Source organism: Vidua macroura, chromosome 17 (genome assembly GCF_024509145.1).
Source record: "Vidua macroura isolate BioBank_ID:100142 chromosome 17, ASM2450914v1, whole genome shotgun sequence".
Taxonomy (NCBI): Eukaryota; Metazoa; Chordata; class Aves; order Passeriformes; family Viduidae; genus Vidua; species Vidua macroura.
This window is the reverse complement of record NC_071587.1, coordinates 8,478,185-8,756,340: the sequence shown is the minus strand read 5'-3', so window position 1 is coordinate 8,756,340 and position 278,156 is coordinate 8,478,185. Positions and strand designations below refer to the sequence as shown.

Here is a 278,156-nt window from a genome sequence, read left to right as displayed (position 1 = left end):
AACACAAGAGCCTTGCTCCTCTTCCTCCTCCACCTTGCCATTGCCCTCAGAGGAATGCAGGTTCCAGCAGGCTCCTTTGGTCCCCATCCCACACTCTGAGGCACCCCCAGCCCCACTGCAGCCCCCTCCCCTGCCTCTCCACACATTTCCTCCTCCCAGCAGTAGCTGCTCACTCCTTTTGGCCATTGGCTGCTGGTTCCCATCCTGTACATTCCCTTCCATTTAGAGATATTGTCAGTTGAGAATCAGAGCTCAGATGTTTATTATTTCTAATGTAATCCTGAGCCAAAATAGGAGGCAGGGTGTTTAGTCTTTCCCTCGGCTCCCAGTGCTGAAGAATGGCAGCTGAGGCAGCACCCGGCGCTCCCCATTGCGCCGCGCTCCCCACGGACAGATGGCAAACCGTTAACTCTTCCAGCAGCTCCCAGATATTTTTACTGTCTATTGCTTTTTCGCCTCTGTTTATTTTTCAAGCTGAAATAAGCGAAGTGATGGGAAAAAAGAAATCTCCTGCTGAGCATTGCATCAGAGAGCAGATTCCCATAAGGATTAATTTCAGTGGAAACAGCAAGGCCTTCATTTTTTTGGCAGGGTGACACAGCGAGGGCTGAGCCCTGCATCACCTGGCACAGCAAGGCAAAGCTGCTTTCTGTGCTGAGCACCTGTGGACTCTGCTTTGGCCTTTTTAGTAGAGAAAAGGTAAATGTGTCAAGACACCATCAGAAGACCTTGTTGGTTCAGATAATAACTAAAGGTGCTTCAAGCACAGAGCCAAGAAAGCTCCATCCAAACTGTTTGGGGCTTGTTTGAGCCAGTTTGGCACTGCTCAGCCAGGGCATCCTGGGGAAGTGGGTGATTCCAGGCAGGCAGAAGTGACCTGAGCAGCCCATCAGTGCCTGCCCGCACCATGGTGCCCTTCCCTGTCCAGAGATGGAGCACATCCACAGCACCCCTCCAGGCCAGCACTGTGGGAACATTATGGGGGTTTGGGAACTTTAGGGGACTTCCCATTCAGTGCTTTTACTGACTTCTGGGGTGGCACCATGTGATCCAAAGTCAAGTTCTTCAAAACTGGGATTGCATCAGCTGTGCTCTCTGCTGCAAAGCAAACTGCCCAGAGCCCAGCAATACTTCTTAACCCCAGACAGGCCATGGCCATAGGATGAATTCACAGGAAAAACAGAACACCTGACACTGCTTTTGTTGTGCCAGAGATGAAACCCAGTGGAGACAGAGCAAAAGTGAAGAAATCTCAGCTGGGAGGATTTGGGGAATGAAGAAAAAGCACAGCTAGGCAGTGGTGAGATTCTCTTACTATTTCCATCCTTAAATCTTAGGGAAATCAATGAAATCTTCCTGAACAGAACCTTCCCCTGTAAGAAAGGATCACAGCAAGGGGTGTAAGTGTGCCTCTTCTGCAGCCACATTAAAGCCATGCCTCACCTGGATGGCTCAGCTGAGAAGAGCTGCTCTTGTGAGGGCTGCAGAGAGGTCAGGGCATGGCCCGGGGGCTCGGAGGGCTGCAGGATGTGATGCACATCGGCACCAGCGGGAGGAATTCAGGAATGAGCTGCTTTAGGATAAGCTCCTCACATGTCAGCATAAAATTCCTGTTGACATACACCTGCCCCACTCCTGCCAGAAGAGAATGAGGAGCTGCTTTCATCCTTCTGCAGGAGCAGAGATGAGGCTGGAGCCCAGCATCAATAAATGAATGGAAAGCCTTTGCTTTTGAGCAGAAGCACATCGCAGCTTTCTGCTCCTGCCTAAATGAATGTCCAGCTGGCAGGGAAACTGCAGGTACAGGCTCTGCCAACACCTTTCTGGGACACAGCAGCAGCTCTGCCCCAATTCTTTTGTATCTCCTGTGAGACCCAGAGCTGTCCTGCAGCATGTCTGTAGGAACAGCCTCCTCTGCCCACCAAGGGAACCAGACCCAGGAGTGCAGCAAGCTCCTGGCATTCCTTCATGTCATCCACGCCAGTGCAGCTGACAGCTCGGACCCTGAGGCAGAATTCATCCTCCCAGCCTCACTGTGCTCACAGGTGAAGTCTCTACCCCTGCTCACTCCCCTGAAGCAGCCTCCCCTTCCCAATCCCTATTTAGGGACCTGTTTAGGCTTATTTAGCCTCTGGGGTAGCTGCACTCCAACAGCTGCAAGAACAAGCTGAGTGCTTGGAGCCAGGGATGTTTATTGGCACCTGAAATCCCATCCCTTTGCTGGCCCACCCCAGCCTGGGCAGTGCTGGCAGAGGTGCAGCTCAGTGCTGCCAGCAGCCCTTGACAGCCCCGTGTCCCCTGCCCACCCAGCACCCCCAGGGACGGATGGGCAGCCTTGGAGCCACCTCCCCAACAAGAGCCTGGGGAAATCCCTTGCCCTGTCCATCCAGTGCCCCCCTCCCTGCTCAGAAGAGAGTTTTCCCTTTTGTGCCAGTCAATAGGAGCTTGACTGAAATGCAGCAGCCTTGATTGCCCAGCGTTGGTGAGGAGAGCAGCAAAAAAAGCTGCCTGTGAGCCCAAAGCTTGCAATTCAGAAATAAAATGAGGAACTAACAGGAGGACACGGCCCTGGCAGCTGGCAGGGACATGGGTGGGATCAAGAAGAGGCAGAGGGTGGCTGTGGGCAGGAGGACAGCCCAGAGGGGGAAGGGAGGAGAGGCAGGAAAGGTGGGAAGCAATGCCTGAAACAGCATCCCAGTGGATGCAAGCTGGCCCACAGCGAGTGTGTTGAGGCCAAGAAAGGATATTGCAACAAGTGGAGGGGGATGTGATGAAAGAGAAGGTGAGAGTTTTAGCTTTAGGAAAGGCTTAGCAAGGTTATGCAAGCTGTTGAGGTGCCCAGGATGTGAAGACATGGGAGGAGGCGGGAGATGAAGCCAGGACTCAGGTTCTGGCAGCAAAGCAGCATTGTGGTGTTGCTGAGCTCAGGGAATCCCTGAGCTGAAAAGGAGAGGTTAAAAGCTCTGATTTGGCTGTGTTGCTCTTGAAAGGGTGGTGAGACATTCACAAGATGTCGGAGAGCTCCTCTGAGATATGAATTTGGATAGGCAGAGGAGAGCCCAGAGAGGGGCTGCATGCCTGAGTCATCACCATAGAGATGGCATTTGAGTGTAGCTGCAATGAGATTACCCAGAGACACAGCACAGAGCAGGGACACAGCTCTGTGGGCAGACCAGGCTCCCCCAGCAGCAGCCACCGAGGGCAACAGGTGGCCAAAACTGGGAATGCTCCAGGCAAGGCTCAGAGCCAAACAGCCACAGCCCTGCCTCACTCCAGAGGATGACTTGGACCCTCCTCCTCAGAAGTCCATCTCTTTTCTGTGTGCTGTGTGCTCTCCACACAGGAAATCCAGGTCCTCAAACCATCGGACACCAAACCCAAGCACATCAAAGGGGGCAGAGCTGAGCTTCTGAGTCTCAGCTCTACCAAAGAGGGGGAACCACATGCTCACACCCCACAGGAGAGCCACAAGGGCAACAGCCAAGAGATCTCTGGGGTCAGGGGGAGGGGGCACGAGGGGAAGCGCCAAAATGTGCTGCTGTAAAGCTCCAAGCTGTGGTCAGCCCTGGAGAGTGTGACCAGGAGGTGGCAGGCTCAACTCGTCCATGGATGGTGGCTCCTCTGCAGGAGAGCCCGGCCTGGGGGCAAAATCGCTCACAATGTGCTTCTCACCATCAGAAGGAAGCCGGAGAACGGAGAGCTGAAGTGCTGGAGGAAGAGGGCGGGGGGAAAAGAGACAGTTTGAGGTTCTTTGAAAAGCAGTCACAGCTTGGGAGAGATGTTTCTGCCACCAAGGCTGATGCCTGTCAGGGACACAGTGGTGATCAACAGCAGCAGTAGCATGGGGACGATGGCCAGGGCTGTTTCTCTCCACTCCTGTTACAGATAACACACAGGAATCAATGGACAGGGGGGACAAAGCTGCATTTCCAGCTGTCCCTCCCCACCCCCAGCATCCTGGTCCCTGGGAGAGCATTTGAAACATTGCAATCGCTATAATTAGAAGTAACACTCACTTTCCAAGAGGAAACTGTGCAAAAGGTTGATTTCCTCTTTAATGCCATTTCAGATCTGCAGCTCCAGTGGTGAAGAGATTTGCTGAGCAGCAGTCTGGATCACTAAGAAGAATTAAGAGTTTCCTCCAGCTTCCGTGGGGATTACTCGCTCCAGGTGCAAGGTGCCAGGCCCTAAGGGGCAGGGGAGACAGTGCCACTCTGTCCAATCCCTCTGCAAAGAGCAGAGCCCAGAGGCATTTCCATTTTCATCATCTCATCAGTATTATGCATTGCCCCCAAGGCTAATTAACACTGCTGCATACAGCACTGACTTGGGAATGTCAAAGGCTTTGGGAGCTTCGTGGCTGGAGCTTTCAACAGAGCTGCAAGTCACAAGCAGGCTCCTTGTGATTCCATACAAGGAAATATTCACAACATACAACAAAAATAGCCTCCATCACTACACGTTATAATCACATCAGGGAGTCTCCAATCTCTGCAGCAATAAATGACGCCCTCCCTCCTCACCCAGAGCACTCTGCACACACCCATTAACCCTCCCAAAACCTAAGGATGGGCTGCAGAGACTAAGGCACGGACCTCAGGCAGCACAAAAGCGTGTCAGGGAGTCAGCATCAACGCCTGGACTGTAACAAGCTCTTTATCTTCTCCAATAATCTCAGTAACACACGGCAAGTTTAGTTTGCCTTGTCCTTTTCAACCTTTGTGAGACCTTTAGGCCAAAAGAAGCTGCTGCATTTCTCCCCCTTCAGAGTTATTTTTGTGCTGAGCCCAGGAACTTGTGATGGATAAAAGCACCTGCAGAAAGGTCATCAGCCATAGCTCAAAATTATTCAGAGATAAAGAAGCTCCCCTTGGCAGAGTGCTCTGCTGTTTCAATCTCACACTATTGAAAAGGTTTTCCTGGTTTCTAATTTGAACTCATTTGCATTTTGTATCCAGATGTTGATCCTTGCTAAGCCCCATAGAGCTGCCTACTGCTGCACAACTCAAGCACCACAATCAAATCCCTTTGATAAGCTAAAGGCAAAGGGCACTTTGATCTCTCAGAAAGACACCAGAGCAGTTCCTGGAAATGCTCCTTCAGCCATGAGGATGGAGCCTTAAGAATTTCTGCAATTTGATTTCTTGCTCAGATGCCCCAGCCCTTCATATAAATTCACCAAATGAACTCAGATTCTCTTTCCAACCACCACTGACACAAAGGGCATTTCAGTCAGCCCCAAAATGGTTTTCTTAAGACAGAATTAGGCTCAGTTCTTTGATTTCAAAAATATCTTAAAAATAATATTCCTAAACTTTTTCAGACAAGTAACCAGACAGCATTTTTTCCACTCTTTAAATCCAGCCTTAGAAGTGAGATGTGCCATCCCTGAGTCGTTTGTCACCTTTACCCTCCTCTGTACTGCCAGAATTAGATGTTGTGTGTCAGCCCAAGCTGCTGATCCCTCCTGCCTCCCCAAAAAACCTCTGCAGGGATGTGGGTGGGTTCTCTGGAAGCCGTGGCTCCCATACAAGGCAACTGGTCCCTGGCCAATGAAGGGCAGCTGGAAAGGCCTGACCAAGTAAGAGATTGACTTGGCTGAACATCATTTAATTCTCTACAGGGGGGACAAAATATACTCAGGTCACCTAAAAAAAGTGAAATATCATGTCCCACTTGATTCCAAAGAGTGATGTAGCTCCTGTGTCATGCTTGTTCCCATACAAGTAGAGAAGAAACTGGATCTGGTGGTGAGTTGGACGCCTTCCTCCTCCCACTGACTTCAGAGGGAAGAATTCTTTGGATGGATAAACCCCTCCACCAAACCTGCAGGTACCCTCCCCATGCAGCAAGGCTGAACCTCCCATCCAGGCAGGTCCAGGCTGCTCTGCAGCAAGGCTGAGCATCAGAGAAGCTGTGGCTGCCCCATCCCTGGAAATTCCAAGCCCAGGTTGGACAGGTTGGAGCAACCTGGTCTGTTGGAAGGTGTCCCTGCCCAGGCAGGGGGTGGAACGAGTTCAACACAAACCAGAGTGGGATTCTGTGATTCCAGGATCAGCATCAGCCCGTTCCCATTCCCAGTCCCATTCCCATTCCCATTGCTGGGCTGCAGCTGACAGGCAGCCTGCAGGACCCTGGGGAACCTCAGGTCACTCCACACGTGCCTGTGCAGACCTGGCCTCGTTGTGTTTGGAAAGAGAAAGGCCATGGCACGTGTCAGGCAGATTAGAAGGTGACAAATAGATGGACAGGCAGGCAGACTGACTGTCTTTAAATAGCCTTCATACTTTTGCCACAATCTCTGTCTGTGAGGGTTTAAATTGTGACCCTTACTTACAACTTTGAAAGAATTTAAAGTGTTTAAATCCTTGTTAAAAACTAAAGCTTGGCTGCATACTGCACTTTTAATCCAGAGTGAAAGCAGTGCATTTGATTTGAAGGGCTACAGAGCTCTTATGGAAATACCCTGCAAACACTGAGCTCCAGCTAATGACCAGCCTGCTATAGAAATGGTTTGGTGCCAGATACAGATCCTGGCTGAAGTGAGTCCATCGAAACTCCCCCATCCTTCTGAGTGAAGGACCAGATATTGGATGTGGAGTTTGTCCTGTTTTCAGACACCTCACAAGCAGTAAATGAGATATTGAGGGCCCAGATGTTGGCAGGGATATGGGAGAAATCATCCAGCTGCCTCTCAGCCTGGGGAGTGCAGGGAGAGAGCAGCAAGCCCCAGAGCTAAACGCTTCCAGCAGGACCAGCTGCTGCAGCCCCCAAGAAAACCAGCCACACATCCTATGAGCTCTGCTCCCCCACACCCAGGCAGAAGGAGAATGTGTCAAGTGAGGCAGGTTCCCAGATCTTTGGAAAAACCCTTTTGTAGATGATGAAGTCCCAGAGAACCCCTCCAGTTCCTGTTAGTCTTTATTTATCATCCTCTTTAAGACAGACAGGCGGGTTAACTTCCACCCTCCCGTGCTGATCACATCCCGCTGTTTGCAGAACTGCACTGCTCGCAGGCAAGCCCCAAACTTCCCAGCTTCTAGCCCAAATCTGCAGCACGGCCAGAGCACGAGCAGGCCCCACAGCCCAGCAGCTGTGACACTGCTGTCCCCCTGGCCACCGCCTGCACCCGCGCCCTCCGCCGCCTCCGCGAGAGAAAGCTCCATCCTGGCTCCTCCACAACCACTGTGCTCTGACGGGGGATCTAGAGAGGTGGCTCTGCCAAGGAGCGTGAAAAAGGGATGGAACCCACCTCGGAGGAGGGGTGGCACACAGGAACATCCTCACCATGGGATGGAACCCAACCCTTGGAGCAGGGGTGGCACACAGGAACATCCTCACCATGGGATGGGGTCACCATGGGATGGAACCCACCCCGTGGCACACAGGCACATCCTCACCATGGGATGGGGTCACCATGGGATGGAACCCACCCCATGGCACACAGGCACATCCTCACCACGGGGATTTCCCCACCGGAGGAACGCGCTCGCTGCCATATGCGGTGCCTGTTCCCCATCCAGCCTGCAGCTGGATCTCATTGCCAGGGGAAAAGCTTCTGCCTCCTGACTATTCTGTTTATTCTGCTAAAGACCATAATCATTCTGCTGTTTGGGTTTGTTTGGGGTGGGTTTTTTTTAGCAGGCTCCTATTTTTGTGAGCTCATGTGCTGCGCTCCCTCTGCTGGCTGGCTCACTTGGGCTGGGGAGAGGCTCTGGGGAAGGAATCCTGGAATCTGAGAATCTCAGAATGGTTTGGGTTGGAAGGGACCTCATTCCACCCCCTTGCCATGGGAAAAGACACCTTCCACTAGACCAGGTTGCTCCAAGCCCCAGCCAACACAACCTTGAAAACTTCCAAGGATGGGGAAGGGAAAGAACAAAGCCCTGCTCTCACTGCCTGTGAAAAGTAACATCACAAACCCTTCCCAGGCCCTGACTCATTAAATGTGAGTGTTAAGGCCTGAGAGTGGCATTCTTGTGTCAGCTTTACTCCTTATGGCCTGGGCCAGCAGAGTGCTGTCAACAAAGAGAAATGGGTGCTTTGATAAAATTCAGCTGAGCTGGAGAAACTCTCATACAGCAAAGAGACAGGTTGGTACTGCTGATGGTTTAGAGTGGTGTTCAAAGCCCCTCAGCACCAGTAATTACCTCCAGCACAAATCATGAGCAAAAACATGAAAGCAGGTCTTTAGAATCCTGATTACAGAAGACCTCCTGAAGGGCAGGAAACATCTCATGAGGAGAAACAAGGAGATGCTTCCCCAAGGAGTTGTCGCAAGCCCCTCATGCTTCAGAGAGCATTTCTCACATACAGAACAGCTACTGGGAGCCTTGGAGCCATCCTTCCCTTTCTGGAAAGCTGGTGGATGGGATTAAGCCCAGAGTCCTGCAGCATTCACAGTGCTGCTTTCATCATTAGAGGAGCAGAAAAATCTTCTGATGGACATCAGCCTAAGGGCAGGGAGTTTTTCATCAACCCATAGGGTTGATGAAAAGGCAAGACAACCCCCTGTATAGATGCTTTCTTACTAAAACTATTAATAAACATCACACATTGCGTCAATCTCTGAAGGTCAAAGCAATCTTTTTCCCTAGTGGAAGCTTTTAATGGAGGTTTTTGAGCTGCATTTTATACCTAAATGTGCTTCTTTAATGAGTGCAATTTTACATCTGCCCAGGTAAAGCGCCTTGTTGTGCATTTGCTTTTCTTCCATGGTTTTATTACTCCTATTTGGCTGATGGTGCCCAGCCAAAAGAAATGAAAGATGCTGGGAAATAAAAATGGACTTTCTGAAAGTGTTTGTCTTCATAATAAATTTAAACAAAAACAATAACAAAAACAAAAACAAAAAAAAAAAAAAAAAAAACAAAAAAAAAACAAAAAAAAAACAAAAAAAAACAAACAAAAAAAAAAAAAAAACAAAAAAAAAAAAACAAAACAGGCTTATGAAGCAGAATGCTTGAGTACCCATTTACTGAGATTTCACTGCACACCTTTTCCTTACATAAAAAAGCATTTAAACATTAAAAAAAAAGATTATTATTCTGCTAGATAAGCTGTGACATGAAAAGGGAAAACAAGATGTCTGTGGACAGCCTCCGACACCGAGGAGGTGTCTGAAGCAGTGGAGGGGAGTGGTGGAGTGAGGATGGGAGCAGAGAGATAACCCTGACAGAAAATATCCCTCTGGGCTGGGGCAGCAGGGCCCTGCTCCACCCTGTGCTGCGCTGGGCTGGTGTTAGTCCTGTGTTCCTTGATCTCTGATTTCTCCCAAGCCTTCCTGAGAAAAAAAGATTTAAAAGATCATTTAAAACATCTATAGCTGTACAAATATATTTAAGGTTTGTTTCTTCAGCATCCATGGGAAATGTGGTGTTTGAACACAGTCATCTGCTCCTGGAGTTGTTCTCAGCCTGAACCAACAGCTGGGGGGGGTGAGGATCCCTCTGCTGGCTCCAGCAATGTCTCAGTTACAGAGGTTTTCCAGAGGGCTTTGCTGGGTTTTCATTTTTTTGAGTCTTATCATGTTTTATTTAGGAGATGTACTTACTATAAAGGATTTGTGAGCTAGAAAGGGCTTTTTGCTGTCAAGAGCAGCATCACAAAGATTGGTTTTCTGCAGCTCTCATACCTTATTCCCTTTGTGTTATTGGTAATTATGTAAAGTTAAAAGAACCTTAAGAAGAAGATGTAGGAAGAAATAATCTCTGTTCCCCAAACCTACAGTTAGAGAAACAACAGTGAGTGACAGGTGGCAAAAAGATGGAGAGAAGGCTAAAAGAGATCTCTAATTCTATCAGTTTAATGAGTTCTTTCCTTATCAGCTTCAGCCCTTGTCCAGGTCTGCTAAGTGGTTTTTCTTAGCGATAGAATCACTATGAATTAGTGTGTGGCAGCTCCTTTTGTTCCACAGCTGAGCAGATTTTTGAGAGTTCAGTCTCGAAGAGCGGAGCTGTTCCCAGAGCCTGCCTGCTGAAGGGAGCACTCAGAGCAGCTGAGCTCTGCTGAGCATCCACCCTCGTGCAGGGCCAGGCTGGGAGGCCACAGCTCTTCCACCCACCCAGGCAACAGCCAGGGCCCCACGGGCTGCCTGCGAGGAGTTCCCTGCCTGGGACTTCCCTGGGGTCAAAGCCAGCCCTGGCAGCCCCAGTGCTCACACCCAGAGCTGCAACCCACACTGTGGCTGCAGCAATCCAGACTGTCCTGGGAATTATCTTCCACTAACCTAGGGAGCTCTTTTGGGGGAAATCCATCTTTCCTTCGTTTGCAAAGGTGTTTTCCATCTGGGAGAGCAGTGAATGCACTGAAGCAATCCTTGCTCTTTGCCCAAGGAAAGCAGTGGGGGTGGCCTTGGCCCCAGGGCTCTTGGATAACCTCTAGAGGGGTGTAGAGCAAGGATCTCATTTGTCTCCTCTTTACCATCATGGAAACCTGTGTTGTTTCACCTTGGACCACAGGAATAGCAGGAGCTGACCTCCACTTGGGAAACTGGATAAACACTAAACATCAATGTGCAACCTTTTATGGAGTTTAATTCTCACAAAGGCCACTTCCAGCAGCAAAGGGAAAACTTGAAACTAAAAGAGCCAAACAGCAGGTGGATTTTGTTTATTAGGCAAGGTGCTTCTTTCTCCAGGATATTTGGAATTCTGTTGTGTTTTATAAATTGCAGGTTTAAAACGTGACTACATTTATTCCTTCTTGTCTTGTCCAGAATATCTTCTCACTGATGAAAAAGCTGTCCCTTGCTTTGCTACAGAAGTCAGGGGTTGAAGCCATGTTTTGCCTGGAAGACAGAGGCACACAGCACATTTCACATTTCACATTTATGAGGGGAGATAGGACATGTGCCACTGAAGCAGGGACCCTTTGAGCCACACAGCTGAGAGCTGGGGTTTTTCCTTCTGACATGCATCCCTCTGATGCTTAGGTGACAGCAGGAAAATTTATTTCAAGTTTTGTAGCAGGAGCTGACAGAATTGATGCATTACTGTGTTAGGAGATTTAATACACACGAACAGGCACTGCTAAATCTGCACTGGATCTGATTAAATTAAATACTGTGGAGTCAGCCTCCTGAATTTCTGTTCACAAGTAACAAACAGCGTGGAGGTGGGAACCTGCATTTTGTTATAGGCTTGCCAATATAACACTGTAATGAACCATTTATGAGCAAGCCTTATGAATAACTATTTTTCTCTGGGTTTGTATTTAAGGGCTCTGAGAGAAATTTAAGATTTTTCAGCCTCATGCAGCTACTGACCTGAACTCAACTGCTTAAAAGCTGTGTAGATTAGCTGAAAAGAATCTGAGCTACATTGGCTACACAGGAAAACAAGCACAGACTTAGAGTCTGTGCAGAAATACACAGGCACCTTCATTGACAATATGCCAAATAGATTCAGATATAGATATATAGATATATAGATAGATATATAAATATATAGATATAATGTAGATATATAGGTATATAGATATATAAATATATAGGTATGTAGATAGATATATAGATATATAGATATATAGATATATAGATATACAGATATGGATATATACATTCACCAAAACTCTGTCGGTGCACCCCTATGTGTTATTTGTGTGCACAGTTATTTTTAAGCATATTCAAATCTGTGGCAAATGAGTGTCTAGAACAGAAACTGTTTTCATTTGCAGTAGCACATGTGATGGCAGCAGTCACACAAGGCTGTCTGCTGAGAAACCCCCCTGCAGCTCCTGGGGAGCAAAGAGCTCTGCTGCTGCCTTTGAACCTGTGCACCACATCAAGAGGGAAAGGAAAATAACACGCCAAGGACCTCAATAAACACGGATTATCTTGTTTGCTGTAATCATTTCAGAATGGCCAGGGCACTTCCCAGGAGTGAAGTGCTTTGCCCTGTTTCGACAATAACACCCCCTCACACCCTGCCTGCTCCCCACACCAAGTGTCCCGAGTGGAACAGGACTCTCACGAGGTGGGGCCTTCACCAGACAGCTCGGGAAGGCTTCAGAAGTTTCAGTTCCTGAGCAGGTTTTGCAACTCCACAGCAGCGCCCTGGAGCCAGAGGGTTTTTGGGTTTGGGGCTCTCTGGGGTTTGGCTCAGGAGGGGCTCACGGAGCTCCCCGAGCTCTCCATCCCCACGGCTGCTGGGGCACAGCAGCGGCTCGGGGTGGGACTGGCAGGAGCACCAACCCTCCATGAGAATCCAATGGAATCCATGAGAATCCAGTGGAAAATCCAACGGCTGGCATCGCCCTCGCAGCGCTCAGTGTCATCCTCAAAACCACTTCCTTCTCCTCGTCAGCACATCCTGTGTGATTTCCTGTGCTGTTTTGTAAGAGCAGCACAAATGAAAGGATTCCTCATTTATAGAAAGCCTTTCTCTGTCTTTAGCAGCTTTTCTTTCAAATCTACTTACAAAATCCCTCTAAAGCATTTTTCTAGTTTCTTTTCTTTTTTTTTCTTTTCTCCTGGATTTCAGAGTATTTTTTCTTTACAGTCAAAATCCTTTTCCTCACTTTTTGCTGGGTTGGTTTTTTTTTAAATACAATTACTGTCAATATAGAAGCCCCAAGATTCACAATTTCTATTACAAAACATATTTACAGCACAGCAAAGCTTTTAGGTCATGCAGAGGAACCAATTTTTCACTGAAATCACTTACTGATCTTAATAACCACAAACATTGTTGGCTTTATTTCAAATAGAAATTAATTTCCTTTCCATCTTCATCCCAAAATCCACTGTGAAAAGCTAATGTATTCTGAGTCATTTGCAGGCACCATGCACCACTCTCACTGTGGTTGGGATGCCACTCCCTCCCACAGGAACGTAAACTGCTGACTCAAAGACCCAGCTTTAACACCGCTTTGATGGATCCTAAGTTGAGATAAGTTGGAATTTTCTGGCAGTTTTGGCAGAAATTTAACCTTCTATACACTCAATTAGATTATTTTGGTCTCAGTTAAATCACCATCCGCCTTCCATTGCGTGTTATAAACCCTCCAAACACCCTAAACCTTCTTCTTTTCTATTAATACACAAATTAAATCAATTTACCTCCCTGCTAGTCATGTTCATCAGGGCGCAGCTCTAAGGAGAGCCCAGCTGAGGCAAAGGCAGACTGTTTACACTCCACAATATTCCTCTGCTCACAACATGTTATTCTTCATGGCTTGTTGGCTTCTCTGTTCAGAGTCAAACCCATTTACTCAGTCTCTCTTGTTATTAAGAGCATTGCCCATGTAATAATACCAAGGGTCTGTGCAGCACAGACAAATTCAAGGTTTGTTCACACCACGGGGATCGAACACGTTTGTTCCTCCTGACCAGCAGTGTTTCCTGTGATAATAATAGTTTCTGGTTATCACAGACTGCCACATATTTATTACAAATTCCAGTTTCTGAGAACAAAACAAGTGTGCTTCAGGCTGCCCTTCATGTGAAACTCGACAGGTTTGGTTCACATGACGTGGTGAAAACAACCCAGAGTTCATCCATGGGTTTGTACTATTCTCCCTGTGTCTTTCACCTCGCCACATTTCAGCCATAATATCTGTGTTTTATCCACTTTGAGTATAATTTTCACCTGTGGCCACCTTGTTTTCACCTGCAGTCAGCTGTGTTTTACCCTGAGGGCTGGAAGCAGGAGCTGAACTGCAGGGTTTATTCTGGAATACTGCTGAGACTCCAAGGAACCTGTGTCAGGAGCAACAAGCTAAATTCAACAGCAGTTTCTGTTTTACACAGACTGTTTTCAGAAGCTGTTAGCCTCACCCTGCCTGTCTGGGCTTCTCTGCTGTGATGCCACCCTGCCTGTGAGAGCCCTGTGTCTGTGTCACAGTGCTGTGCTCGAGAGCTGTGGTTTCCCAGTGCTGGGGTTCTGGGCAGTGCTCCCCAGCTGCTGTCCCTGCTGCAGGTGTGTGTCAGCAGCAGCCAGGCATGAGCAGAACTCCCCGAGCCCCAGTTTTAATGTGGGTGCTGAGTTTGCAGTCCTTAGTCAGCTAATTACTATTTGTGGCCCCAGTAAAATGAAGATTGTGCTATTTGGGATCTTCCCAGGCCTTTTACAACGATCCCTTGGTTAATGTTTGCGGAAGGTTAGAATATGTATGATACTTGTTTAGCATCATACATGTATAAACTTATATATAAGCTTTTATTTTCTTTTGTTTTGTTTTGGGTTTTTTTGTTGGTTTGTTTGTTTGTTTGTTTGTTTGTTGTTTTTTGGGGGGTTTTTTTTGTTTTTTTTCTTTTTCAGATCCATCAAAGCAGTATCGGGATTTCTTGATCTCCTGAGCAACAGACATCCAGTGGCTCAAACCTTCTCTGTTGTTTTCAGACAGAAGCAAAGCACACACAGGGCAGCATCTCTGTGCTTTTTGTACTTGGCAAGATCATGGCAGCCCCTCGAGGCTTTGACTCATGCCCTCAGCTCACACTGCAGCTGGGATGGCCACTGGCAGCCTCAGCACTGAGCCTGGGATTGAACCACAGTTCCAGGAATGCTGCCTGGCCCAGCTTCCCCACCGCTCTGAACTGGGAGCCGTGCTGACTTGCTCTGCCCAGCACCTGCACACCCAGTTCCTTCCTTAGATTTTGGGTTGGTTTCAATTCCTGCCTTGGAACTGAGGAGGGATATGGATCTCTCATGATGCTGACGTGGTCTGAGCTAGTCAAACAACCCCAGCCATGGCAGACTTTCCCTGTGGTCCCTGAACATTTCCAGTCTTCTTGTTTCATTGTGAGTGAAATTATTCCCTGTTAATTGTGCCTCTGCTGCAGATATTCTGCTTCCACTGGAAAGAGCTTTTCCCAGAACTTAAAAACATTGTTCTTTAACCAACCAGATTGGACTTTGAATCTCATGAGTGGCAGGGACTAAGTACACTGTGCCTGTAATGCCCCATCTGTCTTCTCTGAAGTTGCAGAGTGCACAGCCAGAGGACCTTTGGGCTCATGAAACCTGAACTAAAAATAGTAATTACTGGGAAACAAAGGGGACAACCTGACCCCGCAGCTGGCAGCCTCAGTACAACAGCAGGGATGTGTAATTGCCTGCATATTTCTGAACTACACTTGAGAGCAGCTTCCAGGAGCTTCCAAGGAGAGATCCACACACAGCTCTGACAGGTGGCTCCTCCTTGCAGGAGAGAGGGGTCCTTAGAATCTCCAATCCCCACCCCAAATACAGACTAGGCTGTCTGGGATATTGCAGCTCAGCTATCAGCAAAATACCCCAAGTGGGCCAGACCTGACTCTATTCCCTGACAGCAGAGGATTTAAAGAGAACAGTGAAGCTGTAAATTACCCTGATGAAATAAGAGTGGGTCGCTGTAAGAGTGATGCCCTGTGTGGTGCTAGAAATCCCAGTGTAGATCAGGGTCCTGTATTATTTGGCAGGGAATGGATGTCCTGCAGTTCTTGCAGAGAAAATGGGCATAGCACAAGAAATGACAAAAATCTGAGTTTGTAGGGTTAAAGGACAGATCAGCATCAAAGCCACAAGTGTTGTCCATCTTCTGAGCCCGACAGCAACACCTTTATTCAGTGGCTGAATTAAAGAAGCTATTGACACCCTAAATTAGTACTAATGTCAGTTAACCTCTTCACTCCCTTGGCCAGATGACCTTTGTATTTTATCATGTAACTCATACCAGATAATTCAAAAAACCTCTGTCCTAGCACAAATATCATTCCCCCATCTTCTTCCTCTCTTTTCCACCTTTAAGCTGCTTTGCAATGCATAGCTGCAATAAAGATGACTTCAAGACAGAGAAACTCACACACACAGGGGATTATTGCTAAACCAAAAGTGTCCCTCTGTCTAACACAACCCAAAACAGGGCAATTTATGTGATGCTTGCAGAGCCCACTGCTGAGAAAATGAAAACCTTGCTGGCCTCCCATAGCTTTGTGGTGGAGAACAGTTACTTCCCAAGTCAAGCCTAGAACAGGTAAAGAGCAAAAGAAAGAGGCTGGGGTTGTGGGGCTGCTCAGAGCTGCAGAAGTCCAAAATCTCCTTGAAAGCTGAGACTCTGCTCTCAGGATGTGAGACTAAGTTAACCATCAGAGGAGCTCTCACCAGGGATCCAGCAGTGAGAGGCAGGGCTAATGAATGCAGTGTATCAGATTGGTTCAGTTATTAGGTTGGAATCAGTGCATCAGATTGGTTCAGCCTATCCCAAAATGTCACTTTTCAGATGTTGTCTGCATGATCAGAACCAGGAAGAGCAGAAATAAAAAAGACATTTCATTTCATGTGTTCAAGTTTATCCACTGCTTTCTATGGGGGGACACCCTCTAATCCAACCCACTAAACTGAGGGAAAACATTCCAATGATTATCACAGACATCTGCACGGGGCAAAACCCTCTTGCCTGGCATCAAAGAAGAAAAAGAAATTTGAAATGGAATTTTGTACTGTAATTCTATGGTCCCTTATGCCAGGTTTGAGCACGAGTGGATCAGTTAGGAGGACAAATTCAATCCAGACCGTGCCTGGGCACACAGTGACGTTTCTGTTGGATCAGCCAGAGCTCACAACACAGCGTTTGTGCTGGCTGGATGCCGGCAGCAGGAAGAAAGACAATATCTAATCTGGCATAAAGCCTACCAATACAGACCTCGTGTCATAACTTCTTGAACAATTTTGAATGGGATCAGTGCTTTGGGTTGTGTGGTCTAGGATTTTGTACCCAGGAGCCCCAAAGCCAGGTTTCCTGTTTCGTCCAGCTATGACCATTTTCCGCTGTGCTTGTGTTTCTCCATAACATTTTCTCTTATTATGAGAGACCCCTATCCCATTTGAGTGCTTTCTGTAATTCATGATAGTGCTGTACTCTCTAAAACATATATTGAGGATCTCCCTCACAACAGCCTTTCCCAGCTGCTCCTGCAGATCTGTGTGTGCGTGTAATTGTGTGTGAATTTTGTAAAACAAACATCCCAGCTGTTTGCTCGACGAGGCCAATGGATGCCCACGAGCTGTGACTGCTGGCTGCAGTTCCTCTAATGCTGCTCACTCAGCCATGGGAACTGCCAGTGCTGGCCCCTTGATCCATCTCTGTAATGACCATTTCTGAAGGGACCTTCTTCTCCACTGCAGAGCTCGGGTTGGAGAGGCTGAGCTCGCTCCCATTCCCGGAAGATGCTGTTTTCTAAGAAAACTCACGGAGTGCCAGGCTGTCATTCCCTGAGGAACTTGGAAGAATCTGCTCTCTGAGCTGTTTTACCTGCTGACACTTCTCATCCAGTCAGTTTTACCAGAGTAATCCTCCTAATTTACGGCTACAGGCTGGTGTTTGTGTAGTCTTTGGGAGAAAACTTATACTGGAAAAGTTGCTTATTTTAGAACCCACAGCCTCAAGGAAGATATTTTCCCCTAATCCTAAACTAAATGATATCATACTTGGCTAGTGCTGTAACCATGGTAGTGCAGTTATTTATGACTCTGAAATTAATGCTATAGTTAGCAACATTGGAACAGGGTTTCTTCTATGCTACTGTCCAAGTGCTTTCCTCCCCCAGCCCGAGGCTACACTGGAAAGCAAGACAGAGTGTCTCCAAAGGGTCTTTAATTTGCAGTAAACAATGTCAGCTTTTGCTGATTTCCAAAACTTGGCAACACACAAGTGGATATGTACAAAGATGCGTCTTCTAAGCAAAACAAAGCACTTGGATATGTTTTTATTGATCTTATTTTGTGAGGAGATTTATTTGGGTTTTGTTTGTTTTAGTTCTTAAAGTAAATGTTAATTTCTGTGAAACAACCTGGAACTCCAGTGTGCAGAGCCAGGGCTGGCAGGAGGAGGGAGAACTCAGCTGGACACTGCTCATCAGCTCCAGCATCAGGGAATTGCCACGAGGGCAGAGGAGAGGTCAGCTCTTACGCCTGGGACACTCTGGAAGTCACCTCCTGGAAATTGATAGCCTGTGTGTACAAGATATCTGGGGACCAAACCAACATTATTCCAGCCTGATCCCTCTGCAAACAAATCCCAGAGAAAGCTGGGGAGAATCCAGCAAAGTAGAACAGAGGAAACACAGAAAACCACACAATGCTGAATCCCTCCTGGTCAGAGATCAGGCAGTTCCCTGATTCCACAGTGCAGATCCTTGTCAGGAATACTCGTGGGCATATCCTGAGGGTCAGATGACAGCCTGGGGACCCAGGCACCTCTCTCTGCTCTTGGAGGGGACTCGTGCCAGCAGCAGTAGCTTCTGCATGCCTTACACAGTGCATCACCCCTCCATCAGGGAATGAAGAGAACCATAAAACAAAGCTGCAATAAAAGCACTGAAATAGAAATAGAGAGGGCAAAATGCAAAAGGGAAGAAAAAAAGGAAAGAAAAACAAAGAAAGCAGAGACAGAGCCAAGTATGAAGACATGATGGGATTGGGCTCTGGGATGCAAAGGCAGCCCATCCTCTGATCCACAAGCAGAGGCAGTTTGAGTGAATGAAGCTCAGGTCACAGTGTGAGCAAGTGCCCATCCTCAGTGCCAGCTCTGGGACAGCAGCCTGAGGTAGGGATAGAGCACAGCATTGCTGGACACTTGTGCCACTACCATTTGATGTAAGGGTCTGACTTCATGTCAGCTCTGCTACCTGGATTAACCTTTTTATGCTGCCTCTGAACAGCAGTTAACAGAGCATTCTAATTCTGCTTATGCCAAGAATAAGGAGGATCCCAGTCATTATCCCCCAGTTTAGGATTTTCCAGATACTCTGGCCTTGGGCCCAATCTGATTTACAAGTTGGTGGAAGAAAGTCTCAGAGCCTTCACTGAGAAGTAGATAAGGCATTCTGGGAAAATTTATTGGGTGAGAATGTAGCATTTATTTGGAGTTTCAGTTTTATTTTGGTTTACAGTCTAAACTTCCAATTCCCAGAGCCACAATTCTCCCATTGCCTTCATGGGATTTATAGTGGAGTCACTTGACCGGGTTTTGCTATGTCTAACATGTTTCTTTATTTTTTCCTTTTTAAATTTTTTCTCCTTTTGACCACAGGCAAAGCAAATAAATCATCTGACATTGTGCCAGCAAACTGCCATAGGCACTTGGAGGTTGGAGGAGTTTCTCCTGCCCAATAGAGCATTAAAAAAAAAAAAAAACTGGCTGATAACTTGGACGGGGTTCAGGTATGTTTGTGCACATACCAGCAGTTAAACTTATTTCTTTTACTATCTTATCTGTCCATTTCTGGTTTTAAAGGGGAGGAAGTTTGGCAGGCAAGTTACTCTTGGAATGCACTCAGTAAACCACGGGCAAGAGAAGTGAAGAGCATAAACAGAAATAACCATAGGTACAGCAGCTGGGAGCCTGACTGCTGGCTTCTATTCCTGGCTTTACCCATGACTCAGTTGGTGACCTCAGACAGCCACTTCACCCCTCCATTCTCCAGCTTTCTCACAGCCAAAATCACCCATCCCACAGGTCACCTCCAGACCCTGTGGCTTCCAGATGGGGGGGATTGCAGGAAAAGCCCCATCCTTCTCCCTCGGCCAGCCCCAGGGCCCTCCACCACACAGGACCAGGACGTGGTGCCTCCCTCCCCGAGGGGAGCTGGCAACTTTACCCGAGTGCATTTTGTGAAGGAAAAGCACTATAACAAAATGTTGCTAATTTTAGCGTGACAGCATACAACACATTCCTGCTCCGGACAGAGCTCTGCTATCAGCCAACTTAATTATCCAGTACCTTTGCCCAGTTCCCTCCTTATTAATTGTGCCCAAAGCACTCAGCAAGGCCAATTTGCTGCTTGCTCTCCATTTCTCCTTATGCAAGACCAATTCCTTGACAGCCTGACCGTGAGGCTGCTGCGCTGGGCAGTTTCTGCTCCCCGCCTGTGCTTCCCCCCCAGCAGCTATAAACGTGTCTCTGCACTTGGTTCCTGCCCGCCTGCAGCAGATTCCTGGGATGTCAATGCCAGGCACAGCCCTGCTCTGGGATGAGCAGTCCCAGGGTTGGGGCAGGATGGAGCTCTGCTGCTGCTGCTGCTGCTGCTGTGCCTGCAGGCAGCCCGGAATGTGCCTCTGGAAAAGCAGAGTCTGGTTTTGCAGGAAAGGCTTCTCGGTGGTGCTTGGGAACCTCCTGCACCGGTTGGTCGGAAGGATGCCCCTCCATTCTCAAACCCCCGAGCTCTCCAGGAGGATCGCAGGCAGGAAAGCTGAAAAAAAAACTCAGAGAGCCCACGGACAGCCTTGGCCCCTCTGTGTGCATCGGGAGCGGCAGCCGCACAAAGGCATCCTGGATCTATCTAATTTCTGTATAAAAACAGGAAACTGCCCCTCCCTTCGCCAAAGCAGAGGGGGAGCTGCATGGCTTGCATGTCTCACCGAGAGAAGGGGCGGAGGAAGGAGCAAACAGCTCCCTTCCTCTTCTCCCGGAGCGTGTCAGAAAGAGGATGCATCAGTCAATTTGTTCCTGGGATATTTTTATGTCTGTCCCCAGGACAGGTCTTAGAAAACAGTGAGAAGATTTCAGAGCTCAGACCAGACAGGTTCAGACCTCTCCTAGCACCCATTTCCAGCAGGAGAAGCAGAGTGGGGGATTGGTACAAGCAGCAGGGCAGGGATGTCTCCCCAAAACACCCTGGGAGTTTCAGGTGGGGACTCTGGTTCAAGTTCAGTTTGTGCTTAGGGCAGCTGAACCCCAGTGTCACCTTATCCAAGGGTTGTTAGTGACCTGGAGGAAATGACTCCTCACACACAAGCCTGCCTGGCCTCCCCTCCTCCTCCTCCAGCTCTCACAGCAGGGAAAGCCGAGACTGATTCAAGATTGAGCAAAAATAAACCCTTTCCTTTCAGAAATGGTGCTTCCCACACTGAACCAGGCTTTGTGAGGCAGGGGGAAGGCTCTCACTTCTGACACTTAATTCTACAGTGAGAACATCTTAAGAGCGCAGGGATGTCAAATAATATCTGGCCTCTGCCCCACATCCACTACAGAAAGAAGAGGAGAAAGTGAGAAAATAGCTATATTCCTACTGTCTTTATTCCCCTGGATTGAGGGAAATTTACTGTCATAACTTGAGAACTCACGTATTTTCTCAGAGCACAGCAGCCTGCTCTCCTTTACTCCATCATCTCACCGGGTGTTAGTGATGTAAGATGCCAATATAAATCCTGCAGCTCGACTGCTTGCTCTGGCATCGCAGACAATGCAAATCAGGTTGTAATCAAAGCTTTACCCATTTCAGTGTCAATGAAATCAATGAGAAATAAGGATTGTATGGTGTTAAACCAAAAACCACATTCAAACATCACTGCTCTGCATGTCAAAGTTGGTCTCGGCTTAGCATATAAGTGAGAAACCTCAAAATCATGACCAGCTTTTCCTGACAATGGCTCCTGGACGTTGCTGTGTTAAAAAGGAAATATCAGGGTGATAATTTGTTCACACACTCATAATCATCATTTGCTTTTTCTGCTGTCTTGTAGTCAGCAGGTCATGAACTCTCCGTACCAAATGATTTAGAGATGAAGAAGCAATGGGGAGATGCTCTTCATGCAAGGATAATAAAAAAGGGAGAATGTAGTTCTCGGGGTAGATTATACAGCTGAGAGTATCTTTATCTTCCCCTTTTGGGCAAAGTATTTTCTTTTCATGATAGACACTTGGCTTCTCAAACCTTCCTCTCAAATACAATCTTTTCATCTCTAAGCATCAGCACCACCTTTCCCCTGCAGCCGAAGAGCTGAGACTTCCCGTGGGTTCTCCACACATCTTCAGGAGCTGTTCCACCTGCCTGGGAACTTTTGTACAGGGACCAGACAAAACTGTGCTCATTATTACAGCTGGAAGATCTCCAAAATGTCACTCAATTCCTGTCTGTTACAATCTGCTGCGATAGTTCAAAACATCTGTGACTTTTTAAAATGTGGTCCAGCTTTTTCCACTGTCCATCTTGTAGTGAAGGAAAGGGCACATCTGCCCAGCTCTCCCCTGCCTGACTGAATTTCAGCCAAAAGTAATCAGAGGAGTCCAACCACCTCAGCTTTGTCCTTATTGTCACTACTTCTCTCTGATATACCTCATAATGAGTGTTCAGTCACCTCTCAAACACTGATGAGAGTTTGAGAGAAAGTCTGTAGGTCACTGAGAGGCTCAGGTGACAATTTTAGGGGTAATAGGGATTTTAGTGCCCTCCAAGGCACTATCAGTTTGTGCCACCCAGCAGCAGAGCTGATAATTTGCAGTGACTCCTTCAGGGGCCGCATCTTTACATCACCACAGGCAGGCTTTGGGACCTTTAGCCCCAACCTGGAACGCCAGCATTGACCCTTTTGGCCAAGATTTCTGCTAAGCTCCTTCTCCCTGCCCACCCCCTCCCAGCTTGGCACCAGAAAGCAAACAAACAGCTCTGGGAGCTGCAGAATCTGCAGAGTCTGGCTTTCAGCAGGCTGCTGTCTCTTGGGGACAGACCTGGGTGCCTACGAGGGCACAAACCCTGACTGAAGCTTTTCCCACGGTTTGGGCATCAATCAAATGTCAGCTCCACTGGATACTCCAGTGAATAATAAGGTCTGACAGCATGTGCTGGTTTTTCTCACAGATGCAGCCCTGGCAGGGTCATTCTTTGCCCAGCTGTTTGTAATGGCAGGAACTCAGCTTGCAGTTTTGGATAGAAATGGCCAAAGGGTTAAAAATAATTTGAAGAGAATAATTTGGAAGAACAGGAGTGGGTTGATATACAATGTGATTGCAAAAGCTCTGTTACAATAGGAAATCAAAATAATCAACCCTTTTCCCTCTAAATGGGATAGAATTTAAAGACCAAATTCTGAGCCTGGTAGTGCAAAATCCTCTTTTAAACTTTGCTCTACGACCTCCAGACACACTCCAGAACTTCAAGTTGCTGCTTTATCTTCAAGCTTGAGTACAGGAGAGGCAATCTTGGCACTTCAGGTCCCTGTGGCAAAAACGTGACCCCAACCAGAATGACTCTTGAGTCAGCCTGTGAGCAGCCCTGGGGAGCCACGGAGATATGCAGGTTTGTAGCACACCTGATAGCTGAGGCAGAGATTGGGATTGGAAACGTGTCTCTGACATTCCACAGGTAGCTTTGAGGCCTTAAAAGAGTATAGAGGCTGTAAAGAGTGCACAGGTACTTCTCACAAGGGAATAAAATAGCTGTGATGAGACTGCACAGCTCAAACCAGTATTCTGCCAAGACAGCTCCACCACTGAGATGCACAGGGTGGATTTATGCCCTGGAGCAGGGCTGGTCCCCAGAGCTGCTCTGCTTCCTGCAGCCTCACGTGCCAGCTCTGTGCACACACAAGAGCATCACCTCAGCGTGTCCCCAGCTGCCCTCAGCAGAGGAGCTGCACGTTCAGGGACAGGGTGACCATGACCTTTACAATCTCAGCTCTGACAAGCACTTCCTGCAGGGTGTGCTCAGAGCTGCTTCTCCTCTGCCTCTCACTTGGGCTGTAGAAGCTCAAGGACTGTTGCTTCCTTACAGCCTAGTGCCAGGAGCATCTCTTTTGGTCACTCCAGTCTGAATATGCTCTGCTGCTTGGAAAGCTTTAAAAAGCCCAGATAGCTCCACCCAAAAGCTGGTGGAGGAAAGGCTTTCCTAAAGCAAAACATCTCTGAAGCCTTCATCCATCCAGCTTCATCACCTGCCAGCCTCTCAAGGAACACACAAGCTGGAAACACCCTGGAAGGGATCAGTCCATTCTGCTGCTGCAGCCAGGCTGACACTGCAGAGCACTTTGGAGATGGCATTGAGCAACTGTTGACAGGATTTCTCCAGCAAATTGTACTTTGCAGACCCATTGGGAACCTTGCTGTATCTCAGTTCTGACACAGGCTGGCTCGTCTCAGATATTCATCAAAAGAGGCCTCCTGCTCCTGAGCATCCTGCCTGGAGTTACTGGAGCTCTCCTTGGAAAGGAAAACCAGCTCTGCAGGTGCTGGTGTTGTGCTGTACTCACAGCTCCCTGCAGCCTATGGCAGAGCTCACCTCTGCTCACCCAGCACTGTCTTAGAATCAAGAATCAGAATGAAACAGAATTGTTTGTGTTGGAAAAGCCCTCTAAGATCGTTGAGTTGAACCATTACCCCACAGCTGCCAAGCCCACCACTAAACCATGTCACCAAGTGCCACATCCACAAGGCTTTTAAATCCCTTCAGGGATGGTGACTCCACCCCTGCCCTGGGCAACTTGTCCAATGCGGGACAACCTTTTCTGGAAGAAATTTTCCCTTTTATCCAACCTAAACCTCCCATGGTGCAACTTGAGGCTATTTCCTCTTGTCCTGTTGCATGTCTCCTGGGGGAAGAAATCAACCCCCATCTAGCTACAATCTCCTGTCAGGTAGATGCAGAGAGTGAGAAGGTCCTTCCTGAGCCTCCTTCTCTCCAGACTCGGGCCCTCAGCTCCCTCAAGAGCTCCTTGTGTTCCAGGCCCTTCCACAGCTCCATTCCCTTCTGTGGACACACTCCAGCACCTCAATGTCACCTTGTCAACCAAACACCGGTTTTGAGGTGTGACCTCAGCAGCTCCCAGCACAGGGAGGGCAGTCGCTGTCCCGGTCCTGCTGACCAGGTCTGACCCTACTTAGCAACACCAGCAGAAAATTAGGGGCAACACCGATGGAGTGCCCAGCTCTTGCTATCCGCACTTCCTTCCGAAGCGCCCATCGGGTACCCGAGGAACCGGCAGCGGCCCCCGGGATGGTGCGCGGCTGCCCCGCGCTCCTCGGGCACCGCAGTGTCCGCTCCCCGCTCCGCACAAGCTCCTTCTCCCGGCGATCGGCGGGGACAGGGAGCCGCCAGAGCCCCGCCGAGCGGCCGGGAACCCCCGCCCCACCGAGCCATGGGGACCCCCGAGCCGCCGGGGATGCCCGAACCGCCGGGACCTGCCGAGCTCCCGGGCCCCCCGAGCCGCCGCCGGCCGCGCTCCCGGCGGAGTCGGGCGGCACCTGCGGGCAGGTCCCGCTACTGCAGCGGCGGCCGCGGGGCCGGCACCGCCGGGACGGCTCCGGTGCGGAGCGGCCGCGGGAACGGCCCCGGGGCGCCTGCACGGGGAGCTCCGGGCAGCGCCTCCGCCCCCGGCTGTCACCGCTCAGCACCGACACGGCCCGACCGAGGCTGCCGCTCTCTCCGCCGGTGCCTCCGGGCGCGGCAGGATGCTGCCAGTCGTTCCCCGGGAGCTCTCCAGGCTGCCACGGGGTGGGGGAAAGCAGCTTTCCAGACCCGCAGCAGTGTTCCTGGCTATGGATGGCAGCATTTCCGATTGCTGGAAAAGATGCGAGGCCGAGCTGCTGCACCCTGAGCAGCCAGTGGTGAGAGTCTGGCTGTTCACTGATAGCCCCATTGTGAAGGGCGTTTGGAAGCTCCGAGCATTTCCTCACAATCCACACTTTTGTAAAAAAAAAAAAAAACAAAACGATTCCTCATCATCATCTGAAGGGACAGATGGGATGGAGAATCACAAGAAATCACAAGCCCAAATCATAGAATCCTGGGATGGCATGGATTGGAAGAGACCTTAAAGCTCATCTCACTCCAGCCTCCTGCCATGGGCGGGGACACCTTCCGCTAGACCAGGTTGCTCCAAGCTCTATCCAACCTGGCCTTGAACACTTCCAGGAATGGGGCAAATGTTTGTGGGAATTTCTAGAAATCTCAAACACACACTACAAAGCAGTTCCTGAAGACGTGGGAGCCTTTATGGGCATTTGTGTGCTTCCAGTTAAATGAATTGCTAAAGAAAATCGTGAGGGCTGGTGGCCCGGTCACACAGCAGGAGGGAGCAGCCTGGCAGTCACAACTGCACACTGGAGCTGCTCCAAAGATTTGCACAAGTTGCAGTCAGAGGAAGGACCCTGCTTTATCTGCAGAGGTCCTGGGGAAGGACCCCCCTGGGTGAGAGCTGTGTAGATCCCATTATCATGAGCTGGATGGGTGAAAAGAGGAAAATCCAGAGTGCTGGACAGGGCAGGTTGAAAATGTGGGAGGCACACTGCGTCTGTCTGATCCCCCAGTGCAGAGGCAGAGGGATTCAGCTCAGAGATGCTGCTCACATGGGTGGGGGTCGGGGTGGAGTTTTCACTGCAGGAGTCACATTTGGGGCCTATTTTAAACACGTCCCCCACGTCGCCGAGTGCACGTCTCGAGGATTGAAATAGATGGCGGTTTGATCATTGTCTCTCCCAGGGAAATGATTTTTAATGAGGTTTTAAATAATAAAGTGGGATAATTTCCCTGGTTGGCAAGATCATGAAATTTTTATGCCTCCTTTCTCTCCCAAAGTTTTATCACCCTTTATTTTTAGTGATGTATAAGCCCCGCTTTTGAGGAAAAAAAAAAAAAAAAAAAAGCAGAGAAACCACTGACACAGGGAAAGCCACTCCTGGGCAGGGAGCCTTAGGTAGGAAGCAGTCTGGGGGAAGTTTCACAGACAGCCCTTCCCCATGCCCTGGGGATGGGAGAACACCCCAGAGGGGCAGAGGGGATCCCCAGTGTTGGTGCAGGGTGCCAGTACTGGTGCACGATGCTGGTGCTGGGTGTAAGTACTGGGTGCAGGGTGCTGGTACTGGGAGCCAGTGCTGGGTACGTGATGCTGGTGCTGGGTGCCAATAGTGGGTGCGTGGTACTGGGACTGTACCAGCACTCGGTGCATGGTGCTGGTTATCAATAGTGAGAGCACGATGCTTGTCCTGTGCGCCAATATTTGACACTGGGCGCTGGTGCAGGGTGCGAGTACTGGGTGCAGGGTGCTGGTACTGGGTCCCAGCGCTGGTTCTGTGATGCCGGTGCTGGGCACAGCAGTGGGTGCCTGGTGCTGGCGCAGGGGGCAGGGGGCCGGGGCCGTGGGTGGTGCGGGTGGGTGTCTGTGTGCGCCGTGAGGAAGTGCCAGGGCTGCAATCGCTTTCGGAAGTGGCCGGCGGGGCCGGGCCGGAGCCTGCGCAGTGCCGCCGCCGCCGCTCGGCTCCCGCTGCCGCTCCCTCTCCCTCCGGTGCCCAGCCCGGCGGCAGCGCAGCGGCGGCGGCCGGGGGCGGCGGCGGCGGCGCGGATGCCCGGCCCGTGAGTACCCCCGCGCCCCGGCCAGGGGCTGCCGCGGATGGGGGGGACGCGCGCCCATCGCCCCCTCCCTCGCCCGGTGCCCAGCCCAGCCTCGCTCCCCCGGCGGACCCCGCTTTGCCCACCCTCTCTTCCTCCCCCAGCCCCTCTGCACGCTCCCCCTGCATGGACGCCTGCCCCGGACATCCTCCCTCCTGCACGGCTCCCCCCACACGCGCCGAGCCCCGCGGAGGATGGAGAGCCCTGCCCGTGCCTGTCTGTCTATCCGTGCGTCCGTGTGTCCGGCTGCTGCCTGTCACCGACCCCATGTGCGAGCGCTGGGGCGGGGGGATGCTCCGTGGGGACCGGCTGGCGGGGCGGGGGGACCCCGAGCACCGAGCAGGGAGGGGGAACTCCCCGCCGCATCCCCCCAGGGGAGGGCAGGGCTCCTGCCAGGAGGAGGAGGAGGAGAAGGAGGAGGATGGAGAGGGGGAAGGAGGGGGGCACCCTCCAGCCGCAGGGCCGGCTGCACCGGGGTTTGCCCAGCCCGGGGCGGGGGTTGCAGGGAGGATCCCCCCTCCGGGGGCCTCCCCGGCTCTTCTGCACCCACAGGTGGGTGCCAGGGCGGCGCCGGAGCATCCGCGCAGCGGCTCGGCCGGGCAGAGCTCCCTGCCCGTGCAGCTCCCCGGGCACCGTGCGAAGGGTGCTGAGCCTCGCCAGGGCGGTGGGCAGCCCTGACCCGGCCCGCCGGGGCTCGGGGAGCACCGGGGCTCGGGAAGGTTGCCTGAGGTCAGGGCAGCCTCGAGCTCCGGTCGCCGCGGGGATCTCCAGCAGCGGCACGGCCAAGGGTTGGCTGAGGGACCTGCCTCGGTGGTGTCGAGGACGCGGCTGTCCCCCGAAGGGACGTGACATGCGTCGGTCGCCCAACACGAGCCCATCACGTGGGCGGCGTCGCGGGATGCCGCCACTTGGCTCTGCGACTCCGTGGCCAAGGGATGGAGAGGGCCAGCGTGGCCACTGCACCGTGTGCAGGTCACCGCACCGTGTGCAGGTCACCGCACCGTGCGCGGGTCACCGTGCCATGTGTGGGTCACCGTGCCATGTGCGGGTCACCGTGCCATGTGCGGGTCACCGCGCCATGCGTGGGTCACCATGCCATGTGCGGGTCACCGTGCCATGTGCGGGTCACCGTGCCATGTGTGGGCCGCAGCGCCGTGTGCGGGTCACCGTGCTGTGTGGGTCACGGTGGCATGTACAGGTCACTGTGCCATGTGAGGGTCACCGCGCCGTGTGCGGGTCATGGTGCCGTGTGCAGGTCAAGGTGCCACGTGTGGGTCACTGCATGTCCCCGGGCACCGAGAGGTTCCCTGGGAATCTCCTCTCCCCGTCGCTTCCATGAGGCTCCTCTGGCACGGATCCATGGCCTTATTTAAGAAACTAAACAAAACGTGTTAAGCGAGTGGGAGGGATTCCCCTGCTGCGAGGGGAGTTCGTTCCCCTCTGGATGCATCTCCATTCCCGTCGGTGGAGATGCTCATCCTGTGTCACGCTGGATGAGTGGAGCCGTGGCATTTGCTGGCCTGGTGCACATCGTTTTCTTTGGGAGAACGGTCACCCCAGTGGGCACATATTTCAGAGTATCTCCCAAGGGAGAGCGCCACATCAGACTTCCCTACAAGGATTTTAGCTGCTCCGCGTCAGCCCTGCCCCACAAATGACTCAAGCCACTGATCAAAATACAGTCATGTTCTTCAGCAATTAAACAACCTCCACCTCACAGGACTGTAGTGGAGAAGCAGGAGTTTAGTGACACGAATATATCTCAGTCAGGGTGCAGGCACCCATTTTGATATTATTATTTTAAAAAAAGAAGGAACTGAAGGCAGATAAATAATTCAAATGAAACCCAGAAAGAGTAAGGGAGAAAAATACCTTGGCAGGGTAGCTGGTTCTGAGTCTGCCCAGGTGCTGGAGCAGCCCATCTCGGCCATCTCCTGAAGTGCATCCTCTCCCATCTTGGCTGAGCTTCAGTTCTAGTCTTTGCTTTTAGGCTGGACCTGGCTTTCAGCTGGGCTGATGCGAAGTGAGTGGGTGAGCTCAGTGCTCAGAGCTCTTCCCTGTGAGCAACAGGTCAGGAGTAGCAAAGCAGCCGCTGTGTCACTCCTCGAGCTCTGCATGAGCTTGAGCTGCTGGGGCTTTTCCTCTTTTTTTTTCCCCCAAATTTTTATCCTCTGGATAAAAGAATTTTGGAAAGCTCAGGAGGAGGTAAGAGCCACTCTGCCTTTCCCCCCCCAACTCCTCCTGCTCCTTGCATCAGTTTTGTGCACCAACCCCTGGCCATGCCTGAGCACCCCAAAAAAGAACAGGCAGGGCACAGCAAGGCCAGCAGGCATCCCCACTGCCATGCCAAACTCAGGGCTCAGCAATGTGGGCTCTTGCCTGGAATAACAGCAGGTTCTGAGTGATCTGGTGCCCACGGCCTTCGCCCAAGACTTCCTATTGCTCAGTTCCTTATTCATCTGCACATCCCTCTCTGCATTTCCATTACAGAAGCTGTTCAGAGAGGGGGGGGGGGGATTTAATCCAGCTGTTTTTATACATTATTTCATGGTTGTCACTTATTTTGGGGAGAAGAAAAGATCCTGGACCTTATCAGCAATTTTTTTTTGCATCCCCCCCCATGTGTTACAATCTGGATTTCTCCTGTGGGGAGGACAGGATAGGGAAGTGTCCGACATTTTCCATGGTGTGAGAGGGGAAGGAGCTGAACTCGCAGGGACTCCAAACACCCTGTCACAGACTGGGAAGCAGCTCTGTGGTGTCATCACTGCCCCAGCTCTGGCAGCTCAGGGAACGGGCATCCAGCCCCAGGCATCTCCCTATTCACGGCCCATCCTGCACCAGCACCACTCGAGCCTCCTCCAGCTCATTCCCATCACTGCTGGGCTCAGCCAGCCCGTTTCCTTTCCCAGCTGCCACTCCATGGGTTGCCCCGTGCAGCACAGGGAGGGTGACCTGCAGAAAATCCTGAATCCTCACTGCCGTGGCCATCCGATGGCTGTGATGGTGACTCTGGTAACACCACTGGCCAGCTCTCCCCTCTGCTCCCACGGGTTTCAGGACATCCAGAACTTCTCACAGGGATCAAACAACTTAAATCCAGCTGTGCATGCTCTGCAGGAGCCGTTGGCTGTGCTGGTTCACAAGCCCTGGGGTGAGTTCCCTGTGCAGCTACCCAGCCTTCCTCAGGACCTGGGGCACAGGAGCTGGTGGCTCTGGGGTAAAACTAGTGAAGGCAGAATCCTGGCTCCATCCAGATCCCAAGGACCATGTAAAACAAGGCAGCAACCCCAGAGTTTTGATCAACCTTTCACCCTTCTGCAAAAGCGCTCCCTGGGAGCATGGAGAATTATTTTATTTCTGTTATTTTTGGCTGGAAATCCACTGGGTTCCTTTTTCAGAGTGGACCAGTAACAGAAACCTCCTGCCTGTGATTTTTCCCCTCCCCAGACACTGTGCAGGGCATGGAGGGTGATGCCTCAGCTCATCCCATCATCTCCTCTGGGTCCATGGGACCTCAGTCATTCTGGGTGAGTGTACCAGGAGACACAGGGAGTGCTCTGCCACTCACCCATCCTGCAAAACCTCCTGCCCTTGGCCATTTCGTGAGAGCAAAATTTAACCAGAAGAAGGGTGGAGCAGCAATGAAAACAACAACAAAGTTCTTTGGGGTTCAGCTTCACCATTCATCTTAGACATGGAAAAAAGGGGGTTTCCTGACAGCAGGAAAATGTATGGTCGAGTTTTAGAACAAGCCGCCCTTCCAGTTCTCCAACCACTTGGAACCAGCCTCAGTTGACCTTTTGAGGGCTCTTTGCTCCAGCTGTGGAGACACGCTGGGCTTGGGGGCACAGGTTTACCACACTCCACACTCACTTGTCAGCACTTGCCCACTCTGGAGGCAGAAATGCTGCAAAGCCTCCAGGGCAACAACAGGATGGGCACGGAGCGGAGCTCGTGGCATTCCTGTGCACAGTTGTGGCTCTGGGTGCAGGGGACAGGCTGTGGCTGCACTGACAGCCCACTCCCAGTGCTGGAAGCACTGCTGGTTCAGCCTAAAGGGGCTCAGCAAAAGGGTTTGGGGCAAGGGTTTGGGTTTTCCAGTTGCTCCCCCTCCTGCAGGTTTGAACCCAAGCAGGGCTGTAGCTTCCTCGACAGAAGGCGAATGCCCAAGCAGCGTTCCAGGGCAAAGGGCAGGGGAAGAACAAACAGGTACATATTGGCATTAGTAGGCAGAAAGTTTCAAGGTAGACTGGAAAAAACCCAACAAAAACCAGGGGAAGATGCTGCCTGAGAGCTTGGTGTGGGTTTCATCAGGAAGAGAGAGCTGGCAAAGCAGATTTGGGGCCGCAGAAATGTATTGCTGTGACAGCAGCTTGTGTCCTCTGATGGGACCTGCACCCTGCAGCATCCCAGGGGCTCAGCAAAGGGTGTCACCATGACCTGTCAAATCAGGGTCTCACTGAGGGCCCCTGCAAGGCCCACCCCCACCATCTGAGCCAGAATGCCTGCAATGGGCACCCACCACGGCCAGGGTCCTGCACCCCGGCTGTGCCGTGTCTGGCAGCAGGGGCATGCAGCAGCTGCTCTGCCAGACAGTGTCCCAGGGCCACCTCTGTGGCATGGGGCCACACAGGGTGACAGTGCTTCCTTCCTCCCCACACTGCCAGCTCCTCCCTGGGGTGATGGAGCTGAACCCTGCCATCAATCTTCCCCTTTGGCTGGGCTTTAAATCACCAGGGCAGCTGGATTAAGAGGACACAAAATGCTCACCCTGATCCCTTCTGGTGGCTGGGGCATGACAGAGCCTCACTGCTGCCCTGGCACCATGACCATACCACAGGGGTCACCTGTGACCCTTGGGATTCTCCAGAACTCGGGCAGGGCATTGGGTCACCAGATGCCCCTTTCCCTGGATGTTTGCCTGCAGGATGAGTCCTGGGGGCTCATTCCCAGTCCCTCTGTTCCAATGCAGGACCAAAGTCTGATGTGGGAGGAAGTTTTGCTGGTAGAAGTGACAGCCCGGCTCTGAAAGCTGTAGTCAAGGGACCTGGTGCTGGGGACATGTCCCAACCCTGGTACATGTCCCCACCAGCACAAAGTGACGTCTGCCTGAAGCCAGGCCTCCAAAGGCATCTGTCAGGGCTGGCAGCGTGCAGGCAGCAGCACCCACAGCTGAATAAACCATGGTGGGCACATGCCCCTGGGTCCAGCATTTGGGACGTGCTCCCCTTGTCCCCAGCTGTCCCCATCTGCTGGTGTGGCCCTGGCCTGGCTGGTCCCACCACTGGTTGAGCCAGGCTCAGCCCTGCCCTGACCACATCAATGCCACCTGGGGCCACGCTTTGAGCGGGAAGTGTGGCTGGAGAGCAGGGCCAGACCTGTCCTCAGCGTGGTCACACTCACCTCCTGCCCGTGCCAGCACAGGCTCCCAAACCTCCTCCTGCACCTCCTGGTGCCTCCCATGCAGGGCTCTGCATGCAGCCAGTGGGGTTTGGTCTTGTACTGGGACTGAGGAAAAAATCATCCCTCAGTTGTGTTGGGAGCTCTCAGGGCTGTGCTAAGCCAGCCCTTTGATCCAGCTTTGCCCTGTGATGCAGTGTTCTTCCTTTCCATCCCAGTCCTGCCTTGGTTCTCTGTCTGGTTCCTCATTTCCTTGAAAGATGCCACTCTTCATCCCTCAGATTACCACTGTCCTGTGGTCCCAGGGGCCTGGCAGCTTGCTATGAACAAGGAGCACCCCACCACCTGCCCAGCTCAGCTCTTACCCTGGCCATGCCGGTGCTATATCCCTCCCTTTCCTCTGATCTTCCTTCCCATCAACCACCAGGCTCCTCCATCCGTTTAGCCCCCGCTGGGTATTGATCACTGATCTGTCTGCTCCTTTCCCACCAATCATTACCCAAGGCGGAACAGGCACCTGCCCTAACACCACAATACCTCTAGTACTAGAAACATCATTGTCAGGGCTTGCCTTACTAAATCCCCCAGCTGGGGGGGATGGCATGGGGCTATTTTTATGTTATAAAATATTTAACTCTGTTTCAGTGCAAAAGCTGGGGTCAGGGGAGTGGGTGCTGGCAGTGCTGTGCCTGTCGTGCTGCCCAGCGGTGCCAGGACAGAGCCATGGGTCTGTTCTCATCTTCCCAGCAGGTGCTGGAGAGGTTCATGTGTCCTTTTGGGAGGGCTTATGGTGGGATTTAGCTTGGAGGATGCTCAAGCAGAAGTACACTGGGAGAAGAGGATATGGCTGGTCTGGAGAAGGACCCCAGCATCATCCTCATCTTGGCAGGAGAGGTGCTGTCAGCTCTCGTGGTGTTAAGGACTGGGGAGGCGTTCAGACGCACTGAAGCACCTCACAGTTCCCATCAGCAGGATTTGGCTTTCCAGCCTCTGGGAACGGCAGAGAAATCATGGCAGGGCAGAGGATGTCCCCAAAGGTACCCACTGGCCACCGCTACCTCAGCCACATGTGTGGGCACATCTGCAGCGTTATCAGTGCTGTGGGCTCTTTATCAGTGCCGTGGGCTCGCAGGGCAGCGATGACACGGTAGGGTGCAGCCACATCCTCACCCCAGCAGAGCCCACCCAGCCACTGCCAGGGATCACTGGCACCTCTGTGCTGGTAGGATAGGGGTCAGCCCAGCCCCATCCCGCAGAGCCCAGGGGCTCAAGCCCTCAACCTCTTTAATCTTTTTCTAAAAGATTGCTAAGGGGGCTGGATTGAAAACCGAGTCTAAAAATAACTCCTAAAACTTCCTGTGCTGCTGGCAGGTGGCTGGGACAGGCTGCGGGGGCGGGAGGCAGCTGTGGGGCTCGGCGGCGCTGCCTCAGCTGTTACCGTGGGGTAACCCCGGCAGAGGGGTCCCGGGGGGTGCCAGCCCCCTGCCGCCCACCCCAGCTGCCTGCTGGGCTGCCTCGCCCCTGGTTGCACTCAGTGGCTGGTTCCAGCCAAATTTGGCAGAGATCAGAGGTGCTGGGACCTCCTGGGAAAATGCCAGGGAGGGGGTGGGGAAGCTGCAGGCTGTGCTGAGCCTTATTAGACACTGGAGAATCCAGCGGCACGCGGGCAGCCAGGGCTGCCAAGCTCTCCTTGTGCTGATCCAGCGTGGCTGGTCTAGCAGGTGATGGGTGTTTGCAGCTCCTCCAAGGCATGGAGAGGGCTCAGATCCGGTGCTGCTCCTGGCTGAGGCATCACTGGGCTATGACAGGGACTTGGACAGGGACGGTGTCTCTGTTGTCACTGGGGGTTTGTTTGTTGTCCCCACCCAAATGATCCCTGCAGGGTTCTGTGATGAGCAGTAAAGCTGCTGTCCTGGTTTTGACACATAAAATACGAAGGGAAGGTCTTTTCCTGGGGTGGAGAGTGGCAAGAGGTGGCCAGAGAACAAAAATACTCTCGGTGCCTGTGAGCTGGGGGTGCCGGAGGCCGTGGGAGCGTGGCTGCATCCTGACAGCCCCAGCTCTCGCCCTGCCTTGTAGCAGCAAAGGGAATCCTGGAAAACCATCTGGGGAATAAATGAGGTTCAGGTGCCCAGAGAAGCGGAGCCCGGCTGAGCCCCTGGAGCGCCAGGGGGTGACGGCAGAGGATGGAGCTGCCGAGGCCGGTGGTGGCTTTTGGGTGACGGGAAGGTTTCCATCCGGGTGGCGTGGCGCTGGGGACAGCAGCAGCACAACTGCGCTGGGTTTTGGGTGCCGGGTGTGCGGGCTCGGGAGGAGAGGAGATGATAACTCGGGTCCCGGGGAAGGCGAGGGAAGCGGCGGCGCTGAGCCGGGCGCTGGGATGAGCTGATAACAGGCACGTGGTGCTGCCCCAGGGGAGCGGGGCTGGGTGCCAACATCCCCTCCTCCCTTTCTCCCCTCGCTGCCCTTTTTCACCTGCGGTGAGACCGTGCCACTGAGGGGCAGCCGCCAGCAGAGACCACAAGCGGTGTTGGTCGCTTGTGGGCTGGAGTCTCCTCTGCCCACAGCAGTGCCGAGGGTGAATTTAATCAAAAAAACGGAGGTTGGCAGCTGATTTCCCTCTCTTTCTCTCTCTCTTCTGTTTCTTTTTTTTTTTTTTTTTTTCCTGAAGAGGAAAAAAAAAAAAACAAACAACTTTGTTTGTGAGTCACTCTTGGCCGAGGGAGCAGGGCTGCGCTCTGTGCATCAGGCTGCCGCATCCCACCTCGCACGGACGATGCTGCCGGGAGGCACCGCCGGCGGCTCTGACTCAGCCCACCCTCAGCACAGCCCCTTTCCCGCACTGCCCACCTCGCTGCCGGTGTCTGTGCCCTGCGGGCAGTGCTGGAAGCCCGGGGACATCGGAAGCACAGTGTGGCAGAAAGCACTGTCGCTTTGAAGTGGCCTCGGCTGGTCACCGAGGACCTCGGTGCAACCTGCACGCACCGTGGGGACATATCCTGTCTGTCACTCTCGGCAGAGCCACTTCCTCGGCCACGGGGTTGTTCCAGCACCAGCGTGCCCGGGCTATTTCCGAGAAGCTGCCATCAGTGCCAGTCCTGCCTGGGGAGCCCCATCTCGGTAGCCTTCGTGCTGCCGGATCCAGCCCTCCTGGGAGGCAGGAGGCTGACCTGGCTCAGCCCCTCGATGGGGCAGCTGGCCCCATGATGGAGCAGCAAGGAGAGCGTCTGGGCCGGGCTGGGGCTTTCCCAAAAAAGGCCTGAACTCTTCAGTTGAGTTTGCCACTTCCCTTACCACTCCCTTTCCTGTGAGAGGATGTGTTCAGCCGCTTTTCTTTTCTCTTTCTTTCTTCTTTTCTCCCCCACCTCCCTGCCCGCAGACCGGCGGTCCTGGCGATGCCGCGCACCCCCTGAGCCAGCCGGGGTCACCCTGGCTGGTGCCATGGCCAGGCTGCAGGTATGGACACAGCACAAGAGCTGCTCCCACACCCCCCAGTCCTCCCAGCACCCACGGCACAGGGTCAGTGGGCACATCAGGGGGCAGCACAGGTTGTGCTGGGAGTACCCCTGAACTGAGGTGGGTGCTGATTTGTGCCCCGTGTTGCAGAACGGGGGGAGGTTGCTTTGCCCAGGGTGAGCAGGGCAAAAGGAACTTCATATGCAGGTGTATGGGATGGGGCCAACATCTCAGCAAGGCCTGCTAGAAGGGGAGATTCCCCTTTGAAAGTGATTTTGGGGAGAGCTCGTCTTGTCCGGTTGCATGGAGGGTCCCCACTCCATTTGGCAAGAGGACAGTGTGGTGCCAGACATCATGGGGACATCACAGGCATGTGATGCCACCTGGCACAGCCCAGGGACACCCGGCACATGGGGACTCCCAGACTCATAGGGGCCTTAGGGAGCTCAGGGAGGGTGGCTTCTGGAGCTCTCTTCTCTCTGTGGGGAAATGTCCCCTTTTTGTCATCCTTCCTCTTTCTGCAGCCTCAAGCGCACGCCCTCGCCTTCCCTCTGGCACTTCCCTATCCGCCAGCCCCAGCAGCCCCGTGGGGAGGCCTGGCACTGGGGCAGCTGGTGACAGCCCCACGGCACCCAGCCCCTGCCAGCGTGGGGAGGTGGGGGTGGCAGGGGCATTAAAGGGTACTGGAAATCATTCCTGCAAACCCAGACCATGATGGCAGTGCTTTTCGGTGTCCATCAGAGTGTGCTGGCATTGCCTTTTGGTGCCAATCCAGATATGCTGGCATTGGCTTTTGGTGCCAACCCAGATGTGCTGGCATTGCCTTTTGGTGCCAGCAAGGATCACACCAGCATCACCTCTTGGTGCCATCAGACAAGGTCCCTGTGGTCCCTGTGCAGGCCCACAGTTCCTTTCTCCCTGTTCCCCATGGCACAGCACACTCCTCCAGAATGGCCCTGGGTGTGTCCCACATCACCCAGGGCGGGCAGCGACCTGATCCTGCTCCTGGCCAGGTGCTGAGCGCACCCTCTGGCATGGGAAGGGGATGCTCCTGCCAGGGGATGCCACTCCCTCCTGCTGTGTTGGCTCAGCCACTTGCAGGTCAGCTCTGGCCAACGAGCGAAATACCTGGATGTCCCCGCAGAGCAAAGCCACACACTGTCCCCACATCCCAGTCCCTCAGTCACTCCCAGTCCAACCGTTCCATAGCCCAGGGCTGTGGCAGAGCCAGGCTGAGCTGGGAGGGAGCTGGGTTTTCCCAGTGTTCAGGTTGTCCTGCTCACCCCATTCCCACAGCCTCGCCCCCAGTTCCCGTTGGCGCCGCACCCCCGGCAGTGCTGGGTGCCATGGGATGAGCAATGGAAAGAAGGGTGCTGGGAGTGGAAGGTGGTTTGGGCCAGGGGAGGCAAAGGAAAGGGAAAAAGTGGGGGGTTAAGTGGACCCAAAGGCAGCACGATGCGAGAGAGAGCAGAGCTGCTGCTGAACCGGGTGACAAGGTCACAGCCATCCTGCCAGCACTTGGGGCTATAAATAGGGACAATTGGGAGTGAAACACAGACTCTCTCCTTTTTCGTTCCTGTGGGAGCACTGGGACTGTGGGAGGGTTTGTGAGGGCCCAGGAAAGCACTGCTGGGTGATGGCTGTGCTGGAAAGAGGGTGGGGCTCTACCCCCAGGGTTCATGGAGGGCTCTGGGGACAGCTGTGTCCCCAGCTGCATCCCACAGCCTTGCTCTGTCCCCTTGCTGAGTAACAGCAAAACTCAGACCCGAGACGCTGAGGCCTGGGGCTGCTCAAGGTGGGGATGCTGAGGCTGAGATGTCCAGGGGCTCTCCCTGCCTGCTGCCTCTGCTCCCATTCCTTCCTTCTGGCAGGGGAGGGACCAGGATTGCTGCCCATCACCCTTGGCAAGGCACAGGGAGGTAGAGCCAGCTGTGGCTTGACATAACCACTGCCCATGCTGAGCCCAGCATCTCTCCTACCCAGGAGCATCCCTGCTCCAGGCTGAACCAGTGGTGTTGGCAAGGACAGGCAGGTGGCATGGGACAAGGTTTGTGAAAACTCACCACCACCACCATTTCCTTCCACTCACGTAATGCCGTGGAGCAGCTCCGACTTCCCCATGCCATGCCTGAAGACACCAGGGATTTCAGCCACACTTCCTCATGGCACAGGGCATGGCCGGGGTGTGTAGGGCCAGCATTGAGCCTCTCATCCTGCCAAGCCCCACTGCTGCCTGCAGTGAGCCCCACAGTGTCCCCAAAGTGTGGGATGGGATCCCAGGCAAAGCAGGGGGCTGGCAAAGCATGTCCCAGTGCATATCCTCTTCTACTTTCCTTCTCACTTCCTTTTCTTGCACTTTCTGCCTGCTGCCCTGCCCTCACTTGCACTTGCCCAGGGCTTTCCCCAGCACTAAGCAGCCCCCGGAGCCACTCGAAGCTGGGGATTCTGTGCAGTAACATGGTGCCACTCCTCTCCCTCCCCACAGGCTCCATCCAGGAGGTGGCAGGGACATTAGCCAGGGGGTCTCACAGCTCACCCGCGGGCTGGGAGAGGCTGAGAGCGACAGAACAGCCCCTGAAGCACGACCCAACGCCGTCCACCGTGTATGAGGCTGGGACACAGGTGAGGAGTGACCAGCCGGGGGCCAGGGTGGCAAGCAGGAGCCAAAACTAAATTACAGCAAGTCACTGCACGGGGGCTGCTCCTCTATCTCTGTGTGCTTGCACAAGATGGGGTTTGATCACTGGCAGCTCCCTGACCCTCTCCACCCTCCTGCCTTCCAGTACGCAGGACCCGCGTCCGCAGAGTCACTCCTTCCGATGTCCCGGCATGAGACTTCTCCGACAACGGTGCAACCCGCCAGCAACCACCGCCCCAACGCCTGCTGCTTCTGCTGGTGCTGCTGCTGCAGCTGCTCCTGGTACGTCCCACTGCCCAGCTGGCCCTGGCTCCTGCAGGCTCAGTGAGCATCACCCACCCACCTTGTCACCCCGTAGGCAGGGCAGGTCATAGAGTTCTGGGTGCACTGTGGCTGCTGCTCCTGAGCCAAATCTCTTGGAATACACAGAGCAGAAAGCAGCAGTGGGACTCCCCAGTGCTGCCCTGATGGTCTCCAGGGAAGGATGGCCCCGGTCCATATGAGCCCTCCGGGAAGCTCTGCCTTGGAGCAGTGGGCACAGAGTCCAGCCCTGCCCTCCCAACGCTGCCCAAAGCCAAGGATGGAACCAGCTGCTTGCCTCCATCTGCATCTCCTGTCCTTACTGAGGATCTCCAGCTCCTTATTCTCTGGATAGCCCAGATTTTGGAGAGCCCATCTGCTCTTCCTCCTCAGCATCTGCTTATTCAGAGATTGCTGATGACTCCAGCTTTGCAGCAGCTTTGGTCTTTACAGCCACCAAGAGCTTGGAGGAGTAAAAAACCCTGGAGCTGAGCCCCATGCATCTCCCTGCTAGACACTGCCCTAGGCTTGGTGGCATTTGCTGTGTCTCTCCTTCATCTCTGCAAGAGCCTGAGAGCAGAGATGGAGCAGAAATCCCAGAGATGGGACAGCTGTCCCTCCTGTATCCTGTTCCTGGAGCAAGCAGTGCTGGTTGCTGAGTGGGGCTCAGGCATGGCAGGCAGTGAGCCCTGGGGGTGGCACAGGCAGAGACATGCCCACAGCTTCACCCAGCCCAGCTGCCCACGCTGGGGCAGAGGTTTGCACAGCTCCTGTGCGAGCAGTGAGGGACGGTGTCGCAAGCAGGAAGGGCTGCGGTCACTGCTGGGCACCGGAATTCACGGGCCCAGGGGAAGTTGGCTGATGGCTGCTCTCCACTTGTGCCACCAGCACCCCCAGGGACAAGGGGACACAGGGACAGGGAACACCACATCCCCAAGCCCCAGCACCTTTATCCCACTGTCTGCCTCCAGGCCAGACCGGTGCTGGCACATCACCAATAAACACTTGTTTATTTCTTGGTGATTATTCATGACACAACAGCTCACAATTGTTGTGAACACATCAGCTTCGCCTTGGGCTGATCCAGCACTGACCTCTGCCGGCTGCTGTGACCACTCCGGCTCAGCTCAGTCCTGGCACATGGCCCTGGCACATGGCCCTGGCACACAGCCCGAGTGGTGGAGCAGCCCCTGAGCACAGGGACACGCTCACATGGTGACAGCAAAACTGCATGAGGGAACCAGGGCGCCACCAGGGCAGTGGGTGAGAGGAAGGCATGGGTGGGGGGTGCTGGTGCCCATGGAGGAGATTCAGTGGTCAGGGGTCAAGGTGGGGTCTGCATGTGTCCCCAGTGCCCCTGACTACCTTTCTGTCTCCCTGTTAGGAACGAGGACCGAGAGCGAGCATGGAGGGCATCCCGGGAGACCAAACTGGAGAGCATCCCAAACTGTGAAGCGTGGTGAGTGGAGGGGCAGTGCAGTGGGCTGGGGACAAGCACAGCATGGCACTGGGCCCTCTGCCACTCTCCATGGCAGACAGGACTATGTTGTGCCCTTGGAGTACACAGCAGGCAGAGGGTCAGGACACCAGGGCTCAGGGGTTCCTGGTGTCCAGCCAGCAGCTCATCCCCAGTTCTCACCAAGAAACAGGGAATCTGGAGCCACAGGCTGAATCCTACTGTGATTCTGCTCTCAGGCCCATTGCAAAGGGAAACTGAGGCATGGAAGAATCTCAGCAGATTTCGGACCTCATTCTGCCATTTAAACCCACTGCCAAGAGCATCTTGCAGCCACAGGGAGAGGAGGGGACAGGCCATTCCCGGGAGTTTCAGCACTGAAGTGGAAGCAGTAGCAGTGTCCACTCAGGGAGGAGTGGGATGGGCCAGCTCCCCACTCCAGGAATGCTTGGCACCAAGCACTGACAAGTGTGACACACCCAGCCATGGGGGCTCTGTGCAGTGCCTGGAACAGCTGTGTTAGGGTTAGATGTGCTAATTAGCCATGGATAATGAGTGTACCTGGCCTGCTTGAGCAGGTACTGAGCATTTGCTGGGAAACAGCCTCCCTCCCTCCTCCTCCTCCTCCTCCACCCCCACCCCCACCCCCTTCTCTCCTCTCCCAGCTGAGAGGGGTGATGGACCCATGTGTGTCTCTCTTGGCTCAGAGCTGCCTCTCCACCAAAGGGCTTTTCCTCCTGTTGGGATTTGTGCAGAGCCAGCACCAAAATACATCCCAGTTTGGGAAATCCAGCCCAAAGCAAGGCCATGCTCCAGCCTGGCTGAGCAGAGCCAGGACAGACCCCAGGAGTGACCTCTGAAAGCTCCGCACCACCGGAGCCTGAGCAGGAACAGCCTCGTCATGAGCATGGGGGACACGGTTGGGCACAGTTCCTCTGGGATGGGACCAGGGATGAGCAGGAGGGACACGGTGGGATCCCTGGCTGGCTGTAACACCATCCCCTTGCCTTTCCATGGACCTGTCAGTGCCAAACCCACGCCAGAGGAGGTGCAGGGCTGGGCACAGTCCTTCGACAAGCTGATGAAAAGCCCGGCGGGGCGCAACGTCTTCCGGGAGTTTTTGCGGACTGAGTACAGCGAGGAGAACATGCTCTTCTGGCTGGCATGTGAGGAGCTCAAAACCGAGTGCAACAAGCACACCATCGACGAGAAGGCCAGGATGATCTACGAGGACTACATCTCCATTCTCTCTCCCAAGGAGGTAGGAGGCAGAGCCTTTGAGGGGAGGGCTCAGGCTAAAATGGGGAGGGCTCTTGGGGAGAGAGCTCACTTCCAACTGCTGCCAGAGCCCTATGACAGTTTGGGGATGAGTTTGGCAGGGTAACGGCGGTGGGAAGGGGATATCCAGCCCCCCAAAACCCCCGGGACGCTGCTGGCAGTGGGACCGCGGGCCGGGTTGTGCTGCGGGGCCAAGACCTCACGAGGGCACCAGCGGACCGAGAAAATGCTGCATCCCGACCTGCAGCATCCCCGGAGTGGGGGTACCTAGGGCGGGACCATCCGAACCCACCTCCCTGTGCCCAGCTGGGGTACCCAGAGAGAGCCCCACTCCTCCCTACAACCCTCCCCAACCACCAGGGCATCCAGTGCTGGGATGAAGCACACTGTTGCCTCTCCACATCTGCTGCTGCATTGTTACCCAATTTCCCTTGAGAGGGGGTGCAGGAATGGGTGCTGGGCCGGGGGCTTGTCCTTGGGTGTCCCCCAGCCCCCACTTGCTCTCCGTGCCCCCAGGTGAGCCTGGACTCGCGGGTGCGGGAGGTCATCAACCGGAAGATGCAGGAGCCGTCCTCGCACACCTTCGACGACGCGCAGCTCCAGATCTACACGCTGATGCACAGAGACTCCTATCCCCGCTTCCTGAACTCTGCCATTTACAAATCGCTGCTCCAGACCATCTCCCACTCCTCCTCGGAGTCCTAAGGGCACCCACTAGCCGTGGGGACACCAGTGGGGACATAGTGGTCAGGGGCAGTCGGTGCCTCCTCCCCTCTGCTGCCCACCTTGCCAGACCTCACCAAGTTTTTAGCTTTTTACCTATGAACTGTCACCCCGGTGTCTGGGCCACACTCCAGGACTGTCCCCAGGACACAGCCTGGGCCAGTTCATACTACTGATTCTCTGCCCCATCCCCAGCACTGGCCAGAGGGAGCTGGGGGAGCACAGGACAGCGCCCGGGCCCGGCTCCCCCCACACCCTGTTTGGAAGAGGTCACTTTATCCCATCTCCACCACACCTGGGGACACGGCACGTCCCCGTTTGCCACCTGAGACCCAGTTGGGGACTGGGTTGGGGGTTTTTTGAGGTGGGGGGGAAGTCAACTGTTGTTGGTTTGGGTTTTTGGTTGTTTTTTTTTTTTAATTTTAAATGCTCTTTTGGTTGGCTTTTACTGGGGGACTTGAGGTGTGGGAGGGGGGGTTGACGAGCATCTCTGTACATATAAAAACTTGTCAGGTTTACCTTGTTCCAGCTGTTTGAGGTGGCCCAAAGGGCAGGGGGGTGGTGCTAGAGGCTGGTTTTATTCCCAATAGGGCAGAGGGCAGAGCTCTGAGGTGCTATAAGGGACCATGAGGATGTGCTGGGGGGGTGAGCAGGAGATGTCTTACAGCTGCCTCCCCTGCCAGTCCCCGTGACACATCAGCACTGCTTCAGCCCCAGGACACCACACATGGTCACCCCAAACCCAGAGCATCCTCCATCCTTGGTTCATGGACCTCAGAGAGGGGTTTCACTTGTGCAGGCGTTGTTTGCCCTCCTGCAGAACCCACAGGCACCAGGACGCCTGCATGAGAGAGCTCCCAGCTGGCCCAGACCTGCTGTGCCAGCAGGGAGAAGCCCAGGGGTCTGCCCTGACCCCTGGAGCAGGGACCTGGGCTCCACACAGGATGGGAAGTGTCACAGGGAGGATACTGAATTCCCATGTTTTTGCACAGCACAAGGAATGATTTACTGAAGGCAACAGGATCCAGGATTAAAACATGTCTGTCCCTGCCCTTCACACAGAAACAAAGCCAACAGAGGGTTTTTGCTGCCAGTCTTTGCTTTTCCTGATCCACCACAGCAGTTTCTTATTTATCCATCCCTTCCCCTCCTCTCTTCAACCCTTCCAAAAGAAAAGAAGTGCTTTTTATTGAACATATTTTTTAAACAAACCAATTCTTTCAGCTTTTTTTTTTTTGTTTTTGTTTCCTTCCTTCCTCATGGCATGACTGTGTGGAAATTCATGTCAGTAAATTTAGTTTTCTTTGCCAAGCTGGAAATACAGTTCAAGAAAATGTATTTTTGAGAGAGACCAGCAATGGTTTATTAGGAATGTCGGTATTGTTATTATTGGCAGGTTTTCTCCCAGTCTGCAACCTTACAGCATCCCCACCCTGCACAGGGGAAGTTTTAGTTCTGGGTTTATTCTGTAAGGGAAATACTCTCAAATGTGGCCCCAGCCTGAGGGTTGGAGGCTTAACATCCCTGAAGCTGTTCAAGAGCATGGCAGCAGGTCAGAACCCTTGCACACACTACAGAGGTCTCAGCACAGGAAAGACACCCCCCCCCTTCCACGAGATAATCTAGTTTTTCTCTTGCTCTTACTCCTTTTTAAACACCTTACAAGCAAATTTTTATTTCTGAAACACCTTCTTATGCAGTGTGCTTCCCCTCCCTGGCTCTCCATGGTGTTATCCCAGAAAATGGAACTGTAAAATGACATGGTACTTCTCCCAAACTCCTGCTTGGGACTCTTGGTACCTAATTCAGCATTGTCAGAAGGCTGTACACAAGCTCAGCTCTGCTCCTCACAGGAACACAAGAAGAAAGGCAAGAGGCACTGGTAAAGAGCTGGCTCCCTTTCCCAGCACACGAGCCAGTGCTGTGGTCAGCGTGGGTTTTAGATCCTGAAGCTTTTTCAGCATCACTGCAAGGACACTGCTCCCTCCCAAGCCTGGCTTGAATAATCCCATTCACCACAAGACTCGTGAGGCTTAAAGGAGTTGTCAGCGTCTTTGAATATTTTCCTTCTTGGGAGACTTGGCTGCACCCTGTAAAGTGAAAGCCCTGAGCGAAGGATGCTGGTGGGATCCCTGCCTCCGGAGCAGCACAGCCCTCAAAGGGGCTGGGAGCACGTTTTCCGCTGCTTTCATGTGGCTGCTTACTCCTCTCCAAACATCTCCGAGGTCTCTGCTCAATGTCTGCTGTCTGGCATGCTGGGAAGCCAGTGGAAATACTTGTTTTTCACTCTGGAAGAGGGAAGCGATGCCATGAGAGAAATGCTCCTGCCCTGCCTGTCAGCACAAGAGCTGGAGGGAACAGCACTGCTCCTGGGCAGCCTCAGACCCACAGACCTTGCTGGGGTCCCCTAAATGCTGCATCACCCCAGTTAAAGGCTATGAATAGGAAAGAAGAGGGATTTTGAAGTCTGGCTGAAAGCTGTTGTGAGCTCAGATGGAATTTCCCCACCAGGTTTTAGTTAGCTCCCAGAAGGAGCCTGATTCTGTATCTCTCCTTCACAGGGTCACATCTGCAGATATGGCACCTGGTGCTGGCTTTGCTACAGGATCCTTTCCTTATCTGACCCCTTCCAAGCACCAGCTCTGAGCTCACTTCAAACCTCCTCCACTTCTACAGCTAAGTGCTAACAGCTCCCACCCATCCCTCTAGCCCTTACCTTGTCCAGATCCAAGCCTCTGGAAAAATTCCTGTATTTGCAGCATTTTCCCTCCTCCTGAGCCTTCCAGCAAGCTCCTCTGAAACTCCACGCTGTTTTTGAGCTGTCAAGCTACAAGCAGAACACAAACAGGAAAGTGCCTGGGACTCCCTTTGAACAGTTTGGGGTGGGATTTTCTGTGGCTGGTGTCACCCTGCTTTGAGTCTGTTACAACCTAGGCAGTACATTCTGATCTTTGCAGCAGATGTTGTTGGCATTTAAAGGCTCAAGATGACAAGGAATCAGTGCAAAATCCAGTGAATGCTGCCAAGATGGAAAGTAAGATCTGATCTCTGCCCCAAAAGCTGTTTCCTGTCAACAGTCCTGCCCACCCAGCTGCCCCAGGCCATGGCCCAGTGGTTGATTCCCTGAGGTGACAGAAACAAGCCTTCACACACCAAGGGTGTGTCTGCAAGTCACATCTCACTTTCTGCTGCTCCAGGCATTATTCAGACCTCATCCACCTGGACATGGACCGCCTATCAAGTTCCCATGCTGGAAAAACAAAGTGCTGCACACACAGTTGAAATAAAAGTCAGAAACTGACAAAAATGTTTAATATTAGTTTTGAAGAGAAAGTGACCGTACTCGCTTAGATGAGAAAGTAATGACTGGGTGTGTTTAGTGAGCTCTCCTGCCAACCTGTCAGCCCATGGCTGTGGCTCTCTGCGAGGTCCAGGCCTCCCCGCTGCTGCTCTCAGCGTGACAATGCAAACTCACTGGGACACAAAACACAACTGCCATGGGAGCCGGCGTGTGGAGGCTGCGCTCGGGTCTGCGTTTGGCTGCCGCTCTGGGCCTTGGCACATGTCAGCAGAACTGCAAGAGAAGGGAATTTAAACCCCAATTAGAAACCTCACTGCCAAGGGGAGCTGCAGAAAAAGGTAAGGACCCAGGTGTGGGCTTCTTTCAGAAGCCTGCAAGGGCTTGGGGGTTTTCAGAAGCAGGGACCAAAGGCAGCTCCCATGTGAATCTCTTTCTGTGGCTCTTTGGCAATTTGTAGTGGCATCATTTCTGCTCGCCACGACCAGGAAATTTCTGCTCACCCCTGAGCTCTGTGCACAGCATGAAAGAACCATTTTGAAATCCTGAACATCATCACCACTACCCTCAGAGGGCAGAGGCAGCATGGAAAGCATTGTGAAGCTGGTTGTGGAAGAAGGGATATGAGAAGAGAGCAAGGAATGTAGAAGTGAGACTTGACCCCAGCTGGTCTGCAGGGATGAACCCACCCAGGAGCTCTTGCCTCTGTGCTGGGAGGGAAGATCACTCTCTAGAGCCAGTTAGGGTTTGGCAAGCACCTCTGAGCAGCAGCCAAGTGCCTGCAGCATGGTGGGTGCAGCCACCCCAACACCCCTCAGTGCCAGTAATAGCCCTGGTGCGTTACCTTCCAGCGATTCCCACACTCATTGCACACGACGAAGGTGGTCATGGGCTCATCGGAGCTGCGGGTCTGCACCTGGGGGGGACAGAAGGGAGGTGAGAGCTGAGCATCACACATGGTCCTGTTCCTCTGGCCTCCAGGGATTTATACTGGGCTCACAAAATCAATGAGAGACCGAGGTTTGGGACGGCAAAAGGAGCTTTCCAGTAAAATCAGTCTGGTGGTTGTGTTACACACAGTACACACATACACACATCATGACCCCATTCAGCCTGATATTACCTCAGTGACAAGTTTTGGGACAGCATATTCCCTCCTCATCCAATCTGCTGCCCATTTCTTGTAGGTGACTCTGGAAGTAGACATGCCCACAGCCAATCCCTCCCCAAACTGTCCCCCAGGAAGGGATGTGGCCAGCACTGCCATGACAAACCCCTCAGTCCCAACACAAGAGCATAAAAAAAGCACTCCAGTCATTCCCATTTACAGAGCAGTCCTACATCCTGGCTTCACAGGAACACGCTCCGGGTTACCAGGTTCTGCACAGTTCCAGTCTGGTTTGTGTTTGAGCCATTAAGGAACTCTGATATTTAACCCAGATGTGATTGCTGCCTCTGACTGGCTCTTGCCAGAAACACATACTTTACTAAAAACCAGATTTTCGTGGCATTTGAATACCACAAGGCAGATCTAGACTGAAAACACTGGTACTCTCCACACTAGTCAGGCAGAACTGTGCCGAGGGGTGATTATGGTGATCTATGTGTGTAATTACCCAATGTGTAAGAGTCACAGCATTTGCATGATGCAAATTAACCATTTTTGCAAGAATGCTGGATAGCTAAATTCTGTAATTCTCCTCCTTTACTGTCTGCTTCCAACATGCTCATAAATGCCAGTTCATCTACTTGAGACATCTCGTCACCCACTAGTGATTTCACTAGAAAACAAATCAAAATACAAAAGCCTTCTGATACTGCTATTTCAAGGACACTGCTGTCTCCTGCTTAAATTCTAGGCAGTCAAACTCCAGTCCACTCCACTTGGAGACAGTGCTGTGTGCTGGGACAGCCCTGGAATGCTTACTGGGAGCACTGGCAGATCAAGGCTCCTCGCTCACCTGAACCAGCCTGCGGGATGCAAGGCTGCTGCTGAGCCAAAGGAAACTCCCTGGTCAGATTCCTGGATCTCCTTCTCTTTCCATGTGTTTGTATGTCAAGTCCAAGCAGATGCAGGAGGCTCACCCGGCACTTGCACACGCAGTTTGTGCGCAGTCACTCAGCAGCAATCTGGTGGCTGCTGGTGCATTTTTGGGTATCTGCACATTCTAAACCACTGACTCACAGCAAAGGCACATTTATCTCCAGATGCCTGGCACAAACACAGGAGCTAAAAAGCACTGGTAATGCACAAGGCTTCCAGCAGCTGGCCATGGGGAAGAAAAATCCTCTGTCTGCTCACATCACAGCTTCGTTTATTCCTTTTGTTTCATTCATTTCATGCTATTTGATTTTAAATAAGTTGGGACTTACCCAGCTGCAGGTAATCTATATTCTTAATTTGTATTTTTAATACTATCAACATGTCTGAGTCAGTTTCTGCAGCCTCTCCTCTACACTACCCACTCCTTTCTTGTCTGAATCCCAGCATTCCCAGCACCTGCCTCCAGTGTAGAACACTGCTGAACTTTTGAAAGCTTCCTCAGTGCTGCACAACTCCTGCTCTTGTACAAGTGAGCCAAAAAGTTACACAAGCTCACAGAAACATGTGCAGAAGTACATTTTAGACAGCCATGAGTGTTTTCAGTCCACCAGTAGCAAAATTTGTGCTGTGCTGCAGGGCCTGTCACAGAGCAGTGCAAGCTCATGACCATGATGGATCATGTCCTGTGCAGAGGCCAAGACAGGAGCAGGAAAACCAACCTGGGTGTAGGTGCAGTTCTTCTTCTTGCATTTCCCACAGGTGAAGAGGTCAGTCTGTGTCCCTCCTGTCTTGGCCATTTGATGCTCCCGGATTGCTTCTTTTGTCATAGCTTTCCTGATCTCTTTCAACTCATTACTGGCCATTTCCTTTCAGAAGAAAAAAAAAAGAAAATAAAAAAAAAAGGCAATACAATCACATCTGCCCAGTTTTACCACCACACCCACTAGAGTGGAAACAGCCAACAGGACAAGGCAGCCTGACAGATGGGCATTAAGATAGAAAGCCTGTTCCAATTCTGGTTTCTGGTTCATACCCAGGGCCCCGGGATGATGGGAAGGCCCAACAAACCACTCCCCACACTGCAAACCCCACTGCAAGCTCACTCCATGCACTCTGGCAGCAGCTACTGAGAAACCTGGCAGCAGCCCAGCTAAGCCTTAGGACATCCCCTGTGAGAAGCAAACCCTGCTCCTCAGGCTCCCTCACCTCCGAGGTCATCACCGCGATCTGCTCGGGGGTGATGGCCCCGCACAGCACGTTCTTTTTCAGCTCAGGATTTTTGGAGTCCTTCAGGTTGGAGATGCGGCTCCTCACACGGTTTTTGTATTTCATGTCGGTGTTCTTGATATCCTGGTAGATGCGTAAGGGCAGTCAAGGAGCCTGCAACCAACCCAGAGGCATCAAGCACTTCCCAGCCACCCGTGAAGAGCAGGGCCTGTCACCCACTGCCAGGATGGAGGTGCTGGGACACAACAGCAGTATCTGCTCTGGGAGGTCAGTGCTGGATTTGAGAGCAGGTTTATACAATCCCAAAGTCCAGAGGCTTCCAGCTTGAGCTTTTTCACTGTGCTGGAAATATTCAGCTATGCTCAGGTTATACAGTCTCCCCTTTCTCTCAGCAAGGCAGCCACAAACCCCTCCACTGAGAGACCCCAGCTGCACCTCCAACCCCACAGTTCCTAAACCATGCAAACTCCTCACATAAGGCTTATCTCACATCAACATGGAGCTTGATCCTCACTGCTCCATCCTTTCCATTGCTTTTGTCTAGATCAGCACACTCTCCTCAACAGGAAGCACAGGGAGGTTGCATGGAAGCAGAATCAAAAGCCCGAAACAACACTCTGATGGGAAGGACAAACTAGGGATTACAGTCTCTGAGCTTCCAACTCCACACTGGTAGTTCCTTAATGACCAAGGACTCAGCCAAGCAGAGCTGGAACCAGACCCAGAATCCTGACAAGCTGCAGCAGAACATTTATGCACAGACAGTCCCATTTTTCCTTTGAGCACATGGATGTCACTGCTGGAAGCATGCAGGCCCTCGAGGAAGCACTGTACAGCAAGGATATACTCTTCAATCTGGGCTGCTATGTGCTCGCAGTCAGCACCGATGGCGATGTAGTCGTCTGTAAGACAGCACAAACAGGGGCTCAGTGCCTTCCAACCAAGCCAGGCTCAGTATTTCTGAGCTACACATCTGGACAGTTGGCTGGTTTGATTCACATGCTCTTCCCATCAAATGGCATCTTGGCCTTTGCTCTTGCTACTCTCTGACTCTTTGGAAAAGGGCAGTGAGGAAAATACATTAATCTAGCTAGTCTGTGTCCTGTGCCTCTCTAGGATATGGACTGCACGAGACAAAGCTAACAACAGCCTTAGCCAAAGAAGTTAGTTTTCCAATATATTTTTCATACAATTGAAATCAAACATATATAGGCAGGAATTGAGTTTCATCAGACATTCACCTCAGTGAGAACTAACTCTACTCAGACTAACCACCTGGGAGGGCCTGGAGGTGTGCAGCAGCAGCAGGATCAAGCCTTCCTTTCTCATCCCACCTCAGAACTGTCTGCTCCTCCCCTCTTCTCCCACATGCCAGTTAAACAGCATCATACAGAGTGCATAACTGCCATGGATTTGGACAGCTAGTATGATAATCAACACCATAAAGGAAGGAAGGTAGGGCACAGCTGAGCTTAGGGAAAGGCTCAAGGGAACCCTTTCCCAGATTTCATATGGAAAGGGTTTTTCTAAGAGCTGTGCAAAGCATTTAATGCAGCATATAAACACATGCACAGGAAGGCTAGAAATAAAGACCTCATGAACTTCTCCATCTGTCATCTACATTCCTTGGCTCCAAATTAATAAGACTCTGCAGTGCTTAGACCCCAATTTTTTTAAGGGATCTGCAATGTGGACACAACCAGATGCTCAAGCTTCCAGACATGCTGAGTACCTGCAGCTGCCTCTCACTTGAGATGGCACAGTCTGAATGCAAGAGGGATCTGTTCCACCCCAGATCCAGAGGACCACAATATTTAAGGAGCACCTGTCTGCAAAGGCAGCAGAGTCTGACAGCAGATGCTGACTGGCATAAGCACCATTCCTACAAAGTCCATGTACTGAGTTACAGCTTCACTTTGTGCCCCAAGGGTGACAGGGAAGACAGCTTCATTTAACAGCGATTAGAAAAGATCTAGAAAGTGAAGCAAATCCCTGCACACATGAAAGATTAAACTTCTGCACAGACCACCCCATGCTGCAACCCTGTGTGACAAACCCTGTGTTCTTAACAGGCACTGCTTTACACATTGTCGTGCCTCCAGCTCAAGCCAGGTCTCTGTGTAAGTGTCTGAAAATGCTGCAACAGCAGCCACTTCAAAGGGGTGACCAGTGGCTAGACTGAGCTGCTGGCAGTAATCCTTTAACAAGGCTGCTCTAGAACAGTATGTCTAAGCTGAGCTGGCACTGACAGTCTCTCTCAGAATGGTCCAGGAGCTGTGAAGCACTTGAGGCAACGCAGGGCTTCCCCCAGCACTTACCATCAGCCTGCAGAGCTGCTGTCAGCATCTCCCTGCATTTGTTGCGCACAGCGTCGCAGGTGATGGGGGCCGGAGGGAAGGTGGTGATTTTGGGGGTGGTCGGAGTCTTTGGAGGCTCCTGCCTTTTGTTGGAGCTAAAAGAAAAACTTCACCTGTCAGAATGTCTCAGTTTGGGCCACTGAGAGCAGAGAAGGGAGCAGCAGGTATGTGGCCAAGCATCCTGTTAATCATAATATAGAAGCAGTCAGAACACAGTGCAAAGTCATTGTCCCAAATCAACACAGAGCACAACGTGGCAGCCAGCGCCCTCGGCCCAGACACGAGCTCTCCTGTGGACACTGCTGGCTGCCAGCAGAGGTTTAATCCATGAGCAACCCTGCCAACCATCTTGTGCTATTCAACACACATCAGCTGCTGCACCACTGGGCATCAAGCAAAAACATTACTGTTGGACACCACCAGTAACCCAAATACACTCAGGACATCTGAGACCATCAGCAATCTCCTGTTTTGGCGGTGCAGTGCAGATTCATGGTACTTCTTTCCTCTTAAACTTTGCAGGACACCAGGCCTGTAACTGCTCTCAGCAGAAAGCAAACAGAAAGCTCCAGAAGAAGGAGCTGTGCTAAGGAAAACAAAGAAAAAGAAAGAAAATGGCTCCTTCAGCTTTGATAGTTAAAAAACACGAACAACAAAGTGTAGCACATGAAAGGTTCTTCCTTTTTCCTGCAATCTGAGCAAGACACTGATTACTCATCTCACAGAAGAACACCCCTACACAGCCACACACAGCTCATACAGGTGCCAGGCTAGCACAGGACTAAGAAATACTGCTTTGCTCTCAAAAATAACTCCATTTCTACCTGTGAGCAATCATGGGCACAGGCAAGGGAATGCAAACACCTGCCTGCTGTGGCTGACTCAGTCGGGTCACCTGCCAGGGGAGCTGGATGGAGACCAGCCTGGACAATCAGCACATGACGTGGGCAGGCTGAGTCACTGCTGCGGGGTCTGCATGCAGAGAAGGAACCTCAAGGAGCAGCTCAGCTGGTTGTGCACGCAGAAAGCCTAACATCTGCACATGGTGTTAGTCAGCCCTGCAAATACTGCTGGTAAAAGATCTGGGTTAGTATGATTCACAGATGATTTTCGAGAGCTTTGTTCTCCCCCCTAAATCTAGGCAGCAGTACAGCAATTTTTTTCAGCAGAGATTGCTCTGGATTTGGTGATTTGGCTGTAGAACTCCCTGTATTTATGGCCAACGCCTGGTACCATTATTGCACAAAGAGACAGAAAGGGAAAAAAAGAAACCTCAATATTTCACCCATGGCATGCCAGCAGTATCTTCTTGAAGATCCAAGTGGCTTGACAAATTTTGTTAAGCTGGATCACTACTGCCAGTTCTTTGCCATCGAAAATAAATTTGTTATGAACAAGCACTTCCACTACACTGTCCTGGAAGGGATTAGTCAGCCCACAAAAAAACAGCACTAAGCTGGAAACCTTCCGAATCTGCTGCCACACAAACTGAGCCAGACGACTTTAGGGACTTATCCTGGGAGTTCCTGTGACTAAGGTCATATCCAGTCTGGCTCAAATCCCACAGATCACCACTGGGGCTACTGGATTTGCACAGTTCAGAACCTCACCAAACCCTTTTCAGAAACATCCATCAGTGAACCTTCAGCAATGGTTCAGGTCAAACCAAAGCAAGAACTTTGATTTCTTGTTTATATGAATGAGATTAAGCACTCTGTGAGGGAGATTGTACTGTGAGCTCACTGTGTTTTTCTGCAATAAAACCCCTTTTTACCAGCTGGTTTTACTGGTCAGCACTGCAGGAGCTTATTAAAGAACATATTTGTGTCCAAACAGCTCAAAACATTCAATAGGATTTACACTGCACATGTTACAAAAAGAAGAAACAACTTAGCCTGTAAATAATCCATTAGATGATGATTTTCTCCCATCTGGAATGTAGAAACTGCCATCAGGTACTTTTGTGCTTAAGAAGCTACACACAAATCACAGGCAGCACTCATGGGAGTGTATATACCAGAGCATACACTAAGGAATAACCCATAATTCAGGAACAACCCATCTAAAAAAATCACAGCTTCTCATGTTACATAAAATAGTTTGGAAAAATTAGACTTCCCAAAGGACAAAGGCAAGGCATACTTACAGTAAAAGGAAGAACTGAAGGAATATGGGTAGTTTGTGGCAAGGGAAACTTAAAGGAGACAAGTCCTGAAATTCCTTACAAAGGAAGACGGTAGGAAAAAATCCACAGAAGGGTGTAGAAATGGCTTTAGTAAGACAGGTTTTGATTGAGAGTAAGTTTTAAACTGTAAAGGTGAGTTATGAATTGGAAATACTGCCAAGTGCAGCTGTGGAAATGCCTTGCCCTGAGGTTTTCTAGGGCTGTCAAAGAGCTTGAAAAAAGCTTGTCAGGGACAGCTTGGGCAGAGGTTATGCTGCGCTAAGAAGGGGCTGCAGGAGAAGTTTCCCTGAGAGCTCTTCCAGATTTAAATTTTGTTTCATTTTGCAATCAACAAACAAAGACTTCCCAGAGCAAAATCCTGTGTGTGAACTCAGTGACCTCAGTGTGAGCTCAGAACATCGACTTTCACTACAGTGAGTCCTCAAACACAGGTCTTCAAACCTGTATTTGCAGAGGTAATATTTGATTTTCAGGAAGGTTCTATCTGCAAATGCTATAGACTTGAATATTAAGATGTTTATTCCTTGGGGGTGGAAAAAAGCTCAACAAGATGCATGGTAGTCCCACTTCTGTTAGCTGATGAGGAAAGATACATTTGCCTGCATACACACACATCACCCATGCACTGAGATGAGAGCTGATCCCTCAAGAATTAGATGAAACAGACTTCACAGCCATTCCAAAGACAGAAAATTATTTATTAAGGTTTAGAGGTTAGTTTAAAAATAGAATAGTTGGGAAATAGAGCTCAAACACACCTAGAAGACTTATTTCAGGAAATCCTTGTGGTTCACACTGTTCCTGTTAAACATGAGAAAGAGCTTGTAAATCTACCCAGGCAGCAAAAGTTTATACATAAAACAAAGCTCTGCTGGAACAAAATGGTGGCAAAGCAGCAGCCAGGGACTGCAAACAGAACTCAGGGCTGCACTGGAAGAAAATGCCACAAAAGGGCTAAATTCAGGCCACATATCCAAAACCTCCTAATAAAGGCAGTTTAGAGAATCCTGGAAAAGAAAACCCACATGCTGCCAGAGACAGAAACATTAGACACAGCCCATTAAAATGTACTGCACTATGGGTCTGAAACTCTACAGCACCACAGAATATGCTTTGGATTAGAGTAATGCTGTATCTAAATTCACAGGTGCCAGCTCCACGCTGGCTGGCTCAGAGCCTTCAGGTCTTGCAATGATAGCTCCAGTCACTACACAGGGATTTCTACATCTGTGCTCCAGAAAGCAAGATGAGTTTCAGGCTAAGATTTAGTCAAATATTTTTCCCTGACCGAAATGGAAGGCGTAGCCAAAATCTAACAGACTAAGAGGCTGAAATATCTGAATACAAACTGATCTCTTTGGTGTCTTGACAGCAGCCTCATCTGAACCAGCTATCACACACTGAGCAACCAGTCTGACTCCATTGCAGTCTCTGCTTCAAAGAAAAGAGACTCTCCTCTGCCAATAGATTATTATTTTTTTAGGGCAGATTAGTAGTTTATTTTGCAGGACTGGAGAAAAAACATTCCTGTTTCTGGAAGAGAGCCTGGCTCAACAGACTAACACCAGGAGCTGGCCCCTGCTCCTGGTCTAGGCTACTCTAATCCATTGGCTTCTGTTCATCCTTCACAGCCAATGGGATGCTTTGCTAGTCAGAAGATGGAGGCTGAATACACGTAAAAAGCATCAAGGATTAAAAAAACCCATAAAAGTGCAGTATCTGCAGCACATTAAGGCACAAGAGAACATCACCAGCACAAGACAGACTGCTCCACCCCACATACCCCATGATAAGTGACAAAGCAAGGAGGCAGCAAGGAGGGGATTTGCCTCTGTGCCTACAGCCAAGATCCTGTTCCGACTGAAATCCCACACAGGTACACACAGATCTGGACAGCCCTGGCTCCCATTCTGCACTGCATCACTGAACTCCATCCTGGCTGTGAAGTCTCCCAAGTCCTTTCATTGCACTACTTAGCAAATCCTTTTTTCCATTTTATGGAAGCGAGGTAACCAAAGATACCAATCATTTAAAGTCATGGAGCATCAGCAGCCTTCTCTCCATCAGCAGCTCTGGGTCAAGCTGCAAAGGCTCACCCTGAAGTGCCAAGCCTTGAGAGAGCTGAGCAAAACCAAAGAGACAAGAAAGTGACAAAGGCTGCAAACATGGAAAATCTTGCAAGCCAGCAGGACTACAGCCTGAATACTCTAAATCTTCTGTCAAACTTGGGAAATTGGCTAAATCACTTAAGAGCCAAATCTAGGAAGCACACACCCCCCCTGGGATCTGAGGCTGGGCGAAATTTCTAGAACAAAGCTTTAAATCCCATTTTTCCCCTCCCCTTTGATCACTGTCTGCACTCAACAACTGCAGTCACAGGCAGTGGAAACAGGATGCAGCATTCAAGGCATGGCAAGGAGCAAGCATGCAGCTGACCTGCCAGCTGGGGGACATCAGCCACAGGGAAAAGGGGACTTCTGCTGGGATTTGTCAAGGACAAAGAAATGGAAGTTTTACTTTAGTAATGTATCAATCAATCCCATCCACTGCAAAGGCCAAAAATAATCTTCATTCTAAGGAGTTCAAAGTTAGAAAGAAACAAAAACGCATAAAAATGCAACAAAAAAAAGAATAGGGGAATGTCCTACTACTAGAAAAAACAACACATAGCCAAGAGTAAAAAACATTAAATAAAATATGAATAAAATTTTAAAACTCACTAAAGCCACTGTATTTTTTGATGTGTATTTCTGCATTACAGTTAATTAATAACACCACACAGATCAACCTTGAAGAAAAAACACTTCCAGCATCTCTGACCAGAAATCTGACTATAAAAATTGCTGACCCAGATACTTAAAAACAAAAATTAACATAAGGTGGCTTAAGAAAACTTAAATTCTCTAACAGAGTCATCTTTGGTAAAAGGGAAGTATTACCTTTGGTCTCTTGAGTTACCAGTCTCCCTGGAGGAAGATGTTGGCAAAGACAGGCTTTTCTTTTTGTCCTCATTTTTTTCCTCAGAAGCATCTATGTTCAAAAGAGGAATAAGTTCAGAACTGGTCTTTATCCTACAGCCCTGCCTATACTCCTCAGTGTTTTCACACTACCCACTGTTGGCCTAAAGTTACTATTGTCCCAAAAAGATTCAGGAGAAAATGCCTTTATGGCCTTCCTGCTTCCCAACAGACTTGTTCCTTGTCTTCAAGTAGAAACTAATTCAAACAAAAAAAAGCTTTCCTCACCGAACTAGAGAGCAATCAGTTTCCCTGCCTGGGAGATAAGACTCCTCACAAGACAAGCCTCTTCACAAAAGTTTCTTTCAGAGGCTGCTGAGCAGGGATTAGATCAAGTTCTCTCAAGCACAACTAAAAGCAGAATTTCCAGCCAACACCAGCTGAAGGGCCAGTACGGGCTGGTCCTTGTGGAACTACAGCTTCTGATTCCCAAGTGCTGCTGAAAGCCAACAGCACAACGTTGGAGAGGACTTTCATGACACTGTAGAACAAGTTTGACCCAGAGGTAAATTATCTCAGTCTAGCCAACACACACCCAATCTAATGAGGAGGTAACAATCCAGGCAGGACAGGAAAAGAGCCCTTTTAACACTCATCCAGCCTGGCAAGAAATGGGAGCCCATAACAGGGAAAGCCTCCCCAGCTGGACATGGTCCATGTGAGTTTATCTCCAAGACGGTGAACTAAGATCCTTCTCCAACTCACCACCCCAAATCCATCCCAGCACTTCCCTTCCTGAGCTGCTGCAGGAGGTTGACAGCACCCATGGTGTTAATGCCACGCAGAGCACAAGTGGGAGCAGGGGGTTCAGAGCACAGATATTGTTTCTACAATAACGCTGCTAATTATTATGTGATGAGTTGTAAGTTAGTAGTCCTGAAGCCTTCAATGCTCTTCCAATGATGAGCTGGCTAAACAGGAGCTAAATCTAGAGGGATGCATGATAGGACACAAAACTGAAAGACAGAGAGGGTGGAATTGTAAAGGCTGGTTTGCTAGAATGTTTATTCAGATCAAGAGATAAGCTCTCCCAAAAAACTCAGCCTCCCACTGAAGGCAGCTTGTTCACAAGCTGAATCTGACAGGAACATGCTGATTTCCTTACCTAGAAGTTTCTTCCAAGATTTGATGAGGGATTTGGCAAGTGATATCACTTCTTCATCTGTGCTCTGCTTCCTCAGTGCATTCACCGACATCCCAATGCGGGTGGACTGCAAGGGAACAGCCCAGTGAACCACTCCAGAACAGATTCAATATTAGTTACTAACTGAAATCTCAAATAATCACGACAAAGTCAAAGCCATGACAAGATAGGAGTATCCAAAGGCTTGCAGAATGATTCTATGACCCTTACAATTTTGGAAGAGCGAGGTGACATTCTCCAGCTTGCACAACTGAACAGAAGACACAGCCAATCTCCCACAAATCCCTTCCCTACACACTTGTAAGTGACATTCAAGCTTAGAGTGAAAAATTCCAAGATGCATCACAAACTCCAAATTGTAATTCTGCTCACTCCTCCCCAGTGTTCTAAATATCAACATTACAAAGAACTTCTCCCACGACTGCCCTCTGTGTTTGCTACTTTAACCCAGTCTTTCCTCTTTTTGCAGCCTACAAACAAGATTTGAGCAGTTACACACACAGTGACCCAGAGCTCTTTAACTGCCAGTCCAAAACCCAACTTCTGCACTATTTTGTTGGATTTAATGTTTATTTTTATTCTTTGCATGACGCAAGAAGTGTGAGGAAATCGATTAAGTTTATTTAGACCAAATTTTGAACTCATCCAGATGTAAACTTAAGATTTTTACCATAACTGTGCAACTCACCTGCAGTAAATCCAAAGTCATAGGCATACTTTTCAGTTCTTTCAGTAAATCCATTGCACCTTCCTGGAAAGAAAAAGAGAAAGAGAATGAGTGCCTCAGCTTTTATTAAAGAAATTCAGTAGCTTGGGTATAGACACAGAAAGTTGAATTCAAAGGGAAAAACACCAAGTGTTCCCTGAAACATAAGCAAGTGCACTGTTGGGTGCTGTTCCAGACAGACAGTAGATCCTGCAACTTGAAGGCACCTGAATCATTGGAATGGGCAAAACAGAAGACCACTGGAGTGCTACAGGTCCTTGCTTGTGTGTGGTGCAAGTGCAGCACTAGTTTATTATTCTTACTTAGCATGCTGAACATTTTTAACACCTGAAAAACACACTCTGAATTACAACTGTCAAAAATCCCATGTAGCTGTTTCCTAGTTTTCATATTAATACCCCACATTCTGCTCAGGAGAAAAGCTGAGACCAGGAGCAAAGGCAGCAAGCTGTGATGCTGAAGAGTTGGTCACTTGAAACTTGTTCTGTGAAGTCACCTTACATCATCTCTACATCTTAGAACCAGGAAAATTCTGATGAGGAATCTGTAGATACCTAAACTGGCAGTCACTCAGAGAACTGGAAATCACTTGTCTCCCTCTAGCATGGGCCTGTCTCCATTCAGCTGGCTCTTTCCTCCCAACCCCCTTCCCTCAAACAAGGCTTCCAGTGTTCACATTTAGCAGCTCATTTACAACACCACCACTCCAAGCCCAGTTGCAGCACAAGGCCCGCACAGCCACCATTGTAAGGAAGTGAAGTTGTCTGCACTGCCAGCCCTGTCCTCACATCCCGTCCTCCTTACGCAGAAGGGCCGCTTCCAACTCATCCCAGGAAGCAATCCAGCTGCAATCCACCCTACAGAACAGATGCCCAAATCAAAGCAGAGTCAAAGCTTTCAGCGTGCACACAATCAACTCACAGCAGCATAAACCACACACCTTTACGTACCCAGAAGGACTGACTTCCCCTTCCTCCAGCCCTGAACACCCAAAGTGACCCGGTGTGACTCCAAATGGAGCCACTCAGCACAATGGCAGCAAATGAGGATCCACGGAAAAACTAGAGCAACAAACAGGTACTCCAGGAAGAGTTCTAAGACTAGCCAACACAGAACATGCTGCAGTTCAGCACTAACTCAAATGCCAGCCAAGAGGAAATGTTGCATACCCCTCCTGTAAGAAGCTGCCTCTTTCCCAATGAAGCTGGAAGCAAATTCTGCAAAGTTGCCCCTTTCCTATTTCAACACTGATGCTGAAAACCTGCCACCAGTGAGAAGAGACATCACAGGCTGTTCTTTAGCCCAAACACACTTCCCTGGGCTGTTCCAACAGCGACACAAGTGACAGTGCTTGCTCTACCCACACCTGACAGGGTCAGTCCAACATCCAAAAGTTCCTGTGATAGCAGCATCCATCATCCCACCACAGGAATACCACACTCCTCTAATGCCTCCTCCTCCTCACCCATCACCTCCCACTCCCCACAGCCCTTCCCAGCCCCAAAATCCCTCACCCCTACCCCAAACACAGATGTACAGCCTACCTCCTTCACAAACCCCTGTCAGCTTTCTGCCTTAGCACTTGCGTGACGCTGTGTTCCTACAAGCACTGATATATCCCATTAAGCCGGAAAATACCGGCTCCTGTCCCCCACAGGCTGTCACACGGGTCACAGCACAGCCTGCGAGACTCCCCGAGTGCAGACAGCAGCTTGGCCGGCCCTCCACACTCCAGAGGCCACGGCAGTGAGCAGCAGTGCCGGTGTGGGATGGAGATGCAGGAAGCAAATCCATCAGCACCGGGGCTTTCCCCGAGGGCAAACCGGAGCCCCAGGCCGGTGCTGGTGGGGACTCCCCTTCCAAAGGGTTCCCAACAGGACAGGGGAGAAGGGCTGAGGATGCTCTCCAGAAGGAGGGCAGGCAGCGCAGGGTGAGCCCCGCAGTGCTGAGATGTGGGCTGGGGATGCCGGAGGCCTGGGGTGGGGGGGCTCAGTATGGGGACTGGAGGCTCCCACAGCACCCAAGGGGGCACACAGGGCTGCCCGCCCAATAACTGGCAGTGGGTGGATCCCACACCTCCGCAAAGGATGGGGAAAGGAGAGGGCGACGGGGCCTGCGGGAGGGAACCCCACTTTAAAGGGGGGAGCGTCTGCTCCAGCACGATGTAATGACCGGGGCGGCACTGAAAGAGAGGCTCCCAAAATGGGGTCTGGGGAGGGGGAGGCCCCTGACAATGGGCACCGAGGGAGAGGTCGGGGTGCACCAGCGCGGCAGCGAGGAGGGGATCCTGCGGAAAGGAGGGGGCGCGTCCGCCAGACAAGAGGGGGGCAGGGGGCGGCCCCCCACGCCAACCGGGCTGCGGGGGCCCTGCCGCCGCCACTCACCGCGTTCTTCTTGGCCACCATCTTGTCCAGGCGCCTGGCAATGCGCACGATCTCGTCCTCCCCGCCCATCGCGCCGCTCCCCGGGATCGGTGCCGGGGCCGGACGGGGGTCCGGGCGGGGGGAGCTGCGTTCGGTGCCCGGTGCCCACCTCAGCCCCCGGTGCCGCAGTCAGGGCGGGCGCACGCCGGGCACGATGGGAGTTGTAGTCCTGGGGACGCCAGCTCCACCCGCCGCCTGCCGGAGCGCAGCTCACGGGCGGGACTTCACCTCCCAGCGTGCCCCGCGGCCGTCTCGCGCGGCGCCGCCTGGTCGCCGGGGGCGCTGTGGGGGCTGCGGTTCGGCCCGCGGAGGGGGCTCGGAGTGGAGCCGGGGCTGAGGGACCCCCGGTCCCCGCCCGCGGGGCTGTGCCACGACACGGCAGGAACGGCCGTGTCCAAAAATGCTGCAGCGGGTCCGGAGGAGGCCACGGAGATAATGAGCACCTCTGCAGTGGAGACAGGCTGAGAGCTGCGGGGCTCAGCCTGGAGAAGGGAAGGCTCCGGGCAGACCTTTAAAGGCCCTTCCCGTGCCTAAAGGCGCTCGAAGAAAGGTGGAGAGAGGCTTTGGACAAGGAGTGACAGAGCGAGGGGGAACGGCTTCACACTGACTGAGGGCAGGGTTAGATGGGGTATTGGAAAGAAATTTTTCCCTGTGAGGGTGGTGACAGCACTGGCACAGAGTGCCTTGAGAAGCTGTGGCTGCCCCTGGATCCCTGGAAGTGTTCACGGCCAGGTTGGATGGCGCTTGGAGCAGCCTGGGATAGTTGAAGGTGTCCCTGCCCATGGCAGAGGGTTGGAACAAGATGAGCTTTACAGGCCCCTTCCACCCCAAACCATTCTGTGGCTGTGACTGTTGTCCATGGCTGTGCTGAGCCCTCGGAGCAGTGCTGGATAAACTACTGGATAAAGTGGATAAATGCTCCCTGGATAAACCGAGGCTGTGCCCCTCATACGGCCTTGGGGACTGGACAGCAGTTACCAGTGGCGAGAGGATGGGTGTTTTGGGGGGGCCAGGCTAGACCCCCTGTAGATGGCACTCGCACACTGTGCAAGGGCAGCGCATCCCCCGGGAGCTGCTGCTGAGCGCTGTCACTCCCTCCAGCTGGTTCCTGGCAGAGGGAGAACTTCCATGCACAGCCGCCTGCACAGCCCTCGCCAAGAGCCGATGTTTCAGAGAGGGCCCTGACTGTGCTGGTGAAGAGCGGCCGTGTCCTGCCCTGATGGAGCTGCAGATCATGTGGAAGCACAGGGATATGCTACGTGTGGCCTCGGGATGCACAGTCAGGTCTTGGGAACCAGAATTCCCGGCACTCATCTCCAACTGCACTCTGTCCTGGGGCAGGCTGAGTCACTGAGGGCATAATCACAGAATCACAGAATTGGTAGGGTTCAAGAGCTTGGAGATCGTCCAGCCCCCCTTCAAAGTCGGAGTCACCTAAAGCAGGTGACACAGGAACTTGTCCAGATGGGTTTTGAATACCTCCAGAGAGAGAAGTATTAAACAGATCAGTGCTAAAGCTCTGATGGGTGGCTGACCCCCAAATCTGCCCACTAGCAAGCTGCCAGCTTGCTGTTCTTTATAACAATACCATGGAGATTTATAACAATACCGCGGAGCTCTGGGATCCCCTTGAGCAAGAGCTGCGCCCTGGATGTGTAAGACACGTGTCAGTTCATCCCTAAAGCAGCAAAGGTGGTCCCAGACCAAAAGTGAGCCCTGGACCCTCTCCCTCGTACGACACCTTGAAACTTCTTGGCTTGGCCGCATGTTTGTGAACACGAGTTCCCTCCACCCCACAGTCTGGAGCCCGTGCAGCACCTGGAAATCCTCCAACCCTTGGCAGGGTCTGGCTGTGGAGTCAGGGGGTGCCATTTTGGAGAGGCCCACCTCTGTTAGAGAGGAGGAAACAAGTCCCAACAAGGGGACCTTTTGGAAATGAGCAGCTGCCTGTCCTGTGTGTGGGGTCGGGTCACGCCGGTCCTCGGCGTCAGAGACACGCTCAGGCGGCACTGCTGCCACTGTGAGTGTGGTTTGTGCCGCTGCAACACAGAGAGGGTTCCTGACCACAAGTATGGCCGGGGACGTGTCTCAGATTCCAGAGCACACAGTCACTGATGCCGAGCGCCATCACCCCGTCGCTCCCTGCCTTGAGCAGGAGCCATCGCCCTGCCAGCACTGGCCTCCTGCAGTGGCAACCTGCCTCACCCAGGGCCCACCACTGCCTGCTTGGCAGCAGGTCCCCAAGGGACAGAATGGCACGAAATCCTCACACCTGCAGCCCTATGTGCCTGCTGGGCATGTCCCCTGCCCCTGTGTGCCCGTGGGCACGGGCCAGCTCTGCAGCCCAAGCCTGCCAGCCTGTGGCTCCCCTCTTCCCAAGGGTTAACAGGACACAACAGGCCAGGCGCTCGCAGAGCAGGGAGGGTTTCTGGCTGACCTTGGCTGGGAAGCAGCGGTGGCTCAGCCCTGCCCCCCAAGCGTGGAGCCGGTGGCCAGAGCGCTCCCCTAGCCTGGGTGGAGGTAGATCCAGAGGAAACTCCACCTCCACGGGAGCCAACCTGCTATTGCAGGAATTCCCAGAGAAATTCCCGCTTGGGGTGATCTGTCAACGGATCCATGAACTTTCTTTTACCTCTTGTGAAAGCAGCTACTTGAATGTGCTAAAAACAGAGCAGGGGCGAGTCCGTCAGGGAGAGGCTGGGAGGGGGCTTTTGCTGACCCCTGCATACCAAGAGACTCCCTGAAAGTCTCTGTTTGTGGTGCCTCACTCGCAGCTGCCCTTGGCAGGCAGATCTGGGAGAGCCAGGAGAAGTTTCCTGCAAAATAAAACCCCACAAAATCTCACCTGTTTTTTCCACTGGGCTACTGTATTTCCCAAGCGACTCTCAGCAGATTTGAACACAGTGAATGAGCTGGATCAAGTTGCTTCCACTATCCCCAGTAAGTTCAAGTCATTTGGAGATCAGCCATCAAACCCCACCCTTTCTCTGCTCCCAGCCACCAGAGGCTTGGTGCACTTTTGGAAAAAGCAGAGATGAGAGGCACTCCTAGGCCTGCCTTGTCCATCCACCCACCATAAAACCCACAGGGAAGCTCTGTCCTGAGACATGCCCTAACCTCAGGGGTGTTCAGATCTTCTGGACCTCAGCAGGTCACTGTTTGGAGGACTGGCTGTCCTGCACTGGGCTCTGAGCTGGTAATGAGTGACCCCATCCAGAGAGCAACAGACTATCAGTAGCTGGGAGACACTGAGGCAGGAGATGAGAGCAGCTGCCATAGGCTTTGCCAGAACCCCACTTATTTTGGGGAGGGGTTTTGATGTGTCTCCCCTCCTTTTCACCCTCATGAGCCTGCCTTGGCTGGAGGGCTCCTGACTGATCCTCTAAGCATTCACTTGTGCCAGCCCTGGAATGGAGGCAGGCATCTGCCTTTTCTTCCCCTCCTTGCTGCAGTTGTCTGATGTCCTTAATCTCCTAGCCCTGGCACTGGGGACATTTGACCCTAGAGCAGTCAAATCCTCCATTCAAACACTTAGGAAACCTGGAGAATATGGCATGAATGGTGACTTCCATTGCTGTCTTACAGACCATCCTGTTTTTTCTTCTGAGGAGCCAAGGGACCTCTCCACACCTCCTCTTGTGGCACAGGCCCTCCTAACACAACAGAAAGCATCACGGTTCCCAGGAGATATTTTAGGATCCATCCATGCCATTCTGGAAGAGCAGCCCACAGAAGCTCCATGTCCTGCACTCCCTACATCCCCCCCCCTGCATCTGTCCTCAAGCTGCAGGTGAGGTGCCTGGGGACACTGCCATCTTGACCTCCTGGGACAAGTCCTACACCAGGAAAAGCTGCAGCATTTAGTTACAGTGGGCAGCAGCTGCAAGGGGAACGTGGCCAGGACCACCCTCTGTGTTAGCCCAGCCTCTGCCACGCTGAGAAACAGGGAGCATGGAAGGGAGGATGCAGAGGAGATGATGGCTCCCATGGGTCCTGCTCATCGTGAGTGCCAGGGTGGAGTTTGGACCTCCAGCTTTGCAGATGCTCTTCTGAGACATTTTGGATTTTCCCTAAACCTCTTTCTCCTAAGGATTTTAATTATACTGGCTGCTGTTCAAAACAATAATGACAGGGAGAGGAATAAATGCTAAGCAGCAGCCTGTCACGCTTCATGAGATGCCCCTGGGGGACACTGGGCCAGACAAGCAGCCAGCCCAGAGCCATGCCAGCCAAGTAGGTGCAGGCTGCCACCCCACATCAGCCACCAGCAGTTTCTGGGGTCTAGGCTGGCCTGTGTGAGCGTGAGAGCCTGTGCAGACACTCAGGTCTCCTTTCTCTCCCCCTCTGTCTCCTTTTATTCACCTCCATAAAACATAGGAAGTTCAAGCCATTCATTTTGCTATTTGTGTCTCCTTCCCCACGCCCCGGTTCCCTCCCTTGCCCCCTGCAGCCTCTCCTCTCACTGCTTGCCCAGCATCCTTGACCCCGAGAAGTCTGGTGTGTATGCACTTCCCTTTTGGCCCATGGAAAGCACCACTCTGAACTGGTGCCTTGATAAGTCTGCTGTGGGAAGGCAGGGGCTCCTGGGCTCCCACACAGGGCTTTCCCATGTAGCATTTCCTATGCTGTCCCTGCTCACCCATGCAATCTGCAGACCCAGGCAGTGGGAAGCACTCCGGATGGCAGTACCCCTCCGTGGCAGCAGGTCTGACCTCCTCGGGATCTCGTGACTTGCTCTGTGTCAAAAGCCACAGTGGAGGCATCCTCCTGAAGAGGAAGAGGAGAAAAATGATTGACTTCTCATGGAGTAACATGGCACCTCTCAGTTCAGCCACAGCAAAGGATTGCAGAGGGCTCTAACACCCCAGCCCCTTCCTCTCAGTGCTTTTGCAGCAGAGCTCTGATACTGTCTCCCACAGAGCTTGGGATCAACGGGACCTGTGTCCTGTCAGCAAAGGAGCAAGCATGTGGCAGAGCACACAGGATTTGGGTCAAGACCTCAGGGGGGCTGGAGACAGGGACTGACTGACAGAGAAGGAGGAAGGAGAGGCTCAGCGAGGAGGACTGGGGCCTTTCCTCTGAAATAACCTCATCAGTTCAGCCGTGGTTTGCCGGAGGGCGAAGGCAGCGTGTTCCCTCCTCACTGCCCTCACCGAGCAGAGCCAGGTCCCCGCGGCTGTGCCGTGCCCTCTGCTCCCCGCAGCGATGGCAGCACAGATAAGGACCTTGTCCCGCTTATCGCCCCATCAGCGGCTCTGCAGCGGCTCCGCTGCCCCAGTGCCGAGCACCGAGCCCTGATCTCATCAGCGCGCCGCACACTTGCAGCTCGAACAATAACCAACACAATTCCCAGAAATGCACAGCCTCCTGCTAAAGCCTCCCTGGGGGAAAGCATGCCAGCCGGCCTGTCGGCACCAGCACAGCCATCGCTGCCAGCCGCTGGCAAACGCAGCCTGCGGCGGCCCCAGCGCGGGGGCACCTCCGCGACAACAAGGGTGTGCTGGGTGGGGTGGAGGAAGAGGCCGAGCTCGAGTCCTTGGGGCCACCCATGAGCTCGCTGTCCTCAGGAAGTCCCTCTCCCTCTTGCTGTTTTTGACCAGGTGTCTTGCCCCATCCCAGCCACCCTATTTTCAGCCCATGCCCGCTCTGAATGCCCGCTCAGTTCACAAAGGGGACAAGATGCAAAACTAAGCCGCAGCTTAGGGAGGGAGGATACAGGCAGGGCCATGGACACTCCTCATCTCAGGGGACCTGCGGCCTGGAGAGGCTTTTCCACATCTTACAGCTTCCCTAAGTGTCTCAGTCTGACAGAGCCTTTCCTGTCACATTTGAGTAATTGCTGTTTCCACTTCCAGATGGAATATCTGGACATTGAAGCAGGCATGGCTGGATGCTCAAAGCAGGTATGTGCCTTGTCTGAGCTCAGCTGGAAGTGGGAGAAGGCCAGCAGCTGGCATGGCCATCCTTTCTCCAAGCTCTTCTTCTGAAGCTCACCAGCCTGTTTTCTCCTCACACAAGGCCAGATGTGCTAGGGAAGCAGCACAGTACAGCAGCAGAGCTGTCACCTCCAGACCTCACAGTGATGCAGCAGGCACACCAAATCCCCCTGCAAAAGGTGCAACGCCAGTACCATTCCACATGAGCGAAGAGCAGCACCTGGAATGGCACAACGGTGTTCCCAGTGCAGGAGGATGAGCCCTGCAGTATCCCAAGTGAAGGAGGACCTGCCTCCCAGTGTCCCTGACACGAGGTGCATTGTTCATGAAAACACATGGGGAAGTCCAAGGAGGACAGACTCGCTGGCTGCGTTGGGCTTCCTGCCTCCTGGCCCCGGCCGCCGCCTGACATCATCGTTCCTGGTGGGAATGGCCACCCTGGCCCCACTCGGTCCCTGACATTAGCCAACAATTTCCTGACCTCCTGTCCGGCTTTTCAGCCTCCCACGGCCCCCCATGGTGGGGAGGCTTTTGTGCCTGAGATAATAGAAAAATGATAGATAGATGATAGATAGATAGATAGATAGATAGATAGATAGATAGATAGATAATTGATAGATAAATAGATAGATTATAGATAGATAGATAGATAGATAGATAGATAGATGCTTGACTCCTGCCACCATGGCACAACAGCTGGCAAACCTGCATCCTCTTCCTACCATGGGCACAATAGACATGATGCTGCCCATCACCTCACCATCCACATCCAAGGGTTTGGGATGGCATGGGAGTTTGTGTTCTCCAAAAATGCCCCGTTCAGACTGACAGCGGCCAGGAAGGCTGAGGAGAAGGAATGTGGGGGCAAGCAACACAGGTGTGTTAGAAGGATGCCTGTGAAACACACAGGTGGCCTCTGTGCACCAGCCCTGTGGAGGCACCCACCTTCTCCCCATCATCCTCAAATCTGCCCAAGTGACAGCAGGGTCTGGATACAGTGTGTGCCACATCACCTATCCACCCTGCAAACACTGGCTTTTCCAAATAAACAGACTTTTTAGTGAAAATGTGAAGGATTGTGCAAGCCTCGGGCTGTTGTTGCACAGCCTCTCTTGCCTTGCAGCTGTGAGTTTTTCTCTGAGTGACTCCTCACGAGCAGAGCACAACCTTGGGCAGACGTGCTGCAAACCTGCCCTTGTCCAAACGCGCTGCCATCAGCACTTTGCTGCAGCTGCTTCCAGTGCTGCTCTAAGAGTTTTTCCTTGCAGCCTAAACCCCCACTGCTGGCTCCATCTTTCTGGCTCCAGCCCACTGGGGATGGAAGGTTTCTCCTTCCCGAATACAAATATAACTGTAATCTGCAAAACCCTGCTGTTGATCCCGACTGCATCCTCCTGTCCTGAGCTTTCCTACAGTGCCTTTTATACCGGTAATAGCACCAGGCTCCTTCTCCCATCATTGTTGACTCGACAATGAAAACTGTTTGTATTATTGTGTCCCCGAAGCTTTGCCAATAGCACATGTGTCCCGAGCTGATAGCAACAGGCTTTGGCAAGGCTGCAGCTCCATCAGATAAGAGCCTTTAACCTTATTTCTCCAGCTCGAGCGCTCCACGAAGGGCCATTCTGTCATGAGCCTTTCCTTATCCTTCCCCTGAGCTTGCAGATCCACGGGCTCCATGGGCCAAGAAGAGGGGTCGCTGGCACAGGGCAGAGGTGGAGGTGTTCAGGGCAAGCAGCCTGGGAAACAGCCTCAGCTTGGGTGAGAGAAGAGCCCTGGGGGGAGATGGAAAGACAGAGCTGCTTTCCCAGGCAATTTAAGGGCCAAATGCACGGCCGTCCCTTGTCCCCTGCCTTCCTCAGGGACCCGCTCCACCCCGCCGTGCTCCACCTTGGCTCGGCTCCCGCACACAGCAGGAGCGAAGTGGAGGAGAAACGCTGGAGCCCGGAGGCCCCCGCACGCTCCCGGCTGGCCCGCGAACAAAGCCTTTCCCTTGGAGCCCTTCCCCGCCGCCTCCCTCCTGCCCCGGCCCCCTGCGCTCCGCCAGCCACGGGGATCCCCGGCATCGGCACAGCCCTGGGGGTCCGCAGCATCCTCCTCATCCCACCCTGCATCCCTGTGCCAAACCCTTCCGTGACTGCTCCCCGCATCCCCGAGCTCCAGCTCTGCTGCTGGGGGATTTTCTGAGCTGCAGCACAAAGGATGCTCTGAAATCAGAAAGCAAAGAAAACGATGCTGCCTGTGGCAAGCTTTAAAATCTCATTTTTAGGCAAATTTATGGGAGGGATGTCACAGTTCTTGGGGTTTTGAGCTGCAAATGCAGTACATCCCCTTTCCCTTCCCTTAATGTCCCCAGTGCAGCACCTAAAAGCAAAAGTTGTTCCTCTGCTGGCAAGGAGGGAATGCTCTCAGGTCCTTCTCTTTATTCTTAGTGTTCTTATTGTAATAATAATTATTATTATTTTGTTGTTGTTGTAGTAATTATTATAATTCTCTCTGAGGATAGAAGCACTCTGTCAGAGATACATCCTGACCTTTGCTGGGGAGATCGTTGTCTCTAAAGGGGATGAGGAGAGGCTGGGTCGCCCCATTCCCTGTACAAGATGTGGAGAAACTGAGGCGTGGAGCCACAGCAGCATCTACCTCACTCTGAGCCAAAATTCCTCTCTTCCACATGCGTTTCCCTATCTGTGTGAGGTGAAGTTCTCTCAGCAACATCCTCATTCTTTCTGCTGGGCAGCAAAAGCCTTGGTGAAGCACAGAGGTGGCCACAAGATCCTGTGTGCAATGGAGTGGGCTGCAAGCTTTGGTGAAGGTTGTAATTTCCAGGGATGCTGCAAAGGGCTCCTACTCCTCCAGGTCTGGTTGTGGTGATGCTCAGAAACCAGGCAGCCACCTTCCTGTGAGCAAAAACCAGCCAGTGCATGGAAACCCCGAGCAGAAAGCACTGGGCTGGGGGCTCTAGGGGAAGTGGAGGGAGAGGGGAGGGGAGAGGAAAGAGGGGGAAGGGAATAGGGACGCATGGCACAGCCAGCAGCCATCTGCCATCTGCTGCTGCCTGTGGAGGTCATGCCTCATGCTAAGTTAAACCATGTCAGGAGCCACAGCAGCTCCTGAGAACAGCAAGCCTTTCCTAGATGGAGATGTCCTGTGCCACTGGATAAGCCATCCCAGTGAGAGAGAGGATGGCTGACCCTTCTGCTGCCAGCCAGGGGGCTCGATGCCCACACTGCTGCCACCACCCACTGTCTCATATGGGTGCAGAGGTTGGGAACACACAGAGCAGAGCCCTGTGAGAAGGGTGTATTCAAAGGGGAGACTGCACTTCTCCTGGGGATCACATCCTCTCCTGGGAGTCCCCAAGGCTAAGGCCATGGAGAGGGCCATGCTGGAGCTGCAAATGGCTGTGGTTCTCATGGGCATGTGTGGCTGCAGGGCCACAGATGAGCAGCTCCAACCTACCTCCCAAAAAATCCAGGCTCAGAAATCCTTCTAATTGCAGTTTTCCTTTCCTCAGCACCCAAAAGGAGGTCAGGCATCCCAAGGCAGCCAGCCTGGGCATGCAGAGGGAGCAGGATCCCAGTTCTTGGCTGCATCTCCTGCACAGACACCAGCAAGCAGCATTTTCTGCCAACTGAAGCGATGGAAGCAGCGAATAACCCCGGCATGCCCAGGCTCTGCACAGCCCAACTGTCGGCCAGCTGCCTGTTCCTGGGAGGATGCAGTGCCACAGGCAGGGAGCATTTTCTTGCTGTAATCAAGAAAAGAAATTGTGCGGATCGGAGCAGCTGAATGGCAGCCAAATCTGCTTCTCAGCGGCTTTTCTACACTCTGTATTCATGTATTTGGCATGAGTAGCTCTGCATTGAGGTAATTCATTAATGCTCAACCAAAAATGTGTTTATGGAAGTCTTGAAATAGTTGGTAGAAGTGTAAGACTTTCCTTCCTAAAAGCCTGGGCTCTCTCTGTGATGGGAACTGGGTATTAAAGCAACGAGTGCTGCTGCAATCAGCTGCCAGGGAAGCGACTGCAGGCAGCGTGTGCCCTGCGCATTCCGGCATGCTCTGATCGCCTTGTGCTGAAGCCTTTCCCAGGATTTAGTGTCCCTAAGCACCATGGGTGGGATTTGCAACAGTTCTGCTCCTGCCTGGGGTGTGGGGACCTCACCCCCGGTTTCACAGAGAGCAGCTTAGGGAGCAAGCAGGGTGATGTGGCTGGAAGTACAGCACTCCGAGCTGATGGTGGGACCAGAGAGTTGGCTGTGCTAGAAGGGGCTGTAGCAGAGCAAAAGCAGGAGAAGGGGAGGCAGGACAGCCTTGGGGAGGCCCAAGGTTTCTGGCCATCACCCAGGAGGTGCAGTGGCTGCACCCATGTGGAGCAAACAGCTTTTTCAGGTTAGCTGTGTGTTTTGCTGCTCGCACAATGGATATCGCTGTTGTCGTTCCAGTAATAATCCTGTATAAACAAGGCTGACCTCTGGTTATTGAAAAGAGCTGAAAATAAAGACAACTTTCTCTGCTTCCTCAGATGCAGAGTCTTTGCCAGGCTTGGCCGACGCAGCCCCCACCGTGCTCCCAGCTCAGCCCCTGCAGCTGTTGGGGACCTGCGGCGTGGTTGGCAGTGAGCACCCAGGCAAAGAGCCACTGTGGCTCAGGACACCTTCCCACTGTCCCTGATGCCCTTCACTTGTCAGAGGGAGCTGGCAGCCAAAAAAAAAAGAACACATGAGCAGAAAATAGCTGATCTGGGCATTCCCTGGACTGGGAGTGGCACAACCACCCACTTTCCCCCACTTGGGTGGGAGTCTGATCCCTGGCTGGGACACGGGGGTTTGTCACCCTTGTACAGGCACATGGCTGCAGCCAGGATGCTCCTGACACGGATGCTGAACCACAGCTGCCTCTCTCGGCACTTTCCAGCTCCACCTGACCCACTGAACTATTTGTGCCCGAGGAAACCGGGCGCGGAGCTGGGCCCTGGAGCAAGGGAGGCTCCGGTGAACACAGCATTTCCCAGCGGATGACTTCAGCCTCCCACAGGGCTCACAGACAGCCCCAGCCCTGAGTCCTTTGCTCTCCAGGAAGTGCCTTTCTTTGGGAAGCCTTTGTTACAGCAAGGCTGGAGCAGCCCCAGCCCCAGGGGAGCCCACGGGACCTGTGACATGGGGGCACCTCTCAGGGCACTGGGGGAGCTGTCAGCCTGGGCCATGCTGCACAGGTCCCCCCAGACTGTGTGAGGAACAGCCCGTGGCCACCCCGAGGATCCCCATCTCCTTTGGCAGGTGTCACGTCCATCCCACCTGGCTGCATGGCTCCTAGTGGCCTAATGATAATTATTCACTATAATTAAAAACAAATCTCTTCCTGTGAAATATCTCGTTCATCCAATTGGACACACAACGGCACCGGCCACACACTGCTGGTAATTGCATGGTGATTAATCAATTAGTGGTATGAACACATCTAAAGGCAAGGCTGGTCTGTGTGAGCAAGGGGAGGCAGTGCTGGGCACCAGAGCACAGTGCAGCACTTGCACCCAGGCCCAAGGACCCATCTCGCCCCTGCCCCTGCCCTGCGCCCTCTGCAAAATGAGGATAAAAAGCAATTTTCCCACCACGGCTGGGAGCCTGGCTACTGCTGTGCCACAGGATCCTGCCAGCATCCACCTGACACCTCTGTTACCTGGATGCAAATTTTGGGGAGAAGTCTCTTGGATTTGGTTGCACAGCCTCAGCCTGGGGTTCCTGCACCAACCCACAGGCAGCAGCAGCAGAAATAACCATCAGGCTCAGCTGGCAGCAGGCTCTTCCCTTCTTGCCATCCCCACCAGCCCCAATTTGAGCCCTCAAATCCCTGACACCCTTTGGGATGAGCCAGGTGGTGCCACATCTATTTTTAGCCGGGTGGGAGCTCAGCATCGGACCTGGCTGGGAGAAATAATCGGGAGCGGGGCGGGCTGGGGGCGGGGAGGGAAAATGCCTTTGTGCTGGGGAGCAGAGGCGGCCCTCCCACCACGCTTCCTCTGCTAGGTGTGGTGCTGGGCTGCGCGGGATGCTCGGAAGGGAAGCCAGGGGCCGGGGTGGGGTCAGCCGGCTGCCAGCTCAATAAAACTGCGGAGGGAATGAAAATTTAAAAAATATACAACTCCAGAGGCTGTGTGCTGGACTGGGGTCCAGCTTGCCTGATTGCAAGGCCAGCGAGGAGGGCATGGGGAGAGGTCACTCGGCTGGCACCGCTCCTGGCTCTGCCCAGGGATACCCAGAGCTTCCTCCCTGCATGCAGCTGCAGGTGTGGCTGGTGAGGAGCCAGTGGGTCACCAGCACCCCACATTCCAGCCCTGTGGGCAGCAGGGCAAAAGGAGGGCTTTATCACCCTCCCAGGAAAGCTGAGCCAGGCACAGATCCTGCAACTTCACCCCACACCTGGGTGAGGGGGCTTTCACTCCCTGGAGTGAAGCTCTGTGGTGCTGGCTGTGGGGAGAGGGAGGAGAGCAAAACGAGGTGGCATTGTCCTTGTAGGCAGGCTCCTCCCGGGCTGGGGATATTTTGAGTGCTTTGCACCCAGACATTTCTGCATCCAGTCATTTTTGTGTGCTTTGTATACTGTTCCATCCCCCTCGCAGCTCTCCTTCCCCTCTCTCTGCGCTTTACCTCCTCCAAAACCATTCCATACTCCATGGCTCTTCATCCCATTCCTTTTTCTTCTCTCTATTTTCTTCCTTTTTTGCAATTTATTTTTTTTCCCCTTTTTTTATCTTAATGATTTCCTGATGATGCAGAACCAACAGCAAATGCACTGTAAGACCAGGTGTGCAGACCCAGTGCAAGGCTGGGCTTCACGCGAGCTTAAGGGTCGAAGTGCCCGGCTTTGCTCCATGGTCAGGAGTTCTCAAATGATCCCATTGTAGCAGGGACAGCAGCACCACCCTGATCTCTGCCCCCTGCAACAGGGAGAGCATCCTGAGCCCCTGGCCATCCCATGTGGAAGTAGCCCAGGCCTGGAGTGGCTGCACAAAACAAGTGTACAAGACATGAGGCTCTACCTCCCCTGGGGAGGTTTTGCCCCAGCTCTCAACGTCATTCCAGGGCTAAGAAAATCAGAGCTGCCCCCACTCCCACCCTGCTGCAGCTCATCCCCACCACATCCCAAATGCCAACTGGTGCCACCAAGTCCAACCCTGGCTCCAGGGCAGCTCTGAGCACACCTGGAGGCCAAGAATTCTGCCAGGGCCGTGGAGGAGGCCACAGAGAGGATGTGATGAGGGAAAGCACCACATGCTTGGTTGAAGCCTGGAAGAAGGGGGATGTCCCCACCAGCTGCCCAGACTGACTGCCCCAAAGGCAGTCACTTCACTCCACAGGCAGCCACAGGTCCCAGCTTGAGAGTCCCCAGATCCCCCAGCACCCACCTTGTTTCTCCCAGAGCAGGCACAAAGAGTCAAAGCCTCCAGGGCTCTGCTCTGGATGACAGCAGGGACTGCTTCTCCAGCAAAGCAGTGCTCCAGCTCCCTCTGGATGGGGGAGAGAGGAGAGGGGACTCCTTGTAGCTGTGTGGGCTCTCCTGTGGACTGGTGCTGATTTGCACTTTCAGAGTTTTAATAAGAAGCTCCAGAAACGTGAAGGAAATCTCGCCCAAAACCTCTGTCGCTCCTGGTTGATGATTGAAGAATAAGTGAGACACGATTTTTTTTAAGTTTTTGATTTTTTTTTTTAGAGGCCTTTGTTTTGTTTAGGGTTAACAGCAGATTGACTTGTCCAAATCACTTCCAGACACACAGAAACCATGGCATGCAATACCCCACGGCTGTGAGAGGCTGGAGCTGGGTTCTTGCGCAACCCAGTGCCCCAAGTCTTCCTAACGCTGAGGTTCACATCTCAGGATGGGGTCTAGGGCATGTCCACAGCCAGAGAGGGCCCGGGGATAGGTACCCCAAGCTGGGACATCTCTTCCAAGTCAGCCCCATTGCCCCGGGGATTTCAGGGGGCAGGCACAGAGCACCAGCCAATCTCCTTGATTGCAAATGGGTCCCGCAGAACTCGTAACTCTCAGTGCTAAGGGCAGGAAGGACCTTCAGACCACCTAGCCTGACCCTTGGCACTGCAAATCCCTCTGGATGGCAGCCAAGCCAGCGGAGCAGTGACCTGGTGGCAGGGGACGTGCTGCTCTGCTGTGGCTGCCGATGGCAGCGTGCTGTGGGTACCCAGCCATGCCCAAGGCATGCAGCGATGGCACAGCCGTGCCAGCCCCAGCAGCCCTGCAGGCTGGGTTTGGCCACGATCACCTGGCTGATAGTGAACCCCCCATTCCTCAACAGTCCCTAGGAAACACACTGCTTTCCATGTAAACGGCACTTAAACTCAAGGAGCCGTTTCTTTGCCTGACACTGGAATTCCCACAGAAAATTGACGAGGAGAGGGGGCTCACCCCTGCCTTCACCCCAGGGCTGCTCCCAGCCCCGGATGGGGAATGCTGGCCAAAACACACACACGGAGTCAGTCGTAGGAAAAATAAACGCTGAGCCCTGAATATCTCTGTGCTCCTGCACACAGCCTGGCAGGCAAAGCTGAACGCTTCCCTGCCTCAGCACTGCGGGTGGTGGGGGGCGAGGGCAGGGCACAGGGAGCAGAAAAGGGGCTTGCAAAGAGAAAAAAAAATACATAAAGACGACATAAAGAAAGGAAAGAGAAAGAAAAAAGAAAGGAAAGAGAAAGAAAAAAGAAAGGAAAGAGAAAGAAAAGCAAGAAAGCAAGCAAGAATGAAATAAAGAAAGCAAGCAAGAAAGAAAGAGTGAGAGAAAAATTTAACAACCATTCTCCTTGGACAGAAGGGAACGGGGCAGCAGCTTCTACACCGGTCCCAGCTCGGCCCTCCCCGGGTGGCTCTTCCTGCTGGTGCCTGGGGACGCCCCCCTTCCCTCCTCCTCCTCCTCCCCCTCATCTCCTCCTTCTCCTCCTCCCCCTCATCTCCTCCTCCTCTCCCTCTCCTCCTCCTCCTCCTCCTCCCCTCGCCCCGCTGATTGGTCCAGCCCGGCTATATTTTGCCCCTTCCAGCCCAGCATCATCCCAAAAGTTTTTTTTGGGGGGAAAGGGGGGAAAAAAACAAAAAAGATAGGAAAAAAAAAAAAGAAAAGAAACCAAAACAAACGCAGGCGAGCCTGAGTCCCCCGAAGGCAGGCGAGGGAAGCGAGCTGCGGGCGGCTGCTCGGCGGTGCTGGACCCGGTGGGACGCGGCAGGAATCCCGATTCTCTCTCCGGCACCCGGTCGGGTCGGACACAAAGTGCTGTCCAGCTGGAATGAATATATCTGAGTCTAACTACTGCCGAGAGGAGATATCGCAACCCCGGGGCGACTGTTCATGGGTCACCGCCGCCGTGCCGGCCGCTGAGCCCGGGCTCGCCTTCCCGCGCCCCCCGGGAGCCGCCTCCCCCGCCAGCCGCACGCCCAGCCCCGAGCCCGGCTTCGCCTTCGGCCCCGGCCCCGGCGGCGCGGCCCCCGGCGCGGCCCCCAGCCGCACGCCCAGCCCCGAGCCGGGCTATGGATACAGCCCCCCGGCCGGCCGCCCCGAGGGCAAGGCCGCCGAGGATTCCCGCATCCGCCGGCCCATGAACGCCTTCATGGTCTGGGCGAAGGATGAGCGCAAGCGGCTGGCGCAGCAGAACCCCGACCTGCACAACGCCGTGCTCAGCAAGATGCTGGGTGAGCGGGAGCGGAGCGGGAGGAGGGCTGGGGGCGCGGGGATGCGGGGTGCGGGGCTGGGGATGCGGGAGTATGGAGCTAGGGATGCGGGGATGCTGTGTTACGGGGCTGGGGATGCGGAGGTGCGGGCTGGGGATGCGGGCTGCAAGAGTACAGGGCTGTGGGATGCAGGCTTACAGAGCTAGGGACGTGGGGATGTGGGGACGGGAATCCAGGCTGCAAGAGCACAGGGCTGTGGGATGGGGAGGATACCGAGCTGAGGAGACAGGGATGTGGGAGTACGGGGCTGGGAATACAGCAATACAGAGGTACAGGTCTGGGGATGTGGGCTGCGAGAGTGCGGGGCTGCAGGATTTGGGGCTACAGAGCTCAGAATGTTGGGGTACAGGGCCGGGGGTGTTGGGATAGGCGGGTTTGGTTCTGATAGACCAAGGCAGTGGGATGCAGGGCTACAGAGCTGAAGATGAGAACTGCTGAGGTACAGGGGTTCAGGGCTGGGAGTGTGGGATGAAGCAGTACAGGGATTTGGGATGTGTGCTGAGAGTCCAGGGCTGTGGGATGCAGACTGCACAGATACAAGGCAGAGGGCTGTAGGATGCAAGGATATGGGGCTCTGCTAGCCAGGCTCCAAGGGTACAGGACTGTGGGATGCAGACTGCAAGAATATGGGGGTGCAGGAGCTGGAGTACAAGGATGGGGTGCTGGGGGATGCAGGGCTATGGGCTGCAAGGTTAGAGAGCTGCGGGACACAAGCTTTAGGGATGTGGGATGAAAGGCTATCAGTTGCAGGTTGCAAGGATGCAGGGCTGCAGGGATGCGAACTGTAAGGATGCAGGACTCTTGGATCAAGGGCTGTGGGATGTGGTGTTACAGGACGTGGGAATATGGGGCTGTGGGATGTGAGGATGTGAAATACAGAGCTGCATGTACACAAGATGCAGGGAAACAGGGCTGCGGGATGCACAGCTACAGGGCTGAGGGGTACACAGCTGCAGGGATGCAGGATATGGGAATACAGGCTGCAGGATGCGGGGATGCACGACTATAGGATGCGGGATGTGGGAACACGGGAAGCAGGATATGGGTAAATGGAGCTGCAGGATGCGGGACTACGGGAAGCAGGATATGGCCAGACAGAGCAGCAGGATGCAGAGACATGGGGCTGCAGGGTGTGGGGATGTGGGATTCAGGATATGGTGCTGTGATTTTTTGGGACGGGTGATTTGGTCTGCAGAGGTGCAGGCTATGGATGAGAGATGCAGGGAAGCAGGGACTGTGGTCTGTACAGTGTGCAGTGGGAGGCAGAATCCCCAGCCCTGGCAGAGGGGTTCCCATTCCCTGTAGCCCCATTCTTCCACAGCATTGAAGTGCTGAGCACTGCTGGAGCCTTCTTCTGGAACACAGGAATAGCCTGGCTTGGGAGCCCATTCCCCAGCCCTTCTTGCTGCCAGCACTGAGGCTTCGCTCAGGTGCCAAGCCATTGCAGGAACCCTTCACCCCTGGGCTGCCTCTCCCTGGGTGCCCCTGTCCCCTGGCCAGCGCCAGGTGGCTGAGCCTCTCTCACAGAGCTTCTCTTCCCTCTTCCAGGCCAATCGTGGAAAGCGCTGAGCGCCAGCGACAAGCGTCCCTTCGTGGAAGAGGCAGAGCGACTGCGCATCCAGCACCTCCAGGATCACCCCAACTACAAATACCGCCCAAGGAGAAAGAAGCAAGCCAAGAAAATCAAGCGGATGGAACCCAATATCCTCCTGCATAACCTTTCCCAGCCTTGCAGTGACAACTTCAGCATGAGTCACCATGGCGGCAGCCAGCCGGGCCACCCCCAGCCTCCCCCACTTAACCACTTCAGAGAACTCCACTCCATGGGGTCGGATATTGAAAACTATGGCTTGCCAACTCCTGAGATGTCTCCCTTGGATGTCTTGGAACAGACCGAGCCGGCGTTTTTCCCTCCGCACATGCAGGATGACTGCAACATGATGCCCTTTCGCGGCTACCACCACCATCACCAGATGGAGTTTCCCCAGGAGAAGTGCATGGGGCGGGACGTGGCCGTGCCCTACACGCAGACCCCCTCACACTTGGCCGACGCCATGAGGACTCCCCATCCCTCCAGCCTTTACTACAACCAGATGTGCTCGGGAACTCAGAACGGGCTTTCCGCCCACCTGGGCCAGCTGTCGCCCCCGCCTGAAGCCCACCACATGGAGAGCGTGGATCACTTGAACCAAACCGAGCTCTGGACAGACGTTGACCGCAATGAGTTTGACCAGTATTTGAACATGAGCAGGACTCGTCCCGAAGCCTCGGGCCTCCCTTACCATGTCTCCCTGTCCAAAGTGACTCCTAGAAGCATCTCCTGCGAGGAGAGCAGTTTGATATCTGCCCTGTCCGATGCCAGCAGTGCTGTTTACTATAGCCCCTGCATCACCGGTTAGGTTGACCCCACCATCCAATGCGTGCAGCAGGAGAGCCCCGACTCTCCTCTAAAAACAAAAAGCCATCCTCCTTTAACCACGAGCTCCATCATATTTAGAGTATCTCATTAAATGCATCGCTTTCTTGTTTGTTCTTTTTTATTTTGATTTTTTAAAAAATTTTTTTAGAGACAGACCATGCTGAACTCACTGATATACCGTATAACTATATAACACAAATAGACGCCTTTCCCCGCCGTGCTCCCCACTCCAGCCCTCGGCAGGGCACATCTCCAGCTCCCACCAGCTCCAAGGGGCATTTCCAAGACAATTCCAGTAAATCATGCCTGAAACAATCACACCAGGATGAACCAAAGTGTGCCCTGTCCCCAGTATTTAACCCAAGGACAGGTGAACTTTTAGGGGGAAAAAGCTTTTAGAAAGACTTTGCCGGGGCTGTTAAAGAGTTGGCGCCCATTAGGGGTGGGCTTTAGGACAGTTTTTACTGTATTCTCAGCAATATATTTTAATTGGGCAACAAAACTATATTTTTACTAAGCATTTTTATATATAAAATGGTATTTAATGTCTTTTGGGGTTTTTTATTAGACTTTTTAAAAAGAAATCAAGGGATATCCATGAGATCTAAAGCATTTATGTAGCAAAGCTGGATTTAAAAAACAAAAAAAAGGAAGGGGGAAAAAAGGAGATATTTTGTGAAAAGGAAATGCTAATGTAAATATTGAGGAACAACTGACTGGAATTTTGTACAAAAGAAAAATATGACTGCAAACACTTTTATTGTCTAGAACTGTATGGAGAGCAAACTGTTTTATTCTGGTTAATTATTAAAACATCTTCATATAATTGTTCCCATCTTGTGTGCTTGTTGTGTGAACACATATTTTCCGCAAATACATGTTGTCCCAACCATTTCCAGATTTTTGTATCCGTTGATTAATGTTTTGACAACCTGGCAAATGTATTAATTTCCAAGCTGCCGCCCGCCCACCCCGTCAGCCGCCTCGGGCTCCGCGAGCGCGGCTCTGCTCGGCTCGGCACGGGACGGTGGCTTGGAATGGGATGGGATGGGATGGGATGGGATGGGATGGGATGGGATGGGATGGGATAGGATGGGATGGGATGGGATTCTGGCGGCAGCCCCACAGCACCGCGCCGTGCCGCCCAGAGATGCTCCCAGCAGGAAAAGCAGCTGTTCTCAGATTAAAATATAATAAAACATGTGATATCCTCCTCCGAAATGAGCCTTGGTGTGGTCATTGTTTTGGCAGGCTGGCAGCGCACCGATGCGTGGTCCCCATGGCTCACCCTGTTTTCCCATGAAACCCCCCAAAAATAGAGCCAGGCTGCTCCAATGCTTTCTCTCCAATCCTTGGAGCTGGAAGGAAACTCCGTGTACCGGAGCCTTTCCTCCTCCTGGCCTTCATTGGCTGCTTCCTGGCTCCAGCAGCGGCGGATCTTGCCGAGCCATCACCATGCCCAGCCGGATCCTGCTCGGAGCTGCTGGTGCTTTGCTGGAGCTTCATCCCCCTCCTGTGAATCACTGTATGATTTACAGGGAGCTTTTTTGTTCAATTTGAAAAGGAGAAACAACAATCTGTTGCTTAAAATCCGGTGGCATCCGTTCCTTGAGCGCCGAGTGATTTAAACCAGGCTGATATCGCCAAAAAAGGCTGTTTAAAAAAAAAAATTTAAAAATTGAATAGAAGAAGAGGTTTTTTGTTGTTGTTGTTGGCAAAGAATTGCCTTTTAGGGGAAATGGGTATTTAACAAATGACATTAATTTTCAAGCTTCTCCTAAATTAAATTCACATTAGTGTTAACAGGACTCAATCCTGACTCACTTTTTTTTGTTGTTGTTGAATGTGAAGCGCTAATAAACGGGACCACTCCGGGGGCTGGCGACGCGTTCCCATGGAACGCCACAAAGGCGCTTCATTGTCTTTCCATATACAGTATGTAAAAAGGGGGAATACATGGAAAAATGACCTCACTACCTACACGGGAGGGCTGGCGGGCGCCCGGCGGGTGCCAGAACCCGCGCTGCAGCAAACAAACACAACACCAAATGAGAAGCATCCTGTGCCGCTGCCGATGACTATGAAAGGAAGCAGCCGGCTATGGGCTCCATCCCGCTCCGCTCCCCGAAGCGGCCTGGGAGGAAGGAGGTGAGGGAGGGGGAAGAAGAAGAAAGCCCTGAGTTATTTTCCAGCCCCCAGCTTCCAGGTACCTTCCAGGCATGGATGCGGTCACTTCCTGTGGTTCAAAGCAGTGGTGAGCAGGCCGGTCCTCGCCCAGCTGCCCCGCCGTGCCGAGGAGAGCCGCTGTCCATCACATCGTGGAGCAAACGTGAAGTCACTTTTCTGCAGCAGAAATTCCCTTCTTTCCCCGTGGTTCAGGCTGTGCCAGCTCACCATGGTTTTTCAGTTGTAGGAGGGTCAATTTAGATTAGATATGAGAAGTCATTAGAATGAGGGTGGTGACACACTGGCACAGGTTCCTGGAGAAGCTGTGGATGCCTCATTCCTGGAAGTGTCCAGGGCCAGGTTGGACTGGGCTTGGAGCAGCCTGGTCTAGTAGAAGGTGTCCTTGCCCATGGCAGAGGGTTAGAATTTGATGACCTTTAAGATTCTCTCTAACCCAAACCACTCTGTGATTCATGCCCCAGGATGCTGCTGTGGGGCTACAGCAGGTACTGAAAGCTGCAATGGATGGTCATTCCCATCCATAACTGCACCAAGGATACACCATGTTGAAGCCACAGCCACTGTGAAAGCCCCACCTCGCTGGCCAGCCCTACCCCAGGTCACAGAGAAACAAAAGAGAAGGGAAAAGAGAGAGGGGAAAAAACCTCCACCTTTCCACAGTTACTGCTGCAGCCTCATGGTTTAGCCATGGCCAGGACAGGATTTGTCCCCCTCCAAATCCAGGATTTGGTCAGACTGGTGGCACAGGGGCTGATCCGGCTCCATGAGGAGGGCAGAGGGCTCAGCTGAACTTGGGAGAGGCGCTGGGTCCTTGGGAAGGTGTGGGCTCCTTGATGGGCTTTAACCACACCACCTATTTTGCATATTCTTTTTATAATTTTATGTCTTGTTTCATATCTTAATATATTAATTCTATGTTTATCTGTATTATTTTTATACACTGGAATTTATTTTATATTTTTGTATTTTTAATATTTTAATTTGTTTCAATATTTTTAATATGTTACTTTTATATATATATATATATTTATATATACTTCTATATATATTTTTAACATACATATATTATTTTTATCTTTCCCCTGCCCCTGTCCCCGTACAGCTGCTCTGAGGCCAGGAAACCATCCCCCAGTGTTTTCTTTCACTGCATGCCAATGGCTCAGGTGTGACGTGGGACTGGAAATAGCTGGAGCTGACATAGTTTGAGGATGATTTCACTGCCGTTATGGCTCAGGCTGGGGCTGTTACTGCACAGCCCCTTCCGATTTTTATGACTTAATCTCTCCAAAGCTCAAGGCCGGATGGTTTCGGGCTGGGGAGGAGGAGTGAGGGGCTTTTAGCAGGTCGTTACGACAGAAATATGGAGAAGGTACTTGACAGGTAAATGGAAAACCTGACAGCCCATCCTGCTGGCTTTCCCAGGATGCAGGGAGAGGGGGAGGCGATGCCAGGTCCTACCTGGGCTTTATGGGCAGGTGGCATCTGCTCTGTGTCCCCTGGGGGTGCAGGGCAGTGGATTCTATCCGTGTGCAACTGTGCGTGCGTCCCAACACATCTGTGTGCAAACCTGCACGTGTGCAAGCATTGGTGTGCATCACTGGTGAAGGGGTGTGCAAGCACACATGTGTACCTGCACCACTGCATGCATCCATGCTCACATCCACGCCTGTGTGCATTATCCACGTGTGCAGGCATTTGTGAGTGTGTGTGCACATCCCTGGATAGCCGTGTGCCTGCATCTGGGTGGGTTGTGTGTGTGCACCTCTGCACGTGTGTGCTGCTCCTTTTTGTGCATCTTTTTTGTTGTCCCTTTGTGTGTCTGAGCCTGCACATGCATCCACGTGTTCCTCCGTGTGCATCCATGCGTGCATCTCTCCGTGGATATGTCTGTGCATACCTGTAGGCGCATCCATGTGTGTGTGTGCATCTCCATGTATGCATCCCTCCATGTGCCCGTGTGTTTGTCCATGTCTGTGTGTCCATGTCCATGTGTCCATGTCCATGTGTCCATGTGCAAACACCCGTGTGTGTGTGTGTGTGTGTGTGTGTGTGTGTGTGTTCTGCTGGAGGTTCACGGATCAGCTTTATAGACGTTCTGGATTTTTTACAGCGTTACGGAGCGATCGATGACATCACCCACCCAAATATTAAAACCTCATGTGCCAGCCAGCCCAGCCCGGCAGCGTTCGGCTCCGGGCTCGCTGTTCCCAAGGCTGAGGCTGTGGCACAGCCGGGGGCAATCGGGATGCGCAGGGTGGCAAGTGGCAGCTCCAGGGCAGCCCCAGGCATCCCAGCCCAGAGCTCACCGTCGGGGTGGGAGCACTGACACTACAGCCTTGGTGAAGTCATCCTGGCTGGGATGAACAGGGAATTAGAGCCTCTTGATCCCTGTATTTTGGGTGTTCAGCGTGGGGGCATCTCTGGGAAAAGGAGCATGCTGCCAATGCTGGTTCCTCACTGTGGCACCAGGCAGCTGCTTTAGACCAAGCGATGGGATTTATATTTTTCCCCCTCTTTCAGAAAAAAAGAAAAAAAAAAAAAAAGATTTATCAAAACCAAACCTGTTTGTGGGAAACAGCTCCAAAACATTTCCCGACTCAAGAAAAAGTTGGATTGGAAAAAAAAAGTTTCCAGGTTTTTTTAGACAGGAGGCAAAACCTTTGGAGAGGTAACAGCATTCTGTGGTGAGAGGTTAACCAAAGGGAAAAGGTTGAAATGCAAAGAAAGGTTTCAAATGTTCCCAGAACAGCCTTTCCTGGTCAAGCAGAAGCAAAGTTCCCAAGCCTTCCCCAACTTTCTTCTTTGCAGCTCAGTTTGGGAAAGGAAATGTTTGGAAATCTCAGTGCTCCTTGCAGACAGGAAAGGCCCCGTTTCCTCTGCGCCATGCCCAGAGCTGCCAGGCAGCAGGAACACTCGGGTGAGGCTGGGTGCCCGCCCCAGCTCTGCTCCTGGCAGCAGGAATTCTCTGCAGGCAGGGGAGGGCAGCTGCCTGGATACTTAACAAATGACTGCTCCAATGGAGCCGGAGCAATGGAGCAGGAGTAGGGGTGTCATAAATATTACAGGTTTTGCAAAGAAAAGAAGCCAGCAAGGAGTCCTTAATGTGGCCCGGGAAATCTGTGCAGCCTGAAATGCTTCAGCACTTTTATTGCTGTGAAGTTCAGCCTCTACATCCCTCATGGAGCTTCAGTTGTCCCCGCCAGCTCCCAGCGTTGCCCCCATCAGCCCTCATATTCCTTCCCCTGCCTTAGGGCTACCACAAACCCCTGGACCCTCAGTCCCCAGCCCCACATCAACATCTGCTCACCCAGCACCATGCTGGGGTCTCTGTGAGGGGGACAGGTCCCTGTGAGGAGGTAGGTTTGGGCCTCATTGTGTGAACCAAGAGGGACTTTGGGGGCTTCTTCTCCTCACTGGCTCTGAGCCAACTGAGCCCCACAACATCTGTCAGAACCACTTTGTGCTTCTCCTCTGAGGTGATTCAGCAATGCTGTGAGGTTCCGGGAGACCAGAGGGTCATGGAAGGGTTGGGAGTGTTCTCCAGAGGTCACCTAGTCCAATCCAACACAACACAACCCAACACGAGCCACACAGTACAACCTAACCCAACCCACCTAATGCAATACAGCCAAACCCAACCCAGCACAACCCAACATAACCCAGCCAAGCCAATCCAACCCCAAAGAAGCCAAGCCAAACCAACCCAACACAACTGACCCGTTCTAACCAATCTCAATCCAATGCAACCTATCCCAAGGACCCGATCAACCTATCCCAACATAACCCAACCAACCCAACTGAGCCTACCCAACCCAACACAACACAACAAGCCTAACTCAACTTCCTACGCAAATTCTAAAGCAAGTCTCCCCATCGCCTCCCGCACAGCCGAGCTCAACCCTTCTGGGATGTTGCAGCGGTTTTGGTGGGAGCCTCTCCCTCCTCTTGTGCTCAGCAGCCCAGGGAGGTTGATCCCTTCAGGGAACTGAATCATGTCCCCCCCACCATCGTGGGAGCGTCACAGAGCGTCTGAAGCTCGTCAGGAGAGTCAGGCCAGGCCGCGCGGGGCCGTTCTGGGAAGCCATCCAGCCATCCGCTGGAGAGAAGAGTCTGCCTAAAAATGCCTCTGCTGGCTCCTCTCCACACTCCGACCGTCCCATATGGAACAAATGTACATTTTCCATCAATTGTTTGTATTTTGCATTTAAAGAAAGAAGGGGGAGGGAAAGAAAAGCCAGCAAGCAAGCGGGCTATACATATACGCAAAGCGTCGGTGACAGCAGATAGGCCCCATCGCGGAGAGGGAGAAACACTGGCCGGCGTTCAAGAGACTCAAACGTATGGTATGAAACAATAAATTTTAAGTGTGTTTTGACATATTTGGTGGTCTCTGCCTCATGCTTAATGAGCATTGGTCCACGTTGCGGGGGAACTGCACAGCTCGGGTGGTTGGCAGGCTGTGCCGGGCGGGGGGTCGGTGGCCAGCGAGGCCAGAGGCAGGCGTTGAGGAGGTCCTGGCATGTGTGTCCCAAAGGAACGGGGCACAGGGATGTGACATCACGGACTGCACTGGCATGCTCGGAGGAAGGGATGCTGTGGGTAGAGCAGTGTCTCAGGGGGACAAGTGGTGATGCCAACTTGCAGGACGAAGCATCAAGAGGTAGAATTGGGTTAAATTTGGTCAGGAGGGGACACACAACATGGTGGATATGTCCCAGAGCAGCATCTCTCACTTTTGCATGGCTTGGGCTACCTGTGCTCCCATCTCCAGGCTGGGTCCCAGCCAGGCAGAGCTGCTTTTCCTGCAGGAAGACCATGGGCTCCCACATCCCATCACCACAGCGAGAAAGCCCGAAGGGGTGGGCAAAGCTGCAGGACAAGGGAGTGCAGCTCTCCCGCATCCCGCGCCTCTGTGCCAGGCTGCCCGGCTCCCCCCGTCTGGCAGGGCTTGATCAGAAAGATGGACATGAAAGTGGAGCTTGGCTCTGGTTTCTCTCTCATTCAGAACATTCAAAAACTATTAACTGTGGTGGGGGTAAGCAGGCAGCTGGTTTTAATATCGTGCTCTTCCAATTGTGTTGGGTTTTTTTTTCCTTGCTTTTCGCGAGCACTTTAAGTGACATGGTTACATGTATTTGATTAAAAAGCTGTAATTCAACGAGTGCATTTTCTTGTACTGTACAAAATGGCTTAAAGACACAGGATTTATTTACGGTGGTCTCCCAGTTTTCCAGCTCTGCCAAAAGACAAGATGACAGTGAATTCACAGGAGGGAGGACGGATAGCAGCAGAGGGGGACATGCAATCTCTCCTGGCTTTCCCACTGCGGGGAACACAACTGGGTCATTTCCTCTGCTGTAAGGTCAGCCCACTGCCACCAGCCCGGTCCTCAGGGCCATCCACTGGTCCCAAAAGCACAAGTTCCTTTTTGTGTCCCCAGGACTGGGTCTTAGCTTACAGAAGCTGGCAGAGGGGACAGCTAGGTTTGTCCAAACTGGCCGCTATTCCGCCTGCAGCAAGATGCTGCACGACACAACTGGAGGCAGGAGGGGGAGATTTTTTCCAACCATGCCCATCCCCTACCCATGCAGAGATGCTGCCAGCACTGAGGAGCTCGTCCCAGTCCAGCAGCTCTGTTTCCTAAGGAGGAAAAAGCCTTTATGAGATCCCAGCAAGGAGCCATGGCCTGATGCTGCCAAGAGTCCTGGATCATCTCCCATTAACCCCAATGGGGTTATCTCCCATGGCACAGCCACAGACTGAAGCTCACCCACACCTCTTCTTTGCTTCCCAAGTGATGAATTTCAACCCAAAAAGGCAGGTGTGGAGATGAATAAAGAGCATGGGTCTGCTCTGCAACCCCTCAAGCACCAAAATTGCCATATCTCCCCTCTCGGCTGGCCACCAGGGGCTGTGGCACGGTCCCTGCACTCCATCTCATCCCTGGACTTTTTGCATTCCTCTGGCCTGGAAAGGAGGTGTGTGCCTGTGCGTGTGCGTGCAATGCTGACCCCACAAACCCACTCCACCCAGCACAGCTTCACCTTTCTTACCCAGATGTATAATAAAAATTTGTAATAAAAATAAATCCAGAAATGCTTGCACCTCACCTGCCTCAAAGTCCCTGATGTGCAGCCCTGGGGACATGGACACCGACCCCAGCATCTCTCAGGACCACCCTGGGAAATCCCAGCCTCCCCCATCCCTGCCTGGGGGGTCGGAGCCTGCCTGGCTGCTGGCCATGCTGAGCTGAGCCGTGTCTCTTCCTCAGCTCACTGCTGCCCAGGGATCACCTGCAGTTCAGTTGATTTATGAACGGAGAATTTTTCGAGCTCTGTTTCCTTTTCATTGTTGTTTCAGTTGCTGCTCTCGCTTCCGCCTGCCTTTGAATAACTCCTTCCATGCTGTGAGCGGTGAGAAAGGCACCGAGTAAACACTCACACTCAGCCCTGAAAACAGGGGGACACAGGGCTGCCCACTGGCTGGTCCTACCTGCAGCAGGAGGCTGCTGAGCTCCGAGTGAGCAGAGTTCTGAAATGGATCTCTCTTGTCTCAAAGCTGCAGTTTGGGATGGGGTAGCCACATCCTAACCTCCTGCCCTGTGACACTGCTCCTGGGAGGTGGCAGTCCCGTGGGGATGCTGCTCTCCCATGCTGTGGCTGGGGAGGAGAGGGTGGTGGTGGGTGGTTTGACTGAAGGGACGCTAAAATGCGATTTTTGGGGGGGCGATTCATTGCCCCATAGAGGGCAGGGTCCCCCCGCCCAGGGCTGTGCCCCACCCAGCTTCATTCCTGTCCTCATGCCCAGCTGAAGCAGGGGCTCTCACTGCGGTACAGAGACGATGCTCTCTAGGGAGCTTGGGTTGATTTACAGCAAAGCCCTTGAAAAAAGAAAAAAAGAAATCAGGAAAGGAAAGGAAAGAAACCCCATCCGCAATCTCAGCTCAGCCCAGGACCCACGTCTCCGCTGCTGCCACCTGCCATCCGCCTTCCCCCTCCCTCCCAGCCCCATCCCGGGCCACCGAGGAACCCCCATCCCGGGCGATGGGCAGCTGCCCGTCCCGACCTGCGCCCATTGTCCTGCCCTTCCTCCCCGCGCCCCTCGCCCCCCGCCGCCGCCCCGGGGCCGGGGGGAAAACAGGAAGCGCTCCCCAGCACGCTGCTGCGGAAATGAGACAAGCGGGCTGGAGCGGCGGCGAGGACGGCGGGAGGAAGCGGACGGGATATTTGGAACTGACGGTGAATTCTTGGGCTTATCTCTGCGCCGCAGAGGCCCAGGAGTCCTTACAAAACAGCGCCCAGCTGGAGCGAGGCCCGCGGCTGGGGACGCGTCCTCGTCCCCAGCGCCACCCCCGGTGCCCGGCTCGGCGGCGGGATGCTGGTGGCAGGGAGGGGACACGTATCCAGTGTGGTGGGTGGCACCTGCGTCCCATCAGTGATCACAGAAGGGACCTGACGCCCCGCTGCAGTGTGGGCATGGGCGGCCCCCCGGTGCCCAGGTTGGATGTCCCGTCCTTACGCAGGAATTTTGGGATGAGGGCACTCCCCAGCATCCTTAAAGCCTGTCTAAAAATGCGGCTGTTTTATGAGCCCCCAGCCACGAGCTCCCCCTTTCCCATGGGAAACCATTCCCTGTCCTGCCCACAGTCTGCAGAGGGACACCTTTAGCCCATCACCTTCCCTTCCATACCCGCAAGCACCAGCGGCAGGGCTGGGGTGTGGATGCTGGTGCCCTGCCTGCCCTGCCTTCCCTGCCCACGAAGGGTTACAGCCAGCCCGGATTGCTCCGATTTCACCCTTCCATCTGCTGCTGGCCTTTTTGGTGGGTTTGAATTATTTTTCATAACAATGCTGTGATACTTTATATTCGGCACACCCCAGCTGGGGAATAGAAAGCGGGTCCGGACTGGGAGCACCCGACCCAAAGGCAAAGGTCTCTGCAGTGCTTCCTAAAAGCTGGAAGCTGCCCGCTACGGGCATGGGAGAGGGGCTGGGGTGGTGGCATCATCCCGGGGAGCTGGGGCTGCTGCCAGCACCCAGGGCTCCCCAGTTGGGCTTTGGTGGGGTCAGTCCTTCGTTTATTAATTGGTGGTGAAAATTAGGCAGGAGCCCCGCAGCGGGAAGGGGAAGGCAGCTGGAGCACCCCAGGGTCAGCGCTGGGAGCGGCTCGAGGTGGGTATCACCTTTCTGGAGTGTCCCTGACCTGGTGGGGACCCCGGCCCAGGGCACCCAGCGCGGCGGCTGCAAGGAGGCGCCTGTGGAGCCGGAGGGCGCTGGCGGTGGGGCGATGCCTGCGGACGGGACCCGCCGAGGAGGGCTGCCGCGGCCAGAGGAGCCAAATTTGGTGGCTGGGGGGGGCAGGGTGTGACGGGTCACCCTGGCAGAGGCTGAGACTCCTCCTCTGCGGGGAGGAGGACAAAGGATGGAAGCGGCTGCCCCGTTGCAACACATCCCCGGCGAGCACAATGGAAATGCCATCCTCCGTCTTGTGAAACAGGAACCTCATATGATCTCGCTGAAGGCTTGGGGACACTCTTGTAGGTCTGAGCGTGACGCTCCCCGGGCTCTTTTCCCTACCCGCAGGGGGATAGGGAGAGTGGGGAGTCCCCCAGAGCATCCCTGCCCTGGTGAGGACCGAACTGCCACCACTGTCCCCTGTGGCACGCTGGACCCGCTGACAGGAGGAAGGTGATGCCCTGCCACTCACCCTGGGTCCAAAACACCCCCAGGTTCCCCCCAGACCCCACCAAAACACCGTCGTATGGTTCCCCCACAGACCTGCTGAGCATCTCCCTCCCACCCTCCTCGAGGACTCCTAAATAAACTTCGTTCTCCCTTTATGTTCTTGACCCCAGATTTAATTAGACCCCCGTTTCCTGCCTATATGAAAAATCACTTCCCCGAGCAGGTGGCTGCGATGCCGCGGGGGCTGTTGTTGTTTTCTTTGGGGCGGGGGGAAGGTGGTAAATGGGGGGAAGAGTTTGTTGTTTATTCTTGTATTTACAAAGCGCAGCTTTTTCCTGATGCCGGGCATCGGAAGAGTGGCAGGATGTGACCTTCATCCATCTCCTCCTCGCTCACACAATACGGCCGCGAGCACCGCGGGCCGTCGCCGGCTTTGTCCCCCCGCGGCCGGCGGGCACCTCCCGCGCCGCCCCGCCGGCACCTGGCGCCCGCCGGCACCCGGCACCGCTGCCCCCCAGCTGGGCCCCGCCGCTCACACGGGGAGAAAAAGGAAAATAGAAAAAAAAAAAAAAGAAAAAAAAAATAATAGCAAGGTTGCCGGTTTCCTCTCTGGAAAACAAGCTGGAGCTGAGCGGGACAGCAGCGTGGGAAGGAGGGAGAGAGGGGTCCCCTTGAGTCCCTTGGGAGCCTCCCTTTCTTGGGGAGTGGCCTGGGCGCGCTGCCTCCTCCTTCACTCCGCGTGTGGGGCAAAGCAGAATTTTCCGGCCAGGCCCGGGGCAAATGAGCCCTGTTCTGCAGTGCATGGGTCAAACACACCTTTGCCCCATCCAGATGCAGTCCTGGCATAATCCGGGGCAGAAGGCAAGGAGGGGATGCAGAAAACATCTGGTTCCCTCACCCTGACATCGTGGGGAGCACCCAGCAGGCAAGAGCCCCCCCAAACCCCAGCGGAGACTCGCAGAACGAGTGCTGCTCTCTGTCCCCATCGTTCGGAGCATCCCGATCCTTGCAGGCTCCAGCTGCCGCGATCGCTGCGGGGGCGGATGAGCAGAGCCAGCCCAGGTGTGGAGCTGGCAGCGCCCGGCCTCCCTGTGCCCAGGGCGGGATGGATGAAGACGTAATGGAGGGAGCTCTCTTTGTTTTCCTTCTTCCCACGAAGCACCACGATTCCACAGCCTCTCGTTCTGGGGAGGGACACCCTCCGGCCCCGACCCCACCCGTTTGAGCAGATCAGAGTCTGTGGTGATAAAGCTGCAGGGACAAACATCTGATGTGACCCCAAACCAGCACTGGCACCCACTGGTGGTACTTGCTGGTGGCAAAGGAATTGCTGCAGGATTTTACAGGGACAAGGGGTCTGTCACCCCAGAGCACCTTCCCCAGAGGGTCCCTCAGCATGCTGAGCTCCATGTGGAGTAGCCCAAGACCTCAGGACAGCTCTGTCCAGGGGGCTTGAACAGGGGCTGGCACAGCCAGTGTGACTCCCCAGTACCCTCCAGCACTGCAGTGGCAAAGCTGAACACTGCCAGCTGGCACGGGGCTGGCATGTCCCAACCCCCTGGTCACAGCCCAGATCCCAGAGCAGGGGCAGTGCTAGAGCATGGCATGGCACAGCATGGAATGGCACAGCATGGCACAGCACAGCATGGAACGGTGTGGCACAGCTTGGTATGGCATGACAAAGCGCAGTGTGGAGTGGTGAGGTATGGAAAGCAGGGCACAGCGTGGCACGGCGTGGCACGGCGTGGTGCATCACCAGGGCTACCCTTGCTCTCACAGAAAGGCCACCCAGAGACACCAGCACCTCAGAGCCCCTTCAGTCTCACCCTGGCCAAGCATCCAGCAGCAGAGAAGGAGGCTCTTTAATTTCTCTTTAATTCCCCAGCATCCCCCATCCCACGAGCTGGTGAGTGCCCACCCTGCTCAGGACCCCAGGCAGGAGCAGGTGCAGCCCCAATGGGGTACAGCACCCACCAGCCCAGTACAGAGCACCCTAAAACCCGCTGGACCCCCACCCACGGACCCCCAGCAGGTGAGCTGGGCAGGGGGTGCCCACCTGGGCACAGGGTCGGGTGTGCTCACACCAGCACTGGCCAGCACAGTTGGTTATCCTTACATTTGGCATCAGCTGCTTCCATTGGGCTCCATAGGGGAGGGAGAGAGAAAAGGAAAATTCAGCTCAGGGCGATTTAATAAGTTCAGTGTTACGAGCTGGGGAAAAGCTGTGGAACACACAAGTGGTAACGCAGGATTAATCTTTCCTTTAGTCTTGGGAATTATGTTTTCATTAATCCTAATTTTTCCAGATGTTTCACTCCTTATACCATGTTCTTCAAAGCCTCTGTGGCTGCAAATTCTAATGAAGCCATGAGAACATTTTAAAGAGAAAGATTCAAAGCTTAAATTGCTTCCTTTTTTTTTTTTTTCCTTGGGTTTTTCTTTTTTTTTTTTTTTTTCCCCTCCCTCTTTTCCCCCCGGTTGGGCTGTCGGGGAGTGCATGCGTGTGCGGTCCCAGCGCCTCCACATGTTGTGTTACACAATGTGCTAACAAGATGGAGAAGGCCACTCGGTCCGCGTGATGCCGGGGTGACGTCTGTCGGGCTTTGTGTCCCCCCCACCCGGCAGGACCCGGCTGCGAGGGGCTGGGGAGGAGGGGGCTGGCCCCCTGCCCGCCGCCTGACAGCAGGCACCGGGGCTCGCGGGGTCACAGCTGGTCCGGAGCTCTGAAAACATTCCCGGTGATCACTCCCGGCTCGTTAAGGCAGGAGGAGGGTGGTTGTTGTAGGACCTACGGAGGGGATGGAACAGAGCCGGAGCTGCGCAGGTAGCCCAGCTTTCTGGTAGGGTCTTTAGGGAATGGGGAATTTTGGGGTGCTCCAGGCTGGAGGGAGCTGGGGTTAAAGAATGATGCCCAGGTCGGAGGTGTTGTCAGTAGTTTCTTCCCATCACACCGTGCTGCCCTGCGGGGTTGAATTTGGAGCTCCTGCTCCCTCCTGCCCAACAGCGGGTCCCCAGCACCCATCTGGGTGCCAGTGCATCACCAGTGGGTGATGGGAGCACCCAGCCCGTCCACTGCCACAGCAGCATTCCCAAAGCTTGCTCCCCTTCAGGCTTCTCTCTCCATCCATCCCCAGCCCGGCACAGCCGCAGGATCCAGCCGCCACCGCCCGGTATCCCCTCCTCGCCGGGAGCCCTCGTCTGACGCAGGAGGTCAGGCAAGATGATCGTAACAATCCTCCCGGCCTCCAGCACCCGGGATTCAGATCCATGTACTTATATGGCCTGCAGAACGCGGTGGGAGCATGACCAACGTCTGGAAATCCAGATATGACTAGATCCCTTCATTAGTAATTTCTTGTACATGACTTTCGAGACCATGGGGATTTGTTAAATTTGCAGGAGTGTTTCTCACAGTGCCATGGACTGGCTGCTGCCAGCATATATTGGCTCGGATCTGTCAGATCCTGTTGCCTTATATGACCCTCGGTTAATTCAGCTTTTCTTTGTATCCAGCCCTCAGCGGGGAACTCCTCCAGCAGTCCCAGCGTGGATCCTGCTAAAATGGTTCCCCAGTCCTCCTGCCATAAAACAACTGCCCCCCCCCCCCACTGAAAGGGGGATGTGGGGGGTGGAATTCAATGCTCTCCTCCCTCCCTGCTGCCCAGGCCCTTGCCAGATGCTTCCTCCATCCCTTCTCCTTTGGTGCCAAGAGAAAACTTGATGTGCCTGAAAATGTTACTGGAGGGATTGGACCTTCTAACCACAGGGACCGTGGCATCCCAATGGTGCACCCTGCACTGTGGGGTTAATCATTCGCTGCCTTCAGGGGTGCTCCAGGGCTGGGGGGGACTTTCACCTTCCCAGCAACCTCTTGGAATTTTGACCTTCTTTTATGGGTACCATAAAGGTTATTTTTTAATCTGCAACCTGGCAGGGTTTCCCCCCACTCAGCTGTGGGGTCTTTGGTCTGGGGAGTACTTGGGCATCACTGCTTTTTGTGCCTCATCTGGTTTGGGAAGTGGAAAGGATCACAGGATGGCCTTTTCCCAAGGGAAGGGGATTGTGGTACCCAACAGCTCATCAAAGGAATGTGGTGTTTGTTGGCCCTGTGGATGCGGCACAGCTGACAGTGCTGCTGTTGGGGATGTGAGGGGCTGTGGATCTCAGGGAACCCCAGAAGCCCAGAGGAACATCCCAAATCCCCAAGTGCTGCCAGAGCAAGATTTCCAAGTGGAAAAAGGCTGTGTGTCCAAGGACAGCCTGCTGACCCTGCAATTCCCTATTGCCCACTGACCAAGCCGTGCCACCCCCTCAAGCACCCCGTCCCCAAGCACTGAGTCCAGCCCTGCACAGGAGCTTCCCCCTGTGTCCCCAGCATCTCCTGACCTGTCAGAGTCCAGTGAGAGACCCCGACCTCCTGGAGCCCCACGCCTCTGCCCCTTGCCAGAGATGATGGCCAGATCCAGGAGAGCATTTATATCCCAAACTTCCCAGTGTGCTCTTTGTCCTCTCCAGCAGATCTGGCAGTGCTGGGATGCTCCAGAAGGATGCATCCCTCCAGCATCTTCCTCATCCTTCTTGCAGGAGGCACTGAGCCATAACCTTGAAGTCTTCCAAGCACTGTGTTTCTTAAAAGACCTGATCCATAGCTTTTCCTTTCAGCATTTGATTTAACCACACCTTAAAAAAGCCCCAAACCAAAGCAGGAAGAGGCAGGCTGAGATGCTGTGCAGAGCAGGAGAGGGGCAAGTGGGCAGCACCCACCTCTAGCCACACTGAGAGGAGCCCAACCCCTGCTGACCCAGAGCCAAAATTCTTCCTCAGCTCCGTAAGAGCAGCCCAGCTCCTCCATCACTGCAGCATAACCTGCTCCAAGCATCTCCCTGGGTTTGTATCTCACCCACAATCTACCAAAGAGGTTTCACTGTACCAGGCTGGCTCCTTGAGAATCCCCTTGATGGTCTGGTGTGGTGTGCAAAGGGACACAGGCGAGGAGTTGGGGGCTGAAATCCCCTTTCTTTGCTTTTTTTATACCAGCAACAGGTCAGGGACCCTTTGCCTGCATCCCTTTGTCCTTCATGTCACTGCCTGGTGGAGATGGGAGCTGGCACCACAGAAGGTGGGTTGGGCTGTGCCCCTGTGCAGGCAGAGGCAGAAGCAATGGGAGCATCCTGCCTACTCACCCCATCCCATCCCATCCCATCCCATCCCATCCCATCCCATCCCATCCCAACCCAACCCATCCCCAGCCACCTCAGAGACAGCAAAGATCCGAATGGCACCATGAAGACCCCAGCCCCACATTTCCTTGAGTGAGGGATCCCCGTGGGAGCATCAACTGCTGTTAGCACCACCAGCCATGCAGCAGGGGCACGTTAGGGGCAGACAAAGCATCCAACTCCCATCCCAAAACCCCCACTGCTCCCACCACCCCTCTGTTGCTGTTGGCCATGGCTTGGGTGCAACACAGCCCCTCCTCACCCGTCAAAGGCACTGCCTTCAAAGCACCACCTCCTCCTCTCTGTTGCCCCCATTTCCAGCATCTTTGGGTTGAAAAATGGCCGGGGAGGGTTTGGCAGAGGAGCCTCGTGCAGATTATTCAACAATTGTTTCCCATTTTGCGCCCTCGCCTGCCTCATCCTCCAGTAACAATGACGAAGAGCGGCGCAGAGCCAGCGCCCGCGGCAGGGGTGTTGAGATCAGGGACAGCACAAAAATATCTCCTCTCTGGAACAAATATTTACCAACCCTTCTGCCTTTTGTTCTTGTGGTTCTCATATATTTTTTTTTTAATTTCTTTTTTTCCAGACATTCACTGGCAAAATGTCACACTAAGCAGCAACCCAGAAACTTCGGGGTAGCTGCTTGGCTGCTCTGGGCTTTGTTTTTCTCGCGCGCTAATTGTTAATGAATATCCAGCCATTTAAGCCAATGCAAACCTGTGAGAAAATGATCTTTTCAGCCCTGGCTTTGGAGCTTTGCAAAATCCAAGTGGTGGATAAGGAAAACGTGCATCATCCTGCAGAATGGGATGATGGCAGTGCCAGAGCCAACCTGGAGTGGACCGTGGCAGAGCCAGAGCAGGAGCTGGAATTGTCTCAGCTGCCAGCATCACTCCAGGGGTGCAGCAGGGAGGTCCCCATTCCTGAATGGGGATAAGTTCAATGGGAGTGAGTGCCGTGGTACCCCCATCCCTGGCCAGCTCCTCAAAAAACTCCTTCTCCCTCATCTGCCCCACCACAGGTTTTGCTTGTTTCCCTTCAAAATCATAATGCCTCTCATGTCCACTTTTATGGCGGCCAAACAAGAACATGTGGTTATTTTATGGGTGTTGTGTTTAAATAAGGGAGGGGCAAAGCCGTCCTCTTCTGGAACATAGACTTAGATCTTTGGTTAACAATTAACCGTGGCCATAAAACCCCCAATGTAGGAGCAAGCAGAGCTCACCCCAGAAGCGCTGCTGGGCTGTCACCTCACACCAGTGCCCTGCTGACCACTGACCACCATCCCCTCCTGTCCACTCCAGGATGGCTGTGTCACCCTCCACCTACCCCCGCCGCCTCCTGCCCCTCTTCCTGGGGCTTTTCCAGGGCGCCCTGCTCCTCTTCTTTGCCCTCTTCGTCACCTACGATGAGCCCTCGGCGCAAGCAGAGGAAACCAACTTGGTGGCCAACCAGGTCTACAGCACCTTTCCTTTCTTCCAGGACATCCAGGTGATGCTGGTGGTGGGGCTGGGACTCCTGCTGACCTTCCTGCCCCGCTACGGGTTCAGCGCCCTCACCCACAACTTCCTCCTGCTCAACTTCTCCATGCAGTGGGCGCTGGTGCTGCAGGGCCTGCTCCACCACTTCCACCATGGCCAGATCCACCTGGACCTCCACAAACTCCTCATCTCTGAGTTCGCTGCTGTGACAGTGCTCATCTCTGTGGGGGCCATCCTGGGGAGGGCCAGCCCCTGCCAGCTGCTCATCGTGGCCACCTGTGAGATCCCCACCTACCTCGCCAGCGAGTGGGTCATTGTCACCTGTCTGGGCGTTCTGGATGTGGGCGGCACCATCACGATCCACGTCTTCTCCTGCTATTTTGGCCTTGGTGTGTCCAAGGCTCTGTTCAGGGCAATGCAGCAGCCACTGCACCCCAAGGAGACCCCAACAACCAGCTCTGACCTCATGTCATTGGTGGGGACACTCATCCTCTGGGTTTTCTGGCCCAGCTTCGTGGCTGTCCTCTGCCAACCGGGCGATGCCCAGCACCGCGCCATCCTAAACATCCTCCTGGCCATGAGTGCCAGTGCCGTAACCACCGTGGTGGCCTCCAGCCTGCTGGAGAGGGACGGCAAGCTCAGCCCCGGCCACCTGCAGAACGGCAGCCTGGCCGGCGGGGTGGCCATTGGCGTGGTGGCCGACATGGCCATGCCACCAGTGGCCGCTCTTGCCCTGGGCAGCCTCTCGGCCGTGGTGTGCGTCCTCGGCTTCAGGTTCCTCACCCCGCTCCTGGGGAGGAAACTCACGCTCCACGACCAGTGCGGCATCCACAACCTCCACGGCTTGCCCGGCATCCTCGGCGCCGCAGCCAGCGTCGTGGCCGTCCTGGTGGCGTCCAAGGACACGTCCGGGTCCCAACCCTCTCAGCTGTCTCCCGTTGGGGGCAATGCCAGCGAGGTGGTGGAGGGACAGTGGGGGGGCCGCGGGGTGGGCGGGCAGGCGCTGTGCCAGGCAGCGGGGCTGGCGGTGGCCATCGGTGCCTCGCTGCTCGCCGGGCTGCTCACCGGTGCCGCCCTCCGGCTGCCCTGCCTGGCCCGGCCGCCCGAGCGGCTCTGCTTCGATGACTCGCTGTATTTTAAGATCCAGGATCAGGCTGAGAGCCCGGGGCCAGACAGCAGCGCTGAGGAAGGAGCCCTGGCTCTGAAGGAGCAGGTTTAGGCAGTGGCGTTCGTGCAGCAGCAGGGAGGGCCAGGGAATGTTACCGGCAGGATCAGCAGGCAGGAGATGCTGCCTGCACTCGCTCCGGCCCCATGCCTGGAGCGAGCTGTCGAGGATGCCAGCATAGCTGCGTCAGCACCGTAGCACTGGTCACCTCTCCGTCCTCCCACCCTGCAGCTGCAACCCCCCTTCAGTGTCCCAGTGGCTCCCAGCATCCATTCATTCCTGGCAGCAGCCAGAGAAACGACCTGCTCAGGCTGTCTCCCCCAGGATGGTTAATAGCCCCCGACGAGCCCAGACGGCCGCTCTGCAGGGCACTGGCTTCGGCTGCTTCGCCCCAGCGAGCGGCATCACCCTCAGTGCTCACCCCGACCCTCAGCTCCAGATTCCCCTGCCCACAAGGGGCAGCACCTGGAGGAGGCTGCCAGCTCAGGCCACAGCTACAGGAAAGGAACTCGGTATCCACTGCCCGGAACGTGGAACTGCATCAGCAGGGAGATGGCCCCAAGCAAAGGACTTTGCAGGGATTTGATAACCCGAGCTGGGCAATTCACCCTCCAGGAGAGTTTGCAAAGGGAAGCGCCAACCTTTTTTACCACTGGTGCAGCAACGAGGATGCAGCCCAAGCACGGCGAGGAGCCTCAGAGAGAGCCAGGATGCAGGAGGCACCCGCAGCCCACAGCACCCTCATCCCACCCCGAAGCTGGAGCTGGGAAAGCTGCGCCAGCATCCCAGGAAGAGCAGTGGCCCCATCCCATCCCACCACGGGCAGCGAGCCGCTTCCACCCTGCAGAGGACAAAGCCTGCGGTCCATGGCTGGCATGCGGCAAGCTGGGAGCGCGGGGCCGCATCCTGCCCGGAGAGCGAGGGCTGTGATTCACATCCCCCCCGCCGTGAATCACCGCTGCCCCTGCGCCCACACGGATCCCGCTGCTGCCGAGACAATGCGGGCCATGCTCGCGGGCTCCCGAGGGGGTCGAGGCCACCGAGGCCCCAGCGCTGGCTGCAGGAGTGGGGAGCTGTCGGCGAGGCTGGGGGTCCCCAACCCTGAGAGGGTGGGAGAGGGGCTGGATCCCTTCCACCCGGTGCAGCCCCAGGCGGAGCCAACACCAAGAGGGAGAGAGGCTGGGGAATTCGCCCTCCAATAATCACAAACAGGCTTGGGGGGCCGGGCGTGTTTGGTTAATTGTTAGAATAAAATATTGCCGAGCTCTGACAAAGAAATCCTGCCCCGCAGCCCGGCGCGGCCGAACAATGGGCCCCGGCGCAGGATGCTGCGGGCTGAGCAGCGGGGCCAGGGACCTTGGGGGCGGGAGGCAGCTCGGTTCCCCCTTCCCCAAACGAGCCCCAGAAGCCCCTCATCTTCTTGGCAGCTCAGTGTGGATGTGCCCCATGGCAGTGTGGAGCCATCGGAGCGGGGACCGGCCCGACCCCTCAGCAGGGCCCGGCTCCCGCTGGGTGCCGAGAGCCGCCGGGAGCGGCACCCGCCCGGGGAGCCGCGATCCCATCGGGGCCGAACCGGCAGCACCCAGCCTCGGTGAGAGCCCGCGTTCCCGCTGAGCCCGGCAGCCCAGGCCCGTGGCTGCCCCCGCGTCGAGGCCTGTGGGTTCCGATGGCAGCCCCGGCACGGGGAGGGGGAGCACGGGGCCAGCGGCACCGGGGGCTGAGACACCCTGTCGGGAAGCAGCCCTGGAGGCAGCCACATGCACAGGCGTTTACACACCTGAAATCATGCACACGTGTGTGCACAGTCCTGCACACACTCACAACACCTCGGGCGTGTGCCCAGACACCCATGTGTACACACACACATGTACACACGTACACACTTGCATGTGATGCACGGACACACATGCACACACACATCTGTGCACACACGTCCCAGCACTCACTCACATCCACACGCAGGCACAGTCCCGAGGCTGAGAACCTCTTGCTGTCGGAGACAGCGGAGCAGCCGCTTTCCAGCATCGCCCAGCCCTTCCCGGCGAGGATGAGGACGCAGGCTCCCGCTGAGCAGCCCGCGGCACCCAGTAGGGGAGCGAGCAATGAGGGCGCAGGGAGGGAAGCACACCCGGAGCCGGGCCTGGGCACACCCCGCCTCCCGGCTGGCATGTCCTGGCACGGGCACCCCGGCACGCCGCGGCACAATCTGGTCGGCAGATGCTCCAAAAAACAGTAAAAGGCCCAAGAAATTATGGGGGGGTCAGCGCTTTCCCACTGCCCACTGAGGCTTAGGCGCCTGGTGACCCACGGCCAGGGGTGCTGAGACCCACCGGGGTCATGGCATGGCTCCATCAGCCCCAGTCCCAGCCATCCCTCCTCCCTGAGACCCGCTGTGCCTCTGGGTGTTCTGCCTCTGGGTGTGCTGGCCAGAGCTCCCCGCTCCTCCAAACCAGTCTCTCTCCAAAGGATGGAGCAGTCAGATATTTTGCAGAGCCTCCAGCGTTTATCACACTGTAAATCTGGGCTTTCAGCAGCTTCACAAAGCTGCAGGGAGATGGGAGAGAACAAAACGCTGCTCTGCTCCATCAGACACAGCCTGCGTGTGCCAGGGCTGCCAGGGGTTGGGTCCCCAGCCCTGCTGCAGAGGGAGTGAGGATTGAAGCAGAGGGCTTATGTGGGCAAGGGTCCCGCAGAGCCAAGAGGGGCTGCTGGCAGCCCAAGATGGTGATGGCTCGGGGACAGCTGCATTTCAGCGGGACAGTGGTGGTGAGGAGGGCTGAAACGTGCTTCCGTGGAACCACAGCAGCCCCTGTCCCCCAGTATGGACCCCTGGCAAAGCTCCCCACACACAGTTCTTGGGCACAGTACCCCGGTGTGGACCCACAGCACAGCACCTGGGCATTGCACCCCTGTACGGGCCCCGGGCATGGTACCCCACTCTGATCCCCCTTCACTGTCCCCCAGCCCAGTGCTGGGCTCTGCTGCTGCCTCTGAGCTTAGCCCCGAGCTGGGTTGGGATGCAGCCCACTGGTCCTGGCAAGGAGCGCCAGCCCCCATCCTCGCCCCTATCCCTGTCCCCGCAGCCATTCCACCAACCCCCATCTCCCAGCAGGACCCTGCTGTGATTGCAAAACAAGCGGGGAGGGGAGGAAGCCGAGATTGTGCTGCTCGCACGGTGCTCGGATGCATCTGGCAAAGCGAGCGGCGGCGCAGGGCACGAGGCGGGGCTGTGGGCACGGCCGGGAGCCCCCAGCCCCTGCGTCCCCTCAGCTCCAACACGCGTGTGCAGCCTTCGCCACATCCCTGCGGCCGCAGTGCGGAGGGGCTTGCACAAGGGCACACAGGGACCCCGGGCGAGGCAGGGGCTGGCCGGGCCCTGAGCTTCTGCCACGGGCCTGGCACAGCACGGGGGTACTGGGGGGCCCTGGCAGCGTCTGGAGCCACATCAGAGCGGCCCCCCTGGAGCAGCCGGGAGCGCGCGGTGCTGCCCTCGAAGGAAATGCGCTCACTCCCATGTGCTGCACACTTGGGTTCGCCTCGCTGCTATTTTTATTTGACTTTTCAGGGCCTGTTTCCTTTTTCCGGCTGTTTTTGCTGTGATTCCACCATCACAACGACCTCGTTTTTCCCCCTCCCTCCCCATTGCTTCTTCCTTCACTCTTTCCTTCCTTTCCATGCACTCATTCCCACTGCCCCACCAGGTTCCCAGCAGCAGCTGCCTGTGAGGGAAGGGTAGTAAAGGGAGGTGGTTTTTGCTCTGGTTTATCTGGGAAGGTGCTGACAGGTCACTGGAGGGGGGACTTTGCTCCAGCCTTGATAAAGAGAAAGGCTGTGAGTCACCCTGTCCCAAGCCACCATCCCGATCCTGTTGGTGCTTGAGCTGTCAGGTCCTGCCGTGGCCCCCAGCCTCATCCGTGGGATATCAAGTGTCAATAGGTCTATTTTGGGATGCTAGTGGTTTGTGGAGGGACGGTGGTTGGGATAAGGGAGAAGGAATAAGAAAAAAACCTGGAAACTGAACTAATGCAAAACCTCCTGTGGGGGCAGCAGAAAGGGCAGTGCTGGCTCCGGAGGAGGAGGAGGATGGAGCTGAGAGGAAGGAGCCCAGGCATTCTGGGGCCAGCCGGGGAGGAGCATGGCTCCAGGAGGCCTCTGGCATTGGGATGTGCTGAGCTGGGGCTCCCTGGGTGGCCCCTGGTGCCAGCCTGCCCCGTGCCAGGCAGAGAGCATCTTCCAGTGACTCCACAAGAGCAGCATTCCCAGGCTGCACCCCCTGCTCTGATCCCCGAACCAGGGTCTCTGTCCAGCCCCATCAAATCAACCGGTCCTGCCTGCGCCCTGCTACACCCCAGGGACTCCGATGTGCCCAGGGCAGGGAGGGCTTTCACCCACCCACCCCTGGTTATGAAGCCCTTCCAGCTCCTCCCAGCCCAATTCCCAGAGGCAGGGGGTGGGCAAGGACCCCTGAGTATTCCTTGCCTTTCCCTCCCTGAATCCCCCCTTCCTAGTTTAAACCCCCAGAAACCCCAGGGAAAGCCGCCCCCCACCTCCTCCAGGGCATGGGGGGGTACCCCACTCACTGCAGCGCTCACTGCCCCCCTGGCCACAGCCCTGCCCGGACCGGGCTCGGTGGCCGAGGCTCAGCGGGGACGAGGGCCGGCGATGCTGGTGTGGCCATGGGAACACGCGGCGTGGGCAGTGCCCGGCTCCGCTCGGCACACACAGCCCGCTGCTGCCATCTCGTGTCCTCCACAGCCCCTCAGGGCTGGGACAGCAGCCACACGGGCGGAGACGGGCTAGGGAAACTGAGGCAGGGGCACACTGCAGACCCTCCTAGCTGTCGCTCCAGGGGAAATGTCCTTCCAAAAAAAGCAGCGCCTGGTTTCCATCGCCGACACCAGGGATGCAGATAGAGTGAGCAGAGGCAGGATGCCACTGTGCCCTCCACTGCCGTGGGCTTCTGCCTGGGCTTCCACGGGCCCGGCCCCATGGTCAGACCCAGCACTGTGCCAGCTGCATCCACAGCACAAGAGCCCCTGGATCAGATAACGCACCCAAAGAACTTCCAGGGAAGGAGAGATTTTATTTCTGGCTTCCCAGAGGCTGTTTGCAACCCAACAAAGCAGTGGAGGCCATAGGCAGGGTGCTGGCAGAGCACAGTGACAAGGGAGGATGCCCTGACAAGGGAAGATGCCCTTCACTTCACCTCACCCCACACCTCACCATTCCCTCCCTGCTGGGGCACCCACAGTGCCAAGCAGCCGGGTCCCTCCACAGTGCTGCCTGTCACCGAGGCTGAGCCTTGGCCTCAAGCCCCCACACTGCCTGGCATTTTTGGATATCAGAACCCCCCAGGCTTCCCCAGGTGCCCAGTGATGCACCTTTACTTCCCTGTCCACTGTGGGTGCCCGGCTGCTCTGCACATCCCAGCAGTGCCTCAGGGACAGCTGTCCCCATGCACAGCCCTAATAACCTCAGAGCCTTGCAGATGCACTGTGGCCTCACTTCCAGCAGAGCCCCCAGAGCCATGGCCCCACATGTCCTCTTTCTGCCCCAAAACACACCCATTGTCCTCAACAGAGCAGCAGGAGCAACCAAGAACCCACACCTCACCTTCTCTTTTTGGTTCTTCCCCTTCTTCTTCACAGTGTTTCTGGTGTTCCAGGTGTCTGCCACAGCCATCCCACAGCACACCAACCTGCCAGCCCCAGCCAGGGGTGGTGGATCCGGTGCCTGGGCACCGCTTGGAGCAGGAGGATGAATTCAGCTTGGGCGTCTGCTGGCAGCAACCCCTCCGCCCTCAAGGCTGAGTTTGTCCCAGACTCCCAAAGGAGCCACTGGCAGCCCCGGGGCTGGAGCAGCACATCCCCCTGGCATGCAGCGAGGGCGTCCCTACGAGTCCCAGGGCGCTTGGCGGGGTGCGTGCAGGGCATTGAGCTTCTCCCAGCAGGTCGCCAGCCTCTCCGCCTTCCTGCCGAGCTCCCGCAGCTGCTTCCTCCTGCGGCCGGCTGCCCCGCGCCGCGGCGGTGCCGGGCCCGTGCGCGGTGGGTTCTGCAGAAATCCCCCCCGCATCACAGAGACATTAGTCAGGGGACAAAAGGCACCACACCACAGGCTCTGCACGGCTGAGGTGGCCAAACTGCTTATGGCCATGGCAAGGACGTGGTCTCAGGTCCCCAAGAGTCCCCAGAGGTGGCTGTCCCTGTCTGAGCTGGCGTTGTGCATCCCACAGCACACCCATGGACACCAGATCAGATCTCCAGAGCAGCGGCAGCTTCATCCCACACCAGCAGACCACAGGCAGGGTTGTCCCCAGCCAATGTCCCCAGTGGCAGTGGCAGGGAGGACAGTCCCAGCCCTGTGCCAGGGTCAGGCAGAGCTGGGAGCTGGTACTCCACTGCCCTTGTTTTTCCCTGCTGGTTGATGAATTGCTGCTGCTGTCACAGGGATCCTCCTGGATGAGGTTTCCCCAGCAGAGCTTTGGAGATGCCAGAGGAACCCAGACAAACCCTTAGGGGACAAATCCCAATTCTTGCCTATGAGCACTCAGGAGCAAGAGCAGGACAGGGTGAATGCACCCACAGGGTGAGCATCCCACCAGGACAAGGCCCTGTGTTCCCCTCAGCCAAGGCATCATGGCACATGCGGAAAAACCCACTTGGGAGCCAGTGGTAAAATCCCACCAGCCTGGCCCACACTGCCACAACTGAACTTTCCTCCCTTGGTTATTCTGAAGCTCCAGGGATGGATGTGAGATCAGCATTCCCCAGCTCCTGGAGTGAAGCAGGCAGAGCCTGAAGACTCCTCATGGGCAGCCAGGAGAGCACAAAACAAGACAAGCTCTGCCCACAGCACTGGGGGAGTCACTGGTGTGGCTGGGAAGTAGAGGGCTTCCTACCTTGCTGATTTTCCTGCAGTTCTCCCGGAGCACAAAGTTGGTGTTCCTGGCCACCCTCCAGACCGCCAGCTCCTCAGGGCCCTGCAGGGTGCCGGCCCCCACCTCCCGCAGGGACATGCTGATGTTGTAGATGGACAGCAGGATCTTCTGGTCCTGCAGAGGAGAAGCACCGGGCCCCGGGCAGGGAGGGAGGCTCCGTGGCTCCCTGGGGGCTCAGCCCACGCGATGCCCCAGCCCCGGGTCCCTCTGTGCTCACCTTGTCTGAACGACAAGCGGGCCCGGCCCTCCCGCTCCTGTACACTGACCCAGTCAGGTTTCTCTGGAGAAATAAAGCAAGAAGATCCAGCACCTCGCAGGATCGGTGCTTCCCACTTGGAGCAAGGATCCCCCGTTTAAACACAACCCTTCCCCCACACTGCTGGCAAAGCAGCCAGCTCCATATTAAGCTGCCCTTCCCACATCCCTCATCAGGGCTGCATCCAGCACAGCAGCATTCCCAGGGCCAGGGCTGGGCCCCAGGCAGAGCCCTGCCTCGGCTCACCAGGTTCTGGATCTCATGGAAGATGACGGCGCGGTACTGCCGGAGGATTTTGGCGATGCTGCACCTCCTGCCTCTGCTCAGCACGGCCACCAGCAGGAGCAGCAGAACAGCACAGGAGAGCGCCCGGGGGAAAATCTGCCAGGGAAGGGCTCAGAGTCAGCTGGGGATTAAGGAACGTTCTGGGCTCTGCCTTCAACCCCTAGCCAGAAGCTCCGTTGGACCTGTACCTGAAGATGCAACATGTGATGGAGGAGCCTCAACTGTCTCCTCTCCCAGAGAACATCCTCCCAGATGAGCCATCTCCCCCTGGGGCAAAGCCCTCGAAACTGCTCCAGCTTCAGCCCAGCCCAGCAGCGCTGCCCATGGCACACACAGAGCTCTCTCTCATGCCAGCAGGTGAGTTCTTGACACAGAACTATGCCAGGGGCCTGTGTCAGTCTGTGGGGCTCATCCCTGAGCTCTCTGCCCCAACGTGGTTCCACTAGATCCCCACTTTGTGCCATTCCAAGGCCAGAGAACCTCAAGCACCAAAACCCAAGGGGAGCAGAGAGGGAATTGCTGTGCTCCCTGTAGAGGAGCTGGAGGCAGGAGCTGCCTGGTCCCCACCAGCAATATCCACACTCAGCTCAAATGGATCCAAACACCCTCAAAAGGATGCTCCCACACCTCTGCTGCATGGATGGAAGATGGAACTAATAAAGCAGTTTTCCAGCTTCCTGCAGCTCAGGCTCATCCCAGGCTTGGGGGCCTCACCACAAGCAGCACAAGCATCTGCTCTCACCAGCACATCCCAGCTGCTGCTGAGCCTCCTGGCTCCAAACCTTCAGCAGCCCCGTGCTGGCCCCTGCAGAGCGGGGAACCCCAAGTGCTGACACCTGAGCTGGCAGAGGGGCACAGGGAGGGGGTGGATGGACCCTCCGAGGCAGGGATGAATCCCACGGCTTTGAAGAAAAGCCAGCACAAGCTCAAGTGACCAGGATTGGGGATATTTGAGCAGCCCAGCAGCAGCAGAGTGAGGATGGTGAGCTCAAAATTTGTTCCAGGAAAGGAACCCAACAGCTCAACACGTCTCCACATTCTGAGTGATGGCACAGTCCTGGGGCCCCATCCTGGCATTTCTATCATTTCACATTTTCAGGAAAAGTCCCCCCCAAACACAACCCCCTCCCAAACAACCCTCATGCTGCAGGTGTCAGGTCTGGGCAGGCAGAAAGCAGCTCAGCTCCTTCCAACTATGCATCCCCTGTGCTGCAGCCAAAGCGAGGGGGAAGGGGCCACAGCTCTGCCTGCAGCCCATGCCTGCTGCTCCCCACCTCAGCTCAGGGGTCACTGCCTTCCCCAGCACCTCTGCACTTGCTCTTCTGCTCCAAGAAGCCAGAAGGAAGAATTTCCCTCACTGAATTCCAAGCCCAGGCACACTCCATCTGTCCTCTTTGGTGAGAATCTGGGGGGTTTGTTTGTAAAATCCACACCTGCTCTGGGCTCCCTACTCAATCCTGAGCTGGACCTGGCTCCAAAAGGGTGAGGAAACATTTTCCCATCCTCTTGCAGCTCAATGGGAGTGATGGAGGCATAACATGAGGCAAAATTCAACAAAGCACAGTTCTGGGAACACACTGACACAACCATCCCCTCGGAGCATGGGCACATGCAAAGACAGTAGCAAACCCAGGTATAACCAGTAAAATCCCACCGGGCTCTTCAGCATCCCTAATCACCACACACCTCCCAGCAGAGCTGTGCTGAGCTCTACCTGGGAGCTGGGAAGGGCAGGGAAGAGACTCCTTGTGCTGCTGGCTTTGCTCCCTGCAAACCACTGAGAGATCTTGCCCCAGAGGTGATTAAGCAGAGAGCCAAGGGTATAATCAAAGGAGAGCACTGCTTCCATGAGGACACCCTGACCAAAGTCTAAGGGTTGCTCTCCAGAAGTCTCCTCTGCCAGGAAGGCAAGGCTGTGCAATTTTACCATGAAAATGGGAATGACTTCCCCGAAGTGCTTTATTAAACAACTGGGACCCAGTTTCAGGAGAAAGCACATCATTTCCAGCATTCCAAGATGGCCAAGCCTGGGCTCAGTGCTCAGCCCAGAAGGAAGTGCAGAGTAGTCCAGGGAACAGCCAGGGCAGGAGGTCAGTAGGTGCTGTAGGTGCTTCCCCCCACCATGGAAAGCAGGAAAGCAGCAGTGACAAGAGAGGGATGCAGGGAGACTGAGGCAGCAAATCCTGCTCCTGACTTCTCCCCTTTCAGGATGGAGGAGAACAAGTTCAGCAGCTGATTTAGGGTTATTCCTTCTGCCTTTGCCCCCATCCCACAGCAACAAGCTACAGGCAGGTGGCACATCTCTTCCTAGGGGAGAGCTGGCAGTGAAGGAGCAGCCTTGGGAAGCACGGGTGCAGGACAGGCACAGCTAATCTCATCCTCACTCTAATCCTCCAGCAAATACCAGGAGATAAGGGGAATCACCATTGTTGATAGAGCAGCTCCTGCTGGCACTCCTGCCAGTCCCAGCCAGCAGGGCAGCAAGGGGCAATTCCTGCCGCCAGCCTGGGAACCCCACCGGGGTCACCAGGTCCTTCCAGCCAGACAGACTGTCCCTGACTCCCTCCTACCCAAAGGGACTCTGTCACCACCCAGAGCCCCAGGGCAGGGACAGACCCTCCATTCTCTACCTCAGGGCCAGCCAGATCCAAACCCCAACGAGGTCTAAGCCTCATCCCAGACACAGCAGCCTGATCCCAGCTGGACCAGCTTCCCTGGCCAGACCCGAGCCCCTTCCTCACGGACTCCCAGCTCTGTCCCATCGCGACCCTTCTAAGGATCCGAGTCCCATTTGGACCCAGCCCAGCCCCATTCCAACAGCTCCAAGCCCCTTCCCAATGGTCTGACCCCATCCCGAGCAGTGCGAGCCCCTTCCCGGACAGACCGGCCCCTCTCCCGGTCGGTCCCAGTCTCATTTCAGGAGAACCAGTCACCTCCCGACAGGTCCCAAGCCCCACCGCGGGCGCTGCAAGTCCCACCCCGGCCGAGCCGACCCCATCCCGCAGCGCGGCGGGCACCGGTCTATCAGTGGGCTCCGAGGAGGGGTGTCCCGGAGAAGAGGAAGGGAGCCCCGGGGAGAAGGGGGTGTCCCGGCGCACTCACCATGGAGCCCCGCGGGCGCGGCCCCTGCGGCGGTCCCGGGGAGCCCGGTCCGGCTGCGCCGGGGCCCGCGGTTTGAACTTGGCTCCACGGTGGGAGGGGACGGGCCCGGCCGCCGCGGGGGGGACGGGACACGGCACCGCCGCCGGCCCAGCCCCGGCCCCGCGGGGGAGGCCGCCCCGGCCCCCCCGGCCGCAGAGAGGAGCGCGTCGTGCCCGGGATGCGGGGCCGGGGCAGGGTGGGAGAGGGTCCCCCTGCCCCGGAGGGGCCGGCAGGGCAGGAGCCCCTGCTCGCACCCACCCGGGGATTACAACCCACGCGTGTCCCTAGCCCGGAGCTGCACGCTGTGCTGCAAACCCCCGCAGTTTCGATTTCTGTTGGCGTGGGGTGATTCTTTCACTCTGCATTCACAGACTGCAGTGGGTGAACACTGACAGTGGCACCAACCCATGGCAAAAGTGACTGTCCAGGGTGAGACCCCCAAAATATCAACACCAAGAGTGTCCTCCTGCTTCCAGCCAAAGCCCTCTCCTCCTACCCCTCTGCATTTTGTACCTCACCCTGAGCCCAGGCACAGAAACTGCCCTGACTCAATTCCTATCAATTTTGGGAAAAACTGAACTGACTGCAACAAGGCTCCGCTGAGGAGCTGAATGTGGGTGATTGAGTAAGAAATAGAACAAATGGTGAATAATCCAGCTCTGCTCAGCTTGGTGAGAACATCCCTCCCCAGGAAGTGGGACCAACAGCACACTGCAGCATTCCACTGGGACAGGACCCATATAACTTCTTTATTGAGCTCTATATATAGCTAAAATTCATGGGTGCCATAATCCATTTAAAAACCACCAAGACATCTACAAACATTAAAAGGCTCAAAGATTGATGATCCCTTTTAAGTAAAAAAAATAATCTCCAAGCTAAGGAATGTAGCCCAAAGAAAAGGGAAGCTGCAGGTACCAGAAGCAGGTGGCCAAAGGAGCCTGATGTTGTGAGAAGATGGCACAGTGTCCAGCAAAGGGCCCCTTCCTTGGTGCTTCCACATCCCAAAAATTCCCTGCAAGATGTGGTGGTGCAACCTAAGCAAGGGACAGGGGTAGCATGAGGATCCCATCAGTGTTGTGTTATCTGGCTCAAGGAAAATGCTCCCAACACAAGTCAGGAATCTCTCCAGCAGGAAGCCACACCACTGTAATTCCCACTTCCCTTTCCCATCCCAATTCTGCAGCCACCAACACCACAGCACCACTGGGCAGAGGGATTTATGCACCACAAGCAGTCAGCTTTCCTCAGCACATCACTACACCAGGAATCAGAACGCCACATTCCTTGCCCAAAAAAAACAGGATATAGCCCCCATGGGAGCACAAGAGGCTGAAGGAAAGCACACATTGAAAACTACTTTTAAAGTTGTTTTTATCCTGCAGTTTCTGCCTCAGCCTTGAATCCTTGTCTAGCCAAGTTCCCTTGCCATGTCTACCCTCTCCTTCAAACATCATCTCCAATCCCCTTCCCAAACTCTTCCACACTTTTCCAGCAATGGCACAAAATCCCTAAGTAAGAGCCTCTCAACTCCCAACACCTCTCACTCACCTTTGGGAAACTACAATTCCACAGGACATCCGTGATCTACACCCTTTCATCAGCTATTCCAGAGAATGCACAAGAGTTTCCATTATGAACCCAAAGAAACAAAGGTTTTTGCTTACAGATGAACTTGGAAGCAAAAGCCTTTCTGCTCCAGCGTTAGAAGATCTGTTTTTGGCTTCTCATCCGTTTTGGCAAGAGGCTGTAGCCCAGCTTGGTGCAGCCACCACTGGCAGGCACCTTCCCAGAGTGGTGGGAGCCTGATAAATCCAAAGGTTTCTGCTATCAGACCCACTCTTCCCAGTCAAAATCAAAGGGCAAGACCACACTCAAAGACAACAGAAGGAAACAAAAAAAAAAAGAAGCTGTATTTTATACATATTCTCCAACAAGCAATAAGGGAGTTTCTTCTCCAACTAAATAGATGGGATAATGCACATCCACAGACCTGGATACAGCTGCTATAGCCTCAGGTGTGAGACAGTACAGCTTCTCATTCTATGATCACAAGAAAGTCAGGAGGTTCGGGTAAAAATGGTACACATCACAAGTGTAGAAAACTGAAGACACTGTACAAAGGGTCCCAAACACAAAGCTTTCCCTCTCTTGAGTTTGCTTTCTTCTATCTGCACTTGGAGGGAGCCATCCCAAACCTCCCAGCCACAGGCAGTCACAGCTGTGTAACAGCACAGTCTCCCAACAACTCTAAATAAATGTTCTTCCTTCAAAAGGGCTTTCAGGGATTGCTGAGTTTTGCCTTGTTACTTCAAACCACCACTGTGCTTAATGAACTCAGATACCTAAAAGAATAAGCTTTACTATATACATTTAAAAATTGAGGAAAAGTTCTCTAAAAATATGCTTTTGAATTTGACAAAATGCTCCAGCTGCTCAGGTTGGAGGAACACCTCCAAGCTGTGCAGCAGCTTGTTAGCAGAGACCAAACTAAAGGACCTAAAGAAGGGGAGCCAGCCCAGACCTTTCCCTGTGCTGCTGGGCTGCTCCCAAAACTGCACCCATCTCCTTCAAGGACACTCACTGTATTCCAACAGCAACAACCCAGATCTGCTGACAAGGAACCAACATAAGATGGGCCAAACACTAAAGGGGGACAGGGAACACATGCCAGGGCCAAGAACAGGGGGACTGCCACATGTCAGAATCCATACAAGCGCTAATTAAAGCTAGTGTTGGCAGGGGAGAGTCAGGAATCAACATGGAAATGCCAACAGAGCCTCACAAGACTGCTCCTGTCTCCTATGTGACACCAGCTACAATGCTCCTGTGTGCTGCAGAAGCTGATGGTCATGCTGGGGAAAGAAGGAAGCAGCTTTTCCTTTTGGGCGAAAGCTCCTTCCTATCATCCATGTCCTGTCCTTTGAAATCTGCGCCACTGAAAGGGCACCACGAGCAGGTTAAGTCCTACACAGGGACCTCTGAGGCAGCTGAGGCCAGCACACTCTAGAAGGTGTTTTTCAGCTTGGCTGCCACAAGCACAAGAATCTCTCCAATCTTTTTCTGCCAATTCTCTATGTCCTTGGAGACATCACACCAGAGCTCTCCGTGGCGAGGTTCGGCATTCTCACAGCGCTTCCTCACCTCTTCTTGTTGTTCCTACAGGGAAGAGAAATGACAGATTGTCCTGGTTTGTTCCAGAAGACAGCCAAAAATTGAACCCTCCCTGATTCAAACACTCTTTCGAAGACTATGGTGGGGTTTGGGGTCTGTTATTTTCAAAGGAAGTCCAAGTCAAAATTCAGAAGCAGTAAGTCTCCTGCCCGGCTGAACAAATTGGCTGAGCTGCAGGTAAGCAAGTTTTGGCTATTGCAGAGAAACTGCAGCAGAAACTTCCTGTGCATTACCACCTGCAGGAGCTGTGTCAAGTGAAAGGTCTCTCTGAAGTCAGAAAATAAACACCCCCATCATTTCAGCAGTAAAAACTGCTGTAAGAGATGAGAGTTGCCTGTTCCTCTGCCTGTGTTCACGTGCAACCTGTACTCGACACTTGGGAAGAAATAGCCCCAGTTACACAAACCCAGCACCACAATGCCAGCACAATCCCTCTGAGCAAGCTTAAGTTTTACAAGAGGAAGATTAATTTCAGAGATTTTTGCATGAACCAGCAGGACTGTGGACAGCAAAGCAGCCTGAAACACAGCTCAGCTAATGACAGCACCTTTGAAAAGCCACCACACAGGCCTGTTCATGCTCATTCATGACCAGGCGTGACACCCAGCCTCCCCTGTGACCACACAGGCAGGAGCAGTGGCAGCGTGCTCAGCCCAGCACTGCAGCACTCCCAGGACTGGGCAACCCCTGCCAGCCAGGGATTGCTGCTGCCTCCCCTGTTCCCAGGCACACACTCACCTCTGTGCCGTGCTGGAGCTCAAATTTGTAAAAGAAGGCCCAGGCATCCCCCAGGTCAGAGTCTATCTTCACGGTGCGGTGGAACCACTCTCTGGCCTTGGTTATTTTCCGCTCGCTCCAGAACAGCCTGGTGGGAAAAGCAGAGGGGAGCTGACAAACAGCCTCACTTTAGAGGAAGATGGCAAGCCACAAGAGCTCCAACTTAAAGCTCTGCAGGCATTCCAGTTCTCTGCTCTCCAAGGAAGTAAACAGCAGATTTTTAGGCAACTTGCAGACCATCCTGCCCCTGGGAAGGGAGTGAGAGGACTGAAAAGAACATCCAGCACTTCCTATTCACTGCCCCACAGTGAGGCAGGATGACTTAGAGGATAACTCAGCCCCAGGCACAGACAGGCTCTGCTGAGAGGGGAAGCATTACTGAGCTCAACCTTTGCTGCCTCAATTGCCTCAATTTTGCTGTTCTAGATTTGGTGTCGAAGAGACAGGATCACGTGCCTACATCTATTCCCACTCCTTCAATTTCTATACATTTCAAGTCAATTTTAGCATCTAACAATAAAATAACTTCTAAAACCTGGTAAGTGACTGCTGTACAGTCACATGCTCACACCTACACAGCCTGCTGGAGTGGAGTGGAGCAGACCTGCTTTGTCAGCCTCATTTTCCAAGGAAAAACAAGTATGGAAGTTTCTGCACTCAAACCCCAGCCTGGCACAGCCCCACTGCTGCCATTTCATCCAGGCACTGGCCAATGCTGAAATTTCTCCCCAGTAATGAACCAGCCAAGTCAAGAGTCTCTTGGTTTCACTCCTTTGCATTAAAGAGTTCATTTGAGCTATAAGGTCTTTATCAAATCAGCCACCCCTCATAAAGAGCTTAGCCTGTCATAAAATTATACAGCTTATGTGATTGTTTTTAAGCCCTATAATACTCTTGATTGTTCTGTGTTAAATAAACTGTGACTTACAAGAGCACGAACAATGATAGCAGAGGTTTAACACCTGCAAGTAGTGGCCATTTTCAGGAACATATTTAACAAAAGTTTGTCACAGATGTGTGACACTCTGTACCTACAGAGGCAAGTCCTGATGGGTGGTGGAAGCTGTTTATGTTGGGATTAGCTGTTAAACAGCCTGAGGTTGCACCAGAAGGGGCCTGGGAGCAGTTGCCATAAAGCAAAAGTTAACATTTTTCTCACTGGCTGCTGAAGCTGAACAAGTCAGCTGTCAGAATCTGGCAGAACCCAGTGTTGCAGTCACTGGAGTGTATCCTACAGTTTTCTTTGGCTTATAAAGTACAGTTGTGAAAGAATTGGGCAACTTTGAGCAAAATGTCTCCTGTATTAACCTCTTCTGTTTCCATCACAGCTGCTGTAAGGCTGTTCACACATCAGAGCAGATGTGGCACACATCAATTCTAACAGTGGATTTTAATCACTGGAATCCTCACAACTCAACCTGGACAAGAAAACAATTCCTAGTAGATTATATTCCCATTTCAGAGAAGCAAACTACAGAACGGCTGGTGGCTTGCATTCTGGGAAAGGGCACAGCTGAAGAACACTGCCATAGGGGACATTCAGGAGCAGAATATCTAGCTCAGAATTTAAAGACACCTGACAGAATCTAGGATAGAGAGAAAAGATGAAAACTACACAGTCAGCCACATAAAATTTGAAAAATAACTAAAAAAAAAAAAGTCCCTACATTCAGAGATACTTAAAACATACCCTGAACCACTTAATAAAGCTTAGTTCACCTGACAGCACAGTGAAATCCTCTTCAAGGGACAGAAAAAAAGCAGCTTGCAGGGTGCCAATACCCAGCACTGGCTTTGTGTGAGTGTATTGCTGCATGTACCAGTCCCAGACCCACCAGAACAGCTCGAGGGCAGGCTGACATTCCCCACTTGGAATCAAGGGAGAGATTTGCACAGTTACTAGGAGACAGCTGGAGAGCTGTTCCTTGCTTTGGGACTTATTAGAGCTGCTGCAGCCAGAATCACATGGCTGTGCTGGAGTGCAGTGGTCCATCTTGGAAGCAGTCACACACAGACATGGATATTTTTACTGCATCAAGCACAGAAACTCACTTGGCCACAGCCAACAGGACATGTGGGTCATGTTCACACTTCTTGAGAGCATCCACACTCTTGGTCTTTCGTTGCGGTCGCGCTTCAAGGAAAATTGCTTCTGACCACAGGATTCCTTAATCAAATCAAGTAGGAAGATTGTTTAGTGTTATTTTGAGGTTAACCCTCCTCACCCTGGCATCAGGCTAGTGCTGTGCATCACAAGCAGCAGTACAGCCCCCACCCTGGCGGTTATTCACCCCCAACCTCATCCCAGACCAGTCTTTCCACACAGATACTTAATTCAGTACTCTGAATTTTTAGCTACTGTGTGCACCACGCTGGAGCTTCAGTTCTGGGGGGTTTTGTACCACAATTCCTGCAGCTCCAGCACCAGAGCTCAGGCTTTTCAGATGAGGCACTGCAAACTCTGGGACAGAGAGGGCAAATCAGCATTTCCAAAGGGAAAGGTATCTGTCTGTTTGAACAGGCAACTGCGGTGGCAGAAGTCTCAAAAAGTGCAAAGTACAGTCTGGGAGCAGTTTCAAGGGTGCTGGAGAGCACCAGTCTTATTGATGCTGGCTCCACACACACTGATGAAGGACAGAGTAGATCCAGGAAAGCTGGGTTTAATCCCTAGCTCCTCTCACTGCCAAAAGCAAGGAAGGAAATATGCTCAGGGGAGCATGAAATCTGCAATTTCTCATGTCAGCCAGGCACACCTGATCACTTCAAAGCAAAGCCTGAGAGCTGGTGTCTGCCAGGACTCCATCAAAGCACTCTCGCTTCCCATAAACGGCACCATGGGAACACACACGAGCTTTGATAACTGCAGTGATGGACAGGAGAGAGACTCTCTTCTTCTTGCTCTTTACATATAGGATCACAAACACCATAATATTTCTATTTTATTCTTTGTGCAGCCTGCCACCCATCAGGAATCATTTCAGCAATCGATGGACCCAAACCTCTGCTTTACATGACTGCAGGTGGCCAACCAGCCAAGTCCTGCAGGCTTTGATTATGGTTTGTTGAGGTCTAAGATAAAGTTGGAAGCAATTGTTTAAACAAAAACTGAGATCCTGCTGCCCATTTCCATAGCAACAGGCTGATCTGTAAAACAGCCTGTGATGACAAACACTCATTAGGTCATTCACAAAAACAAAGCAGGATTTTGGGTGGTGCTGCTTTGGTGACCCACTCACATGGAGAGTACCTTGCAATGAGTTTATCCTGTCATAAAAGTCACTTAATTCCCAATTATTTTACTGAGACTTAAGCAGCCTTCAAAACCTAGCCTGAAGGCAAGCCAAGCCTTGCCCTGAAGTAAGTTACTACAATTTGTAGTTACGTGACATCTTCTCCCTAAAGACGTCAACATGTTTAAATAATTAAATCTTCGTGCAATTCTGCCCCAAAATAGGGATGTGATAGGCACTTTATCCTCCCATCCCAAGAGGCAAATGTTTCCACTGCTGGTTACAACTAACTGACTTGCATCATATGACCTCTTAGGCTTTTCTTACATGAGCTAAAATAATCAAAAACCAGGACTGAACATTTATGGTTCATGATGCTATAATCATGACTGTGGTGGAAATTCACTGCCAGCACAAATTATTAAACTCACAGTGGTGCAACCAGTGCAGGCAAACCAGCAATTGGGAATCTCCTAATGCCAGCTGTATTCTAGAGGGACAGGAAAAGCACCATTCTTTTTCCACTGAACTTCCTAACTACAAACACTGAAGTGTCTTTCATTCATTTTAAACCTTGGCAGATTTCTACCAGCTTCCAAGAAAAGCCCAAAATGTTTCCACAGGAAGTCTGGGGACAAACTGTGGATCCAATAATATACTGGGTGGAAAATGGACCACCACTGACCCATGACCCCTCAGGTGTGAGAGAGCACAAAGTAACTTGGATTGTTCTCAAAGACCCTCAACATTTCCTTTGCAGAAGGATGACTGCCACCTCTCCAAAACACCATATTCTGAGACCTGGCCAAAAAGGACATGTTAGGAAAAAATGCGCTTCTATCAACTGGGCAAAACAATTGTGTTTAAAGTAGAACTGAGATCCAGCTCACCTGAATTGGGGCACTCTTGCAGTGCCTTGGCCATCAGTGTGTTTGCAATGTTCTTCAGCCCAGCTCGGTACTCCAAGCGCACAGACTCCAACCTGGTAGGGAAGAGACGCTGCTGATACTTATGACAACATTCACTAGGCTGAAACAAACACTGATGAGGGTCACTGGAAACTGCAAACATCTGCCCATATTCTGAGTATGTGTAGGTGACTGACATCTTCCCATTCCTCTCCATCTAAAAATAAATGTGACTTTCATTCCATAACGGCCCAGATAAAAAACAATCTGAAACTGGGACTGTAACAGCGAGGAGAGAGCCCTGTGCATGCTGCATGCTCTGTGCACTACAACTATCAGTAAAGAAATAACTACTTCCCAGATCCTTACAGCAGCTAGCCAGGACCACCAAAGCATTTCTGATATTCAGGGAAGTTATTAGTCCAAAAGAAACTCCAGGATGGGCATGGTCTTAAGTCCCAGGCTCAAATGGCTGAGAGGATATGAAATAGCTGTCCTGAAGAACAGATTGAATTTGTAGCCCAAATTCAGTTCAACTCCACACAACTCACCAGAGATCTGGATTCTTTGGATTCTTCAGGCGAGACTTTTCCAAGATGGCTCTTGCTCTAGTCAGCTGCCCAACTTTCTCCTCCAGCCTGGACAGCAAAAGCCACAGGGGTATGGAATGGGGGCACTTCTTCAACTGTTTTTTTAAAAAAAAGTATGCTCATAGGTAAATTGGAAAAAAAATCTTGTAATTCCTATAGAAAAGAACTTCCTTCCCTATATCCTCCCGGAGAGTTTAGCAGAAGAGACACTGATTTGATTATGTCTCTCAAATTTCTCCAGTTAGTTTTACAGCAAGAAGTGAAGTTTCTCCTGTACCCAAAATAGTCAGGTACATAAGGTATCCCTGAGCTATCCCAGCAGCAAGAGAAAGAACACACCTGCCTTTAACACAGCTACAGATTGTGCTCCTTCTGCAGATGGAGGGCTCTCATACATCCCCAAAGCACAGGAGAGTGTGCAGGGAGTCATTAGGATATGGACCCTGGCAGAAACCTGTGTCCAAATGACTTTGATGGCTGTCGACCTTGAGCATTCATATCCAAGGACACCAATTACCATTTCAAAGAGAGAGTAGTGCTCTGTAGGCCACTTCCTTTCACAGTGTGTATCTAAGAGCTGCTGAGAAAGATTTTCTTTTAAGAGTTCTGGTTTTAGTCTTTACAGGTCTTAGAGAATTACTGTGCAAAGCCTTTTTTCCTGCATGTGAGGAGTCAGGCATACAGAGAACTCTCTCCAGCAAGAAAGTCAATCTTGCACATAGGTAATGGGTAAAAGAAATTCTTGCTTATTTCATTTTTTTTTCTTTTACTGTTTTAACCAATGACAGAAATCATGTCTTTGGCTATCCATTTTGATTCAAAGACAGACACCTCTCCATACCAGCAGCACAAAGCAAACCTGCAGTAACATCCATCTTACCCCTTGATTATAAGCCTCCCGTGCTTTCTCAACCAGCTCTTTTTGTTCCTCAATTTGTCCTTTCATCATCCACAATTTGGGGAAGTCCTCATAGTGCTTGAGGGCTTCCTCACAGAGCTCCTGGGCTGCAGCAATGTTCCCAAGAACCCACTCCAACTTCACAGACTTCATGAAGACCTGAAAACAAAGCAGAGCTGTTTACCACCAGCAGCCATTGGAAAAACACAGATCTACCAAAGCAGCAGATTCCCACTTTTATGCATCCATTAGAATGTTATTGATTAGCTACAGTTTGAAGTAAAATAAAAATTAAAACATCAGCATTAAATAATAGCAGTAACAAGTAACAAAAAGAAAGGTAAATGCAAATACTAACAGAATTAGAACAGTGTGGTCCACCTGTATCTCACCTATTTACATAATTATTAACATAGATCTGGCATTTGCATTATCACAGAATCATAGAATGGCTTGCATTGGAAAAGTGGTATTTGCATAAAGAGCATAGATTTAACAGTACAACCAATTAACAAACCTTCACCAGCACAATCTAATCTCCTCAGATCCAAGCTACCAAGACAACCTTTTCTTACTTATGGCTTCAGGCTCTGTTGTCCTGCTTATTACAAACTGTACATGTACTTTTCTGTCCCTCAAATCCTTCCTTCTGGCTATGCAGGGAAGCCATAGCTATGAGAAATATATTACAAACCAAAGGCTCTCTCACTGCTCTTTGATCCTCATCCTCCCCATTCCCAAACTCCCTCACTGTGACCTCACAAGAGAGGCATCAAGTCTGAGAGCAGAGCTTCAGCCCCAGCTGCAGAAGCTCCCTGACTCAGGGAGGAAGAGGACAGTTAAAAAGATGTAGGATGTAACAACAAGGGAGGAGGAACAGAGGACAGAGATCAAACTAACTTTTCATTTACTTGGACAAGTTAAAATGCTTTTGTATGAAGAGCTGAAAATGGACAGTTTATCATACCAGACGTAACTGGAGATAAACACAGGAGTGTAACTTTAAGCACCAAACCACCCCAGAGCTGTCTTTAGTAGAAGCATAAGTGAGTCTTCTGTGAAAGCATTTTCTCTTTTTTCCAAGACGTGCTTTTATGCAAAACAAACATTACACAAACAGCTGTAAACTGGGAAATTCCTGACTTTTGCCATTTGTGTAAAAAACCAATTGAAACCCTTCACTTGATCCTAGCCTTTTTTTCCCATCATGCCATGACTTTGTGTCGCAATTCGAAGCGCTCGGCAAAGCGGCCACATGCCCCGGAAGGCAATGGCAGGGAGCCATAGGGTCAATCCCTATGGCCACAGAACTGAAGGAACTCCTCCTTCCGTCCCAAATCCCCCGTGGCCAAGAGGCCTGAGCCTCTCCACCCTCCACACGTCCTTACCCTTGCTGTGGGGGCACTGCTGCGAGCCTTTGCCAGCAGCCTCCTCGCTCTTTCATACTCATTGTTCTCCGACTCGAGCTTCACGGCAGCCAGCCAGATCTCCTCGCTGTTGGGGTTGGCCTGCAAGAACACAAAGTGACAGACAAATGCACACAGTGAATCAACAGCAGATTTAATCCTCTGTTTGATCCAGATTAAAATTGAAATCAGAGCTTTGTCAATCCACAGTAGGATTTTTTTCACTGTAAGCTCCTCCCAGTCTTCTTTGACCTTTGAAGTTTATAGAAATCCTCCAAAACAGATGGGCAACACAAAGATATATGCCAGTTTAGAAGTTGGATGCTTCTCAATTGTTGAAAACCAGTAATGCTTGATCTTCTGAACTTCCAGTTTAAATACTGAAAACATCACAGGGTCTGACACAATGAGACCCTCATTTTATTACCCTCAAGCAAAAAAGCTGCAGCTTTAATTCCCCACTGAGGTCTGTGAAAACTCTTCCAATAAAAGTCATTTCAGTCAAGAACTTTTCAGCCTACTAACAAAGAGCACCGAGAACAGATTAAGGAAGTATCTTTTACCTTCCATGTCAAGACCTGTCTTTTTTTTTTTTCTCTTTTAGCTTTTAAGCCTAATTCCCAGTGTTAGAAACACTTTGCCTATCTCTGCTACAGCATCCAGCAGGCAATTCCCTTCATTAGTGGGTTTGATCCAAGACATAAGTAATGCAGAGACTTCATTAGGGCAGACCACAATCCTTCCCTTGAGGTGACCCAAGACAACAGGATTTTGATCCATGACTGGGGTTGGTGGGAGTCATGCTAGTAAAATGGATGGTTTGCAAACTCACAGAATCACAGGCTGGTTTGGGTTGGAAGGGACATTAAGGATCATCTCATCCCAATCCCATGGGTAGGGATGCCATGCACCAGACCAGGTTGCTCAGAGCCCCATCCAACCTGTCTTTCAACACCTCCAGGGATGGAGCAGCCACAACCTCTCTGGACAACTTGTTCCAGCTCAGAACTACTTAGTGTAGAACTACTGAAAGAGCAGTACCACAGCCTTGCTTCCAGCTTGCTATTTTACAGGAGAACATTTTGCCACACAAAGCAATCAAAGAACAGCGGAAGTTTCCATCACTCTGAAAGGCAGCAGGAATCGGGTGTTGACAGAAAAAGCCTGCTCTGTATTCTTTACCTGTCACATTTAACACTCTCTGACAAGTGTAACAGACCCACCTGGAAAGCCAGGGCCAAGATGCTTCTGGCTGCTGGCACATCTCCTGCCAGCCACTTGGATTTGGCTCCCATGAGCCACAGAACCTCTGCTTTGGGACAGTGAGCAACAGCTCTCTGCAAAAGAGCCTCCAAGGATTCTCTGAAGACAAGAAACAGCAAGTTACAATCCCTCAAAGTACTGCCAAAGGCGAGCTCTCTCACACCATTTCTACTATCACAGTATTATAAACATTGTTGCAAAGTCCAATGTTGTAAACCTTGATAAGTTGTTTCATAACAAGGAAAGGGCGGGGTCTTTTTTGACAAGGGTTCTGAAATCAGCATTCCACAAACGGCTCATTGTTCAGACACCTTTGATAGCCTCTGTGGAAAGAGCCCTCACACAAACAGCTCTTTTCTCTTGGAAAGAGACATTCTGCTTAACAAACCTTACTAGAAGCTAACACAGGAAGGTTTTCAGAATTATTAGATGAGGTTGGCTTGATCTTATGCAATTTATTTTTTTCTCCCCTCGCAAATACGCTTTTCAGATAGAACATCGGGCTTAAAAGCCAGCCACCACTGGGAAACATGGGAAATCAACATCAAAAGAGAAGGTACATTTGTTCCCAACAGAAAAAAAAAGGCTCGAATGAGGAAGATCTCAGCATCTGCAGTCACTTTCACAACATAGCCTTGTTGGCTTTAAATAAGGATGATTCCACGTGTATAAGTGGCCTACTGCAGAGAGTGTTTGCTTTAGTCTAAGCTGTGGGCAGAAAGTTTCTAACATGTAAAGTTTTGTGAATAAACTGTAAAAAGAGCCTGAGCTGTAATAGTATAACACCAATCTTAATTCAGAATGTGATACACATTCACAGTGTTTAATCAGAAAATACCAGGGATGCTTGGACACCTTCAGCCATGAAGTAGTTTATCTATGAAAACTAAATAAAACACATAGGGATTTGTATCCCTATATTTTTCCAGAGAAGCCTTCTCAAAGACAATTGTTCCTACCTTGTCTCTTCACAGCTATTTTTACCACGTAACCCCTATTGCCAAAAACCATTTTATGGCTTCATAAAACTTAAGGATGTTCTGAGCACAACAATAAAAAAGAAGGTCAGACCTGCAAAAAACGCCAGTGAGTTTCATCCAGCTGCACTAACTCTGCACTTGCACCACACCAGGGACCAGGCTGTAGTTTTCCTTCATCCCCAGCCTGCCCCCCTGTCACAGGGATGAAGCCCTCCACGCAGGGGTCGTGCCGCACACGTACCTGGTTCCGTGGTTCTTTTCAAAGTAGGCTGCTCGCAGCCACACACTCTTCTTGCTCGGGAAGACTTGCAAGGCATAGGCATAAATGGCTCGGGCACACTCCAGGGCATTATGAGCAACACACTGAGGGAAAACAGATCAGGACTAAGTCAGCTTAAGGGAGCACTGGAATCGAGAGCAAGCAGGAATTACACATGCACAATTCAACCCAGAACGCAGTAACTCGGTGTAATCCATGAATTGAGGCATTAATAGAGAACAGAACACTTACAATCAGCTTTTTAAAAGGAAGCAGGGAAGGAATTTCGAAGTATCCCTCTACAGAGCACAAGAATCCCTGGCCTTTCAATGGGACTGACACTCACAGGACAGCTTGAAACATCAGCAAGGCATTGGAAAGGATCTCATGTTAGCACTTCATTTTGTTATTTCACAGGCAAAACCCTAAGCACCACAGCATGTGCCCCCCACTGCTCCGAGCCCAATTTAAGGCCAGTGAAGTTGGACATTTCTCATGCTGAAATATGATTTAGTTCTTAGCACATGTTCAAACTATTCCCCTAAAGCAAAAAAAGCCTGGTAAAACTTTTACCCACTCCCTTGTCCAGTCTTACATTAACTCCTGAGCTACAATGCCTTGAAATTCAACTCCCAGCTCCTTTACTCATAACTCAATCTGTGTTGATGTCTCATACTCACCAAAAAAAAAAAAAAAAAAATCCACACCAAGTTAGCAGACAAGCTATACCAATATGAACTTTTTGCTTAGTAAAAACTGAAATCTGAATAAAGCTCTATAATAACCTCCTGAGGCAGAGACTGGCCAAAGGCAGGCCAGTGGTGTGGGAATCACATCCACTTTCACTGACAAAGTCTATTCCCAGGCACCAGTTCAATTTCCTCTAACGAAAAAACACAAACCCACAATAAAACAAAACCAACAAAAAGCAGCATCACAGCTGGACATACACTGTCTGCATCTTCCATCCAGGTGTGTTTCCGATCCTCTTCCTCGATCCCAATCCCAATCACAGCTCTCATGATTGCCTGGCATGTGGCCACACTTCCAGCTTTATCACATTCCTCGGCATCCTAGAAACAACAAGGAAAGCCCTGCTCATTGTTAGGGCTCAGCACAAGAGGTTAAAGTCTGCAATGGCAACTCCTCAGGCACAAACAGAGACATTGTTGTCACTGCCACAGCACAAACATCTCATTGCTCAAACACACCCTGACACTGAGCAGGAGCCTGCACCCACCAGGAAGGTGCTGCAGCTGTACACACAATCATTCACAAGCTGGTTAAGAAACAGATCACATCAATTCCATCCACTGAAAAGGTGACAATGTGTGATCTTTCCAGACCCAGAAGGCTTTTCCTACAGCTCCACAACCCTGGGCTGACCCAAGCAGGGACCTGGCCAATAAAAAAAGCAAAAATTTCACAAGGAAGAACTGTAACATCAAAACTACTGACCTTCTTTCAGCTTTGAGATGATTAAGTCTCAATAAGGGCTTAGCAATAACTAAATTCAGGAGTATACCATCAAGCAGTGTAAAGTCAAAGGTACAAGGACTCTCTCACCAGACCATGTATGGAAAAGTGGAGTTTCCTGACACCCAAAACTTTCAGAAAGCCAAGCATGTCTTGCTTCAACTTGTTGAAAAGCCCTCTGATCAGATAACAGAAATGGAGCAGTTCTAGTACTGAGAAGGAACTCGAGAACATAATGATGCAGAGGCTCTGCTCATGGATTTTTTAAAAGAGAAGTTGAAATGAACCTTTAATTGTTTTCACTGCTGTAAAGAAAGTCAGAATTCTTTTAGATGTTAACAAGGATATCCATTTAATATTAAATACTTCATTATCAATGCTCTTAAGCAGTCTAAGATTTTGCTGCCTTGACCCACTGTAAATTATTTTAGTAGGAAACTGCTTTAAAGACTTACGATCAAACAAAAGACAGAACACATTCAGGAAAAAAGAGCTTCAGTACAGGACTAACAGAATATTTCCTACATGCTGCAAATGCAGCATTTGTATTGATTTCTCATAATGCCACTTGACAAAGACTTGTGAGGCAAACAAATACCTGTCAAGCCAAAAGAGATATATGCAAAAAAATACATAAATCCTTCACTGAAGGTTTTAAGCCTCCATCCTACTTAAGGCAGCAGCTGCTTCAACTTGAAGCTACTTATCTTCCATGACAGAAGCAAACCAGACCTTTCTCAGCAAAACACATGTGATGTTACCCTAGGGTATCACTTAAGGCCTTGACCCCACTGAACTTTTTTGTCTCATCTCTTGTCTCTTCACAGGGACCTCCACTGACAAGCCAGGTGCAAAATGACTCTGTCCCACAACCATCAGCAGCCTTCAGAACAGAACCTGAAGAGTCCCCCTGGGTCGTCAAGACCCAGCACATACCTGTATCCACTGCTCCCTGTTGATTTCCACCCCGTTAGCCCTAAGAGATGTGATGGCTCTGTCAATGATTTTCTCCACCATCTGGGTGTTTCCATTGGCTTCCTCCAGTTTGGCAGCAGTGATCCAGATGTGACGATCCGTCGGGATATTCTCCCGGGCTTTGTTAAGGACTTTACGAGCGTTCTCATATGTCTCCAGCCTTGCCAGCGCCAGCCACAGCTGCAGAGCAACAAAAGATGGATTTGAGATGAGAACAAGGAGATGACAAGGCTGGTGTACAGCAGTGTGAGCCCACAGAGATAAGCAGCTTCACGCTGCTTGCTACTGGTTGGCAACAGTCCTCAAGCACTGCAAGGAGGCTGTGGAATACCAGCGGAGGAGAGGAGAACAGGCTGCTACTGCCCTTGAAGCTCAGTCCTGATCATCTCTGGATATCATCCCCATCTGCTGGGCTGTTATACTCCTTTTTTCTGTTCACATCACCTCTCAAACAGCTGAACTGAACACTCTAGTTTGGTGTTTCAGAAATGAGTAACTTTTTAGATTCACCAGGTTAAATGTTCACTTGTCTTCCCAAGGCACCACACATGGACACAAACATGGCTCAGCGCCTACAGCAGGCACAGCTGTGCACTGCCGTGACTAACCTAACCATTACACACCAAAATGAGGCATGTAATGACCACCAGACAATTAACTCCAAAGAAAAAAAAAAACACATTCCACTACTCATCATGTCCTTCCCACTGTGCCTGAAGCATGTGGGAGAAAACTTTGTGTGGAGAAATACTGCTCACCCTGCCTTTTGCCTGCAAAGCTCTACTGCCAGCCTGAAGTGGGGTGTAGGTTTTTTTTTTTATTTCACTTTTTTTTTTAAACTCACTTCAACACTGGTTGGACAGCACTCCACAGCCCGGCTCAGCATGATCCTGGCATCCTCAGGTTCCTCCAGCTCCACGGCTGCTTTCCACAAACGCACAGAGTTTGGAACATGCTCAAGGGCTAGAGAGGCAAAACCATTATGTCAATAATGATAAAATAGTTTACCAATTTTCTGTATTTTCTAAACATAATATAATAAAGGATTTGTGCTATTACAAGGAAATGTCCTGAAGGAGGGAAAGGAGGGAATTTACTTATTTGCTTGCTTCAACAATGATAATTTAAAATCAGAAAATAAAACACTTAATCATTTTAATTGGAAACAGGTTTTGGAGAGCCAAGGGCTTTTTTGTTGTACATGCTGTAATTGCATCCTCCTCAGTAAAACACCTGGCTGAACAAAGCCTCCAGTCTCAGCAAATGAGCAGATGAGGATCTTCAACACTGGGCAGCTTAAATCACGCTGGGTCTGCCTTTATAGAAAAGGAGCATCTTCAACACTAACTAATAACACAGCCTTGTTCCCTACATGATGAAACTGCCCCTTCACAATGCAATTTTCCTGTAAGCCTCTCCTGACAGCTCAATGGACCCCAGCTTAACTTCCCAAAAAGCTGTTGTCCTGCCATGCAAATATAAAACAAGGATACATAAAAGCTTAAAGGTCTTGCTGACACTAAGCCATGAGTACCAAGAGTGCTTCCAGCAATTCAATATGGACTCCATCTAATTAGGATTCTTCAAGGCTTCCTTAATCTTGCCTAAGAGTTAGCTGCTGCTGGTAGAACTGCATTCTCTGCAGCCTCTCCTACATGTGCTGTCTGAAACATTAAATGCTAAACAACAACTTTCTTCAGCCCATCTCGTTAAGAGATTGAGAAACCAAAGGGGTTTTTTGAGTCTTTTGTCACTCCAATTTGCACCCCAGACTGCTGAAATCAGCTGCATTGCAGCATTACTTCCACTGCTTCCATGGTGACTGTACACAAATGTGCCATAGTTACAGAGGACTGAGCACAACCCTCTTCAATAAAGCAAGCACAATCACAGGGACACAAAAATGAGTGGGAAAAGGCATCTAAAACCACTTTGGAACTAGCAGGGCTTCCAGGCAAGGCTGTTCTTTGAGGCATTGCTGCAGATGCAGAGGCACAGTGCTGAGCCTCAACTCAGAGCACATCCCACCTCAACGTACACAGAGATTTACAACAAGCATTAACCATTTGTCTCCGAGTCTGCAGCTGCAGGAGATCTTCCTGAAGAATTTAAGTGAGTAATGTCAGCCTCCAAGAGCTGAAAGCATCACTCTGCAGGACTGAACATGTTTCCATAAATATAGAATTTGATTTTTAGACCTCAAGCTGTATTTCAGCCACTCAGCTTGCTGGGCCTCCAGTCAGACTGAGGCTTTAAAAACTCCAGAGGTTCTGCTGGATGGTAGGAATGCACACAGCAAACAGAGAGGAGAAATGCATTATGAAAGGTCACACTTCAGTGACATTATCTGGCACTCAGGCCTTTTTATTTTGGGAGAAATAATGGGTTATGCTGCCACTTAAGGCTCCAAGCTCCATATTACTGATGCTCCCTAGGCAGCAGAGGAGCACTTGAAGCTGTTAACAGGCAGAAACTGGGAAGAGAATGATAAATCCAGTTCCATTCCACTAACAGCTTTGTATCAAGAGATTAGGTAGGTGTTTCCAAAAACTGAATGTTTTTCTCTTCATAAATACAGTGTCTGAAGCAAAGCTCAGTACTTAGTGAGTAAGTCACTGCTCTCACACAAGACCCCCCCTGCCTGAGCTGGGCTCACAGATCTATTTCTGCTCTTTTAAAAGTGTTTTTCTGTTCAATGTCTGTGACTGTTCCTGAGAAGGACACACGGTGTCACAGGAGCAGCACTTCACACCATGTTGCACTGCAGAGCCAATGGAAATTTAAAAAGCTACTGAATAGTTAATATCTGAACTCTTTAGAACTTCAAATCCAGCACCTTTGAGACATCTTTCATCAAGATGTAGTAAGAGGTCATTTCATTAGAGATCTGCTATTTTACATGCAAGAGGTAAGAGGTGGGAGGCAACTAATTCCTTTGAACCTAAACCACTCAATACTGCAGACTGCTTCACAATGATTCAGGAAATGTGTTAAATCCAGACCCTTTTCCCTGTCTAGATTAAAGGCAGGAGATGTAACTAATACAATTCAGTAGTCATGAAGGAACTAATCTCTACTGACACAGGCCCAGCTACTTAAAGTAATCAAAGAATTCGTATTTTGAACCTCTGAGGAAGACCTGGGCTCAGGACAACACAACAAACTGCTGTTGAAGAGCTCATTGTTTGGAAAACAGCAATTCCATGAAAGAGGAAAGCCTCCAAGTGCAATGGAATCCAAGAAAACCTAAGGTTTCAGGTAAGCACCAAAGAGAAAGGCTCTTTGTCAAGGACAAAACTTGCTACACTAAAGCAAATCCTGCAGCTCAACAGGCTCAATGATTTGAGAACCTCAGGACCTCTAGAGCTCCTCCAGCAGCAGCCACTGTGGCGTCTAACAGGCTACAAGCAAGTAGGAACAATCAATTCAGGTATCTTTCCAAAAAGTATCACAAGGTGACATCTAGAGCACCTTTTTATCCTTAGAACATAATTTTTTAATTGCTTTCATCTACTTAACTAATTGTGATCAAGCAGGAACTGGCTTAGGTAAGTGAAATACCATTTTAGAATTGTTCAGTACCAGCAGCTTTCTGCTGAAGGATGTTTTACAAACACTTCAACACCTTTGTTCTTCGGCTCAACAGCAGCAAGCTCCACCATTAGTACACAAACTGTCAGCTGTAATTTCAACAAGGAAGCAAAAAAAGCACCTGAACTTATAGCCACATCTTGAACAACTTACAACACAATACCAAGAGTGCAATGCCTTCATTCCCTGAGCCCACAAGAGCTCTCACCTTTCCTAAGGACACGTTTCTTGGCACGGATGTCTGTCTCCAGCTCTGCTGCTCTGATATAGATCCGCACAGACTGTGGCAGGTGCCGCACAGCCTGGGCCACAACAGCCTTGGCTGTATCTCCAGGCTGAAGCCGAGCAGCTTCCAACCAAACATCTTCACTCTGTCAGGAAAAACAACCCATCTTCCTTTATATGAGAACAAGAATATAAAGTCACAGCTTCTGGCTAGGCAGGTGTTTTGTAACACAGTAGACAGTGAAGCTGTATCAGGCAGAGCCTCAGTCAAGCTTAACAGAGATTCTGCTGCTCATGAACTACAACTTTTCCCTACTATCCCACAAGGATCAGCAGGGAAGCAAGCAATTCTGACCTTAGGGCACATCTCTGTTCCTTTCATGATGAGGTTTCGAGCCACCTGGAGTTTGCCAGTGACCTCCTCCAGTCGGGCTGATGCTATCCAGGCTGGTGGATGATGAGGATTGGTCTCTCGGACGGATTTCAGGAGCAAACGGGCTTTTTTGATATCACTAAAGGAGGAGGAAAAACAGGAAGGAAAATTTTCAGCACACTGGGAAACAATTCTCCTGAACCAGGATGTGCTCAGATGCACAGTAACTGTGACCTCAAATTTTTCCGTATCAGAGACACAAATTACATTCTACCAAAACAAGCTTACATATACACACCAACACAACCAGATCACAGTGAAAACCAGTTAAGTATTTAAGCAAGATTTCTGGGAATTACAGCTGGGCACTTGCAGCCAGAAGCTGATAAGCCCAAGCACTGATGTAAGTCAAGAATTAGCATCAATATTTGCACATATTGCTCTGACTTAAACAGTAAGTCTTTATGAAACACATGTCAAACTCCAGGCTAAAGAGGTTCTCAGAGGTCGTCAATCAAGCCTAAATTGGCAGCACACAGATACAATTAACCAGGTTATTTCCTGGCTGGCAGGCAGCCACACACTGCCATCACTTTGGCATGGAAATAGGGATGGAATGGAAACAATCTCCACAATTGATGCATCCAGGTCAGATGCTAATACCTCAGCTGAAAGACTAGACCAGATCTCATGTTAAAAGAATTCATCCTCAAAAACTCACCTGGCATTTCTTACAAAATAAATGCCAGCTGAAAGCACCCACTCAGACAGATTTCCATTTACATGTAGGATCAGTGCCACTGCTAAGAGGAAAAATCTGTTAATCTTTCTTAGACTTACTTGATATCTCCTCCGTGTGTGGGAATCATGGAATTCAAGTCTGTCAAATATCCTTTTGGGTCCACTACAGTCTGGCCACTCACAGAGTCCGACACCTGGGAAAGTCAAGTCAGAGCTACTGAAATGACCACTCACAGCCCCTGAATGCCTAAAAAGACACTGTGTCTCTACAAAAATCCTAGATATTCATCTGTTCCCAAAAGCAAGAAAGGAGGAAAACACAAAGCCTTGCTTATTAGCTTTTTTCTATTTCTGAAATACAAAATTTTAACATTAAAATCCAGACAAGAAGCAGCTTGGTGATAAGCAGTCACCCAAAGGTCTTGCAGCCCTGCCAGCTAAAGGCATTCTTTTTAGAATAACCAGATTTAGATGAGAAAATCAATGATAAAGAAGGCAAAAAATCAGTATTTTTCAGCAGTTTGTCCTGTATCCTTACATAGGACAGAAGAGATGCTTCCATTGGTAGCATCCTGTGCTGATTGCCTCAAGGGCACCTCTGCTATAACCAGGCACTCTGTTCTCCCGTAATGACCAAAAATTCCAGGGACAAATCATATTTATCAGGAAATTCTATTCATTTTGAGGGCATGAAATTTGGGAAGAGATAATAAAATTATTTCACAGCTCAGCTGTTCTTGGATCTTCCAACACCCAAGAGAATTTAACACTTTTCTAAAACCAGTGACAGATCCTGCCTTCCCACATCCTTACCTGGCTTAGCCTCATATCCATCAAGGTGTTCCTGGCTTGGCCAATCTTCCTCATATCCAATTCACCGGTCCCAGGTGTCATCAAGCCTGGTGTCATTCCTCCTGGGTATGGAGTATTCAAACCCCCTGGATATGGAGTATTCAGTCCACCAAATTGCTAAAAAAAAAAAAAAAAAAAAAAAAAAAAAAAAAAAAAAAAAAAGTGAGAAAGTCACTCCTAAAACCTCTTCTGAGATTTCAAAAAATAATTCAGACTATTGGCTGATTTGCACTTCCCCAGAAGGTGCAGGACAAGGATGCCCAACCCCCACAGGTACTTCTGATATGGCTTCCCTGGACCCTAAAACATTTCTCATACAGGATTTGCAAATATATAGGTAATTACTAAAGTTTAGTCAAGTCAGTGAAATAAGCAATGAGAAAGTGAAAAATTCAAGCACAGGCATCTGGACTTGGCACATTTAAATAAGAATATCTGCAAAGAAGTCCCATGGACACCTGGAGTCAGTCTAGGGCCAGTCAGCTGCTCCTATAATTCTCTGACCACAGTAGACTCTGCCACAGAGCAACAAGCTAAATTACCTCATTTTTAGTTGACTGAAAGGCAAACCATTTTTAACACAATAACCCCAGAACTAGGCAAACCATTAGGTGAAAGCAAACTTTATTTTCTGTTTCCTCTTTGGAAGACGTTATTGCAACAGAAATGGTTGTGCTCACCAAAACTATCACCACCCCGCATTCAGCAAATAGGAAAAGAAACACTTTCGTCCATCTTTAAAACAAGAGCCAGGTTTTCTCTGCTTATCCTCATGTTTTCTCTGGTAATGGCTGTGCACTGGAAGTCTCCAGCAAGCACACTAGTTTAACATCCAGAATTCCTTTGGAAGACTCACAAACCACACCAAGTTTTTTGGCCAAGTATCTTTTCCCCAAATCCCAGTTTAACACTCATCTCTAACCCAGTTTGGCCACAGCTTGCCCAGGTTTGCTGCGTACTCACTGTCTGGCGTGGGTCCACGGAAGTGTGATTCTCCCCTGACTGCAAATGCTTTGCAAAGAAGCTGTCAGGGACAGGAGTCAGCTTCTCATAACGAGGATTCCTCTGCCGCTTGTTCCTGGCATCCCCAACCTCAGGAATACTCAGCCACTCCTCCTCAGTGACCTCCGCTAATTTCCTCTGTTCAGACAGGAGTTGTCATCAGTATTTGCTGCAGAAATGGCTTTTGAAGTGCTCTAACTCCTTAACAGATTTATTTTCTTGAAATAATTCAAGATCAATTAAACACTTAAGGGTCAGAATTTTTCCCTAATCCAATGTACAAAAGAATTAGATGCATTTAATTGGAATTTGGTTTTAGTCCAGACTGAGATTCCAAATCAATTTTGTTATTAGATTCAGCACTACAAACATTCAGATTAATCCTAGTGCCTGGAGCATTGAGTGGTTTACTACTAATCATTAGACAAAAGCTTAAACAATACATTTTACTTAAAAGAAGATTTAGTGTCAGGAGATTCTGCTCAGCTACTCCTGCAATGCCAACAAATAATCAGTTTCCCTCAAAGACAGAAGTGTAGCACCTTCCACAAAGCACAAAACAAAAATGACCAATATCAAAATCTGCAGAGATTTCACTGCCTTGTGTATCCACGTGACCAGTGTTTATTCTTCCAACAGAAAGTAATTCTAATCTGGAAAATATCAAAGTACTCGTTTGCCAATACACAAAATCTGAGCAAAGAAACCAAAACACAAAAAAGAACACACAGCCACCTCTTGTATCTCATAAAAAGTCACATTTCAGCCATTTTTCCCCCTTACTTTCAAGTCTGAGAACTGCTGTTGAATTTTGGGTCGTTCCATACGGTACTTTTCTATTTCCTCTTTTTCTCGTTGTTCCCTTAGGAAAAGGAATACTGAGGTTATGCTCAAAGTAGCACTAGCAAGTCTTTGATTAAAGTGTTGACATAACAGAAAAATGTGTTTGATAAGAGTTAGGGCATAAAATAAAGGCATTTTTTCCAATCTTATATTATCAACATTATAGCAAAAGATCCTTTATCAAATGAGACAGTTTTATAGTGTAAAAACAGACATCTCCAAGTGAACTTCAGTCTCTGACCTCCTCTCAACGAGAAGTGAATTTAACAAGTAACACATACTGTTTACAAGCATGAGGTGACTTCTCTAACAATTTCCTGTCTACTGTGCAGTCTGTGATGCATCAATATCAGTTGCTCAGCATCTCCCCACACCATCTTAATGAACTACAGTGACTCTTAATTAACTACAGTGAAGTAATTTAACCACATCCACTAGCAAAGCAAGTGGTGCAAAATACCTGCCATCCTCAATTAACCAGAAAACACCCCCTGCCAGTGCTGTAGCTTATCCTACCTCCTTTCTTTTCTGCGTTCATCCATCCTCTTGTCCAAAGCTGCATAAATAGCATCTGCTTCTTCATCATCTTTTTCATAGGGGCCACTTGAGAACAGGCTCCCAGCATAGCCATTGAACTGGAAATTGGAGAGAGAGGAAAAAAAAAAAGAGGAAAAAGGGCAGTTTTTTGAAGTTCCTGTTATGTTCCTGCAACAGCCAACAATCACCTGAAAATGCATTCACAGGCTGCTTCTGACAACACTGCATCAGACTAACACATCCCTAAATAAAAGCATCCTCCTTCTACCACCCCATGGTGGTGTTTATTCTCCCACACCATTTGAAGCAAAACTGCTACAAAATTGCTTCTTTCAAAATTGCTTCTCTCTCTAAACCACTTCTATTCAGCAATAAATGAGATCCCAGGATAGAAGTACCATTCTCTTCCATTAACCACTTTTTACACCAGTGAAAGCAAGCAGAAAGAATATCACAACAGTCAACCAAACAAAGTGGGACTTAAGAGACTACACAGGCCACTTAAGGACAATATATAGCACAGAATCACAGAGTCATTTAGGTTGGAAAAGACCTCCAAGATCATCAAGTCCAATCTTGTCAAAGCACACAAGCTTTCATTTGTGAAGAATAAAAAAAAAAAAAATACAACCCCTGAAATGCTTAAACCAATTTTTATTTATAGCTATTTTCCCAAGATTCTCAGGGCTCTGTATCAGTAATTAAACCACAATCCACGGAGCAAGGCCACAACAAAAATCTGTAAGCACCATGCCATTGTGCATACTGAGGTCTCAATCAATAAATGAAAAAGGGAATGCTGCCTGCAAACTACAGGAAACTCTGGGTTTGAAGCCTCAGCTAAGAGCAGGGCTCATAGCAAGAGCAGGGAGCTCAGGGACTCTTCTTCCACCTGGGGAAAAACATCTTCAGGATGATGAAAACCTCCTCACCTCATCGTAGTTGGTGTCATTCAAATCCTCATCGTCGTCATCTGCTGTCTGGTTCTTCTTCATCTGGTCCCCCACAGTTCTCTTGCCCGGCGGGGCGTGCCGGTCGTCCACGGGGTCGTTGGCATCGCGGGCAGGGCCGATATCAGAGCGCGTGGTGAAGCCCGTGGCTCTGCAGGGATAAACCAGGGGCTGCTCAGCTCACTGCAGCCCCAGCCTGCCACAGCCACCGCTCAGGGCAGGCGGGGAAAATATCGTTCTTTTGGGAGAACAGCATCAGGCACTCCCCATCACCAGCCAGGGGGGAAAACGGCCTTAGAATCATGGAATGGTTGGGGGTGGAAGGGACCTCGGAGCTCACCCCATTCCAACCTCCTGCCATGGGCAGGGACACCTTGCACTATCCCAGGTTGCTCCAAGCCCCATCCAACCTGGCCTTGGACACTTGCAGGGATGGAGCAGCCACAGCTTCTCTGGGCAGCCTTTTATAGGGAGAACTTTTTCCACAAATACACTGCAACCACCCAGCTCACGGCACTGCCACCTATCCCGTGCATGGCTTCCTTTCTGAACTCTGTCTCTGGGTCTCTCAGCTCTGCAGGCTGTGGGGCACCAGGGGCTGGGCATCTGGGCAAAGGGATGGGGCAGCTGGAGCTGAACCCCCACACTCGCCTGGCAGCACCCCGAGGGGCACAGCCAGCAGGATCTCCCCAGGGAAGGCAACAGCAAATCAGTGGGGGATGAACACAACTCACACCCAGCAAAGGACACCCTAAAAATGGTCTCAGCCGCGACCAAACCCCCTCACTGTTCCCTCAATAAAAGCCCCCAAGTTTGAGCATTTTTCAGACGGTCCCACCCACACACAGTCACAGGCTCAGGAGGGGCACAATCCTTTGCCGGTCTGAAGCACCCGGGAACTCATCCTCGGAGCCAGGCTCGCTTTTAAAACACAAACCCGCCCAGCTAGAGAGCGAACGCGAACCATGAGGAAAGGACAACATTGAAAAGCCGCGCGGGCCACCCCGAGGGGACGGGATGAGTGGCGCAGGGAGGTGTGACCCAGCCGGGCAGCGAAAGGGCTCGGGAGAGCCCCGGGGCCTGGCGGAGCGACCGGGCTGTGAAGGGACCGGCGCGGGGGGGGCCGGCCAGGCCTGGCGGCGTCTCACCCGCGGCCCAGCCCCGGCACGTAGCCCAGGGGCGCGGGCATGCCCAGGAACGGCTTCTTCTTCTTGTTCATGATGGCGGTGGCGGCGAAGCGACACCGAGGCGAGACCGAAGTGGGACCGGAGCAGAGCCGGGAGAGGCGGCCGGGAAAGCAGCGGCGGCGGCGGCGGCGGAAGCGACGGCGAGAGCAGGCGGCGCTGCCCGCGAGGGCAGAGCGGCACTTCCGCTCCCGCCGGCCCGGCGCGCCCCCTGGCGAGGCGGAGGTCCTGAGGCGCGGTGAGGAGGATGAGGGACGTGGGAATGAGGATGGTGGGGATGAAGGTCATGGGGATGGGGATGTTGAGCTGCGCTGTCACGGAGTTTAACATTTACAGCAATTTGTTATTTTTATTGCTATTAGGAAACGAGGAACTGCTAAGGAGCATCCCAGGCGGCGTGCGGCCCTGCAGGGAGCAAAGCTGACGCGCTGTGTTTAACAACCCCGGGCAGAATGGGGCAGAAAAGGGGGAAAAGGGCCAGGATCATCCCAGGAGGCGTGGAGCTGGATAAAGCTCACCCTTGTTTCCTCCAGCCCTTGCTTGCAGGGCTGCGAGGTGTGAGCTTTGCTTCCCCCCTTTCCGCCTGCTAAAAATTCCCTAGGCAGATTATCTCCGGGAGCAGAAGCTGGTTTTCCGCTCATTCCTTCCCAGGGGCCTCTCACTTCCAACTCTGCTGTGTGGTGACAGCAGGGCTGGCCGTGCCAAGGGACCCCAGGGCTCAGGGGTACAGGTGCAGCCCCTCAGAGCGCGTGAAGAGATGCCCTGTGCTCATCCCTCCTTCCCCTGCGTGCCCCAGGAGCTCCTGCCTCAGTTTCCCCATCTCTCGCCCTCCCACACCCGGGCTCAGGATTAATCAGCTGCCACCTGTGAAGTGTCCGGGTGACCCTGCCACCGTGTCCAGCTGTGCCAGAGAGGCTCAGGGTCACAGGGCACAGGGCCAAGGGCAGCGACAGGGCTGAGGAGGGGACGCGGCTGTCCTGGGGACTGTCCCCGTCCCGCAGCCCCCTCCCAGCCCCAGCCCCGCCCGCCGCTGCCGGTCCCTGCCAGGTCTGGGAGCAGAACCCAGCTGCGGGGAAGATAAATAGCCCCATTTTGCATGCTAATGGCATCCCAACCCCCAGCCGCTTCCCATCAATCTATTTTTGGTTTTCGCTGGAGAAAAAAAAAAATTAAAAAATAAAATGCCTTTTGCCAAACAGTTGGGGTGGCAGAGAGGGAGGGAGGCTGCAATGTCCCAGCTCTCCTGTCCACCCTGGGGTGAGGGCAGAGCCCATGGGAGCATCCCCAGCACCAGGGAGGGGTGTGGGACCCCCTGACTCCCCGGCCTGTCCAGTGAGCCTGGACCCCTCTAAATACCCAGAGCTGCATCCATGTTCTAGCACATCCAATGCCATGGAGCACCAGTGGGTCTTCCTTGTGGGCTGGGTGTGGTAAATTTGGGGGATTTTGGAGGTAAATTGGGTTCCCCCATCCTGCCAGAGGATGAAGGACTAAGGGGAGCCCATCAGGAGCCTCCCTGACCCAGGAATGGATGGGGACAGCAAGCAAGTGCCCAGTCTCTGCTGAGGCCCTGAAAGCTGCAGGAATTTCACTTTTGGGACAATCTCCTGGAAAAACTGAGCTGAGGTGAAGGATGGCAGCAGGGTGACCCCAGAATGGGGCTGGTGCTAGGGCTCCAAATCTCTCTTTACACAGCAACTCTTACACAACAAGAAAACTCAGAATAATTTATAGGTTAAGTAAAATCAACCATAAATGAGTTTTAATTGTCTCTGGGGATGGTTGGCATGTCCTGGTGAGTGCAGGGGAGGGCACTGGCTGTGTGTCCCACCCGGCCTGGGCAGCAGAGGCACTGGCAGCTCGGGGCTGATCTTCCCACAGTGCTGGAGCACAGCAGGATGAGCTGGTCAGGATCCAGCCCTCAGGCATTCCAGCCCAGCTCTACTTTTTGGGCACTCCATAGGTTTCTCCTTGGGTTTCATTTTGCAACCCAAGCCTGACACTGGGCTGCTGCAGGAACATGGCCAAAAACCCAACGGGGCAATTAATCAGCAATTATTCTGATTAGTGCAACTGGGGGGTGGTGGGGTGGGAAGCGAGGTGGGGAGAAATCCCTGAGCTGCTCCTGGGGTCATCAGGATCAGGAGGTGTCCCATCCCCATGGTGGGAAGGAATGGACTGTGCATTGCTCTGTCCTCCCAAACCAGCTTAAAGCAGGGTGTGAAGCAGGAAGAAAAGATGTTTTCTCCCTGGTGCAACAAAATCTGAAAGGGTGAAGGGGCAGCAGCCCCTGTTAAAGTTGCAAATATGCTGCACTTTAACCTGCAGGGAGCTGCTGTCGGCTCCTCATGTTGGCAGAGTGCTTCTTACCACCCTCGGTGGCGTTTTTTGGGAGGGAATAAAACCCCGGAGGGATGAGACCACCCACAGCAGGTCACTCCTCTCTCCTGGGCGCACAGAGTCATCCCATTTCTGCTCTGGGACTTCCCAAGCTCAGTTTGTGTGTGTGTGGCTGAGGAAAGCGAGGTGGGAGGGGATGCTGGGCACATCAATGTTCAGAATCGCTCACAAAGCTTGAAAGTGGAAAAAAAATCACTTGGATGAGCGCAAGGACGAGCTCAGCAAGGCCGATCCTGCCAGGGACTGGGATCGGGGTCCGGCCCAAAGCCCAGCAAGGAGCAGCCCAGCCCACGGCCGGGGCGCTGCGGCCCCTCGGTCACACAAAGCCGCCTCTGTGTCCCCGGGGAGAGCAGAGGCGGCAGCAACTTCTCCCAGGACAACGGGAAAACAAACCCCGGGGCTCTCCCGAGGCTGGGAATTTGTGTTTTTAAATATCACATAGCACTGCAAGAATGCATCCGCAGGGCAGGATCAGTGCTGGGACTCTTCCCAAGCTCTGTTTCCTGCTGCCTGCCTCTGGCAATAGGAGACAGGGAAATGGCTTTAAACTAAAAGAGGAGAGATTTAGGTAAAACATAAGGAAAACTTTATTACAGCAGGGGTGGTAAAACAGTGGTTCAGGAAGCTGTGGATGCCCCATCCCTGCAAGTCTGCAAGGTTAGGCTAGAGAGGGTTTGAATCAACCTGCTCTGGTGGAAGATGCCCCTGCAAAAGCCAGAAGGTTGGAATGAGATGGGATGGGCTTTAAAGCTTCATTCCAACTCAAATTGTTCCATGATTCTGTGAAAATCCCTGTTGCAAAACACCTGCCTGCAAGTCCTGAGCAGAAATCCATCCCCTTCCTGTGTGCCAGTGCCAGGCACAGGGACAGGACATCCCAGAAGTGCCAGAAATACCTGGAGCAGTGTGAGCTCCTCAGCTGTGCCCTAAGAAGGCAAAGGGCCCAAATTCAGCCACTGAAGCCCCACATTTGCACCCTCAGCCAGTGTGGTGCTTGCTGGGTGGTGGTGCCATTGCTTTGCACTCCCAAATGGGATGATTACTTGGATTTCAGATGTGGAAGTGCAAGAGAAGAACAAAACAGTGCTTATTTTTAATCCCTGTTGTCTCAGTTCCTAAATTAACACTTCTGGAGCCTGTTCTCACTTGATTATCACCCGATGCCATGAAATCCTCTGAAGACAGGATGTCCTACTTAACAAATCAACTCCGTATTAGGTAAATATACATTCTGAAGTTTTAATTAGTCCCATGCTACGATACAGAGGTGCCCTGAGGACTCATCTGCAGCATCTGCCCCCCTCTGCACCCCAAGCCGAGCTCTGGTGTGCGGTGGGAATTTTGCCAGAGCCAGCAGCAGGTGCCAAGATCCCACAGCAGCTGGGAGGGAGTGAGGTGCCTTTGAGTGTCACCTCCAAGCCATTGGATGTCTCAGTGACAATTAGCAGAGATTCCTAAAGGGTCTTCAGCATGAGGCTCACACTCTCAGCAATCCAGAGAGTGGAGCTGGCATCAGCCACAGGTTTGCTGGGAAGAATCCCCACGTAGGAGAGAGCTCAAGGGCACAGTGTCTTGCCAGCAGAATGTTAATGATGCTGCCCAAATGGGATTCCTTAAAATTGTCTTTTCATCTGGGAATGTCCAAAGTCAAGAGCTCTGGCAGATGGACAAATGTTTCCCAAGGTGCCCGGTGATTTGGGCCGCTGGATGAGCTGGGGGAGGAGAGTCCCTGTGCCAAGGGCAGCATGTCCATGGTCCTGCTCTCCACTGTTCCAGGTTCATCTCCCTCATCTGAGCCAACAGCAAAGCTGCTGCCTCTGGTCACCGTTGGCCCAGAGTAACAGGCTTGGGTTAGGGGATTTTTACTCGTTCCTGCCACCCAAGGTAGTGCAAGCTCCAACCGTGGGCAGGGTAAGGAGTGAAGCTGAAGGTGAAGGCAAAAATGAAGGTGAAGATGATGATGAAGGTGAAGACAAAGGCAAAGGTGAAGCTGAAGGTGAAGATGATGATGAAAGTAAAGTTGAAGTGGTGATGAAGGTAAAGGCTTGCTAAATCCCCCAAAACACCAGGTCTCCCATTTACTTCCCAGTTCTGTTATTCCCTGTCCTTTCCACTCTCTCCATCTGTCCTGCACTCCCATCCATGGCTCCTTCCTAAAAACCAGTGTCCCTTGCCCTCTCCAGTTCCCCAAACCTCTCTTCTTCAGTAAGGGGTGACATTAAAATCATCTGATCTCTGCAGCACAGGGGTGACAACCCTTGGAGGAGACCGGTTAATCCATCCCACCGCCCCCACTGGGACCAGCACTCCCTGCATCCTGAGAGGTGCAACCAAAGGTGAGAGCAGAACACAGAGCACTGGGATGTCCAAGCAGTTTGAATTCTGGCATTCCCTAACTTCTGATTTTGCAGCCTGGCTGTGTGAGCAACAGCTCTCAGATCCCAGAGCAGCGTGCAGTGGCAATCAGAGCACAGCAAATCAATTCATGTCAGGCTGTACCTTGCAATGTAAATAATAAATCGGATTCAGTAGCAACTGAATGAAGCCCAGAGCCCTGAAATCGGGGCTTGGAGAAAATAAGAACTTGAGGCTGTTAAGATGCAGCAGGGTGGTGTATGGTCATTAGTTGTGAGATGCTGGAAAACTCTGCTTGGATAATGGTTTTCATTTGTGCTCATTCTGGGCACTGGAATAACAAATGCAGCACTGGGATGGTGGCAATGCCCAACCTGGGGAGAGCCCTGGTGGGGATGGGAAGATCTGTCCTGATCAATCTTCAGTTCCCTAATGGAGAGCAGATGGAGCTGGATGAAATTATTTGGGCCCCAAAAAATTACAACACATGTAAAAATAAAACCCTGTAATTAGTGGGAATTTCATCAGGTTTCAGTTGGGACAGAAAAAGCCAGAGACCAGTGTTCAGCTGCTGCAGAGTTGCAGCTGGACATGAGGCAGTCTCAGCACAAGGTGGGCTGGGCTACTGCAGGAGCAGCAAAACCTCCCCACCCCATCAAGTACCCGTGATCTTCTTAAAATTAATTATTTTTTTAATACAAAAAAGAATTAAAATACTATTCTTATGTGTTTTGCCCTTGCTGGGCATTGATTGGGAACCTGGCAGAGGTGGATCCTGCCGTCCCGCCGTGTCCTTGCAGAGTTACATCATGCGTGTCTTCTGATTGGATTAAGTTGCAAATTCACAATTTCACTTGGGGAAACAATATTAAAAAGAAAAAAGCCAGTCCTCTGTTCTGAGGGAAAGGAGGTGATCAGGCTCTCAAATAATTACAGACTGCCTTGAAAATAACTGTGACGTGCCAAAATCCAATTAGAAATATATCTATATAAACCTCCAAATGGAAGAGCTTTTGTTGTTTCAACCCCTCTCTGTGTGCCAGAGAGCAGCAAAGAGAGAGCAATGCCTTGGATGTCCTCTGCCAGTAGATCATGAACCTTGGGAAGGTGCAGATGTCATGCTGTGAGTGACAAGAGAGTCACCTGCCCAGCCAGGGGCCAGAGGACAGCACAGGTACCTCTGGGCTCCGTAAGCCAGAGCTCCGATGTGACCTGCAACGCCCCCGCCTTGCAGCACTGAGCTTTGGTTCTTTTATTATCAGCATGAAAATAAATTCTTTTCAGGGAGAGATTTTCATAACACTAAATATTTCCATGCCTGGTTGAGATAAGCACCATCCATCAGCCAGCACCAGGCAGGAGGTTTCAGCACGAAGCTGTTTTCGATTCTAACTCCCTGCAAGTGCCTCAACAAATTCATTTTGAAGTCTTTGCACAAAAAAAAAAATTAAAAAATGGGAGGGGTGTGTGTGGGTAGGGGAGGGGTGTTGGGATTTGGGAAAACCCTTCCATGGTGTTTAGCTTGGCAGTGTCTGTTCCCAACCCAAGGTGCTGCAGTGAGGAGGGGTCCCCAATACCCAGCTGCATTCATAGCCCCCAGGCCTATGGGTGGGTGCCATGGGGGGCTTTGTGGAGGTGACATCCCAACAGGGCAGGATGTCCCAAGGCCACCAAGACCATGTGTCCAGCCACTGATGGATGTGTGATTCTGGTTCCTCCCCCTTGCTGGGTGCTCCCTTTTTCTGCTGATGAGCGGTTTTCATTAACGAGCAGACAAGCAAAGCACCAGAGAAATTAGCCACTTTTCTCCTTGGACAAATAACTTCCGTCTGAAGGCTTTTCATCTCCTCCCTCTCATCCTCGCGGGGCGCGGCAAGAGGAAAGCTGATGTTTAATTACTTCCTTTATTCTCTGAAAAACGAACGTGCTGAATCATCCCAGCCTCACACCCTCTCCAGAGCCGGCTGTTGGGGAGGGGTGGGACCCACGGGAACACTGGTGCTCTCCCTACCCAAATCCATGTGCACGTGGAGGGGAGCCTGTTGGTCTAGAGCTCAGTGGAGCCACTGTCCCCAGCTTGTCCCCTTCCCACACCATCACTGCCTTGGGAAAAGCAGCCCTGGCTCATGCTTTGAATGTCCCAAGCTGTGTCTTGGTGTCTTTCCCTAAAAAACTGTTTAACTCCTGTTTAACTGTGGAAAGTCCTCAACCAGGCATTAAAAGACCCAAAGTCAGACCAAAACCCAAGATAAAGTTGCCGGGGCTGTTTAAAAGATGCTCCATCATGGAGGGGATTGAGTAACAGCCTAAGAGTGAAGCTGGATGCTGTAAAACCAAGGATGGCTGGAGCATGGAGCAGGTGTGGGGGCCACACCACCTCCCCAACCCTCCCCATGCAACCCCAGGCTCAAGGTTTTTCTGAAAATCCTTTGGAATTTCAGATGGATGAGCAGTCTGAACTTCCTCAGGCACCCAAACCCCACCACAGTATCCCCAGGCTATGGGGATGCTGGGCTGGCACCAGGCTTATTTGCAGATGAGGAGGAAACAAATTCCATCCCCTGGACATGTGAACCCTTTACTGGAGAAGAGCAATTGCTACCAGAAAAATCACAGAAAGCAAAGGCTGGAAACAGCACAGCACATATTTTTAATAACAGCTTGGTGTAATCTGCACACATTTCTCAAGCGACATCAGCCTTTTCCTGCCAAGGCCCCTCTTTAACCATATTTCTCTTGGAAAATTTCTGCCACGGCTCAAAAACCCTGTGTGCAGACAAAGGCTGAAGGAGAAATGGGAAATTCAAAGGGATGGAGAACACGTTCTTTCTTTATCTGCCTGCAACAAGCGGCATTGCCCTGCCCGCTCTCTTGAAGCCAGAGGAGGAATGCCAACTTCCCCCAGGGATTCTGAAAGGATCTTTGCAGGTTACAGACAGGGTTTGGGGCCTGATGTCCCCACTACATGCATGGTTTGTGACTCAATGTCCCTGCTCCCTGCCTGGCAGCATGGTTGGCTCGCTGAATGTGTCAGCCCTGGCCAGCTCCCAGCGCAGAGCTGAGCCAGCATCCAGCCTTGTCAGGGGCTTGAGCCTCATCCAGAACAGCTCCTGATTGAGCATCCAAAATTTTGGAAAGTTCCTATTGATTTGGGGAGCTGAATTTAGTTTGGCAAGTGCTTCATTCTTACACACACAGCTGCACAGCCCGGATCCAAGAGGGTTTTATGCCGTAGCTATGCAAGGCTGATGAACAGGCACACAAACCCTGCCCAAGGCTGTGCAAGGTCACTGCCACCTGCTGCACCTTCCCAGCCCACAGGGCAGTGATGCTCACACAATGTGCTTAAGCTGGGTGTTCTTCCTCTTAAAACAGGGGTGAGGATACTGCTCTGTGCTGCAGTGGGTCTGTGACAGAGAGCCCTTGCAAAGGTGGGGTATCACAGCACAGGCACCTGCTTGTCCTTGTCCTGGGCAGCCAGAGGCGCCCCCAGCCCTCTCCCAGCCCGGGGCAGGATGAACACAAGGTGTCAGACCCCATTCCCTTGGTGGCTGCAGGGGCTGGCCGTGACAGTCCCTGTCTGGGTCAGCTGTGACAGCTGAATGCGGGCACTTAAAAACATAGCTGTGGGATTGTCACCTGGGGTAGTGACGGGTGCTGGTGACACCGTTTAGCTCCATTCTGGTGTGCCGAGCACCAGTGAGCTTTGGTGGGTGCCCCCTCATGCTGAGACCACCCACCAGAGCTCATGCAGCACCCACGGGGGTGAGCACCCTCCTCTGCCTCTCCCATCCAGGGGGCTGGAGGTCGGGGAGACTAGAGACATTTGGGGTGGAGGGAACAACCAGGTGTTTTCCTCTCTGTGCCCACTGCAAACATGACCAAAAACCTCTCCATGGTGCCCACAGGTCCCCAAGAACCTGTTCCCTCAGCTGGAGAGAGACAGCGGGGATGATGCCCGGGCAGGGATCGGGGGGTGATGCCCGCAGCCCCGGCAGGAATCGGGTGATGCTCGGGGATCCTCGAGGCGGGCGGCAGAGCGGGGCCGGCGGCGGGCGGAGCCCCCGGGGGTGGCGGATCGCGGCGCCGCCCCCGGCGCGGACACCGGGGCGGGGCGGGCGGGAGCGCCCGGTGCCGCCGGCGGCGCGGGGGGCGCGGGGCTCCGTCCCCGCCCGAGCGCGGCGCCGCTGCCGGAGGATGAGCTGCGGCCGGCCCAAGGACATGGAAGGTACCGGGCGCGGGCGGGGGGGCTCAGGTGCGCGGCGGGACGCGCTTCCCTCAGCCGCGAGCGCGGCGGGCACGGACCTGGGGATCCGCTCCATCCCAGGGGCCGCCCTCCATCTCTCCTCGATGCTGTCCCCTCCATCCTGGGGGTCTGTCCGTCCTCCACCCCCTGGTGCTGCCCCCTCCATGCCGGGGGTCTCTTCTTCGTCCCTCCCCCGGTGCTGCCCCCTCCATCCCGGGGGTCTGCCTGCCCTCGATCCCCAGTGCTGTCCTCTCCATCCTGGGAGTCAGTCCCTCCACATTCCCCTTTACTCTTCCATTCTGGGGAGAGTCTGTCCCCATGTCCTACCCTTGGAATTGTGGTGTACCAATGAAATGGGCTGGAAAATTTGGCTAGAGCAAAGGGATGCAGGTGTGAGGACAGGGCAGGCAGGCCTGGGGCTGCTGGAGCAGAGCAGGACCCCTGGGAAGAGCATGTCAAGGTGGAAGGGGGCTCACTGCAGTCAGGGGTGTCCGTGGGCTCCCTCACCTGCCTCCTGCCAGGAGAACCTGCCCAGAGCCACCTGGAGTCCTGCCCGCTGCCCTCACCCCACACTCTCACACTGTCCATCCCTACAGAAGTCCTCTGTCACAGGGTGCTCAGTACTCCCTGGCAGTACCCATGGGAGTCTCAGGAGCACAGATATCCCAAAGGCGTGCATGTTCCCCCCAAACACTCCCTCAGCATGTGCCCAGGGCACCCATCATGCTGCACATGGAGGACAGAAAGGACATCTGCCTTTTGTTCCCTTCCTCCTCCGTCCTCGGGAGGCACCAGCAGTGGGCAGCCACCAGCCTGAGCTCCGGCCGGGGCTCCCATCTCATCTCTGCAAGCAGAGAATTCAGAGGGAAGCAGTGGGGTGACACTTGCCACACCCAGGGCCTGAGCCAAGTACACTCCAGGGGAATCTGGAGAGGCTGGAGGGGGTGTCAGTCCTCTCTGAGTCTGGTTTCATCTTCCTCAGATCTTAGGGAATAGCTCAGAGCAGGACTTGGTCCATCCTAAAGGCACAGCTTCAAAGATGGGATGTGTTTGGGATCCCAGAGATCATCACTGGAACGATCATCCCTGGAGGCTCTACCAGCTCAAGCAGCAGATCTGCCCTCCACCAGGGTGAAGGCACATGGAAGGGACACAGGGGACCAGGGCAATGGCAATGCCAGCTGAGCTCATGGCTCATGCAGATGCCACTAAAAGCAGGATGAGTTCTTCACAAAGCTGCTCCCTGAATTGAGCAAATTCCCTAGGTCCTGAGAGAGTCCTAGGAGTCCTCAGAGACTTCTGCTCCCATCCACCTTTCACCTGCCTGCAGGAACACAAGAGAGATGACCAGCTCCCTAAATCCACCTCCAGTTATAAGCAAATCCCTCATTGTATTTGGTGCTCAATGTCTCTTTCCCTCCCAAATGCGGTGTGATGACCCACCCTTAAGGGTCATCACACACGGGCAGCCAGGCAAACCAACACAGGGATTTCATTCCTTGTGAAGCTTGTTTCAAGCTTCTCCCATTAATCCCGGGAAGCCTGGCTGCCCCCACTGCAGCTGCCTGCAGACATGGCCCCATCTGGAGGGCAGGTCTGTGGGACAGCCACACGCACGATGGCATCAAAGACACAGGGATGTTCCTGAGGCCATGATGAGCAGTGGTGGCAGAGGACAGAGCAGGAGTCTGGCAGTCTTTGCCTGTCCAAGCATTTGGCTCCCCTGTGCCCCTGCCTGCTCCTCCTGCAGCTTGGCTGTCTGCCACCGTGTCCCCTGGGCAGGTCCTGGTCACCTGTGAGCAGGAAGCATCGGCGGAAAGTCCCCTGGCAGCCGGTTTGCTGGTAGTGATCAGCCCGGGGCAGCTCGGCACCCACATGGAAATGCTTTTGCCGGGGAATGCTGCCACATCCTGCCCCGAGGTGCCCAGCCCCGGGAGATTTCCCTTTCCTCCCCACCAGCAGCTGCTGCTGCTCTGAGCCGCTCCAGCGCTCACGTTTCACCAGCCATAAAAGTGTCTGGAGAGGGAATGGGATCGGGAGCAGCGTTGTGCTCAGTGAAGGGAGGGAGCCGTGACTGTCCCTGTCCCACTGCTGCTGGTGTCCCTGCGGTGACACGGACCTGGCCTTCCCCTCCTGCGTGGCTGGAGAGATGCCCAAAATGGATCAAAGAGCCATGGAAACAAGCCGGCAGCGATTCCCCGGCGGCAGGCAGGCAGTGGGGTGTCACTCATGGGGGCAGGCAGATGGGGCACAGGGACCCTAGACCAGCTGGCAGGGACTTGGAATGTTGGGGTCACAGTGGCTGTTTGGGGACCTGAGCTGAGCTCTCCCCTCCCCACTCCGGCTCGGGCTCAGCCAGCCTGGAGGTTCCTGCATTCCCATTCCCGTTTCAGGATCCAGCACAGCCTCTGCTCTGTGGGAACCCCACTTCTGCCGGGACCCCAACACGGCCATAGCCACGAGAGCTCTGGCGGAGCAGGTGCAGCCCACACCGCGCCCTGCGGCCCCTTCCTGTTAAGGCTGTTCATCTCCACGCTCCTTCCTTGCTTTTCCTCCCGCACCCGACTGCCCTCAGCCGCCGGTGACCCCGGAGCTGCCACACTCGTGCCATGGCTCCGCATGGGCCCTTTGATGGCCGGTGGGTGCAGTGTCCCCTGCAGCAGCCCCCCTAGGCTTCCCGTCCATCCCAGTGCCAGCTGGCCCTGCCGCGGGATTAGGCGGGAGCACGAGAGGAAAGCGCCGAGCATCTCTCCGGATCAAACGCCCACGGGGCAGCGGGGAGGGGGTGTCATTCACCCCCCCTGTCCATGTGAGACCGGCTCGGGGCCGCCCGGAGCTGGGATGAGCGTGCAGCCGGTGCTCAGAGGCAGTGGGAGGGAGGCGCTCGGGGGAATCAGTCAGGTGTGGACGAGGTATGAGGGGAGGCAGGGATGGAGCCGCACTCGTGACAAGCGGTGCCGAGCGCTCACGCGCATCCCTCCTCCCGCCGAGATGCAGCAGGGCCGGCCATCCCTCTGCTGCGTCTCCACCATCCGCAGCTCACAGGGACCACCCGAGCCAGGTGAGGGGTCTTCAGGGCATGGCCGGGGGGCTGCAGGGCCAGCGGGCCTGGGGGGAGATGCTCATGTGCGTTCCTGGCCGGAGGGCACAGCCTCCGGCTTACCGGAGAGGGGCGGAGGGGATGGAAGGCGGCTGGTTGCTCCTGGGGATGCTGTGGCTGCTCCCCGTGCGGGGCACGGAAAGGAGAGGAGAGCCTGTGTTGGGTGTCACCCCCATGTCCCTGCATGGAGCCAGCCCAGGGCTGTCCTGACACGGGGCTCCTCTGTCCCCATCCTTTCCTTGCTCCAAAACGCTCCCACATGCCCTGCTCACCCTCCCTACCATCCCATGTCCAGTGCTGCCAGGTGATTGGAAAGTTGGGACGCAAGGGCTGGGCTGGGGAAACTGAGACTGTGGAGGAGCTGCTGGAGCCAGGGCCTCTGGGCTGCAGGGCAGCCACTGCCTGCTGCAATGGAAAGTCATGCCCCCGAAGATCCCAGAGCTGCCTTTCTTCCCAGCTCGTTTTTCCTTCTGACTTTCACCCCTCTTTCCCCTCTGCTCCCACTCCTGGAGTTGCCTCTGGCAGAGTTTGCTGCAGGAGCAGATGCCCATGTCCTGCTGCTGGAGGCACATGCTCCATAGCTCCTATGGATATGGGTCCTGCTGATGGCCAGAGCCCCCTTCCCTCTACTCCCTGTAGCAAGTCCTGGGGAAGCCCTGGCACAGCTGAAGGACACAGCTCTGGCAGCAGCCCCTCCAGACCTGCCAGGTTTATATCTGCTGCAGCACCCAGTGGCATGGGCAGGTTCCAGCTCAGAGATATCCCAGCACAGCTACAGTTCTCAGGGTGCCAGGGACAGGACAGTGGCATCTCAGACATCCTTGGCTGGAGGGAACACAGCCCGCTCTGGTCCTCACCTGATCGGCTCAGGGTCTCTGAGACTGCTGGAAGTCATCAGAGACATCCCCATCTCTTGGGACAGGTGCAGAGACCACCCCTACCAATCCTGCCTCTGCTCCCCACTGAGTCTCTCCATGGATCTCCCTCCACCTTGTTTTCTCTAAAGTCACTTCCCCAGCCATCAGACAGGTTCCCTGCCTCAGTTTCCTCATGGCAATGCTTCCTGCTGGGTGTGCTTAAGAAACAATACTGTGTGATGTGGTCTGGGTATAGTGCAACAACCCTTTTTTCCTCTATTTTGACTTTTTTTGGCCAGTTGTTCTCCTATTTCATAAAGGTGTACTTGAGTGGTCTCTTCAAAACCTCTTCCCTCTTAAAACCCGCTAATTAGGAAAACGAGCTGCATCAGGATTTCTCCAGCCCTCCTGCTCTCTCAGGGTGGTTTGTTCTGGAAGTGGGTCTCCTTTGGGTGCTCTTCTGCTCTTGGAGGTGGTTCATGACTCGCCTGGCTCCCCATGGTGGGAGCAGGTGAGCTGGGGGATGCTCCAGTCTTTGCTTCTGCGGATCAGAGCTGTTTATGTCAAGCTGTCTGGCTTTTATCCAGGGCAGACAGAGCATGAGCCCCTAATACCCACTCACCCTCCTCCTGTGGCAGCTGGGTCCCTTCAGCCCCCCTTCAAAGGAAAGCTTTTCAACCTCCTTGCAACCCCAACACCCCCAGCTTGTTAAAACACAGAGAATTGGACTTTAATGACCTTTATGGGTCCCTTCCAACTCAGGATATCCTATGATTCTATGAATAAGGGACAAAAAGCACTCGTTGTGAGTTAATGTCTCTTTGTGGTCATTATTGAAGGGCTGGTGTGTGTTTGGCCATCACTGGAGTGCACAGTGGCTGTCTCCAGGCACCCATGGTCTATGCTGGGGGACCAGCCTGCACTTCCTTCTCCACCAGGCTGCCCTGGGAGGGTTTCTCTGCTCCCCTTCCCTCGGTGGTGGCTGCTTGCTGTCAGCCTGGACCATGGGAAGCAGCTCCCCTGGGCCTCCTCCTGGTTCCTGTCCCAGCAGTGACAAGCAGGAGGTTCTCACCAGGTGTTGGTGATCAGCTGCAGGTCCCACGTCTGCTCGGCTGGCGGGTGTCAAAACAAACGTCGCTCCTAGGGGTTTGTGTGGGCAAACATCTTGTCGGGTGCCTGCTGGATCCCAGCGCCAGCTGGCGGTTCCTGGGCTGGTGGATTTTCTCCTTGGCAATGGGAAAAGAAGGCAGGAACGGGGAGTTTTTGGAGAGAGGGACCCACAGCCTGAGTTCAGCAGGTCCCGTGGGTTAGAAAAGGCACTTCTGGGTGCCCTGGCATGGGGTGGATGGGCACCACGGCCGTCTCTCACCCCCCTTCCCTCTGCAGCCGCCGCTGCCGCCTCTGCTCACTTCAGCTTCTGCCGCAGCCTCCTGGAGCACACGGTGTCGGCCGAAAACCTCAGCTACCGCCTGCAGCGCAACCCGGGCAGCAGCCTCACCTGGCACGACGGCCGCAGCCAGCGCCCCGACGGCGGCCGCACCGTCAAACTCCTGCGGCAGCCAGGCACCGAGGGCTCGCAGGTACCCCACACCCCACCCGGGCATGCCAAGGGGAGCACAGCTCCTTGTGTCTGCCAGACCCCCCGCAGGAGCATCTCTTCCTTCCCTGCAGGATCAGGCCTTCAGATGTTGTTTGTCCTCGTGATTGCTGGGCGTTTAGTTATAGTAACATATGTAAACATAATCGTGTGTTTTCATCAGGCCTCGTGCTGTATTGGGGTGAGATCTCTGTGTCACCTCCCCCCTGTGCATCACCTGCCCTCCCACCTGCAGCTAGGACTCAATACCATTTTGCATTAAGTATGCCAGGACCAAATTCCTTATAATGCCTTAAAATTGCTGAGCGCTTGTGTGTGTCTCTTAGCCAGGTTTGGACCATTGTCTTCCTAAAATTTGAAACTTTATTGTACTATGGAGGCTGTGAGCCAAAGGTTTCCTTCCATTCACTGCTGCACAGACACAGGAAGGAATATCATCGCTGCAGGTGGCTCCTGGTGCTTCCCAGCCCCTCCTTAACACCCTGGGAGTCAGGTTCAAAGTGGCATATCCAGACAGTGACTGCTGGAAAGGAAACAGGGAAAATCCAACTGCCTGGCTTCCAGCTGCCAGCATGGAGATGTTTTTGTATCACAGGGCCTCCTGTCTGGTTTGGCTTCAGAAGGGAGCAGGGACCCCACAGGGATGGGTATGGTCGTGATACTCTCAGGAGCAGCAGCTCCAGGGGAGACAATGTTCCATGTGCTGGTGACATTGTCCCATCACCTTCCGGTGGCTCCTTCATGAGGACACACCAGCCACTCTCCAGCTGCCAGCTGTGGCTTATCATGGTTCTCCCTCCTCCACCCCTATGTGCTGCCCAGAAGGATTTAGTGAAAAGTTCTTAATTTGCCAAAAGCAAAGAAAAATGCCAGGGCGAAGAGAGGTGATGCAAGTTGCTCCTTGCAGCGTCCAGGGATAGCTCCCACCCCTCCCGGTTCCCCCAGTCACCTCCTGCCTTCCTGCCAGAGCAGCCTCCCAGCTTCCTGCCTGCTCTCCTCCACACCGGCGCTCGATATTCACGGCTGAGAGTTTATCAGAGAGACAGCGCGGCTCAGCCGGCTGGAAAACAAACCCACGATCCCTTACACCTCCCCTGCCCCACTGGGGAGAGCAGGGGCTCACTTGGGGACTCTCCATGGGGAGTGGGGAATGCACGCCGAGCAGACAGCGCGGGGTTTGGGGATGCTGGGATGGTCCCTGGTGCAGGGCTGTGTCTGATGAGTGATGTGCGTGCAGCCGTGTGCGTGCCCGGGGAAATTGCCAGTTGTTTGTCACCTCTTCCCCCGTGCCTCGGAGGGTTAGTTGGATAATAGCTGTGGGAAGCACGCGGTAAGCTCCCGGGAAGCTGGTTGTTATTCCCCCCAGCCCCTCCGCTTCTCATCATCACTCGTTAGTGAATCCAGAGCAAATCGCCGCCTCCTCCTCCTCCTCCTCCTCCCCACGGCACGCTCTCCGGCGCGCTCAGCCAAGTGTGAAGGAGCCGCGCAGCCGGCGTGGGCTGGGGCTGCTCCCGCAGGCAGGCGACTCCCGGGATGCGTCTGGTGGAGCCGGGGTCTCTCCCAAAGGTGAGGGTTTGGTTCAGAAACTGCATCCTGTGCATTATCTATTGAATTTTCCATCTGCTTTGGAGACAGACTCCTTGCTAATTGATGTACAGCCTCCCAACTTCGCCTTCTTCCCTCTTGCTTGAATGTTCCCAACGAGCTCTGCTTGAGGAACAGTTCCTGTGCAGGCTCAAACGCTCCCCTGGGCACAGGCAGCAGCCCCACCAGGCTGGCCAGGCCCCACGGCAATGCCTGGCACGGGGCAGGGGACACATCCCAGCCCAGCTGCCCTCCACTGCCTCCTCTGCAGCATCCCTCAGGAATGTGTTATGAGTTTCAGTGACTGTGGGGTGTCTGGAGTCCCTCTTACACTAATTATCCCTGCTCCTCTATTAGATATGCTTAATTAGGCAGCGTTCACACGCAGAGGTCGATGTTGGCACACCGTGGGCCGCACGCTGCCGACCTTTCCCATGCCGGCGTGTCGTGCATCAGCCACTATTCCTGCTCTGTCCCCGCCCTGTCCAGGGCATCGGTGAGCCCTGGCAGTCCAGTCCCCCTCTGTTGTGGGAAGCAGGGATGCCTTTTCCACTGCAATTTGCTGTGATCCAGCCCAGGACAGTCCCAGCAGCTTGGGCACAAGTGGATGCTTTGGAGCAGCAACGTTTGCTGGTGCTGCTCAAGGATGAAGTCTCAGCATCACCAGCAGTGGAGAGCTCCCAGTCTCTCCTGACTGCCAAATGCAGGGAAAGGGAGATTCCTGCATCCTCCAGCCCCTTTTACAGCCAGCCTGGAAGATTCCCTAGGAGAAGCAGGCTTGCTCTTTGTGCAGTCACAGCTCAGGATGTGTGATTTGCTCTGTATAAGTCCAGGCTGCAACAACCTTGCAAGGCCAGAGTAGCTGTGATGGGGGAGAGAAAATGGAGCTGCCAAGCAGCTCAGGGTGAGACTGGGTGGCTCAGAGTGAAACTGGCCACTGCAGCAGACAGCTGGAGGGAGGGAAGGTGGGTGGAGGGATGCTGTCAGATAAGCCCCCTCTCCCTGTGGCCATAGCTCAGTACTGTGCATGGCATAGCTCAGCAGGTGGTGGAGGTGGCCAGGGCACACTGGGGTGCTGGGGACTGTGACCCTGCTTTATCCTGGGTGTCTCTGAGCATAGCAGCACCCCAGGAACAGCTGTAGGATTCAGAGGTGGCCTTGGACACCTGCAAAGCTGCAGGACCTTGTGACCAGTCAGCTCAGGGTTGAAGAGGGTTGAGAGGGAGAGAAAGGGAGAGTCTTTCCTACTCCAGGGCACCAGCTGGCTGCTGGCTGCTTTCCTGGGGACTTCTGGTGGAGATAAGTTTGCACCAGTACCAACATCTGGTGGGGATGGCTTTGCACCAATTCCTACTCTCCTCCAGGATCTCACTGGCTTCATCCCCACTGAGAGCTTCCAGCAAATGCCCATCTCTGCCTGGTGAGGTGGGGACCCTGAGGACCCCAGGACATCTCCTGAGCCTGTGCAATGCTCTGCTGGGCTGGGAGATGCATAGGCGAGGGGAGCTGGGGCTCTTGTCTGCAGCAGGAGGGCTGGGAAGTTTAAAGTGTTGGGTCTACATATGGCAGGACAACCGACTTGACCTCCCATCCCCACTCTCCCTGCCTCCCTTACTGGTTCCTCTGATTTCAGGGTGAGCCCAGAGACCCCAGAGGGTGTGGAGCCAAAGTCTGCCAGTGTCACCACGATCCTATGCAGGCAACCGGCACCTCTCCCGTCCCCATGGACTGATTTCTGTTTTCCTCCATCCAGGATAAAAATCCCACTAACACTCTCCCCTCCCACTTCCCTCAGGTCCGTGGCTGTGACCACTATGGCATCTACCACACCAGCCCCACACTGGGCAGCCTGGTCAAGCCAGTGGTGCTGTGGACCCAGCAGGATGTGTGCAAATGGCTGAAGAAGCACTGTCCACACAATTATCTCATCTACGTCGAGGCGTTCTCCCACCACGCCATCACAGGTACAGAGTGTCCTCTGGACTGTTTGCCATTAGCACGTGCTCCTGGGAAAGGCTGTTTGGCCGTTGGTGGTTCAGAAGATGGACATACCCCCCATTTCTGTCCCCTCTCCCCATGAGATGCAGCCAGGGTGAGAGCAGGGGACACAGCGACACTGACCCAGGCTGGGCAGGAGGCATCTGCCACCAGGGTGAGCTCCAGGACAGGCTGGAGGTTCTTTAAAATGATTAAATTGTTTTATAAGACAGGGAAGAATCTTCTCATCACCTAGCCCCTTCTGGTTCGTGACCTCCCTTTCAGAGAGTGCCGGGTGGCAGCTCATGTCCCCAGCCTCTGCCAGGTATCAGCAGCACAAGCCTGTAACCCGTCCCCACAGGCAGCAGCTTTCCATTCTCCGCTCCACCTCCCACGTGAGGAGATGTTTTCTGAGCACGGGGTCCCCACGCAGGCTGCTCGTCCTGGGGCAATGAATGGGGGTGCCCATCACAACGCATTAGTGCTCTGATCCCCGCCGAGCCACTTCCCTCCAGTCTGGGGCTATTACAGGAGGGATTTTAAACCAGCTTTTGTCCTTGCTTCCCAGCATACACTCACTAATGCTTCCTTTGTTGCCTGAGCAAGGGCTGGCTGAGCTTTTGCATTAGGATTTTGCATCCCCCCCAGGCAGCTCCTGCCCTCACTTCCCTGCCACCGTCCCCTGGTCCTGGCAGAGCTCAGTCCGGCCTTGCACATATTGAAGTTGGGTTGGAATGATGCTTTTACACAGAGGTCAAAGCCACTGTCCAGGCAGCAAAGGGGAGGGAGCAGATCCTAGAGGTGAGTCTGCTTGAAGGACTTGACTGGGAGTTGGATTTGGACCTGGACAAAGACCTTGAAACGTGGTCTTCAACTGGGCAGAGAATTTTCTCTTCTGCAAAAATTTTCAGTATTTAAAAATCTTTAATAATATTATTATTGTATTAAACTAGGTCTTGGGTGCCAGGCCCTCAGCACCCTCACAGGGATGAATTTCTTCCCACCATCCAGTTTAACCCTATCCTCTGCCAGTCATTCCCCCTCATCCTGTCCCTCCACACACTATTCCAGGCAGTGAGAGAGCACTCCCTCCTCATTCCTCCATGCTGATGGGTTCCCCTCTGTGTTACCCATTCCTGGAGTCATCCCCCCACTCCACGGGGCTGGTGGGGCACTGAGCCACTCCGTGTTTGCAGGCCGGGCGCTGCTGCGGCTGAACGGGGAGAAGCTGCAGCGCATGGGGATCGCGCTGGAGACGCAGCGCCAGGAGGTCCTGCAGCAGGTGCTGCAGCTCCAGGTGCGCGAGGAGGTCCGGAACCTGCAGCTGCTCAGCCAAGGTAGGGCCAACGGGGCAGCCCGGGGCTGGGCTGTGGCACACAGGGATGGGTTGTGGGGTTGATCAGGAGCACAGGGATGAGTTGTGATGCACAGGGCCAGGCTGCCACACACAGCCCAAAATCTGTCAGTGGCCTTTTGCACAGAAGGGAAGAGATTCTCTGGGGCTGGTAGTGGGTGAGCTGCGACGTGCCACCCTGCAGGCTGTTTATTCCTTCCTCTCCCACCTTGTTCCAGCTTCTTTTGGAAATGTCTCCTAGCTGATCCGTCTGTTTGGCAGATTGCACCAACACTGTGAACCGAGCTCCGCTGGGATGGGCTGTGCATCGCCGATACGAGACCTGAGCCACACGCTTGGAATAAGAAGAGACAGCTTCCCAGGCACTCCAGGGCTCCTCTCCTGCTTCTTCCTTCTCTTTCTTTTAAAGGAATACATTCCTGTGCAGGGATGAAAGGTTTCGTCCAGCAGATATGGCTCTTGGCTGGAGGAAAAGCAGCAAACCAGCTGCTGGGACAGATGATGAACTTCCACCCACCTGAGCCTGACAGTTCACAGGGAAAGAGATGGAAAAAAGGAGATGGCAAAAGGCAGGGCTCAGCACTGTGAAGAAAGGGAATGCAGTGATTCCCGGGACAGCTCGGAGCCATGTGCAGGACACTGAAGCATTTTGCACTTGGGCAACATTCCAGCACCCAGCAACTTGTGCCCATGCCTCAGAGCTTATTTAAGGAGCTTTGGTTTCCTCATCAGACTGGGCTGCCTTCCAGCGTCCGGGGAGGTGACGTTATCAGTAGCAAATAAGATGATACAACCAGCCAAAAAATTCAAAGCGGGGCCAAGACCCCAGCACCCAGCTCCACTTGGTGAGTTAAAAAGGGAGCTGAGTCATCAGAGCTGGAAAATCTGCAAGTAAAAGCAGGTTGGATGCACCGGGACGGTGCCATGGCCTGGAGGAACCTGTGCCAAGAGCTCATCCTTCATCCACAGGCAGATGGGGGAGCCCATGCAGGGCCTGGGGGGAGCAGGCAGGGGTTGCTGCCGGGTGGTTGTGGGTGCTGCCCAGGGTGGGGCTGGGGGAACACCGGGTGCCAGGTCCTCCCCAGCCCCCATGCCTGGTCCTGCTCTGCTCCATGCTGCCAGCAGCTCTGCAGAGCTCTGCTCATCCAGGCATTGGCAGGTTCCTGTCCTGACCGCGTGCCCAAGAGCTGGCGATGGTGCCACCAAAGCCAGGCACCTTCCTGATGACCTTCACCATCATTACAGTGAAAGTGTTTGCTGTTAGGCCCCCATCTCCCAAACTCTCCCATACAGAGCTACAGACTGCCCTTGTGGGCAGATAAGGAAAATCCATATGTAAATCAGGATTTTTGGCCAGGGTGAATGCTGTCACTTCCCCACATTCCACCTCAAGTTATGAGCGTGGGGCTGTGGGTCATGGGGGTCCAAAAACAGCAGCACCCCAAAACCCCTGGGGCATTGGGATGTGGAGGCAGGTCACGGTGCCCCCTGGCCAGGCATCCTCCTGCCTGCTTCTCTGCTGGTAATAAATTAGAGACTGTTATTTTAACTCACTTCTCTTCTCACTCTTCCCACACCTGAACCTGCTCTGTGAGTTTGGTCCCTCCAGTCCTTCCTGGGGATGCTCAGGAGATGTCTACAGCCGTAAATTGCTCCATGCTAGGCTGAACATCCTCCCTCTCTGCCTGTGGGTCAGGGATCTGTGACCCTCAGCTCTATCTGCAGGGAAGAAGCTTCAGGGCTTTGCTGTCTGTAGCCCCTGGTACCCCAGGACACAGGAATTAGAATTTCCTCCTGTTTCCACACTGACCTTTTCAAATATGCAGCAAAATTTGCTCTTCTCACCTCACTGGAGACTCACGAGCAACAGAGCTGGGAGAATTTATTGAGTTTAAAGAAAAGGAAAAAGAAGCCAGGAAACAGCCCATCTTCCCCACGGTGGGGTTTGTTTCTGTCCTGGTGGGGAGCTGGGGGGCAGTGGGAGCGGTGGGGAGGCACGGGGAGCTCGGGGTGGTGAGGGGGCCAGAAGCCCAAAGAGCAGATCACGGCTGCAGGTGTCTGCGCATCGTTAGAGGGAGACGCTGAGCTTCTCTCCAGAGCTTGGGAGCTGCACAGGGAGAAATGCCTCCTCCAGGCTCCAGCTGGGCTCATGCAGTAAGCTGGTGGAGATTTGGCTTGGAATGCAGCTGGGGTGCACAGAACAGTGCTGGGGCTGCCCTGGATCCTTTGGAAAAGGCAGGGTTCCCCCCAGATCCTGCCCCAAAGCATGGCTGCCCCTTGCTGTACTCCTGAGAATGCTCTGGCTCTCTCCAGCTCCTCAGCATGGAAGAAAGGAGGCACAGAAGAAAGCAGAAACCCCACCAATTGCACTCGGCCAGAGCCCCAACCACGGCCCCTGTTCAAGGTATCTTTTTGAGACCTACCAGTACAGGATGAGGTGGAGGAGCAGTGTGAAAAAATCTTCCCAGGGCTGGCAGGAGGATGCTATCCTGCCCCCAGTCCCCTGCTCTGTGTCTTTGTTCTGATGAGGATGATGATGGTGAGAGCAGAGCATTTTTGCAGGCTGGCTCTGAACTACTGCTCTGGCAGTGTCTGGTGCCACCTAATGCCCATGGCTTGTCCAAGGGGCGCCCAGGACTCTGCCCAAGGCAGCAAGGATGCAGCCAGGACAGATCTGACATGGTTTTGACTTCAGTAGCTCTGGGCATACAGTGAAATGCATCTGCATAGGGGTCCAAGGAAGGACAGTCCTCCTCATGGGTGAGAATTTGGGGTGGTGAGTATTGCAGCAGGACCCTAGGAACTGGAGGCAGGTGCTGCTCAGGATCCTCTCGGACCGAGGCACAGCTTGGTCACTCCTCATCTTCTGCTGAGCAAGAAAAATATCTTCTCTTTGTCCAGCACTTATCTGCCAGTGATATTCCAGGCACTGCCCCAAAACAAACAGGGCCGACAATGAAACACAGATGAATCAATTCAAGCAATATTAAAACCAGACAACAATTAAAGTAAACAGAAAACACCAGCAAGCATCAGTCAGTCCCCTGCAGCAGGCAGGAGGATACAGGCAGCAGCACCGGGGCACAAAAGCAGGCAATGGCCACACAACTCCTGTCTCTGATAAATTATTTTGCCATTTTATTTGGTGGAAAATTTTTTGAATAAGAGGGCCAATGTGTCACCGGCATCAGGAGTTATGTTCAGCACCTTCTTAGAAAGGAACAACCCAGCAATCCCTTCCCAGTGGCAGAGGCAGTTTTGCAGATTCCAGCAAGGTTTTCAAGCAGAAAATAAAAAAGGCAGCAGAGATGCCCATAGAAAATGCATGCAAATTTGTCTGAGTAATTACTGAGCTTGATGATGTAAACACCTCCAGCTCTGAAACACTGCTGATTGTGGCTCTGGTGTAGGGAATGTTCCCCATTCCTCTGACCCTGAAATTCACAGCGGGTGCTGAAATTCACAGCCGGTGCTGTCCCTGGCTGAGTGGGTTGGGAGGACACGGTGTGCTGGGCACAGGGGTGGCAGTGCCTGCCACTGGCTCTGCTGAGGTGGAGCTGGTTTAAATTGGAATGCCTGTCCCCAGTGGTTTGCATGCTCTATCTAATTAGGACCCTGTCATCCCATCAGGTGCACAGGGAGGATTACAAACCACCCCAAGCCATTGGGGAAGCTTGACATGAGCAACGTGTGCTGGCAGCCCAGTAAGCCAACCCTGTCCTGGGCTGCATCCCCAGCACCATGGCAGCACGGAGGGGCGTTTGTCCCCCCCATCTCTGCTCAGGAGGGACCCCACATGCAGTGCTGCCTCTAGTTCTGGGGATCACAGCATCAGAAGGTTGTGGAGCTGCTGGAGTGAGTCCAGAGTATGAACCCAAAGGTGCTTCAAGGGCTGGAGCACAGCTGCAATGAAGACAGGCTGAGAAATCTGGGGATGGTAAACCTGGAAAAGAGAAGGTTCTGGTGAGATCTTAGAGCCACTTTCAGTGCCTAAAGGAGCTGAGTGACTTTGAACAAGAGCATGAAGTGACAGGACAATGGGAATGGCTTTAAACCAGCAGAAGACAGGGTTAGGTTGGATATTAGGAAGAAATTCTTCCCTTGAGAGTGGTGAGGCACTGGCACAAGCTGCCCAGAGTAGCTGTGGCTGCCTCATCCCTGGAAGGGTGCAGCAGCCTGGAAGGGCTGCCTGGGTGCTGCCCCAAGTCAGAGCATCCCAGGGAAGAGTGAGGAGCCAGCATGTGGCAGGGGCACAGTGAAACAGCCACTCCTGGGATGCTCCGACAGCCACATCCCAGCTCTGGCACACCTCCCTCTGCCTCATGCCATAGCCCTGGTCCCCATGCCACTGCCTGGTGCTGGAGGACAAGACAGGGCTTGGGAACACACACACAGAGCCTTGCTGCGATGGCAGCAGAAGTCTTCTGCTCCAGTATGTTCTTGCTGCACATCCAGGACTAATCAATCTTGATTTATTGCTAATGAACTTGAAAACAGTGTTGGGATGGATCAGGTGCCACTCAGGGTGAGATGGATAATATAATTAAGATTTCCTCAAAGGTCCCGTTTTTCTTACCTTGTTAATTAAGCTGATGTGGGGCCCTCCATGCAGAATACGTAATGAGAGGCTGCCAAGACAGAGCTGGCTGTTAATGGGAGGTGATGCAGGAGGAAACGCTGGCCTTGACCGCAGGGCTGGAGATATTTGGGCAGCTCTTTGGTGGCTTGGTTCCCCAGAGCAGCCTCTGGGGAGGTGGTCTCTGCTGAGAACTCACCACATGCTTTGCACAAATCCATTTGGAGCCCACAGGGCAGAGTGTGCAGTCACAGGGATGCAGGTGGAGGTGGATGGGCTCATCCCTGTTTGGGATAGGCTGAGCATCGTGGCAGAGCACACCAGAACACAGGCCAGGGTGTGGGCACAGGGCATTTCCTGCAGGAATCCATGAGCAGTCCTGTGGCCTCAAGCAGCAGCTCTCGCTGGGGCTGGAGCCTGTGGTGCAAGGAGGAGGGGAAGCTGCTCTACTCCCCATGGCCCAGGCACGTTTTTGGTACTTGCACCGGTGGTGACTTATGACAATGAATTAATGGCCTCTTAATAAGGGTGACACTTTCCTTAATTAGAAAGTATCAGAGCAGGGATAATTGCTTCATTTCATTTTGTTCCCCTATATTACTTCCTTCATTTTCTGGACCTCATTCTCAGCTACTGATGCCCTCTGAATGCTCTGCTTCCCCAGAGCCAGAAACACTCCCAGGGACTGTGGGCATGGCACGGAGACAGGAAAGAAGGAGAGAAGTGAGTGTGGGTATGGCTGTGGTGCTTTCACTGGGACAAGGATGGAGAGGGGTGGATGCAGATGCAGCTACAGTGCTGCTGCTTCCACCAGGGTGGTCCCAGGTTTGCAGCAGTGCCAGGTGCAGGGTTGGTGCCACATGGGACCACCAGGCAAGGCTGGAGTAAGGGGGAGGCAGCATCCACAGGCTGGAAGCCACCAGAGGGAAGGCAGCAAGTGGTGGGAGTCAGGCAGCCCAGGGAAGGCAACAGGACTGAGATAAAGAATTGATGCAAAACAAGTATCATTTGGGTTGACCAGAGCTGTTCCCCAGCCTGGATGCTGTAGGTTTGCTGCAAAGCCAAGTTGAACATCCACAACATTTTACTTGGGCCTTTTTTGGAAAGGCAAGTTTGGGGTTTGATTTTGGCACATTCCCAGGCAGCACATTTGCACAGGCTGTTACTGGGGCCTCCTGGAAAATCCTTCACACCCCCACAGAAAATTAGCCTCTTCACTTCCCATCAGAGCAGGCATTTTCTAAAACTAGGAAGGATTTGATGAAGCCACATAACTTCATCACCAGTCCTGCCCTGCATCCCCGCAGCTCTCACTGCCCTCTATGGGGTTGTTGGTGTCCCCAGCTTGGCATGGGTCCCCATGGGACATGTCCCCCATGTCACTACAACCCTGTAAATCATAAACAGCAGCCTCGGGGCTGCTGGGAGCTTTACAGCTCCAGCTCCTCCTTGAGGCTGGAGCTTTTCCCCCCTTAGCCTTCCCTCTTTGCACTGCAACCATTTTGCTTTGTCGCCATATCTAAAATTGAATCTGTTTGGATTTTCTCTTTTTCTCTCGCTCTTTTTTTTTTTTTTTTTTTTTTTTTTCTTTCTCCCTTTTGCTTATATTTGCTGAGTGCATTCAAGCACGGGGAGGGGGGGAAATAATAAAAAATCCATCAGCATAATTCCTGGCTGTGGGAGAGATGGCAGGCTCGGGTTTCCAATCAGCGGCCCGGGCTGCGGAGCAGCGTGCGGGAGGAGGCTGGGGCTGGCCCGGATGCTGCCGCGCAAACCAGCTGCAAATCCCTCTTTGTTCGGGAATCACTCTCTTTCAGCCGGACCAGCCTCTGCACAGCCTGTCCTGTGGATGTGAGAGCATGTGGCTGCTCCAAGGGGCTTTGTCCCCCTGCCACTCCAAGGATAAAGGGGATGCAGCAGCCGGCTGTGATCCTTTATCCCAGGATAAAGCCTTGGGAGACAGGGAATGGCAAGTCTCCCATCCTGGATCTGGGCATCAATCATGCCCTTTCCCTCACCTGTCTCTGTGCCTGGTGCACAAGGCTCAGCAGACATGGGCTGAAGTCTGGGCTCCCAGTGCTCCCAGTGCCCCCAGTCCCACGCATTAAAGCATCTCACCATCCCACCAGTGGAGATGCTGGCCCTGCACAGCCCCATACGCACAGCAGTTAGTGGGAGTTTTTGGGATGTCTCCAGAGCAGCGACATGTGGAAGAGGCTCTGCAGACCCAGCACACATTTAATGCTAACAGACTTAAGGATCTGAAGGGTGCTGCTGTAGCCCGTGAATCAGAGACGGGCACACATTGCCCAGAGAAGCTGTGGCTGCCCCATTCCTGGAAGTGTTCAAGACCAGGCTGGATGGGGCTTGGAGCAGCCTGGTGTAGTGGAAGGTGTCTAACTGTGATTCTAAAATATGCTTTTAAGTTACTTTTTAAGGTGTAAATGCCTCATCAGCCAGGCCTATTTTGGGCAAGTGTCATTGTCTTGACTCCAGATCCCAGCATCCCAAGAGGATCTGCATCCAGAAAACCAGATTATTTCCTGCCTTTCCTTAAAGGGTGGTTTTTACATTTGTGGAGTTTTAAACTCTTCTCCAGGTGTCTTTACAAGCCAGAACTGACCCTTGTCAGGGATACCCAAATTGCTGCTGGGTTGGGGTGGAGGTCACTGTGTTGGCTGCATCCCGGCAGGCACAGAGCAGCTCCAGGGAGATCTGCTCAGCACCAGCACGAGAGGCTGGAGAAGCAATGTCAGGACTGCATGGAGGGTGGCAGCACCTCACTGATACAGGCTATGTAATTGTTTTTTCCCTCATCACCTCTTCCTGGGGTCTGTATCAATTTAATTTACACGCTCAATGGCTTGGACTGCTTCATCCCTGCTGCCAAGCACCTTCTCCAGCATCTACAGTTGCAGTGTGTGCCTGGGTGTGGCTCCTTGACCTCCTCCTGCCTCGAGTGGTGGGAACGGTAGGGACAGTGGGAACAGTGACCAGGGGACCAGGGCACTGGGGAATCACCACATGGCCCCCTCCACAGCATCATGCTGGTTTGGAAGGATGAGCTCTCATCCGCAACCCACCTCTGCAACAAAGCCACGGAGCAAGAGGAGATGTGATGGTTTCCTGTGAGCACATGGAGGAAGGCAGCACCACTGCCCCTGCTGCTCTTCCTCCTCCTCCTGCCTTTCCCAGCATAGCTCTGCCTGTGAAACAAAGCACTATTCAGCATCTGCTTAACATTTGCTGGTCTTTTCAAGTCCATCCCTTGGCCCCCTCTACTCAGTAGAGCCTGAAAATAACAACAGTGGGTGCCCTTATACTGCATAATTTCAGGGGTTTGTTCCTCACCCAGCCTGTAGCTGCCTGCTCTCCCTGCCCCTGTCTAACCCAGCGTGGCCAAGCTCCCCTATCTCCCTTCACCCTCATCCCCTTCCTGGAGACGCAAAACTGTTCTTTGTGGATGCAGAAGATGGACATGGTGGCACTTCTGCACACGTGGAACAGCTGTCAGGATGAGGGATGGGCACCGTTTACAGCGAGGAGGGGACCTCGAAGGTGCTGAAGGCGCTGTGCCTGGTCTCAGCGAGCACGTGGAGCTGCCCGACAGCCACCCCCAGGCAGCCGAGCTCTGCCGGGAGGCAGCTCGCAGCCTGGGGAAGCGAGGCCGCCTCGGGTATGCCTCATTTTATACAAAGAAGGTGGGTTGTGCCTGTCCCTCCCACCCTGCTGAGCACCCTCCGCTCCACCGATAATCATACCTAGCAATTACACCGAGCTCCCCCTGCTCTCTGCAGACGTTAATTAAGCTCTTTTCCCGCAATGGAGACAAAGAGGGGAAAACCACGGGGAAACTCCCGGCTTGGGTTGGGCCTTTTTTTGCACAACTGTGCCACAGGGCCTCCCAATTCCTGGCAGCACCACAGGAGCCACGCACTGTGGCAGGCAGGGTGGCACGCACTGGTAATGGCAGGCAGGGTGGCCTTGACAGCAATGGTTGCTCTGGGTTCTGCACTCACCTGTCAAAATTAATGTGATTTTCCCTAATTTCTGGGCTAATGCTGGATCCTGGTGTGGCTATGCATTCCCCCAGCCGGTAACTACGGCTGCCTATGCCCTGCGGCCCCTCCCCAGGTGCCACCAGCTCTGCAGGGGTGACATCCCAAGCCTGGGAGCTGGGAAAGTGCCCCATGGACATTGCAACAGGCTCACACCCAGCATCATTCCCAGGGGTTGGGGTGGCTTTACAAGGGGGCCTGGAGCACCCTGGGTTTAGATGGATTGATGGATGGGGAGGGCATCCTACCTGCACCTTTTCAGGCAGGATGATGAACAGGACACCCTGGAGAGAACAGTGACATACAGGACACTGCCAACACCTTGGAAGGTAGGATGATGGGCAGGACACCCTGGAGGAAAGGATAACGGGCCGGGCAGAACGACAAGCAGGTCATCCTGTCTGCATCTTGGAGAATAGGGTAAGGGAAAGGCATCCTGCCTACGACCTGGAGGGCAGGACAACAAGGAGGGCACCCTGGAGGGGAAGATGACAGGTAGGACACTCAGCGCCCGCACCCCGGAGGGCAGGACGGCGGGCAGGACACGCTGCCTGCACCCCGGAGGGTGTGACGGAGGCCAAACACCCTGGAGGTGGGGAGGGCAGCCCGGCACCCTGCCCGCACCCCGCAGACGCGGCGCAGCGCAGCCCTGCCCGCACCGGGGTCCGGCCGCACCTGCCCAGGTCAGCCCGGTCCGGGGGGCGCTGCCCCGTCCCGCCCTCCCGGGGCGGCGCCCCCGCCCGTCCTCCCGGTGCCGATCCCGGTGCCGGTCCCGGAACCAGGCGAGGCCGGAGCGGCCCGGTGGCGGCGGTGAGGGGCGCGGGGCGGGCCGGGCCGGGCCGGGCGGGGCGGGAAGCGCGCATGAGCCGCGGCGGCGGCGGCGGCGGCGGCGGCGGCGAGGGGCGGGCGGGAGCGCGGCAGCGGAGCGCGGCGCCGCCGCGGGTGTGGGCGCGCCGGGAGCCCCGCACGGCGGCCCGGGGGCGGCGGGCGGCACCGCCTGGCCGGCCGGGGGGTGCCGGCCCTGCGCGCCCCGCACCGCGGCCCGGCCCGCCGAGGTAAGCACCGAGCGGCCCCCGGCCCGCCCGGCCCCGCGGCGGGGACCCCCGCGCCCCGCTCCGCTCCGCTCCGCTCCGCCCGCCGCCGCGTCGCCATTTTGCCGCTCGCTCTTCCCCTCCCGGAGCGCGGCCGGGCCGGGCCGGGCCCTCCGTCCCCTCCCTGCCGGGCCCGGCCCGCGGGGAAGCCCCGGCCGCCTCCCGGGGATGGGGAGCGGGCCCGCGGGGTGACAGGCCCGGGCGGCGCTGCCCGCGGGGTGACAGCGGGGAGGGGCAGCGAGGGGACGCGGGTGGCACGGCCGGGCCGGGAGGTGACAGGACAGAGGTCCCCCTGCTCGGGAGGTGACAGCGGGACCGGGCAGGGCAGAGCTCCCCGCGCCCAGGAGGTGACAGCGGCACCGGGCAGAGCTCCCCGCACCCACTGACCCCCGGGACACGGGGCACCCCAGTCCCCGCGGCTCGGTGCGGACTCATTGTCTGCCAGGCATGTGCGGCCGCTTTTCCCTTCATGTCCGTGCCCGGGGACAGAGCGGGGAGGGACGGGATAACGCGCCTCGAACAGAAACTTTACACCCTCAAAAGCTTCGTCTGCGCCTGGTCAGAGCCACGTGCGGCGGGAGCGGTGTGTGTGTGCCTCGGGTGAGGTTCTCCCTCCTGGAGAGGCTCGATGGGTGTCACTCGGTTTGGGTGATAGCGGCAGGATGCGCCGTGTCCCTCCAGGGCTGCCCGGCCGCCAGCCGTGCCCAGGGAGGCAGCGGCTCGCAGGGCTTCACTCGCCACGTGCTTCCCTCCTGGGGAAACCTCCAGCGAGGGCGATTCTTCCAGAGGAAGCCTCTCCCTCAGCTTCCTTGTCTTTATTCTCTGCAAGTTTTTCCCAGCATCTCCGGTTCTGCCAGGAGTTCATGGGAGGGAGCACAGCTCCTCTGACAGCGACAGGGATGGCAGTGCCCTTTGGCATCCATCATCTGTACTGGTCTCATTGCATCTCTGCTGGCACACGGCTTGTCCTGGGACAGGCAGCTCCCTTGGCTTTTGGCATTCCGTACCTCTGGAGCTGTTGGTAAATTACTGATGATAGGTGGAGCAGGTTGACAGGTGACCGGGCAGTTGTCGTGCAGCAAAGTCCATCCGTAGGGATGGGACTGGGGTGGGAATCCTGGCAGGAGAACATGGGGTCATGATCTGCAGTGACTTTCCCCTGTTAGCCGTAAGGACGTCGTGAGAGGGTTGCAGCCATGCCTGGCTATGTACATGCTCCTTCAGGCCTGATCTAAATTAATGGACAGGCACTTCTGCATGGAATTATTTCCCCTTTCCCGTTCTATGCCAAATTTTTAGCTGCACCAGGCTGCCAGTGGCTTGGGAACAGTGCCTTCCATTCCCAAATGTCACTTCCCCCTTCCCGCAGCCATGGGTTTCCTCCTTACCCTTGGTTCCAGCAGTGCCAGGTTGGCCTGCGTTCACAGGAGCTTTTTTTTTCCCTGGAGCTAGAGTGAGATGTTTCAAAAATGTTGCCACAAAGTTCTAAGAAGTTACCTAGAAAGAGCTGGAGACCTGGTAAGATGCTACTCAGCCCAGCCTTCCCACACCACATCCCACCCCTGGCTCATGGCCAGAACCTGTGGATGTCTTGTCTTCCCATTACCAGTTGCAAAAGAGTTTTCAACAAAACCTTAAGGAAAGTGTGGAAGAGCACAGGCTGTTGCCTATTTTCAGTATGTGTTACTCAAAAATGAGTGAGAAGTTTGAATGTTACCAAAGAACCCCACAATGGGCTGATTTTTGCTCTGTATTTCCAGGACAATTCCTCTGTGATCCCTGGGGTTTTTTCAGTGTCCAGGGAGCAGATTTTGGCTCTTGCTGACAGGTTTATGAGATTTTTATTTTTCATTTGGTTAAAAAATAATGGGGAAAATGCAAAGGAGTATTTGGTGTGGGAAAACAGAAGATTCAGAACCTGTTAAGCTGGGCAGAGAGGATTCCTTTGAGGGGACAGATGTGTTAAGGGGGATGAGAGGTGTCCAGCTGCTGGAGCAGGGCTGAGCTGGGCACTTTGGATGTTTTGGGAAGGAAGAGTTGAGGGGATGCTCAGTGGTGTGCAGTGTCATGCGGTGCAGGAGGTGTGCACCAGAGATGTCAACAGGGTCTGAGCTGGCTGTCACTCTTTGCATGTCACCTCGAGCTGGCCACTGAGGCAGGCAGGGAGGTTCTGTGCTCCATCGCCCACTGCGTTTTGGCACTAGCCCTGGCTGGATAGAGGTGTCAGTTGTGTGGGTTTCCCCTCAGTTTTCAGTCCATTGTAAATACAGAAATCTTGTCTTCACCTTTCACTTCACTGTTTTTTTTTTTTGTGAGTCTTTTTTTTCCCCTTTTTCCCTTGAGCAGCTTGAGTGAGGATTGCTCAGAGGTGCCAGGATGCAGCATGGGAAGGAAGGGGACTGGCACATTTGTCCCTGGAGGACTGGGGACAGTAGCAGTGCCCACGCTGGTGGGAGTGGAGCAGCAATTTGGGAAGGAACCACAGGGACCCCTCTCTGTGCCTGCTCCAGAAGAGAGCTGCTGTCAGGCAGGCTGCAAACTCCTACCCGGCTCTCCCACCAAAAGAGCCCAAATTAGTTGAATCAGCGATCCCCATGTTCAGCACCAAATGCCACAGAACCAGTTGCCAAGCTGGAATTTCTCACTTGATCCGATTAACCTTTGTGCCCATGCAAACAACCACATATGTGTCACCAGCCAAGCACATGCTGGAAGCTTTTGCCAGTTCTTGGAGCATGTGGGCTGCATCCCACATGGAAAATCCCTGATCCTACATGGAAAGTCCCTGGGGACACCTCAGAAAGAGATGGATCCTTGTATCCCACATGTTGGTGGTGTGGCTGGCAATCTGGCCACACAGGAGATGCTCCTCCATCCTCTGGGCATGAGGACAGACAGGATGAGTGTGGATGCTTTTGGGAATCAGCTCCTTCAAGTTAAATGATGCTAAACATGTGGGAGGAGTTGTAGGTGATGAGTCAAATCCGTGTTTTAAAAAACGCATGGGTGAACATCAGCATCCCATCCCAGCCAAGGTCTCAAGGTCATGGTGGTCCAAGGAATCCCTTCCCAAGGGCCTGATGCTCTCATTGTGAAGGCATGGAGGACTTCTTTTCCCCAAATCCATATATGGCATCTCCCAGAGCAGCCCCCATCCTCAGATGTGCCTTTGCTTGTGCTGTTGGGAGGGGAAGAAGGAACTTGAAGCCAGAGGCAGAGCCAGTCATGTCGTAGGCTTCCTCTTGGCACTGCTGAGTGGAGGGGTGTCCTACTGCCCACTTCCATCAGGAGTGAGAGTGGGCCTTGTGCGATAATTCCTGACGTTCATTATTTATAGAGAAGCCAAATTGAATTATTAATACAGAAAATTCAGATAACATTAACAATTCTCAGTTTATAACAGTTTCCCATTAATAAGGAAAATTGGAAATTTATCATTACATCTGTTCATTAAAGTTCACTTTTTTTTTTTTTTTTTTGCTTTTGGTGTCTTAAATGAAAGCGGAGAAATAAACGAAGAGGAAAAGCCATTTATTCACTACTTCTCTGGGCAAAGTCAGCCCATAATTTTTAATAACGTCTTTGCCATTGTATGTGAAGGGGAAGCCAGGCTGTAATGAAAGCAGCTTTCCAGCCATGTCTGTGGCGTTCCTCAACTGTAGAACAAATACTCAGAAGCACGTCCCGTTTCTTCTCTTTGTGGGAATCTTGAAGCTGCGTGATGGTTTTCTCATTTCCCTCCCTCCCCAGCAGCTCTCCTTGCTTCCACCATGTGTTGTTCCCAGCTCCGAGGAGTGAATTTTAACGCCTCCCCTGCTTCTTTCAGAGATGGCGGATTCCTATACCTGTAAAGGTGGAAGGAAAACTGCAGGCTCTAACAGACCTACTGCCAGCAAAGAAAGCAGGACAGAGACGAGGATAAACCCACCGGCAGAGCTGCCCAAGCTGGGTAAGGAGATGATTTGTCCTTTCAGTGGAGGAGGATGGGGTGGAGGGGATGAGCCCAGAGGCAGGACTTGGGGAGTGGCTGCCAAAACAAGTAGCCTGGGTCTCGATGTGTCTCTGCTCCTCACTTCGACTCACCAGTGAGGGCTGTGCTGGCCAAAAAGCCCCAGCTCTGAGAGCTGGTTGCTGGGAGCAGGAGGGGAGGGATGGAGATGGTCTCTCCCTTCAGAGAGGCGTGTGTCTGGCTTAATGAGATGGGTGTCTCGCCGCCTATTTATCGTGTTGGTAGCTAAGTGTTACATCAAAGGATGGAAAGGCTTAAATGAGTTCAGGCCATCTGCTGCCTCCCGTGTCGCGGCCCCCGGGGTGGAGGCTTGCTAGCGTACAAGCCCCAGGGGACCCTCGCACTAAGGGCTGTCACGCTGATGGATGGCTGATTTCTCTATCCAGGAATCTCCAGGCCCAAGGAGATTTTTCCTCCTGTCTGTTTATGCTGGGCAGATCCCCTCTGTGAGGGAGGGTCCCACTGCCTTTACCTTGGTACGGGCAGCTCTGGATGACGAGGGGTGCCTGCACCCCTGGAGAGGGTTGGACCCCAGCGATATAGCTCAGATGGGGGTTCCAAAATCAGTGGCTTTGTGGGGAAATGCGTGTGCCCTAAATGTTTCCCAGATGCCACTGTTACCTTGAGGGGATTAAAGCCATAATTGCAAACAGAGGAGCATAACTTATTGCTAAAGGGAACGAACTCCAGCTGTCCGCAGTATGAACACGCCTGTGTTCAGGAGACCGTTTTTCCCTGTGTCGCGTCTTATCAGCACCTCATTTGCAGGGGAGCTGGCATTGCCTTCCAGAGGGGCATCTCCATCCTTGCTAGGACAGAGAATGGCCAGCCTTGAGCTGAAGGTGCAAGGCAGGCAGCAGGAAGCTCGGGCTGGGCAGCAGAATTACTGGGACAGCGGCTCCTCCGGCATGGCTGGTGATGTGTGCTGTGTCTGTTTGCAGGAAATGCAACCAGTGACAAAACCGAAGGCAGGAAGAAAGGAAGACCCAAGGCTGAGAACCAGGCGCTGAAAGACATCCCTGTAAGACCCCACACACTCCAGTCCCTGAGTCCTCCCTGCTTCATTCTGATGTGCCCTGCACTCTGCACTCCAGCCAGCCCCTTTTCAGGGTTAAACCTGCCTTCTCTGTGGTTTAATCTTCAGAGCAGCCTTGTCTTTGGCTGAGCAAGATCTTGGTCGCTCATCCCCTGCATGCAGGCATCCATTATCTTCCAAAACCCTGGTTAGGGAACTGTACCCCTTTCCAGCCTCGCTTTCCCAGGGCCATGTCCAGATGACTGGATCCTGTCACAGCCATGTCAGGCTTGGCTAATGAGCCAGCAGCAATGGCAAGGGGGTGATTTATTCCCTGCAGAGTTGTGCAGTTTAATTCCTGCCTCGTAGCATGGACAACACATGGAGCAGTTTGTCATGAGAGCAGGGGCATAGGGTGATTTATGGACTAGATAAAATGTGGGGTGATTAAATCAGCCGGGTGACTTCAGGCCTGATTTATTCCTCAGCCTGGTAGGGAGTGTGCATGTGCTCTGGGAAGCATGGCAAGGTAAAGCCTCAGCAGGAATCATTAGCCTATGGAGCCTGCAGCATCCCAGCAGCTCTCACTGAAGTGAGCACTGATACACTGAAACACACCCCTGGGGTCAACTTCATGACTGGTGGTGGAAGGGGGAGGAGATGGACAAGAATGATCAGAGGTCCCTTGTGCCCTCCCAGCTCCCTTGGGATGCATCAGCACACACCAGGCACAGGGTGCTCTTCGCTCAGCTATCTCTTGTTTCTCCTGTTCCCAGCTCCCCCTGATGAACCAGTGGAAGGACGAATTCAAAGCCCACTCTAGGGTGAAATGTCCCAATTCAGGCTGCTGGCTGGAGTTCCCCAGCATTTATGGCTTGAAGTACCACTATCAGCGCTGCCAAGGGGTAAGGAAACTGGAGAACTGTCTGTCCTTTCCAGTGGCTGGCTCTTCCATTACCATCTGTAGGATAAAGCTGCTCTCAGGCCTTAAACACCAGAAAAACATGAGGTTAAAATGAGGAAATGGGGAGGGCAGAGATGGGCCAGAAGCAGTTTGTGAGGGGGGTGTGTGTGTGTGAGAACGACTGAGATCTCTGCAGCTCAGTGTGAGGTCTGGCCCAGAGACTTTGCATAACCATTTGGAAGGGCAGAAGGGTATTACACATGGTTTATGTTCATGCCTGTGTCAGAAAAAGCTTCTCTTTTGTGATCTAACATCTGTGCTCACCTGCCTCTCCCTGCTCCACTCAGGGTGCGATCTCAGAGAAGCTGACATACTCATGCTCATACTGCGAAGCTGCCTTCACCTCCAAAACCCAGCTGGAAAAGCATCGGCTCTGGAATCACTTGGACCGACCAGTGCCAACCAGCAAAGCAGAAAACAAAGTGCCCAAGGCCATTGGGAAGAGCAGTGGAAAGAAAAGGTACCAGGCTGTGGCTGGGCTGCATGGCAGTGGCACAGGGATGGTTGGGAGAAGGGGAACATGCCTGCCTCTATTCCTACAACCTGGGCTGGCGAGGGGGGAAAGGTGTCAGGACACTTGTCTAACAAGCCCTCTTTAAACAAGCCCTCTGTGCTTTGCCCTAGACCTGCTGAGAGTTCAGCTTGCCCCACCATCCATCCCAAACAGGCAAAGACGGAAAAAGCCGTGGCCCAGGAGCACACGGAGAATGGCGAGTGCCTGGCGGAGAGCCGGGAGAGCAAAGAGTTCCAGATTGCAGCGGCTGAGGCGATGGCAGCTGCCACCCCCACGGCCAAATCCTCGAGTGGCAAGGACGTCGGGCAGCAGCGGGGCAGCCAGGCCTCGCTGCAGGAGGAAGACCCCGAGAGGATGAAGCACAGTAAGATTAGAGCCCAGGGCTACGCTGGTTCAGAAGGTGTCCCACGGGAAGGGGACGTGCTGCAGCCAACACTGCTGCGAGTGTCTCTGAATCCAAGGGATAGCCAAGCCTTCTTTCCAGACCTTGATAACTTGCCCTGCTCTCCAGTTTCTTGCAGCTTCACTTGGAATTAAAACTCTGTTGTAGCTGTGGTGGAAATATTTCTAAAGGACCTATGTGATGGTTGGATTTGATGATCTTAGAGATCTTTCCAACCTTAACAATCCTATGGTAGGATTGGAAATGGGTTGAATTCCTGGCAGCACAGCAAGCTGCTGTGTCAGCCTGTCTGTCCTCTCTAAATGTGTCAGGTTAAACCAGGATGGTTCTGGCAAGCCCATCTTCCTGAAGGATTGGGACAGGGTGAGGAGTCTCTATCTGTCCATGGCCACTGCTGAGCTGGTGTAGGGCAGTGGTTGTCCCCATCATGGTTTCCCCTGCTTGCAACACCAAAGCAAACCACTGCAGCCACATGTGGGAGCTGCTTAGCTTTTGCACTAGATAGAGCCGCCACTTTCACTCATTGAATTAATCCTGAATAACAGATTTATCCTGATTTTGTGGAGTGGGAAGCAGCAGTCTGTTGGTGTTTAGTGGGTGGGTGCTTCATTTGACCCACTCCTAACATGGAGTGTGTGCCCACCCCATGCCCCAGGACTGATGAATCCCCCTGGCAGTACAGTTATTTGACCAAATCTCTCTCTCTGTTTCTCTCTTTTGAGTCAGGAAGGAAACAGAAAACTCCTAAGAAGTTTACGGGGGAGCAGCCATCCATCTCGGGGACATTTGGACTGAAAGGTAATACAGGACAACTCTGGCCAGCTGTAGGTTGTACCTTCTCCCCAGGGCATTGCAGAGAAATCCCTTCCCCAAGATCCCTCCCTGTGGTGGAGTCAGACAAAGCCCAAGGATCTCACACTGGAGGAGCTGGCACCTTTTACCTTGAGAGAGTCATAAAGGGAGTGAAAAGCTGCAGCAGAGCTGGGACTGGTAACAACTCTGTCGTCTCTGTTCTGGAGCCTGGCGCTGGTAGATGAGGGAAGAGAGGAAAAGGATCCGGGTACGTTCATCTATAACACGAGAGTAATGAGCTGCTGACACCAGCGAGATATGAGAAATATCATCTCATCACCATCCCACCGTGCTGGGGTGTCGCAGCGTTTCCAGTGGTGTTGGGAAGGAACTCTGCTGCGTAGAAAGGCTCGTGACGCACCCATCCCTCAGACTCCATCTCCAGGGCTGGTCGCCCACATTCAGGAGAATGAATCCAAGGGAGAGGAGACATGTTGCCGGGATGTTTGCTGAGAGGAGGCCCAGGAATTGGCTGCTGCAGCCTGACAAAACAAGAGCAAGTGGGACATTGGTCATGCTCCATAAATACACCCAAATAAGCTGGGAAGGAGGGGGAAATCCTGGAGCATCCCTGGAATGAGAGCAACTGGATTCAGGCTGACTAGGAGATACATTCAGCCAGAGAAATAGGAAGCACATTTCCAGGCACTGCAGGAGGCAGCACCTTCCAGTATGAGGCACTCGGGGGAGAGGCACTAATGGCTTTGAAGGAATTGAACACCGACAAGCAGGCTGGATGTGGTCTCTGTGATTTCCTTTCCTCTGGCTCCTGGGAAGTCTGGGCTTGTTTCCCTTATCTTCCCCACAGAGGAGCTGCTGGAGACTGAATGGTCTGCTGTAGGTTCCTGGAGAACAAGATGTCCTCATGACCCACTGCCTCAGATGGAAGGTGAAGATGGGGCAGGTGTTTGCCTATGCTCCCCAAGTTCCATGTGGCAGTCACTGCCCAAAGACGAGGGTGCCCCAGCACGTCATGGGGTGCTGTCTCCATTCAGACCCTGGGTTTGCAAGCGTCACAATGCCCAGGTTTAGGGGGATGTGGATCTGACCCTGGTAGTCACCTCATTGCCTCCAGCATCTTCTGTGGAAGCGCAGGCACAGGGCTGACCTGCACATGGATTTGGGGCTCCAGGGGAGTTAAACAGCCTTTCCAGTGCAGGAACGTCAGCAGGAACATCCCTTTTACACACTGACCTTGCTGGTCCAATTCCCTCTTTCAGTTTCTTGCAAAACACCCTATTCCCTTCTCCCCAGCCTGTCTGCCTGGCTGGAGGCCTCCTACCTCACTTTGCCATGGAGTTTCCATAGTTCATAAACTTGTGTTGGAGAAAATGATGCTGCTTGTAAAACACCACAAGCTGTTAGAATATTGCTTGTCATAATTATGGACCTGAGCCTACATGTACAGCCTTGGCAGACATGCAGCCAGCTCAATGTCGCTGGCATAGAGGGAGAGATTTTTTTACCTATTAAATGTGAGTTGCTCTGAAGGCATCAAAGCAAGTAGTGAATGTAAATCCTCTTTCTTTACAGGTCTTGTCAAAGCAGAGGACAAAGCAAAAGCTCATCGAGCCAAGAAGCTGGAGGGAAATGCCAACATGGAGGAGCTGAAAAAGAAACCTCCAGGAGTTGGTGTGAAGAAGGAAACATCTGTGCATCCACCAGCAGGTGAGGCTGGTGGGGCAAAGCACAGGCAGCAGCTCTGTGTGCAGTGTAGCTCCTTTTCTGTGCACTACCCCAAGCCTGAATGGTCCCTATCTTCATGCCTCCATCCCCACCTTCACCTGCAGCTCGTGGTCCCTACACCCCTCTTGGCCCAGCAGGTTGTTTGCTGGGTGAGTTTTCTGGCAGGTTTGTCAGGAGAAGCAGCACAGAATCAGAGGTAGGAGCACACAGCTCCTGCCCTTTTGAGATACAACACAGATATGGAAACAGCCACTGCTGCTAAAATGTTGGTGCCGCCACAAGTGACGGGGCACCTTACCTTCAGTTCACTGCCTGGTCAACGTGATGAAAGTGCTGAGACTTGAGAGCCAAGTTCCACCTGGCTTCACTGTGAGCCAGCATGTGACCCATGTGATGATGGCATTTTTCTAACATCATTCCCATGAATGACACCAGTGCATAACTCTGGGCATAATTACACCTTCCCTGAGCCTCGAGGTGCAGCCTACACTCAGCATAGGTTGCTTGCTTTCCCTGAGAGCTCTGACAGCAGGAGGAACGCAGGATGTGCAAGATAAACACAGCTGCAGTGCCTTGCACTGCTTTCAAATTCAAATAAACGACTCTCTGATCTCACAGCCATGCGAGAGCATCCAAATAAACAGACTTGGCGGATTTTATTCAGCCCGGGCTTCCCTTGCTGGAAGGCCAGTGCTGCTCTGCTGAGAACACGGCGTGAACTCTGGGCCTGGGAGCTGCTTTTGGCCCCACATATCTCTTATTTTGGGTTTTTTAAAGGCCAGTCACAGCCATTCAAATAAACAGATGCCTGGAAGCCGGCAGTCCCCCAGCTTCCTCCGTGTCTGTCGGGAAGAGGATTGCCAGAGAAGCTTTCCAGGCACACGTCCGGATGGAGCTGAGACGCTCACCTTTGTTTTACTCCCGCTAATTGTTTCATTTGGCAGGGGGAAGTTATTCCAAGCAGGGCAGGATCAGGTGGCTGGGGGCATCATCATCTTTTTACAACTCCCAGCATGCAGGATATCAGAGTGGTTGGAAAGACCTGGGTTTTTCCCCAGGTCACCAGGTCTGGTAACTCCACATAAAATTGACCCAGTGACCCAGTTTACTTGGGCAGCTGCAGGAGAGTGGGATAGGGAGAGCTGCATGGTTCATGTCCAGTTTTGGCTTTGCCTGGGAGAGTGTATCTCTTTTTTTAATATCAGGAACTTTCCCACTTCACTGCTTTTCAACTTACCAAGTCAAGCATCTAAGGCAGGTTGGATGTAACACCTCTCTTCTCTCCCTCACCAGCAAACCCTGAGGACCAGTGGCAGAGGGAGATCAGCGAGAAGGGGGAAGTTTCCTGTCCAACCTGTAGTGTTATAACCAGGAAAACTATTGTGGGACTCAAAAAACACATGGATGTCTGCCAGAAAGTAAGACCTTGCTTTATTCAGTCAAATACATGGATTTTGGGGGGAAATGGATGTATGTGTGCCTCTCATAAACGTGCAGTGGTACTCCTAAAACCTTTCTGGACTGTGTTTGATAGAACACTTGTTGGTCATCTTCAGCTTGCTGGCTGGCTTGCATTGACCCAGAGGGATTTGGACATTAATTCTCAGCAATTCTGAATCCCTTTGTGATCTGGGCCCCTTGTCCCAGTGTCTCAACAGAGTCAGGTATTTCTAGTAGCTAAACAAATAGTTTTAAGGCTGGAGAGATTGTTGGGGTTGTCTCTAATCTGGCCTCCTCTGGAGCCCTGGCTGTGGGGTTTCACTGTGTGCTGTGCCTTGTATCAGACCAGATAAACTGGTTACATGAGAGCGCGTCTCAGGGAAACTCTGAGCCTGGATGTGCTCAGACAGGCTGTCAGGATGCAGGAGTTCAGAGAAAAATTGTCTCTGCGCCACACCACAATCCATCAGAGCACAGGATTACATCTTCATCCGTCACCTGACGGAGCCATCGCCACAGAAAGCCAACGTGGGATCGATGCCTCCTGCTTTGAAAATATGTGGCTGGGCTTTGATTCCACATTCATTTGCTGTAAGTGCTTCCCCAGCCATTGCCTTGTTGTTTAGACAGCAGTGGGAGGCTGCTCTCCCTCCCAAACCCCATCCTACAGCAACTCTGGGCACAATCCTGCCACCTCTGATATCCTCCTGGCCTCAGTGAAGTGGGGATCCTGGCCATAACTGGTCATATTTTCTCTACTTTGGAGCATCTCCCAAGCCAGGTTGGCTCTGTGCAGGCTGCACAGCCACATGACCTGTTGAGCAGGGCTCTGCTGGAGCAATCAGCGGCGTCTTCCCTGCTGGAAATATGCCAGCCCTATATTCAGGTGAAGATTTCAGGCTCCAGCCCTTGGAGTGGGTGTTCTGTCACACTTCCACTTCCTGAGAATCCTTGCCAGAGCTGGCTGTGCTGCTCTGAGTGCTGGGATGCTTCATGGAAACCCAGGCAGGACAGTCTCTATGCTCCAGGTGTGTGACCAGAGGTCCAGCTCTCAGCATTCCCTCGCTGAAATGAACCTGTGGCACAACCTTAGTGAGACCCTGCTGCTACAGCCACGTGGGATCCCTATCAGAGCCAGCCTGGGTTGAGGCACCCCCTCTTTTTAATGACTGATATATTCCTTAGCTGGACAATGGGAAAAGGATGTGCAGGCTCCCAAAACTCTTATTAAAAAAAAGGACCAGTGTGCACTAAGCAGTCTGCTTAGTGACTTGTTTCCTTTGGTTTTGGAAAGGAAATAAGGGATGGAGAGGGTTGCAACATGCTTAGGCCTGAAGGAGGCAAGGGCAGTTATATCCTCCTGGTATCTCAGGTGGGAAGGCTTGTTGGAATGTGGCCATGGTATGTTTTTAATTGTTGACCAGAGGAGTAAATCCCAAGTTAGCTGCTATTGGCATCTAATGAGTGAAGGAGCTGTTAGCATCCACCTTGTTAGGATGAAGTTTTTGGGTCTGGGACAAGATTAACTGATGGGAGTGCAGGTACCATAAGTCACTCCCAACTGACTGCAGTGATTCTATTCTTCATTTTCCCTGAGTTCCATAATGAGGAGAGATTTGCAGATCCATCTTCATTGCCTCTCCAGCTTTTAGTTCAATCTTGCTTCACCTTCACCACTCTCCCTTTAATCATCTGGCAGGAGAAGCAGGAATGACCACGGCTGGCCAGGCACTGGCTTCCTGTTGAGATACTCTGTCTCTTGGTGCCCAGAGCATGAACCTCCTGAATCAGTAAATTCTGGTCCCTGCCCCAGCAGAAGTCAAGATCTGTTCACCCACTGTTCAAGTGCCCCTTGTACCTCAGGGTGTGCAGTTCATGCATCTCCCCACACACTCAGGAGGCCGAGTTGGGTCAAACAGCAGGGCAATGAGAGGTAGAAAATATCCTCCTGTGATTGTGTCCTTAACTTCACACAGCCCAAGCACCCAGAAATTGCAATGTACACCAGCATCTGTCTTACTTAACAGGACTGCAGAGCACAGTCCATTGGCATTGGTAGATCAAAGCTTCTTCTCTGTCTAACCCTTTAACAGGAAGAGTAAGACACCAGATCCAGATGTTTTTCAGCCAGTGAGGCCTTAAATCTAAATCAAAAATAGAACGTTTTCCAACAACTGGGGCATGTGGGTTTGATAACGGTATCCAGGACAACAGAGAGAAAGCTCTGAGCTGCAGGCAGGGCCTGGGATGGGAAACAGGGGTGCTGTGTTGCCTGCTGGGTCCCACCACTGGGTACTGCTGCAGAAACAGCCACCCATGGGGTTACTGACCAGCAGCAGCCCTTGGAAGGATGTGGCCTGACGGGTGACTTGCCTTTAATTCCTTCAGCTGCAGGATGCCTTGAAGTGTCAGCACTGCAAAAAGCAGTTCAAGTCCAAAGCTGGGCTGAATTACCACACCATGGCTGAACACGTCAGCAAGGTAAGGGAGCTGGGCTGTGCTCGTCTTGTGCCTCCTTTCTCCATGCAGGTGAGGAAGCCATCCATCAAAAGTCCTCTCTCCATGATCTTTGTAAAGGAGGGATCCACCTTTGGAGTGTTTCACACACTGCTCAGCCTGGACGGTGGCCTTCCCCCTTCCTGCCACGGAAAACATTTCCTCCTCAGGCAGTGAGTTAGGCTCATGTTGATGCTGATAAGTAGAGCAGAGGACTGAAAAAATAAAACAGGGTTTCAGATCCCAACATGGGGAAGATCTGGTGAGTATGGCGAGGTGGATTTTGAGTGGCAAAGCTCTGCCTCCAAAACTGTGCCTGCAAATCTGGGACTGATGGGTTCTGCCTTGCACGCATCTCAAAATCTGGTCTTTAGCTCTTCAATGTGCATGGGAGAAGCAGCCACAAAATTTATCATGAATAAATTTTGTACATGTCTGAGATACCAGAGCAAGGCATAACTACATTTCTACGTGTCCCGTGCTTACCATTTGTGACTTGTCTTTTACCTGTGCCTTAATCTCCTGCTCTTCAGTCTTGCTGGTGAATCCTCTGTGCAGGAACTGCTCCTGGGTTTCTCAGCTGGCCCTTTGAGTGTAATCACAAGAAAGGCATGAGCAGATCCAGCACATACCAACGAAGCAGTGGGAGATCCAGCTCTCCTAATGAGAGGTTCCCTCCAGCCCAGGGCAGCTCCCTGCAAGGCAGGGCTTTACCATCCACTCCTGGCACAGAGGACATGAGTAAATGGTTGACTCTGTCGCTTCTGTTACTTCCTTGTTTCCAGCCTGTTCCTGTGGAAACCGCTGGACTTGGTGAACAGGAAGAGCGGGAAAGGCTGAGGAAAGTGCTAAAGCAGATGGGAAAACTGAAATGTCCCAATGAGGTACGAGAACAATTCTTGTTTCTCGTTCTGTGAAAAAGTGGAAGGAGTGAGTCCCATGCAGAAGGGGACATGTACTCTCCAGGCATCCCTTGGCATTTGCTCAACATTTCCACCTTAGCTCAGCCATCCCAATCCCTGTCCCAGTGGCTCTGTGCACTCCAGCAACAGGACAGCCCTGCAGGAGGGTGGGCACAGGGCAGACTGAGGAGCGCTGGAGGGCAGGTTCTGCCTCCTGAGATCAGGAAGGAGCACAGCCTGCCCTGGGCAGAGCGTAAAACCAAACCAAACCGCACCAAAACCAGAGCCGAGCGGGTTGCAGACAAGTCACGAACAGGTAAGGGAGGCGTGTGGCAGAGGTTTGTCCCGCGGGTGCTTTGCTCTCCGTGCAGGCAGCGCCTCCCCAGTGCCTTCCCCTCCCGCCGCCTGCTGTGTGTCTGTCCAGAGAGCTCTGTCTGTGTGTTGGGGCAGGGAGTGCCGGGGCAGGGACAGCTCCTCCCATCCCTCCAGGGCATTGTCTGTTGTGCCTGTGCCTGGCTCTTTGGGAACTGTCAAATTCCCCAACACTTGGACAGGATGGGTTGGCAGAGCCGCTCTTCAGAGTGGGCTCCTTGGGAATGCTCCTCCCTGGAGAAATGGCACCTCAACCTTTTCAACGTGGCCACATGAAACCCCAGCCCTCCTTAACCCTCCCCTTCTCCCCATCTCCATAGGGTTGCGTGGCCAACTTCTCCAGCCTGATGGGCTACCAGTACCACCAGAAGCGGTGTGGCAAGCAGCTTGCCGAGGCCGACAAGCCCGTGTTCAGCTGCCCACACTGTGGCAAGAAGTACAAGTCCAAGGCTGGCCACGACTATCACGTGCGGTCAGAACACACGGCCTCGGTGAGCCCCCCGGACGCCTCCGCAGCCCGAGGAGCGGGGCCATCCCCCCCCGGGGGGGACTGCAGAGCTGCGGAGCCCGTGGGCAGGACCGAGCCGGGCAGGGCCGGGCCGGGCAAGGCAGGTGCAGACGTCGGGCCGGTGTTGTTTTCTCCCTCAAATCACCGTGCATGTGTGTTCTACCATGCGGTGTTGGGGGGGACAGGGTACACCCTGCTCCACCCCTCCAAAAATGCTGTTTATGGGAGTGGTCAGCAGCATTCCCTTTCCCCAGTGCCCACAGGGCTTTGCTCCAGCCCACCCTGCATCCATGCTGTGCAGGAAAAAAAAAAAAAAACCAGACCTCAGGCCGCTCCCTCACAAGCGCCAGCTGCTTGCCAGTGCTGGGGTGGCAGGATCTATCCCTGGGGAGCATCCTTTTCTGTTCTGTTGATCCCTACTGACAGTGCATCCGACACTAATCACTCCCTAAATCTAATAACTGGAGACATTTATACACATGGGAGCACCGAGGGACACAGTCTATGGCTGCTGCTGGGCTGAGGGAAGTGGGTGCTCCCCTTGCTCCCATGCTCCGCTGCAGAGGCACAAAGCAGGTCTGGAAACACACAGCCCAAATCCCAGCATCCCCATCCTGGGCCCAGGGAGCTCGCTTGTTCTCTTGTCATGCCCTCCGTGACCCTGTCTCTCTTGCAGCCTCCAGAGGAGCCAGAGGTGAAGCCGGAGCCTGGTCCTGTAGAAGATTTTGAGAGGACCCCGAGCGGCCGCATCCGTCGGACATCGGCCCAAGTAGCCGTCTTCCACCTCCAGGAGATAGCAGAGGACGAGCTGGCCAGGGATTGGACCAAACGGAGGATGAAGGATGACCTGGTGCCTGAAACAAAGCGGGTGAGCAGCCTTTAGTTCTCCTTTTGGTTTTGCACTAGCTGTACACGGAGATCCAGGATTCCAGCCTGGCCCCAGCTGGTTGAGGGCTCACATGTCTCACTTGCTGTGCCTTAAATTAATTAGCTGTGATGGCAGATTTATTGCTGAAGAGCCCACCCAGCACAGGCTGAGCCGCTGTGGTCTGGAGGCTCCCAGCAGCAGGCAGCTGTGCCCTTTGGAGGAAGAGGTGGTGCACTGGGAAGAGATCAAGGTCTGGCCCCAAGAGTATTGGGGTGGGAGGTCATTTCTGGTCCATGCTGAGCAGGGAAGTAGAGGCTGGCAGCTGAGAGGAGCACGTGAAGAGAGCAGATCGGATCTGCAACCATCTCCCTTGTGCTGTCAGAGAGCAAAGACGCCCCAGGCAGAAATCTCTCCCATCCACATCTCTTCCTTAACTTCTGGGAGATGTTTTCCTGGAGGTAAAAGGCCTGCAGCATCCTGGAGCAGCTCTGCTGGGAGCAGAGGAAGGCAGAGAGTGGAGACAGGACTGAGCCCCCCAAGCTCCAGCAGCAGTGCACTCGTGGCTCAACACTGTGGGGTTTGCACAGGGCCCCAAAGGCTGGAGCTTTTCATAGGCATTGGAGTGAGTACACATTAAACCAAACCTCCCTTCTGCCTGTGGGAGGACGTGATTATTCCTGGGGGTGTATTAAAGCTAAAATTCCCTCCAGGTATGCTCCTTCTGGGCTGTAAAAGGAATGAAGCAGCAGTAAATCATAAACCTTTTCAGTGTAAAGGGGAAAAAAGAGAGGGAATAGGAGTTCTTTTTGTTTGCCAGGACTCAATGCAGAGTCTCTGCATGAGGTGCAGCCTTTTTCCTTAGCAAGTGACTCTGCAATTAGGTGCCAGGCCTATTCCCTGCTCTGGAGAGTTGGGCATCTCTTGTCCAGTGCTCTGAAATTCACCCTGGCAAGATATTGGGCACATTGCAGAGATGGAAGTGAGTATCAGAGGGCATCAGGAGAGTGTGAACAGTCCCAGCCCAGAGGACCTACCCCAAGCCATGAGAACAACCCAAGTCTCAGAGGCAGCTTGGCAAAGTGATGGTGGTCACCCCAGGAAAAGGGGTGGCAGGAGAGCAGAGCTTGCACCAAAATGCCTTCCTGCTCCCACAGGCTGTTCTGTTCTGGCACCTGTGTGTGCTCAGCAGAAGTGCCACCATGGTCCTGCAGAGACCCAGAGAAGCTAAGCCTGGCTCACCTCTGGTCTACATGTGGTGGACAGCTGGAAAACTAGCACAGAAACAAACCAGCAGTTTCTTTACCCCCCTTGGCATCCCAGTGAGGCACTGGCACAGAAGGGGATCCAGCTGCAGCACTGCTATCTACTTTGGGGCAGAGCTGGGCATTTCAGGGCCAGAACTGCTTGCAAACATTTTATTTCCCCAGTGCTTGGTGTTGCCATTGTTGGTTTCCAGATGACTTCAGCTGCAATGCATTAATAATTTTAAAAAACCAAGCCCAAAGTAGCTGTTTCATTTCAGATACTGTGGGAGAAGAGGTGTGCTGCTCTCTTCCCCCCTCTCCTGTCTCAGCTCTTGCATTCTTCTCTTTCCACTTGGAATTGTTCCCTTTATTCATGACTTTGGGTATTTTCTTTTTGAATTGAGGGAGCAGCCAGGACCCCAGGCCTGGACCAAGGGCACATGCTCAGGCTGACAAAGGCATCGTAAAGGTCTCAGCACTGGCATAATTGCTCCATGAAATGCTGGTGGGCTTTTTTAATGAGACATTTCTTGTGTTCAGGGTCTGATTATTTAAGTTTAACTGAGCCCCATCTCAGTGCTAAAAAGCAAAGAATTGCTGTGAAGCTGGCAGAAGCAGTTTTGCATTAAAGATGGGAAAGGGGGGAATTGGATCAGCTCCCAGATGGCAAAACAAGGCTCTTGAGTTGGAGGATCAAGAGACCTCAGGCCCTGCATGAAATCCCACATGGATTTTGGAGGAAGTCAGTGTAGTGGGTGAATCCGTACATAGCCGTGCGTGTGCCTGTGGGTACGTCTTGCAGTGACTGTCACGTTCCCTTGACAACACTTTATAATCTGTTCGGTCTATGACATTTTTTCTTGATGAGCGATGCTGGGAGGAGGTGGGAGGCAAGTTCTGCCCAGGCAGGCTGGTGGGAGCTTGCTGACTTCAGCACGCTCTGAGCTGCTCTGCTCAGCCATGATTTGCATTGCTAAGGACTGCTTTGCCTTTACAAGTTGGTTTAGTTCAGGGTGTAGAAAGAAACCTCTCAGCAAGTGCCCAATTTGACCTCATTATGGCCCCAAAACAGAACTGCCTGTGGGACAGCCTTGTGCCACATGGGAGGCTCAGAGCAGCCAGCAGCATCCCCGTGTCCCCATGCCACCACCCCACCGAGCACTTGTGGTGGCCCTTCCTGAGGGAACTGACAGCCCAGAGCCACTGGAGCAGCAGGAAGATAAACACCAGTTTGCCTTGGCCAGGGCACTGGGACTCGTGGGAACTGATGGAATTCACAGAGAAGACAAAACACCACCACCTCTTCTTCTTCCCCGAGTCATGCCCAGCCATTGGGAGTACTCTGCTGGTCCTGCAGACCCTGTACTGGACATGGAGAGAAGTGGGATGTCAGGGATCAGCAGCAGATTGCAGCTGCTCCTTCACCTTTTCAGCAAGCCCTAGGTATTTCCAGGATTCCAGAGGGACATATGCTTCCCAGCTCAGGTCTGTAGCCAAGGTGGATGGACGCACCCAAACTTGCTGCAACACAGGACAAGCTCCATCCCTGAATCCTCCGGTTCCCCACCATGGTCCCAGCAGTCAGTGTTGATTTCAAGGAAGCTGAAGAAGAAAGCCACCCCTCTCCATCCCTTTTCCAGGCAGCAAAACCTTTTCCTAGGGGAAGGCACAAGCTGATGGGACACAGGGGTTCTCAGCCTCACAGCAGGAACAGCCCCACTGCAGTCCCTGCTCTGTGGCCACGTGGCAGCCGGTCCCAGCCGGGGAGAGGGATGCTGGGTTTGGATCCCGTTGGTGGCCTGTGGTAGGATGCGTTCGCCTTTCCCCGGGAGGATGGATTCCTTCACACCAAAGCAATGGCATCAGAATAAACGATTGCTGCTCGATCCCAGGCCCTGCGCTGCCTTCGGTCTCTGCTAACCAAATCCAGCATTTCTAAATATACACTGGAGTCTTATTTTCTCGCTCCGATCTTTATTTGCCTCCAGATAAGCTGAAACAGATGGGGTGTTTCACAACAGCCGCTTGCTGGAGATGTCAGATGGGGAAGGGCACACCCCTGCTGCTTTTCTGGGAAAAATCCCCTCTGCAGAAGCTCTGTGAAGATGATGCCGACCCTCCTCTGGCCTTTGCTGGGGCTGTTGCCTGCCCATGAGCAGCCTTGAGGCTGCAGGTTCCCAGCTCATGGCAGTGGGCTCTGGGATGTAGTGGGGGATGAGAAACAACCTCCTTGAGGCATCTAAGTGGCAGAAGGGGAGAACATGCTGTGGATATTCCACTGTTTCAGAGTGTGACACTTTCTTGGTTGAGCTTGAGGTGGGGTTCCTTGTTTCAAGGTGCTGGAGGTTGTGATGGGCTCCTGCAGCCCAGGCAGGAGCTGTGCCACACAGGGAGGGATGCAGAGCTCCACTGTGGGATACATGGACACTCCATTTGCCTCCCCACAGCTCGGGGTCTCAGTGTCAGTAGGGGCAGCCATGGAGTCTGCATGTCCCTGCACATCCCTGTGGAGTCTGGTGCCGTGGGGTGCCAGGGATCTGGAGCAAGGGGCAGCCATAGGCCAGTCATAAAGCTAAAGGGCAAAAGTCATCTCCAGGCTTGAGGTTTTATACTGGAACCAGGATAAATTCCAGAGCAGAAGAGGCTGGCTTGAGTTTGTCCCCCAAAACAATGGCCCTGCAATGCAGGCAGGAGCCAGGCTGAGCCCTGCAGACTCATGGCACTGTGGGCCAAACCAGATCCCAGCTCCAGCTGTGGGGCCGAGTCCATCCTTCCTCCCCTTGCTCGGGACCTGGCTGCTGCCCAGCACCCCTGGGCGCATTTTGCCTTCACGGCATCATCCACAACTTCCACAGGATGAAGGGAGATCAGTACCTTGTGCTGGGGACCTGGTGAGGCTTCAGGGGCGCTCGTCAGCTGAGCCACCCTGCATGGTTCTCATTTACTGTGATATATTTTGGGGAAGGGGAGAGCTGTCTAGGGAGCAGAGAGCATTGAAATATGAAAGTTAATTAAATAAAACTGTCAGTCAAAGGAAACAAACCTTCCCAGCCCAGCATCCTTCGACTGTTCAGAAGAGATGGGCTGTAGCCAAAACCAGTTGTAGTCGTTTAATGATTTGGCCATGAAAATTTTCACTTACAGGCTGTTTGAGGAAAATAAATGGAAAAGAAAAAAAAATATAAAATATTCCATGCCTGGGGCTCCCTCTTAATAGAGACATAAAGATGACTTTGACATTCCCAGAACCGCAGCGCCCTGGGAAGACATGGGATTTGCATGTTATTGTGCAGGACTGTTGGAGGAGGGCAGGGAGGGATTTTTCTCTGGAGTGGGAAAGCAGAGCAGCAGAGTCCACATCTCTGAACATCCCCCCTTGCCTCCTCCCCGGGGACACGCGGAGGGAGAGGTTGTTGCTGGGACTGTGTGCGGTTACCGTTAATGTTTGCTCATTCGTGGGATTGATTGGGTTTTAATTATGGAGACAGTTTGGCATCCTGGCTCTCAGTATCAATGGCAAAAAGGGACTCCTGTGTTCTCCCCTGGAGGTGGCATTGCCTTCCCTGGGCTGGGGACCAAGCTCTTGGTAGATGCACCATCCCAGAGCTTCAAAGAGCTCTGCTGGCATCTCCCCCAGCCGCAAAGCACGACAGAATTGCAGCACTGGGGCTCAGGGGAGTTTTCCACATCCACATCCGTCCTTACCAGTGTTCACAGCGCTGTTTCGCAAGGCCCTGTGCCCCTGCCCCTCACATGGAGCCCAGTGCTCCCTGACCCAGCCGTGCCCTGCCACGTGCCAAGGGGAAGGCTGCAGGGGCACATGGATCACTTTAATTTGAGTGGAAAGGAGGGGCTGACATCTGAGCCTTCAACATCCCAAGCTTCCCTTTGCAGGGAGGTTTGGGAACAGCTTGGGCGAGCTGGCCAAATGCAGATTTGCAGCTTTATCAGCATGTTCAGGAAAAGTCACAGCTGGAAAACAAATCCAGCCAGCTTCCGTCTGCCTCCAAACCACCAGCTCCAGGACCTCGGGTAACGTTTGGCCTGGGTTTGCACCTCTGCAAGCACCTTGTGGCTGTTCATCCTCTCCATCCAGCATGGATGCAGGGATGCAGTTGCATCCCATGCTCAGAGGGTGCCCATGGAGAGTGGCACGTGCTCAGGTACCCACACCTGCACCGTGCCATCTGTGAGCTCACCCAGCATTGCTCCCAGTCGGAAGGTTTGGGGCTTGGAACCAAAACAACATCCACTGGCTCTAGCAGAGCTCACCAGGCTGGGCTGGGAGATGTGCTGGTGTGGTTGTGCAGCCTGGTGTCCCCTGCAGACCTTGGCACAGTGGCTCAATGTCAGGCCAGGACCAACCCTGCAGGTAGGGCCAGGCACAGTGGCTGGGAGGCCCGGAGATGCCTGGAGCTGCCACAGCTGCTTTGGCTTGTGCTGAACAGGCAGAACTGGAGTTGGGAAGGTCACCCTGCTATGCTAACCCTCAAAGTCGCTAATAAAGCACTAATTAAAAGCACTTGGAAGTAGCAGCCCTGCCAGAAGGAGAGGCAGAGACACAAGAGGCCTTTCATTGTTTAACGGGTTGTGCCCATTCATCCATGGAAGGCAGCCATGGAGGCTCCTGGCCCCTCTGCCCAGTGTGCAGGGTTGTTTATTCCCCAGGTTATAAAATGGCAGAAGGGCTGTGCTGACACCATGCACTGAAAAGGCCGAGTCCAGTCCTGGCCTTGTGGGCATGGACCTGGGAGCAGGAGCTCCTGTCCTCTCCTCTCCTCTCCTCTCCTCTCCTCTCCTCTCCTCTCCTCTCCTCTCCTCTCCTCTCCTCTCCTCTCCGAGCCACTTCCCCACTCTGTGGTGCCCGGGAGGGGGATGGCATCTCTGGGGGAAGCCTCCCAAGTAGTTTTCAGCTCCTATTCACTTTGGAGCAGGGCAAGACCCATGTGAAGAGGCAGGACCGTGGACCGGGCTGGGGTGTGCAGCTCTGCTAATCAACTGCTATTGTTCACAGCTCAATTACACCCGGCCAGGGCTTCCAAAGCTCAATCCCAGGCTGCTGGAAAACTGGAAGAACGAGGTGAAGGAGAAGGGCCGCATCAACTGTCCTAACAACGTAAGGATTGTCTGTTCTTCCGTGGGATGGCTGGTCTCCATCTGCAGGAGGAAGGGGGAGTTTTTGGGGAGAAACCCACCAAAAATGGTTCTTTTTGGGCCCCTGATTACAGTGATGCTCAGACACTCATTTCACCTCCTTCCCCTGAGCTTGCTACTGTGTCTGGTTAAAGCATGTTCCACCTTTGTGATCCTCCTTGTGTGCGCAAGCCACCAGGCCTGGGGACAGGGCCACCCTTGGGCTGACAGTGCAGCATTGCCCAATTTGAGCTCTGGAGCTGCCTTTGGGAAGCTCCCAAGATCCTGACAGGGTGAAGGCTGCACATCCTGCGCAGCCTTTTGATGCAGAGAACCTGCTTTTCCCAGAGTTAAATGAAGATAGATTTAAGCCAAACTTTTTAAAGCCCTGTGACAAGCACAGACCTCAGGGCATGGTGCGTGTGCCTCATCTCGCTGTGAAACACAGCCTTGGCCCGAGCTGACAGAGAGGTGAACCCCACCCTGGTGCTGAGCTTGGATTTCTTGTCCCAAACAAAGCCTTGCTAATGTGAGTTCTGAAGGAGGCGGTTCCCACAAGGCCAGGGGAGCCGGGCTGCCTAATTAATGTCATACACAGGCACTTGGAAAAGACGTTGCTCAGAAACTGGTCATGCTGCTGCCTGGGTGATTTCTCCTCTCCATTAAGCCTCTGCTGTGGCTCCAAGAGCTCCTGTAGCCCAGCAGGACCTCCCGACAGCTCACAAATGTAGGTTTTCCACGGAGACGTTTAGGGGAGACGTTTTTCAGCCCGTTGCAGAAGGATGTGGCCACATGACTCCCATTAGCACTAATGGGAAACGTGTGACCAGAGCCCTCGGCGCCTCGCAGAGCATTAACCTCACACTGCTCAGCCTGGACCGGTGGCTGTGCTGGCTCAGCAGGCTCCTGGCCACAGCTCAGAGGAAGACAGGGGATGAGGGGGATCATGCCTAACCCTGCTTTGTTTTCTCCTGCAGTGCTGTGAAGCCATTTACTCCAGTGTCTCGGGGTTGAAAGCTCACCTGGCCAACTGCAACAAGGTAGGTCCTGCCTTTTACACCCTTTTCTCAGAGGTGGCTTTGGTGTTGGGTTTTCTCTTCCCCCCCAGCTGGTTTTGGAGGAACAAGGCAAGGGACAATGGCACAGGTTAAAGGATGGTTGCTGCTGGAGGTCTGGCTGGCAGTGCTGCTCCAAGTGATTTGTCACCAGGCAGATGGAGGCAGAGAGGCTCGAGCTGAGTAGATGAGTTGGAGGGGAATGTAGCTGCTCTTTCACTTATAGAGAAATGGTCCCACAACACAGGCTTCTCCCCCAAGCCCAGACCTCTGACACACAAAGTGTCACAGGGAGCTCTAGACACACTTAGACCCACAGCAGTGGGTCTAAGTCCTCCTGCCTTATGTCCTCCTGCCCCACAGCAGCCCCTGCCCAGCTGGTCCCTGCAGCCCCCAGATCATTCACAAGCCCTTGGCTAAGCAGCATGGCCAGCATATCACACAGCCACACATCAGCCACAGCAGCTCAGAGCCAAGGAGCTGGGTGCTGGAAACAGAACATTTCCTGAGGCAGGTGGGAATCAGGAGTCTTACTTGGGCAGCCCTACAGCCCCTCTGGAAGCCCAGCTGGAGGGATGCTGGTGTAGTGCCTCCTGGGATAAGCTGGGTCTGGAAGAGGCAGCTGGTCTGTGCAGAGACCAGTGCCCTCCCACTGGATGGATGGAGCAGCCCTGAGCTCCAGTGCCCTGCAGCTGCCCCAGGGGAGGGATCAGGAGCTCTGTGTAGGTCCCTCAAATTGGAACCAAGTAAGAGCTGCTGAAGCTTTATACCCTGAAACGTTTCCAGCTGCAGCTTCCATTGAATGGAGCTTCCAGGAGGCAGCTCCAATACATACCCTGTGGTTATTAAAAACACCAACTCCTGCACTCCTCCAGCGCTAGCTGGAACAGCAGCCCTTAATGAGATAATTTAGAAAATGGGCTGCAGAGATCCGGCAGGAGAAGCTGGATTTATGCAGGATAAAAGAGCAAACACAGAAGACTAGGACAGCTCCTTCTCTGACAGAAAATGGAGCTGGTTTCTGGTTGGTTCCATGCACAGGAAGCAGCCAGGATCTGCATGAACACTTCCATGAACAACAGAGCTGCACCCTCTGGATCTGGCACTGCTGGGGCCAGGAATTGGGAGTCAGCAGTGGGGAGTTGCTCTGCGACCCCCACACTGCCATCAGCAGGACTCTTCCCCTTAGGGGAAAGGATTTACTTTGAGTACATGTGCCAACAAATTTAGCATAAATAAATCACAGCCCCTCCAGAACTGGTCTCTGATTCCCACTGTAAAATCCTGCAGAACTGGTTGCAATACATAGAGCCTTAGCAAGGCTCCCAGGCAGCACCCCATCCTCAGTGGGGATTGATGCAGCAGGATGATTTTGCACAAGGATTCCCGAAGCCAGGCCTGTCCTCTCCCGAAATGAGAGACCTGTCTCACTCAAGATTTACAGCTATGGAGAAATTCCCAGGGAGGAAATATATGGCCCAGAGGGGCCCATCCATAACCCCCTCGTCAATAGAGAGCGCATTATCTCCCACGTGCCATGACCTGCAGCAGAGCCAGGAGATCTGTCATCCCACCAGGGTGCTGGTGACAGGAATCCAGCACTCACCCTGGCTCTTTGACAATGTAACAGGAAAATTAGGTGAGTGTTGGACATAAATCTGATGGTGGCTCAGTCCCAGGGGATCACAGATCTGCTGATAGTGAGGACACGGGGTGATGGCCCCATCACCTGATGCTGGGGACACACAGGCAGCAGCACGAGTGGCATGGACTGAAATGCAGAAAGAGGATGTGGCTGTGAGCTCCTGGCCCAGCACCGAGGCTGGCAGAGATCTGGTGATTCAGACATGAGTGTTTATTTTGTGTCACTTTGAGGTCATGGGAGGGTCAGGGCCAGGGGAGGCCCAGGCCTTGGGGCACTTTGGGCTCTGCAGGAGCTGCTGTGTCTTGCAGGGTGACCACTCAGTGGGCAAGTACCGCTGCCTCCTGTGCCAGAAGGAGTTCAGCTCCGAGAGTGGCGTCAAGTACCACATCATCAAGGCTCACTCGGAGGTAAGGGAACAGCTGGAGCTGGGCTGGACTAGTCCCTGCTCCAGCACATGCATCCTTGGGCTGTCCCCATCCATCCATCCATCCATCCATCCATCCATCCACCCATCCATCCATCCATCCATCCATGTCTGTTAAGAGCAGAGCTGAGTAACAGCCCCCAGTCAGCCTGGGGGGTTCTTCCCTATCCCCCTTGGTGTCCCTGACACCCCCAGGCTCATTGCAGCAGCTCAGCACTGAGCAGTTTGACCTCAGAGAGGTGATGCCAGTGGGGTGAGGGGTGGGCCAGGCTCGGGTTGTGTGTTCTGGTGCTGGTGCCAGTGCCTGCCCCCAGGACTGTCACTAACCCCCGTGTCACCCCATGGACACAGAACTGGTTCCGAACCTCCTCAGAGGCCAGCCGGAAAAAGAAAAACAGGGAACAGCTTTCTTCCAGCAAAGAGGAGAAAAAGAAAAGCACAAACGGGAAGAAAAGGGGGAGAAAACCCAAGGAGAGGCCTTCGGAAATGTCCCCGAAGGGCAGAGAGAGTGTGGCAGCAAAGACTAATCACAAGAAAACCCTCGAGCACTGGGAAGGCTCCCGGGGCAGCCCCGAGGGGGACGAGCTCGCCCTCAAGCCCCCGAGCCAGCGGAAGGGAGGAGCCAGCAAGATGCCCGAGAAATGAGCAGCTCAGAGACTTGTCTCCGAGGATTCGTTTACAGCCCAGGGTAACAGGGTGGGGGTCTCTCCCAGTTTTATGTCCCCTCCTCCCCATCCCACCTCCTCTTGCCCCACCCTCCTCTCACCCTCTTTTTACAAAAAGAAAGGAAAAAAAAGGAAAAAAAAAAAAAAAGACAGAAAATACCAGTTAACCACTTTAAACAAATCACGGACCTTGTTTCACACTGGAAAACAAACAGGATCAAGGAAGCTGGAACGTTCTCCACCCCCTGCCCATGTACATACCCCTCGGTGGGGCCCCGCTGCCTCCCCCGGCCTGTGGTTCCCCTCCCCTGCACCAACCTGGTGACGCTTGAGCGAAAGAGAAGTGCAATAGCAGCGGGGTCCGTGGGCAGGGACCCTCCCCAGCGGCTCCGTGCCGGGGGCAGCTGCCCGGCTGTCCGGCGGCCTCCCAGATCCAGGGTGATGTTTCCAAAGATGTTCGAGCCGCTCGGGTGGAGGGTCCGGCAGCGGATGCTGCGGTGAGGGGGAGTTGGCAGCGCTTTCCCCCGCAGCCGCGGGTCGAGGGGGAAGGTGTCGGGCAGGGAGCGGCTCTGTGGGGCTCAGCTCGGCAGGGTTTGTCTTGGGTTTGTGGTGCGAGGCACGGGCAGAGGAGGGAGCAGGGAGTGTGACACCCGCTGGCAGTGTGGGAGCTGTGAGCAGGAGAGGGGGTGCTCTGCGGCTGGTCAGGCTGGAGGGTTTAATGGAAAGCTGTGGGAATGCTGTGGGCACCGTGGAGAGTGGCAGCGCAGTGAGGGAGCTGTGCCTCAGTGCTTGGGTTGTGTTTGCCCGGCCTGGAGTGCTGTGATGGCCAGAGACGTGATGGCAGTGGTCAGGGGGAGGTGGCAGCCAACGAGCTGTCCCCCGGCCTGGGGCATCCAAGGGTGATTCAGGGTCCCACTGTGCTCCATCCTGAAGGTGCCGATCGCCCAGGAGGGAGGAATGGAGTCCCAGCTGTGGCCACAGGAGGTGTGTAACAGGAATGGGGGCAGCATCGAGAGACAATCATGGGTCCTGCTGTAGGATGAGCCCAGTTGCTGCCCAGGCACCTCACATTCCCCTTGTCCTTTCGGGCTGGGACCCACCGTAGGAGGAGTCTCTGCTTCCAAAGATGCATCTGAGCCCCTGACCACTCGCCTCAGGGTGGCAGGTCCCTGTGGTGCCGTCCCTGCTTGTGCTCTTCCCTGGAGCTCTTCTTTGCTCCTGTGCTGCCGCTGCCATCACACCTTGCTGCAGCCCGGGGGGAGCCATCCCTGGACCGGGATGTGCCCGTCTCCAGACAAAACCAGGCTACCTCGGTCCTTGGGAAATGGGCACGTTTCCTCTCAGTAGCACAACAGAAAACCTTAAATTGATTTTTCCCCTATGCGGAGCCAGGAAAGAGGCATCAGAGGGGGAGCTTCTGCTTTTGCTTTAATCAATTCAAACCTCAGTCCTCCCTTTCCTTCCACTGCTCCTTGTCGCCCACCAGAGGCTCGGTATCATTCCCTGCTGCGAGCAGCAGCTCAGTCATAATTAACATCCTCCACTGGCAGGTTATTCCAGCCAGGGAGGGGGGACAGTGGTGGCTGGAGCCAGGGTGGCTTCTCAGAGAGCCGGGGCTCCTGCTCTGTCCACGGCTCTGGCACCTGGATCCACCCTCTGCATTGCCCAGAGAGCTGGGCACGTGCCTGCGGCTGAGGGAACTGCCTGAGCATTGCTGGCTGCGCCGGGCCTCGAGGCAATTAGTGAGAAGGCTTAATTAGTCACTGCAGCTCAGCCTGGTCGCTGCTTGCATCATCGGATCGTGTTTGGATGGTGTCACTGGGGTAGATCCTGCCTCCCTGGGGAACAGGGAGAGCTTTGGGAGCTGAAGGACAGCTTGGAACAGCTCACAGGCAGCAGCAGCAAGGGGAGCGCAGGCAGAGCTGTGGGCCTGGCACTGAAATCTCTGTGAGGGTGCAGAGGGAGCCTCTGGATCCCAAAATCTCGTCCTGCCATGGAGGGAAATCCCCAGGAGAGCTCCACGCCCTGGCCTAGGGAAGGGAGATCATGGAGCGGGTAGCCCAGGCTGCTGCCTTGGATGGTCACCACACGGTCCTCACTGTCTCCCCTTGGGCATGGCCTGGGACTCTGTTCTCATTAACATGCAATTAATTGGCTTCTCATTGATTAAATTAACTGGCAGCACTGTGCTCCACAGGGAGGGAGCCCTGGGAGCTGCTCAGGGCAGGGTAGACATGGGAAAGGGCCAGCTCAGGGGATCATCATGGGGTCCCGATCAAAATCCACCTCTGCTTCCATAATGAGTGTCTGACAGGAGCAGGGACAGCTGCAGTGCCCTCACAGAGTGACACCAGCCTGGAGGGGACCCCAGGGACCATCTGGGGTCTCAGGGCAGGCAGTGGGAGCAGTGGTCCTGGTGCTGGGGCTGTCCCTGTCACCCTCAGAGCCCCAGTGAAGGCAGCACCATGGTCAGGAGGGAATTTCTATGAGAAAGTGAAATCTTCAGGGTTTTTTTCCCCCTCAAAAAGGTGTTTTCCCCACTAGTCATCACTCGGAGAGGAACATGTTCCCCCCCCACCTTCTCCATGAGACATCCTTTACTCTCCTGCTTATCCAGGGAAGGTTCCAAAGCAGTGCTGGGATCACCAGCACCTGCCAGTGCCACAACAGGTGAGCAGGCAGGGCCAGGTGACACCATAGTGGCACTGCTGGGGGCCAGTAGGTCATGCCCCTTCAGGTGCTCCCAGCAAGGCAGTGCCAGAGGGGAAACCACCTTGATCCAGAGGGACAGGCAGAGGCTGTGAGACCAGATGGGGGACAAGTTGTCCTGTCCCCTTCCATCCCATCACCCGTGGGATTTGGGAATTTTTTCATCCTGGGCACTGTGACACTGTGGTCCTGCAACCTCCGCTGTTGAGGAAACCCCCCCATCCCATCACCCGTGTCCCCAAGGAAAGGGTTAAACCTCCATGGGAGCAGGCATGGACTGCAAGCCTGTGGGAAGACCTCATGGAAAGCTTGGATCGTGGGGAACTGGGGAACCCTCAGCACCAACACCCGCCCTGGTGAGGTTGGCTGTGTTACACCAGCTCCGGCCACGGTGGATGGAGCTGCCTGAGCCTGGAGCACCTCCCACCCCCAGGAACCTTGGGAGCATTTTGTTCTTTTCTTTCTCTCCTTGTGACACCCATCCCACGGCATATCCGAATGTTTCTCGTCGATGCCAGTTATTAGTGCATAAGTGTATTTTGGGGAAAAAATTAAAACAGAAAAAAAAAAGACAAAAAAAGGAAAAAAAATTTTCAATTTATCACTTGTAACCATATATATAAATATATAAATATATATATTAAAAAGTGTTTATTTGCAAAAAAATAAAATTGTTTTAACGGTAAACTATCTTATAATAAACTCCCGATTTGTGATGATCTGTTCTTTTGTTAATCATTGACAAATCCTCAGTTGGAGAGTACTGTCCGAGCAGCTCCGAGCAGCGCCGAGGCGCTCCCTGTACTGTATGTATGAAACAGCTGTATCGAATAAATGGTTATTGATTTTTTATTAGCACTGTCAGCACCGTTATTGGGCACTTCGGTGGGAGGGTTGGACATGGGATCCGGGGGGTTTGGATTTGGATTTGTCCTTCCTGGCTGTGGCTGAGAGGACCCCCACTGCTGCTGAGGATGGAGCATGTGGTCACCAACCCAGGGGTGCCCCCCCAAAGCCGGGATGGGGAAGGTGAGGACTGGTGGTGCTTGCTGCAGCAGCACTCGGCACAGCCAGCACTCCTGGTCCCAGGGGGATCCCCAGTGCCCACAGCCCAAAGCCCAGCCAACCCCCACTCCCATGGTAGAAATCCCCCTAAAGCTGTTTCCAATCCATCCATCCCATCAGCAGCATCCAGCATGTCCTGCCCCAGGGCCCACATCCAGCCCACGACCTCTCCTCCTTGGGGAGCTCTGCGGGACCCGGGGCCACCCCCCGGCTCTCCCAGCGTGGGAATAAATCCTCTTCTGCTCCCTGATGGCTTTTTTGGCACCGAACCCCAGCCAGATTTAGACTGATCTCGCTGCTGGCTGAGAACGCAGCCTTTCCCCATGAGCGCTCTCGCCTCCCCAAGGATGCGTGGGGACCCCGGGAGCGGTGCTTGTCCCCCTCCCCTCGAACATGGGGTACCACAAACCTCAGCCCCGGGCCAACCCGGCCGGGATGGGAGCGCGGTGCCGAGTAAAGCCAGATCCCACCCATTGCCCCGGGTCCCGCACGGGGCCGGGGTCCTCCCAGCTCTCCGCAGTGCCCAGTGACATTGTCAGAGCCCGGGTCACCCAAGCCGCGCTTCCCCGCAGCTGCAGGGGGCTGGGGGGTGCTGTGTGTTGCATCTCTCAGCGTCTTAGGCAGGGATGCAACTGCGCAGCCGCCCACAGGTACCCACAGCATCACTCGGAGCCCCACAGCACCCAGCCGTGCCCAAAACACCCACCTGTACCTCCAAACACCCACCCGCATCCCAGAACCCACCCCTTGTGCCCCACAGCACCCAGCCGTGCCCACATAGACCCATCTCCCCGCACGGCTCTTACCCGTGACCGCAGCACCCCTCCGTGCCCCATCACCCATCTGCCCCCCAGGGCACCCATGGGTGCCCAAATCCCCCCCAAACCCCACCCTCCGGTTCCCGCTCCTTCCCCATCCCGCACTACAAGTCCCGGGGATCCCCGCGGCAGCGCCGCCCCCGCCGCTCCCCGCCCGCTCCCGCCTCTCCCCGCAGCACCATGGCCGCGGCCCCGGTGCCCGAGGGGGCTCCGGTAGAACCGCACGACAGGTAAGACCCCGCTTTCTTTTCCCCGGGATAATCGCTCCGGACGGCACCGACACCGCGGCGCCCCGGAGCCGCCGGCTCCGGTTTCCCGCGGGCTCCGGGGGTTGCGGTGCCGGTGCCGTCCCCCACGATGCCACTTCCGCGAGTGGGGCCTCCCCGAGCCCATCGCTCCATGAAATCCCTTCGCTTTTCCCACCAACTATTTCTTCCCACCCCCGCTTTACCCCTTGTTTATTTTCATCCTTCCCCCCCCCGCCTTTCACGTTGTTACCTTTTGCCTCATTTACTTTATTTTATGGTTTTTTCCCTTATTTTCCCAGCAGATAAACCACAGCCCCTCATTTTCCAAGCTTGCTCGTACATGCATCCACTCTGTCAAGATGAAGAGTGGGACAACCTAAACTTTTCCACCCAAAACCCCCATACAGGGTGATCACCCTCAGCCCCCCTGCACACACACACTCATGTTTCCCCTCTATTTCCCACCCCCTTTTCCAGCGCAGTCCTCAGGGGACTGACTGCTCCCAAACATCAAATACCTGGGAATTGCATTTGGAGCATCACTGGTGCTCCGGGGATGGAGCATCCCTGCATCCCTGCTTGTAGGGTACCGACACCCCTCAGCGCTGCCCCACCAGCCCTGGAGTCAGTGCCAAAGCATCCCTCCTGTTCCCATCCTGAATGTTCCCATCCTGAATGTTCCCATCCTGCATGTTCCAGCAGCTAAGCCCACTGCTGGCAGCTGCCTGTGCCCTTCCTGTGAGTCAGTGGTTGATAGCAGGGAGGATGAGGGTGAGGATGAGGATGAGGATGAGGATGGGAGGAAGGAGTCTCCCTGAGTTGTGGCAGTTGAGTGAGGGATGAGTAACTGGGTTGTGTAACAGAGCCCCTCCACTGTGGCTCCCACATGGTATAAATAGCCAGGGATAATTGGGTTTGCAGAGGGAAATGTTTGTCCTTTTGTGGTGAGGGAGCAGAGACCACAACGGAGCTGGAAGGGAGCGCCTGAGCGTGGAGCTGATGAGATGAACCATCAGCTCCAGGTGGCTCCAGCCAGGACAGAGCTTGTACAAGGCTGGGTAAACAGGGGGTGACGTTCTGTGGGTTCCGGGATGGGCATGGGCATGACACGTGACAGCAGGATGGCAGCCAGGTCCCTCCATCCCTTGGGCAGACTCATTCATCCCGTGTCTGGGTTCCTCCATCCCTCAGGTAGGTTCCTTCATTCCTCAAGCAGGTTCATCCATCCCATGGGCAGGTTCCTTGATCCCTTGGACATGTTCCTCCATTCCTTGGAATGGTTTCTTGGACAGGGAAGGCCCAGCCAAGAGCTGGCATGCACAGATCCACCCCAAGAAAGCCCAACTCAGCGATGGAGGAAACAGGTTTGACCTCCACGCTCCTGTGGGTGCTGCTCCCAGGATGGGATCTGGGAGCAGGACCCTCTCCTGGGAACAGGCATCCTTCCACTGGGGGCTTGGTGTGTCTGCAGCTCTTACACCAATCCAGTGACAATACTTGTGACCAAACGAGGAAAATCCATATGCAGTCCAGCTTCCACCCTTAGATCCCAGGGGAAACCCACCCAGCAGCTGCCAGCACCAGAAGGAAAAGGGGATCCTGGCCTTTGTGCCTGCTTTCCTCTTTTGACATATTTTAAGTCTGCCATTAGAGGAGGGATTTGCTTAAAAATCACCTTGAAGAAAAAAGTCCAAAACCCAGGAATTTCAGCGTGTGACAGAGCTCAGAAGCTGGGAAGGGGCTTGGGAAGCAGAGGTTTGTGCCAGCAGGAAGGTTCAGTCACAGCTGGCCTTTGGAGCCGGTGTGTCCCACTTGGGAGCCCAGTGGGAATGTCGGGTGGGATGCTGGGAGAGTTGCTCCTGTCGCCTGGACATTTAACAAAGGCAGGAAAAGTGGCAGCAGGAGCACGCGATAAGGAACAATATCCCTGGGCGAGGGCTCCTCGCCCCGTGTCCCGCATCCCTTTGCTTTTTGGCTTCTTTAATGAGAAGGAACAGAAGTGGCTCCGGAAGAGAATTTTATTTTTAAACTTCTGAGAGAGCTTTTACAGCAAGAGGGGAGTCCAGGCAGGGACCAGGGATGGAAAAGTTCCATTGATCATCGCTCACTTCCGTGATGTTGGGGCAGCAGCTGCGGCTCACGCTGGGGACAAGTTACCCCAAAACCCTCCTGTCTCTGTCCCCTGCCTCAGGACCAGCCCCTCATCTCTGCTTCCCATCAGGTTTCCATCTTTCGAGATGATGCTCTGCAGGTCCCATTGGTGAGCAGGAGGGGTTTCCTGACAAGCCTGGGAGGCAGTATGTTCCTGCTGCCTCTGGAATAACCTTGATGGCTCGAGGAGGAGGAAGAAAGGGTCTTTTTCCATTTCTGGCCCCATCTCCAGGTGTTGGTGCTAAGGAGGAGGGAGCACTCTCCCTGGAACCCCTCAGCAGTGGGTGTGCAGAGGCCAAGCTCCTGTCTCACCATGCTGGGGTGGGCTGGGGTCTCACTTGGTGGCCATGGGACTTTGGGTGCTCTGTGCCCCTGGCAGAGCCTGGCTGCCCTCAGTATGTCCTGTGCCACCTCCTCCCTTCCTTGGCAGCCAGAGGCTGTGGGCTGAGGGCTGCTCTGCCCCAGCTCCTGCTCCAGGGCTGGCCTGCACCCCCCTGCCGTGGTGCCCAACATCTCCCACCTTTGCCACATGTCCTGCCCTTCAGCAGCTGCCTGGCTCCCTGGGCTTCCTGCAGTTTGCCCAGGCTCCCTGGAGAGGCTGATGCTGGAAGTGGAGCCGGCTGGCCCGGGGGGTGAAGGGCAGCTGGCAGGGGGTGCTGAGCGAGCGGAGGGCCGGGCACGGCCAGCAGGATGTTATTCTTAGCCACCGGCAGCCCCGGGGTGTTGAGTTTCACCCACTTGTTTATTCCAGGGCTGAGGGGCAGCTCTTGGGGAAGCTGAGTGACCAGGGGGACCCTCAGCCAGACCCCCCACCGATGGGAGCCAGGGGAGGGGGGTGGCAGTCCTGGACCAAAAAGCCCTACATGGTCAGCAGCCCCTGGCCCTGAGCCCCAGCTGCTCCACCAGCTGCATGAGGGGTGCTGGCCAGGTACCCCCTGCCCTGGGGTCATCCCCTCCTGCCCCCTGCAGCCCCTTCCCCAGTGGTGTTGAGAAGTCCCTGGGAACTCACCAGTGCCGGGGGATGTGGATGTCACTCTCCAGGTGCCCTCCCTGCTGAGCCCACAGTCCAGGACAGCCGAGCACCCCCAGTCCCAGCAGCAGAGGCACTGGGGCTGGTGTTTATTGCCTGTGCTGGGGGCGGTGAGGGGAGGTGTCACCTCACCCCCAGCCCCCCTCTTTTTCTTTAATCAAGCCAGTGCTATTAATATCAGGTAATGAACGTAATCTGGAGGTTAAGCTATCCTCTTATGCTGCTGACCGCCTCGCAGCTCCCGGGCACAGACACTCCCCCTGCTCTGCTCCCTTCTCCTGCCGCCATCTTCCAGCCCCCGGCTCTGCTGGGGCTCTGCCTCACCCCAACCTCTTGGGACCCTGCCCGTTCCAGGGGGACACTCTGTACATGGCTCTGCGCCCCAAGAATCACCCTGGGAGCCGTGCTGGCATAGCCCCTCCCTCACCCTGGTAGTGCCAGAGGTTGTGGGACAGGAGCTGAAGTGTGGACAGGGACAGGGGGTGACACCCTCAGTCCAGGATCACCCCTGGATCGCGGCAGGGGGCCATGAGCAGCCCCCCGGCCTTCTCCAGCGTCCGCATCTCCGGCTGCTGGGCCCTTGGGCCAGATGGCGGGTGAGTTTTGCTTTGGTTTTGGGTGGAATTTGCTGTTTTTCCTCTGTTTGTTTGCTGGAGTGAACTCTTGGTGGCTCCTGTCCCAGTCCCTCAGCCCCAATTCCTGTCTGAAAAGATCGGCTTCCCACAGGACATGGCTGCAGCCAGCCAGGCACCTCAGCAGGCTCTGGGGGGCTGCTGGGGGGTCCATAGGGCTGGGAGCTCAGTCAGTGGGTTGTTTACAGGGTGCAGAGCCCAGGACATGCTCTCCTGTCTGCTGCCAAGTTCAGGTTTGGGGCTGTGCCATCTTTCCTTGCTGCTGTGGGTGCTTTTGGGACCTGCTGCCTTTTCTCTAGGCAGCCCAGCATGGATCCAGGGTGGTCAGGGGTCTCTGAAGGCAGTGGGATGCAGAGAGCCTGAGCACAGGGCACAGGGATGGCAATGGGAGCACAGTGGGGAAGGAGAGGAGTGTCCCTTGCACCTCAGTAAATCCATGCTTGGACTAAGCAGGAGCAAAATGCTTCCTTCATTTGTGCTGGCACAAGAGCAGAGCTGGAGAGCCCTTCTCAGGAGCAGGACCCCCCAGGCTTCCTCTGGGACGCTGTGTCACAGCAGACCTCACATTAGAGATAGAAATGAGCCGTGACACACGCTCTGGTTCATCAGTGTGTGCCAAGGTCCCGGTTTATTCTTCCTCACAGCTCAGCCAACAGACCTCAGCTACTCACAGACTCTGACTACAGCAGGCTCCCACTGTAGGCTTCCCTTGCAGACTCTGACAGCAGACTCTGACAGCAGGCTCAGACTGAGCTCACAGCAGACCCCTCAACAGCAACAATTCTCTCTCCCGTTTGGTCAGACCTCCCCCACCAGCTAACCACTCATCCGTATTGGTCACAGCTGTGATCCATTAAGGGCAAGACTGGTTTTGGTAATTAGCACAGCTGTGGCTTATCAGGGCCGAGGTTGCCTGTAATTCATTCTCCTACAACACTCCAGCAAAGATGCAGTAGCCACAGGGAAGGCAAAAGCATCCCCAAAAGCTGGGGACAGCATGGAGAGAGCTGGTGGCAGCCAAGCCCTCCAGGAAGGCTTGTCAGGAGAAGGGTTGCCAAGCCCGGGTGATGTTTCCTTTCCTATTTGCGTGGCTTTAGCACCCCAGGAGTTTGCTCTGCTGGGGAGGGTCCATGTGGGACAAGGACCCTCCTCTGGGCAGAGCAATGGCATTGGCTCCAGCTCTAAACAGAGTCCCCTTCTCTGGGGGCTTCACCTTATGGGTACAGGGCATTGCAGGGTCTTCCTGCTGCAGGGAATTTCTGAAGAGGAGTAGGGAGGAATGGCCAGTGGAGATGGCTGAGATCAGCCCACCCCTTCCTGGCAAAGGCAGCCATGGAACACATCTACAGATCTTGAAGTGTAACATTAGGAGAAAAGGCATGACCTTTGGAGAACTCCAGGACAGCCCTACAGTCCCACAGCCGTGCTTCTCCCAAATAAATCATGGGAATTGTGGATTTGAGAGGTGTAGAATATCATCTGCCTGGAGAAGATGAGGCATAGATGTACAGGTTTAGATGATACTGATAGAAATGTGTAGAATTTTGGTGAGAGTCCAGAATTATTTGGATGAAATAAGGCAGAACACCAACTCTTGGGATGGGATTCAGGTGCTGCAGCCCCAGGTGTGCAGGGGGAGGATGGCTCCGCTCCTCTCCCAGGGGCATGTCCCTGCATCCTGCAGCAATGTCCCCTCTGTGCCAGCACCCTGGGTGTGCTGCAGGCACCCTGGAGAGCAGAGTGGAGAGATGATGGGAAAGCAAGGTGGGGCTGTGGCTGTAATTCTTTGCACTGGTGGAGCTGTTGGAGTCCAAGCCCCTTCCTCCCTGCCAGGAGCTGGGTGATATTGATGCTGGTGGGAGCAGAGCTCAGCCTTGCTCCAGCCCCGAAAAACAGAGCTTTGTCCAACTCTGAGTCACTTTGGTGGCCTGGGTCAGGATCTGCAGGCTGGCACAGCAGAGCTTGGTGCTGTGTGACACCAAGGAGCAGAGCATCCCGCCAGGGGGATGTCTCGTGGAGACTGACGTGCAATCCCAGAGGAGAGCCAGCCGAGCGGCCCGCGGCACTGCCGGCGGCACGGCTCTGGAGCAAGCGCGCTCCCAGGGGAGGGGCTGGGATGCGGATGAAAGGAACCGCTTTCTTCTGTGTAAACAACTGTGTTTTTGTCACCTCTGCTTTTATCAAGCCGAAGTGACGTTGTTTATGTCCCAGCACCAGTGGCTGCTGTCAGCCCCGCTCTGGGAGGAGCACCGGTGGGTAGCGGCTGCTGCAGCATGACCCGTGGGAGAGGAGACCCAAACATCCCGCCTGGGTTTGCTTCTCCTCATGGAAGGAGCCATTTTTTCACAGGAAGACACCCCAGAAGGTTTCCCAGTGGGTGTCATCTCCTGAGGTTGCTTTTAAAGAGTCGTAGTTGGGGTGTTTTGGGCTCCTGGTTGAGCCTGAGCCTGGCAGTGCTTGGAACTGGCTGTGTGTGCTGCTGGGGTCTGGCCAGGGATGGGGTGTTGGTGTCCTGAGCTCCTCTGGGGATCTCCATGAGTGCACAGCTTAGGGTGGACATCAGTGGGAGAGGTCCTGTCACAGGGGCAGGAGCTGCAGCCTGGCTTTTGTTAGCAGGAGTTCAGCAAAGCCAGGCAAATCCCTGTCTCCTTGCCTGCTCCACAGGGATGTGCCAGTGTCAGAGGTAGGGATGGTGTGCTGTGGGCATCCTGCCGTGCCCAGGGGGTTTGCCAGGGGGATCCCACCTTGCCCAGGGAGTTTGTTTGCCACACAGGGGTGGGGATTGCCGGGTTGCTTCACACACAGATGGCCCTTCTGAAATTTTGATCTTTATCTAAAATTGTTCTAAAAAGGGCTGGGGGAGGGAAAGGGATTAATCTTCATACCGAAACAGCTTAAAATCAACCCAAAATCTGTAAAGCCCTGCAGTTTAAGCCCTTTCAAGAGCAAGCCACAACAGAGCAGCAGCAAAGCCCTGCTGGCTTGGCTGGCTCTACCAAACAGTGAAGGCTTGGAGCCAGTGCTGCCCAGATCTCTTGATTTCCCTTCCGGCCCAGTCATGGCTGGGGAGAGGAGCAGCATGAGCCAGGAGAGCCCTTTGCACTTTCTCCCAGGGAGCAGACATCCCTCTGGGGCAGCAGAACAGGAGCAGGGAGGAGCAGGCACTGGTATAAATAATCCTCCCTGTCCCTTAGCTGGCCAGGCAGCGGCTGCAGCTTATCTCCTGGCCAGAGGCCACTTATCGCCTCCTGGCACAGCTCTCCTCCTGCCAACCTGGAAAGGGCTCTGGAGGGTGCCTTGTTCTTCTCCCTCTCCAGCAGGGAAGATAAGGGAGAGTGTTCAGCAGCTCCAGGGCGTTGGGTGAGCTCAGAGCACTCAGCTCCCAAGGCAAAGCTGATGGCTTTGCCCAGCACTGGCAGGCTCTGCCCAGCTTGCAGGCTTGTCCCAGGGGGCTTCAGGACAAAAGGTTGGGAGAACCTTAGGTCTTGGGTGTGAGTGGAGCACTCAAAGTGGGGAGAGGAAAGGGACTGGGGATGGAGGGGATGAGGATGGTTGTGCTGTAACTCAAGTGTTTCACGTCTATCCCCAAGAAAGGTCCCTTGGCACACCAGGGTGAGTTGTTGCCCCCTGGAGCACGCCCCTCAATGCTTTGAGAGCTCACTGAGGGATTTATGCAGACATTCCTCAGACAGCAGGACTTTAGGGATGGATGTTTGCATGGCACCTCTTCCAGGTTCAAATTGCTTCTGTGTGAGAATTCCTCGGTGTTATCTGTGGCCGTGGGTCACAGAGATGTGGGTGCTGGTACTGCTGCAGTGGGGCTGTGCTTGGCTGTCCCACCCTTGACCTGTACAACTCAGGATCCCCCAAGACCCTGCTCCCGCACACCAGGCACGTGTGTCCTTCCCCACCACGGTAATTGAGCCCCTTCCTGTCCCCACCCAGCAGCAGCAGCGCTGAATCCCTGGACCGGCTCTATCCCGCCGTGGGCTCCACCAAGCCCCCCCGCAAGCGGACCACCAGCCAGTGCAAGTCTGAGCCCCCGCTGCTGCGGACCAGCAAAAGGACCATCTACACAGCAGGCCGGCCACCCTGGTACAACGAGCACGGGACGCAGTCCAAGGAGGCCTTTGTCATAGGTAGGTCACCTCTGCATCCATGCCACCTGCCCCGTGGCTCTCCTGGAGGTCCTGGTGGGAGTCCTGCCCCACCACCTACTTGGAAATCTGAGGTTGGCCCCAGCCTGGACAGGGGCAGGGGGAGTCCCTGTGGTTAGTCCTGCTGTGACTGGGTGGGCTGAACCTGAGAGTGTGCAGGGGCGTGATGGGCTGTGGGAGACCACACTCTGCTTCTTGTTCCCTCAGCTCCTGTTGCCTGGGCTGTCACAGGTTCCTAGGGATTCAGTCTGGACTGTTCCCATGCCAGCACTCCCCGTGTTACATAACCATCTATTGGTGGGTTTCCCAGCCTTTTGCTGGGCATGTTGCTGGCCGTTCCAGTACATGCCATTTGACATTTTCCAGGATAATCTCTTGGAGTGCCTGTGGCTTCCCTCTTTGGAGGCTCCTCCAGCTTAGTGCAGCAGCGCAGGACCTGGACTCCAGCCTGTGGTGGGAAGGGCTGTGCCTGGGGTTGGTGTCTTCATCACCTTTTCCCTGGCAGGCCTGGGAGGAGGCAGCGCCTCTGGGAAGACCACGGTGGCCACCATGATCATTGAAGCTCTTGATGTCCCGTGGGTGGTTCTGCTGTCCATGGACTCCTTCTACAAGGTGAGGCTGTGCCCCTGTTGGCCTGGCCAGGCTCCTCAGTTTGCCATTGCCCAGAGAAGCTGTGGCTGCCCCATTCCTGGAAGCATTCAAGGCGAGGCTGGACAGGGCCTAGAGCATCCTGGGATAGTGGAAGGTGTTCCTGCCTATGGCAGGGGGTTGGAATGAGATGAGTTTTAAGGTCCCTTCCAAACCAAACCAATCTGGGATTATGTGGCAACCCCTGGTAAGGAAACATGTTGTAGATTTAGGGACAGCCATGTGGTTTTCCCTTCCAGGGACTTCTGTGGGGCAGAGAAGAGGTGACTGGGCAAGGCAGTGGGGAGGGAACTGCCCAGCCATGTGCCCTAAGCTCTGCTCTGTGGCAGGTGCTGACCAAGCAGCAGCAGGAGCAGGCAGCCAGCAATGACTTCAACTTTGACCACCCCGACGCCTTTGACTTTGACCTCATCATCGCCACCCTGAAGAAGCTGAAGCAAGGCAAGAGCGTCAAGATCCCCATCTACGACTTCACCACCCACAGCCGGAAGAAGGAATGGGTATGGGACACTGAGGGGGTGGGACAAGGTGGGGGATGGCCGAGGCAGGACAGAGGGGGAGCCAACTGGACCCCTCAGCCACTGGCCCTTGCAGTCCGATTGGTGCTGTCGCCCTCTGCTCTGTGCCTGGCTCAGGGTGCATTTTTTGGGTGAGCTGTCACAGTCACAACCCAGAGAGATTCCCCAGGACAGGGCACCTCTGAACAGATGTTCTGTGCCTAACCACATCCATTTTGACTCCACAGAAAACCCTGTATGGCGCCAATGTGATTATCTTCGAAGGCATCATGGCATTTGCAGACAAGGAGCTCCTGAAGGTGAGGAATGGTTTTGAAGCAGTTCCAGGGAGAGATGGTGGGAGGATGCTCTCTCCTGAGGTCCTGCAGCAGGAAGGTTACCTTCTCTTCCAAGTTACACTGCATGCTGCAGCACTTCCCCAGATAGGAGAAATGGGCTTTGACTCTCAGCAACCAGGGAAGAGCCCTGGCAGAGGTCAAGTGCTTCAGCAAATACCTCAGTCTCAGCCATTCGTGCCCAGGAAACAGGAGCTGAGAAGTGACCTGGTTCCTGGCAGTGCTGGTGCATAAACACAACTAGAAATAGCCCACCTCCACACTGCATGCTGCAGCTTGCACACCCAGAGGCAAAGTCTGCTGAACTTCTGCACAGAGCCTGGTGTTCCTAGCATGGAATAATCCAGCACTTCAGGCTCTCTTGGGGATTATTTGGATATATCATAGGATCACAGAATGGTTTGAGTTGGAAGAGACCTTGAAGCTCATCTTGCTCCAAGCCCTGTCCAACCTGGCCATGAACACTTGCAGGGATGGGGGCAGCCACAGCTTCTCTGGACACCCTGTACCAGGGCCTCACCACCCTGACAGGGACAAATTTCCTCTCAATAGCCCATCTAACCCTTCCCTCTGGCATTGTGGAGCCACTCCCCCTTGCTCTGTCACTCCAAGGCCTTGTCCAAAGTCCCTCTCCAGTTCTCTTGGAGCTTCTTTGGATAGTGGAAGGGGCTCTAAGGTCTTCCCAGAACCTTATCTTCTCCAGGCTGTACAACCCCAGCTCTCTCAGCCTGTCTCCATCCCTCAGAGCATCTTTGCAGCCCTGACAAATGCTGCAGCAGGCAGTGAGCCATACACAGGCTTAGCCAAGCTCTGTCTAAAAAGTTTCCTTCCCTGCCAAGTGAGGGCTTGGGTTGCACTTTCCTGGAGCAAGGATGACCTCCAGTGGACAGCTGGGTGAATCCCCCAGGAGACTCCACTCGGCATCCCCACCCCTGCCTCTTGCAGTTAAGGACAGAGTCATGAGCTGCCCTGCTGTGCTGGGCTCCTTTCCAGCAATAATTCCCTGCCTGTGGGAGAGGCTTGGAATGAGATGATCTTTAAAGTGCCTTCCAATTCAAACCATCCAGGGATTATTGATTAAGAAGCCAGTGCTTGGTGTGTGTCACGGACAGTAGCTCCTCTTGTCTCCTCCTTGCTCTTAAATAACATCCAGCCAAAGTGTTGGAGCTGGTTAGCAGTAGGGACAGCGTTTGGAGCAGGACAGGTCTCAGGGGACACGGGAATAAGGTGGCAGCAAGGGGCTCACAGCAGCACCAGCCACGTTCCAGGGAAAAGCTCCGCACAGGCCGGAGCAGAGCAGAGCCAGGCCCTGTTAAATAGGTGCTGGGCTGGGCTCAGCCCCGCTTGGGGCAGCAGGGGAAGGTGGGTTGAGTCCCACTCCTGACCAGGTGGGATTTGTCCCCTCCCCTCTCCTTTCAGCTCTTGGATCTGAAGATATTCGTGGACACGGACTCGGACATCCGCTTGGTGCGCCGCCTGCGCAGGGACATCAGCGAGCGGGGCCGGGACATCGAGGGTGTCATCAAGCAGTACAACAAGTTTGTCAAGCCCGCCTTCGACCAGTACATCCAGCCCACCATGCGGCTGGCTGACATCGTTGTCCCCCGAGGTACCTGAGGGCAGTCCTCAGTGGCACCCCTGACAGCACTCAGAGACCCCTCTGCCCTCAGCTCTGGGCTTCGTGGTTTTCTGAGCCCTAACCCTAGGAGTAACCCTAGGCCTAACCCTAACCCTAGGCAGAGCAGTAGAACCCTCATGGGGTAAGGCTGGTGCCAAGCAGACAGATGTGGGGGGAGCCAGGGTGTGCAGTCCTGTGTTCCCCTTGGCATGCCTTGTGTAGCTGCAGAGTCCCTGCAGCTCTGGGCTTTGTGGTTTCCTGAACCCTAACCCCAGGCATAACCCTAACGGACATGGTTTAGTGGTGGGCTTGGCAGTGCTGATTTAATGGTTGGACTCTATGATCTTAGAGGGCTTTTCCAACCTTTGCAATTCTGATTCTGTGATTCTTTTGCTTTTGGGTCACTCCAGGGAGTGGAAACACTGTGGCCATTGACCTGATTGTTCAGCACGTCCACAGCCAGCTGGAAGAGGTGAGAGCTGCCCGGTCTATGGGTGGGGAGGGAGGTTCACAGCCTTGCCTGGCAAGGAGCTGTGCTCTGGGTGCCCAGGTGGGGATGGTCTGGCTTCTCCTGTGCTCCAGGTGTGGGAGTTCCTGTGAACTCCTCCCAGCCCTCTCTGTCAGTCCAGTGAAGGAAACTGCCTTCTCCCTGTGCTCTGGTTGGTCCTGGCTCCTCTGCCAGCTGTAGTCCAGCAGCAGCTTCCTTCCCTCCCTGGGACAGCAAGTCATGAGGGGACAAACCAGCCACCCTCCCGTGATCCAAGGGATGTGTCCTCCTGCCTGCAGCTCTCCCAGGGCCAGCATTGCCCCAAACTCTCCAATGCTCTTGTACTTCTCCTCTTCCCTTCCATGCAGACACTGCTGCACAGTCTTTCCAGCCAGGAGCCCACTTCTCCACTTCTGTGCTGTGTGCAGCTCCTGGGTTTCAAAACTCAAAGTCTTGTCACATTTGATCCCCAGTCCAGGCACATGCTCCATCACTTCCCCACTGCTGGCTTTAAGTCTTCTCCTGTTTGTCCTGGACCAGTCCTGACCAGTGGTTTGGGACTCTGCAATGAGCTGATGGCATTTTGTGTTGCAGTCCCCAAGCAGCAGAGTCTCCTCCCACCCTACAGTTGTAGCTTTGGTGATGTTTTAGTCATGGAAATGCTCAGAATGATGTCCTGGCAAGTGCAGGGAGTGTGACCTGGATATAGATGCACTGGAAAGTAAAGGTCTTGATTTGTTCAAGTCTTTTTTGGAGCTCCCAGATGGCAGGAGCTGCTCAGCCCTGGGATGGGAGCTGGCACGCCTTGACATCCAGCTCCCCATGCCTGCTCAGGAGGGACTGCTCTTGGCAAAGGTGTCTTGGCATTTTCCTCCTCCTGGAGTGCCTGGCTGCCTGAATTCCCAGCACTAAACTCTGGTTGGGAAGGTGGTTTCTAAACCCTCAGTCGCAGAAAGAAGGATGAAAGCCCCAGCATCTCTGCTAGTGCCAGGCTGAGAAGGGCACCCAGCCCTGAGGCAGAGTCCAGGAAAGGGGAATGGCTGTTTCCCCCAGCTCCTGGGATCCAGCCAGGGAATACCACGGCAAACCACGGCTCACGGTGCCACTGTGAGCCAGGCAAGGGGTTGGCTTGGGGAGGGCTTTCCTGACCTGGGGAGGGGAAGAAGGGCAAAAGGCTGCATGTGAATTCAGGAAAATACTCCTATTTTTCCTTTTTTTTTATCTTGAAACGACCCTGGTGTTGACAATGCTTAATACCGGTTGCGTTGTGTCTTTGTGTTGCTGCCGCAGCGTGAACTCAGTGTCAGGTAAGAGCCCTCACTCTGTCCTGTCTGTGCAGCCGAGGCATTTCCAATGCCAGGCACTGCTTGGCCTCACCCCGACCCGCGGCGGGACCGGCAGCTCGCGTAGCGCACGGCCTTGTCACCCTCCAGGCGACAAAAGGCCACCTTGCCCTTGGCTTTGGGATGGCAGGCACAGGGCTGCTCCCCAGGGAGGTACTGCCAGCTTGAGTGCAGACCCCTGAGGCTGGGACAGGGCCAGGTTTGTACCTGGGGATCCTCGGTCTCTGCAGGAGGGGAGGCTTTGCATCCTGAGATTCTTTTATTTCTCTTCATCCTCTAAAATGAACGATTTTCAGAGCCGCTCTCTACCCCTGATGATTAAAGATCGTTAAATATCAACTATTAGATTAGTCAAAGCATCTTGAAAAAAGGGTGGAGAGTAACTTTTTAAATGGGCAGATAGTGATAGGACAAGGGGGGAACAGTTTTAAACTAAAGGAAGAGAAATTTAGATTGGGTAATAGGAAGAAATTCTTCCCTGTAATGCTGCTGAGGCTCTGGCACAGGTTGCCCAGAGAAGCTGTGGCTGCCCCATCCCTGGAAGTTCATGGCCAAGTTGGATGGGGCATGGAGCAACCTGGGATAGTGGAAGGTGTGCCTGCCTGTGGCAAGGGGTTGGGATAAGATGGTCTTTAAGGTCCCTCCCAGCCCAAACCAGTCTGTGATCTCAAGGGTGGTGGGAGCCCTGGGCCCCTCACTGCACGCAGGGATCTGCCTGGAGGCACCCAAAGGAGTGTAGCAGCTTCACATGGCCAGAGGTACCAACTTTCCCACACCTTCTGGAGGATGCAGAACCTTTTCTGGAGGACTGAGAAAATCCTTCTAAGTCCAGCAGGATTTCTAAATTCTCAGTCTCTACAGGTGGATGCTATAACATATATGTTGAATTACTTAACCTCTTCAGCTTGGGGCCTCAGATGGGACTTCAGCTCTCTTGCTTCCATTAAGAAGCCACCTAGGCTTTCAGGTATTCTTGTAGGGAGCAGAGGGAATGCATTACTGAAGATGGGTTTCCATTTAGATCTCCATCATTGCGTGGAGATACTCAACTCAAGTAACCTTAAGATTTACATTTGGCATACAATGAGCTTTTAAAAACTGAGGTGAACATGGAAAAGGCTCTGCTTTACTTATTTCTGCCTCAGCCAGTCACTTCCTAGACTAGACAAGTGGATGCTTTATTTTATTTCCCTTTGCTTGTTTAACACCCTGGGGCCTGATATTTCCATACAGACACGTAAGCTTCCCTCTGTGTCTGGAGGTCCAGGTAGGAAAGTGCTCTTTAGTATGAAGAGGAATCTCTTGCTTTAATAATGGCAGGAATGACAATAGAGAGGAGACTAATATGTGTGCAAATAGATATGTGTATATAGAGATAGATACTTAAACACACATAAAATTTCCTTTCTCTTCCTTAATCAAAGGGTTGCTCAGTAGAGGTGATCTTCTTCTGCATTTAAAAAATGGGTATTTAGTATATCCATAAAGTATTAGAAGTTTTATGATAGCAAGTTTGGAAAGGTAACTCTGACCTCCAGAAACACCTCAGTGACCACCACACCCACAGGTGGTTTTGTGTTCTGTTTGAAGGTTCCATTTTCTGCCTTTGACAGAAAATCTGGAAAAAAAATTCCTGCAAAAAACCAAATCTGTTGCCACTGCTGGAGGCCCAGTGCTTTACTGCTGCCGTGGTTTCCCCCAGCCCCGCTGTCTCTCTGCAAGAGGAGTGGGGTGGATGGAGAGTCACATCAAGTGAGATGTACCTGGCAAATACAGGCTTTTCATCACAAACAATTCCCCATCCTCTTGTTTGCAATGGCTTCATCTAAATGTCATGGTTGTTCTGAAGTCACTGCTGTTTGGAGGTGGTGGGAACACAGGGAGGGCTTTGTGCTGGTAGGATAAAACCGGAATGCTCAGATCTGACCCCAGTCCCAGGTGTCTCTTTGGTCCTTGTGCTCCAGGGCTGCCTCTCCTGGCCAAGCAACTGGCTGGGACAGGCAGGGAGTGCCTTTCCCCACTCAGGGTGAATTCTGGGTGGTTTAAAGCAAGTGGTGCCTTCCTTGGACATGCAAGGCTTGTTTTCATTCTGAAACTACTGGCTCCTGAGGAGCATGCTTGCCTTCCCAGCTCTGTATTCCCTCAGAGCACAGGTTGGACCTTAGCATTCTTAGGATATTTCTTACCCAGCTTCCCCCATGTTTGACTGTGCTCATGCTGGAGATGTGGTTCCATACCAGCACTCCCGGGTGGATATTCCTCCTGGAGCCTGGCAGCAGGAGCCGGAGCAGCCAGCCCATGCTGGGACACAGTGCTCCCAGCCCAGCCTGTTCTCCATCCCTCCTGCCACGCTCTCAGCATCCAGCTCCGCTCCTGGAGCCGGCGCTCTTTCCAGCCCGTTCCCCTCACCAATCAATATTCCCCACCCCCAAGGTCCCGATCAGCTTGGTGTGCCCTTTGCCAATTGTGTCTTTAAATATCAACCCGTGGCGCAGTTTAATAGCCCTTGTTTGAAATGTCAGCCCTGAAAGGCAGCCGTGTACGTGTTTGAAATGCCTGGACTGCATCATCTCCTTTGTAGCTGGATGTCTCTTGTCTGCTTCCTGCTCGATAGCATGTTCCACAAAGAGCCAAGGATGCTCCCTGAAGCCTTCCTGGAATATGGTCACCCCTTTCTCTCTCTCTCTTTCTTCTTTCCATTTTATTTTCCCTTTAAAGCCTTTGTTCTCAGGGGGAAAAAATAAGTTTCCAAAATAAGACGTTTTCTTGACGTGCTCATGGCTGCCCGTCTGGATGTTCCGTCACAGTCCTGTGTTGGCAGGGAGGGACAGGAGGCATCACACTCCCTCCTTCCCTCCCAGGATGGGCAGGGGCTGACACAGTGGATGGCTGCTGGAAGGGCTGAGCTCTTCCCTCAGCCTGCAGGCCCTTTCCAGTCATGGTGGGCCCAGGGCAGGTCCAGGTGAGCCCAGGGGAAGGAAAGTCATCCCTGCAGGTGATGTTCTGTTCAGAGCCAGATTTCTCTCCACATTTCCAGTGCTCTTGGCTTTCAATGTTCTCCAAGGCTTGGAGATCATTATCATACAGGAGGGGGACACCCCTGGCAGCTGGCAAGCCTTTTGCCTGGGAGCAGGGCAGGTTGGATGAAGGATATTTAGTTGGACAAAAGTTTTTGTCAGTGCCTGTGCTTGCTCTGAGATTGCATTGGAGCTCTCAGTGAGGGCTTGGCATGAGCCCTGAAAGTGTGGAGAACCAGGCCGGGTGGGGCTTGGAGCGACCTGGTCTAGTGGAAGGTGTCCCTGCCCATGGCAGGGAGGGTGCAGTGAGCTGATCTTTAAGGTTCCTTCTCATCCAAATCATTCTAGCATTCTATGGTTCTACATCCCTCCAAACTCCAGGAGCCACTGTTGCAGTGTGGTACTACCTGGGACGGAGGTGGGACAGTGTCCCTGCTGTGGCTCCAGGACAGTGAGAGCAGACAGATCTTTTCCCTCATGGAGCCAGGAGTGGAGCCAGTGCCGTGGAGAGCAGTGGTGACATGCCTTGGTCACCAAGGGAGGAGCATTGGGTCTGCACGGTGATGGCCCAGGCACCAGGCAGGTCCAAGAGCTGTTGATCAATTAGGGGATTTTTTTTCCCCCTCTGACTAATGACAGTGCTTTCTCCTCTGTTTCATGTCATATTTGTCCCTCTCCTCTTAAACTCTCATGTCTCTTGTCTTGTCTCCCCTGAACATCCCTCCCACCGGGTGACCAGAGGAAGCTGCGCTGGGATATGTGAGGAGACAAATGCTTATGGCAGTGTTTTGGTTGTGGCACTAACGGCGGGGAGCGGGCGAGGGCTGTGCAGGGTGAGCCGCCTCACTAACCCGGGCAGGGGATCTTGGGGCAGGCAGCTCATGGGGTCCCGCTTTGCTGGGGCTGTGTGGGCCAGGCAGAGGTGGGGGCACTTGAAAGAGAAGCTTCATCCCAAAAATGGAACCTGTTTCCCCAGAAAGCACCATGGGGAGACCCCACAACACTGAGTGGCTTCCAAGCAGGGTGGTATCCAGACCTCCCTGTCCCCACACTGCATGGGTGTCGAAGGAAGTTGTGGAAAACTTGGTGACAGAATGCTGACAGCATTTCCTGGGGGTCTGTTGACAGCTTGGGATGATGGGGAGGTGTTCCCACTGCTCATGGAGTTTGGAAAACCCTTGGTGTCTTTGGCAGGGAGCAGGAGTCAGGTCACTCTGTGACAGGGGAGGGGCTGCCCATTCCACTGGCACGGTGGGATGCTGTGACATGGACCTGGCAGTGATGGAGGGGAAAAGTGCCAGTGGCAAGCTGAGTTCTTTGCTCCTTGGTGAGCTGTGGTGATGGGAGATGACCCAAACAGCTCCTCTGGTCTAGGCAACAGCAGTTTGTCACCTGGGCAAGCCCAGCCAAGGCCATGTGCAGGTGTGTGGCTCTGTGTTGGGGGCCTGTCTCTGCCCCATAAAGCAGGTGAGCTGGCAGCCCCCATGCCAGCACCAGCGTCTTCCACAAGGCCCTGACCACCACATGTATTGGTATCCCAGGGGCTGGGAGGGGTTTAGGCAGGGCTGTGCCCCCAGGATCTGTCCCCAGGCCAGCTCTGGCAGGCGGAGGGAAGGGAGGGCTGTGGGTGCTGCCAGCAGCGAGCATCTCCAAGGGCTTCTAACGCGTGGGACAGCGACTAACGGAGTGAGCTCGCTTCACTGACAGCAGGGCCGGGGCCTTGAGGGCTGCTCGTCCCAACCAGCAATGGGGTCTGCACACAGCGGGCAAGCCCACGGGGGAACCACAACCCATCCATGCTTTCTGCATGGTTGCCAGCTGTCCTGGAGTGTTCCCTGCATGGGCCTCTTGGCTGCTACAGAGGAGTGGAGCTGGTAGAGCAAGAAGGAGCCCTTAAGTACCCACAGGCCTTGGGAATGTCTCATTTGGTGTTGGTTGGCCAAGACCAGGAGATGGCTGTGTGGATGGAGGCCTCAAGCTCTGCCGTCCTCCATGCCTATCCATCTTCTCTGTCTTCCTCTCTGCTTGCGTGCCTCTGTGTGCCATTAATCCAGGTTTCTGCTTGATTTGAAGTCTTAATCATGCAGTGCTTTCATTTGCTCTCTTCTCTGCCTCCCTGACATCTCTGTGTTTTTTGCCGGATGCAGCCGCTGGCACGTGTGTGATCTGACGTGTGGCTTTCCAACCCCAGCCCTCCTCCCAGACAAAGTTGCTTGTCCATCCTGCCCAGTCTTGTGGAAACCAAATGTGACCTTCTTCTCATTACTGCCACTCTCACAGGGAGAAGTGACTAATGGGGCTCCATTGTGCGCTGCCCCGTGAATGGTGTTCCCTTGATCCCAGAATAGCTCCCAGCCCTATTCGTTATGTGGAATGAGTCACACAGAGCCAGTCCTGTCCAGCCATAAAGTCTTGAAGCTGTTCCCAATTTGGAATGGGCCAAGTGATCTCTAAAATAGTCACATTCCAGATATGTGCCAGCGCTGCCAGCCTGGCTGCCTGTCCAATTCCTCGTGATATCTGGCACTTGTAGGTCAGACACAACCACAGCAGCCCCTCCTCACCCCATGAGTCCAAGATCCATCAATAGATAAGACTCTGGAATAGGAGAAGGTTTTGATTTTATTTTCTACTCTCTTTCCAAACAGTGGAAACCAAGATGGGCCAGCCACCTTCAGAGAAGCTGTGGCTGGCCCATCCCTGGAAGTGTTCAAGGCCAGGCTGGATGAGGCTTGAATTAACCCTGTCTAATGGAAGGTGTCCCTGCCCATGGCACAGGGCTGGACAAAATGGTCTTTTAAAGTCCTTTGCAACCCAAACCATTCTATAATCCTGGGTGAGCTGTCCAGCAGGAAGGGCAGGTCCTTGGGCTGCAAGGTCACCCTAACTCCACTGGCCCTGGTTTGTGGGTGCAGGTCCCTTTGCCATGGCAGGGACCAGGCAGGGCTGGCTGCTCACTCAGTTCAGCTGGATGGCCTCTGTGTGTGTTTGCAGTGTGAGATGACATCTGGGAGGATGGCTCTGGCCGTGTGCTGTGCTCCAGCCTTTGGGCAGCCTTCCCCAGACCTTCTGACCATGTGTTTGGTTTTCAGGGCTGCCCTGGCCTCTGCCCACCAGTGCCACCCCCTTCCTCAGACCCTCAGTGTGCTGAAGAGCACCCCTCAGGTGAGGGGCATGCACACCATCATCAGGTAAAGCCCCTGCTGTGGCTCCTGGGGTGGGATGGGGCTCAGCTGCTGATGGCATGGGCTGGCCTGTCTTTGGGTTTCCTAATGCAACTTTTGCCTGTCTGTATGGCTTGGAGACACAAGATAGGGCAGATGGCGGTGGCCTCTACATAGAGGAGCTGTGCAGTTACTGCTCCGTGATCTTGCCAACGGTTTTTCTGCTTCTTACCTTGAAACAGACAGCACAGTTTCAGGCTCAGATGGTGCAAACAAGAACCAGGAAGGGGCAGGGACTGCCAGACCTCTGCCAGCATCTCCTGGGACACATTTTGGTCCAGAGCTGACGTTGCCTTTCCCTCCCCTCTAGAAACAAGGAGACCAGCAGAGACGAGTTCATTTTCTACTCCAAAAGGTTGATGCGGTTGCTGATTGAGCACGCGCTCTCCCTGCTCCCGTTCCAGGTGGGTTCAAGGCTGTAGCTGCTGGGTTTCCTCACTCCTAACCCTCAACTGCTGGGGAGCCAGGACAGTCCTGGTGCTGCTCCTCCAACCTTCCCCATGGACCAGTCCTTTCAACCCTTGGATTAAAACATGCCAGGACTCCCCAAAGCTATGGAGCAACCCTGTGGCCCCGGGTGACAATTCTTTGTCCAGCCTTGGTGTCCAAGGGTCCAGCCCCTGCAGCTTGCTGACTCCAGGGCTCCCGTGAGAGCCACATCAGAGCCCCTGGTAATTCTTCTCACGTGTTTTTTGTAGAGTTGCACAGTCCAGACCCCTCAGGGACATGACTATGAAGGGAGGACATACAGCGGGAAGCAAGTAAGTGGAAGCCATTGAGACCTGCCTTGTAGGGGTGCACTAGAAGCCCTGGCTGCCATCAGGCTGGGTTTGGTGCCTGCTGTCATGAGTATGACACCCTGTACCGCCAGGAAAGGCAGGTCGGTGACCAAAGGTGCCATCAGCATTGTCACTGTGCCACTCATGCCCTCTCACCGAGGGTGGACTGGGAGTGGCACAGCCCTCTTGGAAGGGATGTGCTTTTAGGTTGCCCATTAGAGTCCCCCGCTGCTGAGACCCAATGTGGGGTGGTGGCAGCTCCTACCTCGTGCAACCACCCCGGCCATGTGCTGCAGATCACCGGGGTGTCCATCCTGCGAGCGGGAGAGACCATGGAGCCAGCGCTGCGCGCCGTGTGCAAGGACGTCCGCATCGGCACCATCCTCATCCAGACCAACTGCAACACCGGCGAGCCAGAGGTAAAGCCCTGGGCCACTGAGGACATCTCCTGGTGTTAACCTGCGTGCAGGGTGGGGGCGTGGCTCAGGTGTTTCCTGACAGCCCTTCAGCGACCCAGTAGTTTGTCTTGGCAGGGGTTGAGTGCTTTGAAAGCTGCTCAAGTGGGTTTTGCCAGCGGGCTTGTGCACACAGGGGCTGGTTTGTGCTGGCTCAGAGCTGACAGCCAGGGTCTCAGGGACAGAGAGGCAGGAGGGATCCTTCACTCCTCAAAGAGAAGGGCTCAGGTCGCTCCATTTGCCTGCAGCCTCTAAGCTGCTTTCTCTTTCCTCCACCCAGCTCCACTACCTGCGGCTGCCGAAGGACATCAGCGAAGACCACGTCATCCTGATGGACTGCACGGTGTCCACGGGCGCCGCGGCCATGATGGCAGTGAGGGTGCTGCTGGTACGGACGGGTCAGGCAGGGGGTTTGCTCTGGAGCATCCTGCAAAGCACCAGCCACAGGCGTGCTGAGGGGATGTGCCTGGAGCTGGCTCCTCTGCGGGAAGGAGGGTGTCAGGGCACACAGCACGGGCTGGGGTGACTCACCCTGAGCTATCCCTGTGTGTTTTCTGTAGGATCATGATGTCCCAGAGGACAAGATCTTCCTGCTCTCCCTGCTCATGGCAGAGATGGGTGTCCATTCGGTCGCCTATGCGTTCCCCCGGGTGAAGATCATCACCACGGCTGTGGACAAGAAGGTGAACGACCTCTTTCGGATAATCCCCGGCATCGGTGAGTGTCCTGCTAGGAAGGACTTGTGGTGAGGGGATTTTTAGTGCTTATGGTGGGAGAGGACATGGTTGTCAGCAGCAGTTAGGTCTGGCCTTACATTACCCAGAGCCCCACTGCCCCTCCTGGGTCCTGCTGCCAGCTGGCTGTCAGGATCACCATGCTGGTTCTGGTGGCTGCGGGGCAGCCATCGCCTTGTCAGCAGCAGGAGCCGTTCCACGGGCCATGAGCCTCCTCCAGCCCCAGGCAAAGAAGTCAGGCTGGGACAGCTGGAGCAGCCTTGTGCCCACCTCCTTCCCTAAACTGCCACCTTCTACAAGTTCACCCAAAATAAGCTCACTGTGTTCTGTCCTCACCTCTACTGTGCCAGGAAACACCTTCCACGGGGTGTTAAACCAGCCTACAGGCTGCTCCAGTTTTGCTGCCACTCAAGTTTTCCTGCTGTTCAAGCTGTCAGATAAACCTGCTCTGGTCCCCTTGCCTGCTGTGATGAGGACAGGCAGCAGGATGGGTCTCAAGGCTCCCACAGTGCTGCACTCTGACTCTCTCTCTCCCCACAGGGAATTTTGGTGATCGGTACTTCGGGACGGACGCTCCTCCTGACTGGAGCGACGATGAGGATGCTCTCAGCACTTAGCTGGATGTGGAGGTGCCACTGGCACCAGGCAGCTTCAGCACCGCACCTTAACCCCTCTGTCCAGTGCAGATTTCTCCTTCCTCTCACCAAGCATAGATATTTTTTTCAAATCTTACATCGGAGATCTAGGGCATATTTTTTCAGAGAAACGTAAATCCTAGTTTGACTTTATGGGCAGTCACATGTCCCAGCACAGAGCGGAGTTAATTTATTTTAATTTAAATATTTGCCTATATAACTTATTGGAGATATTTTATAAAGAAAAATAATAAATTTTTTCTCTGGTTTTCTTGAACTGAGCCATTCTTCGTCACTTCCCATGGGTGCCTAGAAGGATTCCTGACCCTTCAAGACTACAGTCCTGGGAGGGGAGATGCCATGAGCAGAGGTGGGAGGTAAAGAATACCACACCTTCAATCCAAACAAAGACTTGGTGCCAGACTAGAGGCAGTTCCTCCTACCTGAAGGGAAACCAAAGCTATTATAGAGCATCCAAAGGAGCTACACGAGTATGATGAAGGAGCAGGAGGGAAAGCCGTATGAGGAGCAGCTGAGGTCACTTGGTTTGTTCAGCCTGGAGGAGACTGAGGACAGAAACTGTCAGGGTCTGCAGCTTCCTCCTGAGGGAGGTGGAGTCACTGATCTCTGTGTATGACCAGGGACAGGACCTGAGGGAACATCTGGAGCTGTGTCATGGGATGTTTTAGGTTCTTTCCCCCCAGAGGGTGGCTGGGCACTAAAACAAGCTCCCCAGGGCATTGGTTACAGTCCCAAGGCTGCCAGAGCTCAAGGAGCATTTGGACAACAATCTCAGGCACATGTTGGGATTGTTGGGGTGTCCTGTGCAGGGCCAGGAGTTGGACTCAATGATTCTTGTGGGTCTCTTCTAACTCAGGTGATTCTGAGGTTCAGCTTGGATCATGAAGAAGCACCAAGTGCCTGTTGTGAGTTCAGCAGCCAAAGCGAAACAGAGCTCACCCCAACCACGGCTCTTAATGAATCAGAGCTGCTCAAGACGTGGTGAGGAGCAGGTCCCGTACCTGACCCAGGGCACAGCAAGCCTGTCACAGAGCAGGCTGACCTCAGTGGAAGGGGAGCTGGCCCCACATGAGGGGGATTCAGCCAGAGGACACTGTGACCTCCAGGGCTGAACATGAAGTGTTTTCTTTCCTGCAGGATTCAAAGTACCAGCCCAACACCTTTGTGCAGGAGATAAACATCCCAAGAGGAGCAAAGCTGCCTCTTGTCTGGGTATTCCTGGCCTGGAGCTGGCTCCTGAGAAGTCAGGCAAGGTAAGCAGGTGCTACTCACAGTGTGGGATTGGGAGGGGGATGCTCTGCCAAGCCCTCACCAAAATGGATTCACCTGGTGATCACTCAGTGTGGGCTTGGGTGTGACAAGCCCAAAATAACCACCACTGCTCTGCAGCACATTGTGCAAATTCTCAACCAGATTTAAAAGAAAACACACCCGAGATCCTGCCAGCACTTGGTGAAAGAAGGAGCCCTCCACTGAAAGCCACACTCAGAGCCAACACTGACACTTGATTAGTGTCTGCTAAAAATAGTTCCCTGTGTGGGTGGAAGGAGAGCTCATGAGCACAAACACGGGAGGACAGGCAGGCATGGGGGGTTTAGGCTGGAGCAGCAGGTCAGCAGCAGTGGGTCACCAGGTCCATGATATGGACAGGGACATCTTCACTGGTTGCTCCCAGGTTGCTCCCAGCCCCATTCAACCTGGCCTTGAATGCTTCCAGGCAGGGGACAGCCACATGTCACTTACTCTGGGGGGCAAAGCACCTCCTCTCCCCCAGCATTGTTGGTGTCTGCCTTCAGGTAACATGCGACAGGACAAGAGGAAACAATTGTGCCAGGTTTGGAATGCATATTAGGGAAAATTTCTTCACTGAAAGGATGCCCAGACATTGGAACAGGAAGCCCAGGGCGGTGGTGGAGTCACCATTTTTCCTTAGCAGATCCCTCTTTTGCCTCAGATCTACACTTTTCCCAATAGAGCCACATTTTTACTCAGATCTGGACAACCCAGTCTGTCTGAATTTGAGAAGGGTTTGGATAAGGCTCTTGGGCACATGGTGGGACTTTGCGTCCTGTGCATGGCCAGGAGTTGGACCCAACGATCCTGATGGGTCCCTTCAGCATATTCTGTGGGTCAATTCAGTGTATTCTATGCTTCTGTGATTATTTTGTTTCAGCAAACCAGCCCTGTGCCCATGCCAGCAGCTCCCTCCGGGCAACTGCTCCTGCCAGCGGCAAACATGGAGCCATCACCTCCCTTCCCACCCTGTGGGCTGTTCCTACCACTGGAATATATGGAGCCATCTTCTCTCCTCCCACACTGCACCTGCTTGAGGCAACCATGGCCGATTCATCCTCAAACGCCGTTTCTGGTGACTTCCGCCCCCGCTGCCGCCATTGCCCTCACGCCACAGCGCCATCTTGGATCCCTCGTGCTCCCTGTCAGCCCGCCGCGTTCCTCTCCCTCATGCCGCCATTACCAGCGCTATCACACCTAATTTAGTTTCAGGACTACAAGACAGAATTTGTTTTGTTTGTGACAAACTGCTGGTAGCAAACGCCAGGTCGGAAACACTGCGTGGGCGGCAGGCGGCTCCCCTCCCTCCCCTCTGCCTGTGCCTCACTGCCCCCCCAGCCGCAGCCTCTGAGGCCATGCTGGCCACGGGCTGGGGTGGTGGAACACAACAAAAACCACTCTTTTCTTGCCAAAATATTGGTCTAAGGCTTTCTGAGCAGTCCTGGCCATGAGGCTTCATCTCAGCAGCATGGTGGATGCAGCAGGTCTCCTCACCAGTCCAAACTGCCCCACCAGGGTCACGCCATGTTTTTGAGCTGACAAAAGGGCAAAAGTGGTGGGTTTTGAGCATGGCTGAGCCCAGCACTGCGCAGACCCTGACTAGGACAGGCACTGCTCCAGCTCCCACCTCCTGTTGGACAGCCCAGCCAGGAGCGTGTGGCACATGGCGACACTCCCTAATGCCTCCTCCATAACATGGAGACACTGGAGAAAAGGACTGAAAAAGAAAAAAAACCCTTTTTTTTCTCATTGCAGACCACACTTCCAGGTGTCTCATTAAATCAGACAAAAAAAAAAAAAATAAGAAAAAAAGTATTGGATTTATTGCTATCACAAGGTGCCTGTGGGCTCAGCTGCAGCCCCCTGCTGTTACTGGGGTTCCACCTCCCATGGCAGCAACCCTGCTTCTGGCAGTGTCTTCACCCTCCTGCCATCAATAAAATCTCAAACCCCCTATGTGGGACTCCTGCTCTCAGCAGCACCTGCAGCCCCTCACCATCTTCAGAGTTCCACTGCCCATGGCAGGACCACCAGGACCGGCTGTGCTTCACTTCCTGCCTGGCATCCAGAGTGACCCAAACCCACACTGAGGTGACCCATGGCAGAGCCTCTTGAGCACCATCCCCTCGTCACTAAAAATAGATACGAGCGGTTAAAAAAAAAAAAAAAAAGCTGACAGAAAATAAAAGCCAACAGAAAAAAGGAGAACAATATCTGCTTGACCATCAAACAGCAACCACAGTCATTGCGAGGCAGGAACACCTGAGACGAGGACTTTCGGGTTGTGTTTTCTCTTTCTGCAGCAGATGGGCTCGGTTTTCTCTGAAATAGATTAAATCTCTCCTTGTCTGAGGTAATGGCATGCAGAGCTCCAGTCCTGGGGACTGCCCCTCTTGTGGGCTTCTTGGGGCTGGAAGGGAGCCAGGGGAACAGTGGGTCAGAAGACAAATTCAATTTCCTTTTGAGCTTGTTACCTGCTTGATTCCTATTTGTACAGAAAGACAGAGATCTTGTGGGCTGAAACCTGTGTGCTAGCCCCGATACTCATCTGAGAACTCGGCAATTCATTGCAGGAGTGGGCTGTGCCTAAAGGTCACCTCCCAGACCTGGGTCTGGATGAGCAGTGTCACAGCTCTCCAGACCTTCAAGACCTGGCATGTCCAGCCCATGGCTCTGCAGAGTACAATCTTGGCCAATTGTTAAAAAAATACTGAATTTCCGTGTATTATAAACAAGATTTGTCAGAGCTGGCATCAAACACTCTGCTCCGTTAGCAGAGGCGGTTTTCAGAAGTCGCTATCGAAACGGTGGTGAAAAATGGGGTATTTTGAAGCTGTTGAATGAGCAGTGTTGTGCACAGCGATCAGCCAATATATACGACAGGCCACACATGAAGGTGTTTGCCTGGTGCCACTGAAACTCTTTCAGCAGCACCTTAAATCAAACTCATCTAAGCCATCTGCTGCTTAGAGCGATCCTTGGCCAAGCTCACTCACCACAGAGGCATTCAGGAACATCAAAGATATTTGAACAAGGACATGAGGTGACAGGACCCAGTGAGAATGGCTCCAAATGGACAGAGGGCAGGGTAGGATTGGACATTAGGAAGAAATTCTTCCTTGTCACAGTGGCAAGGCCCTGGCACAGTTTGCCCAGAGAAGCTGTGGCTGCCCCATAGCTGGAAGTGTTCATGGCCAGGTTGGGCAGGGCTTGGAGCAACCTGGGACAGTGAGGGTGTCCCTGCTCATTGCAGTGAATTTTCAGTTTAGGTTTGTTGAATCCTAGAATTCCACAAGGAGCTGGAAGGGACTTTAAAGCTCATCTCGTTCCAGCCATGGGATCTTTCCCCTCCACAACAAGAGACACTGCTCCAGATGGGCCTGTGTCCTTTGACAGGTTCCATATTTTCATGGCAGGCAGTATTCCTCCTTTCCCTTTGCCCTCCTCTATTTTACAGGCAAAATGGTTCTTCTGCACACACTGAGGATAATAAAAGATTGAAATAAATTGCTCTCCTCCAGATCTTCTCTGGGTTATGCATCGCTGGAGGATCTGCTGGCTGAGATAGAGTGAAGGGGGATGCAGACAACTCCACAGCCTCTGATCAGAGCAGGACAGAGCTTTGTCTTGTGACTCCATTCAGTGAGGCAGCATTTGGGAAGCACTTTTTTGGGGTGGGAGGTGGGAAGGAAGATCTTGCTGAACTGAGGAGCAGGACTTCTCTATCCCCTTGGGGACAGGGAGGAGGAACCCAGAGCAGTTGGACCAAGACTGTAGGATCGCCTTCAGTTCCCACACTGCCAGGACACCCTTTCTCACCTCTGTCTCCATCTAACAGCACTTTCTCATTTTCAAAAGAGTTGAAAGAACCACTAAAACACAGATACGTGTTGGGGTTCCATTTTTTGCCTCACTTCTCTCTGCCACCCTGCCTGTCCAGCGTGTAATGGAAATTTTACCGCAGCCGCTCGATGAGCAAACAGGAAGCCAGCAGAGAGCGTGGCAGCTCGCTGTGGCCCAGCTCAGCTCTGCCGGGGGACAAGAAAGGCTATAAAAACAGCATGGGGGTGGCAGGGGGAGGAGAGCAGGCCAGAGGGGCCAGGGCTGGCAGCGGTGCAGGGGACCTGGTCCTGGCTTCACAGGTAAGGCAGGCACTGCCCTGCACCCTCTTTTTCTTCCTTCTGCAAATGATTCCTGATTATTTTTGGAAGCATTTTCCACTGTTCTTCTTGGGGCCAATTGAGAGGATTCTGCCATACTTTACTCTCTGTACCAAACTTACTAAAACTTCACCTTGCTTGGAAAAAACTAATTCTAATTGGCTTTTGCCTCTTCTTTTTCATCTTTGCAAACCCATAGTACAAACGATAAAATCCCCCAAAGCTGCTCATATTTCCAGTGGAGATATTGGAGAAGGTAAAGCTGGGCAGTGGTTCCACAATTCCCTTGCTCCTGTCAGAAAGATTTTTCTTCCTTTTCTCTGAAGGAAATCCAGAGTCCCTCTATCGAATAGTCTTGGCTCTGTGTGGAGCACTCAGAGCTGCATCTGGCTCAGTCCCCACCGCAGAAGTGGGAGAGTGTTTGGACCCAAAGTAAAAAATCCAGAAAGGGACTGAAAACAGATCACAGATTCCTTTCACAGCTTTCCAGGCTCGCTCACTTCTTGCATGGAGCTTGTCAGTGGGAAAACACTTCCTTTCAATTTTGTACTGAGTTCATTCATTTTGATTGATAAGCTTTTAACATTCATTTTTCCTTCAACTCCCTGAAAGGAAGGCGTAGCCGGGTGGGGTGGTCTCTTCTCCCAAGTTACAAGTGACAGGATGAGAGGAAACAGCCTGAAATTGCACCTGGGAAGGGTTTACGTTGGATATTAGGGAAAACCTCTTCACCAGAAGAGTTGTCCAGCACTGGAGCAGGATGCACAGGGCAGTACTGGGCTTACCATCCCTGAAGGAATTTAAAAGAAGCATGGATGTGGCACTTGGGGACATGGTTCAGTGATGTTTTTGGCCATGCTGAGGGAATGGCTGAGCTTGGTGATCTTAGAGGGCTTTTCCAACCTAAATGGTTCTGTGATTCCTTGATTCCCCAGAAGCATGCAGGGCAATATGAGGAGGTTCGGGTGGGTCCCACAGATAACTCCACCATAAAAACAGAGGTAAGGTGCTGCTTCTTTGTTGTCTCCTCCAAATTCTTCAGAGGCTGGGAGATCTGGGCAGCTCCACGGTGTGAGGCACAAGGCACATGGCAGGGGGTTCGGCAGCTGCCCCAGCGAGGGGCACCTCGAGGACTGTCTAACCTGAGAATGGTGAAACATCAGGGTCAATCTCAGGTTCGTCAGCCCATGAGATGCCTTCTCCAGAGCGGGACGGGCAGCACCGGCCCCCACCAGCCCCACGGCTGCCACCTCCACCCAGCACATGGAGAAGCACAGCAGGGAGCAGGGGGACACCAGAGCTTCGTCTGCACCCTGGCACGGCTGTTTGTGAGGATGGGCAAGGACCTAAGTGGGTGTCAGCCCCCAAGGAGCAAAGGGAGGAAAGTGGCCGGCAAATCCCACCTGTTCCTCAGGAGAAGCTGCTGGAAGCTCGGCCACACCTTAGTGCTGAAGCTGCCACGGCCGGCGGTGCAGCAGCCGCCGCGTGTGAGCTGCTGCTCATGTGACAGGAGGCTCCGAGTACCAAAAGCGCCTAATTAGGAACCTCTCCGACTCCCACCCGGATCTGTGCCTCTGTGTGCAGCGAGCGCAGCCCAGGGGTGAGTTTGGCATCCCTGAAAGCATCATTAACACTTCGCTCCTCACATTCCTGACTAGAGGAGGAGGGAGTGACAGCCCTAAAAGTGACGATAATGAATCCCCAGGCAGTGCACAGGGCCCATCAGCGCTGGATTTGTCAGTAATTTATGAAGGGAGCAGGGGAAAAAAAAGGGTATTTTTAATTTTTCAAGTTGAGCTTCCTAAATAAAACACAAGTCCAAGATACGCTTGTCAGAATCACTGTCTTTCCTACAATTAAATGACTAATCCTAAAGATAAACTCTCTAAAACGTTACCAGCCACAGTGCAGGCCATGGGGGCAAGGGCTGAACTGAGCTGCCTCTCTCTGCGCCTGCTCCTGACCATGTCAGTGGCAAAGCAGGAGCAGAAATCTCTGCCCAGAGCCACGGACTCACTCTTCTGAGACAAGGTGGCCCCCAAAGCCCCCTGAGTGATGCTCTGGCCACCAGCCCCTCCTGCTGCATCTCTCCCTGCCACAGGCCCTGGCCCCTCCAAGCGCTGCTTCTGCAGAGCAGCCCCAGAAGATGGGGTAGAAAGGGTTTTTCAGAGACAGCTCAGCCCCACATGCAGGGGAGGAGCCAAAATTGCTGAGCTGGACGCCCTGGACCCACCAAGTCCTAGCACGGCTTCAAGAAGATTTAAAACCATGCTGGGAGCCCCCATGAGCAGACAGGTAGCACAGGGGAGGCTCCATTCCCCGTGCAGGGATGCAGTCACTGCTGGAGCTGGTTTCATCTCCCCATGGGATTTTGGGGTCTCATTTGCCCCAGCAGGTGTGGGGATGCCCTGGGAGCTGCAGGCAGCGCTCCTGGCAGTGCTCCAGGCTGAGCACTGCTATCAGGGTAGGGGCCAGCACGGGGTCAGGCGTGGGGGATAGGGAGAAAAGCAGCCTCAGGTGAAGCACTGGAAATGAGAGAGGATCTCGATGATTCAGCGAAGAAAAGGACTTTAAAAGCTCACAAAGCCAGCAGGAGGCAGCTGCTCCCCCTTCCTGCCCACCCAGCGCTTGCTCTGCTGCTGCTGGAGTTATTCTGCAGCTGGGGGGGGTTAGGGCCCCCCCGGCTTGCCACCCCCACAGACCTCTTGAGCCCTTTCCAGTGACCCTCAGAACTCTGCAGAGCCCTTGTTTTTCACGTGGTTCTTGCCATGGAGGAGGATGGGAGGGGTTCTTGCCATTCATCCAAGTTCTACCTAATGTGGGCTGGTTTGCTTTTCCCCCTTCTCTTAAGTTTGTTCCCTAAGAGGGAATTTTAATTTTAGAGACAGCAGCGCTTCTGCAAGGTGAAGGAAGTAATTGCTGAGCTCTGAGGGGCAGGCAATGGAGGCTCCAGGAGGGAGGCAGTGAAAGGCAGATGAGTCCCCCGCCCGTGGATCCCGGGACGCACCCCCAGGGGTGTGTCTGTGCTAGGATCAGGCCGGGAGAAGAACACGCCTTAGTGCTGTGTCAAACGGTGCTCCAGAAGCGCATTTTGCTTCTGCAGTGAAGTTTTCATCTGTGTGACAGCAGCAGAGGGATCACTGGGAGGAGCCGGGAAGCAGCCGGGGCTGCCTTCACCAAACAACTGCCAAAGGAGCCATCGGGAAAACTTTCCCTGCGACGTGAAACGCTGCAGAGCTCGGGGCCGAGCCCGCACACACGTGTGTGCCCGGTGTGCCCCTCTGCCATGGCCACACCTGGCCCCGAGAGAATCGGGGGGCTCCGTGGGGGTGCCCAGGTGCCAGGAACACCACCCGAGCAATGTGGCAGTGTGGGGCTTGGCTGGCGGGTCCTGCTGCACCCCCAGGCACCCCGTCACACACAGAGGGTCTGTCGTGCACACTCATGAACTCACACTCACCTCCCTCACACCCCCCACCCCAGCTCCCCTTCACCTCTCCAACCCCCAAACCCACAACACACCGAGAAACGCCTCCCAAAACATTTGTGCCCGCTTGCACACACACCCCTGCACGCCCCGCATACCCCCACAGCCCCCAAAACACTCCCCCTCCCTCACCCCACGTACCCCCGGGCTCACGAACCCCCTGTGTCGCCCTCCCAGACTCTCCCCCCTCCCATGTTCCCCCAGACTGTCACCCCCCACGTGCCCCCCAGCCTGTCCCCTCGCACCCCGCGTGCCCCCGGCTCTCCCCCCGTTCAGCACCGCGGACAGATCCCGGCCCCGCTCCATCACGTGGCTCCCCCCGCCCCTATATAGCGCGGGGCGCGGAGCGGCGCGTCCTGCGGGAGGAGCGGAGCGAGCGGAGCGCCGGAGAGCGGTGAGACGCGCACGGGGACCGGGACGGCCGCCGCCACCCCCGGGAGCCCGGCACAAGGAGGGGGATCCCGAGCCCCGGGGCGTCTGGTCCCGGGGAGAGGAAGGTCCTGTGCCGGGGGGGTGGGGGGTGTCCCCTCGCGGGGGGTCCCAGGTCCCGGAGGGTCCCGTCCCGGCTGCCGAGGGTGTCTCATGCCTGGGGGGAGTCCCATCCCGGGAGAAGGAGTGTCGCGTCCGCGGGTGGGGGATCCCAGCCCGCGGGGGTCCCGTCCCCGGAAGGGTCCTGTCCGAGGGACGGGGGGTGGGATTCCCATCGGCGGGGGGTGGGGATCTCGTCCCGGAGGGCTTCATCCCCAGGGAATTTCATCCCTGGGGAGGGGGTCCCCAGCGGGGTGAAACCCTGACCGCAGCGGGGGGGTGTGGGGGTCCGGGGTTGGGGGGGGCTGCTCTTACAGGCTTCTGGCCCCGAAGTGGCTGCGATGCGGGTCAGGATGATTTCAGCTGCCTCCGTCCTCGTCCTGCTCTTCCTGCCCTCGGAGACCTGCTCCCCGCTGCAGTGGCCCCGGGGTCCGTCCCGCAGGCTGACCCTGGCCCCACAGCTCACCTGGGAGCCCTGGATGGGAGCCCCGAGACCCCCGGTCCCCGCCACCGATTCCCTGTCCCAAAGACTGTGCCTGTTCCACGGGGCAGAGCTCGCCCCGGCTCCCCGAGCCCGGCGGGCGCTGCAAACCGGCAAGAGGCGAGACGGAAAACCCAACTCGTTGGATCTCACCTTCCACCTCCTGCGCGAGTTCCTGGAAATGTCCCGGGAGGAGAGACTGGCGCAGAAGGCGCTCAGCAATAAGCTCTTGCTGCAGAGTATAGGGAAATGAGGGAGGGTCGTTGGAGGCGGGGGAATGAAGGAGACCGACCCCGTAACAAGACACCACGGCAGAGCGGAGAACGGGGGGCATGCTGTGGGCTGCAGCCGTGCCCAGGGAGTCCCCACCTTGCCTGGCAGTGTTCCTGTCACTGCGTCCCGCGTGTCACTGTTGTGCATTAAAGTCACAGTCGTACCTGCCCTGCTGCTGTGCTGTCGTGCTTCCCCACTGTCAAAAACCTGTGGACCCGAACCAGGTCGCCCCGAAAACACCAGAGCAATCCCAGATGCTTCTTTGGGTGAAAAAAACATCTGCATAAAGAGCCCTGAATGATGCAGGTAGTGCCACCCCGGCTGGAAGCTGCACCCTGTGACCCAACCAGGGCTTCTCCAGTACCCCTGCGAATGGCTCCAAAAGCTGCTGCTTCCCAACTTTGCAGCAAGTCTGCACCTTTTTGTGTCACAGCTGGGGATTTGGGACAAGGTTTAGTGACACCTGAGCTTGGCGTTTCTTGGAGGAAGATGAGGATCTGTGTAAAACATTGGCAGCAAGAGAATTGCAGCCCTCCCAGAGCCCCCCCCCTCCCCAAGCTGTGTCCTCTCTGTGGCATGGAGCCCCCCCCCAGCTCAATCCCCCTCCTGCAATCACAGTCCTGAGCTTGGAGTGGCCATTCCCACCCCAAGCTCTGCACAGTCCACTGCCAGGCTTGATGGGGCTGAACTGGGTTTGGGGAGGCTCCCAGGCACTGACAGTCGTGGTGGAAGGAAGAAAATTGTGCCAGGGCCCTGCACTCTGCAGACCAGGGAAGGGGTCAATATCCTTCCCCCAGGCCAGCTCGGCCATTCCAGCCTTCGGTGATTGACTGGGGTGGGCACAGGGCTGGACAGGACCTCTGGCACCCTGGGGACATCAGAGAGGGGACAGTGAGGGAGCAGAGACTTGTGGGGTTGGGACAGAAATCACAGTAAAGATCAGACCATGCCAAGACAGGAGTGCAGGGAAGTGATGAGGAGCATGTGCCCAAGTTGAGCAGCTTGGTCTCAGCTTTGAACCCAGCCTGGTTTGACCCTGCACCCCACTCCTGCCTCTCTGGAGGGGCTGCTTGGTTCCAGAAGCGTTTGGTGTTGCCAGAGCAACATGGGCCACGGGCAGGGACACCTCCCTTTAGATCAGGTTGTTTAAAGCCCCGTCCAACCTGACAACCCCAAATTAAAACACAATTTTATGCTCACCTCCATCAAATGCAGAACTCACCTTTCCAAAATGAACAATGCCAGGGTCAGAACAGCCGCTGGTGGCACCTGCAGCAGGGACCACAGGCTTGGGGGCAGGACACATTTGTGCTGCCTTAGTCCCCACCTTGGCTTGGATCAGTCTTGCAGCTCCTTCAGCACATCTTCCACTCATCTTTGTTCTCTCCACCAGCAACACCAGGAGCAAACCCAGTGTAAACAACCTGAGTTTCTCCAGAAAAGGGTATTTTTACTGCAGAGACAGCCCCTGTTGCCTCCCTCAGCCCTGCATACAATTCCCACCCCACGAACAACTCTAACCTGCATTTACACCCCAAATGCCTGCCAGGGTCCAGCATCACATAAAGATCTTTGGACTTTCGGGCTCAAAACCAGCCCAGACCCCACAGTGGTGCAGGAGGGGTACAGGGGAGTGGCTACAGTTCCTGCCCCAGAGACCCTGCACCCAGTGCCCATCCCAGGGATGGGTGACCTCTCCCACCTCCCACTTCCCAGCCAGCCCCACCCTGTCCCACAGTCCCTCCCTCTCGTGCCAGAGTTCCAGTGTGCAAATAAAGAAAGAAAAATCCGATGGGCATTTCTGCATTGAAAACATTTATTTTACAACAGTGGTTTCCGATAACTTAGCAATCTTTATTTTAGTTTATATTTGGACATACAAGACACAAATTACCATGCTAAAACAGAAAATAATTCCTTCTGCCGTCGCCGCGGGTATGTACAGGAGCTCAGTAGTATCGAGTGTTACAATCCACGAAGTTCAGACAGCCACGTCTACTTACAGACAACTCAAAGTATGGTCCTTTAGTAACATAACAAAATAGATATATGTCTATATTATAATTGCTTCTCAGATGCATTTATACTTTGATTGTGGTGGGTTTGGTTTGGGGTTTTTTTTACTATTTTTTTTCTTTTTTAAAGATGGGCTCTCTCTATCCCCCACCCCTGCCCGAGTTGAAGTGCAGTGCAAATGTAGGCGCGTCTCTCCCGGCATCCTCAGCTCCCTCTGGCTCAAAAAGGGGCCAGGAAACCAAACCCCACGAGGAATTACACAGTTCAGGGCCTTGCTCACATACAAAATGAACATAAACCGCCTGGGATGTCAGCGGTGACACCAACCGACCCATCCACACCCTGCCCCAGCGAGGCAGGCAATGGTGGGATGGGAGGGAGGAAGGAATGACAGCGATCAGGTCAACATCCAGCATGGAAACAGCGTGTTTGGAATTGGCAAACTTGGAGTTCATCAGCTGTGATGGTCACAAACAGAACTTCAGCGGTGCCAGCAGTAAAAATCTCCCCAGTATTCCCCCAGTTCTGCCGTGAAGCAGGAACCCCTGGTGTGCTGCGTGTCAGGAACAGCCTGAGGAGGAGGAGGGTGATGGTGACTCTGTCCAGCATGGCTAGAGGGGACATGGTGGGACTCACATGTGCATCAGCCACAACCGCTGTGCCTTCACATGGATCACTGCCAGCTTCAGGTGTAGGAATTTCAGAACTCCAAGTCCTTATGGAACCAACCTGCAAGAGGAGGGACAGCGCCTGGCCGTGCAAACCCCATGCTGCCCATGTGGGAACTCCCCGAGCAGGGTGTAGGGAGCAGGAGATGCTTCTCCTGCTCCTAGGACCCATTTATTTATACAACAGGCTCCTTCACCATGTCCTCACCAGTCCCTCAACCCCACAGGTCGGGTTTGGGTTTTCCTGCAGCTGAGAGCAAAGAAGTACATTTGTGGCCACACAAAACTCACACCTTCCCCCTGTCTGGCTGAGTTCAGAGCACTACCTGGAGCCAAATCTCCTGTTTTTACCACCAAAGAAAAACCCAAGCTGCACACCTGTTGTATAAATATATACATATGTGCATATATACATACATACACACACATGATGCTGCAGCCCACGCCCTCAGCACGGGGTGGACCTTGCTCTGTGAGCTCACCCAGCCCCGCTCTGGGGAGTCCAATGTGGTGAAAACTAGGGAAAAAACCCAAATCCATGTGTTCTATCACAGCTTCAGTGATGAGCACATTAACCACATCTAAACACCCCACGTGCCAGCTGCACAAGTTCAGTCACTCCAGAGCTGCCTCTGTGCCCTCTGCCAGCTCTCCCTTCTCTCGTCCTAAGGAAAGCTGGAGCAGGCAGAGCTCTGTTCTAGCCAGAGGAGCTGGGACAAGGGGCAGCTCATGGAATTCAAGTAGATTGTTACATTTTTGGAATGGTTTGACAATTAACCGCTCACAGACTGCAAGAGAACACCCACAGGGCTGGGAGAGGGAGCAGAGAAGACAACGGCACTCGGGAATGAACAGCCAGTTTATATAAGAGCTTCCTCTATACATATACATACATATATATATATATAACCACCAGAAATTCCCAGCATCTATCCTTTTAACACCAAAATGAACTGTGCATGTAACATTGGCATAATGAAAGTTCGTCTTCCAGATTTCTGGCATTTGGCATGTGCAAACATCAGACAGCCAGCTTCCCTCCCGCGGCTTCTCCTCGTAAAGGAAGTGTCTTCTTGGAAGAACACAGGAATTGCAGTCTTGCTGAGTCCCAGACAGTCCCAGAAAGCCTCCAAAGGCAGCTCGTGGAGGGGACCATGGATCTTGCGGGAGCTGAACACTGACAAATTTCCTGCCACCTGGTGAGCTACTGGCTACAATTCTTTCGAGATATTTTAAGCAGCTGTTGGTACAATGAGTTACTACAAACTAGATGATCTCCACTAGAATACAGAGAAGCAGCACCAGATGCTGAAGCATGTGAAGTTTATATCGACCTGACACTATAGACTGTTACTGGGGGGTTACGGTTCAGTACTCCAAGATTAATGCATTTAAACACCATTCGGAATTACTGACACGAGGTGGGGGCTGCAAACTGCCCTGACCACCCTGCCAGAGTGACCTGTTAAACATGATGCCAAGATAGAGGTGCACTGGGTACAAAAAACCTGCAGCATAAATTTCCTAAATTATCCAGAACTTGGCAAAAAGATCAAAGGGCACCAGAGGAAGGGCACAAAGTAGTTGAGAGAAGCAGGTGCCTCTCTCAAGGAGCGTGTGTGGTACAAATGCTCTGGAACAGCCCCTCAGAGTGCACAGGTGTCCCCCCCACACCACTAAACTGCCTCACAGATGGGACAGGAATAGTTTTTCTGCCAGGCTCCTGCCCTGGTTACACCTGTGTGAGGTGTTTACAGGCTGACAGGAAGGGTTTGGAGAGCTGCACTCCCCCGACCGCAGCCCTGCTGCAGGACTGGGTGTCTATGTGCCATGCCCAAGCCCTCCTCCTCAGTTCTGCCCTTCCAAACCTCCAAGAGGATCCCACTTTAAGAACACTAAGAGTGCTAATATCTAAAGCAGTTTGAAAAGACTACAAATCTAAAAAGAAGACTAAAAAGGGAATATGGCTCTAAAACACCACTGCATGGGACCAGCAAAAACCGATACCCTATGGGATGCCACCGAGGTCTTACATAAATTTATATACAGATAAATATTTAAGAATTTCCTACAAATATCACTAACAAAATGAGACTGGCATTTAAGGGGTGCAATGCCCCTTCAGTACAGTGCGTTTAGGATGTTCCCATCCCTAGGGAGGATGGGCAGGACAGATCCAGCACCTCCTTTTCCAGCAGCTCCATGCGCCAGAAGGGACAGCCGGCACCTTAGTGCTCTCAGCAGCAGCTTTCCCTCCTCACCTAAGCTAGGAATGGCTCTCCATGCACCACAGGGATAAATCACTATCCTGAACACCAAACTCTCCAGATGGGATTCACCCCAATGGAGCTACAAGTGCTAAGGAAACCAGTGCTGGAGAGGTTGGATGAGCTGGATGGAGGCAGCCGAACGACTGGAATGGAGGACTCAGGCAACTTGTACAAATGATACAACTTTAAAGAAACAAATAAATAAATAAAATCCAAGCTCAAGTTTTAATTCTGGCAACACGCTGGACAGAGATGGACAGTGGTCAGGTTTGATTTTGGAGGGAAACATTCTGCACTAAGCCAGGTCAGGCTGCAGCACTGGGATGCTGCAACTTCCCTCGCCCAAGCTCAGAAATCCTGTCTGAGCTTCTCTGTCAAATTTTAAACCATTATTTCCAATAGAACTTTGCATTTACTAGGATTCTACTTGGCCATTATGAAGTGCAACTCGTGTTAGAGCCCAGGGTACTCTTGCACCTCCAAGAGGGGAAAAATGGGCATTAATGTACTTATGTGCCATGACACGGTTTTGGCTTTAAAGAAGGAATGTTTAAATCACTTCCTTACATAGTTCAAGAAGAACTTCACAAATACACGATGATCCTAAACTCAGAGATTAGGCAGTAACATGGGCAAACTTGAAACAGCTTCAAAAAACATGAATATTCCTCTAGAATTATGTTTTCCCATCATTCCCTGTAACTGAGATCTCGGAACGGTTTCCCTTGGAGCATCTAGCACAACTCTGGCATGTAACAGACTAATTTCCTGTTCACACACCACCCACAGACAGAACCAACAGGAAAGCAGTCTCTCTCCAAACTCATCCCTTGTTAAGCAAAGATCTAAAACTGCAAACTTATCCTGGATGTCATCTTTCCCCACAGATAACTCTTCTGCCTCTGGTCCCCGTGTGCTGCCCACGCTTCAGTTCCCTTGTCAGGAGCCTGCAGTGACTCCAGGTGTGTCACACACCTCCCTGGAGCCACAACTTCCCACCAGCCTCTCTACTTCTGTGGAAACAGCCCAGAGAGGTTAAGAAATAAGAGTATTATCCAAATTAACAGTGACAAGCAGCCCCCAGCACTGGGGGTAAAGCTGCTCTGCAGCAGAGCAACACCCAACAACCATCTCTGTGTTATCCACTGAGATGAACACAGGGACAGGGAATGGAACAGCTCCCAGGGAAGAGCCCCTCCCTCATTCACGGACTTGCCCTGCTCAGCCACACTCATTTACAAAGCCAAAAAACCTCAGTACCTTTTTTTTTTTTTTTACAAGAATACAACTTGCAGATACAGGTAATTTTAACCAGTGAATGTGGAGAGGACAAAGCCTGCACATGCCCCACCATATTCCAGAGGGCAATTCTACACCAAGAACAGGCTTCAGGCAAAATCTACAGGGATAGACAAAATGATACTGGGTTTAAGCCTAAAAATGGCTTTTTGTTCCAAGGGGTCAAAGAAAGACATTAACTAAATAAGGACCTCAAGCCAAATCATACACAAATGTCCTCAAAGTCATCCAACTCAGGAAAAATTAAAAGTATCTTGCACTAAACCGCCACATTTCAGGTCTGTCAGGACTATGGGCAAAGAAGAAATTACTTAAGGAGTGTGCTGCTGAAACTGAGCCATTAATTAAAAGTAACAGATTTTTGGGGGAATTTTGGGGGCTGGATATGGTACTAAAATCATGCTGATCTGCAGCAAGCTCCCATGCAGGTGAATATGTGCTTGTACCAACAGCCACAGCGAAGTCTGGGTGTGCAAACACTCCTCACTGAGCACTGAGACCATGGGAAGAACATGTTCTCCTACCCAGCACGTCTAACATGGTTTCATGGCAGATTTCACATTGCTCATGCAAAGACAGCAGGAAAATATATTCAGAATAGTTCTCTGGGTCCCTGCCCTTTCCTGGCAGTCTTTATGCAGACCCAAATGGGTCTTTACCCTCCTTCAAAGCACCACCTGGAGCTGGTGAGGGAGCAGCAATCACGGGGGGAAGGTGCCAACAGCCCCTCCAGAGAAAGAGGGGAAAACAGATCAGGGGGATGGGGGTACAGGGACAGTAGAGGCATTGTGATATAAAACTGTAACGATTCAAATTAACGAGGCCATAATTACCCACTGAAAGTGCCAAGTGTGGGTTCTCTGGAGCTGTTCTAGATCTGACTCTGGATCACCTAAAGCAGGACTATTGACAACAAAACACACCAGTAATTCAGCAGCTGCCTAAAATGCCTTTTTCAGTTAAACCTCAGTAAACCACAGTTTCTAGAACAGAATTCGGACTTGATTTGGTTTCAAAATAGTACAGGAAACCTTTCAGTGGTTTCCATATAGCTGTTCCAAAGAAAAGAGAAACACTGGTGTAAACAAATCTAAATGCAAGACAATGTGCAAATTATACAATATAAACACAAAGAAAGGTGGTTTGTTCTTTAAAACTCATTTAAGTACTCCACAAAGATGTTCATTAAATTAAAGGGTTAGTGTATTATAAAAGCTTTAAAAAAAGACATGTAATACCCCATTTGCCTATTAAAGTCTCAAATTATTAGAACAAATTTTTAAACATCAATTGTTTTTAAACATTTTTACTGTTGCCTACTGTCTGCATTTTACCATTTGCTCAGTGAGAGCCAGTTAACCAGTTTCACTTTAAGATTCTCATGCATTCAGAAACAAAGCTGCACTATTTGGTCTTTAGCATTACAGGAAAACAACTGAACTCAAATCAAAACAGAATTGTGCTTGGAGTTAAAATCCCACTGCCACCACCACAGGAGCCCATTCCCAGTTGGTTTTGGTTCCATTGTCACTGGAGATCGCCTCATACACAACGAGCTGTTCAATTTACTGTTCAAAGATTGGCAACTCTCCCTTTTTACTTTTCAAGGTAGATTTATTTAAGCTGAAAACCAGCATTAGAGAGGACTCCAGCTCTGCAGGACTGGCATTTTTTGGTTCTTGGCTTTGTAAACTTGCTTAGATAATAACACAGGAATAGAAGGAGGAATGAAAGAATTGGTTTGTTGCACTCAAATGAAAATCCTCAACTTCTAAAGGTCTTCGACAGCTCAGCTGTACAGAAGAGCAGTGGCTTCTGTGACACTTTTTAAATCTCATTTTTAGGCCAGTACTGCTGCTTAAAATGCAGAATGTCTCCATCGCACTGATATTGTGACAACTCAATACGTTACACCACAGACATTTAACGTAACTCCGTACATGCTATAAAAAAACAAAAAACAAAACAGGAGAAAAAAAAAAAACAAACAAAAGAAAGGAAACAAATAAGACCGTAGCTAAACTGCTTTAAATACTGCATGCTACAGCACTTCACGTATCGTCGAGATACGACACTGAAAGGTGACAAAAGGCTGAAGGGATTACAAAATATTTTCGGCAGGTTGGAAAGCTGCCCTCTTACTGTGGCAGAATTATTCCCCCTCCCCGTTCTCTACTTCTAATGTTCATGATTCTAGTGTTGAGTTGGCCATGTATTTTTTTTTTTTTTATCCATTCTAATGACAGTGTTTCCTTAACTTAATTAAATCCATCAGTGTGGTAGCTGGGGTGAGAGTCAGCTGTGAGCTGGGTTGTCTCTGTGGCTGATGCTGGCTGTATCACAATAGGTGCGTCTGAGGCCTCTGAAAAGTGAAGACAAAAGGCTTAGCACACCAAGGAACAAACACAGCACTGTATGTTTTGGTAAGCACATCTCCCTATAACACTATTTTACACTCCTTTAGCAGCATGATATTAATTCCCTGATTTTCAGTGCGCACACAACAGCGTTCACCTCAATTCTACATGTAGGAAGTTTATTATCATTTCCTTTTCCCTGTAAAAGCAGCTGATCCTCACCCACCATTCAGCAGTGCCCATTAAAAATGTCATCAGAGCATACACAAAGCTCTACAATATTTTAAATGATTGGTTTAATCCTGCAGAAATAGCTTCACAAACAGTATTAGAGCTACAAGGGTAGCAGTGCTACTTCCTCTACACCTGACACAATTAAAGCTGCCTTGACACCCCCAGCCTTTGGGTACAAGGGCCCCTTTCTGCAATATGCATGGTCCATATGTCACCCCAGGATGTGGAAGGAACATAATGATGGTCATTGACTGCTCTGAAGCTGATCCCAGCTAGGTTCAGTGAAGACCCTCCAGGTGTTTTTAGCAACTTTATCTCTGGTGCCAGCAGAGTCTCGTGGCACAAACATTCCCTGCTCATCATCCACACCCCAGGACCTGATTTCTCCTCAACCAGCTCACTGAGCACTCCAGAAGGGACTGATGTTCATCCTAGAGAGCTCACAGCATTTTCACCTACCCCTTTCATCTGACTGCAACTGTGCCTCCAAGTCCTCTGGAGAGACGTAGAACTCCTGCTCTTCACCTTCGGGAGGTTTGGGTTTACACTTCCCACAGCAACAATTACAGCAGCAGCACAGACAGCAGCAGCAGTAGCAGGCTGTGATGAGCCCACAGAACACAAACAAGGCCTGCAGAGGACAGAAAACACAGAAATAGTCATAACCTGTGTCTACTGTGCCATGAACCACAGAGTTTGTGAGACTTGGATACAGAATCAGAGAGCAAAACCACACCAGTCCAGAGACAGAACTTAGTAGCTACAGCTTTGTACTTTATCACTGAGAAATACTTCAAATTATGTGCAAAAGTGGCTATGGTTCTCCACATTCACTGAGGTGAATACTGCCAGCCTGGTTTGCTTGAGTAATTGCTACAATTTAAGTTAAGTGGACTATTTTGCTGCATCTGGAAGAAGGTACAGGTCTAATAAGCACATCTGTACTAAAATCCAGAGGTACAGCAGTTCAGGACAAGCTGTAACTTGCACAAATAACCCTGGAAAAGACTGAGCTGTACCAGCTGATGCACAGGCCACGATGTACCTACAGCAGAGACTTGGAGCAGCCCAAGGCTGTGGGCATGGCTGAGGATTGATGCTCCCAGCATGTGAGCACAGCAGCTCCATACAAGCCAGGTCTGCCAGGAGCTTATCACAGTGACTATGGGCTAAATTAAAGTCTTCCTATAGGTCACTGTGCAATTATTTGAAAAAAATAATTTTACAGATAGCAAACCAGCATGGTGATATAATTCTTGTCTTCCTTAGGGGATCAAGAGATGGAGGCAATGCTGGCAAAGGGTACAAAAATGAACACATGCAGTGAAATGTAAGGAGATTTTCTGTGAGCCGAAGTTCACAGTCAGGACTCAATTCTGCAAAAATATTGACCACATATTATCAGAGAATAACCCCCAAATTCTTATCTCTTCTAAATCCACCAGAAGAGTCCAAGCTTCAATTAGTAATCCAGGTCTTCCTTATTAGACCTGTATCACTGGAAGTTCCTCAAAAAACACTCCTGAACTCAAGATCACAACTCAGTAAGAGAACGTTAATTAACCCGGTGCCAGAAATTCAGCAATTTTCAAAGGTAAAACCAAGAATGGTTATCAAATGGAGCTCTCTAAGAGTTTCTAATACCAACCCAGAATAATTCCTGTGCCCTTTTATTTACCTTTGCCCACCAGCTGGACAGCACGAAGTATGTGTTCACATTTTCTTCACCAAACTGCTCTGCTACATAGAGCCCCAGAGACCCATACTTATCATAAATGTTCCGCTTTGTGGCATCGGTCAATATTGCGTGGGCATTATTGATCTCTTTAAATTTTTCTGCTGCCTCTGGATTATCAGGGTTTTTATCAGGATGATATTTCAATGCCAGTTTCCTGCAGAAAGAAGAAAGAGAATAAAACCTGGGGTTTGGGTTCCTGTTTATTTTTTTTTTCTAATTCTAGCCTGCCACTCAAGGGAGACTTTTAAGTTGCAACTGTTTTCCTTCATCTGTGATTCCACTTCCCTGATGATTCTTCCTTAGATGATAATAAAAGGCTACAGCTGTGTCTTGCTTAGTTCACAGGATTGACTTCAGACTGTCGGATTTGACCCTCGGAAATCCAATGGAAAAAAATAAGAGACATTGAATAAAAATAGGTTTGGGTTTTTTTTATCCTCAGCTCCAGCAATTTCCACCAGTAAGTTTTGCTCCTGCTACAGCAAAGACACACCACAAGTTTAAGGTATAGCACCAAAGAGTAAATAAAAGCAAGTTGCCACAGCTGCTTGAAGAGTGTCTGAACTGCTGCTTCTGCAGTGTCTGAACACAAAAATAGAACACACGATCACTTGTGGTTAATTCACCAATTCCTGTGCAGGAACAAAGTACTTTTCAGTTCAAGCTTTGCTAGAATAGAAAACACTTCTGAGTTTCGAGACATCAGGAAATCACAACCTACCTCCCCTAATCAGGCCAGATCTCTTACAAATAACAAAAAAAACCCAGATAAAGCATTGATAAATGTGCTAGTTCTCACATGGCCCAGGCTATTTACAGACATCAGTAGAAATAACTGGCTAAACACCTCCTTATGAAGAGAAAATACGTGCTCCCAAGTAGAAAAATGACACAGAGCCACATGCTGGCAGCTCTCCTCCACCACAAAAGGTACTTGTCCTCCTACAGAAAATGACCACAAAGTCACGTATATGAGAAAGACAGGAGGAGTCTGCAGACAATTACATGTCAGCTTTGCAGTGGGGAAATGTTTAGACAAACATAAAACAAAGATGTGTGCAAGCACTTGGATGTGCCTGCAAGTATCTCACAGCATTTAAAAACCAGCCTGAGTGTGCCCTTGGGACACTTCACTGTGCATGATGCTGCTCCAGTAAATCATGTCCACAGCTGCCACTTGTGCCCCAGCCTCTGTGAGGGCTGAAATAATCACAGGGAAGTTTTATAAACCTGGAAAGGGCTTAGTCAGGCTGCGATAATTAAATATTTTTATTTCCCATTTCCTACACGTACACAAGCCCCACAGCCCCCAGGCCAGCAAAGGATGTTCAGACTGAACATGATGAAGGAGCAGCAGAGGAAACAAGATCAGCTGAAGGTTCAGGTAAGTGTGAACCAGCTACATTTCACCCCAGGATCTCATGGGGTTGTTCCTCCAAAGGAAAAAATTCACAGTATTTTCCCCAGGACAGTAAAATTATTTTCCAGTTGCTTGAAGATAAACTATTCAAACTCCCACTTAAAGCTTTTAGGGAGATAATTTTTAAGAATCTGTGGACCTGGTTTATTTGGAGACTTCACCACGTAGTTGCCATCATGTAACTTTGGAAAGGAAAAACCTTTGGTGTTAAAGACTAAAGGAAAACAATTTTGACAATGAGTATCCTCGTGGAAAGATGATGCTGACCCCTAGTGTAATCCAAGCACATTGCCACTGGTCACAGCAGCAACTGCCTTTAAGCAGATTTATGGGAAAGGAAGATGCTACAAGACTCTTTTTTGTAGTTTTTATTTGGTTAGTATGAAGCCATGTCATGTGTTCAACTCTTAAGGAAAGGGATACAGAAAAAAATCATCTTTTAAACTAATAACTCCACCAAAAATAAGAACTTTTGAACAGAATTCCAGGAAAATGTATTCATTCATGCTGTTTTCATCCTTATTTGTATCTTTAATCTCCATCTCCCTGTGCCAAAAGTGGAAATGATGGACAGCAGGGCAGTTCTGCACACCTGTGGTACCCCTAAGACAGATACAAGGCTACATAACAGGACGAGTTTAACTCTGATCACAGTCTTAAAATTCTGCTCAAACTTAGGCAAGGACCTTTCAGAATGACACTGTGCATTTGAGAATTTAACTTACTAGATATAAGATGGAAAAATTTAAAGCCTAGGTATGTTTTCACACTCCATTTTGCAAGAAGCAATCACGTTTTCACCTATTTTTCCCACATATTTTTCTTGTAAAAGGTCTAAATAAACCAACTGAGGCTCCTACATAAATAGACCATTTGATGAACACTGAATTAAAGCCATTTGTGCTACTGGGACAGGCATAAAACTCCAAGTTTTACCTGTAAGACTTTTTGATATCATCTGAAGTGGCATTTTTGTCCAGCCCCAGCACGTGGTACAAAGACTCCCCAGAGGTAGAGAGCGAGCGTTGCCTCTGGTCTGCCATCTTGAGCTAACCTGAGGAGAGAACTGGCCCCTGCAAAAAAATCAAGATTAAGAAATGCTTAAGCAAAGGAAAAAACAGACCTCTTGAAGCAAATCGTCCTCAAAAACAGAGTCAGCTTTTATAAAATGTGCTTTGAAAAGGTTCTTTACACACATGGAAAGTAAAAACTTATAAAATTCAGTGAATTATCAGGGAAAACAACTATTACATTGTTGGCACAACACCAGCCACCCTGAATCCCCACTGTATAGACTCTTCTTTCCAAACACCCCAAATCAAGAGCTGAGGTGCAGTTATATCTGTGTACTGCATAACACATCTCTCAAGTCACTTCATCTCCTTTCTTAGTCTTAATATTAAGATAATTTATTTGTGATAATACCTATAAAAATCAACATGGCAACAGAGAAATTGCTGTTGAGGCTGCCTGTTGGTACCACACTAGCATAGGAGTTACTGACTTTATTTGTATTTTATATTTAAGAAATTACATTGAAAAAAAAAAACCAAAAAAAAAAAAACCAACCTTCTCCACAACTCCCAAATCCCAGTCCCCTATCTTATCACCAGCATCAGGTCAAACAGAATCCTTAGACAAATCCAGCATGACCAAACCTGTGCATTCCACAAGGAAAGAGGGAATGTCTGCCCAGAGAGGAGATCCCCTCTCTCATAATTTAAAGTTGTGGATCCAACATTTAACTTGGGTTCTAGTTAAAATCATGCTACTTGAACATGGATTAACCTCCTGCTCCATATCCAAATGTGACAGACCCCAGAGGTGTCCCCTGTGCCATGCCAGGACCAGATCTGGTTCTGCCCTCTCCCATCCTGAGGAGATCAGCTTTGCTGTTCTTTAGCTGCAGAACTGCAGCCAGGATGAGCAGCCAAGAAAAGACTATTGGCTATTTTTGGATTATGTCATTACAATTAGCCCACACTAGATTATGCAGCCTTTGAAGAAGATATTTAAAGCAGCAGACTTTTCTAATTTAACCCTGTGTCTTATACAACAAATTAATAACCTCATCTTTCACAAGGCTGGCTGAAAGCAACGCCCTCAGCCCTCACCCCCTGAACTGCCTGGGTGGAGCTGTGACCACACCTCTGCTTCTCCCAATACATGGGAATTGTCACACCCACACAAGCGGGACCAAGTGATAAGGATGTGGACAGGCACATCACCACTGTCTTCTTCAGCTCAGACCCTGCTGCTGATTCTCTGCCTCGCTTGGCCTCTCTGACTTTACATCCATTTAACACTGGTCGCCAGGTCCAGTTGTTTTAACTGGAATACAAATTCTAATCTCCTTCAAGAAGCCTTTGGCAAGTCTACCCAGTTTAATTTAAAGCTTCTATAGGAGGCTATCATTTATTACTATTAATAATAATTTGTCTAAACTCTAATTCTCTGGCTAAAAATTCAAACGACACCCCAAATCTGGAAGGTGAATGTGTGGGTAGAAAATATTTTCTTTTCAAGGACACTGTTCAGTACCAAAAGCTTTCTGTATGGGAGGAAAATTACTGAGTGCTGCAAGACACAACACAAACAACTCACTTATTTGGGCATAATCTGATTCAGGGAAAGGAAAAGCGTGTTTCAGGAAAGAATCCCTCCATGCAGGCACACAGCAGACACCACCCTCTGGGCCAGCCTTTCCCAAAGGCAGCCTCCCAGCCCCCTCTGCCCCAGAGCTGAGGTCAAAGACTGATGATCTGACTTGTCTCTAATAATCTACCTAATCACAGCAGCCTGCTCCTGCTGCTTCCCAGGCTCCCTGCTCAGCTCCTCCTGCTCTGTGCCCATCATCACTTCCTCCCACCCTCCCAGGAACCTCCCTGCAGCTCCAGCACACCAGTCCCTGCCAGCAGCTCCCTGCCAAGTGTCTGTCACTACTGCTCTTGGACAGGGACCTGAGAAGTCGGGGGGGGGGGGGGGGAAGCATCCTGAATGTAATTTTACATGTTGATTTAGCCCTTCTGAAAAAGATACTACTTCAAACTGGAGCTTCCAGGTCATTATGGACATTTTTGATAAAAGCTGCAGCTCTATTTAAGCATAACAAGCTTCCTGTAACATCAGTCCAACGTGGCCGTGGTGACAGATGCTGCAGGTCACAGCCATACACCATGTTCTGCTTAACAAAATCTGCACTGTTCAATTAGGGCCAATTTATTTAATAAAAATGAATTCAGTTTGACCCAGGCAGTCAGTCTGCAGGCACAGGGAAACAATTCCACACTGCTGCATCCTTAATTGCTTCCATCTGAACAGTGCTGGGGATCCACAGCTTGGTCTAATGGGATGTTAACATTTATTTCTCCAAACTGGTATGAAATGGACACATTGGCCTTGGCAGAAGAGTGGAGGGCAAGGCAGTGATGGGAATTCATCTGGGAAGCTTTTTACTTAAAGGAACAGAGGAGTACTATCACTAGGAATGCAACCTTTGGCTTTTTAAATATGAAACAGACAGTGAAGGTGCAAGTTATTGAAGTGCCAAGTTTTCCTAAACTCAGGTATCATTTCTGCTGTTTTCACACGTGGCTCTAATTCACAATCCTGAAAGCTGCCCTGTATTTTTAAAAACTGTTGTGTTCAGCAGCAACAAGCCATCTGCTCCCCTTTCTAACCAAGCAGGATGCCCTGAAGAGGTTTCTCTGGGAAGGCTCTGGAGAAAGGTAATCTCCTGGATTAACCAGCAGAGTGTTTAACCATCTGAGTACTAAAACATCCTGCCTCAGTCAGCTCTACCACAACAGGCAAGTGCTTTCAGCACCACCTCGCTGAAAAGACTCAGATTAAACCTGGCAGGTTATTTATGGAAGTCAGCCTTAATGTTCTAAATACATCCATAGAAAATTCAACCTTAGAAACACTAATTTGCTTTTCAGCTTCCCTAAAGAACCCCGTCAAGTTTCATGAAACTGGTGACACCTTAGTTGCTGCCAGGTCTGCTGACCCTTTTGGAAGTTGTATTTAACTCATCAAAATGGCAAAGTGTTATTACAGCCAAGGGAAAAAAATCAATAGTTCTCTGCCAGTTTAGGGAATTAAATACTCACAGAACATCCCAAATAATGTCTGCACTGAAAAGGGTGACAGCAGATCTGGTGGCCAGAAGCAGAGAAGGAGGAATTAAAGTCCATCTGATCTGCTGCAAGATGCTGCAAAGAATTTCAGTGGAAACTGGCAGTGAGGGGGACACATTTTTCCAAGAAAACATGCTGTGGCTGTCTGGCAGAATGGAGGGTGGAGGTACTGACACTGCTCACACAGACAGCAGGTGCTTGGGACAATACTGAACCACCACTGCTGGATCTAGGAAGAGCTACCTTGAAATAAAGGGATGGAAGGCTCGTTCCATGGACAATACCCACAATATGTGGGTGTCATTAGCCTCTGGAGGAAGACTATCAGCAGTTCCTCTCATCTCCCTCCAGGGCTGAAGCACTGAGTATTTATTCCAGAACAAACTGTAACACTCATTTCCCCTGTGTAAGTCACACAGGCACTGCTGTCCCTTGAATTTCCTTGCAGGAGGAAAGGCTGCTCCAGGAAGGAGTTGTGGCTGTTCAGCTCCACTGATCAAAATCAAAAGGGGCACAGGACACCAAACAAGGTTAGCTTTGAAGATCTCCAGCTGAAGCTGGAACAAGCTCCAGAATTCTAATTTTCTCAATGCCTGTATACTCATCAGTTTAAGTTCCTAAAAATTAAATAAAATAATGAAATCACTCCCTGAGTGGACATGCCAACACACAGATCTGTACACAGGTGCTGTCCACAGCATTACAGTCTACACACAGTGTGGGGAATCTGGTTGGAAACAGCTGTTCCAGAAAGTGAAATCCCACTGTAAAGGAGAAAATCCACCTCCTGCTGACACAGTGAATGATGCCCATTGGACACAGGATAATGTAAGGTTATTAACCTTAATGGATACTGTTTGCAAAAGAGTTGGGTTAAAACCAGCACACAACATCCTCCCAGTCTTCCAAAAAATCACCAGTAACACAGAGAACAGAGGAATCCCCAAAAGGGAAAGCAATGACAGACTCAGAGAAGTGCTGGGAGTGCTGGACAGGAGGAGGTTGCTGCTGTCCCAGCTCAGCCCAACCCTGCACATGTCTGTACCACAAACTATCAGGAATGCTGTCAAGCCCTCTACAATTACAGTTTTAAGAGCATATTAAAAGATTATTAAATGGTCCAGCTTGGAAATGATGTTTTGCCAGCTCTTACAAAAATAGTGTCTAATTGATACTTTATTATACGACTTTAGGAAGCACTTGAGTATTTTAGGAAAGATTTGGATTCCACAAAGAATTGCTGCTAAGTGGTAAAATATAATGCTGGTTAAAGCTAAGATTCCAGCTTTGCAAAGATTTCCAGTGCAGAAAATTAACTACAGGTGTTAATCTAAAATTGAATTATTCTATCCCAACCAGTATTTATCAGTAAAAGTCTAAATAGAAACACCAAGCCTGAAAGCACTTCAGTAAATATTGATTTGTCACAGAAAGGAAAAGGCACCACTGGCCTCCACATCCTGTCCATCTGTCTCAGAGTCACTTAGAGCTGTCCTGACAATCTGGTATTTTTCAAGGGAGAAAAAAAAAATTAAAGGGGAGACAAGAGAAGCATACACAAGATTGTGTCACCACAAAGGAGGTGTTTTAGCCTTGGCTTCCTGAGGTAGTAAGAGATTTTTGTAGGAAACTTTGTTTCCTCAGCAATATTTTGCATTTAAATGAGATACAAGAAATAATAAAATCCAGAACTCACCTGGTGTCTATTTTGAATATTCTAAGGTAAGTGATAGCAATCTTCACACACTTCTAAAAATGATTTTCCTAAAGACAAAACAAAAGCAAATTAGTTGTTCACCAATTCTGAAGTTGAAGATTCATTGATAAATTACCTTCACATTACTGGACATTAAAAACACAGAAGTGTTTTACAAATATTTGTACCACAAGTACAAAATAAGTCCCCACAACATAAATACTTGTCTTTAGAATTGATAAACTGTCAAAATAAATGACAAATATTTAAAAACATGGAGTCAAGGCCTCTATGGTTTGAACCAGAGCTTCAGTCTCTTTTCCCCAACTTTATCATGGGAAAGACACACACCTACCCAACTGCATGGAAACTCTAATAACCATTATCTGTTTAAGACTTTGGACTTTTTCAACTTAGGCCTTTGTGAATATATGTACTGAGAACACAGGAAGCATGTTTTTCAAGTCTTGGTAATCTGTTGTGCTGTTAGAGACTGTAAAGCAGCTTAGCCAACACAGCAGACCCCAAGCTCTGGCACCGGAGCAGCAGGCACAGCCTGCTCTGGGGAGCAGCACCATCTCCTCTTGCCAGGACAGATTTCCATCAAGAAACCACAGTGTCATCCAGTTTGGATTCCCTCATTCTGAAGCAGATGAAAAGCAGTCTCATTTTGGTGTACAAGGAGGGAGAAAACCTGAGATGACCCAGCAGCACACACTTGGTCTTTCAGCAGTCAAGGCTCCAGATCCATCATCCCATGGAAATAACAGAGCAAAGTGCAGCCTAGGAAATGCTACATGGTGCTACAGAAAAAATCAGGGAAACTCACTGCAACAGATTAAAATACCTTTCTGATTAAGCAGGTCCAGGACACATCTAACCCACATTACCAATCACAAAGTCATTTATGCATTAGATGACTGAACAATAAAACTCGTGAGCAGAACTTCAGAGCAGCTTTTACCTGGCAAATCATCACTTTATTGTCATACAAATCCTTTCAACAGCTTTCAGAAAACAAGCTCTGAATGCACTTGAGAAATAAACTCCTCATTGAATTAATAATTAGGCCTTTTATGGGCTGGAAGGTTCCAGCATGGCAAACAGAGATGTTGGGAATACACCCAGGCAGCTGCTGGCATTGCTGCCCACAGCAGTTGCTTGGTGCCATCTGTAAGAAGCTGCTTGATCCAGCAACACATCCCTAAGTGGGTATGAATGAACCAACCAACAACTCAATAATCAGCTTATTGTTAATGGATCTGTTTAGTTCCTTTGATAGGAACCAGCAAAGGACTTTTCCTGAATAATGATAGGCAGGGAGTTAAACTTTCCTTCTCAGAGCCTGTGCAATACTAGAGGGTGGACTAACTCCCCAGGGAAAAATGTCCTATTCTGTGAAGCTATAGAAGCTCCCAGGTTCTCCGCCCACAACTTTCTTCATTAAAAATAATCCACAACAAGAACATTATTTAAGCATTTACAGAAAGCTGCAGATTGTTAATGATGTTGGCAACCAGAATTATGGCTCCCTACCCAGAGGAAGACCACCTCTAATTGTGCCACTCATTCTGTTTCAGACAGCAAGCCCAGATCCAAGTATGCTGACAGTCAAACTATGTTCAATTTATGGAAATAATATGAGTAGAACAGGGGAAAAAAGCAAGGTCCAAATGTAATTTGGAGACAAATGTACTTTGAAAAAAATGAGCTATCCTGCTAAGGTCAGAACTGGGCATATAATGATGTAAATATCATACTATGATGTGTGGGTAGAAGGTTCAAATATAAGATCCTGGCCCAGGCCTCATCAAAACTCCATCAGCAGAAAAGTTAGTATTTTTTACAGCACTTATATATATATAATAACCAGCCATGAAGAGACTCCAAATACACAGTCAAGTGTCTTAATCTGCATGCAAGCAGCAGCATTTCCTTCAGTCTCACAGCTATGCCAATACCAAGTTTCATTAAGAGCAGGCAGCCTGATTTACAGCTGAAAATAACCAAACAAGACAAAAATAAATTCCCAAGGAAACTGCTTCTTGTAAAAATCAAAGTACATGAGAAACCCCTGCCAGGTACTTCGCATCCTCCCTTCCCCAGTGCATCCTCCCTGGCAGCACTGAGCCAGCCCAGCACCTCCCAGGGGTTTGCTCCCTCAGCTTCTGTTGCAACTGGCAATTCCAATTTAGTGATTCAGGAATGTTTTGATCTCCCCATCCAATCTCATTATTCAGCAGGCCAGATCCACTGACCCAGAGCTCTACATAATACCCGTCTTGTAATTACTTGTAAATATCTCCCCTCCTTATTACATGATATTCACAATCCAAACAAAAGCAGAGAAGATGAAAGGACAGATGCTGGAAAAGGAACAGAAGTGTTCAAAATCTACATCAGCATGATACCAGGTTCAACAACACACACGAGAAAGGAGGAAGTCTGGGGAGAGGAATATATAACTGCTGAAGAAATGAGTATGAAAATTAGAAGAAAAAAAAGATTAAAGAATGATGAAGATAAAAACAAGCAAAGCTACACGAATGCAAACTGAATTCAGTAACACATTAAAACTGTGGTAAATTTTGTAACATTGAGGAAGAAATTTGCTTGGGGATGTTGCATGGTCTTGCAACCATTTTGCTCACAGCAAAACCAGCTCTTCCAGCCTTATTTCTCCTGCAAAGTTGAATCCAGTTTATGTACTGTTGTATCTTCCCCATATACTGGAACCATAAATCTGCTCAGCACCCTTTCTTCCTCTAACCAAGAGACAGATACTGCCTTCTCCTTCCAGAAATCACACATGTTCTCAGGTCTACTGGACAAAAAGCATGTGTGTTTCTTGAGAACTCAAACCTCCACTGAGAGCTGCAGGAGAACCCTTTTTACTGAATAATTCTACTGACAGAATTGTCCCATCCTGCTCCATATGTTGTTACCAGAAAGGGGGAATTATCTTCAGCATACATGGCTTCATAATCCATCCCCACCATGTACAGGAGCTGTATCACAGTTAGGAAGCATTTAAAGAAATAAGGCTGCAAATAAGGTAAATAAAATAAATTAAATCAATGTACAAAATAGAAACTCCAAAGTCTTTATTTTCACATCCCTTCTTGCCTACATGACTTGCAAAATGAATCATTGCTGGAAAAACAATGTGAAACAGCTGAAGGGAAAGCAATCTGGCTAACAAGTGCCTACAGAAGACCACTACTATTTTAAAGCACTTTTCTTTGCCCTGTAGCTGTCTTTAAATAAATATTTTTAACCTATTAATCAGAGCACTAACATTTTATATTTCATTAAAGCATCCAAGAGTGTGTTTTGGCATTGCTTAAATTTTTTATATCACAGCACAAAAGCCTTTCAGCTGAATTTTGCTATTCAGTTTGTTACCTTATGAGAAAGATCATGTGAGAAATCTCATATCCATAAAAACATTCTGTTTTAACATATAAGTCCTGATGGAAAGCTGAATATCCAGGGAATTAATGTAAATGCATACATCTCCTGAAAAAAAAAAGAACTTTACTGTGTCCAAATCCAGCTGCCTTGGGAACAGAGGACAGGTCTCTGACACTGAAAGATTGTGACACTAAAAGCTTCATTAAATTCTCTTGAGTTCTTTAAAAGAATAGAAACACACAGCTTTAAAATAATTGAAATCTGGAGCAATACCATTTTTCTGCTAAATTCAAGTCCGAAATGCTGTAACATCCAGCACTGCTGACTGCAATAGAGGTTACACTGAAACTTGTGACAAACTTAACTACAGCGACACAGTGTTGTTTCTCTAATGAGCTTAGCAGATTAAAATGTAACCATTTAAGTCTGATTGACCAACCTGTTATAAAGACTTGTGACCTTTTCCCCTACACAAGAGTGAGACTCAAACCTACCAAAGAAAGTTTTCCATATTAGGGGAGAAAATATGAAGTATTGGATTTGCATTTTCTATCCTCTCTCCTCAATTAAAATAATTACTTTAAAAACCTGGGGGGTGGGGTTAGTGGATTCCCTACTTAGGATTTCATTGCTCCTATTTAATCTCTCAGCAATATTGAATTATTGTTTATGACATCACAGTATTTTATGTGCAGAGTGCAAGCATCACAAACTGCACATGGCTATAAAAAAACCACATCTGCTTACTCAGTTAGTTAAAAATCTCTGAAAAATCAGCAGATGTGTTTCCTTTGTTCATTATTACTCTTAATTTTTCCTCCCTATTAATAGTTTTTGAATCACTGTGACTACTCACTGCAAGTTCACTAGAACAAATCAGCCAACCCACAACATTCCCTGCTGTGATGAGTGATGCTGATGTCACTTTTCTGAAGAAATATCTTCAACTTCTTCAAAGACATAAAGCCCCATTTCTGCCAAGTGGGTTGTATAAACTACATTAATAAAAAACCTTATATTGTTAATGACTATATCGATATAGCCTAACCTTTAAAATATAAAAGAACTCTTGGAACAGATGGGTAAATGAGATTTACACTATTATGTCACACCTGTAGGTATGACAACTAAAGGCTTTTAAATAGGAAGAAAAAAAGAAGTCTATTGTCTTGTGTAAGAAAAGGTTGAGAAAATCACATCAGTTGTCAAAACATGAATCCCTTAACAGACTGTTACAGAAAGAGAATTTAAGGAGACAACGTTGATCCAAGCAGCCCCTTTTTTACTGCACAGGAGGCTTTTGCCTGGTCAAAAAGAATGAACAAAGTAAGGTTACAAAGAACAGCAAAAAAAGCCAAATCAGCAGTTTGAGACACAAAAGGAACACATCTTTCAAATTACAACTTGGTTGGCGAAGAGCAAGAAAAAGATTTATCCAAAATTAACTTGGAAGGGCAGGGGAAGGTGGTTCCTCTCTGTGCTCATGGACAGAAGTAAAAGATGGAAGGAAAATAAGTTTATTCCTATTTTCTTTTCCTACCAATTGTGAGGCAGATGAAAAGGTAAATGAAGGTTTGCCCATACACACCATTTAAATAATGTAAAAGTATAGCCTTACAATCTGCAAAACATATACCAAAATTATTTTACACCTGATTTGGTGTTAGAATTGCTTTGTCATCAAATAAACACTATAAACACTCCTGGCAGTTTCAATCATGAGCAGTTTTTGTTAAAGACTTTGAAATGAAGACTTTATTGTCTTCCTAAGCAAAAAGGAAGACGAGCTTATAGCAACAACTGAAGGCAATACTCGTATCTTCACCCTGATCTGAAAGGATCCACTCTGGTGCTTCCTTTTTCAGAAACTTCACCTATTTTCAGATTATTAATCTCTGCTCTTTAATGGTTGTCTCCCACCAAGCACACAAATCTTCTACTTAAGTTATGAATAAAAAGGCAGATTTATCAGAATTGAACAGCAGAACTTACAAAGATTTTATATTTTCCAGAAACAACCACGCAGCCAGCTCAGGAACAGAAAAACCAAAATGCCTTTATGTGATTACCAGGAACCCAACGTCACTGCCTCTGTCAGAGCCTATTTCACAGGATATTGGGTTTTATTCTAAAAATTAAGCTTATTTATTTAATAATACAGGCAGAAAGTAAACTTCCCCTCTCTCCCATTTACTTTTACCTCTTGTAGCCAATCAGGTCCTCCAGCCTAAGGTGAAGCATAATTATTCAAGCAGCACATGTATCCACTCAGTTAAGTTCCAAAGGCTTTGGTTCCAGAGATTATTTCTTCTTCAAAGTTAAAAAATTAAACATATCTAAAGATCCTCACTTCTCCTAATTGCTTAACTGGATTTCCCCAGTTTTTGTGGAGGGTGGGGAAGAGAGTATTTGATTATTTCACTTCCTCACAGAAACTGAGCAATTGGTGTTGTAAAAGGTATTTTAGGCTTGAAAAAAACAACAAAAAACCCAAATAAAAACAAAACAAATAAAACAACACCAGGAGTAAGGGGTGCTCTGATTAGAAGTGGGGCACAGGCTGTAGGTAAAACCCCTCTGATGACTGGGAGGGGTGAGTACAAACCCAAACAAACCAATACCCCCAGAGAGTATCTCCAGGATATAGAAATATATAGATATACATGTAATGGAAGACATTCTTCACTTCATGCCACAGATCTCTCCCCTCTGGGTGGTGTCAGGTGTTACAGAAAATGGTCTAAAAGCCACAATGAGATGAGTTTCATACCTGCCCCATCCAAATCCCCAGCACGTGGACATTCAGAAGCATGAAAGGGCTTAAAACCACAGAATTCCGCAATAAAATCTGAATTGACCAGCACAACTTGTATTACTCAAAACTTCTATTTGTTGTTTTGGTAGGAAAATACAATCAAATTCCTTTTGAAGGCTGGGTGATGCCAGAGGTGATGCCTTCACTGCAAATATTTGTGTTTCTTCTCAGGCAAATTAAACCAGAGCATATGTCAAGGGGCAAACACACAGTAAATCACAGAAGAAAGCACCTTGAGGTAGACAATACATTTATTCCCTAGTGATCCCAAATTTATCCCTATGAATACAATGCTAATGTCACAATATTCTTATAATATCCCCAGAATGACACCCAGTACACCCCCTGCATGATGGAGTCAGCTCTTTCAGCTACAAATACCCAAACAAATCACAGGGCTGGATTAAAACCAGCTTTAATTCAAAGTGGCATTCTTTTACAGGAGACAAACTCTTTGGTATTTTCTAACCATACAGTGTGGTTTCACCAACAAAAAGATTTATTTTATACTACTCCCCCACAAACCATAATGATATTTATTTCCCCTGTTCTCTCACTCTGCATACATTTAATCTGCAGACTGCCTGATGAAGGATGTCCTCAGTTCCACCACTCAGTCTAACAACAGTATTTCATGGCTGCTTAAAAAGAAAAAAAAAAAAAAAAAAAAAAGCCAGTCCATAATTTAGAAATAATAGGGCAATAAACAATGTATTTGTCCTACTGATTTTCCCACTAACTCACTGGTGATTTAATAAGCAAAGACACAGCTTGTATTTCAGACCACAGACTTAGGCTGAAATCCTGACACTTCAGGAAAAACCATGTCCAGACTTTATTTGTAATTGAGTTTTCTAACACTGTAATTGGGCAAGAATTAGAACACATGTAAATTTTATACACTAGGTTTTCAGACAGGAGTCACATTTCAGAGGGCTTAGAACCAAAAGGCCACTATTATACTGAGACATAATTTAATCACTTAATCCAAGGCCATTCCCAAGGCCTTTCAGTTTCAGCACAAAGAATAGAATTATCACATTTAGTCTTTTTTCCACCTAAATAACTGATAATGAAGTCAGAAAACCCTATGCATAGTTTTTGACTGATGTTTTTATTCCTCCCTCTGATTTTCATTAACACTGGAGCATGACAGATGTCTCCTCACTCTGCCTGTACCCCTGATGAGATGCCATCAGTACAATGTTAAACCAGGGTCATTCCTACATGTATTCCCCAAACCAAGGGTATGTCCTCCTGGAGATCCTTAACAAAAACAAAATTAGTTGTAAAATAGCACCTTCCCTCATTTAGAGTTATTTAAAAGTAACATTTCATACATCTACACATTTAAACAACCTGAAAACAGCAAGAAGAGTGAAATCACAGATACTTTTTAACAGCAAGAAGGACTCCCTGGCCTTTACATGGAAAACATCAAAAAAACAAGTCACAGGAAGAAATGTGGTTTTTAGATAAGCTGCAGGAAACCAGGGTAAGGAGCTGTGCATTACAGGACGAGCACAGAGATGCTGGGTTTTCATCATCCAGGATGTTGCACACAACGTATATTCCATGCCAGGCCCGATACCAAAGTCATGTTGGCTGCTGGCCCTGTTATCCAAAGCACTCAGGGAAACAGTAAGGTAGGCTTGGGAAATTACCCTGTGCACCTTCCAAACACCTTCTGATTAATTCTGACTGCCTGGTTTTCCCAAGTCAATTGTGAAGAGCAAATGCTGTGCCAATTTAGAAGTGCAACAAGAATGAAGTGAGAGAGTGTGGAAATCAGGAACTTTGTAGGAAAAGAAAAAGTGAGACTTCATTAAGGAAAATAAATATTTTCACTAGTTACTGTCCAGACAAAAACACTTCTATGGAACATGCATTTATTTTGCCCTGTGATAAAAATGGTCTGCTCCAAGCAAGAATATTATTTCCCAGCAATACCATGACAGCCTTCAGAAGAAGGACTGACTGACCAGTGATTTGCCAAACCAAACACCAAAATGATAAAATAAGTTTTCTAAAGAAAAGACATGCTTCAGACCCTATTTTTCCTTCACTATTCGGACCAGAAGAACTCCAAGATACACCTCAGAATTGTACATGTGGAGAACGCAGGGTCCTGTGCAACAGAGGTTGTTAGGCATCACATGGAAAATATTCCTCAAGTTCTCAAAGAACAGCAGCTCAGAATGAACATGGAACTTAAATCTATTCACTGCTCTGAACAGTAACTCAATCTGGCTTTTAAATTCAATTTAAAACAGGAATATTTCTGGTTATAGCTTCCCAGAAACAGGTCACCTCAGATTTCAGTGGATTTCGTGGTCCCTTCCTTCCTCCTCAAGAACAGCAGGTGAGGAGATGCCAGGGAGTGCTGGGAAGAGTGTAGGATCCAGGACCTCCAGCCAAGGTCCCACCAACCACTCCACTCCAAACCTCTTCCCCAGCTCACCGTACCCACCAAGGGCCCCTGCCCAAAATGCCACATGGATCAAGTCAGGTGAGGTCTATCAGATGAGTCCAATGTGTCAGATGAAAGCTGTCATCAGTCTGACCTGGAACTGCTTTGGGATAACTCCAGTCCCTGGTGGATGTGGACTGGAGCAGATCTGAAAAAAAAATACCAAACCCAGCACTGCTTCAGTTCCCTGTCCAGATGATTTCACAGGGAACCCATATGGCCTTTGTGAAAGCACATGAACACTTATTAATTTTATTCCCCTTCCACCTGCTTTTATCACAATGTCACATGTCTCCCAAAGGCACACTGCAGTCTGCTCATTCCCCTTCCTGTACTTCTAACTATCAGAAGCAAGAGCATCAGCTTCCAAGATGACCTTTGAACTACAGAGAAGAAAAATTAAGACATTACTTAAAATATTTTCAACAACAAACTCTTAATTGCTTACCCTCAGGAAACTCCGGAAGCAACCTGAAATTACAAATGTCTCATTTGGTGGGGCCTAGCCTTGGTAGAAGGAATTTCCTGCACCTGGCACATTCAAGATTATGGCAGATATTACCACTAGAAACTGCCCACAACATCTGGAATTTGGATCCCAAGTCCCTCTCATCTCCACAAGCAGCTTTAAACCTAATTATGTAAATGTCCACTTAGGGACATTCCAGTAAATGTTCCTAAATCCTCAAGACATGAGAAGCAGATATGTAAAGAAAATGCTCTGACAATTGACCCAGTCAAAGGCCTATATAAATAACACTGCACAGCAACAGAAAAACCTGCTAAGATATAAAATAAGTAATGGCAGATGGAATGGAAAAGAATATTTTCATTTGAAGTACAGCCAAAAAATTAAAGACATAAAAGGAGAAATGCAAAGAGAAGACCTCTGTGAGTTTCTGCTTTTTGCAACTGCATAATAGGTCACTGTAATGACATCAGAGAACTCTGGGCTTCTCCTGTCCCCACTGCAAAACATGAGCAATCTGTGCATTCACTTTTTCTACAGATTGTTCTTTAAAAGTCACAAAGGTTCCAGAATTCCTGACACCAAACACAACTTTAGTAAGACCCAGATGAAACCAAGGAAGGGCTGTGAAGTTCCCTGTGACCAAAGCAGAAGCAGGATGGTGTAAGTGCTCAGATATATAAATAAATATTCTCAGGGGGAAGAGGAAGCCCTGAAGGCAGGAGGGGAAAATGTGGGGTGCTGGTGGATCCCTGGTTTGTGCTTTTCTGTCACTGGTCTTAGATACTGCCTGTCATTGCAACCAGATCCACTGAACTGTTTACTTGCATCATTCCTTGGTCAGAAGCCATCACCACAAAAATACCAGTTAATGAATGCAGACTTATGTCAGAAAACAGAAAAAAAGGTTCCTTAGCGATGCTTTGTTAACAGGTAACCAAATGCCACCGGGTTTTTTGTTTCTTCAACCATTTGCCCAACAAAGTTTAGATGATGACACTGAAGTATATTTAAGAAAAAAAACAAACAAACAAACAAACAAATAAAGAGCCCCAATCTTTCATTGAGAAACTATTCTCATTTACAAACCCCTTGAGCAGATTATGGAAGAGGAGATGGCAGCTGCTAATTTAACTCGGGCCTAGAGGACTCGTTCTGTTTGCACCCCTGTGCACCACAAACCTTCAATTTTCTCTTTTCAATACTTGCACAAGAAGATGAGAAACTTGCACCCAGAGGAAAAAGGCACTTAAATTTTACTGAATTTGGCCCTACAACACACCGGCACTGAAAACACTTCACCATTAATGAAAGAGGCAGAAAAAGGCTTTAAAAAGGCACATTTCAGTGCAATGCAGATACAAGATAAGTGCAATTAGAGGAGTTGCCAGGACATAAGAAATTTTAACAAATGATAAAACAATCTTATTCATGTTCTCCCAATAAAAAAAACAATGTATCAACAATACATTAAAACCCCACAATTAATGTCACTAATTAGAATTAACTATTCTATGCAGAAAAAAATGCTAACCCTTTTTATTGGCTACCATCACTTTATTAAAAACATATAAGCAATCTTGATGCACCTTCTGGAACACAGGCCTTTCTATCAGTTTGCATGGCCTGAAATAAGAAGCAAAGTGCCTCTGAGGGTAAAACATGCACTTTCCAGCAACTGTGCTTTGTATTTTTTTATTGATTAAGACAATATTTCAACTGAGCTTCTAAGGAAATCCTAAGAGATCACAATATTCAAACTCCTTTCTTTCAAGACTGAAAGCAGCCACTGGTTAACCAACCATCATCACCACAGAGCATCAGTACAGCTTAATTCAAACTATTTCAATTATCAGAGCACCTGGAAAACAACCTCTTCAGGTGAAAAGAAACAGTGCAATCCTTCACATTGGTGATGTTCCTCATCCCTCCCTCTGGATTCTGCCATGACCCAACTGTCCCAAGGCCCAGGTGGCCACACCTGAGACAGGGGACAGGCTCACTGCAGGACTCTGTGCCATCTGCTGAGAAGGTGGGGGTCACCTCACAGAACCCCAGCGATCGCCAAGCAGCACACTCCTGCTCCTGGAAAACATCCTTTTCCTCAGGCCAGCAGAGAGCAACAGAAGATCCTCATCTTCCCAGGCAGAGGCAAACAGAGGACTCGCACAGCTCAAGAGCAAACTGTGAGGGAAATCAGTTAATGTATTAAAACTACCTTAAATTAATCCCTGTTTGTGGTTTGACAGAAGTGAAGTTGCCAGCAGATGCCAGTTTGCATGCTCTGGGGAGGTACTGGAGTGCTCAGTCTGGGTATAAGCTCTGCAGAAAAGTTCTGGCAACCCATTTCCAGACATACTGAAAAATATTTTGATCTGGTTATTAACATTAACAATACTTACAAAAAGATTACAAACTGGCAAACTGATAAAAGAGGGAAATATGGCAAACATCAGAGGCAGTTACAGCACTGTTGTTTTAAGTCAAGTGGTTGACAGAATAGACAGGATTTGCTGAAGGCCCTTCCATCCTTCAGTTGTACCTGCTTTCCCAGGGAGGATATTCTGCCAGCTGAATTCATAAATTCAAAAAATAGAGTCAGAACAGCAGGTTTTATATTTAACCTAAAATAAGATTTCTTAAGTAATCCAATTAGGTTTCCATTCACACTCCCTATCATACTGTTCAAAACAGACAAAAATCCTTCTTGAAGCTCACCATGAGAGGAACTACAATGAATAACAGCATCAGTGCTGATAACCACCACTTGCCAAACACAGAACCTGCGAGGGCAAGGGATCTCAACATCAATGCTTGTGCTGTCGGGCTCATGGAATCCCAGACTGCTTTGGTTTGGAAGAGACCTTGCAGATCATTTAGTTCCACTCCCCTGCCATGGGCCGGGACACCTTCCACAAGACCAAGCTGCTCCAATCCAGTCTGGCCTTGAACACTTCAGGGATGGAGCAGCCACCCCTTCTCTGGGCAACCTGTGCCAGGGCCTCTCCATCCTCACAGGGAAGAATTCTTCCCTAGCATCCAATTTAACCCTGTCCTCTATCAGTGAAGCCATTCTCCCTTGCCCTGTCACTCCAGGGGCTGGAGTCACTTAGGTACTGGAAGGGGCTCTAAGGTCTCCTTGGAGCCTTCTCTTCTCCAGGCTGTACAACCCCAACTCTCTCCACAGCAGAGTTGCTCCAGCCCTGGGAGCATCTTCATGCCCTCCTCTGGACTCCCTCCAGCATGAAAGTTCTTAAGTCATGCTCTGGTACTGCTCCATGTTTTCTAAAGTAGGAGGATCCAAACTCCCTCACTGACTCCATGGATGCCTTCACGTGGCACAGTGAGAAGCTTGTCCATACCCCAGCTGCATTCCAAGCCCCGTTCCCATCATCTGCTGCAAAACAAGCCTCTGGCAGGCTGCAATCATCCTGGGCAACTTCCCTGCTGCAGCCAGGTCAGCGATGGTGCCACCTCAGGCACAAACCAAATCAACTGCCTACAAGGCACTGCAAACTGGGACAGGCTACCAACAGAGCAGGAGGTGGATCCCTGGGCACTGGGAAAGACTGAAACAGTGTTTATACTTCCTGGGAATAAGCAACACGGACTATGGTCCACACTAGGAGACAAACCATGCTACAAAACATTACTTTTTTCAGGCACTCACTGATAAAATATGGTTAAATATAGCATAAAGCCACTCTGGGAAGGAAGGGAATCTTCCACTTGAGCCTCCAGCCTGCAATTTATCAATGCAATACATCCAAAATTTAGGAGGAACGTGACCATGTTGCAGCATCTCCCCTTTCATTTAAATGCTGCAGACAATTCCTAAGACAAAATAAATGAGGGAGGGAGAGAAGTATTTATTTATGCTTACAAAAAGCTGTTTGGCTGAAAATCCCATCTCCAAAGCCTGAGTTCTCCACAAAGCAGATTCTGCACTGCCAGCAACATGACGAATTTCTCCAAAGCCCTTAGAGCATGGCGAGAAAACCACAGGAAGCTGCTCAATAAAAATAAACTTCTTTTCATCTTACACTCTATATATTAATGTCAATTTCTCTTCCACTCCAGCTTCTGTTTCCCTTCTTTTCCCCCTCCCAGGGTATAGCATACTTGATTTATTAGAGATAATTCATTAAAGCAAATTAATTTGGCATCTATTTCTCAGGATCCCTTATTCAGATTAGGATTCTATCATATTCTATCAAAAGCAAACAAAAATGCAAACACTGACCCTAAAGCAACCTGAAACCAACAGACGCCTGAGAAGCTGAAAACGCCTCTAATGAAATTGCAGTCAAAAGAATAAATTCCACTTCAAGGAGGCTGCTACAATTCAAGAATTTAAATAGGTCCAATCCTGACGCATTTCCAAAGAAAATCCTTGCAGCTCTGCATACTTTGGAGAGCTTAATTTACCCAGAGAAATGGGTGAACCACCACTGCTCAGCCACTGGGTGACTGCGGCCTGCAAGTTTCTGCTTCAAAAGCAGCAAACTAACACAGTATTTAAGCACACACACAGCATTTCCCTTTCCTGATGATAAGCTGGCACAAGGCAAACATCAGCAAGGAGAATTAGATTATTTCACACCGGGCTGAGATGTACCAAATTTGTGCCCTTTTTTTTAAGCCTTACCGCAGCACAGACAGCTCAACAGCGATGTCTCACAGTGCACAAAAATTAACACCCCTGAATGAAAACAAACCTAGAAAAGATACAACCCTTTGGCTTTCCCTCTTATGTCAGAGAGGATGGCCTTCACCTTGCTCCCCGGGGAGCGCCGGCTCCATCAGTGCCCACTCTCCACTAATAAACTCAAGGCTTTGTCACTGGTGTGGAACAGGCAGGTATTGATACAGCACAAAAGCAGGAGCGAGGCGCTATCAGGGAATCCGCTGTCTCCGTTCGGTCCAGTTGCATTCCGTATCTCCAGAATTACCTGACTGGAATTCTTAATTTGAGAGCCAGAAGACACTGCACGAATAAACAGAAATACGCTGCCTTTGCAAGTTTCACGTTATAAAGGCTGGATTTGCTTCCCGCCGCTGGTACGTCATTCATTAAGCACCTCATCAGCCGAGCGGCTACTGATTATTTCGATAAAAATTAAGCAGGATAATGTAAGGAAAGGGAAGGGAAAATCAGCCCGGCTTCTGGAGCGAGCCAGAGTGATTCACGGCTCCCACACACAGAGATGACTTTCATTTGGAATTCACCTTCCCAGGCCTTTTGTTCGGGGTTCTTCCCCCCCTGCTCCGAGGAGTGGGGGGGGGGGGGGCCCCGCACCGGCACCGGGGACCAGGGCGGGGGGCTCCCGGGCCGGGGGGGTTCCTGGGGCGGGGATGCTCGGCGGGCGATGCCGCCGGGTAGGGAGATGTCGGCGGGCAGGAAGATACCGGCGGGCACATCCCACCTTTCCCCGGTCCTTCCGTCTCGCCTCGCCGCGCCCCCCCCCGCCACCGCCACCGCCACCGCCACCGCCACCGCCACCAGCTCCATCTTGGCCTCCGCCCGCGGCCCGGCCCCGCCGCGCTCACCTGCGGCCCGCGGGCGGGCGGGCGGGGGCCGCACAGCCCCGGGCGGGCGGGGGCGGCCCCGCGGGGCGGGGGCGGCTCCTCGGGGCCTCGCGCGGGGCCCGGTCGCGGCGGCGCGCGCGCTCCGTCCTCAGCGCCGGTGCCGCCGCCGCCGCCAGACACCGACCGGGACCCGGCCACGGGAGGGGGCGGCGCCGGCGCACTGCGCATGCGCGTCCCCGACACGCAGCGCCCCCGCCGCGCGCCCGCCGCAGCGCCGTGAGCGCGCGGGGGGATCCCGACGGGAACGGAGGGGGCGGGGAAGGAAAGGGGAAAAGCGGGAGAGAGCGCGGCAAAAAGAAAGCTTCCCTGACCGGGAATCGAACCCGGGCCGCGGCGGTGAGAGCGCCGAATCCTAACCACTAGACCACCAGGGAGCGATACTGGGATGGTGCACTCGTGGTATTTCACGCACTCCTTCTGCGACCAGCCAAGCACAGTGACCCGAGATCCCAGGAGCCGGTGACTGTGGCCCAGGGACCGGGATCTGCAGTGGGGTTGGCGGCTGCGGCGCAAGGATCAGCGAGCTCGGGGGCTGCAGCCCACAGGAGCTGGTGACCGTGGCACAGGGAGCGCTGGATCCGGGACGCGGGGGACAGACGTACGGCGGCTGCAGGGACAGTGGGGGAGCCGGAGGCCTGGGTTTGCAGCAGCGCACGGAACACCCCCAGGACTTCACCCGTGTGCTGCAGGCCTGAGGGTTCACTGCCTTTAGGGCACTGTCACTCAGCCCGCTGCCCGCACACCGACCCCCAGTCCGCTTGGGCAGCACCTTCACCCCCGCCCCTGTTCTGAGAATCCCATCCTGTCACCCCACCTGCCACCCCACCCAGCCCCACACCGGCCCTTGGGGTCCTCAGGAGCTCAGAGCAGAGCCGGTTCCCTTCCATGAAAACGAGTGCTTACAATTAGGGCAAATGAGGTTTTTAAGCTCATGAGTCTGTTTTTCCCAGTTGCTCAAGTTTCCTGGCATTCCTGGCTTTCCCCCTGGGAAACACGGCTATTTCCCAGTGTTAGGTAAAAACACGATTTCCACCCATCCAGTGCATCCTGGAGCAGGTGACGCTGGGGTGGTGACCTCAGGAACACTGCTTCCAGTTATCCCTCCCATCACTCCAGCATGGCCCTGCTGCTGTGTGGTTTCTCCGTGAGGCTCTGATGGCCTTTCCCATCTGCTGCCTCTGACTCACGTTTTAAAGAAATGAATGATGATGGATCCTATTTGCCAACAGAGTCATCACCATGAATCACACACCCACATCATCTCCTTGCTTCCAGCTCCATCCCCAGCCCAGCTCCTGCACCTTTCTCTGTCCAAAACACCAGCCACTTTTGGGGCTCCCCAGCACTGACTTAGGATCTTGCACAGTCTGCACCCAAGAAGAGATGCTGAGCCCACCCCAGCACCCACAGGGTGCAGCAAGTGGGCCCAGGCTGGCAGCTTGGCTCTGGACACTGCCCGCTCGGCTGGGATGAGCACAAGCTGCTGGAGTGGTTGTGCAACCCCTCTCAGACCATAAATCTCAAATTCCTTAAGAAACACTTGCTGTGGTTTTGGCTGAGGGTCAGGACACGGTGCCAGCAGGGAAAAGTGGCTCCTTCCTGCTTTTTGCTGTTACTTACTATTCGATTCTGCTGTTTATCTGCTTTGTGGGATGGAGCCATCTGCCCTCACCTCAGCCTGGGTGTTCCCAGCAGCATCTCTCCTCCAGGATCAGGTCTCACACCAACCTGTCTGTCCTTAGCCCCACTTGGAGAGATGTAGTTTTACCTAATGAAGTGATGTAGGGAAAAATACCCCCAACCTTCAAAACAAACACCCAAAGCCCACAAAACCAAAACCAAACCCTCATCACCAAGCAGATGTCCCAAGCTTAGCTGGGCATCCTTCCTCTGCAAACAGCACACTGAGGATCTCTGCTGGCCTCTCCACATTCTATTTGCCTGCTCTGCACTGCCCTTTTAAACTTGGAGACAGCAGCTCCCAGCTCCAGCCACCCATCCACGACTCCCCCGTGCCGTGCTGTTCGACTGCCAGAGCTTCCATGGAGGTGACTGACTCCCTCAGGTATGACACTGTCCAGCTGCACCACAGCTGCAGCTTTTCCACATTAGAAATTTCACCAGCCTCAGCTCCCACTGCCAAGGTTACTGCTGGGACTGCAGCCCCACGCTCCCAGCTCAGGAAAAGGGCATGAGGAAGTGTGGAATTCACCTGCAGCACCAGCCATGGAGTTTGCAGCTCCCCAGCCCAGAGAAAACAGCTTGGGAACAGTGTCCAGTATCTTGGAAAGGAAACATCAGACTGTAAATATTATCTAGTACATTCCTTCATGAGAGAACATCCACAGAGCCAGCAGATAAACCAGAGGGATAGGATGGAATATTTCACTTGCTTTTTGCCTCAGGCTGCTGCAGGCAGTTGGTATTTACCTGACGAGTTCATAACATCCACTCGAGAAGATTTCAGTGCTCTTAAAACAAGACAAAGACATTCACCCCATTTTCTCCCAAAGGAATTCTTTATTGACACATTTCCTCAGTCTTTATCTTAAAGAGAAACCGTTCCATACCCAAGCTCCTGCAGTCCCCATTTCACTGGCTCTGTTGCTCACAGTTCCAGTCAAACGAGGAGTGCCCGTGAACGACACTCTACACTCCACCTATGGCCTAGCACATCTGCCCACTAACATCTCGTCCCACGTCCCCAGGTCTGCAGAGGGAGGGGAGCAGGGGTGGGGGAAATGGATATTCATCAAATCAGTGCCAAACTTGCTTCTCTAAAGGGTCAGAGGCAGTTCAGTCCCTCCGGGGTGATAAACCACTAAAACTACCCAGATATGTACATAAGTTTAAAGACCTGAGTAAGTCCCATTTCGCCTCTAAGGCACAGAATTGCTCACTCTAGGTATTTCTACGTGGAGGCACCTTGCCTAGAATAAGATCAAGCCTCTAGGAGAAAACTTGGAATTTGTCAGCTCCTGAGCAATGAAGTTGGACATCAAAAGAGCAAAACATCCAGCCCCTGGAGGGACTGGGTGAGCTCCATGACTCTCTGCCAGTTTTGTAAACTAAAATTAGAGCTGGGGCTTTCAACTGAGAAACCCATCCAGTCACAGCCAGATGTACCAGCTGGAGGAGCCCTCAGAGTGCAGAGCAGAGTCCCTCCAATGGTATCCATATTCCAGCCTTCAGAAATTCCTCCTCCAAGGATGAAGGGATAAGCTGAGAAGGGAGAAGCAAGTTTCATACACTCGGGAAACAGAGTGCACCACTGAATTTAACACAAGAACTGGCTTTATAAACATGCTGCTATGACTGCATGATGCAAAACTCCAGTGCTCAACAACCAGCTTTAGAACCCTTGCAGTTTCCTCTACAGAAAATGAATCATAAACAAGTAAAGCATAAGTGATGTAAGGCTTGCAGTTCAGCTTCAGAGTCCAAGGGAGCATTGCCCTAATATGCGAAAGCTTTTTTTTGCTCGTTTGTTTTTACGCTTTATTTCTTTAAAGTTCATTGCATTTAAAAATAAAGATTCTTAGTTTTGTTAAAGCTAGAGCATTAGTGTAACAACGAGGCAGCTGCTAAGTGAAGTTCACCTTTTAGGAGCCCAGAAAAAACCCCAACTGTATACCCCATCTACCTGACAGCTCCAATGAGAGCCAGAGAAAACAGTAACAGGAGAAGCCTGGGAGCTCACAGAGTAGCCCACACAGAGAACAGAGCCAGAAGCTGAAGCTAAGGTGCCCATGCACTTGGCTTCTCCAGTTACTGCCCTCCTCATGCTGCTCAGGGCCATGTATCTGCTCCAAGCCATGCCAGACAAGGGAAAACTGGTTTCATCCACAGCAGTGGCATTTCTGAGCTACTTTAAGGAAACTCCAGCTTACACGCTCTCCCAAAAGGACAGCAGTGATACATTTAATCTACAAACTTTAGTGTAAAATATTATTTGTGTACAAAACTTTGCATTCTCTTTATTTGACTTGGATCCAGCAGCAGTGTCTATGAATGAAGGATGGATCTCTCCAGACTGGCTCTCAGCCCCTTCTTGGATTTGCATGTTGTTGCTGTGGTGAAGGTTTGGGAGGGAGGGGGCTCTTCCAGTTGTGCACAGCTGTGCAAAGCCACATCCAGGCCTAGAAGGGAGCGTTGTCTTGTGGAGTCTTGTCCCCAGCTCCAGAGGGGGAGTGGAGGCCGTCAGTGCTGTTTTCCCTGCTGCCCACCACTCGGGACTGGAAGGAGAGAATAGAGTGAGGACAACAAGAAAGCAGCACTGGGAATACCAAGTCAATTCCCCCTTGTCGAGGTCACCTACTGTAGCCAAGACTTCACATATCTGAGAGGCCATTTGCCCGAATACTAGTCTACAAGAAAAACATTGCAGAAATTAAAGTTTCTGCACAAGGCTTCACACTCTGTGTTTACAAGACAAAGCAGACTGTTACCTTTATGGTCCCAACTCTATCTTCAAAGGACTTGAAGGTTGCAGAATTCCTTGAAGAAAGAAGAGGGGAGAAAAAAACAAAAAATCAAGACATGTTAGCTCTTAACCATATCAAATGGCACAGTGTGACTGGGCTCTGTGGCCATTCCCCTGCAGTGACACCATCACCCAGAACACTTCCAGCTCCTCACAGCCTTTGGCACAAATCTCTCAGGCACACTAGGCATGAACACCACATCCGAACTCCGAGGAAAACATTTATACCACGTGCAGTCTGCTCAATTGCTCAAGCTAAAGTGTTGAGGGAAACAAGTCCTAGTTTACTGGGGAATCAAGGCACATTTAAGTAAAGAAGAAAACAGCTCTCAGCTTTAAAAAACTTCCAACTAAAAACATTTTGTTTTAAATAATGGAAAGGGAAAGCTGAGAAAGGTTTAAAACAAAGGCTTCATTTTCCTATATCGCATCCCATGGGGAGAAGGGGAAGGGCCGTGTACCCGCACCTATCAGCAGTTTTATTTCTACAGGGGTGATCATTTGCATCAGGAAATGCTCACAAAAATCACAGCTTAATAAATTAATCAGAGCATTTCATATTTCCAGCAAAAAAAACCAGGTCAGTTGTTTGACAGCCCAACAAGCTGCTTCGCTGGTGAAGGATTTCAGGGAGTGCTCTGTACTGAGCATCCAGACCAGGCAATTACTCATAGAGCTGCTCCCCCGGGCCAGGCTGCGGGAGCGCTGGGAGATGACTCGCCTCATCTCGGTTATTTTTGTTCCAAGGAATTGCTTTAGATTTGCAGCCATAAAACAACCTCTGCTGATCTGGAAAGAGGATGAACAGAGAGAGTTCTGTGGGCCTTTCCAGCCCTGGCAGTCATTTCTCCTGCATGGAGATCACCAGCTAAGGCACGGTGAGGGAAGGCTGAGGAGAGGGTTCCCGTTAGGATTCACCTGGGTGTCAGCAATGGCTGTGCCATACATTGTGGCAGAACTGTAATCCTGCCCTTCAGGGACCTCTGAAAGCTCCAAGCTTCAACCAGACTTTGGTACAGGTGCAACACTTCACTTAGTCCAAAAAAAGACAGGTGCTAATGACCTTAAGAGATACTAAAAAACCCTTTAAATAGTCAAACTGCAGGCCGTGGTTAATCCATGCTCGGAGAGGGGCCTGCTCGAGAAAGGAGCTGCTTGTCCAAGTCAGAACAAACCCCCCAGCAGTGATGGAGGCAGCTGTCCTCCCCCCAGCCCCACTCAGGAGACACAGGCACGTGCTACATTACCTCATGGCTGGCATACTTATCGAGTGGCGGATGGAGTAGCCGCTGCTCGGAAGCATTCGGGACAAGGAGGAAAACGTTAACGACAATTTGACACCGTGCAAAAAGCAGCCTAACCCCGGGTCTGAAACACTCACTGTCCACACACTGTCCACTGCTGTGGACAGCCCAAGTGCTAGGAGCCAGCCCTCTCTCCCCTTATTTAACAGCTGCAGCCCCGAATTTAGTTTCCCAGACACAGGACAGCCAGTATTTAACTGCAACTGTGATACAGAAGTCAATCCCAGGGCATTGGTTTGTGGTAGATTTCTCAATCTGTGTCAAAAGTTTAGGCAAGGCTTAAATAACCATCTTCCCCTTTAAGTTCTGCAAGGCCCTGGCACAGAAACAAATGCTCTTTTAGAGCCTTGAAGAGTATCTTACCTAAGGGAATGTGAGATGGAGTGAGCCCTGGGAGAGGCCACAGGCAGCAGAGAGAAAAAGGAAGGAATGGTCAGGAACTTGCACAGAGCTAAACACCAAACGCGGGGACACGGTCACAGAATCATGGGACAGCAAAGTCAACTACCCAGGAGGAAGCCTCTCAAAATAAATCACAGGAGCAAGCAAAAAAATGCTTTTCATTAACTCCAGACAAGCTAAGATGTTTCTCAAAGAACATTAACAGCACCTACATCAACTTAGAACCTGGCTGGGGAGGGGAAGGAGTAGATGTGCAACAGAAAACCAAAACATTTTACCTAACCCCATCCACATGTTTTTTTAAGCATTTTTTTTAACTGAAGGTTTTACCAAGCACGAGTTATATTGGTAGAGATACCTCCTTCCCCCATTTCCCCCTGTGGTCTCTCATACAAAGACAGCATTGCTCAGACTTCTGGTGAGGACTTGAGTAAGGGCAACCTGCAATGGATACCTGCACTTTATCTTGCCAAGCCTGCAAATCTCAAAGTCACAGTTCAGAGAACAAATGCACTGCAGGTTATTAAAGATAAGATTAAAGGTATCATGTTTAGCCTGTAACTTGGTTGCCCATTTTTAAGATGGGATTTTGCAATGCAGTAGCATCTCAGCAGTCTGAAACAACAGACTGAGGTTTCCTACTTCTATTAGGAAGATTACCAGGATGCTCTGAAGGAGCTTCTCCTGCCAGAGCAGTGTTTTATTCCACTTAAATATAATTCTTCTGCAGTAGGAAGCAGTCATGGCAAGCTGGATGTGAAGTACTTGGCAATGAGTACAAGGGCTTTTCCTGACAGCCAGAGTGAGGATGTTGGGCTCTGTGCTTTCATTTCCCCATATATCCAAGTCACCTCTTTTTGGCAGGGAAGATGCCTTGAAATGCTGCCTTTGCATGTGAAATAAATTAACTTTCTACTTACTCTTGCTTAAAGGAGAACAACACAGATGACACATCCATGCACCATGCTGCTCCATACAGAATACCACGAGCACTGGTTCCTTGCTCAGTATCTTGGCATGGACCTAGCAGTAACCCTTTTCCTCCTTCCATAAGGATTGAAAGTTTACATAAATTCCAGAATCTGCAGACACTTTGGATTCAGGCTGACATTTCATAATGAATTTGCTCGTAGCATTATGTAAAGCAGCAAACTTCATCAGACACCATGAAGTGCACAGGTGGACACAAACCCACAAAGCAACAAAAAGAAAACACTTCCAATTTTGCAGTTTACTGGCATCAGTAAAATGCAGGAACAGAATGTCTAAAAGCCAATTTACTTTTTAACTGTAGGTGGAGATAACAGAGACATCTGAGGTGGAGATAACAGGCCAAGATTTGAAAAAATCCCACCCACTAAGTACATTTCCTCCCCTCAGAGCAATCCAGTAGAGCATTAATGCAGCAAGCACACAGTTACAGCATTAACTTCCCAAGATTACAATCCACACATCAAAATTATTTTGACCAGAATACAGCAAGTCTAAAGATTTAACATGTTACTTGTATTTAAAAACAATTTGGTCCAAGCATTTTTAATGGAATTAGGCCCACGCCCTCGGTGTATTGGAGGCTCTGTCCCATTCATCAGGTCTTCCTTGCATTTATCAACCGGTGAAGGCTGACTAAACAAGGAAATCCCCTCTGTTATCTCAACACCTCCAGTGCTGGAAAATAAACTCGCTTTACAAGTGAACTTGTAGTGTAAGAAGGAAAAAACCAGAGTACAGTAATGGAGGTCAGTGTAGGCTACAAGGCCTGTAAGAGAGATTCTCTGGGAACAGAGATCATCCCACTGGTTCAGAGCAGTGATCACAGCAATACAACAGACTTCACTCCTCGTCAGCTCTGATCACATGTCAGAACACCAGAGTTCACCTGGCACGGGTGAAAAGTGGGACAGCTCCTGCAAAACCTTATGCTCAGAGTTAAACCTTCTCCAGTATCAGAAACAGGAAGACTTGGATGCAGCACAGGAGATAGAAGTCTGTTTATATATGCAGAGAAAAACTAAAAGTCTTAAAAAAAAATCATTACTGTGTTCCCCCACAGGGCCACATATACAAATCCTGCTGAAATAACTTTGGCAGGGAATCCCAAATGATGAAACAGAAGCTGCCTGTATTTCATAACACCTCACCCAAGGTATTAGCTATAAAAAGGAATGCAGATATTGAAGCTGAGAAAAAACATTGCTGCAAAGGCCTGGCTCGTGCCTGGGCCAGCTGATTATGTGGCCAGCTGTGACAGTGACTGTGCCAGGCCAGCTCTGCCATCAGGAAAGCACCCCAGTATCCCCTCCCTCCATCACCTGCTCCTGGGATGGCACAGCTGCATGACCTGCATTCTCCCAGCTCAAAAACAACAGGCAGGACCAAGCCTGTCAAAACAGCTTCTGCCTGTGGCAACCCCAGTTCAGGAGTTCCCCGTGTGGTCCCAAAAAAAGCACAGTTTCCATTCCTTTGCTGCAATAGCCCAGCCAGACTGCAGAAACCAGACCCCAGGTTCATTTATCAGTTTGGCAAAATGTGTTTCCATCACATCTTGTGCCAGTTTCTGCTGTGATTAAATGAAAGTCTCTTTTTCCATCAGACTAGGGAGTTTCCAGGCAAGAAAAGTTACAACTTGAATGCTGGAAAGGGTAGGAAGCCAGCTAGTCCTCTGCCAAATTCAGTGATGTGAGCTTCTGAAAACACCAAAAAATACCCTCCAGGAACACAGTAACTAACTCACTGAGGACAGAACCAGAATAAATCAGTACTATGTGATCAGAGGCCAACAAGTTCTTACCACTCGGATACTCCCAGCCACAGTGGAATAGGAAATTCCCTACAAAGAATGACAGCTACCCATTCAATCCAAGGTCTGAGATACATGTTAAATACAAGCTCTAAAATTTCCTCCTTAGTAACCTAGACAGGGTGTTTAGGTTTCTTTCAAATCCAAGAAAAACGCGGTCAACAGAATCTGCATGGAAAATGTGGATGTTACCATCAGTGGAGAAGAAATCTTTAGCTTAAAATTCTGTAGAAATCTTTAGCTTAAATCTTTAATCTTTAGCTTTAAGTTTACCTGAGGAGCAGGTAAATCACCAATTTTAACCTTGGGCTTTGTACAGCTGAGAATCTCACAGAGCAAGAACCTCAGCCAGGAGAGCCTGTCCCTCTTGCCAGTTTGGAGAGGTTGAAATTTGTAATTATTTCAGTGGTCATCTACTTAAGGAATGGAGATAAGCCCAACCACAGAAAAAAATTTTCATGTTGTCATAATCTTCTGAATCAATTGATATTTTCCAACCAACATGACATAACTGTGCCTGGAAGACATGCTGCCCTTCTCATGGAATGTCAACACCCAGGGCTTGAAACCACATGGAATGCAGCAAACAGACTTTTCCCTTTTTGTTTTTAATCATAACAGAGCACAGGAGGGATGACCCTTCTCTAATCCAAAGCAGAAAACACACCTCCATAATCCAGTAAGAAATGGAAAAGGGAAATTTTAATTCTATTTTCTTACATATGATATAAAAGCTGCAGTGAATGCACATGATGGTAAAAGGGGAAAAGCTGCTAAAAAAATGTTTGGTCGGCTCTCCTAAACCAAACTTAAATGCCTTAGAACAGGCTTATCCCCTCAGTAAGCCTTCAATAAGAGTTCAGTCTGTCCTAAACTACAATGCACAGGGCCACACAGAAGGTGGCAGTCCATCAACAGCAACGTGCTGCCAACTAAGCAGAAAAATGGAAGAAAGCCTAGTTATTGTCTAAAGTCCCATTCCTGTTTGAAACCAAGATCAAAGCCCCGGAGTGCAAAGCAGAAATCTTACCTCATGTCACCAAGCTTCCTGCTGATAACAGAACCTACATTGGAAAGGGCTGCTGAAGTTCTCTGTCCTGCCTGGGAAAGGGTTTCCTGGGTCTTCTTATAACTATGTGGAAAAAAAATCATAAATTAAACTAACAAGTTGGATCCAAAAGTGTCCCCCCCATTTTGAAAAAGGACCCCACATTAAAGGAAAGAAGCTGGGTTAGTGAGCTGCACTGACTTCACTGAAAGAGCCACTTCCAGATTTGCATATGTTCAAATACTTGAAGTTTTACAAAAGCAGCAAGTGTAGGATTAATTTTTCCATATGCTCACCTCATACTTTTGACCATATATTCTTAAATCTAACAAATATTTGCTAAAAACCAAAGCAAAACCAATTTTTCACATGGAAGCTCTAATACCTCAGCACTGTAGCCTAATTGCTCTGCAACCATCTTTTCATGTCCTGGAGGAAACAAATCTATTCCATACTATCCTTTCAGCCTTGAGGAAGCCATAGCACTTGTTGTGGAGTTATGTTTTGGAGGAAAGAGGCAAGAAGCAAGACCATCATCACCATACAGAAAAGAAATGCAGGAATCAGCATTAGCTCTACAGCAGCAGTTTAGAAATAAATTAGTAGAGAAGTTTCCTATCAGTTACCATTAACCACAATAGGTAAAAAGTCTAACAGCTTTTATTTGTCAGTTGATTATTTGAGTTTATACCTGAGCTGGAGACACTCGGGAACCTTTGTTTCCTCCAGATGAGACTAATCTCAGGAACAAAGAATCTTTGTGTCACTTTCATTAATTCATTCTCTCTAAACTATTCTACAGTTGATGATTAACATCTAGATTTATGTCATTCTTCAGACTACAAAGAAAAGACTCAGGCTGGAAAACAAGTTAAACATTTTAAACTTTTCTTATTTCAAATATTTCAGCTTGAGATTTTTTTTTTTTTTTTTGCCTGATGAGGACATTTAGGAGAAGGGCATTATAAACAGCCTAATGTTCTGTCATGCCTGAGCTGCCCTGGCTACAAACACCACGGTGACAGATGACTTACTCACACCTCCTTCTCTCCAGGCAGAAGTGCATGGACAGCACCACAGCACCAGAACTGGATTTGAGCAATTCCAATTACAACATGTTTGTTTGCTGTTTTTTTTTTTAATACCACAGCCAAGTATTTCTGAATCACAAATATCCACGAGACTCAGGCAGAACAGGGCAAAACTGCATCAGCTTTTCCTTCCTTTTTCCTGCTTCTCAGAGAGAATTCCTATACCTCCTATAATTCCTATAACCTCCATTTTTCAGACCAATTCTTCTTGAAGTCAACAGCTCCAGAAGAACCTGAGCCTACCCCAACAGCAAGGCCTCAACATTGCCTCTGCACAGCACAATTTTCAGCACCTCAGCACAATTTAGGAGTGAACTGATCAGCACCAAGGCTGCTTGGTGTCATACAAGGATTGCCTTCCTATTGCAACCACTGTGTTTGAGGAGGATCTCAAGCCCTGCCTTCAGCAGCCAGGCTCCTCCCTGGCTGAGCCCTGTCATGGGATTTGATTTACAGCTGCCTAACAAATATCAAAAACCTCGTGCTCACCAAAGTATGCAGTGCTGACTCTAGGTCTGCTTGGCACTCAGAGCCCAGCACTGAGGAATGGTTTACAGCCTCAAAAAGACACCATCATGCCATTCATACTGCAAAATTCTAGGTATTATGCCCAGCTCCAGCAGGCCAGAGATTTTCTAATTGTATTTTCCACACCTGACAGTAGAATTTTTAATATAACCAAAGAACATGCACTTGGGTGCTGCTGCTTCTGCCTGAGTGTGCTCCTTCCTCCAGCACAACTGCTTGTGCTGGCACAGCAATCTAGATCAAGGCAACAATCTGGATTAAATGTAAACTTGGAAGCACAAAAAAGGAGCAGCTGGATCAGATGGCCAGCCTAGTCCTGCATCCACCCACAGCTCCCACACACACGTACACACCTCTCTGCTGCCAGGCAGGAGGCAGAGCCAGGGAAGCACAGGGAGATGAGCAGCTCTGTAACCCAGAACTGCCACCAAGACACACATGTGCAGCTGCAGCTGTGACAGCAAAGGATCAGCTTATACAAGGCTTTAATGCAACTTAACTACACACAGCCCTGACCTAGAAGTTGCAACTCTTCTCCTGCAAGTGCCACAGCCTGGTTTTCCACGGATGTAAATTCACAAGCACTCACTTTCTTCCCTTAGCCCCAGCACAAAGCACAATGGAATACTCCAAATCTGGGAGTAATAAATATAAGCTCTGGCTAATACCCCACTTTACTCACAAGCAATTGGCTGCAGCAGAAGCTGCAGAGATGATCTCTGCCCTGTGCTTTTCATCCTGTGGTATTCAAACATTTCACTGTACTCCTCTCCTATAAACCCTGACAGGAAGGAGTGAAATCTGCACCCTCAAATCCTCCTTTATCCACTAACACCAGCTTCCTCTCACTTGCTTTCATCCAGCAATCACCATTTGAGCTGTCTGGCTAAAGACACAAACTGTGTTAAGTCACCTCACATTCTGGTTACAGTGAAACTGGATCTAGGAACAGACTGGGGTGGGTTTTGCCTGTTTATGTACTGCTTGCAGAGGGAAAGTCTGTGGCCAGGAATGGCAAACACCAGGAAATTCCACAGCACACAAAAGCACCATAAGGTCAGGAGTCAGGTCCATTCCCAGTTCACTCAAGAGCCTTGTTAGTTACAGAGCAGAGCAGCATTGAAACAGGAAAGACAATTTATTTGCATAAAAAACCTCAAAACATATGAATAAAACCTCACCCTTACACTTCTTGAACTTGCCTTTTTGCACTCACTAAACTTTGAAGAAGTAGAAACTCTGATTTCTGAAAATGTTACTGGAATCTTTCAATCCCCTCACGTCCCTGTTTCAGTCTCTACCTTGCCAGCACCAATTGTCACTCTGTCCAGTGCCAAAGCAAGCAGGAAAGCTAAGGTGCCACAGCTCTTCAGGCCCTAAGTGCTCCACAAAAGCACATTTCCGCCACACTTCTGGTGCTTATGAAGTACAAGGAAACAGATATAACCAGAAGTTTTCTACTCTAGCAGGCACACCCAGGGAGGGACTCTGAACTCCGCTGGAGTCAGCCACAGTCAGCAAGCACAAAAACCAAGGTCGTTCTACTTGGCAAGTGAAATGGTGACAGTTTACAGCTTCTTAATCTAGAAAACACAGTTGAAAGTAGACCTGCATACTTCAAAGTTTTTTTCTGCTACTCCTACACTTTATCTCTGCTCCTCTTTCACCCGTGTTAGGAAGAAAACCGTGCATTCACACATGCTGCTGATAACCAGCCAGCTCCAAGGACTGCATTTTATACCCACTCCAGAGAACAGGAAAAGCTGGCTCACATCTAAGACCTACCTCCCCATTTTAAATCAGCTCAGAAAAGAATGACAAAACCTACCTGCACCCACTCCAGCACTGTAAGGGACTGCCCTACATACATACAAGAAGGACAAAGGCCAACTTCCATAATATTCCTCCATAACTTAGTCCAGATGAGAATTTAATTTCAGGCATTTAGTAAGAGCACGTCTAAGAGAGATTTACATTCAACAACTGGAGTAGAACAGCTGTGAGGTTTTAGCTGTTTGAGTCTATTTGTGGCCCCAACATGACAGGAAGCTGCCCTGGACACTACAGCTCTATTCTCATCAGGTACCACAGTAGAAAGCAAAGCTCCTGCCCCTTGCAGAGCATGTTGGGGTAACAAGAAAGTCAGTCTGGCTATTCCACAGCTTCTCAGCTGAAGGTGTAACGTGTGGCACACGGGTCTCAGCTACCCAGGGGTTTCAGCCAGTTCCTGACACCAGGCAGGCATTTATAGAGCATCACTTGGAAAATGGCCAGAGGAAAAGCTCCCTCTCCCAGCAGAGGCATTTATTGGGTTAAAAAAGTTAAAAGCTAGGAAAGATAAATGTCCAGGTAGATCTGGTGAAAGCAGAGGACTGACAGCAGAGGCACAGCACAGTTAGTGGCAGCAGACTGGCAGAGGAAAGCATTTGTTAAGGCTGAAGGTTAAGACACTCACGCTTCTGATTGAGTTAATTTTTCATTCCAGTCCTCCAGTGTGCTGCTGGCTGAAAGATATCTACAAACACAACTGAGGTTAGAGACAGCTCCAAGATTCACTACAGATGCTTCTTCTGACACTTTCCACATTATTAGTGACTCTTTACACTTACAGTATCAGAGGCTTTATTTCTCTGACAACAGCTTCAGCCTCTCTGGTGCAGCCAGAAGGAAAAGAACTGTTTGAGAGGCAGGGAGACACCCAAGCCACGCTTTCTTTTGTTTAAGCATGTTCAAACACTGAGCACAAAGAAACAAAGCCTGCAGTTTAAAAGCTGTCAGGAAATGAAAAACTTTGCATCTTCTGCTCCCTTCCTACATGTTCTGTTGCTGGTCTGTATTAAAAGCACAGAGCAGTGAACAGATCTTAAGGCCAAAAAAAATCAAACTGCCACACCCAAAGATGTATTTTACCAATATGGCAGGAACCAGACAAACAATTAAATTTTGTTTTTCTGATCTTTAAAAATCATGTTTCTCTATACAAGAACAGTACCTTAAGGGCTGTGACAACTAACTCTGCAGGTACAGAACACACACACTACAGAAGGTGGCTGCTCCCACCTCAGACAGAACACAGAGGTGCTCAAAGGAGGGGACTTATCACCCAGAATTCACTTGCCCCAATTAGGTCAGTGCCACCTTGCCTAATGATGTGATACTCCCAATTCACATTTTCCTCTTAGCTAAATAATCTCCTTCAACACAAGACAAAGGGAGAGAAACTTCAGCACAAAAAGCACACAATGGCTCCTTAAGTTCAGCTGTGCAGCAGGAATCAATGATTCGTGCCTAATATCAGTGGAGCTCTAATATAATTAAAGAATTTATTCCAGAAGCAAAAGTAGCCAGATGCTCTTTGTCTGCATTTGGCACCTGCTTGGATACACAGCAAAGATTAAAATTCATGGATTTCTAGTGCTGACACTGGGAAAAGGGTCACACACCAATGCAGCAGATTCAGAATCTCATGAACACACTGGCAATTGCACAGCCCCTAATTCCAGCTACGGGGAAGCACCTCCAGCCACTTCTCTCCCAATTGGCCATACAGAAAAGCAGCAGTCAAACTGATTCCTACCACATTCATGATGAGAAATAGTTTCACAGTAAAGGTAGAGTTCACTAATAAGAAGCCTGAAACAACAGACTAACCTACCAATTACCAACTGAAGGAAAATTTTGGTCAAACTTTTGTCCCCTCCTTTTTTTTTTTTTCATACAAAATGTGGTCTGGTAACTGATTGGAATTTTTCTTCTGCAATTGCAAGACCATGACAGAGATGATGGCAGTAACATTTACTCATCTCCTCTGCAACTGAGGGATGTTTCTAGCTGGAAGCCAGGCATGATGGAAGTAGCAATCCTGCTTCACCCTGCCTCCAGCTCCCAAGCAAGCCCTGATGCCTGGGAGAACAAGGAGCAGCACAAATCAGGGAAGGCAGCAAGGAACAAGGAGGTGACGCTGAGGAGCCCGAGGCACTCACAAGTCAGATTGTGTCACTTTGTCATTCCACTCTCCAAGTTTCTCAGATGTTTTCACATAACTAGAAACAGAAAGTGTTAATGAATATAACTTTAATATTCATTTTTCAGAAGACAATGACACAGATTCCAGTGACAAAGGAATAACAGAAATGGGGCAGGGACAGAGGAGGGAAGATGAGGAAAAGGAAAGAATAAACAGCAAGATGAACAGCTCAACAATCTGCTCTGCCTTATCACTGTCATTAACTCCAAACCCCAGTTAAGTTACAGGAGACTTTAGCCTGAATGATGTCCATGGGCACCCAGAGTCCCTGACACCCAGTGCAGGGACAAACTTACCTCAGGGACCCTCCTTTTGACACTGTCAAGCACAGCAGGGACCATACCCTTAATGCCTGCTCAGGAACAGTCCCACTTCACATATTTAGGACAAGATGATTCTGGCGAAGCACACCAATATCACAGACTTTTTTCCTAGGAAGTGCAGGCTTTTAATTCAAGCTATATGACTCAAGGAATGCTTCTGAACGGGCACAAGCTGTGAAACTGCTTGCACTTCTCTTTGAGCCTGAGTTCAGAACAAGGCAGCAGCTGCCTGTGCCTCAAAGAACGAGCAGAAATGGGAAAACTGAACCAGTAAGTGTGATCCAGATCTCTAACACCATGGGAAAGAGCAGCCAGCAACAATTTATCCTGACCACCGATATGGAAATCCAGCTTATGCAGACATAAAAAGGATGTTTTTAAGGTGTCTTTTACTCCATAAACCCATCAGAAGAGAAACCTCCCGCCACTCAAAAGAGCTCTGGAATACCCTGCTGGGAAGTGTCACACAGAGCCCTAGTTAAGCACAGGTGTGTCACAGGCAACACTTACGCGTTGGAGACTTGGACATCGTGCCAGCTTTTGGACAGGTTTTGCTTTAACCCATCCAAGGGAGTCAGACCCAGCTTCCTCTTCAGCTCTCCACAGTGCCTCTCTTTGGCAGCCAGAACTTGTCTGAGAGTACCAATTTCTTCTTCAACCTTAGAGAAAGGCAGAGGTTTGTCTCAAATCACAGTTTAGTTAGAAACCATAAATTTAAACAGATTTTTACATCCATTGAAACTAGCAACATTTCATTAACATTAATTTTAAAAACTGGGAAGAACATCAGATGAATTATTCAACTCAACATGAACTGAGTTGGAATGGAAGGCCACTCAGACTTCACCTCTATACAAGTCACTGGACTGGTGACCTAATAACACTGAGATGAACAGAACCCATTCCTTGTATTGTAATTTCAACAGTAAACACCATTCAGTCACCAAACCTTATTAACTAAGATTTTATCTTATGTTTCTTTTCCTCTGATGTCTTTAAAGCAAAGAGTTTTTCCTCAGAGATCTTTCTTACAACACTTTCAAAGCACTCTGGAGCTGTTTCCAGGTAGAGTGGATTCATTTCTACCTTTAGCTGCAGCTCAGCAAGCCCTGCATGAGCACCCAGAGCAGCAAAGTCCTCCCCTGCCACAACCTGCAAGTCAAAGAACCACCACAAGATTCTCACATGAAGGAAAGGACCACGGAGAAAGAGCTGCAATTATCTTCAGCCATGTTTCAGACAGAAATGATAACCTGACCTTTAAACCCCAAAAGATGCTCAAACTTTAGGATGTTACATTGCAAACCCTCAGCTCTTTGAAAGCATATAGGCACCAAAACCAGTTGCCTGTAAAGTGTAATAAATATTTAAGAGAAAAAGGTAGGAAGAAAAGCTCATTATGTGCTCAAATGTTTCAGTTTCCTAAGGAAAAATGGCTTTCTTTTGCTTAATATTTGCCTGAAGTGTTTTCTGGCTTCACATGGAACTAAAATCCTACACTGAGCTCATGGCATCAAAAGCCACTTATTTCCTCAGAGCTCTAAATTAGGCTGTTCTGGGAAAGAGCAAACAACACACCACAGCGTTTGAAGTATCTGCCAGCTTTGTGCATTTTAACAATTACCTCAGAGACCCAAAGGTAACACTGCAAAATTAAAAACAAAAAAAAAAAAAAAAAAAAAAACAAAAAACAAAAAAAAAAAAAACAACAAACCCCACCAACAAAACGCCCAGTCCTGCCCCTGTGGCTCCTGTTTGTTCCTTCCCAGCAGAACACAACCGGGGCACAAGCCAGCCCCCCTTACCTTGGCGAGCTCGGCTCGCAGCTCCTCCTCCTCGGCCAGAGTCAATCCCTCGGGCGCAGCGCCGCGGGCCGCGTTATCCACGGGAACATCTGTCATGGCATCCGCCAGCAGACCTTTGTTGGGAGAGTTAAGGTTGATATCTGTCGCAGACAAGGAGCAGAGGGCACGGAATAAGCAAGCGGCAGGCGAGGCGCGTTATGCAAAGCAGGGCGGGCGGCAGAGCTGCGGGAAGGGGCTGCGCCGGGGACGGGAACAGAAACCTCCGCCGGAGTTTCCTCCACGGGCATCCATCGGAACCGGCAGCAGCACCGGGCATTCCGCGGCCTTACAGCTCCTGCGCCCGGCACCGTGCGTGGGGACGGGGCCCGGCGAGGGAAGCGGCGCCAAGGAGAGACCCCCGGGGCCGCTCCCCCACCGCCGGGGCCGCGTCCCCCATCACGGCAGCGGCAGCTCCCGCACCGCCGTCCCCGGGCTCCCCCGCGCCCGGCACCCCCCGCCGCCGGGCGCCCCATGGCCGGAGCAGCCCCCGGCCCGTACCCTGGTTCGCGCTCTCCATGGCGGCGCCCCGGGCCCGTCCAGCCGCCGCCGCCGCCGCCGCCCCCGGTGACGCGCTCAGCGCGCGCCGCCCGCCCGTTCCGGGGAGGGTCGCGGGCACAGCGCGTCAGCGCCGCGTCGCCACGGTGACGGTGACACGTGTGTCGCTGCCCCCCTGCACCGGACACGGGGGGTGACGTCATGGAGGGGTCAGCGCGGCCGGGCGGGGCCGGGCGGTGCCGTGAGCGCGGCCGGAGGGCAGGGGGCAGCACCGGCACGGGGCACCGGGACAGCGGGCACGGCCCGACGCACCGGGCGGCACCGGGCACCGGGACAGCGGGCACGGCCCGACGCACCGGGCGGCACCGGGACAGCGGGCACGGCCCGACGCACCGGGCGGCACCGGGCATCGGGACAGCGGGCACGGCCCGACACACCGGGCGGCACCGGGCACCGGGGAATTCCCTGCCCTGCTCTGTACGACTCCCGAGCTCCGTTCCCCGCCCCAGCCTCCCACCGGGCTCGTTAATTGGCGCTGATC

At 51.9% G+C, this 278,156-nt stretch overlaps 11 protein-coding genes and 1 non-coding gene across 34 annotated transcripts; 6 read left to right on the top strand and 6 right to left on the bottom strand.

Annotated features, from left to right (window-relative positions):
• The first annotated feature begins 26,952 nt into the window (after positions 1-26,952).
• Positions 26,953-42,408, top strand: RGS19 (regulator of G protein signaling 19). Of its 2 annotated transcripts, XM_053992837.1 has the most exons (7): positions 27,032-27,046; positions 35,865-35,941; positions 38,427-38,563; positions 38,725-38,861; positions 40,264-40,338; positions 41,362-41,596; positions 42,130-42,408. In XM_053992837.1, the coding sequence occupies exons 4-7, from the start codon at positions 38,761-38,763 to the stop codon at positions 42,316-42,318; spliced, it is 600 nt and encodes a 199-aa protein (XP_053848812.1). In that variant the 5' UTR covers positions 27,032-27,046; positions 35,865-35,941; positions 38,427-38,563; positions 38,725-38,760; the 3' UTR covers positions 42,319-42,408. The 2 variants fall into 2 exon arrangements, with proteins under 2 accessions (XP_053848813.1, XP_053848812.1); XM_053992838.1 differs by lacking the exon at positions 35,865-35,941 and having other exon boundaries at positions 26,953-27,046.
• Positions 42,409-45,614: 3,206 nt separating this feature from the next.
• Positions 45,615-60,918, bottom strand: TCEA2 (transcription elongation factor A2). Of its 2 annotated transcripts, XM_053992836.1 has the most exons (10): positions 60,720-60,917; positions 58,297-58,359; positions 57,570-57,675; positions 56,387-56,477; positions 51,224-51,357; positions 49,751-49,807; positions 48,885-49,039; positions 48,398-48,544; positions 46,479-46,550; positions 45,615-45,910 (listed from the first exon to the last, which is right to left on the bottom strand). In XM_053992836.1, the coding sequence occupies exons 1-10, from the start codon at positions 60,786-60,788 to the stop codon at positions 45,902-45,904; spliced, it is 903 nt and encodes a 300-aa protein (XP_053848811.1). In that variant the 5' UTR covers positions 60,789-60,917; the 3' UTR covers positions 45,615-45,901. The 2 variants fall into 2 exon arrangements, with proteins under 2 accessions (XP_053848811.1, XP_053848810.1); XM_053992835.1 differs by lacking the exon at positions 45,615-45,910 and having other exon boundaries at positions 46,434-46,550; positions 60,720-60,918.
• A 14,874-nt stretch (positions 60,919-75,792) lies between these two features.
• SOX18 (SRY-box transcription factor 18) lies at positions 75,793-79,742 on the top strand. The gene is made up of 2 exons (XM_053992880.1): positions 75,793-76,390; positions 77,978-79,742. Exons 1-2 carry the CDS (start codon positions 75,988-75,990, stop codon positions 78,826-78,828), a joined length of 1,254 nt encoding a protein of 417 aa, XP_053848855.1. The 5' UTR covers positions 75,793-75,987; the 3' UTR covers positions 78,829-79,742.
• Positions 79,743-96,246: 16,504 nt separating this feature from the next.
• On the top strand, positions 96,247-97,641 carry LOC128816080 (ammonium transporter Rh type A-like). The gene is made up of 2 exons (XM_053993344.1): positions 96,247-97,359; positions 97,423-97,641. Exons 1-2 carry the CDS (start codon positions 96,247-96,249, stop codon positions 97,639-97,641), a joined length of 1,332 nt encoding a protein of 443 aa, XP_053849319.1.
• A 5,056-nt stretch (positions 97,642-102,697) lies between these two features.
• On the bottom strand, positions 102,698-108,867 carry C17H20orf204 (chromosome 17 C20orf204 homolog). The gene is made up of 5 exons (XM_053992833.1): positions 108,168-108,867; positions 105,027-105,161; positions 104,742-104,804; positions 104,486-104,638; positions 102,698-103,638 (listed from the first exon to the last, which is right to left on the bottom strand). Exons 1-5 carry the CDS (start codon positions 108,168-108,170, stop codon positions 103,480-103,482), a joined length of 513 nt encoding a protein of 170 aa, XP_053848808.1. The 5' UTR covers positions 108,171-108,867; the 3' UTR covers positions 102,698-103,479.
• A 1,218-nt stretch (positions 108,868-110,085) lies between these two features.
• On the bottom strand, positions 110,086-134,499 carry PRPF6 (pre-mRNA processing factor 6). Its single transcript, XM_053992832.1, has 21 exons — positions 134,405-134,499; positions 133,239-133,407; positions 132,286-132,404; positions 131,710-131,788; positions 130,888-131,064; positions 129,886-130,041; positions 129,172-129,266; positions 128,314-128,470; positions 127,942-128,104; positions 124,987-125,105; positions 124,104-124,322; positions 122,642-122,764; positions 121,674-121,795; positions 120,413-120,551; positions 119,172-119,291; positions 117,766-117,942; positions 116,847-116,980; positions 116,278-116,369; positions 114,210-114,324; positions 112,119-112,245; positions 110,086-111,365 (listed from the first exon to the last, which is right to left on the bottom strand). The coding sequence occupies exons 1-21, from the start codon at positions 134,473-134,475 to the stop codon at positions 111,213-111,215; spliced, it is 2,826 nt and encodes a 941-aa protein (XP_053848807.1). The 5' UTR covers positions 134,476-134,499; the 3' UTR covers positions 110,086-111,212.
• Positions 134,500-143,328: 8,829 nt separating this feature from the next.
• Positions 143,329-155,543, top strand: SAMD10 (sterile alpha motif domain containing 10). 3 transcript variants are annotated; one of them, XM_053993033.1, is made up of 5 exons: positions 143,329-143,423; positions 148,785-148,978; positions 152,375-152,543; positions 153,753-153,893; positions 154,172-155,543. In XM_053993033.1, the coding sequence occupies exons 1-5, from the start codon at positions 143,393-143,395 to the stop codon at positions 154,234-154,236; spliced, it is 600 nt and encodes a 199-aa protein (XP_053849008.1). In that variant the 5' UTR covers positions 143,329-143,392; the 3' UTR covers positions 154,237-155,543. The 3 variants fall into 3 exon arrangements, with proteins under 3 accessions (XP_053849008.1, XP_053849010.1, XP_053849007.1); XM_053993035.1 differs by having other exon boundaries at positions 154,129-155,543; XM_053993032.1 differs by lacking the exon at positions 143,329-143,423 and adding an exon at positions 146,433-146,502.
• Positions 155,544-163,168: 7,625 nt separating this feature from the next.
• ZNF512B (zinc finger protein 512B) lies at positions 163,169-193,391 on the top strand. 4 transcript variants are annotated; one of them, XM_053993052.1, is made up of 17 exons: positions 163,169-163,354; positions 167,462-167,584; positions 168,586-168,665; positions 169,436-169,564; positions 169,911-170,083; positions 170,248-170,501; positions 171,267-171,338; positions 172,926-173,060; positions 174,372-174,496; positions 176,907-176,999; positions 177,800-177,898; positions 178,609-178,779; positions 179,473-179,664; positions 185,923-186,024; positions 187,019-187,081; positions 189,050-189,148; positions 189,517-193,391. In XM_053993052.1, the coding sequence occupies exons 2-17, from the start codon at positions 167,464-167,466 to the stop codon at positions 189,808-189,810; spliced, it is 2,202 nt and encodes a 733-aa protein (XP_053849027.1). In that variant the 5' UTR covers positions 163,169-163,354; positions 167,462-167,463; the 3' UTR covers positions 189,811-193,391. The 4 variants fall into 4 exon arrangements, with proteins under 4 accessions (XP_053849027.1, XP_053849024.1, XP_053849025.1 ...); XM_053993049.1 differs by having other exon boundaries at positions 178,609-178,896; XM_053993053.1 differs by lacking the exon at positions 163,169-163,354 and adding an exon at positions 163,550-163,599 and having other exon boundaries at positions 178,609-178,896.
• Positions 193,392-194,580: 1,189 nt separating this feature from the next.
• On the top strand, positions 194,581-216,710 carry UCKL1 (uridine-cytidine kinase 1 like 1). 3 transcript variants are annotated; one of them, XM_053993068.1, is made up of 15 exons: positions 194,581-194,652; positions 202,432-202,622; positions 203,146-203,252; positions 203,618-203,788; positions 204,034-204,105; positions 205,561-205,750; positions 206,170-206,231; positions 211,346-211,365; positions 213,699-213,797; positions 214,141-214,234; positions 214,529-214,591; positions 214,906-215,028; positions 215,345-215,452; positions 215,625-215,781; positions 216,339-216,710. In XM_053993068.1, the coding sequence occupies exons 1-15, from the start codon at positions 194,603-194,605 to the stop codon at positions 216,413-216,415; spliced, it is 1,584 nt and encodes a 527-aa protein (XP_053849043.1). In that variant the 5' UTR covers positions 194,581-194,602; the 3' UTR covers positions 216,416-216,710. The 3 variants fall into 3 exon arrangements, with proteins under 3 accessions (XP_053849043.1, XP_053849041.1, XP_053849042.1); XM_053993066.1 differs by having other exon boundaries at positions 194,583-194,652; positions 202,429-202,622; XM_053993067.1 differs by lacking the exon at positions 211,346-211,365 and adding an exon at positions 207,537-207,553 and having other exon boundaries at positions 194,583-194,652; positions 202,429-202,622.
• An 11,760-nt stretch (positions 216,711-228,470) lies between these two features.
• On the bottom strand, positions 228,471-259,313 carry DNAJC5 (DnaJ heat shock protein family (Hsp40) member C5). 4 transcript variants are annotated; one of them, XM_053992890.1, is made up of 8 exons: positions 258,457-258,639; positions 257,565-257,660; positions 255,900-256,039; positions 244,514-244,581; positions 239,615-239,751; positions 237,199-237,412; positions 235,980-236,151; positions 228,471-235,291 (listed from the first exon to the last, which is right to left on the bottom strand). In XM_053992890.1, exons 5-8 carry the CDS (start codon positions 239,719-239,721, stop codon positions 235,188-235,190), a joined length of 597 nt encoding a protein of 198 aa, XP_053848865.1. In that variant the 5' UTR covers positions 239,722-239,751; positions 244,514-244,581; positions 255,900-256,039; positions 257,565-257,660; positions 258,457-258,639; the 3' UTR covers positions 228,471-235,187. The 4 variants fall into 4 exon arrangements, with proteins under 4 accessions (XP_053848865.1, XP_053848863.1, XP_053848864.1 ...); XM_053992888.1 differs by lacking the exon at positions 258,457-258,639 and having other exon boundaries at positions 257,565-257,671; XM_053992889.1 differs by lacking the exons at positions 255,900-256,039; positions 257,565-257,660; positions 258,457-258,639 and adding an exon at positions 259,232-259,313.
• A 259-nt stretch (positions 259,314-259,572) lies between these two features.
• On the bottom strand, positions 259,573-259,644 carry TRNAE-CUC (transfer RNA glutamic acid (anticodon CUC)). The gene has a single exon. It is a non-coding gene; the product is annotated as a tRNA-Glu (tRNA).
• A 2,126-nt stretch (positions 259,645-261,770) lies between these two features.
• Positions 261,771-277,728, bottom strand: TPD52L2 (TPD52 like 2). Of its 11 annotated transcripts, XM_053992855.1 has the most exons (12): positions 277,619-277,728; positions 277,082-277,221; positions 275,787-275,935; positions 274,910-274,969; positions 273,382-273,441; positions 269,290-269,391; positions 268,251-268,289; positions 265,421-265,447; positions 265,001-265,042; positions 263,719-263,767; positions 263,589-263,637; positions 263,415-263,505 (listed from the first exon to the last, which is right to left on the bottom strand). In XM_053992855.1, the coding sequence occupies exons 1-11, from the start codon at positions 277,635-277,637 to the stop codon at positions 263,602-263,604; spliced, it is 723 nt and encodes a 240-aa protein (XP_053848830.1). In that variant the 5' UTR covers positions 277,638-277,728; the 3' UTR covers positions 263,415-263,505; positions 263,589-263,601. The 11 variants fall into 11 exon arrangements, with proteins under 11 accessions (XP_053848826.1, XP_053848827.1, XP_053848828.1 ...); XM_053992851.1 differs by lacking the exon at positions 263,589-263,637 and having other exon boundaries at positions 261,771-263,505; XM_053992852.1 differs by lacking the exon at positions 263,589-263,637 and having other exon boundaries at positions 261,771-263,505; positions 277,082-277,194; positions 277,619-277,726.
• Between the last annotated feature and the right edge of the window lie 428 nt (positions 277,729-278,156).

Excerpts from the sequence above, each read along its gene's own strand:
- RGS19 (XM_053992838.1), top strand. The coding sequence starts at position 38,761 with ATGTCCCGGCATGAGACTTCTCCGACAACGGTGCAACCCGCCAGCAAC. Across the intron at positions 40,339-41,361 it reads ATCCCAAACTGTGAAGCGTG|TGCCAAACCCACGCCAGAGG; the intron begins GTGAGTGGAGGG and ends TGGACCTGTCAG. Across the intron at positions 41,597-42,129 it reads CCATTCTCTCTCCCAAGGAG|GTGAGCCTGGACTCGCGGGT; the intron begins GTAGGAGGCAGA and ends CCGTGCCCCCAG.
- TCEA2 (XM_053992835.1), bottom strand. The coding sequence starts at position 60,788 with ATGGGCGGGGAGGACGAGATCGTGCGCATTGCCAGGCGCCTGGACAAG. Across the intron at positions 51,358-56,386 it reads GGTAACTCAAGAGACCAAAG|CTCCAACAAAAGGCAGGAGC; the intron begins GTAATACTTCCC and ends TTTTTCTTTTAG. Across the intron at positions 48,545-48,884 it reads TCGCGGTGATGACCTCGGAG|GAAATGGCCAGTAATGAGTT; the intron begins GTGAGGGAGCCT and ends TTCTTCTGAAAG.
- SOX18 (XM_053992880.1), top strand. The coding sequence starts at position 75,988 with ATGAATATATCTGAGTCTAACTACTGCCGAGAGGAGATATCGCAACCC. Across the intron at positions 76,391-77,977 it reads CGTGCTCAGCAAGATGCTGG|GCCAATCGTGGAAAGCGCTG; the intron begins GTGAGCGGGAGC and ends TCCCTCTTCCAG.
- LOC128816080 (XM_053993344.1), top strand. The coding sequence starts at position 96,247 with ATGGCTGTGTCACCCTCCACCTACCCCCGCCGCCTCCTGCCCCTCTTC. Across the intron at positions 97,360-97,422 it reads AACCCTCTCAGCTGTCTCCC|GCGCTGTGCCAGGCAGCGGG; the intron begins GTTGGGGGCAAT and ends GTGGGCGGGCAG.
- C17H20orf204 (XM_053992833.1), bottom strand. Across the intron at positions 104,639-104,741 it reads CCGCTTGTCGTTCAGACAAG|GACCAGAAGATCCTGCTGTC; the intron begins GTGAGCACAGAG and ends TCTCCTCTGCAG. Across the intron at positions 103,639-104,485 it reads ACTGCAGGAAAATCAGCAAG|AACCCACCGCGCACGGGCCC; the intron begins GTAGGAAGCCCT and ends GGATTTCTGCAG.
- PRPF6 (XM_053992832.1), bottom strand. The coding sequence starts at position 134,475 with ATGAACAAGAAGAAGAAGCCGTTCCTGGGCATGCCCGCGCCCCTGGGC. Across the intron at positions 132,405-133,238 it reads ATGACACCAACTACGATGAG|TTCAATGGCTATGCTGGGAG; the intron begins GTGAGGAGGTTT and ends TCCAATTTCCAG. Across the intron at positions 116,981-117,765 it reads GGGAGGCTTATAATCAAGGG|TTGAAGAAGTGCCCCCATTC; the intron begins GTAAGATGGATG and ends TTAAAAAAACAG.
- SAMD10 (XM_053993032.1), top strand. The coding sequence starts at position 146,433 with ATGCAGCAGGGCCGGCCATCCCTCTGCTGCGTCTCCACCATCCGCAGC. Across the intron at positions 152,544-153,752 it reads CTCCCACCACGCCATCACAG|GCCGGGCGCTGCTGCGGCTG; the intron begins GTACAGAGTGTC and ends CCGTGTTTGCAG. Across the intron at positions 153,894-154,171 it reads CCTGCAGCTGCTCAGCCAAG|ATTGCACCAACACTGTGAAC; the intron begins GTAGGGCCAACG and ends TCTGTTTGGCAG.
- ZNF512B (XM_053993049.1), top strand. The coding sequence starts at position 167,464 with ATGGCGGATTCCTATACCTGTAAAGGTGGAAGGAAAACTGCAGGCTCT. Across the intron at positions 170,502-171,266 it reads CCCCGAGAGGATGAAGCACA|GAAGGAAACAGAAAACTCCT; the intron begins GTAAGATTAGAG and ends CTTTTGAGTCAG. Across the intron at positions 174,497-176,906 it reads ACATGGATGTCTGCCAGAAA|CTGCAGGATGCCTTGAAGTG; the intron begins GTAAGACCTTGC and ends TAATTCCTTCAG.
- UCKL1 (XM_053993066.1), top strand. The coding sequence starts at position 194,603 with ATGGCCGCGGCCCCGGTGCCCGAGGGGGCTCCGGTAGAACCGCACGAC. Across the intron at positions 203,253-203,617 it reads CCATGGACTCCTTCTACAAG|GTGCTGACCAAGCAGCAGCA; the intron begins GTGAGGCTGTGC and ends GCTCTGTGGCAG. Across the intron at positions 205,751-206,169 it reads TGACATCGTTGTCCCCCGAG|GGAGTGGAAACACTGTGGCC; the intron begins GTACCTGAGGGC and ends GGGTCACTCCAG.
- DNAJC5 (XM_053992889.1), bottom strand. The coding sequence starts at position 239,721 with ATGGCAGACCAGAGGCAACGCTCGCTCTCTACCTCTGGGGAGTCTTTG. Across the intron at positions 237,413-239,614 it reads GATATCAAAAAGTCTTACAG|GAAACTGGCATTGAAATATC; the intron begins GTAAAACTTGGA and ends TTCTTTCTGCAG. Across the intron at positions 235,292-235,979 it reads GTTGCAGTCAGATGAAAGGG|AGGCCTCAGACGCACCTATT; the intron begins GTAGGTGAAAAT and ends TTCACTTTTCAG.
- TPD52L2 (XM_053992851.1), bottom strand. Across the intron at positions 269,392-273,381 it reads AAATTAACTCAATCAGAAGC|TTATAAGAAGACCCAGGAAA; the intron begins GTGAGTGTCTTA and ends TTTTCCACATAG. Across the intron at positions 265,043-265,420 it reads TCCATCTCACATTCCCTTAG|CGGCTACTCCATCCGCCACT; the intron begins GTAAGATACTCT and ends GCTTCCGAGCAG.